The 269,505-nt window shown below is 44.6% G+C and overlaps 1 protein-coding gene across 1 annotated transcript; it reads left to right on the top strand.

Annotated features, from left to right (window-relative positions):
- Window positions 1–26,028: 26,028 nt before the first annotated feature.
- CACNA1I (calcium voltage-gated channel subunit alpha1 I) lies at window positions 26,029–171,947 on the top strand. The gene is made up of 36 exons (XM_032195274.1): window positions 26,029–26,309; window positions 89,981–90,092; window positions 90,870–91,003; window positions 107,128–107,225; window positions 121,194–121,353; window positions 123,340–123,655; window positions 124,077–124,169; window positions 129,247–129,553; window positions 130,966–131,369; window positions 139,126–139,277; window positions 139,914–140,099; window positions 140,617–140,734; window positions 141,242–141,397; window positions 141,836–141,926; window positions 143,831–144,033; window positions 145,190–145,606; window positions 146,368–146,468; window positions 147,510–147,633; window positions 148,544–148,612; window positions 149,630–149,814; window positions 150,154–150,280; window positions 151,373–151,498; window positions 151,980–152,069; window positions 153,021–153,240; window positions 154,274–154,425; window positions 156,101–156,210; window positions 156,789–156,922; window positions 157,579–157,649; window positions 161,280–161,358; window positions 161,938–162,059; window positions 162,806–163,150; window positions 163,794–163,940; window positions 168,223–168,339; window positions 168,699–168,864; window positions 169,622–169,818; window positions 171,246–171,947. Exons 1-36 carry the CDS (start codon window positions 26,029–26,031, stop codon window positions 171,945–171,947), a joined length of 6,612 nt encoding a protein of 2,203 aa, XP_032051165.1.
- The last annotated feature ends 97,558 nt before the right edge of the window (window positions 171,948–269,505 follow it).

The following is a 269,505-nucleotide window of genomic DNA, read 5'->3' as shown; positions in this document are numbered from 1 at the left end:
CTTTTGGACAACGACAATTATCTGGAAACACTCCTACAGGTCTATTTTCTTCATTTACATTTGATTGCTATCTCTGCTCTTTTTTTGTGGCACAGGTCACAATGCGGTGCTCCTTCTGGGCCTGATCCTTATGTTTTGCACTTCCCCCAATCTTGACTCTCGTCTCGGGGTTGCTTCCCGGGTTCAGACTACTGTCCAGGCCGTCAGCCTCTTCCGCAACCTCTCTGAGAGCCTCAAATCTATTTCCCAGGGACACCGTGGGGGTAGGTGGCAGCGTGGGTGTCGGGGGCAGACGTCTCTTTCTGCTTCGAGCCGAGACAAGTGTCCAGCCCCTTGTCTCTTGCGGACAGTCTGGCCCTCTGTTCTGCATGTGTATAACGGGGGCAGCCTCTACCCCTTGTCGGGACACAGGAGAGGGCTGCCGAGCAACAGCAAGGGTGGGGAGACCCCTCCTATCTGTCACCCTCAGAAAAGTCCCCAGTCCTGGTCCCCCCATAGACGGGCTCCCTGAAGAAAAAGTGTGAAAGGCGTCCTTGTTCATAGTTTCCGAGGGAGGCTCGGGGGAAGATGTGTTTTCCCGCTTGTTCATTCTCCCTTTCTTCTCCTCCAGGCGAGTTATGGTAGCCTTCCAAAGCTTCGTCTATCCTTGGGATGTTCACACGAGTACGTTCTTCTCGGTATGTCTCCAGAATGCGCTTGAGGTTTTGTCAAAGGTTAAAGAAATCCTAAGAAGCGTCATGCACAGATGTGTTGAGAGGTAGGAGAGTTATGTGTGGCAGGGAGAGGGCGAGAATATCTGGTCCCCAGGGTCCCAAGAGTGAATGGTGGAAGGCACTTTGAAATCCTTGCAAGTCGTTCTTGTTGTCAATTGCCACATAATTTAAGGCCATGCAAGTACCTTCTACTGTTTCCTCTTCCCTTTCATTTGTTGTCTGCTCACTACCGAATATTACAGATTTGGTGAAATGCCTTAAAACAACTTTACGGTTTAAATAACAACTTTCTTTTTTTTCCCCTCTCTCTAGGTCTGCCAGTAGCTGACAAAGTAGAAAGGTGTGCTTTTCCCTTTCATTCTTGTATAGAGTTAGAAGCAATGGCAATGTAATCCGTGACTGAGGCTCTGCAATGGGGCAAGTCTGTCCTACTACTTCAAGTTCAGTGATGCAACCTGAGTTTACGCTAATTAACTTTCAGGGACTGAACCAATTTAACGCTTTTGGACTATGACAATTATCTGAAAACATTCCCACAGGTTTATTTTCCTCTTTTATGTTTCTTTGCTATCTCCATCTCATTCAAAGCAGTCAGGACTGCTTTGCTTCTCTCTCCTCTGGAAAAGTTCTCTGCACTAGGAACCATGGTTAGAATCAGAATCCTGATTTAAGAGTATGATGAAAAGTGTTGCACTCCAAGCTGGAAACTGGAGAGGAAAATGTTCACGTATACGTAAGGATTGTACTCAAACAGCTGCTTACACCTTTTCCTACACCTTAACAGCTGCTTACACCTTTTAAGGGAAAACTTTATACCTGAGACGCAATGGGTAGTTTCTACATTTCCCTTGGGCATAGCGTACTCTTCTGTATTTTGCTTCTATACAAACAGTTCAAACTTTTAAAGCCCCGTTGTCAGTCATACAACCAAACAACCTTGCATGGCATTACACGTTCCCCTCCACATAGATCAAGCGCTGAATGCAAGATCAGTCAAGTAAATAACGCCAACGCCTAAAACTGATTTGAAAATACGTTACCTTTTTTTTGGTGTGTGTCTGTGTGTGATTTTTTTTTGGCACTTTGTGGCTCTTAACTGTACTGCAGTGAGAAGAACGTCTCCTGGTGTGAACTGGAATTATACCTCTATGCCACAATGTCCTTTTTTTGGGTTGTGTTGAGGGGGGGGAGGAGGTGCAAACTTCTTTGTGGTCACCTGAAGGAGTCGCAGCATAAAAAAATTAGGTGAAGGAAAAGTTCCTTCCCTGTTGTTGTTGTCTTTGCATGCTGGAACACTTCACTTAATGTAGACCATAGCCGTCCAAAATGATACCATACCTGCAGCAGGCTGAAAAGTAGCCTGTGCCTCAGGGACCGTTTTATGCCTTTTGCTTCTGTTACTACATCCTTGTAAATCTTCCAAAGGGAAATGAAATTATTCTACCCAGAAGAAACCCTGTCCAGAAGACACTTGAGTTGTTAGGGCCTGAATTCGCACTGAAACCGAAGGCAGGGATCTTACTGACCTGAAGAAAGAGGCTTTAATCTATCCTGGCTTGTTTGCTCCTGAAGGAGCACGAAAGAGATGCGTGTCCTTGTACCTGAAGAGGAGGTGAAGGAACAGCTAGTGCAAGGAACAAAAAAATCCCTTGCGCCGGACTAATAGGTGGTTGGCTCTGAGCTTGGAGGCTGCAACAGAATCACGGAACCATCTAGGTTAGAAGAGACCTCCAAGATCACCGAGTCCAACTTCTGACCTAACGCTAACAAGTCCTCCACTAAGCCATATCACTGAGCTCTACATCTAAACATCTTTTAAAGACATCCAGGGATGGTGACTCAACCACTTCCCTGGGCAGCCTGACATCCCTTTCAGTAAAGAAGTTCTTCCTAATATCCAACCTAAACCTCCCGTGAAATGTGTTCATCTGATTCATGTCAACGTGGAACAATGCTAGGGCTGCGTGGTATGATGAAACGTGACCTTCTGTCGTGGTTCCGCTTGAGTGGGCAGCTGAGCTCTACCACAGCCGCTCTCTCGCTCCCCTCCTGAAAGAGGAACGGGGAGAAAATACGATGAAAAGTGCTCAAAGTTCGAGATAACGACAAGCAGATCGCACAGTGATTATTGTAACGGGCAAAACAGACTCGGCATAGGGAGATAGTAAGATTCATTGCTTGTTACTAACAAGCTAGAGAAGTGAGAAACAAAGGAAAGAAACCAAAAGCACCTTCACCCCCCCCATCCACCCTCTTCCACCTCCTCCCCCCGAGTGGCGCAGGGGAACAGGGGAATGGGGGTTACGGTCAGTCTACAGCACTGCATCTCTGCCGCTCCTTCTCGGTCACTCTTGTCCCCAGTGCTGTGGGGTCCCACTCACGGGATACAGTCCTCGATGAACTGATCCGGTGTGGGTTTCCCACAGGCAGCAGCTCTTCCAGAACTGCTCCAGATATGGGTCCGTACCACGGGGTCCATCCCTCAGGAGAAAACTGCTCCAACCTGGCTCCCCTACGGGCAGCAGCTCCTGCCGGCTCACCTGCTCCTGCGTGGGCTCCTCTCCACGGGCCACAGGTCCAGCCCGGAATCTGCTCCGGCAGGGGTCTTCCACAGGCGGCAGCCTCTGTCGGTGCAGGGCCACCTGCTCCACCGTGGTCTCCTCCACGGGCTGCAGTACGGAGCCCTGCTCCACCGTGGTACTCCATGGGCTGACGGGGGACATCCTGCTTCACCAGGGTCTCACCACAGGCCGCAGGGGACTTCTGCTGCCGTGCCTGGAGCACCTCTCCCCCTCCTTCTTCACTGACCTTGGCGCCTGCAAGGCTGTGCCTCACTCCTCTCACTCTCCCAGCTGCTGTGTGGCACAGCGTTTTTTTCCCTGTCTTAAATATGAGGCACAAACAACATCGCTTACTGGCTCGGCTCTGGTCAGCAGTGGGGCCCTTACCAAACATGGGGCAGCTTCTAGATCCTTCTCACAGAAACCACCCCTATGGCCCCCTGCTACAAAAACCTTGCCACGTAAACCCACCACACCTTCTGTCTTATGTACCCTTGTAGTTATACAAGTCTAAGAAAAACAGAGTGGTTAATGTATATAGTTCTTGTATCTTGCAAAGGAATTGTGCAGCAATTTGTGTCAATAGGGGATTAGAGAATGAAGGGGTTTCAGAAGAACTGCAAACTATTATGACTATTGCATGGGACACTATGCAAGTCTCTGATATGTGGCCAAGAGCTTAAGGAGAAGGGAAAAAGCTGAAGGACGACTAAAAGACAGAGCTTGCATGGGACGCTGCACAAGTCTCTGACATCTGGCCAAGATGGACAAAGGAGAAGGACAAGGAAAAAGCCTGGGAGGAAGACTACGAGCCTTCAGCACGAGAGACCCCCAGAGGGACCACCAGACACTGATACGCATGTGCCAGTGGGAGGGTTCAGATTCCGGGAACTAATTATAATAACCCTGCCTTTTCTAGAAGTGGTAATGAATATGTATTAGCCTAGAACCATAAAAACCAGCCGCCTGACGTAACTTGTGTGCGTCTTGCTGGAGCAGAGACTCCTGGCGCACCCAGCTCTGTTTGCTTACCTCTATTCCTTTAATAAATTGTAAACTGTAATTGCAATCCTATCTGGGACTCGGTCATTGATTACACTCCCCTGGCATAGCTTTAGCCCATTCCCCCTCGTCCTGTCACCAGGCATGTGGGAGAACAGACTAATCCCCACCTCTCTACAGCCTCCTTTAAGGTACCTGTAGCGAGCGATAAGGTCGCCCCTGAGCCTTCTCCTTTCCAGGCTGAACAATCCCAGCTCCCTCAGCCGCTCCTCGTAAGACTTGTTCTCCAGGCCCCTCACCAGCTTCATTGCCCTTCTCCGGACTTGCTTGAGCACCTCGATGTCCTTCTCGTGGCGAGGGGCCCAAAACTGAACACAGTACTCGAGGTGCGGCCTCACCAGAGCTGAGTACAGGGGGACAATCACTTCCCTAGACCCACTGGACACACTGTTTCTTATGCAAGCCACGATGCCTTCTCGGCCACCTGAGCACACTGCTGGCTCATATTCAGCCTGCCATCAAACAATACTCCCAGGTCCTTCTCTGCCAGGCAGCTTTCCAACCACTCAACCATCTTCAGACTTGCAGATCTAGAGGAACGCTTTGGCTGCAGCCTAAAAGCCATGTGTACAGAAGCTCCCCCAAGCCAGCCAATCTTCTTCCCACGACCTGCCAGAAAACAGCTGTCCTGGTTTCAGCTAGGATAGAGTTAATTTTCCTCCTAGGAGCTGGTAGGGTGCTATGTTGTGGATTAGGATGAAAAGAGTGTTGATACCACGCTGATGTTTGAATTGTTGCAGAGCAGTGCCTACACCAAGCCAAGGACTTTTCCAGCTTCTCGCTCTGTCCTGCCAGTGGGCACGCTGGGGGTGCAGCAGGAGCTGGGAGGGGACAGACCCAGGACAGCTGACCCAAACTGGCCAAAGGATTATTGCATACCCTCTGATGTCGTGCTAAACAATAGGTAGGGGTAGCTAGCCGGGATGGGGGGGGCCGTCTGCTCGGGGATAGGCTGGGCATGGGTCAGCGGGTGGTGAGCAATTGCATTTTGCATCACTTATTCTGTACGCATTAGTAGTAGCAGTACTATTCTCGCTGTTATTATTTTTTTTTCCTGTCTTAATAAACTGTCTCTGTCTCGACCCACAGGCTTCGTTTTCCTATTTGTCTCATCCATCCCAGAGAGGGAGGGGGAGCGAACAGCTGTATGGTGCTTAGCTGCTGGCCGGGGAAAACCACAACAACAGCAATGTAGTCATGTAACCAAATTAAAGCCAAAACTTTCAGCCCGGTCCTTGACCTGAATAGGGAGTGAGGATCCGGATCCTGGCACTTATACGTGATAGTTTATATGCAGCCAAAGGAAATACTGTAGTCAGAGGTCATGGCGCTAGATTTTGAGAAGTCCTGCATAAAGAAGAAATCTCAGAGAAGCAAATTTAAATAACAATCATGTCAAGAAAAGCCATTCTGATGGCTATATTCTTGATCTGTCGCGACTAGACAGATGAAAATCTATGATGGCAATTTTGCCTTTTAGGTCATTTTCTTTTTTCTTTTATTTAGGTTTGTTAATCTTATTTTAACAGGCTCTGTACTAATTTTCCTCACAGAATGACTAGCAGAAATATGACCCTTACGTGCCTTTTGTACTTAATTCATTAGGGCAACACTAACCACTGAGCCCCTTGTCAGGTGATTTCTATTAGCAATAAGGAGCAATTGAACCTAAAACATTGAAGCCAGGTTGATGAGCCTATTCCACAAGGTCTCTTGGCTCCACACATGTGAAGTGAAATCTGCCAGGTGGGGATCATTTGACCTTTGCTATAAAGGAAGCATGAGGAGTTATGGGAAGAATTGCCACTGCAGAGGAGGTTGAGGTTCAGGTTACTAAGGGTGCTGTCCTGGTGAAATGGACTCAGTGTTCTGGAGTAGGCTGCTTTTTCTTCGTGTTTTCTATCATCTCTGTGAAAGAGCTTTGGAGACTCTATGAGCAAGTGACGTTGGTGGTGACATCTCAGAACAGGAAAACCCTGGTGGTGCTACTTCCCCGTGAAGTAGTTTGTCAGTAACTCAAGTTCGGGATCTGGCAGGTAAGTGTCCCTGGGTTCTACAGTGGCTTTCTGTCGGGGAGCATGAGGACTTGCTTCACCTTGTTTTTTTCAGTGAAGTTCCATACATGGATTCTCAGCTGGTCCCATTCTCGATGGGAATCCTTTCTCAGCATGGTGCCGCGGACGAATGATGAAAGGCAAGTAGAAATCATTGCAGATTGTGGTTGGTGTCAACTGCCATGTAAACTATGGCCATGCAAGTACCTTCTACAGCTTCACCTTCCCTTTCTGTTGTTGTCTGGTTACTACTCCAATATTCAGTGAGTTTGAGTACTTCCTTCACCTTGTCTGTTTTCAGTGAAATTACTTACGTGGATTCTAAGCTCCATGCCAAGCACAGGGGAAAAAAAACGAAAAGCCTCCGAAACCCAAGTGCACAAAGGTAAGCCTGACTCTGAAGAATGTTCTTAAGTATTTGGAAGCTTGAAAAATGGGCTGCGTGAAAAAGGTACCTCATTGTGAATGCAGAATTTGCCTAGTGGTAGGTAGAAACAGATTGGGATGGATTTGAGGCGCCCCCTCCCCAGCTGTTCAAAAGCTGCCCCTGGGGTGCGCGAGCAACCAGGACAGGCAAACAGGGCATGGCGTGTCAGAAGGGCGTGGCGCAGCAGTTAGCACAGGCAGGGCAGGCAGGAAGGGCAGAGCGCTCCCACTGCCCATACCAACAGCTCCTTAACAACAGCCGTTAGCTAGGTGATAATGGTCTCCTCCAGGCACTGTGAGCTCTCCAGGAAGTCGGTACACACCCAGACCGACTACCCGTTAAAAAATGTAGCAGTTCAGGTCACGGGATGCAAGGAGTGTCTGAGCCTGTTCCTGCCATCAGCAGGAGGCAGAGAAACTGCGTGCATGAGGTGCGAGCAGGTGGATGACCTGGCCCGCATGGTGGCGGAGCTCAAGGAGGAGGTGGAGAGGTTGAGGGATATCAGGGAGTGTGAGCGGGAGATGGACTTGTGGAGCTACTCCCTGCAGGGCCTCAAGGAGAGGTATCGAGGTGAGACACCCCAGCTGGGGGTGGACCCCCTGCCCTGTTGCCGTTGGTCAGAGGGAGGGGATCTGGGAGTTGAGGAATGGAAACAGGTCCCTGCTCGACATTGGAAGCGATGCCCTCCCCTTCTGGCCCCACCTTCCCAGGTGCCCTTATGCAACAGGTTTGAGGCCCTGGAGCTCGAGAGACTGGTGGGTGAGGAAGAGGTAGCAAGTGTTCCCAGGAGGATGCCTGGGGAGAGGAGGTCAACTCCACGCCTCAGGACTGCCTCCACCAAGGAAGACAGAAGGGTTATTGTTGTGGGAGACTCTCTTCTTAGGGGAACGGAGGGCCCTGTTTGTCGGCCTGACCCTACCCGTAGGGAAGTCTGCTGCCTCCCTGGGGCCAGGGTCAGGGACGTTGCCAGGAAGCTTCCCAACCTGGTACGCCTAGTCTGACTATTATCCTCTTTTGATAGTCCAGGCAGGTAGTGATGACATTGAAGAGAGAAGTCTGAAGGCTATCAAACAAGACTTTAGGGGGCTGGGATGGTTAGTGGACGGAGTGGGAGTGCAGGTGGTGTTTTCGTCCATCCCTACAGTGGCAGGGAGGGGTACAGAGAGGACACGGAAAGCCCACCTGTTAAACACGTGGCTCAGGTTCTCTGGATACCCAGTACCCTGAGCTGGTGGAAGGGGATGGGGAGCAGGATGTGGCCCTCACTATCCACGAAGAACTGGTTGGTGACCTGGTACGGCACTTGGATGTGCACAAGTCAATGGGGCTGGATGGGATCCACCCGAGGGTACTGAGAGAACTGGCAGAGGAGCTGGCCAAGCCACTTACCATCATTTATCAGCAGTCCTGGCTATCGGGGGAGGTCCTAGTTGACTGGTGACTAGCAAATGTGACGCCCATCTACAAGAAGGGCCGGAGGGCAGACCTGGGAAACTACAGGCCTGTCAGTTTGACCTCAGTGCCAGGGAAGCTCATGGAGCAGATTATCTTGAGTGTCATCATGCGACACTTACAGGGCAACCAGATGATCAAGCCCAGTCAGCATGGGTTTATGAAAGGCAGGTCCTGCTTGACGAACCTGATCTCCTTCTATGACAAAGTGATGCGCTGGGTGGATGAGGGAAAGGCTGTGGATGTGGTCTACTTCGACTTCAGCAAGGCTTTCGACACCATCTCCCATAGCATTCTCCTCAAGAAACTGGCTGCTCTTGGCTTGGACTGGCGCACGCTTTGTTGGGTTAGAAACTGGCTGGATAGCCAGGCCCAAAGAGTCGTGGTGAATGGAGTCAGGTCCAGCTGGAGGCCAGTCACTAGTGGCGCTCCCCAGGGCTCGGTGCTGGGGCCGGTCCTCTTTAATATCTTCATCAATGATCTGGACGAGGGCATTGAGTGCACCCTCAGTAAGTTCGCAGATGACACCAAGCTAGGTGTGTGTGTTGATCTGCTTGAGGGTAGGAAAGCTCTGCAGGAGGATCTGGATAGGCTGCACCGATGGGCTGAGGTCAACTGCATGAAGTTCAACAAGGCCAAGTGCCAGGTCCTCCACCTGGGATGCAATAACCCCAAGCAGAGCTCCAGGCTGGGAGATGAGTGGTTGGAGAGCTGCCAGGCAGAGAAGGACCTGGGAGTGATGGTGGATAGTCAGCTGAATATGAGCCAGCAGTGTGCTCAGGTGGCCAAGAAGGCCAACAGCATCCTGGCTTGTATCAGGAACAGTGTGACCAGCAGGGCTAGGGAGGTGATTGTCCCCCTGTACTCAGCTCTGGTGAGGCCGCACCTCGAGTACTGTGTTCAGTTTTGGGCCCCTCGCCACGAGAAGGACATCGAGGTGCTCGAGCAAGTCCGGAGAAGGGCAATGAAGCTGGTGAGGGGTCTGGAGAACAAGTCCTACGAGGAGCGGCTGAGGGAGCTGGGCTTGTTCAGCCTGGAGGCTCAGGGGCGACCATATTGCTCTCTATAGGTACCTCAAAGGAGGCTGTAGTGAGGTGGGGGTTGGCCTGTTCTCCCACGTGCCTGGTGACAGGTCGAGGGGGAATGGGCTTAAGTTGAGCCAGGGGAGTTTTAGGTTGGATGTTAGGAAGAACTTATTTACCGAAAGGTTTGTTAGACATTGGAACAGGCTGCCCAGGGAAGTGGTGGAGTCACCATCCCTGGAAGTCTTTAAAAGACGTTTAGATGTAGAGCTTAGGGATGTGGTTTAGTGGGGACTGTTATTGTTAGGTCAGAGGTTGGACTCAATGATCTTGAGGTCTCTTCCAACCACTCCAGTTTTCTGGAAGAGCAGGGGGAGGGAGCAGGTTGGTAGCCGGCATGTGGAGCAGTGATTTTCATTATTGAAAATAACCCTTGTCCCTTTCTAACCTTGGATCTGATAAACCGTTCTCTGATTTCATTTTGCTTTCTTTAATTCTCCCTCAGGCACCGCTGTAGCTCAAGTGTGGTCTCCAATATTTATATCTTTCTGTCTCTTCTATTTTCTTGCTTGTTTGGGAAATACACCCAAGAGGACTGTGGGACTTGGGTAGAGTTAGAAGCAGAGGAGCTGCCACTTTGGATCAGTTGACCTAATCGAAGATCACCCTTTCTATTGATGCTCCGTCTCAGCAGAAAAGGATGATCCATCGCAGTGAGAAATGTACCTGTGCAGCTGTGCGGTGGAAACATCCTCCCCTTGCAGTACGAGGTTTTCTTTATTTGTGGTGAGATGTTTATCCAGGGGACCCTAGCTGGGTGCTGGTACAGGACTACCCACCGTGTGGGTGCTGAGCTGAGGCATCCCAGGCATGATGTTGGATCGATCATCTTCTTTCTCTGGGCCTCAGGTTCCTCATCTCTGAGCAGAGAGCTAATTAGATCTGTTTCCCTCATCAAGTGCTTATGTAATGCCTCTCCAGCTGAAAAATGCTGGAGAAGATGCCTTGTTTTGTAGCTCAACAAGAGAAGAGAAAAGCACAACAGCTACCTCTGGACCTAGAAAATTCCTCACCGGTAGCTTCAAGTACATGGGAGAGTGTGTTCCTGTCAACAAGGGGCGCTGAGTGTGTGCCATGCTTCAGGCAGAGACACAAACAGATAATGCTGGGAAGAGTCCCTGCAAAAAAAAAAAAAAAGGTCCCTTTTCCATTGCTTATGGCCTGTGGTCTGATCTTGTGTTTTTTTTTCTTGCCCTGGAGCCTAGGACTAGAATCGCTGGGTGTAAGCAGTTTTCACCTTGGAGGAAGGTGAATCTCAACCCCGTTTTCAACCTCCTTTATACTCCTGCTTTTCTGCTCTGGGAGGTGGCTGTGCTTGGACTCAGAACTTCTTGGGCCAGGCTATGTTGTGCAAACCTATCAAGAGGTGGCACCACAAGATTGCCTTTGTTGTTCCTTTTTTTTTTTTTAATTCTTTCTCCATTTTCTTTATTCACCCCAGCTGTTCTCTCACTTTTCAGCCCATTGCTGCCATCTGCCACTCAGCTGGCTGTGGGCACTCAGCTGTTTTGCCTCCAAGGCTCTCCTGGATCCAAAGCCATGGTCAGGGACCACGGGTCCAGGTTCAGCTGGGATAAAGCACCCGGGATAAATGCAGAGCATGGCACCAAGCCTTGAAGAGTTAAGAATAAAGGACTGTCTGCTGTCTGAGAGACAGCCTTGCTCTCTTCACCCCCTTCTCTCTTCAGCCCTTGCCTTCTCCTCTGCTCCCTGGAGGATCTGCTGAAGGGAGGGTGAAGAGAGCTACTTTAGCTCTCTGCCATGATCCTGCTGGCGTACGAGGTTATGGGGCTGCTGTGCCCAGGCTCCCCGCAGCTGCCCTTTGGATGGTGCTCACCAACCAGCTGGGAAACTGGCTCTCGGGCACTTTGGAGAGGAGGTAAGAAGGTTTTGAGCAAGGTGGCAAACTGGCATCCCATGGGTTGTGTGGGACAGCCCCATAGAGACTGGGCCTGAGCCCATGGGATGCTTTGGGGAAGCCCAGAGCCAGATCCCACAAATGGATCCCACAGGCTCCCATCCAGAGAAAATCTGCCCCCGGCTTTTGAAGGCAGTGCTCCTCTTCCCAGCAGCAGCTTGGCAAACTGCAGTGGGGAGCTTCCTTTCCTAGGCTGAGCTGTTGGGCTAAATTGAATTCCATCCCTCGGAGACCTCTCCCTCAAACACACACACCCTCATTACGCTTTTCCTCTCTGCTGCTGTTTCTCCTAACACACCACCTTTTCCTGCATGGTCTCTGTCTCCTGTCTAGAAGGCTGTCTGCCACCGTGCCTCCAGCTGAACCTTTGGGGGCAGGGATTCCTTTTTCCCTTGTGCTCTCTTCGTTTCTCTCCTCTGCCAGAGGGATTCATTTATATTTCCCTCCTCACCTCTTTCTAAGCTCTTCTCTTTCACTATCCCCTTCTCCACTTGTCTCGACCCCTTTGGGGTGAGGGGAGGAGAGGAGAAGGGGTGGCACAGCTTGCGGATGTTGCTGATTCACGGTGGCATTCAGTGCAGCCCAAATGGTCCTCCTGTGCTCCACCTTCTCCTTCAGCCTCCCCTCCCCTGCCACATCGTGGTCTGTCTCATGCCCCATCTCCAACGTTACACCTCTTGAGGGGCCTCTTCTCCCACATGTACAATGCTCTGCCTTCATCAAGCGATGGGGGCCATCTTCAGCCTCCGCTGCCTGCAAAGAGATGCTAAGGAACAGCCTCTTGCTGTGGGTACCTTGCTTTATACGGTGGAGTCTGCAGTAGATGACGGGTAAAAAAAAAAAAAAAAAAAGCTCAGCACTGAAGCAATGGGATGAGGGACCTCCAAGAGGGAGCTGACATCCATCCTGGGAGCTGTGTGACCACTGGGATTGGGAGCTGTGGGTCTGATTGCTGGCCCCATGGCTGGCAGGGAGCACCCGGCCAGCTCGGAAATACTCCAGCAGGTCTGTGTGAGGAGCTCTGCTTCAGAGCCACAACACTGAATCACTCCAGAAATCCCCCGCCAGCCTAACCACAGACAGCAGGGAGAGAGGAAGGTGGGGAGACGTGGTGCTTCCATTTCCTACAACAAAGCAAGCGTAAAGGGGATTAGGAAGGCAATGCTAGGGGAAAGAGGCAGAGATTTAGGAGGAGAGGGAACATTGAGAGGGATAATATGCAGATTGAAGCTGCTGGGCTAGAACAGAAGAACTTCTCAGTCTATATATTTAGCTCAGTGAGGTATATAAACAGAAACCTACAGCCAGCTCAGCCACTTCTCCCCCAGCGGAGTGAGTCATCAGCCCTTGGATCTAAAGTTAGGTTCACGTCAGAGCTTACACACACTCTCTCTCTCCCTCATTTTATTTTTCTCTTTCTATTTTGAATGGTGTGGGAAAAGCTGGGCACCGTCTCCTGGAAGCAGCAAACACAAACCCGCGGCGGCAACAGATGCTGGACCTGCTGCCCCACCTGGGAGTGCCGTGGAAGAGCCTGCTGCTGCCTGGCTGCTCCTCTTCCCTGCTGGGTGTCTGGGGATGGGCTCAGCCCTGGCTGGTTGCTGCCCCTGGGGCTTGGCTATAGGATGCCTCTAAATCCAGGGCTGAAGGTTCAGCTTCCTCTCAGCCACCTGCAGACCTGCTGGGCAGAAGGATGCATCTCCTCACCCTGCAGCCTCTCTGCATGGGTGATGCTTCCCCTTTCCTGCCTGTTGCCTCACACCTGGTGCCCTCTCTGGTGCTGTTCACAGTGGATCTCATACTTACTGACCTGCCAGCCAGTGCTGCTGGCCTGGGTGGTGAAAGGGAAGGCATGAGCTTTGCTGTTCCACTCAAAAATTGCGGAGGAGACAGAGAGGGACCCTTGAAAGTGCTGTGGATGTGTGTGTAGGACCAACGTGTGCCATGCTCACATCTGTTCTGCTCTGTTCTGTTCTATTCTACTCCATCCCATCCCCAGAAGCTGACAGAAACCCTGCCTGGTGGAAGGGGTGTAGGGATGAGGGTCTCTGCTCTGGATTTGTTTCTGTGCAGGAGCATGAGCTGCTCTAGGCTCGCTCATTTCGCCACCAAATTTGTGATGGGATGCACGGCATGACTCCATTTCCCAACCCAGCCTCCTTCCCTCTCCCCTCCTTTTGCGCCTACCCCATGTTTTTGTAGATCTGGAGGGTTTGTCTGAGTGGGAGTTCAAGCATTATACCTGATCCTTGTGGTGTGGGTAGACTGGAAAACAAACAGGCATGGTCCTGGGATGTATGCATCAGGGATGACCCACAGGTTGTCCTTCTTATGTGTTTATGTGCATCCCTGTCCCCCTCTGTGTGTTCCCTGCATCTTCCTTCACAATTTCATTTTTTTTGCCTCTCCTTGCTGCCCTTTCTTCCTCCTCTCTCACCCTCTTCCTCTTTCTCCTGCCCTCCTCCTCATTCTCTTTTTCTCATTTGATATTCATGCATGAATAAATTCAATTGCATTTTTCCCTGTTCCCCCTGAAGGGGCTTGTTGGTGAGTTGCAGGCATCTGAAATCATATAATGCTCAGATTCATCATTTCGGGGACAGAATTGAAGCCCTTCTGCTTCCAAAGAAGAAATCACAGATGCCTTTTTATGAGGAGAGATAATGGCAAATATCCTGTGGCTGGTGAGGGGGAAGACAGAAAACCAAGGGGATTGACCTCTGCAGCCAGGGTGGACTTATAGGGACGAGCAGACTAGAAGGTCAGCCAGCCCCTCTGGCATATGTAGGGCTGGGGAAGGCACACACAGGTGTGTGTATTATGGGACCGCGACTGCCTATGTTGCCCATGCCAGGCACCAAAGCATTCAGAGAGTTCATCTCTGCCTCAGCTGACTTTTGGGATGATGAAGCTGGACTCAGCGTCCTACACCACGCAGTGCGAGACAAGGAGAGCTCCCACCAGCACGAATATTTCTCCTGAATTAAATCTCCCCCCAGGTTGAGGCTGATGCATGGGCTTACTGTACATCCGCAGCCCTTTTCAGAAGCTCTGAGAGGAAAAGCAGTTTTTCAGGCAGGTTGTTAATCAGATAACTTTTGATGCTTGCAATGCTCCCATCATTTACAACTCTGTTCTCTCTTCTCTTTTAGCACTCCTGGTGCACCTTAAGGATCCTTTGAGGGCTGAGTTCATCTTTCAGGAGAGGAAACAAGATTAGACGCTCCATAAAACACAACCCTGTTCTGCTGAAAGTGGTCAGCGGCTGCTGCCTCTGATCCAAAGGCATTTTAGGGCCTCGCGAGGGGCCGTGGCAGGGCCAACCACCATCTTGAGGCTCGAGGGACTTTAACCTAGGTGGAAAAAGCAGCCCTGGGCTCTGTGGCTTCTGCTTAAGGTCTGTGGCAAAGCCAAGCCATGCCATGCGGGGATGGCGGGTGGTTTTCACCCTAGATCGTGGCTTTATCAGAAGGTGGGCCTGCTCCGTGCCCGTCCCACAGAGAGTTAACATCAAAGGGCCTGTTTTGCAGCCAGATAGAAGTGCCTGCTTTCCCAGCCATTTTTAGGTCAGAAGTGTTAATTACCCTGACCCAGCTCTTCCAGCCATGAGCACAATGTCTGCGTCAGCTGGCACAGTCTTCGTCTTGGTGGGGAAGAGCTGGAGAAGAATCTGCGTAGCCCTGAGAGGGAGCAGAGGAGCCTCTGGGGTGCAGCACATGTTGCACTGCATCCCAGCTGAGAGCCAGACATTTCTTAGCTCTTTATTTACAACAAACGCCTGTGGCAGAAGCCACGTGGCAAGAGCATCTCCATCTCTCCTCATACCTGGGGGTTTATTGGTCTGGGTGAGAAAAACCCATGATGAGCCTTGGGGGTGACTTGAGACTAACCCCCACTAAGGGGTGGCTGTGCTGGTGTGGGGCCAAGCTGCTCGGCCACGGGATGGGGCTGGTGGGGGAGATGGGGCTGAAGCACTCTATATAGCCTTCCTATGCTGGGATCCTTGTGGGTTTTGTCCACCTCTCTCGTTTCCCCACAGCAACACAAAACACAGCAGAAAAGTAATTTTCAGTGGGTTGTGCCCACCCCTGAGCTCCCCTAGCAGTTTTGGGAGCAGGGCGGGTGGCTGACTTTGAGGGAGGGGGTTCAGGTTGCTGTGTTAAATCTCCCCAGAGGGTGTTTGCCTGCTCTGTTTGCTTTGTGACCTGGGAGGGACACACACTCTCCAGTGCAGGGCAAGGCAAGCACACCAAAGCAGGTGCCTATCAGGGAAGGGAGGCAGAGAGGGCTGAGGGCAGGGGACTAGAGGCTGTCCTGAGACCCCCTGCACCTGTGTGTGCGGGGAGATTTTTCCCCTTCCCCTTAAATCCCTACTTCGTGTGCCTCTAATTGTAGGTTTCCCCTAAAGACATTTGGTGTCACTGTAAGGACGGCGTTTCTCTCTCCCTCTATGCCCGTACAGTTATTCTCGCTGTGCAGTCGCTCCGCGAGCCGCTGGTGAACATACCATAAGACACAGATAGAGCGAGACAGACAGACAGAAAGCACACACCGGCCCTTCCTCCTCACATCCCCACCGCCGACCAGCCGAACTTGCCCCCACCCACACCACCAGCGCCTTCCAGCACCCCACCGTCGGTTTGACCCTCGGGGCTTTTCAGGAGGAAGCTTCTGTCACTTCTTAACACCACCCGCCTGGAAAACACACACACACAGCCACACGCAGCCCCCCAAGCCCTCCTGCGAAGGAAGAGGTCCTATTTGTGTGGTTTTTTATTTTATTTTATTTTTTATTTATTTTTTTTGGACAGCAGAGCTTCAGACTCCAGCCTGAGCAGCCACAATTTCTTAACATGTATTCTCCTTTTAAACCATCTCCTTCCTGCACACGCTCAGTACTCGCAGCTCCGGATCTAACACAACTCCCCGGTCCTTGCCTGCAGGTCCTTTGCTCCCCGTCACTCAGCTGATCCTCATCTTTTTCTTTTATTTTCCCCCCCACCCCCCGGGGTGCTGAGGTGTGTGTGTGTGTGTGTGTGTGCCCGTGTGCAAGGAGGGGGGTGGGGGCGGGGGGGGATTTTTATTTTTTATTTTTTTTTTTAATTTTTTTTTAATTGTATTATTATTATTTTTTTTTCCTGGTGGGGAATTTTTCAAACCGTCTTCATTAGTGTTTTATTTTGCTTCTCTGACTTGGACACTTCTCCCTTGGAGATTTCTTTTCCATGCAAAGGTAGGTGAGAAGCATGCACACCTGGCTAACCTTATGTCTGTCTCGTTTCACTCCTTTTTGCTTCCCTTCTCGTAGGGGACTCGCGCCCTCCCATGTACCTGCATCACCCCTCTTTGCTTTCCTACCTGTTTCCTCCCCAGCAGAAGTAAAGGCTCGGGGTAGACATGTCTGTAATGTGAACAATTCCGGCTTTCCGGAAAGTTATTTCCCTGTGCATGCCCAGCTGTCCGTGTGTGTCCGTGTGCAGTGCCCATGTATGTAAGGCTGCCTCTGTTTACCCAACAAGTAGCAAGAATTGATTTTGGTGTGTGATCTGGGCAGGGGTGGTGGAACGAGCCTGTGGCCAGCGATTCACGTCCACGGACAATTAGAGGAGAGAACGTGTTTGTCACACATTTCCAGCATCTCTTTCTACGTGGCTAAAAATGATACAGAGAGCGTGGATAATCCCAGGAATTTGAAATTGAGCCTTGCTTAGTTTGTGATGTTGTGATGGGGAAGGACAGTGGGAAAGAGGAAGGGTTACAAAACCTCCTCCCTGGAGAGGTAACTGTCTGAGACTTATATATATATAACTTTTCTTTAAACCATCTCACTGGTTAGGGGCTTCTTGGGTTCGGGATATTTTTTTGTTGTTTCTTTGCCAAGTGAGAGCTGGGTCCAGGATTTGGACTTCATAAATTGTCTTTCCTTGGTTTGTTTGTGATGATTATTGCGTTTGAATTGTGTGTGCAACATCCAAAGTGTCTGAGAAGGGACAGGGAATAGGATGTACTTTAATATAGCAAATGCATCATCTTCTGTACATCACTGGAAGCTGTTGGCTGGAGTTGAGTGGGGGGGGGGAAGAGAAATGGAAAATTAAAAAAAGAAAAGAACCAGAAATAATGTCAGACATCGGTGACTGGCAATTATCTGACATATTTTCTGCCAATACTGTTTTTTGTAACACTCTTGATGGAGACCTTTTGCTTCTTGGTAACAGCAGCTGTGTGAAAAGTACCAGGGGCTTGAAAAGAAAAAAAAAAAAAAAAAAGAGGAGAAAGAAAAAAGGAAAAACAACATGCATCATTTCCTTGCAAATTATTACAAAGAAAAATGATAAACATCAAAAAGCAGAACTTGCTCTGCATTTTCTCTCTGCTAATAAGGAGTGTTTTTCTCATTGATCTGGGGGTTGCTAGTGCTTCTGTCTCTCTGTCGCATGGAAGACTGCGATGTTAATTGTCAGTTGTTTCTGCGTGCTGTTGCAGAGCTCTCGGTCTTAAATTTGGGCTGGTGAGTAAGGGTTTGTTACCTTGGGAGAAGGGAGGGGTCTGGAGACCCCCACCCCTTGCTGCTTTTCCTCCAAAGTGTGAACTTCTCTAGCAGCAGAAGGAAACCCGCAAGCTCCTCATCTTCTCAACACCCCACCTGCAATAAAACTTTTAATTCAGAGCCTCGGGAAGGGAACTGAGGAGTCCCCTTTCTGCCCCTTTCCCCCTGACGTTTTAAGGACACCTCCTGAGCATCTCTCACCCACTCCCTCGGCAGGAGGGCAACCACCGGCAGGAAATGGCTCCCCGCTGCCTGCAAGGGCTGGTGCTGCTGGGCTGAGAGCATTTATTGCTCTCTTGCCATTGAAATAACACCATAGCTTCATGGCACGTGCACCGTGAGGCTCCTAAGAGCAGCAGCAGTACTTGCCTGGTGGTGTGGAGTCACCATCCTCTGCCCCAGGGAAGCGTGTGGGGGTCAGACAGGGCTGGATCCGGCCTCTGCCTTGGGTTCCCTTCCTAGCTGGCAGGGAGCGTGCCCTGGCTGGAGGCTAGCAAAAGCAGCTTCCCTGCAGATCTTGGTCTGCAGATCACCAGGATGCACGCATCTCACCAGGAGGTCTCAGGGTGAACATCCCAGAGGAGAGGGAGGGAGATGAGGGGGGAGATTTGATCTGCCAGCACCTCGTTAGTTTGCCTCATGGAGCCTGGATGTGCCATGATGCAAAGCAGGGATAGTGCCAACTCACACAAAGTCTCCCCTGGCTGCTGCCCTCAGGGGCTCGGGCAGTGGACGCGGCTGGAGCAAGGCCAGCGCCGCTGCAGCCGTTGAGGAGAAGCGCCGCGGGAGGGGGATGCTGATTCACCAGAAGCTCAGTGCTTGCGTGGGTGTTTCTGGGTAGGCACAGTGGCCTCCGCTGTGACATGAGGAGTGTGGCTGGGCTGCTCGTGTGCACCCCTGATGCTGGACGAGCTTTTCTGCATCCCTGTCCTTGTCTCCTCCAAGAGCTGAGCCTTCCCCGCTGGTCCAGCCCCAAGCATCCTAAAAGTGCTGGCAACACACCTGTGCCCTGAGCTGTGGCCTCTCCTCTCCTCCTGGCTCCTTCCATCCTTTCACCAACCCACTTCACAGCTGGCTGCATTTCTGCTGTCTGATCTGGGCTTGAAGAATATCTGCATCTATGCCCAGTGTGACTTGGTCCTCACCTGCAGCCCTGCGTCATGTTACAGCCCTGTCCCACCCCGTAGGACTTCCCAGACTAAGGGTGGCTCAGGCTGAGCCCTTGCCATCTTTGATTTTGGGAAAATCTTTCAATTCTAGGCTCTGCTGCAAATAAGCCATTTGCTTGGTCAGCTTTTTTTTTTTTTTTTTTTTTTTTTTTTTTTGGAGAAAAAATTGTTGAAACCAATTTCTATTCATTTTCCTCACAGGGAACAAGTATCTACAGCTGGAAACTCATGAAATGCACACGCAGTGTTGGCTCTTTCAAAGAGCTGGCCGCTGATTTAAAGTAAATTTGATCTTTTATTAAATCCAAGTCCTAATCCTGCAAATTTAACCAAGCAGGTGAACGGCTGTGCTTGCAGAGAGCCTTACTAAAACTGCTGGGTCCACCGATGGGTTCAGAAATCAAGTAGCACAGGTGATTCTGCAAGATCAGATAGTTCCCTCTCTTGGCTGTATATTTTTTACATCCGTAAGATGGATAACACAGGGGGGATTTTACGAGTGTTTAAGTTGTACACAACCCCAGCCTGTTATTGGAAAGTAATGTTTTTTTCCCCAGCTATGCAGAGGTGTGTGGTTGTTTGTAACGACCTAATAGAGTCAGCTAATTCAGTTTATTCATCTGTGTCTGAAATGCATACCTTGAAGCTCTTAGAAATCGCATGGTGGCTTGAAAAATGTCTTAGACCAATACCAAATGTATTTAAGCCTTCTAATCATAACTCAGACCACATAAATCAACCCACTAACTTGGTAATAAACTCCTCGCTTTCCTGGTACTCATCAGCCCACCGTATTTGAAGCACTGCGGTGTGCCCTGAAGAGCAATCAAAGCAGTGCCTCAGGGACTAATTGTAATGAGGAGATCTCAGAAAATGCCTCAGTGCTTGCCTGAGATGAGGGGAGCACAGGAGGGAGCTGGTCCGTTGGCCAAACCAGGCTCTGTCATTAGGGGCTTTGCAGGTCAGAGCCAGCTCGTGGGCGAGCGTAGGTGCTGCTGGTGGGAAAAGCTCGCTGGTGTTCTCGGCAGCAGCTGGTGCTGCAGGATCCTGCTCTGCTGTTCCCTGATGTAAAACTCGATGGGGCATCCTGGGGAAGGCTAGCAAGTGGCATTTCCACCTGAGAATCTTGGAGTTTGGGGTTTTGGCTGCGGGGTGGGACAGGATGGAGAGGAGCTGCCAAGCTGTGTGGTGGGAAGCTGGGGAAGGGAATTTTGCAGCTGTGATGTGGAATCTGAGGCTCTCTGTATGGTGCAATTGGTAGAGGGGAAGGGAGGTATTTTATTTTGTTTCTCTGAAGTGTATGAGTTTGGCTGTGGCTAGAAAAACAGCCTTGTACAGGGAGCACAGGTGGGCTTAGCGGTGTTAAGCATTTCCCAGGTGTTGTGTTAGTGTGCCTTGCTGCCAGGCTCAATGAAACCCCGTGCCACGATGCAGGTTAGGAGCGGACCCTCCTTCAGGCCAGGCTGGCAGGGATGGATGGGACCCTCTTCATTTTGGTGCAGGGTGTGTCTTTGCGTGTGCAGGGTGTGCAGTGTGTGTTGCCCACCACCGTCTCTCCTTCCCTCCCAGCATCAGGACTTGGGACAATGGTGAGGTCCTCAATTACCTGTCTTCCTTGGGCACTTTTTTTTTTTTTTTTTTGTATTCTGTCTCCAGAGTTGCTCTAAGTTGGCAGTGGGGGTGGTAGGAGATTTGGGAAGGGGGAACATTGTGTGTTTATGGACTTTTTAGGACTGAGTTTTCTTGCAAGGCTGCCTGCTATAGAAAGGGATTGAACTTGGACTACAGGGGTCAGGTGTGGCAGTTGCAGTGGTTTCTATTCAAGCAGCCATCGAAGTTATTATTATTTTTTTTTATTATTTTTTTTGTCTTCCCTGGTCGCAGCAGGGAGAGAAGAGGACTTTTAAGGCTCATACAAATGAGTAGCAGAGCCAGCAGTGAAATCGTGTGGGATGTGCAGAGCCATCATAAGGTCTGCCTACTGACCTGCAGCCTAACAGCCCATTGGCCTTTGCAGGAAGGCTGCCAGTATTGTCTCCCCTGTGCTTCCAGATGATTCCCATCTTCATAGCCCCATTCCTCTCCCGTATCCCCTCTCTGTTCACTAGCAGAGGCTGGGGTGTCATCGTACTGCACACAGCTTCAGCATCCTTCCTGTTTTTCTTTCTTGGCAGAGTTTGCTCCAAATGTGCATCTGGGTTTATGCAGAGTATCTCCTTTGGAGGCAGGAGGGGAGATGGTAATTTATAGGGAGGGGAGAGGTATAAGTTATAACTGACTTGATGCTCCCCAAATCCCTTAGTGATGTGTTCCCTATAGACGAGCTCCTACCTCTCCCCATCTGCCTTTCCAACCTAGAGGATGTCCTCTCCAGATGTGAGAGGGTTGGAACAAAGCCTGGTGGTGGGGCAGGGTGGGAGCTCACATCCAACACAGCTCTGTGAGGGGGAGCAGGGGGTCTTGCGGGGTCTCCCTGCAACCTCAAAAAGGGTTGATCCTGGATGTGCAGAAAGGGAAGAGCTTATCTAGCACTGGCCAACGCCTGTGCTTGTACCACCTGCAGCTTTGTGCCCCCATCCCATGTGGGGAACAACCATGGGGCACAAACAATATGTGCACATTTTGCCTCTCCTGCAAGCACTTTGTATTCCAGCTCAATGGCTGGGGGTGTGAGGACAGCTCTGAGGCTATCACTGCCTGGGAGCCCACAAGGGTTTTTCTTCCTCTTCACCGCCCTATCAGACCCATCTTAGTTGAAATCTTCATTGCTGATGTGGTTTAAGTGAAAGGACATGATGGGAATCCACTCGCATGGAAAGGGCTGGTGTCACAGAGGAGGCATTGCTGCAAGCAGGTTGTAAAGGGAAAAGCTTCCCCATGGATAGGTATGCTAGAGTGGGCAGTCTTCTCCAAAAGGTCATTTTTGGGTCCCTGTGTATTTGGGATTGTGCTGCTCCTGTGCCTTTTCTTCTTCCATCTCACCAGCAACAACTTGAGTGATCTCTGCAGCATTTCCTTCTTGGCCAAGGGTGCCCACTTTGCCGTGGCATGGACAAAGGCCCAAAGCATGGCCAGGATGGGTCTCTAATCACAGAATCACAGAATTTCTAGGTTGGAAGAGACCTCAAGATCATTGAGTCCAACCTCTGACCTAACGCTGACAGTCCCCACTAAGCTCTACATCTAAACGTCTTTTAAAGACTTCCAGGGATGGTGACTCAACCACTTCCCTGGGCAGCCTGTTCCAATGTCTAACAACCCTCTCAGTAAAGAAGTTCTTCCTAACATCCAACCTAAAACTCCCCTGGCTCAACTTAAGCCCATTCCCCCTCGTCCTGTCACCAGGCACGTGGGAGAACAGGCCAACCCCCACCTCGCTACAGCCTCCTTTAAGGTATCTATAAAGAGCAATAAGGTCACCCTTGAGCCTCCTTTTCTCCAGGCTGAACAAGCCCAGCTCCCTCAGCCGCTCCTCGTAGGACTTGTTCTCCAGGCCCCTCACCAGCTTCGTCGCCCTTCTCTGGACCCGCTCAAGCACCTCGATCTGTGTGAGGCTGAGATCAGCCGTGTTGATAAGGGTGGGAGAGCCCAGGAGGTCTGGGCTTGTCCCTCCTGCAGCCGCAAGGCACGGTCTGTGGTGCAGGCTGTGGGGGATGTGTTTCAGGCAGTGCACCAGGCCTGCATGATTTGGGCACGGTTTGGAGTGATTTCTGCTGAATTCTGCCACGTTCCTTTGCATGAGAAGGTGCTGTGAAGACAGGGGTGTAAAAAAAAAAAAAATCTTTCAAACCTTTCCTCTTTCAAATCATGGAGATATCAGAAAGATATCATTGGCCACATGTGGGCTAACTGCTAATAAATCTCCCTGTTCCTCACCAACACGCACACAGACACACCTCCATGCACACACGGGCAGAGGAAAGCGGGCTCTGCCTCCCATGAACGGGCTGAGAACTGTGCAGACACCAGACAAACATGAACACAGAGGGAGCTGTGTACAACTAATTACACTGAAACACTGCAAACGCTCAGTGTGAAACCCGTAGGCCTAATGCATCCCCACAGCCAGACCCTAGCGTCACAGGTAACACAACCAGTGCTTGCCCCACAGCAGCAACCAACTATAGGATCACAACCACGCACAACTGGCCACCCTGATGCACATCCACCTGCACTCAAAAATACACCATGTGCTCAGAGGTGTCCTCAAGTGGGCATCTTCGGGATGGCTTGTGGGATGGTCAGAGCCATCCCGAAGGTGAGATATGGAGCATCATAATCCTGTCTGGTCTTTCCAGTACCTTACTTTAGCTGGCATGAGCCCTGTCCCACAGTGCTTGTTTTACTGTGGATGTACCAAACTTATCTCACCTGTTTTTGATTTGAAATGGGCTGAAATATTGCAGCAGGTGCACCCTGGTTGCTACACAGCATGGGAAGGCCAGTAATTGCAGTCTCAGAGAAAATGTCAGCATTGCGTGAGCTGCAGCTTGGACAAAACAGCAGAAATGTCTCCCTCCAACCTCTGCCTCTGAGCTGCTGGTGGTGAGGACCACAGATCCATCTCCAGCAGGAAAATCTCTCCTTTGCCCTTTTTAATCTGAGACAGGAGGACTAGCTCTACCTAAAGGGCTTGTGAGTGCCCCACTGCTTGGGTTTCCCCTCTCCCTCCTGTGACCCAGAGTATAAATCCTGCTTAGAGCAGGAAATACACCCTGATCACAGCCTCAGAGCTGGTTTGGAGCAGGATGTAGTCTTGAGAAGGGGCAGCTGTCATTCAAAGGCTGTATTTAGTGTCAGGACTCCCAAAGGGATTCACCTGGCTCTGTGTCCATAGGACCTCAAATGAGTCACTCTGGGCAGCACAAATTGGAGCAGATAAACTGCTTGTGATGTGGCCACTGCCTGATTTGTGTGTGTGTGCTTGATCTGTGACGATCTATCAGCCCAAGCCTTTCTCCACCAGCCACCCCTCTTAGACGTGGTCTCGTCTGCTGAGGTGCCTTGGGCAGATCTGCTTCCCAAAATCCCAGCTGCATCTGGCAGTGGTGAGATGGAGAATCAATGTTTGCTTGGAGGTAAAGCAGGGAAATGCTAATGGCGTTGTTTCTCCCATTCCTTTGCTCAGTTGTATTGTTAATTATGAAGCTTTGTACGTTGCATTCTGGAATTGTCATGCCCTCGTCAGTATGGATGCTCTGAGCGCTGTAATAAGTCATTTCTCCCGGCTGTCCCTGCTAACCTTTCTCCTCTGTGTTGTTAATGGGAAAGAAGCTGGGCTCAACCACAGCATGTTAATAGCCTGCAAGGGAGCCAGCTCAGAGCAGGGGAGCTGGTGGGAAAAGGGAATGGGAAAAGTGGTATGAGGAGCTGCATGGGTGCTCAGAATTAAAATCCTGGTGAAAGCGAAAACAGAGGTGCTGGAGGATGGGAAAGATGTGTTCCTGCTTTTGTCAGAAGGGTTAAAAAAATACAATCAACATCCCAAAGCCAGTCAGGAGACACTACACGTGTTTCTTTCCAATAGCTGCAGGCCTTTGGGGTAATGAATTCAAAGAGTCTCAGTGCTATCCCCTAAGGGACACTATGTCTGCTTGCTAAACCTCTGCACTTGCTACTCTTTGTTCTGACAAATATCAAGCCTCGAAGAACAAGCAAAGCTTTGGATCAAAGTGCCTGTGGGAAGCAGTGGGCCCAGGGAATAGGGTGGCTTGCAGCGTTTTAACAGGGGATAAAGGAGGAGTGCAGCCCACAGCAGAAAGGTTGGCTGGACCTGAGATGGTCATGGAGAGCCCTGCAGATCACAGATCCTGCAGGGTGGCCATGAAAGGGGTCTCAGGCTGAAACGTCAGGAGTTCAGTGAGGCAAGGCAGAGCAGCACCAGCAGGGATACATGGAGGTTGCATGATCCTGAAGTGAAGGAGACTGAGCTGAACGTCTGTGAGGAAAACCTATGGCCAGGTTGTGGGAGCAGAGGGTGATGAGATGGGCTCTGTGCAATGGGTCTCAGTAGGCTCACATCCTTTCTAGCTGCTGGTTGGCTCTTTCTGGCTTGCAGTGTGTCTGAGGGCTCGTGTTGTGTTCAAACCTGTGTTTGTAGCATGGGCACTCGAGAAGCTCTGAGTACACTACCAGGGCAAAAGGTAGAAAGCACCCCTCAGGCCACCGTTGTGCAGTTCTTGTGCAAGCAGCCCCCGAGAGTGTCACTGTAACACCCCTCCAAAGCCAGACCCTGGAGTTTATTTCATTCCCCTCACTTTGACAGGCCACTTCCACTGTGTTATTTAATGGAAAACATTTGGCTTTGCATTTTCCCAGAATAAGGCCGCTGTTAAGTGCACCCAATCAGCAAAATGATGTTCTTCAGCTCAGGCACGGTGCTCTGCAGCACGCAGATTCCACTGAGTGAGACCTGTTGTTCTGCTCCTCCTGCACCCACCAGCACTCCCTGACCTTCCTAGTTAGCTGAATATCTTTTGCAACCCACCTTCCCATTACCTCTGCTGCTCTGGTGTATGAGAGCTCTGCAAGCTCCAGTAAAAGGTGCTTAGGGTATAATTCCTGCTTCTACCTTGCATTACAGCTCCCTGTTTAAATGAATACCTGTTCTGTATGGTTTTGACATATTTGCCAGTCTTAGTCTAGAGGAGCCTGCTCAAAGCACGTTGTAGTGCAGGGCCAGCCCAGTGTCCCCAGGGAAAGGGCATGGCTGGGGCAGCAGGGCTGACGCTGGGGCTGGGAGGATCATCTGAAGGATTTCAAGGGCAGGCTGGTTGTGGTGTGTCATGATGGGTCCACGCCACCCCAGAGTGCAGTGCTCTGTGCTCAGGCTGGCTCCAAAGAGTGGACACCATCACCTGAGAAGGACCATACCAGGGTATCCGAGAGGTTATGGGGAAGATTTAAGTAGTTCTGGAGAGGAGTAGCTAGAAGAGGCTTGGCAGAGAAGCGGACTGGCGTGTGGTGCCCTGGTTCTGTTTTCTCATGTGTTTGTTTTCTCTTTCTCTCCTCCTCTCCAGGGGTTCTTGCTTGTGGCGGGCATGGCAGAGTACATCCCCCAGCCTCCCTCCACCTGGCCCGCGGGCCCTCAGCCCCCCAACGCCTCCACCAGCTGCCCACTGGAGCCTGTGGACCTGGGGGTCTCGGAGCAGCAAACGCCGCCAGAGCAGTCCCCATCCTCCCCAGAGCTGGGTGAGGATGAAGAAGCCACCTCCCCGCCAGATCCCGATGTCCCCTACCCCGACTTGGCCCCGGTTGTCTTCTTCTGCTTGAAGCAGACCACCAGCCCTCGGAACTGGTGCATCAAAATGGTGTGCAATCCATATCCTTTCCAGGCTGCCTCTCCTCCCGTCTCACCTCCTGCTCCCTCCTGCCCTGTCCCTCCCCTCTCCCTGCCCACCCGGGACACCTGCCAGGTAAGTAGTGAAGTTTCCTTCATATGTAATGAATCATTTTGTCCATGGCTTGCATTTAAACAAAACATCAGCTGTTGCAATGTGTGTTCAAAAGAAGCTGCTTATGAAAGAAGGGACTTCAGAGAGAGCTGCTGACAGCCTGGATTGTAGAGGGATGAGTGGGGGAGAAGGAGAGATAGGGAGAAGTGCTGTAAAAAGGCCTTGTCTTCCCCTTCCCTGCACACAGAGACAGAGAGAGATGCTGCTGGCCCAGGAGCTTGTGGGCAGGTCCACCATGGATGGACAAGGTGTCCCCCTCCTGTGGGCATACATGGTTAGTAAGAGTTGAGCTTGTTCTTTGCAAGGAACCACCACTCCTCAACCTTGCAAGGTACTATGGTGACCAATTGTGTTTCCCACAAGCAGACATCACTGTCCTGGAGAGGTCTCATCATGATTTCTGGCCATGAATGAAGTGGAGGACATATTAACAAGTGTGGTGGTGAGCCTTATACATCCTTTGGGATGTGATTATATCCTTCCCATGCAAGGGAGGCCACTAATCACACACACATGTCCCCATTCAATCTTGGTGCCTTGGCTGCAAGGGGAGCCCTGCAAACGATAGGCACCTACATGGCTAATTAGTACCAAGGTCGCTAGGTAGTAATGATATAAAAAGCAGGTGGAGGGCAATTGTTGCTCTTTGGATTGTGGAGTCCTTCAAAGTGGGAGGAAGTGGAGGAGATGATGAATCATCAGAGAGGTTGGTCTGAAATTTTACATAAACCTTTTTCTGGCCAAAAATCTCATGTGGTGGTGTTTTTCTTTTTTTCCCCCTGGAAGTTTCTTAGTTCTAAGTTAGGTGGCTGTTATACATAAAGATGGTTTTTGGTTTTGATGTATCAATTTCTAGGTTAAATCTGAGTGTCTGGTCACACAACAGAGACTTGCAAAATATTGCTAGGAGACTTTTCAGGATGAGGAGCTAAACCCCGAGTGAAGTCTGGAGGTGCAGTTAGCAGATGACCTTAGATGGCTGATGAATCTGGAGATTTGTTTGAACTTCAAAGGCAGTGAAAGGTTTGGGTTTCAGATCTGAGCTCTTGTCTTAAAGTTCAGAAGCTCTTAAAAAGGTTTTACAGTCTCAAGCGTAGGTTATGACAGAATCTGTTGGAGATCTAGGGTTTCTGCTTTCCTTTCTACTGGTTGCTCCTTAAAATTTTGAAACTTTGTACTGAATTATGCATTACTTTTCAATTACTGTGTGGCTGTGCTAGCTCTATGTCCTGGGAATCCTGTCCCAGCGTGGGGTGGGCTCAGAATAAAGCATGAAAGATTAGTGTCCGTGAAAAGGCTGCACTCAGAAGATGATAGAAAAGTAGTAGGCCACGTTTGGGATGATGATTTATTTGCTTTTGAGGAAGAAGGCTGTTGGGGAAGAAAAGCATCCATGTTTCTGGCTAAAAATAAATCAATCTAAACAATCCCTGCAGTTTGGTACGTAATGTGGAGTTTGTTTTTAACATCCTAGAATTGTGTTACTCAAGGAGCTTAGCGTTTAAGGGTACATGTGTGGTGCTTGACTTTGAAAAGGACTGTTTCATAGCAGATGCTACAGAGGGGAGCATCACCTGTTGATGGCTTTCCACCTGGCCATGTGTGACACAGGTGTGAAGGGTTGTGGTGGGGCTGCTGGAAGTCTCTTGGAAGGGTTGCTTCATGAATTTTCACCCAGGGTTGCTGGGTGAATTGAGGAGATTATTTGTAAGACAGAGACTGAATGGAGAAGATTCTGCTCCTCTGTTTATTTTTCCCCTCTTATAGAGGACTATAAGAGGATCTTCGAATGGATCATGTATGAAGTAGTTCCCATATTTATCTTTTTTTAAAGAGGGAGTGTTTCTGCAACCTCAAGTTTTCTTGAAAGTAAATATATGCTCTTGGCATCACAATTTTATTGACAACATTGTTTAAAACATACAGTTCTGTGATCTGGCTGCAAATCACTCCTCATGGTCTTATCCCCATGAGGAAATGAGCCCCTTTGTAAGGGATGCTTCTATGAAAGTCAAATATCTTTGAAGAATTTCTGCCAAGAATGCCTCCTTTTTTCCTATTGTGAAGTTTTTCCACCCCTGTTATGTTGGGCTATTAACTCCATGAGACTCTTGTGCCAGGCAGAGGCAGGCTGACTCACCATGGCAGAGCAACACCTGACCTTTCCTGAAAACTCAGCAGAAAAAGGGGGACATTAATTAAAAGCCTGTTAATCTTCTCATTGGCTTTCTACTAGGGCAGAGCTTCATGATCATTATGTTTGGAAGTACTGTCAATGAGACTTAAAATGGAAGCTCTGATCATTAAGAGCTATGTAGTAATTTTTATAAGCACGAGGTCGTTAACCACCAAATTTCAATTTAGGTAATTGCATTCCACCTATTTAAATCCCCCTCCCATGAAGATAATTTTTTCTTCCATGAGCAGTCCTGCAATTTTGTTATGTGCTATTAAACAACTGCCATACTCCTTTGCTGCAGTGCAGTAAGAGGAAAGGGGGAAAAAGACAAACTTGTGTCAGTGCTTTAAAGTCACTTCTGGTTGTGTATTAGTATATAATGTGATGCTTTTGGAGAAAAAAAAATAATCTTAATTTCATTTTATGATATGGAATTTGTTCCATGTGAAATTGGTGATGTTTGCCCCCCATAGAGTATTTACTGGGCTTTTAGGTGATTACACATTTCTGGGATGGTTTTATGTGCAGTGTGAAAGAATGTTTGAATTGCCCTAGTTTACTGAAAAGCAGACTTTTTTCAAAAAATCCTGATTAACCTTGTTAGATGCAGGTAACTGCTGTGTAATCAGCTGGGCATGTGATGTGATGCTCACCTGGAGCTGGCCTGGTTCATGGCGAATGTGCTGGTCTTTGAGGGACGCTAGGCTTGCTGCAGCATGCTAAAAATCCAGCCTGGTCGCAGAACAGTTTATTTGGGTTGATCTCTATTTTCTGTTTTGATGAACAGAAACAAGACTGGCTGCTCTGAATTGCAGATTGCGGGGCTGTTGCAGCCGAAATGTTAACAGTCAATATTTGAAATATGGCTTGGAGAGAGCAGCTGCAAGATTTTTTTTCCTTATGTAAAACCTAAACTCCACGTCAAATAGGATTTCAAGCTGAGGTTGAAGGGGAAATAGGGTGAAAAGTGTGAAATGTGTTTCCAAAACAACTGTGTAGCATCCATCTTATGAATTTATAAAATGTTTGGAACTAAATAAAGGCCATGCCACATGGTGCTTTACAAATGGATCCTGATGCACTTTGCAAATTATGAGAAGATTATGGCAGAGATGCTTGGAAATCTGAATCTCTGCTTGACTTCTTGGGGGTTCCAGAGAGACTTCATGCTTCACCCATCATAGGGTCAGAAGTGATAGATTTGGTTTATTGTTTGAGTCTTTCATTAAAAGAAACTCTTTCCAGGAGGCCTAGACCTCCCTTTGTGGTCATATCTATAATATTGACATGACAGCAAGAGCAAGAATGAAGTATGCCATTAAAAAAAATCAATGCTAAAACTGTAGCAGTAACAAGAGAGGCTCTGCAGCTCGCTGCTCAGTCATTTTCTTGTTTGTTGTTGTATACCAGTCCCCTTCCCTCATTTGTAAAGTATGTTGGTCTTCTGGGTTTCTGTTCTGCTCTCATGCAGAAAAATGTTGCTTGCAGCTGATTTCCATGGTCTAGGAGCAGGAGGTCAGGCCTCCAGTTATGCAACAGATTATGTACACACTTAATGTTTAGTACTGGTGTCTGTTTTATAGGATCAAAGCAGGGTGACTCCTCAGAGCTGGTAGGACTGCTTATGTGTACTGAGGGGCTGTCCCATAGCTCACTAACGATTCTCCAAGAAGGGGCTTTGTTATCTAATGTGGCTCTAAATCTGCTAGTAAGCTTCTGGGGCTACCTTTATTATAAGCTGTCACAGCAGATTTCAGCCTGAGTTACATGCTTGGTGAAACAGTGAACCAGCCTTGGGCACGTTGATGGGAGAGCTGGGGAAAAACCCACAGGTTAAACCCCTGGTGCTGCAGGCGTTACGGCCCACACAAGCAAACGGAGTGCAAAATGGTTGCAGGTTGCGACAGCGGTGGCTCCTGCTGGTGCTGCCCTGCGTGAACTGAGCAGAAAATCAAATGCCAGAGGAGCAAAGGGAATGATGTGTGCGTGGGTCAGTAATTGGTACTTCTCCTGGAGATGTTAAGGGGGTGCTGCGGTGCATGGGGACGCCGCCGCTGCAGCCAGTGCCTTTCAGGCTGAGGGGGTGACAAATCTTTTGCTTATTAATAAGATTTGGGTGCATAGGTGTGTTACGTTACAGTTGGAGCAATTTGTTCTGTGAAGGAAGGGAAATTTCATCTGCAGTTTCTGTAGTGTGTTGTACCTGTTTTTTTTTTTTTTTTTTTTTTTTTTACATAAGCTGTTGCCTGGTGTGCTGTTAAACCATGGCAGCAATCTTTATAACAAATGGATGGAGGTAACTAATAAGCAAACACCTGCTGCAAATTTATTGCCACTCTTGTAAGAGTTGATGTCTGACTTAAGGCTTGAGCTCCTGTAATCCTCTGATTAGGTTTACTTCTCTTTTTACACATTTGCTTCTATTTATATATGTGTATATAGATGCTTAATTTTCAATTTTACATGGTTATATGTATACAATTTATATAGTTAAAATATTATGTACTTAATTTTTCATTATACATATACACAAACAAAAAAGAAAGATTCCTACCTCTCTAGTAGGTGGAGGAAAGCCTGAAAATGTGACCAGAAGGTATAACAATGCATCAAAATTTGAGTGTCTTATGAATTTTAAGCAGGATTCATCATTTTTGAGGACCTAGGGATCATGGCTTTCCATTCTTGGGGTCAGCAGTATCAGCTTTTATATGCATAGCTGGAAGGCACTGAAATGTGTATGTTATTCCTGCTACTCCATTTTAAAGACAGATGCCTCCTGTCTCTCTTTGCAAATCTAGCTCATGAGGCAGGTGAAGAATCTGGCACGTATTTGAGGTCTTGGATAGCTTTGCATTGTTCTAGGTAATCAGGAAGATACTGCTCTGCCCTCAGGCATGGATTGATTTCTGTTGATTACATTTCTCTGTAGACCTTCCTTTAGCCAACAGATAAATCTGTATACCTGAGAACCAACAAGTGCAAGATGCTTTTTTTTTTTTTTTTTTTTTTTTTGAGGTGGTGTGAAACCTCTCTGCACACCACAATGTGCTAAATCCGTTTTACAGTTGCTCCTATTGCATGGGAAAGTGAGCTGATCAGAGCTCTCCAGAGGATGTGGTTTTGGTGGCATCCGTGTTCCCCTGGGCATGCACTGGAGGCTTTCCAAGCTTTAAAAGGGTGTTTCTGGATAGCGGACTGAGCACTTGCTGACTAGCACCCTGGGCTGCCTTCAGGGTTGTTGCACTTGTTCTTCTCAGATGCTTTGAATGAGAGGCAAAAGGGAATGTTGAAAACAGGTTTAGGTTGGGAGATAGTATTTTGTTATGGAAACACCAAAATATGGTCCCTCTCTTTTTATGGTGGTGAGATGCATTGTCTGCCTGAACTCTGGGTTGGAAAACCATACTCTAAATTCTGGGATTTCTCCTGGATACAAACCCTGACACCCAGTTGCAGTTTGTAGGCAAAAGCAAGAGGCAAGGGGAGTGTTACAGTGCTTAGGACCCATAGAGTATCTGAGAACGAAGCTGCCTCTGCAAAGCTAGTGACAAGGGAAAATCATTAGTGTGGGTCGTTTGATGTGCAAGTTTGCAATGGGAAGTTTAGAGGGATCATTTGCACAGTCAAATGTGGTGTAAATTGAATTTAAACTCCTGCGCTGTCATTAGTAGCACACAAGGGATGGATATGCTTGCAGGGGATTTGAATGCTCGCAGTCCGTAAGAAATTGGCTGGGCTGCATGCGTGTGAGATGTATGAAATTCCAGGCAAGTGGGCAGATGTAAAAGGCTGAGGTTTAAATTTGGCTGGCTTGCGAGCTGGCCATGTATATCTGAGCACAAATGCTGAGACAGGATATCTTGCTGCCTCCCGTCCCTTCAGCTGATTCTCTGGGGGTTGTTACAGTGAGAAGTCAAAGACCCCAGATTGGAAGTGAAACCGAACAGCACAGACGAAACCAGGACTCTGCCTGCCCGAAGCTCTAATGGCCATAGGGCCTGGCAATCAGAAGCAAGGCTGGAAGAAATCGTTAGTGCAGATCTATGTCTTCATGCAAAGCTCCGAGCCTTTTGTCTGTGACTGGAGGACAGATGCCGATTGTTGGAGGAAGGGCTGGCCGAAATATTGAGGTGGCTGGTTTGGGAGAGGGGTCATTTTTGCTCTGTGCATGTCCTACTGCCCTGTTTCCTCAGTAAATGCCAGGAGCAGTAAAAGACCTGCTAATGCTGCATGGCCAGGTGCTTCAGGGGGATGGGGCTAGGAATCTCACTGCACTGTTGTTTTTTTTTTTTTTTTTTTTTAAAAGTTATCTCTGAAGTCCCTGAACTTCTGGTCAATGTACACAAACAGAGCAGGGAAGCAGGCAGAGAGGAGAGGATGGAAATCTGCTCATCTGTCATAAATCAGTGTTCTACTGCACCTAGTGAAAACAGAGTGATTTACACCAGCCATTGCTCTTCAGATTAGCTTGGGAAGACTGGTCTTGTATTGTGCAAGTGCTACCAAGTGCAGACAATGTGGTTGGTGCCAGCCGGAGGGGTGTGTGGCGGCCTCAGCCCAGAGGAGAGGGATGATGCCCTCTGAGCACCGGGATGGTAGCAGCACCCACTGCTGGGGACCTCCCCTTCCCTCTGCAGTGCGTGCTGCTGAAACAGAGTGCTGAAAGCCCTTCTGGAACATATTGTGTTTATTCACTGGAATATATTTTGCCTTGGAGAGGAGAATCATTTGCTCTCTGAAAAATGGTCAGTTTGCTTTTTCCAGCCTTCACGAATGCTGTAGCAGGGCATGAGAGGGAGCTGGATGGGGCTCTTGGTGTGATACAAAGGGCAATAAAAACAGTCATTTTGAGTTAAGGCCTATAAAATACTCTGACCAGGCCTCTAATCGCATGTTCTGTCATAACAATGAGAATTAAATAATACAATTAACCACTAACAAATTGACCAGCTGCCTACTTGAGGACTCAATGCTCTTCCCACCACAGAGAGGAAGGGCTTGCAGCCAGTTGAATTTGTGTAATCTGAGCATAATACTTGATCAGAGCTGCTTCAGGTGAGAAACGTCTAGGAGTTGCATCTCCTCTGCAGCAAATGGCCTGCAGCTGGATGGTTAAGAGGAAAAAACTTGGCCTGTTTCAGGCCTGGAGGGAACATGAGCAGAGACTCTGCCAAGCTGTCAACTGCTAAGCTGGGAAGATCTTTATGGTCCTGGAGAGAAGCTGTCTTTGGTAAATGCTAGTGTAGGACTTCCAGCTGCAGGCCTGCAGCCTGGTGGAAGATGGACCAGGCTCAAGATTGCCTCCATTTCTGTCCTGCACTTGCTTTGCATGCTTTTTTTGGTGGCCTAGTGCAACTTAGGCTGTCCCTTTCCCAAATCCCTTGCATCTCCCTGTGCCACCACCTTTCCTGTGCTTCACTCTGCCTGCCACGGGGAAGGGGCAAGGGTAATCCTGTCTGAAGCCTCTCTGAAATGGAGCTACAGGCCTCTTGTTCATGGGGGCAATGTGAAGGGGCTTGAGAAGGTCCCCAGGGTTGTTAAAAGAGACAGATTTCTTTGGTGGGTTGTGCTTGCCCTGCTCATGGTTGCTGCTGGCCTGGATGGAGATGGAGAGATGCTTGTCCTGGCCTTCCTGGTCTCCAGCTCTCTCCCTACCTGTTGTCAGAGTGGGTCAGGACAGGGAAGAGGCTCCCTTGGGCAGGACGGGGGATGCAGAGCTGTGATGTGGGTGACCATCTGACTGTCCCCTGAGACAACGCTGCCATTTATACTTAAGTGCTGTAGCTCATCAAGGAGGAAAGATAAATCTGTCCTGGCTCTTGATACAAAGCCATACTCTTTGCTTATCTTTTCATCCTTTATTTTTCTCTCCCCCGGTCTCCCCTCATCATCGCCTACTGTGCCAGAGTCTATAAAAGCTTGATACTGTTGCTCCCCCTCCTCGAGTGTGACTCGGAGCTGCTGCGTCCCCGCAACTCCCCCGGCAGCCCCTCCTGTCACTAGCCACCCTGTCTCTCCCCTCTCCTTTCTCCATCTGTAGCAGTCTGTCATTTTTCCCCTCTCCTTTTTTTCCTTCCCTGGCTGTCATTCTTGGCTCTCACTGCTAGCAGCCTGTCTCCATTGATTGCTGATGCCCTCAGATTGGATCTCCAACCAGCCTGGCTAAGAGCACTCTACAGAAAGGTGGGGATTGATAAGCAGCCACCCAGGCTTGGTGGCTGTGTTGTTGGTGGGATTGATGGCTCCTCACCCTCCTCATCCTCACGGGGTTCTTTCATCCCCAATTAGACAATCTTATTTCCAGCCTGCCTCAGCACCTGTTTTCCTCTGCCCTCAAACATGCAAGTGGCATCTCTGACATCTCCATCGCATACTCGTGACCCCCAAACCTTTGTGGGCGCTGTTTCTTCTTAACTTTAATAACCTGGTGTTGTTTACCACTGCCTCCCCAGAGTAGCATAAATGCTGAAATACCACAAGGGCTTCCAGATTGCTTGTAGCTTGAAGTAACTTGGATATCTTGAGGCAGAGTGAACCAAATGCACCTCTTGTGGGATTTCATTTCTTAGTCATGGATGAAAAGGGCTAACATCAGTACAAATTCATCCAAGAGAAAGCTGCTGAATCCAGTGCTTGTAATGCTAGCTATGAGATTTGCCTCAACAGGGAAGGAATGGAAAGAAAACACATGGTAAAATATTAACCTTCCTATTGAAATGGGCAGCTCGTAACAAACAGCATCTGCTCTGTTTTGTGGCATGGAAGAGGCAGGAGTTCAATACTTGGGGGTGGAAATACTTTATTCCGTGCAGAGGCTGATAGTCTCTGAAGTCAGAGATCCAAAATCTCTGCTTGCCTTCCAAGCCCTGCTTATCATTTGGGAGCACACTAAAACACCACGAAGATGTACTTAGCAAATCTGCACATCACATCATTCACACACCCTGAGAGGATGCTCCCTATGTTTACCTGTACCTTGTATCTTGCTTCTCAGCCCAAACCTCAGTACTCAAGTGCAGCATCAAGTCCCCATAAGGATACGAGGTCCTTATTTTCTATAAAATGTGCTAGAGATCATCTACCAGCCAGATAGCAGACGTTGTTATTAATAATTAAGCGGAACCATATTCAAACAAAGTATGCTTTGTGATTTATTATAATCTTTGTCATTGTTTCTGTTCACATATTTATCGTCTTGTGATGTAACTTTTGCTGCGAGTGTCCTGGTTTTATGGGTGAACCTGGCAGGCCCTGCTCTGCGCGCGTGTGAGATTCAGGCCAGGCCTTGAAAGTGTTTGTCATAAGTGAATTATATTAAAAAAGACACGCTCAGAGAAGTGCAACAGTAATAATATATTGCCTTTGTGGTACTGCCTGATGTTCAGTGCCGCTGGCCAACTGTGATATTTCTTAATGAAGGATGTTATTTTTTTCCTCACGGCATTTTTTTTTTGCTTGCTTTTTTCTTTCCCCGTGGCTCCTTTGATTCATATCCTTGATGTTGCAGGATCCTTCCCTGCTTTGGAGTTTTCTGCCTTTTTTTTCCCCTCCCCACATGTGTAACTCACTGCTTAGCAGCCTCTATGCTGGCAGCTGTTGTTGTCTTATCTGGAATCCTCTCTGGAAATAGGATTTTAGTGACTGGAGGGGCCCTGGATGGTAATCCACTCTCTTACACAGGAAAACCCTCCAGAGGCAGAAGTCTCCTTGCTGTTTCCTTGTAGCATTTTGTTTTTCCCCCACTACTGCTTCTTTAGTTTCTTACAGGTTGACTCTGTTGTCTTCCCCTGCATGGGTGACCTGATAATGCATGTTCCTCTGCACCCAGAAAGGATGTTTGTTCTAAAGTTGCTGAACTTTTCATTCTGCTTATCGCTTAATGAACTTGTCATTTGAGGTCCTGGAGACAGGGACCAGGCAAAAGACCTGGGAAGGATGCTGGAACAGGGGACCTAGAAGCTCAGGAGAAAAATCAGTCCAGAGATCAGAGCTAGTGTGATGGGGGAAACAAGAGAGAGGGTAGGGGATGGGGAGTGTTGGTGTGAGCATCCTGGTGAGGGGACTGGGTAATGGAGGGGTAGGTAACTGGGGAGAGGGTGCCTGGGTGGGAGGGAGCTGGCTGAGGAGATAAAGGCTGGGGCAAGGAGCCTGGGTTGAGGCTGCAGAGAGAGGGATGGGATGGAGGCATCATGTGTGGGGTTGGTGGGGCCAGTCTGCTCCTGGGGTGTGTTCCTTGCCCCAGAGCCTGCATGTTTTGCAGTCCTGCTTCTGTTTTTTTTTTTTTTCTGCTGTCAGCAAACTTCTAAATATTGCATCACTGTCTTCACTGAATGCCATTCCTCCCCATGGATATCCTGTGCAAAAACCATGAAACCATGTCAATGTGCAATGAAAGATTGTGGTGGAAAGGGAGAGAACTGAGGTGCCATATTTATCCTTAATTCTGATTTCATTTCTTGGATTGAGTTGCAATAAAAGTCTCTCCTGAGCATGTTTAAAGCTTGTTTTTTTTTTTTTTTTTTTTTTTTCTTTTCTTTTCTCCAATGGCAGCTGCTAATTTATCTCAGGATGGATTATTGCTGGATGAACAAGAGGTCTCAGAGGCTATCCTGCTGCCTGGTATGGAAGCAGTGTTTCAGAGTACCCAGCAATGAGTGCTAGTCAAAAACCAACCCAACCCAAAACTTCTCATGAATCCTGCATGGACAAAGCAATGCTTGTTTTGGCAACTGCTGAAATTCAACTTTGATTTCCATCATAAAAAAAAAAAAAAAGTAGCCACATGTTTTATGGAAATTTCAGCACAAAGTGCCATTCAGGTGAAGCTCTAAGCAAATGAGTGAGTGCTGGAAGGGAGAAGAGCGTAGGGTGGGATTAATTAAAATTAGTGTTATCAGCATAGCTGCATACAGCCTTCTGCCATGTAGTTCAGCTCTAACTGAAGCCTTGTGTTCCCCCTACAATACAATGATTAGCTATTAAAGTAGGTACTTAAAACACATCCAACTTCTTCCAGAGAACCATGACCCAGGATTTTCTCTAAGCACGGAATTAATTGCATCGCTCCACAGTGCGTTTGGGGTGCTGTTATTTCTTTAACATGCGTCTCTAGCATATTGTGATATGTCACACATGCTTTAAATATCCAATAGCTTTTTAACTTTTAAAAATCTATTTCACACTTAGCGGCATGCCTGTAATGCATTTTTCTGGAATGTGTGGCAGATGTCTGGAGGAACTGTTTTCTCCCATATGGGGGTTATTTTACTGAAAAATGAAATAGGATTGGCACTTCATTTGATTTCCCTGAGCTGTCACACCAGGGATTCTCTGTCTGGGTGTGAGACATGAATTCAGATCATAGGTAGGCTGCAGAAGGCGAAATGCTTCTCCCTTCTCTGGTGAAGGGGAACTTCTCATGGAGAAACGTGCTTCAGGGTTCCCCTCACCTTTCTCCAGGCACTGCAATGGGAGGAGGGCAGGCTGGGGAGGTCTGCTCTGGGATATCCTGCTCCATGGGGCTTTCTGCATGCTCTGTACTTGCAGAAGTAGCATTAACTGGGTACTTGGACTTTGCTACATGAGGAGGAGGAAGGTGGCAGCTTGGAGGTTACTCCAACCTTCAGGGAAATCTCAATTTTTGTGAACCGTGTTCCTGAGGTGGGAACTAAGCTTGCACTTTGGAGTTGGACATCACTGAATTTGACTCCTGAATGGAGTCATAAATGCTGGGGTTGCAGTTCTTGTTATGTCAGGCTGTAGCTGTATGGGATTACATGGTTTAGGGACAGAGAGGATCAGATTGCTGTCAGCCAACTCTTGTTTGCATGGATCTGGTGAGTATTTGTTTTGATGGCTCTTCCTCTCTGCCCTGTTTGAATGTGTTGGTTTTTTTTTTGTTTGTTTTTTTTTGTTCCCTTGTCCTATGGTGAATTGTGTCCATGTGTTTTCTTTCTGTTCCTCATGGGCACAGTCTGAGCACTGCACTTGGAGCAAGCCCCTCTGCCCTTCTGTTTGCAGCATCAACAGGGAGAGGCAGGGGAAGGAGGCAGAGCAGAGGAACTGCTGTAAGCCTGTGAAGCTGGGGCGTGTGCCAATATCTGCCCTTTGAAATAAAGACCAGGTGTCTCTGGAGGAGTGGGTAAACGCATTGATAGTACATGCTTTCAGCTTGGGCAGCTGAGTTTCTTCCAGCTTTACATTTCAGATGTCTGCAACGCTTGGCCTACACCTCTCCTTGTGCTCAGCTTGGGACAAGTTTCTGGGCAATAAAAATGCCCAAGGCTTATCCTGCTGCTGTAGCAGCCTCACTGCTGCATCTGTGGGCGTGGGCATGCTGCTGTCAAGACATTTCTGAGCAGCATTTCCAAGGGATGGAGGAGAGTAGCCCTGGGCACAGCCCTCGCTGAGGGCTGGGTATTGCTTGAAATAGGTGTGAGCTGTGGGGCTGATGCTTAAAGGCAGGAGGGTGTGTGGCCAAGTGACCTGGGACTCTCCGAGCAGGGCAGGGGATGGCTGTGGTCCCATCAGAGGGAAGGAGAGGTGTTAAGTTAGGCAGCTGTAACAGGAGAGCACAAAAGTGATTACCTCCTTCCCAGGCCACTTGGTTGCTTTGGATGCTCGAGTGTGATTAAGCAGATTAGCGTCGTGCACTTGAGGCTTCGTCTTGTACCTGTGACATTGCACATTCCTGTGCGTGAGGGATTTCCTCATCCATCGCCGTGACACCTCTCCACTGGATGCAGGATTACTCTTTTCTCATGCACTTAGCTACATGCTTGCATTTGGCAATGGCACGGAGGCCACAAATGCACTGTCACGAGACTTACATCTCAATCTCCCTTTCCACTCCTCAACATGCACGTACTGAGAGGCAGGCTGGGGTTAACAGGCGATGCTCGGAGAGCCAGCGTGGTGCTCAGCAGCAGTGTCTGCGTGTAAGATGGTCAGAATGCATTTAGATTTGGACAGAAGAGTGCACAGAATGTTACCGTGTGTATATATTGCTTTTATGTATTATTAACTCTCTTTATTGATGATACATTCAGCATAAATGTATTTGACTAATAATTATACAATTACTACATAATAAATAACCTAAATGAGCTTTTTATTACTCCAATTTACAGGCATCTATATAAATTGGAGGAGTACTCACCATTCTCCTCTTGCCATCCCTGAAAGATACAGAAGGATTATAAGACATTTGCATTGATGAGGCTTAGGTAAATATTTGACCTGCTGGCAAGTTCCTCTTTAATTATCCCTAGGAGAGATGCGCCATGCCTTCCTCCATGTATCTGGCTGGGTGATGAGAGGAGATGCAGGGAAAAGAGGGGAGACCCTGTGATGTAATTCTAAAGCAGACCTTATTAGTTTTGGACTTCATTAGTATTTTTTTTTTTTTCTAGACGGTGGTGATTTAAACCTGGTGTTACTCTTCAGGGTGTAGGGGGGATTGTGGAGCTGTGATGGAGGATTGGTCATCGTGAAGGAGACTCTGGGATGGTGCGTACTGGGTCAGCTGGAGGCCACTGGTGTGGATGGTAGTGACCAAAGGGCATCAGATGGTTAAAATCAGTGGGCTCCCAAAAGTGGCTTGTGTGTGCTGTGGTTCTGGTGTGGATCATCAATGCAAGGAGTTTTGAAGGAAGCAGTGGAGCCCTCTCAGCCCTTCCTTGACCACCTTGTGGCCTGACTTATTCAGGCAGCCGGGGAGGGATGTGAGATGTGATTTGGTTGAAAAGTGAACTATGGGAAACTGGGGTTTACACCTGAGAAATGATCTGTGGGGAGACTTTTTTGGCAGAGGCAGGTCTGAGCCTTCTTGGAAGATATGGAGCTCAGGGCTGGTAAGGACTCAAGCTGTGTGAGCTGTATCTTCTGTGGATAATAAACTGACAGCTTCATTGACTTCTGGAGAGCTCTGCTAGTTAACCCCAGCTCAGGGCCTCTCGGGTTTCTCAAACTGGGGTATAAATCTTACAAGAAGGAATGAACTCTTTCTTGCCAGACTTTGTCCCCCTTTTATGTTCTGGTCAGGCTGAATATACCTTAAAGGACAGCCTTTGTCTGAGCTGTCTTCATGCGCTGTCCTCACTAGGCATTTATTGAAACAATGAAATCTGAGCTGGCAAGGTGGCTTTGAGTTTCAGCTTCGCTTGGTTTGTGATTTATTCAGATCAATTCTCCTTTCCCCAAAATGCTTGTGCCTCCCACCCCATCCCCCAGACAGGGGAGGCAGCTGTTGAGTTGTCATCTCTCTGCTTTCGGGAGGCCCAGTGGGAAGAGGAGACAAAGCAGAACATCTCCTGCCTTCTCCTCTGGCTGCGAGTGGGGAGCTGAGCTCCCAGAGGAGCCTGTGCTTGGCTGCTGCCCGTGCTGTGGTGGGATGTTGCTCTGGGGATGCTCTTGAGGCAGGTGTTGCTGGAGAGGAAGAGAAAGGTCTAAGAAGAGGTGATAGCAAGTCCGGGAGCTGTGGAGGTTTTTGGTTCAGGTAGTTCACTGGTCCTTGGTGTACCTGTCCATCCGAGGGAGAGATGCTAGGCAGGACCTCCTGGGGCAGCCAGGTGAGCTGGAGCGTGGAGGCAGCACAGGAGAGGGGACCTGGGGAATAGGATGAGGCAGCGTACCTAGGAGCTGGCATGTCTTTAAACCTGATGTGTTGCCATGGAGTGTGCCTGGCAGTGAAGCTCCCTTGTTGCTTCTCTAATCCCATTCAGGCACAGAAGAGTGTCAGGGAGATTAAAAACAAAGCAGAGCGAAGCCACCTCATTTCCTGCTGTAGCATGGCCCCCATGCCCTCCAGTGCCTGGGCATTTCTGTCACTTCTCTGGGTGAACCAGCCTCTCTGGGACTTGCCATCCAAGGCAAACGTGTTGCTTTCCTGTGTCGTGGGAGCATGGGAGAGCACCTGCCACTGCTTCCGCACAGATAACAATGCGGGGAGGGAGATGGGACCTTTCTGGGAAGCCAGGCAAGCGTGGGTGCAGGACTGGAGGCAGCAGAACTGATGGCAGTGCTCCCACTAAGGCAAACAGGAGCAGAGCTGGGGTGGTGGAGAGCTGGTGTTACTTAATACTCTCATTAACAACTGAAGAGGAGGCTAATGGTCCTGTAATGGAAATTTCGTAAGATCCTTGACTACAAGATATTACACGTAACGTGGCCTTAGAGAGGTTATCAGCAAGAAAAGATCTTGACCCTGTTTATCATCGTGCTTAGTTTTGTGGCTCTTCCATCAGCTCTTCTCCCCATCTGCTACCTCATTCTGCCTTGAGATCCATCTCTGGCCCTGACTCAGCCCTTCAGCAGGGCAAACCATGCTCTTCCCCACTGCAGAGTGCTGAGCACCAGCCCCATCAGGTCTCACTGGCATCCTCCCCTCTTGCCCCTCAATATCTGCTCTGGTAGTGGCCTAGTGTCTGAAAGAAAAAACTTCTCCCTTCCCTGCTTGCAGGGCTCAGTTCAAACACCCTTCACTTGGGAAAACCAGGACTTGAGCCTGGCCACAGGTGACTTGCCCCAGTGGAGTCTTTCTTGGGGACCCTGCCAGCCTCCTGTAGGGTCCCTGTGCAGCTTTGCTGATGGTCTCCCGCCTGCGCATCAGCCTGCCAAATTCCTTGTGCCCACACTCAATTTACTGAGGGATTAACTCATGTCTGAAGTGTGGATTATTAATCCTGACCTCAGGCAAGAATGGAGAATCTTTTCATTAAGAATGAAAATAAAACAGAAAATGAATAGAAAAGGAGACAAAGAGGCTGGAGGTTGAAGAAAAGGGAATCAGGAGGAAGTGTGGAAGCAGGGAGAAATAAATTTGGTTTGGGACTTGATTTCTCTGTGGGCAGAATGGGGAGAAGGGATGATGGGAGGCTTAATAGGGCAGGAGAGGAGAGTGAAGGGAGGTGGACTGAGGGAACGGAGGGCCAGCAGAGCCCTTGCCCAGGCAGGCTGCCAAGGGCCATGGGCCTGCTGAGATTTCGGCAGGGCTGGGCTGAAGCAGATGGGGAGAGAAGGATTGCAAGTCTGAAGGCTGCATGAAATATTTAAGATGCTCCATCAAGCTAGCTTCTCAGCAGTGCTGAGATGCTGGGCCAAGGGGAGGACAAGAAAAATTTGGCTGATAATGGGAAGATTATAAAAATAAAATCTGACAACTTGCAGCTCTGCTTTACATCTCTCCTTACCTCTTATGTTCTCTTCTGTAGCGGTGACACTCACTAGCTGTTTATGTTGGACACAAACACCATCTTCAGCCCCAAGATTTATTTTGCTTTTCTTTTCCTCACTTTGTTCCTCTTTTTCCCCATCCCCCAAACTGACAGCATCCCTCAAACCATTCGCTTCAGGCTAGTGAGGTTTTGCTCCCTCCTTCCCACTGCTGGGGTAGGGTGTCTTTCTGTCCCCTTTGGGCACTGACACACCTTTTCCCTCACCCTACTGTGCTGCAGCAAGATACACAATGTATGGGGGTCACCTTCTCCAGCTCTCTCCTTCCACCCCCTCTCTTGTCCTTTTGACAATGTTCTTGTGGAGAAGTGGGGGACTTGAGCAGTGCTTGGCACAGTGAAGCCTTGGGCTCGGTTGAGGTGATCACAGAACCAGGGGGTGGTTGAGGTGGGAAGGAACATTCCTGCTCAAGCAGGACCACCCAGATCAGGCTGCCCAGGTGGTTTTTGTAGATCTATGAGCAGGAAAAGTCCACAGCCTCTCTGGGCAGCCTGTGCCAGTGCTGTGTCACCTGCACAGTGAAGATGCAGGAGCAGAATCTGACTGAAACTAACCACAAGGATTTTTCTGTTGACGTCGAAGGTAGAGGAGAATCTCTTGAAGGAGTGGATGCCACTGAGTGCCTAGAGATCCAAGCAATAGTGGAGGATGGTTTCTCCTGCTTGTTCCTGCTAGAGGATGAGCATGCTGTGAGTAGTGCCGGGCACCCATCAAAAGGCTGCTGACCATGCTGCACAGGCAAAGCAGTGTTACTGGTCAGTGGGGCTGAAACTGAGTCTGTCAGGGATGGTGCTTTCTCTGCTTACTTGGCAGCCTCTCCCAGCAGTGCTGTAGGGACCCCAGAGGAAAGTAAGGGTCAAATAATTTCAGCAGAGGTGCTGGAAAAGCAGGAACTGATTGCTCTTCTTGTGAACTTGCCTTAGAGAAGGGGTGAAAGCTTACTCCAGAAAGCTTGGCTTCCTCTTCTCAAGAGATTTTAAATCAGTGCATACTGCACTCTGTCTAGGTATAAATACTGTGACTGTGTGCAATAGCTTCACCCTTTTCTTCTACTCTTCTTCCCATGGGACAAGCGGAGAGGCATTGCCCTCAGAATGGATGTGTGTAGTCACCATGACCTAGTTTGAGAGAGAAATCCAGAAGGGGGAGGAACATGGCCATTAAGTCAACACATACAAATGACTGCACTACCCCCCAAACCCATTGTTATATTAATTTAGTAATTTAGGTCAAGCTTTGGTTATGTAAACAAACAAAAAAAAAAAATCAAAAAATCCTGACACCTGTAGCAGTCTTTGTTCTAAATGTAGACAACAATCCAGGCTTAATTCTGAATTCTTCAGCTCTGGAGACTCCATTTAGAGGTGACAGATGCTGCATCTTGCTTTTGTGATTTCCTTGTGCATGATGCATCCTGCCCAGCAATTTGCTGCTTCCCCCTCCCCACAAACCACACTTGACCTTTACTAAGAGGGTGGAATTGCCTATTTTTTTCCCCTCTGATTCACCCAAGATCTGCAGGTGTCAGGTCAGCAAGTGCATGTTCACCTCTTTTATTTTTTTTTTTTTTTTGGTGGCTGGGAGGATATGAGGTATGCTTGACATGGTTCACAAAGCAAGTGAGTCTGGATCATCGGTCTCCAGCTTTGTGATTGCTCTGTCTGGCATCAGAAACGTCACAAAGACAGTTCAGTAGATAAATATTACTGTATTTAAGGCAAAATGTGCCATGGGTCCTTTCAACAGAAGCATAGAACTACACCAGCATGAGCTAAAGGAATGAACAAAAAGTAAATGTTATCTCAGATGACAAAATAACAGGCTTTCATAATGAACTAGCATCCTTCCCTAGGAGTGATAGCTTCCAATAAGCTTGAGCTGTTTATTCCGTTGTTTGGTAATCAGAGCCAGAAAGTGCTCAGAATGTTTTTTCCACCCATTTTTGTAACAGGAAACAAGGTACTGAAATATCTGGTTAAGGCTATTGATAAAATATCCACCGTACAAGTCAGCAGAACACTATCCAATTTCTTGAGACATCTGCATTTGCAAGAGTGGTATGGCAGCTTCACATCTGAGTAGATCATGTATGGAAAGCCTACGTGTTGGTGCTGTCTTGATTATCCCGTATTAAGATTGATATCAATATTTCTTTAGCTTTCCTCAGGTGTTATTCTTCTTGGCTGTTCCCGTTCACCCCTCATTAGGAGGCAACCATGAAGGGGAAGTGAATGGTGAATTTGGCTCAGGAGCTGGTGAGCTGAGAGCAGTTGGCAGCTGAAAAAGTGCCTATGGGAAGTATTATGCCTGCTGATCCCATTTTTTTTCACACTTCCCTGGGCAGCTGTGTTGGAGCCCAGGCTGGACAGGCATTTGGTCCAATTCAAGATGCCCATTTATTTCTGTTATATTCCTCTGACTGCTCCCAGACTATTCCTCTGATAGGCTTTCTGAGAGTCTGTAAACACTGTCATTTCCTTTAGCAAACATTCCTCTGCTTAATTCTCACTGGGACTTTTCTACTCCTTTACTTTCAAGTTTCTTGCCCTTTTTCTGAGTGCTCCCAGTCCAGGGAACACCAGATCTCCAGCTCCGGAGAGAGCAGAGCAGGAGCTGCTCCAGTCTAAATACCTTTTGGTGGGAATAATTTCTGGCTCATGATCAGTAACCAGGAGTGAAGTTGGAGGCTGCCATCTCAGCATCCTGAGGTGCCCATACCATGTTTACCTGCTGAGTGGGAGCAGAGAAGTGTCCCTGCCCAGGCTCTGATGTCCTATCCTTCATCCTTCCTAATGGAAACAGGTCATGAGTAAGAGCCCTGTCCCAGGAGAGGTAACTACAGGCTCTGACTCTCCCCTGCTTTGTAAGTAGATGTAACAAGGAGATGAGCAGCTTGCTTTAGGAACCCCCTAAAGGAGGAGATTACCTCTTCCTTGGTTGGATAGGTTGGCCTCTGACTGGTCTGGGCACAGTGCATCCTACGTCATGGCTTGGTTTGTTTGTCTTCCCTCCCTCCTCTTCAAGTGTTTGTGGACCTTTGGTCTAAGAATTTAATTAGTGACCTTTTCCTTCTAGGCTGTGATACAGGCACTGGTTACAAAAAAAGATCTTGACCAACTTACTAACTAGTGGGAGGCTCAGCCCATGTCTTGAAGTTCATTTGAGGACAAACCTGGAGCACAGTGAACAAGAGAGCAGGCAATTCATTATCCTGAGGCTGCTATCAGAAATCACCAACTAGACTGAAGGATTTCTTTCACTGCACAAAGGCCCAGACCTGTTATATTACTTGACGCGTCCTGCTCGTATCTTTACACCAAATCCACAGCATTTTCTGTGTTCTCACAACAGCTCAAGCTCCCACAAGCTGAGAAGTTTTGCTTTAGTCATAACACCCATATTTGTCAGCAAGAGATGCAGGTGTTTCAAAGGAACCTGCTCTTGTTTCCTCTGTTTGCTGAGTGTATGAGAAACACTTGTTGTTTCTTCTGTCTTTACTTGTCAAATTGCACTCAGAATTACTTAGGTGTTGCCTTCTGCAGACTGCTCCTTCTACCCTCACACCCCAAGGTTTCTCTTTTAATGGGATTAACTTTTGATGTGGTTCTCATGCCCTTTTCTTTAGACTCAGCACAGTTTGTGGTTTTAAGATCTAATCAATTTTCTAAAGCCGTGCTTAATTTGCAGGACTACGCTTGAATACTGCAAGAGAGAAGTAGTAGCTTGGCAAAGCTGGGAGAAGGAAGGTGGTGTGTTTTAACTTGGCAGGCAGCTAAGCACAGCACAGCTACTTGCTTGCTCCCCCAGGTGAGATGGGGGAGAGGACTGGGGGGGAGAGAAAGCACAGCTTGTGGGTTTGAGAGAAAGAGTTTAATTAGGAGAAAGGGAAAATAATAAGAATACACAAAACAAGTGATGTACAACACAATTGCTTCCCACCTACTGACTGATACCCAACCAGTCCTCAAGCAATGGCAGCTCCCTGGCCAACTCCCCCAAGCATTCTTGTTCCACATGATGCCGTGTGTTACGGAATATCCCTTTGGTCAGTTTGGGTCAGCTGTCCTGGTTGGGTCCCCTCTCAGCTTCTTGTGCACCCCCAGCCTCCTTGCTGGCAGGGCAGCTGAGAAGTCCTTGACTTCTCAGTTGCTGAGCAGAGCGTATGCTAAAACGCCAGTGTATTATCAACATCATTTTTCTCCTAAATCCAAAACATGGCACTATACCAGCCACTGTGAAGAAAACTAACTCTGTCCCAGCTGAAACCAGGACAGATGGTGACTGGAAAGGGTAGGTAGGGGTAGATGAATGCAGGCTTCAATGGGTATCCAATAAGTAACCTTGTAAAGGACAGAATCATTCAGGAGTGGTTATGTAGCTTAGTGAAAAGGATGGGAAATGCTGCTTGCTTTTAGACCAAGTGGGTAAAATCTGCTTTCAACCTATGGGAGCTGATACTTGCTCACAGGTGTTTTAATGATAGTAACACAGCCTAATCACCAAGGCTTCAGAGAGGATCATCAGTGAAACCATTCCCTCTTCTTCATAGAAACAGCCTGTGCATCTAAAAAGTAGAAAGGGAAAATGGAGAAAAAATCTATGGATACAGCTAATGTCAATATTCTTTGGAGAGAAATTTGGGGGGATGGGAAGATGCTGAAGGGATGAGAAACTCAAATTGGAAAAGTGATCTTTCTTAAAAGGCTGCTTAAAGGAAACGGTAGCTTGTAGAAAGTGTTCTCCAAGATGAATTTCAGAGGGTGGAAATGACAGTTTGGTGGGGCAGAGGATGATATGAAGCCAGAGAGAGCTCAAGGGGTGGTTCACTTGCCAGTGGGTGGCACAGCTTGATGGGCAGCGGGGTAGGGACATAGTTAATTTTTAGTATCTGCCTGAGCTTTTTGTATGTGTTATTCCTGTCTGGGCAGAAGGCAAGATGAGAAGCCCTGATTAGAGGAGGAGGAGGGATGAATGTTGTGTTCCTCACAGAGGGAGGCTTGTGGGCAGAGTTCTCTGGTTTGTATGCAATGTTGCCTTGAAGCCTCTCTCTTGTAGTAGCATACACACATTTGCCCTCTCCCAAAATCAGACTCTCCATCTGTTTAATGGTGTAGGCACCTTGGTCCTTACCCAGTGTTTTATCACTTTGATAGCTCTTACCTTAAGTGTGTCTGCTTCTCTCTCTCTCTCAGATCTCTTCACATTACCTCCTCAGAGTGCTCTCTTCTTTGTCTCTTACTAGTCTCAGTGATGCCTCTATCTCTTTTCCCCTCTCCCTGCTGCCTTGCAACCTCAGTTGGTGTTTCTGCTTCCCTTGGAGCAGTGGTGAGGAGGTGCTGTGAGGGGGATGGAGGAAAGGGATGCATCACATACAGAGCAGTGCCCTGGAGATCTGGTATCCCCTGGGTTGAGAACCCACGGCCAACCCCAGGAGGAGTATTAGCAAGACCTGGGTGTGTAGAAAAGGTGCTGTGGTCAGCCACAGCTTCGTTGTGGAGCATATACACACTCGAGAGCATGGGTGTCCCCAGCACCTCAGTGTCACAGGGCTCTCTCAAGCTGAGGTGAGTGTGGTGCTGATAGACCCAAGTCCCTTCAGAGAGCCTGCTCCACTTGGAGCAAGTTTATTTGGTTCAGTCAATTTCTAGAAATCACCCCCAGCAACAGGCCTGATATGTGGGAGCGAGCTGTCTAGAAGACAAGTGTCTTCTCTCAGCTAGCTGTCTGGTTGCTAATGCCCAAGGCAGGTAGGCTGGATGGCCCATAGAAGTGTTGATTTCCCATCAGTGATTAGAAGGGGACCCCGATTTACTAGCTTAACCTGCATCCCTGCCTTCCCTTGGACTCCCTGCCCGCTGGCTGGAGCGACCTGAGGGGAATCTGAACCGTTGTGTGTGGGGGAGAGGTATGTGCCATTACACATGTGCTGAGCTTGGTTTGGCTCCAGTTTGGCAGCAGGCTGCTCTGCTCTTGCTGACTGCTAATGGCAGCGCTGCACCAGCACCGTGGATGTTGATGAAGGCACCCCATCCATGTTTGCTCTCATCAGGGATAAGACTAGCATTTTGGATGCCAGTAGTTGGGTGCTTTGTTCCCTGGCACTGGTTCACAGCAGGTGACAGGGCTGTCAGTGGAGCAACCTGTGCTTGTGAACACACGGCTGCTCAGCCGTAGGGATGCGAAGAACTTTTTCCGTCTCCTGAGCTCTTCCTGCTGCTGCCTTTTTTCTGCCTTCGTTCCCCAGATCCTCTCTATTCTTTTGCCTTGGCAGGAAGAGGTGTCCCAGTGTGCTCAAGGCTCAAAAAAAAAAACCCGAGCAAAATTGGATATGTTTCAGCTTTTTTGTACATGTTTCAATTTTTCCTTGCAGTTTACAGTGCTAGACACACTGGATCTTATTACATAAAGATGTTGTTTCTTGTCATTAATCCAAGGCACGGTGGCTGTTCTTGGCACTTTCCTTCTAATTTGCTGTTTTCCTTGGTGAATAGCTATCTCATAGCACGCAGCCCATCTCTACTAGAGCCCTATTGATAACATTTGCTCCTTAAGCCTAAAGTCAGGGGCAGCATCCTTTCCTGGTTTTGTCTAATTTTATTCCTGATTTAAAAATAGGTCTTTCAGCTGAAGCAGTGGCAGCTCACTGGGATGTGCCCTCCCCTTCCTGGGGAACAAGGCTTTCCAGGTTTGCTCACTTAGCTCAGGCAAGAGTCACAGAGCTCAATTCTGGGTCCCCTGAAATCGGGCACTGGACCCAGGGACTTGATCCAAGTGGAAATGACACTTGAAAATGATGTGAGGGTGGCTTTCTCCAGCAAGAAAATAAATTTCAGGCCTCAGCTGTTCATTCTTTTATGAGTATTGCTAGAATATGTCAGTACTAATGCCTCAGCATGTTTTTGCCTAAGTCAGAATGCAAAAAATGTCATGTTTAAAGCTTTCCTGTGCACAAGGGTGGTGAATGAACTGTCCTGCAGCAAAGGTTTAGGGCCAGAATCATCCATATTTACTCTCTATGCTGTCTAAGGTTAACCTTACACATGTCAGTGAGTTCTTTTGTTCTTGCTCATCTGAAAATAAAGATCATGCTCTGCCACCTGTTGTGATGGCTAATTAAGACACACTTGAGCAACTGAAGAAGCTGGGAAAAAAAGGGGAGGATGAAAAAGCAAGGAACTGTTGCAAAGCCAAGTGCTCCAGCACTCAAGGTGCAGGATTAAGATGGCCAGTGCCTTTCATGATCTGCTCACAGCCCATATATATTTTCCTGTCAGTCCCCTGCCTCTGTCAGGTGCTCGAAGGATGGTGCTCACTTAATGAGCAGCCAGATTACACTTTGTTTTCCTGTGTTTGTTCAATGCGTGGCTCTAGGCCTTATTGACAACACACTGTTTAAGCCCTGCTCTGAAGACAGGATTATTGATTTCCTTGTGGTCTTTTTTTTTTATCACAGTAGTATCTGAGCACTCATCATTATAGAACCCAAGTGCTTCACAAACATTAATTTATCTTTACAACACCCCTGGGAGGAAAGGGCTGCTCTTGGTTCCCTGCTTATACAGAGGGGATGGCAGTGTGCACAGATTGAAATCAGAAGCATCCGCTAATTTTGAAATCCTAATTACAGATACCTGGGACCAGTTTTTTTCAGAGCATTTATGTAACACTTCCTATTTTCGAAGTGTGGAGACCTCAGGTGCAGAAGTGAGCTGTCAGTCCTCCCTTAAACTAGACTTGGGACTTCTGGCCTGTAGTACATGATAAAAACTAACATTTGGTGACTACCTGCTAAAAGTGACCTTTTTCACGGAGGAAGGCAGGATCTGGAGATCTGAACTCTGTCTTGCAGCTTTCAGCTGCAGTGTGCTTATCCTTCCTGCAGTTCAGTGATGTGTGCGTGGTCACTCTGTGTTCTGCAATAAAAGCAGGGGTCCTGCTGATGTCCTTTAGCTGAGTAGTCCTAGTTTGTTTTTGCCTGCTCCTGTCCTTCATGTGAAACAAGGGTAAGATGACAAAGGAGCTGAGCTGACACCACCAGCAATTACTTTTATATACACAGACTACAAATTGGGGCTACACAGATTACTTTTAATACTACTGTTTCCCTACTTGTGTCTTGGACATTCAACTCTAATAACAGGATAAATATTAGAATGTATGTGACTATAATTCTGGTTGTCTTGTGTTTTTTAAACGTCTGCTGAAGAAAACTACAAGCCAATCCATAACCACTATCTCAGAATGCACACGGTTTGTCCTCGGCTAAAACTTCTAGGTGGCCTCAGCAGACTTGAGCCATTTAATAAAAATGCTGAATTTCCACCTTTCCTGCAACTTTTCTGCTTTACTGTTTAGCCAAGTAAAGGTGTGCTTTTTGTCTGTTAGGGCTTTTTAGAAGAGTATTGGAGAAGCAGAGAAAGTTATTGCCAGCTGTACCCAGCGGCATGTTGGAGGGAGCACAGGTCTTAGAGATTGATTTCTCCTTCAGTTTGTCCTGCTCTGTCCTTCACTTATCCTTAATTCTCATTCCAGTCCTATCTTCTTGCCTGTCCTGTCTGCTCCCTGCAATACCATCCCTTATCCAGATGGAAGGAGGTCTCAGTCTCTCTTCTTCAGCTCCCATATGTATTTCCCTGCTGCTCTTTTCCCAGTGTAATCAGACCTTCAGCGTAATCCTTTCCCTCTCCTTTTGCTTAGATGCTGGCTCCTGTGTTATCAGAATGAATTGTTCTCTGCACTGCTAGCCTGGAGTTTGGAGCCTTGGGAGGGACAGATGTTTTCCATGCTCAGCACTCTTCTGACCCCATGGTGACAGCAACAGCTGCTGGAAGAACACCCCTGGGGGCCCCTAAAGAAATGGGTTACCAAGTGATGCGCCACGGTTTTGGGAGAGAATAGGGTGTGCTGGGTGACCTAAGTCATATGTGCTGGCACAGGAGAGTTCCCATATGGGAAACTGCTGAATTTTGGCAGGTCTGGGAGCTGCAGCCTCCTCAGAGACAGCTGGTTAGTGGGACCTCACCCTGGCACCTGCTGGGTGCACCCACAAATTATTCATTTCCAAGCTAACCACCTGTTTTAAACTCTTCTCAGTTTTGCGGGCAGGGGCATATGGGCCCTGCTGGTGCTAAGGTAACCCTGTTTTGGTCCATCTTGCTGTTTGAACTTCTGTCTTTGTCTCAGGTATTTCAGATAAATTAGGTATTTATTCTTCCATACCTTTTGAATTTGGGTCTCCTCCTGAGAGCCTCTCATCGCAAGCATTTTTCAATAGGAAGTTTTTTGTTTTTTTTTTTTTTTTGTATTTCCTGGAAGCTTTGTCATAGAAAACACCTCACTTTGACAGAAAATGGTGATTTGGAGACAACAAGTGGAAAACGCCACAGGGCCTGCAGTGCTTGCTTTAAACCCTGAACATTTGAGGTCTGCATGTTCTGGCTCATTATAACATGGCAGGTCAGCTGTAGTGTATGACATCAGTGGGACACTGTTGCTTATACTGTGTTATAGCTGTCTGGCTGTCAGGGTTTGCTCATTCTGGTTGCCAAAATAGTTGTCCTGTCTTACAGAAGGGGTGTCAACAGGAATCCCAAAGCAGAAAGAGAAGTTTGAATGCTAAGTGACTAAGAACTCTGTGGAGCAGCATTTCAGAATCCAAACAGCTCATCTTTATTTTTTTTTTTCTGTAATAAATATTTTGATTTCATGCCAAAGACTACAGATTTCTCTCTGGGGAGGTGAAGAAACATTTTCTGACCTGCTGCACTTTGCAGTGCGTAATTGCATTGCTGTTGCATGGCTAGCAGCTTTGCTTTTTGACTTCCAGCTGGCATTGTTTGATCTCAGCCATACTGGCTGGTTATCTAAATGATGGTTTTATATGTCATAGTAAAATTTTGGTTTATTTTGCCTCTCTCCCAGCTGTATTTGCAACTCTGGTGTTTGCTTGGATTTGGGTAACTGATGTATTGCAGGGGAAAAAAGTCCTTGTTTATCCACTTGTTGGCATCCGTGATAGAAAAGCTAATCCTTCCATTGGTGTGTTCCAAAGATCCAGCAGAGATAGATGTAGTTCTTTATTGTCAATTTTAGCTTCATTTGAGACATATGTATTTGCTGTACAATGGGGATGCCTGCTTCTCTGTGTGCATCTTGATGAGGAGGTAAAAGGATGAAATTAGCGTGTTCTAGAGAAATTCTCAGATTTCCTAGCTGAGAATTGGATTCCTGTGTCTCTATTTGCAGCAAACGATCAAGTCTGCTGTTGGAGCTGTTCTCCCCATTGCAGAATCGAGTCACTTTGTTACCTGCATTTTCCAAGACAAGACTGACTGCTATACATTTGAGCTAGTGTTTTTTCCTAGGTGTTGCTGGAGCAATCTGTCTTGCTCCATTTAGCAGAACATTCCCCTCAGATTTCTTCCCTCAGTGGCCAATGCCATTCCAATTTGCTTCTGCTGCAAGCCATCACTGTGAAACTGCTAATTGCAGCTTATGCAAAATTAGGCGTCTCTTTGTCATTCAACTTGAAGTGCTGCGCCTTTGGATGTGGGGAGAGACAGCTGCTTCGCTGAGGCTGTGTCTCCACATCGTTTGGAGGCAGGCAGGAGTTCTGCCTGCTTGTGCTCTGAACTGGCCCTGGTGTGGGTGAAATCCAAGTCTATGGCATGATGTGAAGCAATAAGTCATGCTGAGGGCACAGTGTGTGTTACTGGGCTGAGAGCTGTGTTGGTGTGGTGCTAGGGGTCCGAGCACCAGTGCAGTGTGAGCATTGCTTGCTGGGTAACATGGAGATATCTCTTTTGTGTGAAACTTCTTGGGGTTGAGCATGGACAAGGCCAGAGTAGGCTTTGGTCCTTCTGAAGCTGTGGAAAGATACCCAAGCGCTAGCCAAGGTAGGGTAAGACTATCATTAATAGATTTGCTTTTATTAGCCACGTTTTTGCAGACCCTTCAGAACATAGTCCCAAGAGCCACCAACTACAGCTTGTATAGCATTGCTGTACCAAAAAGGCCCAATATTACACCGTTGTCCAAGATCTGAAAGTACATCTGTGAAAGCAGGGAGCGACTGTCCCATCTGACCTCTGTGCTGGCCCTCTGCCCACAGGAGAACTTGGTTGTGTGTGATGTAGGAATGTCACTGAAGCAATGCTGGTGTGTTTATTGGCATGCTTAGCTCTTTTCTTGGTTTCTATTCCACCTGGAAATAAAGGGCATTTTTTTTTTTTTTGCTACCCCCTTGCACCACGCCACAGTCGTTTTCGGAAGTGCAAAGCGGATTTATGGAACTGTGGGTGAAACAAGCTCCATTATCTTTTCAGCTTTAGCATTGTATATTGTAGTCTAGGTGCCGCTCCAAAGCATGCTCTTAAGAGGAGCCTGCAGCAATCTGTTTGATATTTATGAGCTTGTAATTTTATATCATGGAATTTATTATTCTGTATTAAAAGGTAGGCATAAAATAAAACAAGCTAAAGGGCACACACCTTTCAAAAGGTTTTCAACCACTTAAATCTTTCTCTCTTATATAATACCGTGTTTGATAACAAGGTAATGAAACACCTGGATGTGGTTTCTTTTAGCTCTTTGTAGAGGCTGCAATCCAAATGCAACTGGCTGCTGCTCTTCAGGGGGCAAAACACTTTCTGCATGGTTTTTTGGGGAAAAAATTGCTGGAAGTACAGCTGACTTATTTAAATTACAGTATAAAGCTGGCCTATTGTTCGGTGTGTTTAACTGCTCCAGTACCTTTTGACACCTCTCAAATCAGTTGCTGGAGGCAAGCCATGTTCCAGCACTTCCCTGAAGTGGTTTTTACTGCCTAGTGGTAGATTTGCAATGTTTTTAGTCCAAGGTTTATCACACTCACAAATCCTCGTTGATCCCCTTTATGCTGTGGCATGGTTATTTCCTCCAGAGGTTTTATTTTGTTCATTTGTTTTTCCTGTTAAGCCACCTTCATCCAATGCAAGTCAAATCCCCACTAAAAGGGGATGACCCAGAGCGTGGCTGTTGGGCCCTGGGTGGACAAGGGGGAAGGAATGTGGGATCTGCCTGGATTTTGTTCAGAGCTTTTGTGCGTGTGAGGCCATCCGTAGCTGGGCTCCTGAAATGAAGATGGGTTATGATTTCTGTGCAGACACAAACTCTTTTTGCACCCACAAGGAAGAGCACTGACAAATGTCCATGTTGATTTCTGTGCCAAGCTTCTGATGGATCTTTGCAAAATGTATGTTTTAAAGCTTTGCACGTAAATACGTGCCTAATCATATCAGCTTAGCGTGCACATCAGGCCATGTAATGGTTTTCATGTACATATACATATGCTGTACACAAAATTACAGGCAGAAATTGCTTTTCTTCACTTTGATTTTGCTGAATGAACGGAGTCACGATCAGCCCACAGCTTATGGTTTTTATGTGTGGGTTATCTGAGCAGAACACCGTGTAAGACTTAAATGCCTGTATGGGAATATTACAGCACAAAAGCACACAAGCATGTGAGTTCCTGTGCATTTGAGGAGATATGTGAATGTTGTTTCATTTTTATTTTCTTTAAAAAAAATAAAAATAAAAAAATGCCCTCCTAACCCAGTGGAGGTCTGACACCTCTTGGGACCAGAGAATTTTTGCCATTCTGTAGCTTGAAGATAAACGGATAAGTGAAGTCTGATAAGCCAAAGCCAGTGAGATTTCTTACTGTGGCAGAATACTTTAAAGTCTGGGACACTTATCTCAAAAAGTAGGTTTGAGTGATCGCAGAAATTAGCAGGAAACTTGTCTTGGGAAACCTGTGTGTCACACTGGCCAGTTCTGGGCTGTGTTGCTGGGTGATTTGCTGAAAGCTGCTTTATCTCAGGACTCTTTTGATAGTGGAATACAGATGCTTTTCTCTACTATAATTATGGTTTTAATACATTTACTAGTTAATACATGTATATTCCCAGCAGAGCTTGTCTGTAGGGTGTTCTTCACCACTTACGACACTTTTGCAAGGTTCTGCCTTGAATAAAGTGGAATTACACAGGGGAAAATCAGACCTTGTTCTCTAATTGTTCCTTTAATGGATTAGCCTAATTAGAAATGTATTATTAAATAATTAAAACGTACTATTTTGTAATTCTGAAATGATCTAAGCAGTTACTCTGCGAGACCTGAAGAGAAGGTTTAAAACCAGGTAGAGAGCTCTTAGATGATATCTGAAGAATGCGTGCACGGCCACTAGCATAAGCTTAACCCCTGTTTTATTTATTATTTTTTTTCCAGAATGCTTGTAGGTATATACATCTATAATCTCCTGTCTCTTTTGGGACCTTGGCTTTTTCTTCAGCAGTGGGTTCTCTTGGGCAATGTTCACATTTCATGGCTTTATGTAAATTCCATGAATTGCTGGATAGCCGTATTTAAGACTGCCTTGCAATAACCATCACAGACTGACTTTTTAGGAAGCTTAACATTTTACAACTCCCCAGACTTTCTATATTATGTTTTTTTGTTTGTTTGTTTGTTTTTCATATTAGGAAAAATTGATTTTTTGAGTTTCTCTAAGGGAAGAGTATAGGTTTCTAAACTACCCATCTTTTGAATACCTTGGTCCTACTTCTGTCTTTTCTGGCAGGGGAACAGAGATCTCCAAGTAAAGCCCTTGCAAAGAGTCCACAGACTTAGAAGATCATCTGAAGACCCCTGCACCAGAAATTACTGTGCACACCTGTCCTTTATCTGACATCAGGGATTACATGGGGTTGTTCCTCCTTAGGACACGTGCAGGAGAGTTTCTGCAGAGCTCCTGCCTGTGTCCTCTGTGCATTGACCTGGACAGGTCAGCAGGTCCATGAGCCTGCTGTTTATCTGCACTAACGTCAGCTCCTGCTAACAAAAAGGAATCCCTGCCCCTTGGCAGCCCACACGGCTTGGAAGATGAATATTTGGCCACTATGGAGATGAGGCTGTTGCCTCAAGTATTATTTTCTTCTCTTTAATTTTATTCCCATGGTGCTCCGTCTCTGAAAAGCATCCAAGAGCCAACCTCCAGCCTGGAGGTTACTTCCACCTCCTCTTCCTCCTGCTTGAAGATTGCTTTCCCATCCCAAGGCAGTGACTCAGCAGTGATTACCCTCCATCCTAATGCAGCTCACGAGGGGAGGGCAGCTCTGTGGAGGAGCCCTGTGCTCCTCTGCAGGGCCGTGGAGACAGCTATGCTGTCGCAGGAGACATTTACTGCCAATCTCCCCGTGCCTGGCATTGCAGCGAGGCAGGCTTTTAGCTGCCATACGTTCATTTGCATGCACTGTTTGGAAAGTTGTCGCTAAGTGCTACCGATGTGTTGTTTTTTTGTTTTTTTTTTGTTTTGATCAGGATGGTAAAAGCAATTTGCCCTTGTACTTCGAGTTCTGAATGAGCAGCGAGCTTTGCCTTAGATTTCTCTGCATTTCCCTTAGCTATGCTATTTATTTTCTAGGATTAACACCGCCTGGCATAAAAAGATAGAGCTCTTTCTCTATTGTTCAGCTGTAGTTGCCAACCTGATGCAGCTCATACTGTGGTCACCACAGTTACCAAAAGACACGGATCGATGCCCCGGTGTTCCCCAAGCCTGTATGAGGCTCTGGCTATAGCTACGATAAGCTTCCAAAAAAAAAAAAAAAAGGCATTTCTTGCATGTAAGCATTGATGGCATAATTGATCAAATACTGAGGCTGCTCTGGCTCTTTTACTGGTTGTGCAAGGCCTGGTACAGCTGCAATTGAGACACCAGAGGACCCTGTTCTGGGGTATGGGATCAGCCCTTCACATTTCTGGCCCGAAGAGCTGGTTCTTCCAACTCTTGCATTAGTTTTGTGTGATTTTCAGCTCTATGCATTCCTTTGTCCTTTTTGGGGTGTGAGTGATGTCACCTGGAATATCTGTTTTTGCTGTCTCAGGACTAAATTTGCAGTCCACAGAATTTGAAAAAAAAATCTCTGGATTAGTTTAAGGTTAAATCAGTTTCCCACTTGAGACTGTGACTTGCTCACTCCTTTTGTATTCCGTGTATGAGCTTAATCTTTTTGTTAAAGAACCATTTTTCCTCAGATTGACACATTTGAGCTTTAAGCCTGTCAAATGCATCTCCTGATTCATCTTTCCATTGGAGAAGAATAAGGGAGGAAGGTCCCTCACCAGCAACTCTCTGCATGGAAGGTGCTCGCTGCCTCTGCATCCATCTGCGCTCTGTGCCTTGCTTTCTGTCATCCTCCCCTTCACATACACCTGCTATGCTGGGAGCCTGCTGCAAGAATTAATTGTATTATGTATCTGTAGATACTGCAGGGATTGGACACCTCTTCCACCATAATTTAGTACTGATACCTCAAATGCCATTGCAGCTGCAGCTCTGTGGTGGATGGAAGAAATCATTATGTTGTCTTGTGGCATGTGGGTCCTGACCAGAGCATGAGTGCTGCAATCATGCAAACAATTAACAGTATTGATTGTATGCTCTCAGGCAGCAGAGGAACACTTCAGAGCAGTCTGGTTGGGCAGAAAGTCCTGACATTGGGAAAGAAGGTGTCCAGAAACAGCAACTCCGCCCCGGGCACACTCAGCACAGCTTTTTGCAATGGCAACTTCTTTTTAACTTTGCAGGGGGCTCCTGACACTCTTCACCTCTGGCCTAGGAAGAGCCAGTACAGGAGGCATTTTGCTTTGGCCTGCATGTAATCTGTCCCTTCCTCAGTTTGGGGTGTCCCCAAATTGGAGCCTTTGCCTCTTGCAGGGGCTCCCCTGAGAATGGGGTGGCAGCAGAAGGGCTGCAGGGAAGGTTGACCACCCCAGAGGGGACAGTAGGAATTATATTATGTGTTTGGGTAAGGTCACCTGCTTTCTTACACCTCAAAAGATCAACAATAACAAAAAAAAAAAAAAAAAAAAACAACTTCTGTCTTCCTCCTTCTCTCTGCCCCCTTTGTTCTACTTCTTATCTGTTTGCATTTTCCCCTTTTCAGGCTCTCTCTTTTTATTTTTTTGAAGGGATGGAAAAAATGGCCACATGATACCTTTGCTCACAGTTGACAGAGCTGCCTCAGCACTGGGGCATGGAGAATGAGTGTGATTGAAGGGGAGAGAAAACAAACGGTGTTCCTGTTCCTCTGAGAAACAACAGAATGACTTTCTTCTTTCTTTCTTGTTTTAGCAAGTCTGTGCACAAAATGAAAAGGGGGAAAGAGGCAAAATAGGGGAGTGCTGCACCAGGGAAGATCGTGGTGTGTTGCAGACCCTGTGCACGGTGTATAATTAAACCCAAAATAGAGCAGTGAACCGAGGGAGGGTGGTGGGGTACGGGAACAAGCAGGAGGGGGCAGGGTTGCTTGCTTTAGAAGCACTTATCCAAAAATAAGTCCCTATTTCTTTCTCCTGCTTCGTTTGACAAATGGGCTTGGTCTCATTTCATCCCTCATTTTTTTTGGTTTTCTCCTTTTCCATCTCCACCTGCCCCCATTCTTTGTGATGTCTCCATGGCTACTTACTGGCTGTACTGGGGCATCGTGTCCTGAGCTGAGGCTGGATCCGGCCCCACGGTTACACCTGCAGTGGAGGGGGCCAGTGGCCCTGCCTGGGGAGCGGTGGGCTGTGGGAGCTTGCTCTCTATTTTGCTGTAGCTTTCTCTCTTCCAATTAGCTCAATGTTGTCTCTCCTGGACAGGAGGCTTTTCCTCTCAAAACATTTTTCCTCTAAATATATTTTAATGCAACTTTTCTCCTATCCACTGCTCGCCCTGCGCCTTTCCCCAGCCTTACACATACTTTTTTCCTGCTGTCTTACTTAGCTTTGATATCTTTTCTTCCTGATTTTACTCCCTGCTTCTTTATTTTCCACGTCTTCTCTTCCTCCTATTAACATTCAGTTTATTTTTGCTCTGTGTGTATGGCACCATGGGGCCTTCCCAGCATGTGGCTAACCTTGAGCACGTGCCCAAGTGCGGCGCTTCAGCAGCCACCTGCAGAACAGAAGGTGCTTTCCTGATATATCAAAAGGTGAAGGAGTTGTCCCATGGCTGAAACCTGTCCCCAGAGCCACGAAACAAACAAATAGGTTGTTTCAGCAAATATATATTGGGTAAGAAAATTATACTCCTGATAATTTCCTTCTGTTTTCCCCAAACTGGCATCTTACACTGCTTTTTCTTCCATACTCCTTGCTTACCTCTCCCTTTGAGTTTTTCTAGGGCATAATACTTATAATATAGCCACAAGGTAAAGGCCAATGGGCTTGTGAAGGAAACTGCTTTGCAGAAAAGTGAGAAATTCAGGTTAATTGGATGCAATCAGGTCAAAATTTAGTTAATCTTTGAGTGGGTGGGTGTGTTAGCACAAGGCTGTGTATGCATGCCCGGTCTGGGGGATGATCCAGGCATATTCATTTCCAACTTTGTGTGAATATGCACATTCCCTTGGAGACTGAGAGTGATGTGCATCTGGGGGAAAAACGACAGGAATACAAAAGTGACATCTCTTCATGTTACAGAAGAGAAACTTTTTTCTTTGCCTGGCAAGCGAACAAGGCTGTAAAATCCTCGAGCAAGGGTAGCAGTGGAGCTGTAACCTCATAAACAAGGCTGAAAGAGCAGATGGAGCATCCATCCTCAGAAAAGGATGTGGGGAGAGGACATCCCCCATGTGGAGGAAGAGTGGAGGGAAGATTCCCTCTTATTTCTGTATTGGTTTTGTTTTTCTTTCTGTGATTAAAGAATGGGTTTCATTTTTCAAAGGCATCCCATTTTATTGAGTTACTGAGACACACATTGTAGCTGAATTCTGAGATGGGTCTGGAAGATGAAGAAATAGGTAGTTTTGAAGGGAGAAAAATGTCAAATCCTGCAGACTGCAAGCAGCCTCTAGTCCACCTTCCTGCTCAAAGCAAGATCAGCACTGAACTCAGGCCAGGTTGATCAGAGCTTTGGTTGGCTGGGTTTTGAAAACCTCCAAGGATGGACACTGCACCAACTCTCTCAGCAACATCTGCCATATCTACAAAGGGGAAATTTTTTTCTTCCCCTCATTCCTTTAATGAATGTGTCACACCACGTACTGCAGTAAAGAGCCTGGATCCATCCTGCATGTACTGAGGGGCTGTTAGATCCCTCAAATCTCCTCTCCAAGCTGAATAATCCCCAGTCCTTCTGCTTCTCCTTACAGAGTAACTGCTCCAGCACCTAAGCATCTTAGTGGCCAGCCACTGAACTTGCTCCAGTTGACCATCTTCCTTGTGTTGGTAGGTCCAAAAGTGAACCAAGCATCCATATATACTCTAGAAAGTACTGTATGAAGGGAAATAATTATATAACCTACTGGCTACAGTCCTGTTAATACAATCCCATGTGCTGCCAGCTGCTCATTCTGCTGGGGCAGAGTGTGGACACCTGAACATTCCTTTTATTTAAAGCATGCTGAGCTGTCCAGTTGTGGCATCTGACTGGGGATCTCCCAGCTGACTGTTGGCTCTTCCCCATCTTTAATCCTGAGCAGAGGGGACATGGCTCAGCACCTCTCCCAGAAATTTGGCACGTGGGAGAGGTGGTACTTCACTGAAAGTGAGGTGGAGCTGCTGACCTTGCCAGTGAAGGAGGAGGACTTAGTAGTGGAAGATACTGAAAAGGATTTGCAACTTGGACAAGGCAAGCTCGCATCTTCTAGGGAAAAGGCAACAAAAATAACCTTTCATACTCCATTCAGTTGGCAATAATGAAACTTTGATATCTATCATTCAGTAGCATTAACTTAGATGCATTGGAAACACAGCACTTGGAGTTTCTACTTATGGCTGAACTTGTGCCACCAGGCACCACTAAAATGATGCTGTATGAGGTAAGTGTCATGCCTGTCTGCCACATGGGAGGTCACATTAAATGACTGCAGTCCTCCAGCAGTCATGGGCCTCTCTGAGCATGGTCAAGGGCAGAAAACATGCCTGTGAAAGCGCTGTTGAAGCGGTCTCTTTATCCAGACTCAGTGGACTTTAAATTCTGAATTTGTGTAGTGTGATGGACCTCTTCCATTCACAAAAGGAAGCTTGTCTCCATGCAAGAGGTTGCCCTCACCCGTGTGGCATGGCATGACTGGTGAGCTATGGGTTCATGGAAATATAACCTGCAGCAGCCGTTCAAAAAGCTGTTTTAAATGTAGTGCTGGTTTTGTACAGCCATGCAAGTTGAAAATATTATGGGCTAGAATTATTCACTTCTGCATCTTTGTCTGCAAGTAGCTAAAGTATGATATTAGTAAATTACAGGGCATTTCCTAATCAGTTTGAGTATTGAAAAATATAGTGGAAGCTCAGCAAGAGGAATTACAGGCATATTGTAAGCAGAAGCCATTTAGAATTGCAAGCTGAGTACCCTTTCTTCTGAATTTTATTATAAATCATTCATGATTAGGGTCTGTAGGAGGATACTAGAAAATGGAGATGCAGAAAATTCCTAGGAAGCTGGAAAAGGGTGTATTATTCTGATATGACCTGAAATGGATAAAACCCTTGACTGAAAGCTTGGGGGCTGGACTTGCTGAAGCTGCTCTGCCTGCGTTTGTTGCTGGGGGAATCTCCAGTGGAGCCAGGACTCAGGGACTTCATCTCTTACCACATTAAGAGGAATGGCTCCTCTGATAAATTAGGGAGGCCAATGAACAGTGTGAGTGTGCTTGTGCTTCAAGTGATTTCCTGTTTCGGAAATTAGAGCAGGGCTTGGTTGACAGGAGAGTTGCTGTGTGAGTTGGGCTTCAGGCCATGGTAAGAGGTAGCGGGGATGAACTGTCCATCCTCAGCAACGTAAGTGATGGATCTTGGCTGCATAGCAGCTTGCTGCTGTGGTTGCTTGGGTTAGGATCTTGGGGTTTGTCCATTCCCATGTTGCACCCACCAGGTACTTCAGGGTCAGTGATGTTTTATGGTGACTTTTAAGGTTGGCTCAGCAGGTGGTGGACTGCTGTTGCCTTCCAGACCAGAGAGCACCAGCGTTGGGTGGAACTATAAGGAGATCTTGGAGGCAGAGTTGCAACCATAGGCAGTGAGTGATGAGCTACAGCAGGAGTGGGAGGAAGGGAAGATGGGTGTTGAGGGTGCTCTCTGCCATTGTGGGTCTCCTGCTTCTTACACTGTTGATGTATGTTCTGGAGGGGCTCTTTTGAGCCAGGAACGAGGTGACTTTTTGTGGGAGCTGGACTTTGCTTGAGGAACAGAGCCCTCATTCTGTCTTCTTCTGGTAGGGCTCTGAAACCCCTGAGGAGGGTGGCAGAGTGTACAGGTAAACAGGCTTATGTGATGCTGGATCAGTCTGTGTACCTTTTTTCTTGCAGCTATGTAAAGGCAGCCCACAGGCCCCTGGCAGAAAGACTTTCAAACATCTTTATCTGTGGTGTGCTAAATGCTCGTGATTAGTTTTAATTCCAGCTATTTTCAGTGATTAAAGCTCTGCTTTCCTTGGTGCCTCGTGCTTTTAATTAGCCAAAGTAAACCTGTCTGCTCCAAAATTCTTTCCTTTGTCCAAATGGAGGACAGTTTTATCTCTGCCACAGCTTCTCTTGGATACACAGAGCAAAAGCCTGTGCTGCTGCAGGCTCTTCCAAAGGCATGGGGAAGGAGTGATGGGGACCCTTTTTTGCCGCAAGTGTCTGCTCCACTCCTTGGTGAGCACTGCCTGGGGATGGCAGTGACCAAGGACCTGTGATATAAGTGCACCATCTACCCAGTGTCCCCCCCAGGTTATTTGTTCAAGTGACATTTGCAGTGCCCACCCTGTTGCTCTGGTCCAGATGTCTTCAGGTTCCCCCCCACTCCACCTGCAGTTCCTGTAGATGCCCACTCTCCTCTTTTCTCCTCTGTAAGCAAGGATTTTCAGATAAGTGATGCAATATCATCTTATTTTGTGTGCTATCTGCTGCACTAGCTGTATTCTCTGAACACAATAGCACAAATTACTTTACATAACAGAAGTGGGGAATTCAGTAATAACAACAGTGGAGGGGAGGGGGAAATCAACCACTGGAAAAACAAGAGAGATGTTCCCAGCTCTGAGTTTTAATATTCATAGGAGTTAAATTCAATGCAAGGCTGATTCCTGCAGGCTAGTCCTGGAACACCTTGGCGGGGAGTGATGTGTGGGGCAGTACAGATGGCTGGTTTTCCTGAAACGCGGTGAAGGTAGAGACGTGGGGAATGGACTTAGGCCAGATTGGTATGGCACCTACAAGAGCTGTCAACGTATCTCCTCCTAAATTGTGCAGTGTGATTGTGCTCATGGCTGTGTTTTACCCACCCTCTCTCTTTTTTTCCTTTTTGAGATGGTGGCCAATGCTGCACATAACATTCTGGATGCAGTCCTGTCCCTGAATTACAGAGGGCTCAGCACTGTCTTTGTGTCACTTTATCCTGTTCCTCCTATGTTCTGACATCGTGGTTGGGTTTTCTGCCACAGCTGCACAGCAAGCTGAGCTCAGCATTCAGCTGTTCCTATTGCCATCTCAATTCCTTTCTTTGGCTAAGACAGTTATTTCATAAATCTGAAAGATGTGTGAATAATGTGCAGTTTTCTGCTCTTTAGAGGTATTATTTGCATTTACCAGCATTGAATGTAACTTATTATCACATTGTCTCTTTGCTTAGGTCTCACTCAAATTCCTCCCTGCTTGTTCTGGTCTTGGCTACCTCAAAACAACTTGGTGTTTTCTGCAATTTTGTCACTCATGGGATGTTCTCATTTCCAGATAATCAGTGTGTTTAAGTAACATGTGGCAGCATAGAAATGAATCTCTATCAATCACAAAATTAACTCACTGCCATAGTAAGGATTTTAATTCTACTGTGATTTATACATTGACCAATTTCATTCATTCACTAGCTTGTCATGTTTAAAAATATTCTGAGGATTTTGTAAGACGTGATTTTCTTGGTGTTTATGTATATACAAAAAAAAAAAAAAAGCCTAGAGTGCTATACTTTGTCACAACGTGTTCTTTCAGATGTTACAGTACTTTGCTTTTAAAAGTCATTTCATCACATCTGAGCCTAAATTGAAAACTCTCTTGTCTAGAGTTCTCTGGACAGGAAAGTATTTCAGGGGCCAAATGTATGGTGTGGCCTTTGCTATCTGTAAGTTCCCCAGTTTGGGTGTTGTTTGGACTGATTTTCTAAGTGATGGAGCTACCTCGTCTTACAAGTCATATGGAGATCATCTGTGCGATATTTGGAAGTTGTGGCTTTTTCTTGCTTTTGTTGGTTTGTTCCTGAGCCTCTTCTCCTGGCCCTTCAATCTTCAGCAGTATCGCTTCACTTTTAGTGCAGAAAAGATGAGAAAGAGGCTGGAGCAGAAAGTCTAAAAAGGGGAAATACTAAACTAGTTTCTTTTTAAATCATCTGGAGATTAATAAAGCTATTGAAGTGCAAGAAAGACGATAGGTTTTCCTTGTGCAGTGAGCAGTAAGTGATACTGGGGGCACGTTAGAGTGAAGTGGGACTTGAGGCAAAGTAGGGAAATGGGTCAGGCTAAGAGGAAATGAAAGCACAGTTGAAGGTTACAGTGGAAGGGAGACAGGGAAATTATACCAATGATTAATAAGGCTCTTCTGCTAAATGACATTTCCCATCTGTACGTCTGAAGGCAGTTGAGATGTGTGGCACACGTTTACAGAGTCCTACAGGTAACAAAGTTAAGTTACCTACAAATCACTACCAGAGAAGTTCAGTGCAGTCTTGGGCTGTGTTGTCAGTGTTATGGTATTGTTATTTTTAGTTCCTTTTCCTAAGGAAATAAGTGGAGGTGGTCAATTCCCCAAGTAAGAACATCTTGGCCAATTCCAACCTCACAATCCATTGTGGGTGGAAGGAGGAAAGCAGTCCTGCTGGTGTCCTCATTAAAAGAACAATGGGTGAAGAAGAGTCCCCATCTTTTTTGATGGTCTGCCAGACACTGAAAGGCAGGGACCACCTGGACAGAGTGGCCAGGGAGTGGGCTGCTGCTAACTGAGCTGCTGGGACATGGTGCTGGGTGAGGCAGCGAGGAATGGGCTTGCACCCAGCAGGGAGTAAAGTGTTGAAGAGGCTTGGACTGTAGGGTAGGGAGGAGGTAAAATGTAGGGCAATGAAGTGTGTGGATTTGTGGAGAAGGTTGACCTGTGGTTATGTTGTGAGGTGAAAGGAAGATGGGTGGACCTGAAGAGGATGAGGAGTAGTTTTATGAGCAGAACTAGTGATGCTTCTTGTTTGCACCTCATCACTTGCATCTCTTTCTGAAATGGGAAGGGGGATCCTCAGGAGCACTAGGGCAGAGATCGGTTCTTGAAAAGTTGTTGTTTGTTGTTTTGTTTTTTTTTGAGGAGTAAGACAAATCTTTGAAGCTTCGTTAATTTTGCAGTTCAGAGCACCTTGCTCTCACTACTATGTAGGAGGATCAGGAAGTGGTTGTGTTAGGCCCTGTATAAACATAGGAAGATAAGATGGTCCCTGCTTTAAGGAGCTTGTTGTCAATGTGTAGAATGAAATGTCATGCTGTAGACTTGAGATGTGCTGCTCCTTTTTCCTATGGGATTGGGTTCTTTACAATGAGTGCTCTTAGGGGATTCTGGAAAAGAAGGAAGAGAGAAAAACAGTGAAAGGAAATAGATATTTCTTGATATATTTTTTTAAGCAGGAAAGGTTAAAAGTGGCAACCATGGGTTGTTTGGCTTAACAAGAAGCTGAGGGAGAGCCTGCAAGGAATTTACAATAATAGCAAAAATTTCTGTCCTGGGGAAGGAGAGGGCTTGCTTTAAGAGAGTAGAAATACAGGAGGCTTATGAAGGAGAAAAAGGATGAAATATTTTGAATATTCAAAAGAGCTTTGTGCCTGTGAAGTTGTTAAGCTGATGAATGACCCATGGCCTGTGACACTTGCAACCTAGCTCAAATGCACCAGAAATTGTGTTGCTAGGATCCTTCTAGTAGGAGCCCAGAGAAAATGTCTGACTGCTGTGTGTGCCTCTGCTGCTGACTCGCATGTTTCTAGGGAAAGAAACATCATTGCAAGGACAATATTTAGAAGGAATATGGCAATTATCAGACAAACAGGCTGGAAGCCCTGTTGTTGCCTCCCTGGCTGTAGCCCAAACCGACAAGTCTTAAATGAGTGTCTTGGGCTTAACTGGTACCATCATCAGGAGTGATAAAGGCTGGGGTACCCCCATGAGTGATGGCAGCAGTTTCCAGATATTGCTGAGTCCAGTAGGGACCACTTACTGTTTCATTTCAGAAAAGGTGATCAGAAGGCCATGGCAGGCAAAAGCATGCTTGGAAACAGTGCTACAGAAACGGAGCTGCTGTCTCACAAACAAGGAGAAGCCAGGCAGGAGCAAGAGATGTCAACACTGAATTCCAGGAGGAAGCAGCAGCTCAATATTTAAGGCTATGCTAAGGTCAAAGAGAACGAGCCAAGAGAAAAGCTCATGGTTTGCAGAAGATGAGATCATTAGCTATCCCAGGCAGCTTCAGTGCTCTGGTTCTGCCAGAGCCTGATCTAAAAACAGGCTGGGTCCATGCTGTATACACAAGTGAGAGGTGGCATTTTTTCCTTCGCTTCCCTGAGAGGAGGGAGGGCTGCAAAGCGAGAACGTGTCAGGGCAAAGGGGGGAATGTGCAGGGAGTGTAAGCAGCAGTGCCTTCGAACAAGGTGGCAGGAGAGTAATGGAGGAAAAGAAATTCAATATTGCAGAAGTGGGGCAGGGGACATGGAGGAGGGTGAAAGCAATGGGAATTGGTGCAAAAGGAGCAAGAGATGAGGAATGCCTGGAGGGATGGAGGAATAAACAATGTCCTGGGAGGAGTGAGAGGCAGCAGCAGGTGTGGAGAAACACTGTTGAGTTGGATCTTACTTTGAATGTAAGTGACTTGTACTACAGCTGCTCATAACACACATGTGTAAGCTGCAATCCTGCATGCACATGCTTTTTCAATGATAAGAAAATGAGCAGCAAGTTAATTAGGAATTGGGAGCACTGTTCAGATTGGCTGGCAATCCATAAAGGAAAGATGGTCAAGTGCCATGACTGAAAAGGAGCTTGGAGCTCAGAGAGTGCTTGGGCACTTGGCACTCAGGCTGAGTTAGATAAAGCACTGCAAAAAGAATTTGGCTGGCAAAGCAACCTACTTATCCTGAAACTGGCTTGTGTTGCTGCAGCATCCCAGGGCAATACAATCTTGTATCTGCATCTCCTGTGGACTCAGAGCTAAGCAAACACTCTTCCACCTGCCTATCTTGCAGCTGATGTGAAAAGAATAAGGATGTTGGGCATCTCCAGTGCTGGGCTGCAGTCTGAATCACTGGTCCTGCCTCTCTGACAGTGACTGGTGTGGAAGGTGACAGCTGTCTGAAAGGTGTCTCTATCTTCTGGAATATTAAGGCGCATGAATCACAGCAGCTGCACTTGTACTGCTGCAAGAATGCTCATCACATTTTCAATTCATGAAAAATCAAAGTTTGCTTGGCCTGATCAGTGTGGTGTTGCATTACTTGCTCCATCCCTCGTTTTGGACCCATTGTGTGTCTGCCTGTGGCCCCCATATGCTTTAGTACTTCAGAAAATCAAGTGGTAAATGTGACTGCCTTAATTATAAATGTTATCCAGATCAGGAAAAAGAGGAATGCCTGGTCTGGGGCTGGTCAGTGCATAGCTGCTGGTGATGGGCTAGCAGGGGACATCTCTCAGGCACCCAGACCTCGCTGCAGGCAGACCTGGGTTAACCCCAGGGATGTAGGTTAGAGCTCGGTGTAAGTTTTGGGGTTTTGAGTCTCTCTAGTGATGATAACTCTGGGTTATGGTTCTATTTCTTTGTGGATTGCTTGGTCCGGTGTTGCATGTTGTGGGATCCTGGTCTTGCTACCGTCCTGTGGCAGTGAGTTCTGCTGTGGAATCAGATCTTGAAATGGAGAAGAGGGAGAGGAAAAAACATTTTCTAACTGCCAGGTTTGGGTTTGCCATCTTCTAGTGTCACTGTACAACCTCTTGTCACTGTGCTGGGAGTGCAGAAGTTCCTCGGTTACTTTCTGTGTTATTTGATACACTTCTCTTGTTTGTCTTGTTTGGAGGAGCTTGGGACTGAAAGACAGCTGGAATTGCCTCATCCAGCACCCTGCAATCACGAGCTGCTATGCTTTTAAATCCAGAATGGGCCACCAGAAACGTACTCTCATCTATCGGAGTTCATGAAATATTTCCCTGCACTCTACAGGAGATGTAGGACCTCTGTAATAGCAGATCAAAAGCTTCCAACAATAATATGCTGTGGTGACAGCCCTGGGAGGAATCAAAGAGATTGCTAATGTAATTGGTGCTTGCAGCAGGATTTACTTAGTAAAAGTACTCAGGAGCTGGCCCAAACTTTTCCCTCTCCTCACAGAGTGTTCCCAGGGTGTCCATCAGCTCTGTCATCTTTCTCTGAACCCCTTGGGTTCTGCAAAATCCTTCACAACCTGAGCCAACCAGACCACTTTGTTTTATTGATGTGGTGTTACTTACCATTGTTGGTCATCTACCTCAGTTGGTCAAGTCTCACACTGGTACACAAGAGCCATCTCTGGTCTTGAGAGGCTGTTTTGACCCACCCCAAATAACTTGTACCCTCTGTGTATTCTGTGACACCTCCAAGAGCTCCCTTTCCACATCACTTACATATTATTCAAACTATCTGCACAGCATTTGCTTCCTTTTCTCTGAACTAATGTCCTTCCGAAAGACCCTCTCATGCTGTAAATGCTTTCCTAAAATCTCATGTCACTTGGGTATCTCTTTGTCCACTGCCTCTTCCTAGGGTGTTATACTTAATTATGTTGTGAACCCTATTACTTAAAGGCTCGGCTATTGTCACTTCCTGAATTAGTCCCTGTGTGTTACAGAAAATGAAATCAAGAATAGCTGCTTTTTTGCTTGTGGGTGCTAGAATTAGCTGTTCCAAGAAGCAATTGCTTAAAGCGCCAAGGAGCTGCTGTGTTCTTTGTGCCAGCTTACAGGTGAATTTCCTCATTTTCCTTTTTAATAAATTGTGCCGCTACTTCTTGCAAAACTGCACACCCAGTTGTCTTTATTTGAAGCGCTGATAAATGTGCAGCATGGGATTATAAATATATTACAGCTCCCGAGGTTGTGAATTTGCACGGGGTTGATGATATGATCCTCTGCGTTTAGAATTTTCCCCCTTAAGAGTTTTAAGGTTTCTGAGCTAACTCTACAGAGGTGTTTAAAAAAAATACATTATTCCTCCAACCCTTTGGCTTAATCCCACTTCTCTATATAACTTGCAGCCAGGTATTATAATATCCCATTTGCTTTTTAGCGTTCCACCAAGTTTCTGTCATTCATAGTATATTAGTCATCATCCATTGCCAGGATTTCTAGTTCACCTTAAAGTCAGCCCATTTTGAGATGTTTGAAGCTAGGCTTTGTTAAAAGAAGAAAAAAAAAAAAGAAAAAAGGGAAAAGCCAGTAGTAGAAATACTAATGCCTAGCCTTCCCCCCTTGTTTAAGAGTCTATGTAAGATGTGACTTGATTTGTCTTTCCTGCTCCTATCTCTTCTGAAGCTGCACGAGTTGCTGAGGGAATGTGATTTCTGGGTTTGCATTTGCCTACTAACTGGTTTACACTCTTATCTGCTGTAATGAAAGGAAGTGAGCTGGAGTCGGGTACATGTGAGGCGGGACCTTCAGTAGTTCCCTTTACTCCTCCCTCCCGCTTGAACCTGGTAGGTTTAAGGGGCTGGGGGCTATGAGACTTTGCTCTACATCCCTATTAGTGTGGGGTGCTGCTGTGTGCTGCACCCTGAGGCTCCTCGTGTTGTAGTGTGGACTGCTACCCGGGCAGACCCCATGCTGGGCATCCCTGCAGTCCCAGCCCATGTTGCACGTGGGTCCCAGTGCTTACCAACTCCAATGATCACCTGTAGGGTGCCAAAAACAAGTTATGGCCATGCTGAAGCAGAGCAGTCAGCTCCAGGGTATGGAAAATCAGGGTGCCTTCTGCCCCATCCCACTGCAGCCCCTCACTTCAGGCTGGCCCTTCCCTGGAGAGGATTTGGTGTCCTGGGGAATGGGATAGCTTCCTCCAGTGTCATCCTAGGGGTGGCCACATGCCGTAGGCTGTGAGATTATGCCAGTTCTTTGCTTGTAGGGCTCTGCAAGGAAGGGACTGATGGGATCTCCCACAGATTAATCTGGTTAAACCATTCTTCACAGGGCAGATAATCCTGTGTCAGCATTCATGAGCTTAGACCCACTGACGAAAGCTCCTCTGCAGGCAGCTGGGAGATGGGTAAATAGGGCAGATAGTGCCTAATGGAATGGCTTTCAACAGTCTGCGAAACTCTGAGAGCCAAAAAAGGAATCCTATGGAGAAAAAAGGGACCAAACCTTGGGCTGTGAGTCTGTCTGTGCATGCATACATACCTCAGATGCACGCTGGGGGCCAGCGCATGAGCTCCCGTTGGTGCTTCTGGAGATGTTTGCCCTGGAACAGATTTCAGCTGGAAATTGCCGATTCAGTGAAATCAGCTTACATGTATTGTCATCCCCTGAAAACTATGTGCTTGTTTTAATCAGCTCAGTGTGTTTCCTTTTGGCTTTGTATGGTAATGTGGAAGTCAACGTGGTAATGGGCAATAGACAAAACCCTTAGGTCAAAACAACATAATTCAAACAAGTTGAAGCAAAATATAATTTTTGAACATATCACTTCAGTTCATTTCAAGCTAGGAAGATGCAGGCTTACGGCACATAGCACAACATTTGACTTTCGAGAGCCTATTAGGAATCCACAACCTTAATGTCCAAACAAATGCTCAATATGGTTGGTTGTTTCTTTTTTTAATGGAGTTCATTTCTGATGACGGCTGCAGGGCTGACAGCTCTGAAGAAGGAGCTTTAATGCGTTTCTGCTACTCACGTCTTTAAAGCTTGATGTGTCCTGGCAACTCCTCCTCCGTTTCTGAAGCTATCTTTTCCTTTCTTTCAAGGCTCATAGTTTCCTAGGTGGACATCAGCTACATCCATCAAAGCAGACACAAGCGGAGCCGTAAGGTGGATACTAGGGGCTGCACTGCAGACCCTATATTTTTCTATGTTGCTGGCTCAAAGCCCACCCTCATGCTGGCTCAGAGACCTCATTTGAAGCTTACGCTGCCCATGACAGCCCATCCAGGCTGCATGAATAAGGGGCAGTGCGTGGCTGGGGGTGCAGAGCCTGGGCTGGCACAGTAAGGTACACTGTGGCTACCAGGGTTTGCAGGAGGGGTAAGGATGAAGCCTTGGACTTCTGCTTAGCCCACTTGTCCAGGATGTCTGCTCTGTTCTCAGTTTATTTTGCATAGGGGTCTGCTTGCGAGCTGTCTGTCAGAACAGGGGCAGCCCTGCAGGAGATGAGGGAGGGATGAGTCCTGGAGCTTCTCTATCATCTTCCTGCTCCGGCATGAATGGAGAAGGTTGGGGGTGAGTCACCTGCTGGGGGAAGCCTGCACATATCCAAGCCCTTCTTGCTCCTTTTTTTGGTTGCTCTTTTACAGAGAACAGGTGAGCAAGCAGCAACCCATGTTGGGACCCAGGCATGCCATGGGGCTGCTGCCTTCCCCCTCCATTGCTTGAGCATGAAGAAAAGGGGTAAGAAACAGGGCCAAATGTGCTGAAGGCTCGTGTTGGGCATGCACAAAGATCTTGCTGGAGATCACAGCAGTGTGAGCTTGTTTCCATGGAGCATCACCTGTTCCTCCTGCTCCTGTCTCCTCCCTGATGCTGGGGCTGTGTGGGGCAAAGTGGGGCACGAGCTCCCTTCCCGGGCTGCCGCACTGTGGGGAGAGGTACAAGTAATGGAAATGGAAATGCAAATTCTTCTGAGTGGAGAAAAGGCCCCCATAAATCAGGAGTGACAGAAACACAAAGACACCATCAGGATGCATTTGCACAATCAGGGAATGTTTCATATATCAGAGAGAACCAAGGCACAGCCTCCGCTCCTGAAATAAACCAAATCCATTTTTTTTTCTCATCAGTGAAGCAGTCTCTAAAATTCCCTGTTTGAAGAGCAACAGAAAACAGAGAGGAGATTCAAGTTAAATTTTACTCAGATGCAGCATGTTTTCCTAATCCCGACAGGAAAGCATTTGTCTTAAAGGGTCAGTGAAAAACAAACAATCCCTCCCTCTCCACACATATAGCAACATGGTAGGGATCTGCCTTTTTTTTTAAATCTAGATTTGATCATCTGCAAATAAACGATACCACAGCTGAGAGCCTTCATAAATGACCCTTCATAATACGAGCGTGTGGACTAGAAACAGCAACCTCATGGCAAACAGAGCAGCAATGCTTGAACAGAGATCCTACCTGCAGGACGCTGGCACAAGCAGCCTGGCAGTGTAGAAAGCATTTTCCTAGGCTTGAAACTATATCCACAACTTAACATTTCTCCAGCCTGTGCATAGGGCTAGGCCAGCCAGAGGTGCTGCTAGAAAGAGATTAAGTTTTAATCTGAAATCAGAAGTGGCAGAGCTGAGTGAATGAATTGGGACTTGCACGCCCTAGCCTGGATTTTAGTGTGCTCTTCATCATGCTGTCACAAGCACCAAATCCATCCAGCTTTCAGACTGTAGAAACTGATAAACACCCCCTGTCTCGCTATCTTCCATGTTAGAGTTGAGAAAGGTCTTTCAGGCTTACCAACTGGCTTCCCAACTACATAGCATGTACTGGATGTTTCTCTACTCTCATTTAACAATTCCTAAGGAGCTCAGCTCCCATAGGTGTGAGATCTTTATCCCATGCCTACTACAAGGCAGGTTTTTGTGCAGACATCAGTGTGTGTTTGGTCTCAAAACCAGGTCAAGGAAGTCCCAAGCTATCTCTGTGTTGCAGAGAATGTTGATTTATGTATGTGCAAGTAATCTAGTAGATTAACTGTAACAAAATTGAGCTCTTCTCTTGACTGCAGATGTGTGGTCTTGTCCCATACATAGCACTGGTTAAGGGGCTATGCTGGCAGGACAGAGGCTGTTGCCATCTCCTGCTCTCCTTTCTGTCCTTCTCCTGGAGGTTTTCCCCCAGCAGGAGGGGGTGAGCAGGATGTGTGCCTCCACTGCAGCAGTCTGCAGGCTGTGCATTGAGATACGTAATGTGCTGGAGAGCCCTGACTGATAGGGTTACAGACCATTGCTTCTCAGATACAAAAGTATGGCCCTTCTTTTGAAAGCCATTGTGGTAAGCACTAGAAATGTCCTGGTTTATATTTCTTCAGGCTCAGCCACCATCCTGTGCTATTCAGCTGTAGAAAGGGGATTAGACAGATGAGATTTTTTGACGTGATTTGGGATGGATTAAAGTTTGCAATTGAGTTATACAGGTTCTCTGTTAATACAGGTTGTCTGTTAATAAAGTGCTTCCATCACACCGCCACATGCTCTGATGCACATTAGAAAGCATCTGCATGAAGAAGGGTTTGGGGAATTCAGATTTGTTTTCCTGCAGCTGTTTTTCCAGCGCTGCCAGGGTCAGGTGTGTAATTTGCCATCAGCCATGCTCTACTGGGACTGGAAAGAACCATCAGCTTTTCTAAAAGATGACCCACCTTGTCTTCTCCAATGCTAAACTGCTTTATTACTTCCGAAATTGTTAAAAACACTGAACTAGGGGGGAACCAACAGCACCAGTAGAAGGTGGGAGGCTCCTTTCCATGGGAGGGCAATGCTCTCTCCAGCAACTGGGTACCAAACTGTCTGGGTTCCCTAGGAATATATTGTGTTTCATGGGTTCCTGCTTTGTGTTTCACCAGTCTTTTGGTGGAACTATCTCTGGGGACATTGATGTGAACTGAGCAACAAAAGAATCCAGTTAACTAGCATAAAGTGGTCACAGAGCTTGGAAGATAGATCCACCCTTCCCCACCACCCCCTTCCCTCAAAACAAATATTTTCATGCTCATCCATGCTGCTCCTGCTTTACATATCATTAAACAAAGTGTTTCTAAGTGCAAATACCCAAATTGCCTCTAGCTGTTAGTGCCATTAGGATTAGAGGTGTGGTGGCTAGCAATGTGACCCTGAAAGGGGGGTTGGAAATGGGAGTGTAGCCCCACCTCAAATTGTGGAGGGCTTCTCTGTGTTTGGGCACATTCACTGCCTCTGTGCTGTAGGCTGAAAGGCAGTTGCTTTACTCAGGACCTTGTCTATGACACCTGTGAGGGTTTGCTGATTTCAGTGGGTTTATTTTGGACACTGGTGTTGGTAGATGTAGAGGAAGATGTTAAAGAATCACAGCAGTTCCTTCTGCAGACCTTAGGGTTTCAGTGTCAGGTGAGGTAGGGCATAATGAGCTCCTTTATTGCACTCCCCCCTTTTTAAAAAATTAATCAGAAAAACTAGGGGAATTCTCAGGCATGGGAAGAAAAAGCCTTCTTGAAGTAGATAGTCCTATCCATTTGGACACTAGCTTAAAATAGAAGAGTTTGACCATTTTCAAAAAAATACTTGCATCAAGCATGTCTTCAGAAAGCCTGGGTGTGCTGGGTGAGGAAATAAAACAGCAGACAAACCATCAAAATCTCTGAAAGTATGTACCTCCCCCACATCAGCCCAGTATCACTCCCATGCCTGTGGCCCATATCCTTGTGTATGTTACGTACACATAGGCATACATCCTTTGGAAAGCTGTCACGCAGCAGCCTATAACGGGGCCAACACAAGTCTATCATTTCTTTTTTATGCACCTTCAAACAAAACCCTGAAAGGCAGCATCCAGGAAGCTGAAAGGAGGAGTGTGAGATGTGTGACTGCTGATGGGGGAGGAAGGGAGCAGGCACGGGTGTGTGGGGAGGCTTCATGGAAACGGCTTTAAAGCGCGGGGAGAGAGAGAGGAGAAGCAAAGAGCTTTGTTCATGACAGTGCAGCTCTGCGTGATGACTGTCACTTGGAAATTTATGGCTCAGTGAGGCTGAAAAGTATGTTTGAAGGGTCACTAGAACTAATTACATCGGAGAAACGAAGTTGGGTTTAGACAAAAAAAAAATAAAGAAAATTACGATAAGGGTCACCAGGCACAAACTATTGGTGAAAATTTGTGACTTTTCCTCCTTTGTGATTTGTAATTTTGACCATCTTCCCCAGTCATGATGGCAGGTGGGTGGGAAGGGTGCAGGGCAAGGGAGAGGGGAGGAAAGCCTTATTAGCCCTGCGCAGCGTGACACCAGGGCTGGCATAAAGCCTCCGCCTGCCTGCCCAGGCTCCCTTGCCCCTCGGGGACAAGGGACCTCAGCCACCTGGCCGTTGGCTGGCAATTTGTCATCCTTCCCGATGGCGGAGGGACAGGCTGTTCTTTCTGGGAAAATGATGGGAGCTCGTTTTTAGAGATTTACTGCAGGTCCTTGCTGGCTGGCTCTTCTAGCCGTGTCTTTAATACCCTCACCTAAGCTCTGTTTTCCCTTTTTCTTCTGCTCACTCTCCTAAATCACATGAGAGCTTTTAAACACAGCAACCCTTACGGCACATCGTGGAGGAGCAAGTGCCTCCTCATCAGCCCTCTGCTATATGGATGGTTACGGTGACCTCTCTTCTAGAAAATGGGTGGTTCCAGAGGGGTTTTCTCCTCTTTCTACTCATAGCAAGAGGTGCTATGGCAGGACCCTGCTTTCTCTTTCTCCCTGATAAGTAGTGACTGCAGCTAACAGAGGGAAAATATTTTGGTCTTATACCTGACTCAGGGCAAAGTAAATGTCCTTCCTGTGCAGTACCAGCATCGCATAGGGAATGGACATGGGGGTCAGCTCATACTGGTAGCAAAATGGGTGGATGCTCGAGGTTCTGGTCACAGCAATAATTTCTCATCCTTCAGGCCTCTTTCTGCCTCCTGGCTCCCCAAGAAAACCATTGCCTTCAGCATTTTTCTCATGTCTCTTGTCAAGTCCTGTCATCGCTGAGTAAGCAGAGGTGGGACAGACCAAGGGCTGTGGTCTACCACTCCTTGAAGAAACATATGTAGGTAGTCAGCATAGTATTAGATGTGCAATCAGAGGAAGAGACTTTTTCATCTGAATCCCATGCTCATTTTCCTCTCCAGAGCTCCCATCGAGGTCAGCATTACCTTGCTGGCAGCGATGATGAGGATACACTTGGTACCACCACTTTGCAACTGCTCTCCCAGCCAAGCAGCATTCTGGATTTGAGAGATTTCAGCTTGTGCAGGAGCACAGACAGCTCCTGGTTCGGGTTTGATTGCTCTTACATTGGCTGCATAAGCTGAGTGGACGTGTTTTGCAAAATAGGCTATGGGGAAAGGAGATAATTCTGTTGTCTGCCATGCAGACAGCTGGATGTGTGATGACCACGAGACCCGTGAGATAATTTGCCAACTGGATATAAGGGTGTCAAATCCCATGAGGCACATAAGTATGTTAGAGACAGCTGTGGAGGAGCCTATGGTCACGGTACATTTTAGTATCAGTGATACAAGAATCTGCAGGAAAGAACTAGGAGTAGATTATTAGCAAGAAAGCTTAAAGCTAAATCTTCTGTGGTTGTATTTTCCAATACACTGCTAGCTTCATGTTCGATCACATCTAGACAGGAAGAATTACTCTCAGATGAATGAAAAGATTGTGTAGAAAAGACCTGAGCTTTGCTAGTCACTGCTAAACCTTTTTTTGGGAAGGGATACACTGCATGTAAGGGGTAGAAGAATAAATTTGCAGCAAGTGATGAGTCTGAGAGCTGCGGGTATCCTGGGTCTGGTAGTAGCTGCTGTGTTATCTCAGAGAACAGCATAGAAAGCTACTGCTCCTGATGGTCCCTTGGCAGGGCTGCAGTGGGCATAAAGCAGCTGTCCTAATGTATGGAGAATGAATTTATCACATATAACAGGTCACTGGCACCCACCCGGCTGCCACTGTCTTGGCTTGCTGAGCTGGGCATGTTATCAGTAATTTGAGGTCTCCCTTTAAAGTCCAAGCAGTATGATTTTTGTTGGTAATCTTTTGATCCAGGGGATTTCAGAGGTGAAATGTCAACACCACGGGGCAGTCTTGCCTGTGATGGCCTTTGCAGGCTGCTTGTGACCCCACTGCAGCCCTGTCCTCTAGGGCAGGAGGAGATGGCTGGATTTTTTACTTTGTTTATCAGCATTTTGTACCAGCCACGTCCCAGCTAAACGGTATTTCTGTGCCATCTTTATAGCAAAGTCACTCGTTATAAGCAAAAGGAGATTGCTGGAAATGAGGTGGTTAAGTGGGCAGTGCACATGCAGTGTATTTACTGAGGTGGAGGGAGGAATATGAGGGTAGCTGACTAGGAGAGGAGGCAATGAAACCTGCATGGGACAAAGGAAACACAAGTGGTCCTTCAGTGCTAAGTAATTAACATGCTAGAAGATGGATGGCTGTAAGACAGTGAAAAGTAATCCAATAAAGCCTCAGCTCCTGCAGGGTCACACAAAAATGGGGATGGTGGTTAAAAATAAAAACCCAGCAACAATAGGCTCATGGGAAGGTCTCTGAAAAGAGAAAGGGATATACTTGGCATGGCTGGAAAGCGTGGGGTAAAGAGCTAGGCTGTAACTAGTATGTCCAAAATGAAACAAGATTAATGCACATCCATAGTTTCTGACTGGAAACGGTACAGGAAAAATAAGTTAGGCTGTAAATAAGAGGAGGAGGCATATATTTCCAGAGGCTGTCAAAAACTTGAGAATAAATAGTGTGTGAAGTTGAATCTATATGAAAGGAAATAGGTCACTGGAATCTGAATGTGGTAATAGCAATGTACTACTAGTCCTAAATCTGAAGAGAAGTGATGAATACAACAGGCAGAAAGACATCAGAGAGGTAGCCGAAATACACTGTGCTGCTGACGGAGCTTCCAGCTAGCTGGTCCTGTTGGCATCGTGCTGCCATAGGAACTGCCTTTTTTGGAGCTGTTCCTTCTGCAGTCAAACATGTTGATAATTAGTGCTTACATAGCACATTTTTATTGCAGGGACCTGGAGCATGCTTGGAAGGTAGCTAATACTTTGGCAGATGGGGAAAAAAAAAAGATGCATGAGAATTAGATGGAATTTGGTGTTACATTATCACAACTATGGGATGAATTTGGTCCTGAGTCTCTAATGAGAGTATCAGCAGAAGATTTAGGTGGACAGCATAAGTCTTCTGGCTCTGACCTGTCTGTGCACCATGCACTTGAACAGCCAGAGACCTCTGTGAAAGGGTGAAGAGAAACATACTTTCATGGTAATTTAAACAGAAGTGGAACTTAGAGATTTTTTCCCATCGTTCCCAAGAAATATTTATGGGACAATGCTTCTTCCCATGGGTACCACCCTTTTCAAATGCAGTTATAGATGAGACAGAGAATGATCTTAGGTCCAAGACACTGGAGAACAAATTGGGAGACTTTTGCTCAGTTCCCAGCTGTGCCCCCTGTCTCCTATCTGCCCCGGGGCAAATCTGCTCATTTCTCTGTGCTGTGGCTTCTTGCGTGCAATGCTGAGATCGTAATGCATCGCTCGCCTGTCCTGTTCAGTTAGATTAAAAACTTCTTTGGAGAAGGCAGCGTGTTTTACCGCATGTTTATGTAACATTTTGCATAATTTGTATTTGATCTCAGCTCCTGTCATCTAAGACATGTGGAGATAGCTCATAAATAATACTAATAATATTTTAATATTGATAATGCTTAGCTCATTCACAGCATTTAACCCCCCCTAAAACAGCACTCAATACCATCGGCATCATGGTGATCAAGCATGAGTCATATTGGCTCCTTTCCCTGGCACAGTGCTATCTGTCAGCTAGCCAGAAAGCTGAGGGGTTTAGTGAACATATACTGGGTGTCAAGAACTGCTGAATTTTAATGCAATCCGGGGCAGTGACTTGCTGTGCGATCTCTGGGTAATGTTTCTGCTAACATGGGACTCTGATCTTTGGCCATCCAACTTGAGGTGGTGGGAGACTGGCTTGGAGCACCACTGTGCTTGTTGACTGTGGTAGAGATGACAAGTGTTACATGCACATGAAAATCAGGCTCTAGGAAGCTAATGTATTAGTGAATCCTCATCGTAGGCTCCTTTGGAAAAACCTGCTCCTCTCCTGCTTGCTTTCTCATCAGTAACACAGGGAAGGTATTTCAGTAGCTTAAGAGAGGTGGTCGTGGAAATTACTGAAATTTTATGTAATGTTTTGAAGGGAACAAGAAGCTGAAGTAACGAGCATCTTCCCCACTGCACAAGTACCTCTGTTACATGTACACGTGAGGAGTCTCCTTTTTGGGAGGCCATCCGCAGCCTGTTTGCCTCCTCGAGGAGGTGCCAGCGGCTGCTGTGAGCCTGCGTGGCTGTGAGCTGGCTGGAGCTCCAAGCCTCCAGTTATCTGCTGAGGCAGATTGGCTTGCTTGTTTGCAATCAGTCCTTCCTCCAGGCATGTGTCCTGCAGGTTGTCGGTGCCAGTTCTGCCAGTGTACCCTCTGGGAACCAGGGCAAAGGGCCCTGGGATGCATCCAGATACGAGTCTTCAAAAAAAAAAAAAAAAAAAAAAAAGGAAATAGTGAGGGGGGAGAAAAAAAAAAGACATTCAAAGCAGAGGGGATGGCATCCTGAAACCTCAAAAATAATTAGTTTTATTTAATTACAGCCAAAAAATGAACTTGTTGAAATAAACAGGAGCTCGTACTCAGCTCTTTTTGTTACTGCTCTGCATTTTGCTTAGTCCATATGCAATTTCTTCTGAGTGACCTTACCGAGCGTTCCCTACACTTCTGAATTAATCTTTATTTACTTTTCTGCAAAGCTTTCTGTCACCACATGACTTTCTTTTCTGTACTGAAGCACTCCTCAGAAAAGCCTGCTAAGCTAAGCACCAAGCACGTGATTTCTTGATGCTGTATGCACTGAAAGCATTGCCTAGATGGGAGAAAGGAGAAAGGCAAAGTGATTTTATCCCATCTTGCTGCCTCTCTAATTCAGGACTGTTAGCAGGGTCAGAATACCCTCTAACATCAGATAGCCTAGGAAACTGGCTGTCTGGAGGAACAAGGTGATCACTTCTGCGTCCTTCAAGTGATGTGCTGGAGTATAGCGCACTGCCCTGGCACCTGCAAAGAGCAGAGCCCCCCCTTCTAAACTGTGAAAGGGTCTGTAAACCATCCTTTGTGCTTTTATTGTCTTCTCAGTACTCCTGCAAAGTGAGAGGGCCTTTTACCAAAGTGCTCTGACCTCCTTTCAGATGGTACTTGCATAGTGTGTATCTGTGTGTTCATCTTGGACTCATACAACCTTTGCCAGGCATGGGTGGGAAATTGCACAGAGTGGGAAAATAAATCTGCAACATCTGAAAAGAAGGATGGACTAGAAAGATAGAGTGATGAACAGAGACCAGTGCAAGAAAAAGGAGCAAGAACAGAAAGAGCAAGTGCTTGGGTTTGTTCGATCTCTGCACCTTCAGTGCTTGTGAGGTTCCTTATTCTTGTTTTCCTCTCCCAGGGAAACAGCTTCTTACTCAAAAGCAGGTATTTCTACCATCCCTTTGGAACTGCTGTAAAGTGATACAATGGAGGAAATCCACAACTGCTCAAAAGCAACACCCAGGACCCACTCTTGTCTGTGAGCTTCCATTTCAGGAGGTTCATTGAAATACCTACCTTGTGCACCACAGACCATTTCCCAAGGCCCCCTGAGCCTAAAACCCATAGTAAGAGGACAAACACCCCACCATTAAAACACCAGAAAGGAAGCTGAGACCTCCCTTTACTGGGAAAGGGAAAGACGTGTGAGAAATGGAAGGAACCAACCACACTACCCTTTGCTTTAGACTTTGCTCAACACCGTGCAGCCAACTCCTTCCACCCTTAACTTCCATTCTCATTTTACCATTTTGCTTTCATGAGATACCAGATGAGCACTCTGGGAGGCTTGAGGGGCACAATGTGGTTTCAACAAAATCAGCAGGAGGGAGGGTTAGTATGCTGTAAAAGGTCCCACAAAATGTTCTGGTGCATCCTTAGGGGCTTGCATGTCTTCCAGAACCTGGCACTGTGCTCCCAGTTCATGAAGAAACGTATTCTTTCATTACTGTATTTACACTCCAAACATTTAAGTATTTCTTTCTGTTAGCATGGGGAAAGGAGAGCTCTGGAAAGTGAAAGAGAAGACAGTGACAGGAAAAAGGGGGAAAAAAACACAAAGTAAAACAGAAAACATTGGGAGCAGTAGGAAGAGAAAGAATGTATTCCTTTCTTTTAATTAATTAATTATCACTGTTCACTCTTTCCTTCTCCCTTGCATTTGAGGCACACACTGCTGTCCTAGCTTTATGTTTATCTAGTGGATATGTCTAGTGGTCCCACCAAAGGTAAGGACCCTATTCAGACCCATTGCAACATAGAGGCCAAAGAAGGGACTGCAGTACTGCCAGACACATCAGAACTCTGAAGAACTCTTAGATTGGTTTGAAAGGTGCTGGGGAAGACTTACATGACTTGGGGTGGCATTTCTGGGAGGCAGGCCAACAAAGCACAGAAACGAGGGAGGAGGAGTTGGGGAGATTTGTGTTTGTTTGCAAAGCACTTCATGTTTTTACACTTTGGAAGGAACTTTCTGCCAAATGAGCTTGAATACATCCAGATTAAATCAGATAAAATGCTGACAAAAAAAAACAAAAACAACAACAAAAAAAACCAACAACATGCCATGTGTCTGGCTCTGGTTTGACAACACTGACTCCACCAGTCTCTCTGACTTGCTTCCTCACTTATCAGGGTCATGCACGATGGGGGCTTGTGGTTCAGAGCATTCAGATGCCCAGGCAGATTCAAATTTTGTAACTCTGGAACACACCATTAATTTAAATCACTCTTGGACTGCAAAAGCCTCTCTGTCTTGGCCTGCCCTTATCACAAATTGAGGTCCTCTTTAGCCGAGTGCAAAAAATAAAGTCTAACTCTTCTAAGGTGCCTACTTAGCTATTGAAACCAGTGGGAAATTGACTCCACAGAGTGAAATCTCAATAAGTAGTAAGAGTTTTAAGGTTTGGATCCCAGTTTGTGTTTGAGGGGGCTTTCCCTGGTGGTCCTTCCCTGCTGTGACACCGCTGCAGATCCAGCTGCAGCAGGAAGAAGCTGCTGAACCTTCTATTAGGAGCTTTTGGAGCAAAATTCTTTCAACTATCTTTTACTATAATAATGTTCCAAGCTGCAGTCATATTACCTCATGCTGTGACCTTGTTCATGCTCCTAATGTGAAGCCAGGTCAGATTTTGGATGGAGATCTCCAAGGCAGAGCCAGAATGCTGCAGGAGGCACCATTTGGGGGTCAGCAGGAGGTGCAATTTCTCGAGTCAGTCCTGAACTGATCCCACAGCATGGTGGAGTATTGCTTTGCTGGCAAAAAGACCTGCAACTGCAGTCCCAGCCATCTAAGGATATTAAAAAGCTCTTTCTCCAGGAACAGTCATTACCTCTGATACCCTGCTCAAGTTTAAATTTGGGTAATTACTTTTTTTACCTAAAAAAAGATCCTTGGGTGTTGTTTTTTTTTTTTTTTTGTTTTGTTTTGTTTTGTTTTTCTCCCCAAATGCTACATTTTTTTTTTTTTTTATGCTTCCAATAGTAAACAGCTTTGTAGGAATGTTGCACACTGTTAAACAGATGCTCTTTTGCACCGTAAGAGCTAGATGCAATTCGGACGTGGGTCGTTATCAGTAGAGAAACTCTAGGGTCCAGCTGCTACAGGCAGGACGTAATCATTAACAGTAGGGCTGTAGCAACATTGATGCTTTGATGAATTGATGGAGAAGCATGGTATTTGCCAGGCATTTGAATAATTATAATGAATAATAAATCTCATCTGTACACCTCTGCTGAAGAAAACAACAGGTTGATTTAGAAGACCAACTTATATCCATCAGGTTGTTGTGACAACCAGCCAGATTTCTTGGTGCAACTCACTCTAGGTCTAGGAACAATGGGTTCTCCTGTGCTTGCTGTGGTGGAGTAAACAAGTCCTGCTTTCTCTCTGCAGTCCCCCATTTAATTAGTGGCCCTCTGTGGCCTGTGGTGGCCTTATGCTAGGTCAGAGCTCACTCCTTGCCTTCCTGTTTCTGGAATATCTGAAGATTTGTCTCATTGTGTTAATACCTCTGTCTATTTGCTCTTCAGATTCCATCTTAGCCTCTTAATCTCAATTGTACATTTTTCCTGTCAGAGGTTAAATTTCTTTCTATTACTTCTGGTTTTGCTAGACTTGAGAGTTTAATGGACACAATTAGCAGGTCTGAATAAATCATTACGGAAGGAGTTTTAAGAAATGAGAAATTTGCTCCATTTTGTTTCTGTAATGGGGGAAAAAAAAAGCTATCTGCAGTGTATTCACAGTGGATATAATACGTTGAGTGAGATACAACCAGCTTAGTTCTCATTAGTCTCTAAGATAGCTCTGAATTTGAGCTGTGCAGACAGAAGCCTGCTACAGGGACCCCTTTTCTGAGCGATCCTGGGAAGTCAGACGAATCAGAGAGGTTCACCCAAGGTACTTCCTTTTCTAGGTGTTTATCTAATTTAATGTGGATGTGATCGAGCTTTTTCCTCTTCTGATAAATCTGTTTTTTGCTGGAAACTCCCTTCCAAGGAGCAGAAACATGGGAGTATTTGCCAGGTATTTAAAATCTCTCCATCTCCTCCTTCTTCTGTGCTCCATTGCCCTGCCTCCCAGGAACACCATCGCAGGTTGTGTAAGTCTTCCCTAGTGCCTCTCAAATCAATGTTACAATCCTGCTGTGTTTGGCAGTACTGCAGTCCTTTCCTTGGCATTAGTATTGCAAAAGATTTGAAGACCTCAATGATGCATATGTCAGATGCTCCTCTTTCAGGAGAAGAACGTATATATGATGATGTGATGAAAGCAGCCATATACAAGTACAAGAGATTACATTGATATCTGAAGACCTAGAGCATGTCAACCTTGAAGCCTTTATAACTTGTCTTTAGTGGCTTGGCTACCATGAAATCCCAGCATTTGCAACATTTGGTATTGGCATTTAATTTCCAATTGACTCAGAAAGTGAGAGTTCTAAGTCAGGTCAAAAACCCACAACCTTTTTTCTGTAGTGTTGAAACATTTCCCTGTGCGGGAAAAAAAAAAAAAAAAAAAAAGACAGAAGAAATGTTTCAGCCTTTCCAAAATAGATTTTTTAAAGCTTTTTGTTCTGAAAAGTGTTTTGATTGTTTTGATCTAGTTGAACACAAACACATTTTGAGATGTATTTTCCTTTGAATGTAACATCTGATGTTCACTCAACTCCTTCTACCGGGTTAGGTTAGCAGATTGAGGCTGAAGTGAAGGAACCCTATTGCTTCTGTCAGCTTGTCTTGTAGAGAAAAAAAACACAAAATTCCCATATATCAGCACAAAAGAAGGAGGAAAAAAAAGCTGTGATAAGAAAAAATTGGGAGAAAAAAAATGAGACCCACCTGTGAGGGTATCTGCAAAAGCCAATAGCACTGAAGGAGAGAAAATGAGAACTTCTTTCCCCAGAGCTACTTGTCGCTCTGACCTTCGCAACACAAATCATTCCTTTCATTAGAAATGAAATATTAACTGTCGTGCAGCGGTTTACAGCATCCTACTGGCTTCTTGCAGGAGGGTCACAAAGCAGTAGAGGAAAACAGGGAAGAAACATAGTGCTGTCCTTACAGAGCTTGTTTCAAAAGGAGAGAAAGTGCAATCATTGCAAACTGGAATGACAGGGCGCAGCTGTCTACCTGGTGGAAAGCATGGTTAGAAAAGAGGGAGATGGGAAGGATCCTAAAGGGGAGGCAGAGAAAGGAGGAATGATCATGGAAATGCGATGTCTCATCTGCAGGGTGACCATGGAGGTGACCATGGATGTGCCCACTTGGTGATGGCTCAGAGGTGGGAGGCCACAAGAAGTTGTGTGTGTGGTTGTCCAGTGTTTGGCTGGGAAGCATCATGTGGGGCTCCATATTTCCATCTATGTTTTTTTGCTGGTGATACCTGCTGCTTGCTACTTCAGTCATTGAACTTCTCTGCTGCAGCAGGCCCTGCTCTCTGTTTTGGGGCAGGAGCAGGGGCTAACATAACCATTCACACCGTAGAGTTAATTTCTTCCTCCTGTTGTAAGCCCTTTGTAGCCAAGGCATTTTTACTGCAGGTTCAATGGGCCCAAGATGTTCAAGGCATCTCTAGGAATGGATATAATCAGAGATCATAGTCAAGGCAACTCTAGAAATGGATATAATCAGAGATAGCAATGAGGAAGACTGAGAGAAAGTCACACATATAAAGCTTATGCATTTTCTGTGCTGTTAGGAGCACCAGCAGCTGGGTTTGGTGTACTCTTAATCTCCAGGTGAAGACGGAGGGAAAGGAGAGAGGAGCCCAGGGTATTGCTTTGTTTTGCTTTGTTCTTGTATTTTTGTCAGCAAGAAAAAGCACAGATTAAGGCTGATCCCAAGAACATTAAGTAGTGCCCAGTTTTCCCATGCACAAGCTAATTACAGCTCTGATGCAGAGATACGTTGCTTCTGCTGTTTGTTGCTTAGAAATCAAGCCCAAAGGCTTTGCCTGCACCTCATCACCTGTTTCTAACACCATCTTGCATTACACATAGTCATGTTATCAAGCACTACGGCAACATGTCCAAGTCCCAGAAACACCTGGAGATCTCCTTAATTGCCCTGCAACTTGTGGCTTTCAGCTAAAGCTCCATCTCAGGTGGTTTAGGGGGGTTCTCCCCTGGTGTGTGCTGGTGATGGATGTCTCCCTTGAGTCTCTACCCATCCCCGCTGGAGGATGGTGGAGGGTCAATGGATACGTGGCAGCTCCCTCTGGCCACCAGCTGGATGGGCCGCACTCAGGCTGTGTAATTAGATGCCTTGAACTTCAGAAGAAGTTAATTAGGAATGAAACTTCTGACCGAATGATGCAGATTGCGAAGACGGGCTTTGTCAGCAGCTGAAATTAATTGCAGGCTCAAGCACAGGGAAAAGCGGGGCGGGGGAAGGCTGCGGGGAGGGGGAGGCCTCACTGCCGAAAGGAAGATGATGAACCTGGCTGCAGGCTGTTGCCGTGGTGACGGGAGGCCGTGATGGTGTTTGACAGCGGTGACACATGGAAGGCCACAGGTACCTCTAATTACCCCCTCCGACAATCCAAGCGGGCAGCAACCCCTCCTGACTCGGGGCAGGAGATGCTCTGCTTTTCTCCTCATGCTTTCTTCCTCTCCGCTGCAGGTGGGATCTGCCTTTTCGGGGGCCCCTGCCTGCTCTGAAAGGAAAACCATGTGGCAGCAGGAGGAAAGCTTTTCCTAATGTTGCTTTAATCGCCCAGGAGCCGCCAGCGATTCAGCAGCGTCCTCAGGAAGCCTGGACGAGGCTGGCAAACTTTCAGAGAGCTGTTATCTGAAAGACGGGGGAGGAGAAACTGAGTGCAGCAGCCTCACATTTTTGAGAAAGAAGATTCAGGGTCTCCTGCACCTGGCCCGAATTGCGGGGTTTTGGGGAGTGCTTGCCACGGCTGGCTGGACCTTGAGTTTCAGGTTACTGAAACCCTGAGGGCTGCTGCAGGGGGGAGTGAGAGGAGAAAAGTTAGCACAGGAGCATCCCAGCCACCCGCATGATGCCACTGCCGAAGCACACACACAAAAACATGGATATTTGCAAAATAAACCCCTGACTTCAAGCCCTGAGCTCTCTGAGGCTGGTGGTGGTTGGAGAGTACTCCCTGCTGTCAGGTCTCTTGTGTCATGTTTTCTGGTCATTTCCTTAAAAAAAAAAAAACACCCAACTTCTAGCTTTTAAAGTGATTTCTGCTCTTTGTTTTCTATGTATTTATTTCAGCCAGGAGTACTCTGAGTGCTGATGGGGATAACACATGCCTGGGGGATTAAAGATGACAGCTGGATTGTGCTCGGTGCCCAGTGACAGGACAAAAGGCAATGGGCATAGACTGAAGCATGGGAAATCCCATGTAAGCAAACACTGCATAAGTAGTCAAAGGCTGAGGCAGGCTGCCCAGAGAGGTTCTAGTGTCTCCATCTCTAGAGATACTGAAACCCAATATTGGAAAAGACCCCGAGCAATCTGCTGTAATTGACCCTACTTTAACCGGGGGTTTTGGACAAGATCACCGTAGGAAGCCCCTTCGAGCATTGGCCCTTCTGTGGTTCTGTGTTTCTGTGAGAGTTGGCACAAAACAGTTTTTGGAAAGTCCAGAAGAGAACTGTAGTCTTACCTGAAAGGCCTGGGAGAGGTAATGGAAACCTATCCAGGTGCTTTCCTGGGCTGTGAATTGGGTCACTATAGAAATACATAGGAGAGAGAAAAGTGGGAAATTGAATATTTTTTTTGTATAGACCTCAGGGGATAAGCATTTTACTCATGCCCTTTTGACATATTTCTCTCCAAAAAGGCCTCAGTTTTTGAAGCCCTTTGTGAGGGTAGGCTCTACGTACTTATTTCATAGACTGCTTGGGATTAACTTTGTAAGGGAGAGTGATAACATGTTCTTGAAATCACCTCATAGCATGATTGGCACAGTAGAGCTGTTTCCCTGTTCTTGTCTGATTTTGCAGCTGAAGGTAGCTCACTGAAAACCAGGTGGGGGAGAAGAGAAAGAATTAATAATCTTCTAGATCAGATTATGTGGGTTAGTCATGAATCACTGTCAGAGAACAAGCAAGGAAAAGTTGCTCAGAACAAACCACAGATTTTGAGTGTCTTTCAGAAGTGGCCAGAGATACAGGCCACAGTTTTGGATTTGGTTCTGTGAGGAGTGAAAACGGGTGCACTTAGTGAGTTGTATTTTTAATAGACAATTTCTCAGCTCTGTTAGTTTAAATTAAGAAAAAAAAAAAAAAGAGAGAGACAAAACTTTGAAAATGGAAACTGAGCAGGGATGCTTGTGAGGCGTGTTAAATTACACAAGTGATGTTTCTGCCAGAGGTTGGAGGTCCATTCTCATTAGATCTACATCGCTGCTTTGCAATGTGAATGCTGGAAAGAAATCACAGAAATGTGTGCCCAATTTTAGAGTTAAAACACTGTAAATGAGTCCTTGGATAAGTGAGAATTGGGTCCTAAGCCTCCTTCATTTGAAAGAGTGGGATGGTGAAAACGAGGCAGATAGAGGCTGTGAAGGGCACAGAAAAGGTTGCTCAACTACACCATTTTTACCCTCTGTTGTAATATATAAGTGAAGTGGCACTTGATGAAATTAAAAGGCAACAAATTAAGTATAATAGGAGGAAACACTTTTTAATGTAAAGTATAATTAGCCAATGTAGCTTATGGCTGCCAACTATTATTGAAGCAGATATTTCAGAAAGATTCTCAACAAAGGATTCAAATGAATAAGCAAAGCATCTGCAGGGACACCACTATAGCTGAGAAAACAATTATAAGGGCTATCAATCCTCATGCTTTAGGGCACAAACAGATCACCAGCTGGGGTCAGAAATGCAATTTCCCCCCATGGTTACCGAATAACTTAATTAGGCACATGGTGAAGTTTTATCCTGCATGGGTCACTGCTGGAAGCAGAATAACAGATTAGATGGACCATTGACCTGTTCCAATATGGCAACTCTTTATCTTCACTCCTCACTTCTCAGAAGTGAAGAGGGAGACTTCTAGCCTTATGCTGTACCCCCTTCCCAGAAGGGCTGTAATTGCTGGGCTCATGCAGAGACCCAGATGTCCATTTCATTGTATTCGATATAGCCCTTCATCAGATCCCAGAGATTTCTGCCGCCTCTGAGTTTTGTGGCACCATAGAAAGTCTCTTCCCACTGTATTTGTAAGATCTGTAAGCCAACAAGAGAGGAATCAGTGTGTGTTTAACTATGGCAACAATTTGACTTGTCTAAGTACCTTAGGGCTCTGAGCTGCCTGTACATTCACATTTTCAGAAGAGTTTTGGCTTAACCAAACAGTGGAGAAGTGAGGAACTGAGGGAGAAAAACATAAGAACGTAATATATCAGCCTACCAGCAGTTATTTCCCTTCATCTTCCTATTTTGACATCCCAAGTCTAGATCAAACTTACCTTGGCTGTGATACTTTTGCAGAAGTTTTCCTTGACTCTTTTCCACCTGGTTTGAATGTGTCAGCATGATGGTGATTTTGCTAAACTGCGTTACCCTGGGGATGTACCAGCCATGTGAGGATATGGACTGCCTGTCTGACAGGTGTAAAATCTTGCAGGTAAGCAGACTTCCTTCCTGTTGTGATGGCGCATCAGTGCAAGTCATAACGTTTCACACATGTTTTCCATCAGTGTGCTGTCAACACCTTACCAACAAGGTTGGTGAGAACATCCTGGCCAACAGATTAGTAAAATGGCAAGAGCTTGCATTGAAGAGGAGGTAAATGAGATTAGAGAAAGATAATTAATGAAGACTATATGTGACCAGGCAATACGGAATAGTTGTTAACTTTTCTGGTCCTGTGCATAAGGCAGGTCTTCCCGACACAGGCAGCTACAAGATACATAGCTCACGGAGAAATAACTGTGGTTATGGCGCCCAGACAGGAGGGAATAACAACCCCCAATGCATTTGCTACTCTGCTGAGGAGCAAGAGTACTACCGAGTCCAGAGGTAACATGGCAGTCAAGGTGCCAACAAGGAGAAGAAAGAACAGGCGCACTAAGAGGGGCCATTGGTACCTCCTAGGTGGCCAGGAATGTCTGTGTGTTCCTGGTTGGTCTTGGACCTGCTGGTTCTGAGCCACCACCTTCTTTCAAGTCCATGTAAAGAGGCCCTGAGTCTACATAAATTATTTCATCCATAGAGAAAAAACAGAGCCCCGTCTTGCTTGCTTAAGAAGCAGATAGCTGTGGTACTAGTGCTGAGTGGAAAAGCTTGTCCAGCCCTGCCCCTAACTCATTTTCAGAAGCACTGAAATTCACATTTATTTCACTTTCTGTATTTTAAAGCTGAGAATGCTTGTCAAACTTGCTCTTGCTTTTCTGATTGGCAGGTATTTGATGATTTCATCTTCATCTTCTTTGCAATGGAAATGGTTTTAAAGATGGTGGCCCTGGGAATCTTTGGCAAGAAGTGTTACCTTGGGGATACCTGGAACCGCCTGGACTTCTTCATTGTTATGGCTGGGTAGGTTGACAGCTTCTGTGCTTATTTGTTCTGTGTTTGTTGGAGTCTTTTATAGAACTGAAAAAACTCCCCATCTGAAGAGCATATGAAGGTTGTTGGCAACTATGAATGCTTTTCCCTAAGTGTATTGAGCAGGGTTAAGCCCCTCATATCCTGATGGAAGGTAAAAGTAAATCCTCGCAAAGCCAATGATGCTACTCTTGATTTGCCATGGTATAACTGATGGGAAAGTTTCCACTCTGGTGCTACTCCAGGAAATTTGCAAAATTGAATCTGATATGCTGCGGTTAGTCTATGGAATAAACAGTAGACAAGGTAGCTTAGCTCTCCAGCTGATGTGCAGCTGTCTATCTCACAACTTCAGCAGAGGGTGTTAAGTTGTACCAGCTGAAGAGCAAGCCCAGAAATGTTTTTGTTAATGTCTGAGTGGAGGAGGTACAACTTTTACCAAAACCAAGATGCCTTCTCTGTTTCCAGCAACAGCTGGAACAGTTCCTTTCAAAGTTAGGAATGTAGTGTTTTTGTATTGTTTTGTTTTTTAAACTCTGGGCATTTTGTCTTTTTTTGCATTGGCCTAACCCATGATACTATTGGGACGAGTTGACATTTGAGTGTTTTTTATAAGTTACTATGGAGAAGCTCTGATTTCTCCTCTGCATATATGAAGTGAAAAGCCTACCAGGATGTGCCTGTGGAATCACAGCAAAATGTCCTTCTCTAATACCAGTGGTCATGTGCTTTTTGGGATTTGATCGTTTTCGATCATTTTGCTTTGTGCTATAATAAAAGATAAAAAAAAATCAGAAAATTTATGTAATATTGCTGTTAGTACAGAAAAGGAATTGAAATCTTTTCAGAGAGAAACCTCCCACTTTCCTCTCCCTCCCAGCAAGGTATTACCAGCATTCACTGTCACCTGGAAGTGCGTGTATTACTGACAGAGCCAGCAGTGAGTTCAAGCTCTCTTTGCAGAGCTTTTCCCTCAGGTGCAGAACAGCGCTGTCTTTACATTTGCTTTTGACACAGTTGTTCTACAGAAAGACTTGAAAGCTGCTCCCTCTGGAGTGGTGTATAATTGTTTGCTTCTGGGGGGAGCTGAGATTTTCAAACTCAGTTCAGTTGTAAAAGTTTGAAGGTTGGTCCTCAGCCGGCTTGTACATGAAAGGCGGACAGACAGATGAAAGCTGTAGCTTTTTGTGAATTAAAGCAACGTGCATGAGATGGGAAGACCTTTCTTGTGCCTGAGTCTGCTGTGATTAGCATGTGATTTAAAATGGGATCACATTATGAGGACTGTGAGTTCATCAGGAAAGGAAAAGTTAAAGCATCTGACACGTGCTGGTGAGAAAAACCAGATCATTGCATGTTCTAGCCTGAGCTTCTGGTGGCAAAAGGTGCTGGTGGCAAAAGGTGCTGGTAACCGGGTGCATGAAAAATGAAATATTGAGGAGGAAAGGGAAGAATAAGTGTGTTAGAAAAGGGGACCTCAGAGCCCAAGGTGCTTCTCCTTGGGGTGATGTTCTACGTATACAGGATGGGAGGAAGGCTCTGCTCCAGGTGGGAACGCGATAGCCAGCACATTGCTGGGGTGTAAAAAGTTTGGGAATGGGGGTCTTTCTCTGCCTAGTACCCATGGTGTGTGAGCAGTGCTATCTGGAGAGATGAAGAAATCAGTAGGGCAATGCTAAATGAAAGAGAGTGAGTTCAAATGCTTGTTCCATGCAGGAAACAAATGAAAATGAGTGTTGTACAAACTGCACCACAGGAGGTTCCATCTAAACATCAGGAAGCATTCTTTGATGTGCAGGTGATGGAGCACTGGTACAGGCTGCCCAGCGAGGCTGTGGACTCTCCCTGCTTGGAGATCTCCAAAAGCTGCCTGGACGTGGTCCTAGGCATGCTGCTCTGGGTGGCCCTGTTGGAGTAGGGCTTTGAGCAGGGGGCTACCATGTCCCTTCCCACCTCAACCTTGCTTGGTTCTCTGAAATCCCTGCTACCTATATCAGAAGCAAGTAAACCCCATTTATCCCTTTCATCTGCCATCATTGATGGAGAAATCTGAGAATAAAGAGCCTTTTGCGCATTTGATAGTGGTACTAGAAATGAAGCTCACATCTGAACTCTTTTCAACGCCTAAGAGACTTAGAATCAACTCCTTAGATATAAAATAATCAGTGTGGAGGACTTTTTCATTTCAGGCCCAAAACTGAAAGAAATTTGTTTCCTGATTTCTATACAATTGTCCTCATGAGGTGTCAGGCTGAAATGATAGTAATCTCATTAGAATATCTGATCTCAAAAGACTTCTGCTAAAGAAAGATTTTCCCATTTAGTTATATAGAACTAATGACTATATAATGTATTTTGAGTTATAAAAGCTTATGGTTATTAATTCATTATTCTTTGAAATTCATTAAAACGGTCTGCACTGTTTAAATCAAATCCAAGTAGAGGCTTAAACATGCCCTTACATAAAAACTGTAGGCTTTTATTTAACCTCAGATTTAAGCCCCAGACTTTATCCTGACTGGTCCCACACCTGTATCATGGCTTCACCTTGCTCTGGGTCCAAATGCTGCCTTAGCCTTCTGACTAAGGGAAGACAGCCTGCATCAGGTCTTGCATATTTTCTCCATGCCAGTGTGTTAAATCCTGAAAATAAGCTAATCAGTTTAATCTAAAGGCCTTATCTTTTTCATTGTCCTGGGCTCTCAAGGACTGCAAGGGAGGTCATGAATTTGACCCTTAAAAAAACATCCATAATGTTGAAAAGTAATGCACTGCCTAGAAGACATTCGAGTATCTCTCAATTTCAAGAATAAGGCCCGTATTTCCCAGCCTTTTTTCTTCCTTTCTCCCTTTGAAAATACATACATAAGTGGTGCTCCAAGCAAGGCATCAAAGGTTCAGAGAGTGAACCGCAGCTTGGAAAAGCCAAGTGCAGGTGAGGGACCATTCTGTCGGGTGCTCCTGGGTGGCTGAGATACCTCCATCTGCCTAGCTGCATGACAGCATGTTTTATCAAAGAGCATAATGATTATTTGCTGCTATTGCCCCAGACAGTGCTTTGGTTACATAAGCCATGTATTCAGGCGTTCGTTTGTAGTTTCCTCCTCGCTTCCTTGGAAAGCCAGAAGCTATAGTTTTAGTTAGCTGAATTCCCTTGTGTGCCCCTGCCCTGCTTGCCCCTGCTCCCCACGCAACCCAGCAGCTCAAGGAGGAAGACTCCATTGTCACTAAAAATGCTCAGTTTCCATGGCGATAGGAGCTGACATCACCAGAACTTTCTCCCCTCTTGCACACTCCCTCCCCCAGCCACCTTCAACACGTTTTTTTCCAGAAAGGATTAAAAAAAACAAAAACAAAACAAAACAAAACAAAAACAACAAGCAAACAACAAAAAACACAAAACAACAGTCCTAAGTCAATGTTCTCCTTCATTGTTACCTTCAATGGAGAGAGGGAATTTGGATTGAATGGCCATGCCCTTGTGCACCCAAGCAATGGGCTGTAATTTTGGCTTTCCAATACTCTGGCTCCCAACTGCTTGCTGGTGACGGGAGGTTGCAGGTTCCCAGACGTTTCATGCAGGCTGTTTGTCACCAGCTGTCCCAGTGGGAGTCCCTCTTCCCATGTGTTTGTGTTCATGTCTTGTCTGTCGTCATTTGTTTCCCACAGCAATGGGTGCTTTTGGAGAGCTTGATCTGCAGCAACTCAAAGGGCAGCTTCCTAAAGTTGAGAGCCTACTATTTTTTGAAAACTGAGATAATCAGTCACGCTGAAAACTTAGGCCAGACTCTCTACATGAATTTAGGAGAAGTCACTTATTTCTGGGATAATGCTCATCACCTTTTTAAGTTAGGCATTTAAGTTAGACATTTCTCTAGCAACTTGCACTCTACTTGTATGGGTGGTAGCTAGTTTAAGGGGATAGGGCTTTATTGCGTGACCAGGGGGATGCTTGTGATTACAGATCTGTGCACAGAATACATCCAAAATCTTTCCTTAACTAGTTCAGTAGCTGGGGAGAGGCTGGTATATCTGTCACAGAGATATACCAGAGATATACCTTCTTTGCCTCTCTCCATCACCACACCACAACGTAGATCTCATAAACTGATCAAATCCCATCCTAACCTTGACTTTGATGAGAATGGTGTGACTTGTGTATTTTGTCATTTTAAGACACAGTTGCAGGTTTGTTTAACAGCTTTTTTAAAAAAGCTGTGGTGGACAGTAGAGCAAGACACTCAGAGCAAGTTGTCACTTCAGTGCCTTAAACATTGCTAATATGGTCTCTTTATTCAGCTACGTAGTCACAACACCTCTCTGTTATTTTATGCAGCTACTTTCTCCAGTGGCTCCAAGTTGTTATTTATTTATATAATTTATTTATTTTTTCCACCTCACAATCATCTCTTCTGAAGAAAGAAAATCCCTTCCTATTAGTAGGGACAGCAAACTTTGTTCCCAGATATGTGGTGTTGCATTCGTTCGTGTTGGCATATATATTATTTGCATTTCCAAAGCAGTTCATACTGTTCTGTGTTGCTGGCTTATCCTCTTTGTTTCTTTTCTGTTCTCTTAAAAATATGCTTCAACTGCAAAATCCACTTTATTTTTTTTTTTCTTAAATTTTCTGCCAAGTTGTAATAAATAAATAAAGAACAGAGTGGCAAGAATTGTACATTACAGGAGTACATCTGCTCACAAATAAGTCCCCATTTACTGTTGCATGTGAGGCCTATTACTTAGCCAGTTTTTCTCTAGCTAATGTATGTCATGACGATTTCATATCATTCCAGTCCTATCAACATAATTACTTGTGTGAACCAGACTTGTAATCTCATAAGAAATTATAGCACATTAGTTTGATGATGTCTATTTTTCCTTAAACCTGTGTTGATTATGGCTAATTTTATTATCCACCTTTAATCCGTAATCTATCAAAGCCACGTACTGACGATTTCATTATTGTGCTGTGATCAGCATCAGTCCAGTCAGCCTACTGAGATCACCGTGTAGCTAAAGCACTGGCACAGCACCAGAATTTCTCTGACCTTTGGATGCTTTCCCAGTTTTCTGAGACTAACCAAAAATCAACAGCACTGGTCCAGGACTTTTTTGGCCAACTCTTTTAAAACTCTTGGATATAAGTTGTCCAACCTTGCTTATCTTAGAGTATCCTTATTTTGATAGGTACAGGTAAAATACTTGGTCACAGCTGCAATTGAGAGCAGCTCATTACCATCTTTGTTATAAAAAAATTATCATCTGACCTTCCCCATAGAACTGTTCTTTTTTATTGATGTTTCTGCCTTTTTACACTGTTCATGACAATTCTGTTTTCTTCTTCCAGTGATTGACTTGTACCATTTTATGTTTGTTCAGTTCTCTTACAAATTTTCTGGATTTTTCATCTCTTAATTTATATTCATTGGTATCAGCTTCCCCTTTCTTGCTTTCATTATATTGCTGCTTTTGCTCATTTTGTACTATCTTTTTAACCAGTTCAGCTTTCTTGTCTCTCTTGTAGCTTCTTGGATACCTGATAAATGTTCTTAAGTAATACTTGTTTGTTGTCCATAGTTCATGAATTAAATTCTTTATCCTGACAGGTTTGACGCATGGCTGTTTCCATGTGTTTTCAACTTAATGAATATGACCCCTGTAATCCACCAATTATATTTAGTAGTATTGATGATCTTACTTGGCATGTACATGACACATGTAATTAAGTAGTCCCAGCTTTAAGTTTATTGATCACTCCCTCCCCCAAAAACAAACAAACAAAAAAAAACCAACAACAAACCAGTACATCTTAATTGACCATCTCTGCATCTTTGGTTCTAAAAATCAGCTTTTAATTTATGCTGCACTTTTTTGTAAATGCTGGGCAATTGTAAGAATACTTAGGTGACCCCAGTATGTTGTCCAAATCCAACTCTTGCAGAATGGATAAGGGGAGTTTTTTTCTTTTTTTTCTTTTTTCTTTTTTCTTTTTTTTTTTTTTTCTTTTTCCTATGAGTTACAGAGCAATACCAAGAGAGCTGTTTTCAAGTGTGATCTGTATATACCTGGTCATATTCATAGGCTAAGAATATAATTAAGGTTGGAAAAGGACCTTATGAGAAGTCCAGTCCAATATCTTGCTCAGGGGTAAATAACAAGCTCGGGTTAGGTTGCTTCGAGTTGTCCGGTTTGGTCTTGGAATGCCCCAGTGATGAAGACTGAATTACCTCTCTGGGCCTCTGCCCTACTGCTTATTTATCTGTATACTTAGTCTGAGCCTCCCTTCCCTGTTGGATTTATATCTGCTGTCTTGCTCTCCTGCCATGCACCATTGCAGAGGTACCACTGAGCAAAGGGGATAATCCCTTCCCGCATCTACTGGCTGTGCTCCTGTCAGTGCAGCCTAGTATGGCTTCTGCTTTCCTTTCTGCAAGGGTACACCATGGGCCACATGTTGCCTGCTGTCCCCCAGATCCTTTCTGGCAGAGCTCCTACCCAGTACTGAGGCAGTGGGTCAGCCCAGCCCAAGTGCAGGACCTTGCCTTTGTCAGACTCCATGAAGCTCCTGCCAGCCCGTCCCTCTAGCCAGGAGGAATTCTCTGCTTTAAATAGCAGAAAATTAATCCATAACTTAACTCTTAATTTCCAAATTGTCACCGAGTCTGTACTCGAAATTTGTCAAAGAGCACTACACCCCCTCCCTTTCTGTCCACTTGAGTCTCCCTTGCTAGGTTAAAATCATTGACTTTAATATTCCTCTCATGCGAATCTTCCCACCAGGCTTCCCAATTGCCATTTAGTCTGTTTATGCTCATAAAATGAACAATTCCTATTCTCTTTATTACTCGGGCCCCTGGCACTGGTGTACAGACGATACAATTTTTCTCTTCTCTACATCTTTTAGTGCCTTGATTAGTTTTGTTCCTGACATGGAAGCCCTGTAAGGATTTACATTTTTCTTAATTTCAACGCTTTCCCCTTTGGTTCTTCATTTAACAGTCTACTGACTGGTCTATCTCTCATTTCTGCATAAACTAATTCATTTCTAATGAAATGCTGGTTAATGTTTCTGCTTCTCCAGGGGTAGGTCGATGCTTTGCAAGTCTCCCTTCCTACCTGGCTGACCCAGCCAGCAGTTCATTGCCAGATTGCTCCATCTTCTCCTTTCCTTTTGGGTCAAACTCAAGGAGCTCAGCTGAATGTATCTTGTCCGTCTGCTTTAGAAATTGTCTATAATCTGTGGCATAGCATAAGAAAAACAGTCAATTTCAAAACACATCATAGGTGAAATATTGCCCTGGAGGTTTGGAAACCTTCCTAGGTTTGCCTTTTTATCTATTGTTTCAGCCACAGTACAGCAGCACAGCTCTCCTGATATCTTCATTTCCCTTCCAGAGCATTCCGTTCTGAATAGTTTCACAGCCTTTGGAGGAGGTTTTCTGGCATCTCTGTACAGCTGGAGATCCCTTCTTGGCCATGTCTGGTAACCCGTTAGATTGAGCAGAACAATTCTTCTTGCTCCCTGTGCCTCTTAGCAAGCTGTTTTTTTTTTTTCAGAAATGCTTTATGCAGCTTCCACACAGGGAGTCTGGAACACATTGCTCTCTATTAACTGCAATTATTATTATTATTGTTATTATTATGACCTTATCTCAATGGTGCATATCAACAGTCTTTGATTTCTGCTTCCCCTAAATCCTTAGATATTACTTCCTTTTTTTTCCATAAACCTGCAGTGATGCTGCTTCCTGAATTCTTGCTTCTGATCAATTTTCACCCCTTTTCTTACCTGTGCTGTCCAGTGTCAGTGCAAATATGTCTGAGCAGCAACTCTTTCCTTACAAGGAAACCACCAGCTCAAACCTCTAGGACCTCAAGCTCATCCCAAGGCACTTCAGCCCAGGCAAGGGGGCCAAAGGATGGGAAGTATCAGCCCCCTGCCTCAAATGCCTCTCCATCCCCAGGCAAGAAAATTGTCCATTCTGGGAAGATGCTGCTTGGCCTGAGATGCTGATAGACTTCAATCTCATGAGACAGGGAAGTGTGCTGCCTATCTTCTGTTTTCACTTTGCTTTTAATTAACTGTGGTCCTTCAGGGACCTGGCCAGAATCTGCATAGTTCTGACTTTAAAATCTAGGACCATTAAATACTTATTAGCAGCAATGTAAACAGCAGAATACTCAGAAAATCTTGGTTAGCTAGTCTTCAATGCCAAATGGAAGTTTCTATAAAATTATGGCAAGTTAGAGAAAACTGTAATAAATACAGCAATTAGGTGTTTCAAGCAGCGATCAGAGAAAGATGGAAACCAGCAAGCAGCAGGCTAAATATCATCCTCACCAAAGGCAGAAATATCAGAATTGCTGCCCTCCCCCCCAACACACACTCACTTTTTCCTCCTTAATGATACTAATTATTTCATTTGCTTTCCCCTAGTAAAGCTATCCATAGATGTGCAACATATTGAAATGAAAAGAGTCATCACAACGAAATGAATCACACCAGAGAAGAATCAAAACAAGGAGGCAGCGGTACCCTGCGTGCGTTATGTGTAGCTCTCAATTATTGCCTCTAATGCTTTGCCTCCCTGAAAACTAATTCCCTACTGCACAAATCCTTAGCTTCACTAAAAAGAAATAAAGGGGACACTACCAGCAGCCTTGCAGGATCAAGATGCAAATATATTTTTTTTTTTTTTGGCTAAGTAATGAAATGCAGATCCAGAAGCCTGTGCTCAGTCTCTTGGTTTTCAAAAGTGAGGCCTCATCACTTGTCTTCAGTCATCTGAGCTTGCCCAGTCCCTCTGGCTTTCTTATCACAGTGTGAAAACCTGCTTATGTCTTTTCATATCATGTCTCTGAAACTGTTAAGAAACTCTGACGTTTTCTCTTAGTGCTCAGTTTGGAGAGAAGTCTGAGTGTTCAGGGGTGTGAAATAATCACATCCTAGGCAGCCAGAGAGCAGTCTCACAGGCTTTGGAAGCCTTCAGCAAGATTTTGCTTGTAGAGGAACTTTAAAAAGTAATAAAAAAAATAATAATAATAAAAAATAATAATAATAAAAAAGACTTTTATACTGGGGGGACAGTTGTGTTTTATATATTTTTTTTAGGAATACTAAGCATTGTAGCTCTGGAGCTGTGTAATTAGTAATTTATTAGTCTGTGAAAAAATATATTTTTGCTAACAGTCTCTTTACTTTTACTTTTTATTTTTTTAAAGGATGGGGGGAGATGGGAGATGTAATTTTTTCAGTCCTTGTTTTACTAGCAAGGCATTTTTTCCCCTTTGCTTCTAACTTCCAGCTCTTATCTCAGCAGAGAGTTGCCTTTATGCAGCATGATGAGCTATAACTTTAAAAGGGATAAGCAAGTCTACTTAGCTGAGCACACTGTGGTTTGCAGAGCAATTTAGGGGCCTGCTGTGTAATGTCTGGCCACATCCCATATGATGTTATCCCATCGTTTCTGCAGCAGGTGCTGAAAGGACTTCAGCTCATCTATTTAGGGTGCATTTTCCTGGCCTCGGGAGCACCAAACTGTGCAAAATGCTTGCTGTGCCAGCATTTGCACGCTCTCTGAGTATTTGTGCAGAGTGCTTGCTGGCGTTTGCAGCCAGTCAACAGTGGGTTTGGTGCTGGGCAGTGCCCGCCAGCCCCATGCCTGCTGCATCATGGAGCAACCCAAGGCCATAGGGCAGAAGATCAGATCCGAATAACCGGTTAACAGGGAGCCAGGGTAGCTGTGAAGGTTACATTTTTGAAGAGGTGCCCATGTGTGCCTGTGGAAGACCCATGTGGATGGTGCTGCCTGAAGCCTGTGCCCATTCCTAACCTTGTGTCTTCTTGCAGCTGTGAGCAAGTGAAGGAAGTGGGGAACAACACACACCAGTAGGTTGAGGGGCCCTGCTAACGAGGCAGTAAGCGGATTTTGCTGCCTGCCCTCTCTTTTCTGCACACCACTAATTCAGCCAACAGAGCACCCATGGGGCCAGACCTCTTCCACGCATACCCTGGCCACTACTGTATCTCTAACCTCAGAGGGCCAGAACAGGGTGGATCTAGCAATGCACATGCTTTTTAACCTCCTTTAATCAGAGGATCCCATTAATATAAGTCTGGAGAGGAGCTACAAGCCTGTCAGAGTGCCCTGTCCCATGAGGATGAGCTTTGCTTCACCTTTTCACTGCAAGCCTCTGTCTCTGCAGCCAGAGCAAAGGCACCTAAACCTGCTAGACCTCTCATCCTGGTGCCTACCACAGCAGTGAGAAGATTTGGGGGTAAATTTGTCCCCCACTGACACCCTACAAACTGCAGGCAGGAGCTTTGAGCTGTCCATGGGTTCATGTGTCAGGGGAGCATCTGGGTAATAGCAACATCAGCTCCAGCTTTTGGTATCAATATTTGAAGTAAAAAATTGGGAAAAGCTGGGGTACTTAGTTGAAGGAATTCAGAGCAGAGGATAAGAAGTTGTCTTCTGCCTTGGTCACCCCAGGTGCTCACAGATGCAAGGAGTGAATGGCCAAAGTCCCCAGGCAGCGAAAGCTTCACTTTGCACAGAGACTGATAGCAAGCCTGGTGCTGCAGCTTGGAAGCCACAGTCATGAAGTTTCTTGCTTCAGTGCCAAACCAAAATTTATTTGACAAAGAAATATGAATTGATTAGACTGCAGTTAATTAGATTTCAATTGAAAACCCATATCAGAGTAAGGGAATTAGACAGCTTTTGAATTTAACAAAAACATATTGGCTTTGTGTCATAAGAAAAATTCTGCTGCGGTATTTTCATGAATACTTCCAGAATTCATTTTAAATATTAATTTTTGGGTGCTAATTTTCAGCAAATAGAAGTTCAAGAGCAAAGATTATGAAAGCTAATAAGTACTTAATAAAGGTATAAGGAGATGTAAATATAAAGAGGTAAATGGCAATGTTTGAACTGTTTTAATCATGGATTTCATTGAGTGTAATTGCGGGGAAGCTGCTAGCCAGGCGCTGCAGGAGTACATTATCTTGGGTTATGCATACAGCAAGATAAAGACTGATTTTTTTTCTGGGACCCTCACGTGGCTCTCATATTCTTGCTAAGTCGACCTTATGGGGTGTTTATTCCTTGGGTCCTGCTGGCCCAGAGCCACGCTGGCTGGGCCTTGCTGCTGCTGCTGGGCAGCGAGCGTTGCTCTTCCCTCCTGAGCTTTGCTCCTGCCTGAGAAGCAGAGTGCCAAGGCAGACCTAAACCCGCTCACGGGTGCAGAGGAGCAGAAGAGGTGCCAGGCTGTGGCTGATGAAGCCTTTCTGCTAAGGCTGAGGTCTCACGGGCAGTGTGGGCGTGCGGTGCTGGCACTGTGCGTGCCCCCTTGTTCCCGTGTGCTTGCTGTCTGCTCCAGTGGCTTGGCATGGGATGGAGGTACACCAGGCCAGGCGCTTTCTGGACAGGGTCAATGCACTAACAAATTGCTCGCTTGTTCCTTTGTGCTAGTTTGGCTTCAGCTCTGTTAAACTCGAGGCCTCTTGTGTGTTTTGCTAAGCAGAGTTGCCTGGGCATAGTCCAATGTTCATCAGCAAGACAGAGACTAAATGGGAGGAGGAAGCAGGTAGAAGATTGGTAGCAAAAGCAACAAGAGGAAGAAAGAGGGAGATGGAAGAGGAAAGAAAAGATTGGGAAGGGAACTGAAAGACGTGAGGCAAAGTGGGAAAAGATGAGGGAAAGGCGAATGGAGAATGGAAGTTAAGGAGGACCAGAAAGATGAAGTGGAGAGGCGGAAACGCTGCAGGCAGGCATGAGTCAGAGAGATGGGGAAGGGAGGGTGTGGGGTGCTTTGAGAGTGAAAGGAAGCAGAGTTTGAGTAGAGAGGCACAGCCTGTCAGACGTCCCCCCTAATTCTGCAGGGTGAACCCCATGTGTGCAGCTGGTGCCCCTGTCCTGCTCCCCACCCCAGCAGTGCTCCCACCGTGTGTGTGGTGCGGGGACAGTGTGTGCGTCAACCCCCTTTCCTTCCAGAAGAGTTTCTCACAGAAAGTTTTCAAGAAGAAAATCTCTACTGAGGGAAGAAGAATTACTGTATAAATTCAATTATCTTGACAGCTCACTGCTCAAATTCCATCACAGATCGGGAGCTTCTCTCTGATTTCGCATAGTTCCAGCTTTGTAACCTGCCCCTGTGCTCGCCCACCCACGCCAGAGGCCACAAAATGCTTTAGCAGTGCCAGAAATGAGCTGCCATTTCCCTCAGGAGAGATGTGTTCCCTTCTGCCCCGTCATGGTAAAGGGAAAGGACAGCTCACAACCTACACAGGCTTTTCTATATCCAAGACTTTGCCCAACTACCTCCAGATCTTAAAGAAACCAAGTTTTTTACAAACAAAGCATGTTTAAAGCAGCCAGGAAAGAGTGGAGAAAGGCAGTTGGATGATGGAGGCTGCCCTTGTTCACTGCACTGATATGCCATGAAGCCAGGATGAGGAGCCTGGAAAGCTTGTGGGATTTAATAAGGAGACAGACATACTGCCTTTTATGTTGTTATGCTCTTGGTTAACGAACACCCAGCAAACACGTGGTTCCCTGGGTTGCTAGCACAATAGGGACCGAAGTTTGGTACCTGCCTGAGAGTCCAGATAAGCACTGTGAGCTTGAAATCTCGAGACCTTGAGACACAGATATGGGAAAATGCCACCCTCCTGCAGTAAATTTGCTGCTACTTTCTGGCTGATCTCTTTTTGTGACATCTCCTTTTGACTTTGTTAACCCATCACACCTCCAACAAGTGACAGTAGGACATCAGGTACAGCCCAACCCTAGGGAGCTTGCATGTGCTGGGTTTCCAGGCAGTGGGGAGCTGGCTGGAGATGGGTAAGAGCAAAAACTGCTGGGTTGGCAATTCCTGAAATGTTGCAGGTGCCCAGTGACTGCAGCAGGGTGATTTAGAGATCTTGTTTCAACAGGGGAAGGAGACAACAGGTTTTGACTGCAGAGAGGTTTGTTTATTTATTTATTTATTGTTAATTGCTGTGTCACCCTGTTCACCTGCAGTCCATTGTGGTACAGACACACTGCCCTTGTGCAAAGGGAATTGTGAGTAATCTAATGCTAAAACTATCATTAGGAATAAACAGGGGAGAATGAGTGGCCCTCGCTCCGAGAATCGCACTAAAGTTGAGCTGGAGTTGTTTGGGGTATGATTTACATGACTACAACAGGCATGCCTCTGATATGTCTGTGTTATTACAGCCAAGACCAGAGGCCTTGGAAGAACTGTGGGCAGAATGGGTCTGCTAAGCAAGCCAAAGCCCTGGGGCCTGCTAGGGCTGAGATCATTTTCGGTAGAAGTTGCTCTCTGAAAAATTTAACAGTTGCCCTTCTCTGACCCATCCTTAGGAACAGCCTGCTGTTTTCATTGGCAGAGTGATTGACCATTCTGCTTTTTTTTTTTTTTTTTTTTTTTTTTTTTTTTTTTCTAGCTAAACTGGAACATTTTTGCAGCAAATCTGCAGCCACCAAGAGGGTCCAGGATGCTGGCTCTCTGTCTGAACTGCATGGCTGCAGCTAGGGTAGCTAGCATTCGTCTTGTTCCACAGGGACCTGTGCTTTCTATTTCAATAATTGTTACTTTTCTAGTAATACATGGCCCATATTAAATAGGTGGCAAGCTCATTCCACCTGGCAGAGTTGGGACGTGCACCTGATTCAGTATTCTCCCATAGCAATACCAGGAACGTGGTTGTAGCTAAAAGAGGATAAAAACCAAACAATTTCTAAATGGAGGCCCCATCTTTAACTGAATTTTGTAGTGATAAATCTAAGTAAAGATATCACCTCTGGCTACTGATTTCTTCTCAGTTCTAACCCAGTGCTGTTCCTTTGCTCTCAGTTTTTGTGAGGGTCATGATGTTCTTTAGGACTTCTCATTTAGTCACTTGCAGTTCAGAGAAGACCATGTCTCAAAACTAAATGTATTTTGGGGTCATTTGCTAATTTGTCATCTGATAGAGTGTTTCAAGTTGTTCTACTACTGCTCAAATATATATATATGCACACATACATACGTATATATATTTGCCTTCAGCATTATGACCCCAATCCCATGCTCCAGGTGATGTGGTTTTCCAGGAGAGGGAAGGAGGTTGTGTGAGACCTCACCAGGTTTGAGACCTTTATGTTTCTGTGCATGTATCTACCCCTAATAATGGGCTGCAGCGTAGAGACTTCTTCAGCCTGAAGCTTCCTCTACATGCTAGGTCTCCGTGCTGAGACAAGATGTTATCCCACGTCCTGGGAGCAATACAGCAATGTGCATATCGTGCTTTGCTTGTAAATGTAGTTCCAAAGTTTCAGCAGGTCTAACTCTGGACAACATCACACTGATGAGGCCATTTGGTTACATGCTTTTGGAGGGAGGTTGATCAGTGCCTGCTCAAGGGCTGTGCTCATTTGCACAAGGCCATTATGTCCTTTGTGCGATGCCCTGCAGTTATGTCTGTGTGTGTATATTGCTCTGTGTTCTTCTTCCTTTAAACCCACTTCCCAGTTTCAGCTGACTGGCTCCTGAGCCTCACTAATGCTTTCTGTAGGCTATCTGTATGTTGCTTCTGGGTTTGGTACTTTTTTTTTGGGTTGCATCTTGTGTGTCTGTGTGTGTGTATTTTGATTATCTGCATGAAATCCCTCCTCTCTCCTTCTGCCTCTGGTATATGTGGAACTGACAGCTCCGGGGAGGTAAATGAATGCCACTGCATTTCAGAGAAAGAATTATTTCATGCAATTACCCTAAAAGTGTATGAGAGAACAGAGTGAAAGGAATGAGAGAGGGAAAGAAAGAGAGCATGAGAGAGAATAATCACAACACTTCGACAGGTTTACCCTATTGTGTTTGAAAATCTATCACTCTGACAAGTCCCTTTTGTGAAAGGTGTAGACAGATAACTTGACACTTGCTCTTCAAGGTCCTTTAGAGTGAAGAGGGTGATCAGTGGAAGGATCAGTCCTTCAGTGCAGTCTGAAGAAATGTAGGAGTCAGGGTGTATGGAAAGGCTGGGAGAAAGTTGACTTGTGTCTGAAAAAGGAGGGAGATCAGAGCTTGTGAGAGAGGGGAACTGGCAGCCCCTGGACACGGGGACTACATCCATATAGTGACAGGTTTCACTCGAGTCCTCTTCTTGATATTTCTTAAGGACTAGCTCTCACTGTCACTAATGCTCTCTCATTCACCCTTCAGTGATGCCCGGGCAGAGGGATTGGGTGGACTTCAGGCTACTGGACTATGGATTTGTGGGTCTTTCTATGGAAATTGTAATGTTTTTGGTTTGAGAAGGGGTGCACTAACAAAGGCTGTGTTTCCTCCTCCCTCCTCCATCTCCTAAGCACCTTGAAAGGCTGGAAAAGGAGCCTTGTGTAGCTTCACTAGTCGTGTCTGAGAGAAGATTTGGGAGCAGCACTTTCTGTCCCTAACTCTGCTGCTGTCTCACCTGTCAGCTTTGTCACTCTTGATCCCCTCTTCATGTCTTCCCAGAGGCCTCAAGCACCCGTGCTCAATAAAACATAAAATACTTAGAGATCCTCAGGTGGATTTTGCTGGCTGGGGTGTATCGTTATTATAACTCAGTGTCTCCCAGTGCTTTCCCAGAGGTAGGCCGGTTACCTGGGCATCTGCCATACTGGGCAAGAGGAGCGATGGGCTAAGGGATGCTGGGCCAGGTCACTTTTGTAACCTGCGCCTGCTGCTCTTGTGGCAAAGCCAACACATTAGTCATAGCTATTTGCACCTTGAGGTTATTTAGGGAGCATGCTGTTGGGTTAGAAAAGCTGAGGTCTAGCATATGTCCTAAAATTAGGATTTTTCTCTTTTGGTGCTGTCAGAAAGGAGTGATTCACAGCTATGGGAGAAGCCTTCCCACCTAGCTGAAAACGTTACAGCTTTAAGTAGTTTGCCTCTACGCAAGGTAAAACAGCTTAACATGAGCCTCCTCCAGGGACCTCATCCTGCACTGGGAGAACACCTACAGCAGAGCTTTACAGAGCAGCAGTGACGTTCAGCACCACGCTGACTGCGTGAACCCTACCCTGTATCTCAAGCCAGGATTTTGGATTGTTTTAAACTCTTTCTCTCTTCTTCTGCAGGATGGTGGAGTACTCCCTGGATCTCCAAAACATTAACTTGTCTGCAATCCGTACTGTCCGCGTCCTGAGACCCCTGAAAGCTATCAACCGTGTGCCTAGTAAGTCATGCTTGCCTCTCATACCCGGCCAGCTTGGGCTATACATGGTGAATACACGATCAGTAAGGCTGTGCAGTGTTGTTCTCTGGGCTGGGTTCAGATGCTAAACGAGTGGAGGCTGCCACATGGCATGTGCAGGCTTTTTCCCCATTGTGGAGAAACTCTGGTTCTTCCTTCACTCTGCCTCTCTGTTTTTGTTTGTTTCTCAAGTCAGCATTGCTCTCCCTGCAAGCCTGGGAGGGGAGTAAGCAGGCATTGCCATCGTTATTTAACCACAGGAGGCATCAACAGAGGTGGTTCAGGCTTTGGTTGTGTCTGAGTGGATGGAGGTGAGCCGGCTGGCGGGTTGCATACTGTTTGGGGTCCAGGGGTTGCAGAAGCTCTGAACTCAGCTAGCTGTCTCACTCCGATGTTTCTGGCTCTTTCCTGCTCAAAGGCAGCAGCTGCCACGTACAGCCCCATGAGACCTTCACCGTTTCTTCCATACATTTTTCTGTCTCACAGAATAGCAGGAAGTCTCTCTGCTCTTCCCCATAATCTCCTTAATCAGGCTGTCTGCAGTGGCTAAGACCTTGCCAGAGCTCTCTTAATCCTTATCTTGAGCTCAGATTCTCCCTTTTCTTTCATAGATCTGAGGAAGTTTGCACAGTTGTCCTCCTCCTCCCTCCTTATATTCTTTTGCTTTGCGCCAAAGTCACTTTCATGATGACACCTATTTGGAGACAGATAGCTGGATCTGTGGCTCCATGCAGAGCCCTTCTAGAAAGTGGTCTTGTCCCTCTTGCTGGGTGTGTTTTTGTGTCTTGGCAATAGCCAGGGACAGAGAGGGCCGCAAGGTGTGACTGAGGAGCTGAGGCTGAGTTCTGTGTGCCCAGCGTGGCAGAGAAGCAGCTGTTTTGAGCACTGACCATGCACTCAGGTATTCAACATGTCCATCGTGGGGGGGGGACAAAAATAAGAGTATCTCTTCTGGAAGCTGATACTGAGGTGAGGGGGATGCCCTGGAAGTCGTGCATGGCTTGTTCAGCCCTCTGGGATGTATGGCCTGTCATACATGCCGTGTCAGGGCAGCTCCCTTTCCCCTATGCTTCCTAAGCAGTCCTGTAAGTCTGCGCTCAGAGACCACTTTGAGGCTGCTCCCTATTATCAGTGCAGACTTAACTTTTATGATGAGTAGGAACATCTTGAACGATACCCAATTGACTCCTGTAGGTGCCTGCCAAAGGCGTGTGTTAATTGCCAGGCACTGGTGTTCAGGAGCAAAACCTGACTAACAAAAAGCTGAGGGCTTGTTTTATTTTTATTTATAGCCCAGAACAGCTGGAGTTGGCCCCCCGTTTTCAGTAGTTATGCTGGGGGATGAGTGGTGTAGGTGAGACCAGCACTGGCCCATCAGAGACCCATCTGTAGATGCAGAGGCCCTAGAGAGGCTTTCAATCATCTTGGCTGACCTCCACAGAGCACAACCCATTGAATTTCCCCTGAGCGTCCTGACCGTGAAGCTGTTTGTCTGCTCCTTTTATCAGTATAAAACTCCACCTGTATGAAATTGATGCTGTTTTAATTTCCACTCTGTGGTTAAACCTTTATGTATCTTCCTCGCTACATAAATCTGTGGTTATATAGAGAGAACTTTTTGGAAGAAAGACATCCTGCTATTAATTAAAAAAAAAAAAAAAAAAAAAAGAGAGAGAGAGGAAAAAAAAAAAGAAAAAATGAAATCTGTGTCCCTGGGAGAGGAAGCACTGACTTGCGGGTTGAAAACTGGCAAAGAGGCTGTAAACAAAGTCTTATGATAAATGGGAATGTGCTGCGTTGGAAGAAGGTGCCCAGTGGGGTACAGCAAACATAATTAATAGGACCTTTGGCCACAAATCTTTTTTTAATGTCTTTTTAAAGTTCTTCATTACTGATCTGAAGAAAGAGCAAAGTCTATTAGTGAGACGTGATGATGATACCAAACTGGAGGAGTTGCAGGTGCTAGCAAACAAAGAGGGAAATAACTCAGCCAGAGGCAGAAGGAGATTGAGACCTTGATGGAAGTGCCAGAGATGTGTGGGGAGAAGCAGGGTGTTAATCCCCAATACAGATGTGCAGCCATGTTCAGAAGACCATGATGGGACAACAAGGCCCAGTGCTCACCAGCAGCCAATCTCAGAGGCTTCCACATGGGCACCTGGATAGGGACTGGTTTTTACAGAGCGTGGCGATGTGGACCGAATAGTTAGGAGGGAGCAAATATAGAATGACTCTAAGGAAATTCTAGCGATGTGGAAGAGGAAAAAGCATCACCTGCTTGATAAATTAGATATACTTATTTTATATTCTTGGCAGGAAGACAAGGCAGAAGTTTAAATGCCCAGATTGGATATGTCTAAATTCTTCTTGCCTGTGTTCATTCTCGTTACTGAATGCTCTTCTACAGTGAGACTTGTGAGGAGCACAAGGAGCAGACCAATGGATGTGCTGTAATCATTACATACAGCATAAAGGATGCATAGTCTCTACTACTTGAATCACGACAGAAGAAGAAAAGGACAGCTAGTGTAAACAAAAGGGAGCAAATATAATGTCCATTAAGGTATCATAATGTCCATTAAGGCAAACGTTCATTAAATAAGAGGTTCTCCACACATTTCTTAATTAGACCTCGAAACTCACTGCCAGGGGCAGTCCTTTCAGCGCTAGATCAAGGGGCACCATGGGCCTCTTGCAGTGAGTAAAAGGGGATCGTCCAAGGAATGAGAGCTTATGTAAGACACTTGTGGATATCAAATTTGCCTGCTTCAGGGTTAGACCTGATCTTTACCTACCAGTTATCATCAATTAATTCCGTGTCTTGTAATTCTCAGCAGGATATGCTACTGACCATTTCAGACTACACTCGTGGATGGAGTAGATTATGGATCTGACTTGCCTGATCATTCCTACATCCACCTGTAATTATTAAAGAGTACTAGAGAAAATGTGAGGTGCCCTATTTTTGTAATACGTATCATACCTTCATTAGCATTCCTGCTTATCTCTTGCTTTCCCGACTACAGCCCCAGGAGTGCTGCCTTTTGGGGTTTTGTCTGAAAATGCATGAAACAAAACATTACGGATTGCTTCTGGTCCTGTTACCTTCTGATTCAATTCTGGAGCAGCAAGCTGGTGTGACAAGCCACCGAACAAGTGTAAAGAGGCAAAATACAAAATACCCTTTGGGTGTGCGTCAGAGGCAGTTGCTTTCTGCTCTGAGCATGCCTGTGTCCTGGGCTGGGGGTGAAATTCCACCTCCATTTGTTGTTATTGTCCTCTTGCAATTGTGTGGCAGGTTGCTAGGTGAGACGTCGCTGTTACTGCTAGCTCTTTCATCCCTTCTTCCCATAGCAAGGCACACGGTTTGAGGGTGGGGGAGTGCTGGGGGGTGGCTGGTTTTGTTTTATTTCTGCCTGCTTTTGAGCAGGGAGCCTGTAGTCATTTCTGATCATCTGAATTTCTTTCACTTCTGTTATTATGTTTTTCAACATTGAAGCAGAAGATGTTTCTTCAGTTTACTCTTGTAGTGTTGGTCTTATGCAAAGAAGAGTCTTTGCATTGTGTTTGATGCATTCCAGTTTCCACTTACAATTTAGTAACTGATTCATCATTTGGAAGCAGATTACTTCAGCTGAGCACACTGTACGGAAGTGAAGGAGTCTGTTGCAGAGTGTTGCATAGCAACTTTATTGAATAGGAAGTGTATACATGTGCTAATACTTGGTGTGTGAGTGCAGTAATACTTATGTGGAGGTAAAGGCATCAGAAATATAGAGTTATATGCTTATTTCTAGCTGTGCAGGAAATAGGATTTCAGAATTGTGAGAAGTTATGCTTTTTATATGTATTTATATATATTTTTTTCTTCTCAGAACAAGAATAAATGCATTTCCCATGCATTTTAATATGGTTTTATTCTGCCTAATTTTAGGTAGCTTGTTTGACTTTTTGGTCTCTTCCTCTATTTAGTCATGACAAGAAAGTTTCCAAACAAAAGAATTTCAACTATGTCATTCTAAAAATATTAAAATAGAATATTTCAACTTTAGCAAAATGCTTTCCCCTATCACCTTCCTTATCTTTTTGCTAGATGAAGTATCAGTAGCTATCACAGCATCCATCTCAAAGTGTTTCCATTTCAATGAAAAGGCATTTTTACTGGCAAAATTGCTGTGTAAGAAAATCTTGGTCTAGCCCCATTTTTCTTTATTATTATCATTATAGTAGCTCCATGGGTCCAAATAGATGAGATTTTGCTACTTTTCTTCTACAGATCTCAGAAATACAAACCAGGGCTTGTTAGTGTAATCTTCCTCATGCTTCAGACTGGGTGAGTGAGACCCAGTGAGTGTCACCAGCAATATCAGGAATCCAGCTGATGTCTCCTAATTCTTAGCCCTCTGTTCATCCCACTAGACCAAAGCTGCAATATAAAAATAGTCTGAAGCAGCTGAACCCTGGAATGGGAAAAGCAGGTGTTTTACATTTATATCTCTTAAATCTGTATTCCGCTCTGAGCTACCTGTGTTCGGTGCCGTGACAGTGCCTAAGATGGAGCGATCTGGCTATGAACCCCGCACCTGGCACAGGAGAAAGGTGATGACATTTACTTCTCTAAATGTGTTTTTGAAGAACTAATTTCACTGATGAGCATGTGTGAAATTAGTTTCTGACTAAGACATATTAGTCTGTAAAACAGTCTCATTTACAGCCAGATCAGACAAAAAGGCAAGAGCATTTGACGGGCACAGTCCTGTCCAAGGATTTGGAAATGCAAAGGGGTATGAGAATCCTCTTCTAAGACCCCACCTGTGCAGGGTCTTTGCTTCAGATGCTTCAGTCTTTTTGAAGAAAGACTCGTGTACTTGTTCTCTTCCAACAGTGATTGCGTTTCAGAAATGTATGGTTTCATCTAACCATTACGGATCTTTTTTTTTTTCTTCATGGCTTTATTTGTGAAGAAGTAACTGAAACTCAGATGTTCTGTGTTCCCCAAGCATTTAAACTTTGCCCAATTTCACTTCATATAAGATGCTTGGTTAATATCTATTACTATCACATCTCAGTGACACAGAAACTGTACTTAAAACACGGGAATTTATCCACGCACAAGCTCAGTCCTGAGCAGGGTTAGCCTAGGGACAAGAGTGTGTTCTTTCACAGCATGCATACACCTGAGTTAAGAGGCCAAAGAGCCCTTTTAATGCCCAAGTCAGTCCATGTGTGACTTAAATGTATCTGAAGACAAGGCTGCCAGCTGTAGGCGATGCTGACAGGGTCAAGTTCAGCTGATATCCTCCTTTCCCAGCCCAATCTCCTAGTCAAGTGAAGTGAAGCACTGAACAGAGCAATGATAATTGTGCCTGGAGCAGGCCAATAGAGGATGCCTTTCCCTGGAGATGGGTCAGATCAGTGATGGAAAAATAACTCAGCCCCATTTCCCCCTTATGCGCTGCTCCTTGAGCAGCACAGCTCTTTATCAAGTCAATTGAGCCCTAAATTAGATGGGCATGTTCAGGAGACAGGAAAACTGCACAGGATAGAGCAGAGCAGTGTGAGGACCAACAGAGCAGGGAAGAGGCTAGGGATGTGGAGATGTGCATGAGAGGCGAGTGGCAGGGTTTTGGGGGGCACGGCATGCAAAGGCTCTCCCACTTTAGTGGTGTGGTGCACCTCTGCATATAGGATGGCACCGAGAAATTGAGGATGGGGAGAAGAGGAGGAATCAAAACTGAAAGAAGTGCAAGCACCACTATAAAGACTGTCAACTCACAGATATATATACTGGATGGGTTTGCAAATCAGTGTTTTTATAGGGCCTTTTAAACCAGCTGACCAGGCTGCAACAGACCCACCTCTTGTAATAACGGAGGACATCTTCAGTCCCTGAAAACAGGCTCCAATTTTATTTACTTGTTGTCCTACCTTAGCACTGTTTTTCATGTGTATTCCACAGCATGCAGCACACTGCCACATGTTTAAATGGGTAATCAAGTTAAAATTGGGAAAAAGCAAAAAGAAAATTATATCCCTTTGTTAGCACAGTGTCATGGCAGAGACCTGGGGAACACTGAAGTGCAGGAAATGTACAACTGGTAATGCCTTGTTTTGTACAGGCATTGTTTGGTCTTTTTATTTTATTTTATTTTTTTTGGCGGTCACAGATCACGGGAGAAAGCAATTTTTCCCTCTCTGAGCTAGTCTGCTCAATTTCACTGTTATTACAAACACGTATTCAAAAGTCTTAAATTGTGTCCTTTTAAGTCATCAGCTGGGCTTGATATCAAGATATCTGAAGAAAAGGGAAAGGAAAAAGAATCACAGATTATTATTATTTTTTCTTGCAGCTTTCAGACCTTTAGACCTGAGATTCAGATCCCGTGTTCCTCTTTCTCTCCATAGTAGTGAGGAATAGAAAATTTCCTGCTTTTTTCTTAATGTGATCTGAGATTGTCAAGCCATGGCAAGATTTCACATCTGAAAGTTAATGCCACACATCCCAAGACTTATGATAAAAATCACAAGAGTTAGCAATAGCACTTTGGAGTTTGTGTTACTGGAAGTAAAGCAAGCTTGGGAAAACACACACACACACACGCACACACACGCACACACACAAAAACAAAAACAAAAACCAACCAACCAAAAAAACACCAAAACCACCAGTCATAAAGAGCCCTTTGCCGGAATCTTTATTTCTTCCTTCTCCTCCAGGGGAACCTGCACAGCCAGAATTTAAAAAATGCGCAGAACCTTGCAGCTCCCATTGTGCCAATTCTGCTGCCTTTTCAAACAAGCTCAGCCTTCAGTGTACATGGTGCTCTAGAAAGCCCAGCCACATAGTTTGCTGCCTAAATGGGAGCTGAGCTGTTTTGCAGAATCTGTCCCATGGGACCTATCAAGCGATGGATACCATGGAAATGTGAGCAATAATGACAATGTATTATCGGGTAAAAGATAATGTCATATACACTAATGCAAATTGCACTCTGTGTGTGTGGGCAGGGCAATTTACAACCACAAGCCTAAGTTTCTTGATCTTTGTGTATTTAGGGCCTGATTCTTCCCTTCACGCATGTTTCACCTAATGTCACATCACTGCCTGCAGTAGAAAGAAGCATGATTCATGCTAGTGACAGCAAGAGGAAATTAGCTCTGTTAAACCTTAACCAGAAGTTGCATTAACATTACTTTACATAATATTTTGCATTTTTCTGTCCTACTTTGCAGTGCTAGGTATATGAAAAGAACTTTATGGTATTTTTAGAATCGATGCAAGTGGCTTGCAAACATGGCATTGGAGTTACCTATTGTCCCCAGTGTTATGTGACCTATGCAGCTCGGAAAGAAAAGCTGATCCTGTACATTTCTAAGGGAGTTTTCACTGAAAATGGATGCAGTCATCATTGCAGTGATAACTGGGAAAAAAAAAAAAAAAAAAAAAAAAAAAAGAGTTGATCAATGAATGAACAACAGCAGCAGGTGGTAGTAGGTGTTGCTTATTAGATGTGCAATATTAGAAAAAGAAACAGAATGGCAGTGATCCTCCAAAGAGCCACCTCTCAAAGAAATAACCCGGTACCTGGCATCGCTCTCCAAGACAAGGGTGCTTAGCAGCCCAAAGCTTGCAAGGGTTAATGGGATGAGAGATTGAAAAGGGAAAGTCAGGGGACTCCTGCCTGTACCTTTGCTGGTGTCTCCACTTCTGCTCATGTCACTGGTTATGCGGCTACCAACCACGTTTTGGTGGCACTTAGTGCACGTGAGTGCCAGTGGTGGAAGGGCTTTGTGCTGAACTCGCTGCTATCTGTGGGACTTAGCTGGGCTCAGAGCATCCCTCGTAGGGTGCACAGAGCACCTCTAATAGGGTGCAGCCCACTGCAGAGCTGAGGTGTCTTCTGTTTGGATCACAAGAAACCATGGACTGAGGCTCCTTGGTCCAGAGGGGTCAGCATCTAGGTGTCAGGATAAATGCTGTGGATTTTGCAATGATTTTCAAGAAACTATAACACTGGGGTCAGGTCTGCAGCTGGGTGACTTCACCTCTGGGCTGGCTTCCTTGAAGCCAGCTTGACAACTTGGTATTCTCAAAAAAAAAACAACAAAAAACAACTTAAAATGACATCTTCACTACCTGTGTTTGAAGCTGGACCAGTTCCTCTGTGAGGTTTGCTGCAAGTCTCCAGCAAGGAAATGTGGCATTTACTACTTGTGGTGTGAGCCAGGCCATGGCTCCATGGGACTTGTGTTAATAACCGTGCTAAAGAGAATTAACGTTTTCAGGGCTGCTGACACTTGTGTGTGCTGTCTCACTGGGGGGGGGGTATTTCCCTGATGGTATATAATGGGTAGGTAGGAAGGAAAGCTTTGGGGTGTTCAGAATATCGAGATTCAGCTCTAGGACTAACACCTGAGCCCTCTTCAGCAGTGCTCTGAGCATCCTTAGCTATGTGTTTGTTTTCTCATATTCCCCCCAAGGGAAACAGAAAGAAAGAAGAAGAAGAAAAAAAAGGTGGTGGGGATGTTTTGGAGCGGGTTATCTTGGATTTTGTTTGTGCTCTCCTTTTTGTGCTTGTTTTAGCTGTGTGTGTGTTGGAGGATATGTTGTGTATTTTTTTTTCCTTTTGTTCTTTCTTTTCTTTTTGATGCCCACATTGCCCTGACCTGATCCATCCTTGCTAAGCATCTTATTCTCAGAGTGAAAGGCACTGAGGTCTGTGCTGGTCCTTGGCTCCCAAGGGAATTGTTTCTACTGCCCCAGAGCAAGCTTCAGAGTGCTTTCTCTTACATCTCCGCACTTTAAAACTGTTCTGGAGAGCTTCCTTGTCCCAGCAGGGTGAAGTTCTGACCACCAATTCTTTCATGGAGCTTTAGTCTCTATTTTGGCTACCTCAGGCTTAAGCTGAGGAGTGCTTTAAAGGTAAGGAGTGAGGACACTTAATGCTTGAACTTGATTCAGTGTCCTAAGGGAAGTCCGTGCACAGAGGCAAGTCTTGATGTGCCCATGCTGCTGAGAAAATGAACAGCAGCATTTTGTACGAGTTGAAGCTTTGTAAGTGCTGGAAATGTCATGCTTTGATATTTTCTGCGTCTGTGGTCAAGCTGAGGAGGGACAAAGATTTGGATAATTGAAGCTTAGCTCGTCAACGGGCTGAGTGGGATGAGGTCTCTGGGCCAGCCAGAAGTGTTAGGCAGCTTTGCTTGCAGCAAGGCAGGAGCGGGGTGTTGGCCCAAATGTATGCTAAAACACACCGCAAACCTGACAGAGAGATTAATGAAGCCTTTTTTTTTTTTTTTTTTTTTTTTTTCCCTAAATGCATCCAATGCTGGCCACAAAAAAAAAAAAAAAAAAAAAAAAAAAAAAGGTGCAGCTCTCTCTATGTGCTCCCTGCACAACCATCCATCTCTTGGAGTGGTTCCTCAGCACTGAAAATTCCCCTAAAGGAGCCTGCACAGGAAAACGCTGCCAACCTGGTGCTAGCTGGGTGGACTGCCATGCATCCTGGGGCAGGAGAGGAAGGAAAGAAGGCACGCTTGGGCAAGCTGCCTGGCTGAGGGATGGAGAGAGGTTTCAGGCTCTGTGCACCGCAAAATGTCCTGCCAGATACAGTCATGAACACTGATAGGGAAGAGATTTGCTTTTGTTCCAGATACAATGACAATTGGAGGCTTGGCCCATGATACAATTGGGATGGGTACTGAGGATTATGTTGTTGTCCATCTGGTTTACTCCAAGCAAAGGAAGGATTTTCTAAACCTGTTTGGGAAGGACTCAGAAAACTCAGAGATGGGTGAGATAAAAGAAACCAAAAAGAACAGGGTTTCTCACCCCATCCTGAGCCGGTCCCCCATTCAGATCTTGAGGTAGGTAGTGCATGGGAACAAATTAGACCAGCTCTTGTTCCTCACTCCTGTGAAAAGGCAGGAGGAGAGAAAAAGCAATAAAAAGCCCCAAAGGAACAGAGAATTGCCATGGGAGCAGGGAGAGGTGCTGGTGAGCAGCGGGCACACCTGCCAGGATTTTGCCTCCTCTCCAGCCCTGCCTGAGCATGTGCTGGGTGAGTCTGCTTGGGGAGGCTTCAGCCCTGACGGCCGAGCTAATCAGGGCTGACAGCAAGTGTCACGGGGGAGCTATGGTTGCTGTAGCATCTGCAGAGTTTGTCAGGAAGTGCCTCTGGATGCCGGCACTCCTCTGCCTCCCACTACGTCTCACCCCTGCAGCCGATGTCCGCTGCTGTGTTGGAGCTGTGAACACATCCCTGCCGTGCCCGTAGCCTTGCTACAAGGAGTGGCCTGCTGGTGAGGTCCCATCACACACCTTTCCCCATCCCTTGCCCCTGTCTGAGGGCACAGGGCAACAGGGAAGCATTGTCTGAGGCTCATTTTCAGACGCTTGGCTGCGAGGATCCTTCCTCGGATGCCCACAGCAGATGTCATTTTATTTTCTCCTTTCCCCTGGCCTCCTCATGAGGGTGAGCAGGGAGGAGAAAAGGTCTTTCAGAGCCCACACCTGGCACTTATGAATATTTCATGTTTCTAGCTTTTCTTCCCCTTGAAGAGCAAAACCTTTTCATATTTGATGCCCTGGGAGCCTGTTTGGTTGCTGAATGTTGCTTCATCAATGCTTTCCCTCCCTGCTCTTCCTCTGGACTACGTGGTCCCTCTTCCTTTCTCTTTTCAGTGAACATCTCTTTTTTTTTTTTTTTTTTCTTTTTTTGCAAAACCTGCTTCAGAAAAGGTCATTGTCCCTTTCATATTCCTTCCTTGCTGTGAGCCAGCATGGCTTCTGCTCTGCCAATGGTAAAGGACACACAGGGACTGGGGAAGGGCAGTGGTGGGGTGAGGGGGAGGCAGGCTGGGAGAGATGTGCACGGATGCTGTGGAGCAGGGGAAAGGCAGAATGAGATCTCTGTAGTCACAGCAAGAGAAAAGTAAAGGGGCAGAGAGGCAGCAGCAGGAATTATGCTGAAGAAGCAGCTTTCCAGCATCTTCTAGAAGCCGTTGTGCAGAACACAACAGTGTCACCATAGATGGGGGCTGTCCAGCAAAGGCCCCTCAGAAAAGAGATGTGTCACAGCTCTCCAGGGCAGGATGCACCCAAAGATGCACTGACAAGCACGCTGCTACCCCTGCCTTGCCCTCTGGCCATTTCCATTGCCTTTTGGTTGCTTTGGAGACTTCAGCCTCAGCCAGGGTCTTGTGTAAATCACCACGCTCCATCCTTAGGCTCTTCAGCCTTTCTCCTTCTTTCCCCCACACCTCTTGAGCTCTTGAAGAAACAGGGACCATTTGCAGGGACCCCTGCTGAGGCTTTGCAGACCTCAACACGTGCTGCTTTGCAGGGGCTGGTTCCCTCCTGCCTGTGAAAGTGTTGAGATGCCTGGCAGTGAGCCTCCCTCCTTGGAGATCTGCAGCAGGTGCCTTATAGCATGGCTGCCAGACCAGTCTGCCCTTTCCCAGGGCCAAGGGACTGCAAAATGGGTTCCCAAAGCAATTGTTTTGCAGATTAGGGCAGGAAGCAAAAGAGCCTTTGTTCAAAGTGAGGCAGGTGTTCCACAGGAGAATTGTAATTGCTGTTTGGATGGATGTAAGTTCAGTGTTCCTATTCACATCCACAGTGGGCATCGACAGGCAGGGAAGGATGAGGGTTGTGAAATGGAGGAGTCTTTAAAATCAAAACTGGGTTTAATTTGGGCTTAGAAATGGAACCTACCAATGCTGAAATTCTTTGCGACGTGGAAAAGATGCCATGCTCTGGGGCCACCTGCCTGAGGCTGGGGGCCCAGGTATGCCAGTGTGCCTAGCAAGAGGGCAATGGCTGTGATCCTGGAGCTGTGGGTAAGGCTCTCCTATATCCTCCTCTGAGAGTCAGGAGGGTGAATGCATGGGCAGGCAGGAGGCTTCCAAGAAAAAGGCAGGCAAGTTTTGCAAGCCACTCATCTTCTTGTGGAACAAAAACAAAATCAATTTTTGCAAAATCAGCAAATTCTGGCCCAGCAAGTGTTTTGTCTGTGAAATCCCATGTGGGACAAGTGCTCTGCTTTTCAGCTGCAGGGCAGTCTAATTGTTCCTGCTGCTACTGCTCTGAAATACATCACCCCCTCTTGCAGCGTTGCTGGTATAGCAAAACTGGTGTATATTCCTGTGTTACTTGGCTCTCCCTAATGTACTGACCAGGGCAGTTTATGGGCACTATGGAGCTCGTGCTGTGTAGCAGTGTTAATGCTGGGAACGTGCTGTGCTGCAGCAAGGGTGTGTGGCTTCATGGCCAAAGTGATGCACAGAGCGCTGCTGCAGAGCTTGGGAGGTCACGGAGACAGGCAGCAGGGCACGGTGCCTGTGCTGCTGGGCTTTGTATGGTGATAGATCAGAGAGTCAGCAGTGACTCACGGCGTGTCCGCGATCCCCAGCGAGCGGCTGGACTGCTGAGTTACTGATGTGCTGTCTAGAAAGCGCCTTAGCTGGTGGCTAGCGATACAGCTGGGCAGTCAGGCAAGCAGGGCTTTGCAGCTGCTCCACAGCCTGGCGTTAGTCATGCCCTGGAAGAGCTAACGCCATCGTTCCTTCTCCTTTGTGATCCACCCTTCGGCATCTCCTCCCTGCACATCTCCCACCCATCCCAAAACATGCCCCCCTGAGCTAAACCGGGCCGGTGTCCCACACCAGGCACCCCCCTCCCTCTCCCTTCAGTGCCTGTGCCCTGCTGACACCACTTCCATTCCCTCTCCACCGCATGAGCAGCTGGGGAACAGAGGCAGACTAATGCACAGCATCATGTGGCTAATTACTTGATGCTGGGCATACAAAGGGGATTAACTTGTGCCTCAGAGGGCTGTCAGTGAATCCTAATCTTATCTTCCCCTCTTCTTTCCCCTTCTCCTGCCATCTGAAGTAATGAACTGGTTATAAATACCTAATTAGCTAATTATTTGCTGGCCTACATGGAACATCTTCAGTGAAGGAACTCTCTGGGCCCCTGGGGGAGAGACCTCTGTGGTGGTGAGGAGAGATAAGTGCGCAGGGTTAAAGGCGGTACAGTGATGCTCAGAAGGATTTCTAGGTTTTTCACCATCCCTGGAGAGCAGAGGAAAAGTCATTAGCTCTATGGAGAAACAAGTCTGTCCTTACCCCTGCTTGTGGCTGCGTGAGCTGAAGAGCTGGGAGAGAAAGAAAACCAGAGAAAGAATTCATTAGATCATTTAACAAAAGAAAAAGTGGGGGGGATTTGGGGAACATTTGTGCTGGCCAGAGGTGCTGGGCCAACAGCGTTTAGGGTTGTGCCCACTACCAGTGTGCTCTAGGCCTGCTGGGGAAGGGTGACTAGCCAAGAGAGGACAGTGTGGTCTCCAGGACCACCCCTTGATGAGGCTGCCACCAAGAAGACCAATTAATGCCAGTTGTTTGTGTGTGTTGGAGAGGTCCATCCCATGAGGCAGGCCAGCCTCAGACCGTCAGTGCAACTCTCCCAGGTTGCGGTGTGCATTCATCAAACTGGGACGACTTTCGGTCCAAGCCATCTGCGGGGTGGGGTTGCTGAGCTGCTGGGCACCTTTGGGATAGAGTTTTCACTCGGTTGCCTTTCTGCAAGAAGAGGGAGGGGGAAATATCAAATAGCTGATGGTGCCTAAAGTCTTATTCCTTTTTCAGTGCTGCAGACAGAGGCCTAGGGTTACGAGATCGTGGCATCACAGCAGCTCTGCTGGCTGCCTGTCAGTGGAGGTTAGGACAAGAAAGGGCAACGATCATAAATCTAGCCTGACTGGGGCAGTAATTAATTTCCGACACTCTGCTTTTTATCTTTATGTGGCTTTTTTTTTTTTTTTCCCCTCTTCTAATTTTTCCTTTCTTTTTCTTTTCTCTCCTCCTCTTTCCTGTCTTTTCTCCCTTTCTCTCTCTCTCTCCATCCACCCCACACTTGCTCCTTCTGGTTCTCTTCCCCCCCCGCAGGCATGCGCATCCTTGTGAATTTGCTCCTGGACACCTTGCCCATGCTGGGGAACGTCCTCCTCCTCTGCTTCTTTGTCTTCTTCATCTTCGGCATCATCGGGGTGCAGCTGTGGGCTGGGCTACTCCGCAACCGCTGCTTCATGGAGGAGAACTTCACAATGTGAGTGCCTGGGAGGCGATGTCCCTTCTTTTCTTCCAAGGGTGTTTTTCTTTCCCCGTCCCTGCTCTCTCGTCTTCTGCTGCCTGGCTCTCTGCGTATTACTTCCTCCAAACAGCTGTAGGGGAATATGGTGCAAAACATTGGACATGTCTTGCAGTGACTGAAGAGGGAGGTAGGATAAAGGCAGGTGCATATGGATTTCAGCCCATTTTTATAGTACCTAGGTGCCTGGGGTCATTGGGATTCAACTAGGCACAAGTTAGTGTAGCAGTCTCCTCCAGCCATGTGCACAGATTCTGCTCCTCCTCTCAGAAAGAGCTGAAATTCAGGAACATCAGCCATGTTGTCTTTCTCCCAGAAGAATGAGTGCTTGAATGAAACAGGCAGATGCATGAAAAAGTGGGCACAGTTCTGGCAAAGAGCCTGGAGCCACACAGGAGCTGGTTACAGGTGTCTGAGGTTCATCATGGAGGGGTCAGGGGAACCTGCAGGACACAGCTCTCCTCCTCCCTGGAAGCAGTGGGGTAGAAAAGCTCCTGCCCACAGCAAACTTTCCAATTACCCTCCCCATGAGCAAAGCACAGCTCTTCCTGTTGACTTTCTGGCTGTAACTGATCTCCAGCTTTAAAATGCCTTCTTCAAACCATATAGTAACTCCAGACCTTTGATCAGTTTAGACTGCTTTAAAAAAGCTAACGCCATAGATCAGTTTAAACTGATTAAACAATTCTGAAGCTTTAGATCATTTCAAATTGGGAAAAAAAATAAGTGTGAAAATGCAATCTGCAGAACAGCAATGGGGTTGGAGAGAAGGAGCTACTTAAAGCAGGCATTTACAGAGTTTATATATTCCTTTGGGAGAAACGGATGTTTAGGATGATTGGCCTTTATGTAAATCACAGTAGTAGTACTTTAATGAGTGTAATTAAATCCAAGCAGAGTTGATGTAACTGAGAAGTGAATTGGGGCCACAGCCTGCAAAGTGACAGATACTGGATAATCTTTGACTGACCATTATTGGAGAAACAAAGTCTGCAGGCGCCTAGTTCATCAGTGATGTGAATGTGTAATGACAGAAGCTTGTGGTTGAGTCCCAGTTAGCTTAGAATCGGAGGCTTTTTCTCTTTCCTTTTTCATCAACACCTGTCCCCTTCCAATGACACATGGAGAAAGAGTCTGCATTCATGCAACGTGAAGGCTGTGTATTGTAGCACTGCAAGGAATGCAAGTATACCAGAGAAAGTTTAATGGAAAAATTTAAATCTCCACCTTTCATATCCTTATCATTATCTCATCTCCAGTTAGGCAAGCATAGATGATTTTAATTATTCATGCATTTGGAAGGTGTCTGTGTTATTTGGGAAAAAGCACGTGAACTTGTCATGAAACATTATACCCATAATGCCAACTGTCAAAGAAGAGTCAAAATTAAGGTTACGTCAACTTTAACTTTGCAATTCCTGATTTTAAGGCTTAGCTGAGCAATCTTAATTATGCAAAAACTGGATTCTTTCTTTTTTTTTTTTTCTCTCTTTTTTTTTTTTTTCCTTTTTTTCTGGAAGTACAGAAGGTTCAGTGCCAAATGTTATAAAACATGTCCATCAACAGTTACATACATGAGCACATCACATTAAATCCTGATGAACTTCCTTAATATCATTGCATCTGATTTAACTTTGATGCAAATGGGAAGAGTGATCAGAATGCAAATGTCTGCATTCCAGCTTCTATCCATCTCCATGCAAGGAGATTGTGTAATTTGGGTTGGGGTGTTGTAATGGAAAACAAAGCTCTGAAAACTGGGGACAGACCCCCGGAAACTCTCTGTTTTCCAGCAGCCCTGTCCTCCCATACTTTCTCTTGAAGAAATAGACCTGGAAATCCTTTAGTCAGTGCCATCCCTGTCAGAATGGCAGCTCCACCAATATCACTGATGGGAAAACATCTGCTGCGGCAAGATTATGACTGTGTTTTTTAACCTTGCAGACAAGGTGACATTGTCCTGCCACCTTATTACCAGCCTGAGGAAGATGATGAGATGCCCTTTATCTGCTCGCTGTCAGGAGACAATGGAATCATGGGCTGTCACGAGATCCCGCCCCTGAAGGAGCGGGGCCATGAGTGTTGTTTGGACAAGGACGATTATTATTACTACAACTCAGTCCGGCAAGAGTTCAACATCAGCGGCATGTGTGTCAACTGGAACCAGTACTACAACGTGTGCCGTACAGGAAACGCCAACCCGCACAAGGGTGCCATCAACTTTGACAATATTGGGTATGCCTGGATTGTGATATTTCAGGTAAAAACAAAGCTCAACTATTCTTTTCCATTTCAGTCTTTCTTTGCTCCCATGATTGTTGCAGATCAGAGCCAAAATCCTTGCCTTTTTTTCTTTTCCACTGGCTGTACGCAGTGTCCAGTCCAAGGGCCACAGAAACCTGCTGCAGGTTTTCCCCTGCTGTGATCCAGGGAAATGAACTATTTTAATGAAATATTCCTGCTGTGGGCTAGCATGATCTCACAGGCTTTGAAAGTATGCCAGTGTCACCAAGCAGTACCATGCTGATTTCCTGGAATGGAAATTTGGCCTCCTTGAAAGGAATTTTTGTTCCTCACCTTCCTTGGTTTGCAGCAGCCTCGCCAGTATCTGCCTGTGTACGCTGATAAATGAAGGAAGCCCACTTCCCTCCTGATTCTCTTTTTGTTGCTTGTCTTTTCAGGTGATCACACTGGAAGGGTGGGTGGAGATCATGTACTACGTGATGGATGCCCATTCATTCTACAATTTTATCTACTTTATCTTGCTGATAATTGTAAGTATAAGACTCAAAGAGTCTCAGCATTGCAAGCTAAGAGTCTACAAAAGGTCAGGAATTAGGTCAACACATATACTGGGTAGCAAACTACTGTACCTGGATTTCCACTTGGTCTCTCAGGAATCCAGCACAATGTTTTTCTCCAACAGTGAGCTGCAGGATCACATAGTTGTCAGTCAGGCTCTTCTCTTTTGCTCAAAGAAAATGCTCAGGATTGACTCCTAGAAAATCAATACCCAATGTAGGATAATGTGCTCATCCAAACATCTTCTTTCATAGTAAATTCCTCAAAACAGTAAGCCCAAAAGTACAGTAAACCATTTCTGCACCTTTTCTCCTACTTTGTCTTTTGCACATTTGAAACTCTTGAATAATTCCTGTTTTACGGCTACTGACAGCACCTGGATTTCTCAGATTCAGGGTCTCAGATTCGGATTTTGTCAGATTCAGGGTCTGTCATGCTGAATTACTTCCTCGCTGAGAACAAAAAGGAGCTGCTGCTCCCAAAGTGTCATCAATCCAACATAAACTGGCTGCGTGAGATCACTTGTGGCTGGTGGGGATGGAAGGAGAGCAGCATGTCAGTGATGAGAACTTCATAAGCAGTTTTTGAGCCGTGTGGATTTATATATGTGAAGGTTGAAGGTGATTGTTTTGTTGTAAGGATGTTTGTTGTCTGTGCCTGGAAGGAGAGGTGAGAAAGACAATGCCATCATCTCTTCCATTCTTCAGGCCTCCTCCCAATTATAAACACTTCTTTTTTGGAGTGAATGTCCTGTTTCTAACAAGGAGGCATTTCCTTTGTTTATGGAGACTTGCACTTTTCCTATATGGCAACCAAAGTCTAAAGTAGAAGGGAAAGACATACGATGTATTATGGGAAGTATTCAGTCTATACACAGTAGGTGTCACTTAGTCTGTAAGGACCTCGGTATCTATCTCTAAAGCCTACAAGCATTTGAATAGGCTGTTGAATGGACCTGGCTAAGATTCTGCTCTGTACCTACTATGTGTCCTATGTGGTCATGCCCTCCTAGAAACAGATCTCTAGAAGCAGCCACCCAGTAATGTTAACAGACTTACCTGGCACATAATCTGTTTTAAATTCAGATTGGCATGCAATGATATGAGAGCAAACAAACCCTAGTACAATTTCTGGGAGAAATTCTGTAGCCTGTATGTATGGGGAGTAGCACAAAAAAATATCTGTTGATCCATTTGGATTAGAGAACTTATGAAAAAGATGAATCTTCATGGTATTCCCTGTTTCTCCCTCCCTTCCGGCCTTCTACCAGGACAAGGGTAAGACAAGGAGAGAAGAACAGAAAGGTGGCCTCTTTCCTTGGGCTGAAACGTGAGCCAGGACAGAAGAAGTGAAATACACCTTGAAGAATACTGCTCTTACTTTGAGGCTGGAGAGTCCCAAGGAAAGTCAGTCTAGAAATATGACTGCGCAGGATGGGAGGGGAGCTCCTCACAGCTCTATCCGCAGAGCCAAACCAATCATCCACTGCTTTTTGTGAACCCAGAAAACAATAATTTCCCATATTGTTTGTTCAGATCTCCCATCATGCAACAGATATTTAGGACCCACCTGCATTATCACTTAGCATGGCCATATTTTCATAATGAGTAGTTCAGCACAGAATTTACTCCCAGCCTCACACGCAGCCTCTCCCAGAGCAAGGAAGGGCCGTGCAGAGTCAGTGTTCAACCTCTGAGGTGGGCATACCCATCTCCTATGGGCCAATTCCAAAAACTGCTCCCTCCAGCCCCAGCTCCAAACTATGTAAATTCTGTCAGCGTATTTTTGGTTTTGAAACAGGATCATCCTTCTGGAGTTGGCTCACCTCATGGAGATTTCCAGTGACTCAAACTTTGTCTCTGAATTTGCAGGCAGCTGAAAACCCTCAATTAAACACTCCACCTGAGATTTTACTGCAGAGTGTCATTGACATTTCTAGACACACCCTCCTCATTTGCAGAAGCCATGTAGGTTTATTTCCATCAAACACAGGAGCACATGAACCTCAACTTACTCTGGGGACTTCTTAGAACAGAGAAGCCTTATGCTAGATAGGGTATTTCCTTTGCCTTTGGTGGAATTACAGCAAGAAAGGATTTAGCATTTCTGTTACTTTCTTTGCACATGTAATGCATCTTTCCAGGGTGCTGTTGCAGCACTTAGCAAAACCACAGTGTGAACTTGCTGTCACTTGGTATCATTTTCCCTCCAATTCGTCTTATAGCAATGACATTTCCTCTTCAAGTCTTATGAAGCACAGTCCTTGTGGCCTTTATCTTGCCCTCCTTCTTCATGGTTGAAAGGCCTGGCTTTCTAAACTGGATTGCTCTGACAGTCATACTTCAGGCCTTGGCTCTCTGCTTTTCGACATACCTCTTAGCTTTGGCTCAAACTCATTCTTCTGGGGTTGGATCTCCACGGAGAACTCCTTAGAGTTATACTTTCATATATGTCTTCTCCATCCTTCACAGCGATATCTTCAAACACCTGTGTAAGGGCATTACCTGTTATGGCTCATAAGGAGGGAAGAAGGCTCCACCACCAAATACGTTCCCAGCATTTTCTAGGACTCCTGTGTTGACATGGTCCCTGAGGGGAAGAGTACCATCTGATCCTGGCACTCTGAGTGGTCTTGCAGAGCAACCTAGTAAAAACGTGTATTCAGCAACTTATAAACAGCTTCTGGCTCTGCTGGAGACTAGGGAGGTGGCATTAGGGAAGGCCTGCTTTCACTTCTTGGATCAGTGCTCCATTTGTGTCTTCCTGCTTGAAGTCTAGCTTTCTCCACATCACCACTTCAGCTGCTTGGCTACTGGTGTTGCTCCTGGACTAGAGAAACCTTCAGGCTCTTCTGAACTCTCAGGTTTGCATCCACACTGCAACAGTTAAGCCTCCTGGAAGTGCCCTGTTCTTACATATGTGAGCTTCAGAAGACAATCTGGATATTCTGGAATAAGCAATAAAAATAATGGGCAAGTAAGTCAGCATCTTCAGCACCAGTCAGATTTTATTAGATATTGTAGAAAAAGGGATCAAGCCTTAGGCTGAACAAGGCTGGGATTCAGCTTAATCAATGTACAGCTCAGTACAAAGTTCAGGCCTGGGACTGAACAGAGACTCCTTGTGTTGGGGCTTTGCATCAATGGTCTCCTTCTGGCTCTGTCAGATACTTTGTCTGACTCTGTGTCAGACACTGGTGGTCTCGCCGCACAGCTGACTGAGATGGATAGCTCAGTCACAAGCCATCTGGGACCTTTCCTGTCAAGTGCTGCTTGGGAGGTAGAGAAAAGCTCAGCAGATCTTTAGAGTCTGTGGATTCGTGTCTTAAGGATTAAACAAGCTCGTTCGTTTTGTGTTTTCATGTTTGATGTTAGCTAAGATGTTCAAGGACTACTTGCCATATCCAATCCTCCCACTCTTCCCCTTTTCAGTCATCTGATCATAGCAAACAATTCCCTGCAAGAACAAGGCTTGGCAATGCAAAACCTGAACCCCCCTCAGGATTCAACCCCAGGCTTTAAGTATGACCCTGCTGAGGGTATCTTGTTGCCCTCAGCTTCTCTGCTTGTTGCCTAGAGAGGAGGCAATTTGCATTTCAGAAACGCACAGCAGGTATCCAGCTCCCAGACCTGCCTCACTCAGGGCAAGCCGAGGGAGAGAACTGAACAGATAAAGCCTATGAGGGTCGTGTGGTGCTGAGGGGGAAGAGGGCAAGGGAGCACGCTGGAGGAGAATTCGGATTCCCAGTCATACCCTCATCAGTGAAAACATGTAAGAGATCATGGACTACAGAACTCCTTGGGGGCAGGTGAAGAAGGGATCCAAATGAGGCATTGTTTTTCATTTCAAGGCCATGTACAGAAGCTGAAGGGAAAATAGGTTTCATCACTGAGAAGGGCTCAGTGATGAAGTGAAACAGAATTAGAACAGCTTTGAAGGGTGCTGAGAGGAAGAGGGGAAAAAAAAGCCTATTATTTTGAAACGGTTTATTGTCCTTATGCTGAATCTCTTTGGGAAGGGCTTCGTGTTTCAAAGGCTTATTCAGATGCTAGCAGGGACATCTCCCCTTTGAAATAGTGAGAGCCACTATATTGAGGTGCTGGGCATCTGTGTGCAAGAGAAAGGGATTTACGAGGACACAAGCTTGTGGGGCAAGTGGCAAGGGCTGTGCACTAAGGGGAATGCTGTTTGGGTAGGTACAAGCTGGGGTTCTTCCTGAAAAATAATTCCACCTTTTGGTGGAATGACTTTTTGGCTTCTGTAGGGACAATAGCAAGAACTTGGGATTTTTGTTTCATTTCTGAGAAACTGGTGGAATGAGCTGTGGTTGTTTTTGTATTTGACATGGAAAATCCACCTAGGCTGGAGGACAAGTAAAATAAGAGCAATTATAAAATGTCTGGTCTCAGAAGAATCAGAAGAATGGAAATTGAGCAAAGAAATACTGTTTTGACAGACTATTTAGAGTCCTTCTCAAAATCATTAGTTTTTGTAAACTCCAATTTCAAGAGCTCGTTCATTTCAGCAAAGTGCCATCTCCCTTTGTGGTGTAAATGATAGAAATAAATAAAATGCCCCAAGAACACTGACGTGTCCTCCAAGAGTTGAAGACCGTAAATGACAGTGCATGATTTTTCCAGTAGTAAATGAGCAAGAAAAGGATAAAGCAACCAAAATAATCCTTTTTCACATCTTCTATTTAAGACAAAGGAGAGGGAAAGAAAAGTTCAATTTTCATCAAACCCTTTGTAGGTAAGTACTAAGTTGACTTGCTAAAGGTCCCAAACCCTGACAAAAGAGCCAAAATTAGGACTTGCGTTTCCCGAATTTCCGTTCAGAGTTCTAAATTCTGTAGGGAAACAACAGGGAGTGAGTTCCCAAAAGTAATCTCAGCCAATGCTGGCTTTTCCTGAAATCCCATCTCCATATGCAGACTGATGATAGCTCTAGTTCCTGTGTTCACCTTCCCCTCCTCTCTCTTCTTTCCCCTCTGCCATATATCCTTGCTCACACTGACAACGCCTGTCCCTCCTTCTCCTTTGCTACTAGGTGGGCTCCTTCTTCATGATTAACCTGTGCCTGGTGGTCATCGCCACACAGTTCTCGGAGACCAAGCAGCGGGAGCACCAGCTGATGCAGGAGCAGCGGGCCCGGTACCTCTCCTCCAGCACTGTCGCCAGCTACATGGAGCCGGGAGACTGCTACGAGGAGATCTTCCAATACGTCTGCCACATCGTGCGCAAAGCCAAGCGCCGCACCCTTGGGCTGTACAACAGCATACAAAGCCGGCGCCAGGGCCACGTGGAGCCGAGCAATGCCAAGCTAGGCATGAACAGGAAAAGCCAGAGGCACTACAGTAAGGATTGTATGGGTAAATCTGGAAGTGTTGGTAGTGGAAATGTGAGCATAACTGGGAGCATCTCCATGTGCTAGCTTGCCAAAGGAGCTCTACCTACAAAGCACAGAGTTAGAATTAACATTGGCCATAGAACATGGAGCTATGGCCAGTGCACCAGGTGGAGGGGACCAGCATAAGTGGGAATGGAAACTAGGGTGACTAACAGGCAACCCAGATCTGAAAACAAATTGTGACAATATTAAAAACACTGATTGAGTCTTGGAAAGGACTTGAGGTCTGGTATAGTAGGGGAGTGATGGAAGTTTGGGAAAGAGATGTATTAGGGAAATATGAGGCAGTGGGACTAAGGATTGGGCTAGGTGATATAGCTGGTCCCCCACAACTCTGCTCCCAAAATGAGTTGCTATGGGACCTCAGGAGAGAAGCAAAATGAATAGAACTGCAATAGGGTGTCCCCAGAGCCAAGAGAGAAGAGCAATACTGAAGAAGTCAGTTTGATGTGCAAGGGCAATGGAGACAATTTCTCTTGATGGGAACACATCCTGTTGTGTAAAATTAGACATGAGGTACCATTTAAATTGGATTCCTGGCCTGAAAAGTGACTGTAAAAATGGAATTATAGAGTTAGTATTAACTGCCTGCTGATGCCTTTCATAAGAAATGCTCTCAGTTAACAAGTAAAAAGACAGATTTTCCTTCAGCTAGTCTTGCATACTCAGTTTTTCATTTTCTTTACTTACTGAGAAGGTTTCTGCAGTTCTCATGCACTGTGTTAATTAATTAATTGATTCATTCCCACAAGTGTCCATTTGGTCTTCCAGGTGCGACTGGAGATTTGAGGAACTTGGTTTTCTCACTGAAGTCAGCAGATCATTCTGATTCAGAGTGCATGGACTATCAGGAAGAACTGCTCTTGTGTTACCTCTTCTGTCTTCTAGAGATGCTTTGCTAATGTAGCATCTCTAATTTAGAGAGTTCAGCTCAGTGTCTGGGTTCTCGGACCCGCCTTGTATCTGTTCAGGCCAGAGGCAGCCCTCATGATCATTTTTCCCTCAGTTCACACTTAATACAAGTGACTGAGTCCAAAGCTGTGATTTCTGCATCAGACAAAACAGTTCTTCCTCTGATGGACATGAACCCCCGCTGAGCCTAATCACTGGCAGATGAACAGTACCATGCCTTCTGGTGACACAGCCAGTCAGTGTAAAGCACCCAACGGCAATGGCTTTTATTGCTGCCCTTGAGATGATTTGCCAGTGTTTAATCATCCTTACAGCTAAAAAGCCCTGTTACAGTGTCTAAAATCCCAAAAGTCAAACAGGTGCCCAGCTTGAATGCCTTTTTTTTTTTTTTTTTTTTTTTGAGGAAACAGTGCTTTCTCTTTTAAGCACAATCATTTCTCTCCCCAGGGCTTTGCCAACAGCACAACTCTCTTGACTGCCCTCCTCAGGGCTTGGTCCAGCCCATTGCTGTGACAGCAACCTCTGATCCCACCAACTGTCCCCGATGCCACAGGGGGGAACATGACGCATCCCGAAGACTCTCTGTCCTGGGCAGCGCTGATTCAGACCAGGAGGATGGAGGAGCCAGTGAAGAGGAGGGAGAGGGCAGCAGAGGGGACCAGGGTGCCTCAGCACCGGAGAAGGAGGAGGAGGAGGTGGAAGAAGGTGGACGGCTGAAGCTCTGCAGTGACATGTGGCGGGAAGTGAGGGTCAAGCTTCGAGGGATTGTGGACAGCAAGTACTTCAACCGTGGGATCATGATCGCGATCCTCGTGAACACCATCAGCATGGGCATTGAGCACCACGAGCAGGTAAGACACACAGGGTGGGAGGTAGGGAGCGGAGAGTTGTGCTCAGGGATACGGCTAAGCAGCAGGTGCAACCCGCTGGAGGCAGAGATTGAGCAATTTGGACCCCAGGCCATAGCACAGATGGTCCCAGCATGGCTTTGAGAAAGCCTCAGGATATTGCAGGGTCATTTTTTCCCTATCCCTGCACTTAATCACTTTTTCTGCCTCCAAGTATTTTCCACTCAGTTCCCTTCAGTCCCTCTTTTTCCTCATCCATTCTCACTTTCGTTCCTCTTTTTCTTTTCTACTCTATCTTCTCTCTCCATCTGCTTCTCTCTTCTTCACCCTCGCCTCTTCCATCTTCCTCATCTCTCTCATTTCTCTCTTCATTAGCTTACTGAATCCTTAGTCTATTTGGTTAATTTAATGTGCCCTCTGGGGATGTCACAGGCACTTCACCAGCATCTCAATTCAAATCCGTCAGCTTGCTAGCCTTTCCAGCTTAATTAAGAGATGCCTGAGCACAGTCTATCTGCACAAGAAGGCTAGGAAAGGCACCACCTCCCACCTCCAGTCATTTTTGGGGGCTCAGATGGCTTGAGCCTTTCCTTTGCCCTGACAGCAAGAAGTGATAGATATAGGTCAAGGCATAGACAGCAGGTGTGGGCACAGGTTTGCCTTTCGTGCCAATAGTTTTCAGGCAGCTCTGAGTCAGCAGCACACTTTATCCTAATGACAGACTTGTGAGATGGAGAAGGATTGTGTGCCCTTATTTTACAGCTGGGAAACAGAGGCTATGTCTACTCTGTGATGTGCAGAGCAGTCTTGAGAGGGTATTAAATATGTCCGTGACCTTGCATCTGCATTGCTGTCTGGTAGCTCTGTTGCACTTTGGGTTAAAGGAGTCTATGCTTCAAATTCACACCACCAGTCTGAACGTGGCCATGATTCACCCCACGTATCTGTCAAGATCACAAAAATAGGGGATTGGTCCACAGCTGAGATGCTGTCTGCATCAGGGAGCTTTGGAGCCAAGTCCAATTCTGGCCCTGAATAGTCTCAGGTAGCAATGAGACAGGTAGTGAGACTGGTTTAAGCAGGCACTCAGACTTGCCCTGTGCTGTAACATGATGGAGATATCCTGAAACCCAGAGCACCTTAATTTCCCAGTTTGAGGCAACACAGTGGCTGAGCCAGTATTTGAAGCCCCAGATGTCTGGATGCCACCCATATATCAAGCATTAGACCATTTTTCAAAATCCAGCTGATTTCTGATATGAGGAGGGATATTCTGATATGAGGGAACCTTAATTTGATCCCAGAATGCAAAACTGCTCTGTATGCTTCAGTACCAGAAAAATACTGGCAGGAGCTCAGAGGAGAGGAGAATGAAGAAGAGGTTGGAGGGGTTGACTCATGAAAACAGATAAAAAAGAGCGATGTATTTATCACGTAGCAGAAAGATGACTAAGGGTTGAAGCCCAGGACAATGTGAAAACTGCCCACTGATGCAAGCACCAAGCAGGGAGAGGCATTGTTCATTTTGGCTTATTGGAGACTGCGTGAATTAAGAGTTTAACAGAAGAGTATTTGAGCTGGAGGTAGCGAATTCACTCTCTGGCTATTGTGTATGTGAATTTAAGCCCTTCTGGGCTGCCTCTGCTGTGTTTGCACAGCCCTCAGCAGAGCAGGATCTGCCTGCAGCCTCAGGGTTTCTAGTAGCAGGTTATTAATGACACATCCTTAAAGTTATGCTATCACTTTTTATCCATAAGTACCTAGGAAAAACTCACAGCCCTGTGGGCTGTTCCTACTAGAAAAAAAGATGTTGACCAAATTGATCATAACTGGAAAATGTTGTGCAGCCTGTTTATTTAAAATGTGTGCTGAGCCCTGTTTACCTGGCACAAGAAAATAAAAAATAAATAAAAAAGTAGTTCATAACATTAATTCCAAGCATTTTTTGGTCTGTAGCTAACTCAAAACCACAGAGGCATATGTGTGCACTTCTCTTTGCTTTTTGATTTTTTCTCAAGCCCTGCTACTGTTATATCTCAGACTGGTGCTTCACTGTCCACTTTTCTCTCCTTCCTTTCTCTTTTTCCTGATACATTTCCATCTAGAAACACAAATTTTCATAGAATAATGTCTAGGAAACCCTTCTGCCCCCAGAGATCTGGGATTTGCAGGGTGACACCATCCTGTGACTGAAGTAGTTCCTGTTGTTTCTGCTGCTTCATCGTGTGAATCTCTTCCAGTTGAGAGCTAACAGGAATGGAGACCCCTTGAGCTTTGATTTTCTGGGGCATGAGAGATCACAATCCCAGCCTCTCACCGGGACATATCTGTCTGGGCAGGAGTGTGTATGAAGGCACTGCAGGTTTGAGCGGTCCTGTGAGCAGCTCACAGCACGTCCATCAGCTCTGTGCTGTTCCACTTCCTCACGGACTATATGGGTGAGAGGTGGCCCACAGATCAATGCACCCAGCAACCACCAGGGTAATGGGGGAGAGAGACTGCAGGAGCTGGGCACAGGGCTTAGGCTGAGAAACAGAGGAATCTTAAGGACAGAGGCAGTGTGCAAGTCTAGCCTTCAATTCCTGAGCCTTGACCAGCGGAAAGAAAAACATAAATTTAAATGATCTGTGTGTTGAGTGGGGGGGGGGGGGGTTGGACCAGATTCTGTTACAATTCACATTTTTAATATTCACAATGGTTTTTGTTTGTTTTCCTTCCAGGAAACTTAACCTCAGCAATTCAAACCATTTTACCTGCATCCAAATCACCTTTAAATTTTGTCACATCCATCAGGTTCTTTCTCCTGTCCTGTTTGTGTGGCCAAGGCACCTTCCCATCTCCTTACACATTTCTTGTGAGGGAAATCAACTCATTTTGGGACAAACTGTCTGCTCTGAGTCATTTTTAATCCTTAAGCTTATCACAAGTTATCACTTGTAAATAGATAAGTTCATACAAATCCATCATGGCATTATACCACGCAATACCCTCAGTATTAGGTCTTCAGATATTGCTGGGACATTGCACAAGCTGAAATCCATCATTTCAAGCTTTGTCCTGCTTGAAATAGTTTTTGCAGTTTTTCAGATCTGTCTCTGCTTGGAAGTGCTTATTTTTAAAATCCAGTGTAGAAAATCAAGATATTAAATGCTTGTGGCTGTCCAGAAGGATCCTTTAAAGAAGCTTATTTTTTTGATATTCACAGAGGATCTGGTGCTGTTTGCTTTTTTTCCCTTCATCAGCATGAGGATGAAAGGCTGGTCCCAGCTGAATGTCCCAGGCTGCCTTTCTCATTTTCTTCAAATGGTCTGTTGGACTTGCACATCTTTGCCTTTAGTAGCCAGGAAGACAAATACAGAGTACCTTGGTTTCCCTCCTATAGGATCTACTTCCCACATTTCTTTGTGCATCAGATCAATACTTTATGAGGTGTGGATCAGGAGATGATCACGTCTCCCAGCTAGACCAGTCCTGTGAATCGGCACCTTCATATCCGTTAGCCTGCATGATTTCCCTTTATACCAACATTTATTGGATCCACTAGTTCATATTTTACAGTTATTGCTTCTCTTTTTGCTATTTGCTGCTTGTCAGAAACATTCAGCAAGTGTCCAAGCCAGCTCATCATACTGACATTTAGTAAATGATGGAACAGTCTCCCCAGGGTGGTGGATGAAACGACATCACTTAAGTCTTGTAAAACTAGGGAATAACAAAACATTATGAAATCCTGCATCGGTTGTGGTGACTAGAGAAAGTAAAAGCTAGCTGGTACGTTCCATGGCTGATTTCCGTGACTTTTCTGATTATTGTCAAGTAACTTTGAAATGATGTATAAAAATGGACAGGCTGGAGAGGCCTCTGTATGGAATTTTTCGGTCATGCTTTCAAGGGCAGTGATGTGCAGGTGGAATTTGGTAGGGCTGGTCTACATAGATTACATCAATCATAGATTACATCAATCACTCTTCAGCTTCTAGACAGCTGCCAATTTAGTCCTGGTCAGAAGAAACTCCTCCTGCAGTGGCTTCATGGTGGTCTGCATATTCCTAACTTTTCTGATAGTGTGGGAGTTTCTGGCTGCTGTCAGATAATGAGCTAATTACATTTTCATTCTAATCTGAGATAAGAATTCTAATGTTAATTAGTAAGAAACTGAAAAGGGGAAAAAAAAAGAAGGCTGAGCCGCTGCTCTTTACTGCCCCAGTTCTGGTTTCTGATCACTGGTCTGGAGCCCTGAAGGCTTGAATCATGCAAATACTCCCAGTGTTTGATCCGCACTGATAGGGATGAAGGATTTAGCACCATGGGGAGCTGAATTAGGTAGCTGTGTGGATTTGGAAAGAGGCAGAACAGGCAAACCAGTTTGGTTAAAACACTGGTTCTGGGCATGCTTTACCCCCTGGACCCTCTCCCCTTCAGGCCACCATCCTCAGCCCAATCCTTATCTCCCATAGTTCTGTTTGAGTTTCTCTCTCCATGTGATGGCTAAACCAATCTATCCTGGCTTGGCAATATGAACAGACTTAACTTTTGGGGAGATTTCTAGTGTTCCCTGGTTTTGCTTGGACCAAAATAGCCTTGAGTTGAGGCCTTTCCTTGTGGAGACTTCAATTTTATGATTTCTAGATAAACACATGTGGTCTGGGTGGAGGAATAACCATTTTACACTGGATGCTTGGGTGCTGTCTGTAGGAACCTGGGCATCTGTCACAACTCTGAGGTGACACATCCGTTGTGTTGGGAATCCCTTGTGCCAGTAGGAAGAAAAGGGGAAAAGCTCTTTTCCCCCATTCACTTGCCCTCTTCATTAAGTTCACATTTCTCTGGCCTGAGTCCCCTACACCAGCCATGTTCACTGTCAAACTTGGGCCCCTCCAGCTGACTCTCTCCTTTTTTTCTCTTCTTTTTCCTGGGTACATTCCTTCTGTCTTGCTCTTCCCTCCCCAGCTAGCACTTCTTTTTTACTCAGTATTTAAACATCTCTCCTTCTCTATTTCTTTTGGGTGCCAGTGAGTTCATTTTGCTATTTTTTTTTCTGCTTTTGTTTGTTTGTCTTGTTTCTTCTTGCTGCTTTTCTCTCTGCTCATGTCTCCTTTCTTTCCCTACCCAGTCCTTCCTGCCCCTCTCTCTAGGAAGGATGCTTTGCTGGGTCTGATTGATGGCCCATTAGAAAAAGATTAACAGGTGGAAGCTTGACTAGAGAAACAGATGTCAGGGAGGGAAGGAGAGACAGGGGAACAGGTGACCTTTTCCATAAGTGAGATGCAAGCATGGCTTTTCAAACATCAATTGCTCCCTATGACAGCACAAGAGAGAAAGCATGGACAGCAGAGAGGAGGATAATCCACCATCATAGCCTGCTACTTTTTTACATTCCTCATTCTCACTGACATAATCATTTGATTCAAGCTGAAATTGGCATCTCTGTTTAGCATATGGACCTCATGTTTCCGGCTGGTGTCATTAGTGCCTGGCTCTCAGTGAAGTGATCTTCATTTCTCCCTTCCTGTGTGCACTTGCTCATTCTTTCCCTCTCTTCACTCTAATCTCCCCTCCTCTCCCCTTCATTTTCAGGATGGTTTTGTTATTCAAATGTAATTATGGATATAAATTGAGCCATCTCCACTTTTTTTTTTTTTATTATTTGCAAGAAATGGACTACTTCAATAAAAACCTGCACCGAGGAGTGCAAGAAATTAGCAAAAGACATGGGAAGTTACAACATGAACTGTAAGAGGAGCAGTTTCCAGTCCATGTATTCATCTGGGAGGAGGACAGCCAGATTTGGACCCCAGAATAGGGGTTAAAGCAGTTTCCAGCTTTAGGGGGAAGTTCAGACCCAGAACCAGAAGGTGATGCTTAAGAGAGTGACCTGGTATCCAGGCATAGCTCACAGCAATGTGAAGGAAGAGGGGAGTCTTTGGCCACCTTTTTAGCATGGATAAGCAAACAGTGAGAGTACTACTGCCTGCCACTACAGGGCCTGGGTCAGACTCACCTTGAAGGCTTGGAGCTGAGGCTCAGTGGCACAGTAAGTTAACATCAAATAGATAACCTTATCTGATGTGTGACATACTTGTCCCATGGAAAACTGGGACAGTGGAGCCCTGAGGAAGTGCCTTGGATCTGCTGTGTACTGTCCCTTGGGTTGGAAAGGTGACATACCTTCATTGGGAACAGGTTCCTACCCACTACTGCTTGGGAAGGTAATGACCAACAATGTGCTGCAGCTAGATGAATCACTGTAACAGTCTCGTGTGGTCTGAAGGCTGTGGGTTGCACAGCCTGGCCCCAGGATGCAACCCACTATACTGGGAGGAGGTTTTTCTCTCATTTAGAGAAAATTTAATACCTGGCCATTGCATGATGGTCTCCATGGGCTTTACATGTGTGTGTCTGAGTATGTGTAAGCATGGGCACGCTTGCACACATCTTGCCCCTCATGCATCTGGCCTTATTGGAGACCTCAGCCTTTGCTGTTTGGCCTGGTGCATTCCCAGTCACTGGGGTGAGAGGTGCTTTGTCCATCCCAAATTCAGCACAGGGAATGCCTCCGTTTCACACAGGGGGGCAGCAAGAACCTGGCATCCCTCATCAATGACATCAGTGCAGCCTCTGTCTCCCTCTGAAGCAACATTTCATCATTCCTGAGGAAACAGTCTAGACCCTTTGCTAACCTTGTCAGAGAAGTTTCCAAGGCTGCACACAGTGAAGAAAGTCATTAATTCAGAAAACAAAAGGAGGAGTAATTTAATTTGCTCAGTCTTGTTCCACTGATGGAGTCATTAAAACACTTTCTCTCTTATGCACAAACACATTGGTCACTGCTGGAAGAGGCTGTTTCACAGGGGCTGAAAGATGTGTCAGAGATTCAACAGAAGAAAGTGCCCGGGGCAGGGTCAGGTTGCCTTTTTTTTTTTTTCCTTTTTCCTCTTTTTTTTTTTTTTTTTTTTCTTTTCATTTTCCTCTACACAGTCATCTTGTGTCATCCCTGGAGATTTTCACCTTGTACATCTGTCTTTCTCCTCTTGCTCTCTTTTTCCTCACCCTGTCCTGCTCTTCCTGTCCCATACAGGGAGGTGTTAGCAGTGTGCCCCTCCTCATAGTTCTGTTATTCATCCAACCTAATATTTCCTTAGGTAATTATTGAAACCACTCATAGGACAGAGACATGAGAAGAGTGCCGGAGCAAGACGAGGAAAACTGATGCACATCAAGGATTTATTGGGGGGTGGGAGAAGAGAAAATGAGGAAGGCAGGGGAAAAAAAGCATGGAAAAGGAATAAAAAACTGCAGTGAGATTTAGAGGAAAATGGGGGACTGTTTTCTGACATTCAAATGTTTTGTAAATTTCAAAAACAAATTGTGCCAGTTATGTGGAAACCTCAGAGCAAAGTCTTGAGATCACAGATCAGCCACTTTTGCCTTGCTTCAGAAGTACTCAAGTTCTTTGCACAAAGTGAATCAGCCTTTAGCCAGGGGGCCAGTGAATACAGTAGGATGTGGGAGATGCTTGGTCAGCCTCGTGTGCGTGAAAGGCTGTGGAGCTCCCTGCCATACAAGAATTTGTTAGAGATGTAATCTATGATGAAGGTAATAAACGTGAATTGGAGTGCAAAGGTGGCTGTATCCTGTCCCATTCAAATCTCACCCACGGTCCTTCACAATTCCCTACAGAGCTTGTCCCCTGGGAATGGTGGCACTTTATTTCTGTTCTGTTCTTTCAGTTCTGACTCTGAATTTGCCTTCTCTCCAGCCAGAGGAACTGACCAACATCTTGGAGATAAGCAACGTTGTCTTTACAAGCATGTTTGCCCTAGAGATGATCCTGAAACTTGCTGCTTTTGGTCTCTTTGATTACCTCCGCAACCCCTACAACATCTTTGACAGCATCATCGTCATCATCAGGTGACAAGGGTCTTGGGGATCAACTGAAATATATATAGTAAAAAACACTGTAAAGCTTGCATGTTTTCATATGCCTTTTCCAAAAGGATTTAGCAGCTTTAACCAAAAAAAAAAATTAAAAAAAAAAAGAGTTGAGCTGATGCACAAGGCAAAGGATTGAGAGATTGAGAAGTCATTTCCCAACAATTTCGGTAACTCTGGGCAAACCATGTAGCATTTCTGCCCCTCTCTTCTCTCCTCTGTAGAGTAGAGGCCATCTCAATTGTCTTGCAAGTCCACAACAAATATTATCTGTGAAACATTTTTTGAAATGCACAAATGAAGGATGCCGCAGAGGTTTAATGTGTGCTACAAGAACTTGATTTGCTAGGGCTTAGTGCTACAATCCTTTCCTCTGTCCTGCAACATGCAGTGCCATGTTCATGAATGGAGAAATGCAGCTTTTGACAGATGAGTATAAACCTGTAGCATGTACTTCTAATTGCATATTGTATGAGAAGATTTTCTCTCTGATCCCTCTGTGCATGCTGCCCATGTGGAGGTGATAACTTGGATTAGCATTGTTATTCTGTCTTTGCCTGTTCACATCTCTTTTTACATTGTCCCTTGCGCTCCCTGTGCCTCTCTGGGCCATAGCATCTGGGAGATCATCGGCCAGTCAGATGGGGGCCTCTCTGTGCTAAGGACTTTCCGTCTCCTGCGGGTGCTGAAGCTGGTGCGTTTCATGCCCGCACTGCGCCGCCAGCTCGTGGTGCTGATGAAGACTATGGACAACGTGGCCACCTTCTGCATGCTCCTTATGCTCTTCATCTTCATCTTCAGGTGAGGAGGCAGTTGCCTCACAGTCCGTATTGACAGCAACTTCAGTACACAAACACATGGCTCATCTTGTCATCTTAGGCAGCACTGACAGAAATTTACTCACCCAAAGAGGCTGAGGCCCCTGCTGCCCTAAATCAGGTTCAGTAGCTGAAGATTTGGCCTGGACGGGGTGGAGAAATGCTGCCACCAAATGCATGCACTGAGCATAATGCCCCATTGCAAGATGGGTGGCATCGCTTGGCAATCAGCAGCGGCTGCAGGAAGAGTTCAGCCTATGAGCTGACTGACAGAAGGGCGGCAGGAAGCACCCAAGAAAAGTTGTCAGTGTGCTTTGTGGATGCACTGGTCAGACAGGCTGGAGGCAATATGTGATGGGACATGAGGTTTTGTGGTGAGCTATTGGTTTGCAACACATGAATTCTTCACGGATAGGTCCCAGTGGCCTGGCTGCGTTGTTCTCTAGCACCTGTATGACAGAGAGATTTAAATTTAGCACTAATTCCTCCTGTGCCAACAGCATCCTCGGAATGCACATCTTTGGTTGCAAGTTCAGCCTCAGGACGGACACGGGAGATACAATTCCCGACCGGAAGAATTTTGACTCCCTGCTGTGGGCTATCGTCACCGTCTTCCAGGTGAGCCAGCTTTGTTCTCCGTGGGTAGGACTGTTGTCTGTAGGTTTGTGCCTCATGCACCCTGCCAATACAGGACAAGGCAAAGTGAGGACCAGGAGGTGTTTCTTCTCATTGTGGAGAATTGCACTCTCTTCTGATAGCACAAAAGGCTCCAGCATTTGATGTCAAAGGAGGAAGAGCGATTGTGTATTGTACCACGGTGACTGGGATTTCTCAGAGAGAGGGGCTCCTTCCTTCCTAGGAGAGAGTTTGTAAAGGTCACTTCTGTTGTGGCAATGTCTGTGTTTAACACTGTCACCTGAGCACATGGCTGCCCTCGTGTTTGTTCTTGTTTCTTCTTGCTCAGCTAGCATTATTGGGGCAGTACCACAGCAGGACATAACAATGGGTAGTAGGTGTGTGGTTATGGAGAAATTAAGAGGCCTGGTGCATCCTGAAGTGCTTTCACTGTCCTTTTCCCTTCCACATTCTTCCTTCATGTTTGCATTGCTCTGCTCCTGGTTGCAGATCCTAACCCAAGAGGACTGGAATGTTGTGCTCTATAATGGCATGGCCTCCACCTCACCATGGGCATCCCTTTACTTTGTGGCTCTCATGACATTTGGCAATTATGTGCTCTTCAATCTGCTGGTGGCCATCCTTGTGGAGGGATTCCAGGCTGAGGTAAGTTGTCACTAAAGCTTCTTCCAAGGAGAAGAGGAAGAGAGCTGCTAAAAATGGGACCTTTAAGACACTTGGAGGGTACTGGGGTGGAGGACTCCCAAAGTATCACACCTTTGCCATTTCCCTTCTGAAATTCAGGGTGGGTATCTCTAAAAAATAGATGACAGTGTTAATCTTTACAATGAAAGAGACAAGCCCTCTAGAAGGGAGTTCATAATTTCTGTCCCATGCAACACCTGCAAAGGTGAATCCTTTCAACCTCCTAAAATAAGAACACAGTATCTCAGCCATCCCAGGTCCCATTGAACTCCCCAGTGCTCCTGCTGATGCATGGCTGCCATGGAGGATTTTACAGTTGTTCCAGCAATGAAATAGAAAAAAAAATAAAATGGTCTTTTCTGTTTATGAGTTCCCAGCTTCTTAATTTGTGTGTTCCAGGGCGATGCCAACCGGTCATACTCAGAGGAAGATCAGAGTTCATCAAACATAGAGGAGTTAGATCAGTTCCAAGAGGTCCAGGAAGGCTCAGGTATGATAGCTCAAACAGCCTCACTTGCTTGCATCCTATTGCTGTTTAGTAAGAACTTTGAAAGCAAATTCAGCAGAAAATTCACTCCCATCTCCAAGGTAGAATTTTCTGGGTTTCATTTTGAACTTTATGCTAGTTTGTGGTGTTATTGGTGGAAACCTGGTGCTATTGGAATGTGATAGCTAAGGGGAGCAGTTCCTGAATGACCTGAAAAACAGCAAATAGTAGTGAGAAGATGACACCGTCTCTGCTCAGCTTCAGGGGCACCAAGGAACACTGTGTTCAAATCTGGGAGCCACATTTGGAGAGGGGATACCAACACATTAAAAAGGACTCAGACAAATCTGGAAGCCCTGCCTCATGGTGAGAAGCTAATGAAGCTTAGAGAAGCTGGAGAAGTAACTTGATCACACACTCTGTAACTGCCGACCATAAGGATAGATTTCTGATGGTAGATGGCTCTTTAATTGAGCAGAAAAAAACATAATGAGATTGTAAAGGTTGGAAGCTGAAGCTAGACAAACTCAGACTGAAAAAAGCCACATATTTTTAAGGAAGGATAATTAACTGTTGGAACAGTCTGCCTACAAACTGCCGGTTAAGGTCTCCACTCCTTGAAGTCTTTCCTTGAAGACTGCAAGTCTTTCTACAAAAGGTGTTATGCCTCAGACAGGACTTGGTGGCAGGGAGCAGTGCGAGTAGCCTGCTCTGAAAGGGATGGTCAGGGGGGCATTCAGGGTGTCAGGGCAGGGACTGCACCAACAAAGGTACAGTACTTGCACAAGGTGAGCAGGGCAGGTCTGCTGATGGTAGCCAGGGTCTAACAATGGTTGAGTGATTGCCAAGCATGTCCGCAGGGATGAGGCAGGTCCAAGGTCAAGCCAAGAAGTTCATTCAGCAAGACAAGGTCAGGATCCACAATGTGCAAGGACAGGCACAAGCATAACCCAGGCAAGGACTACAGATGTGGGGCTGAGCTTAAATGCAGCTCCTGTGGCAAGAAGTAGTCTCCAGACCTGGCTTGTCATAGCCCTTTCTCACAACTTAGCTGTTTTCACAGCAGTCTGATCTGGGTTACAAAGCCTCACTATATCAGAGCTCACTTTGAATGTAGGCAGCCAAAGCCCCAGAAGGACAGGTGGGGAAAAGGTTGCAGAGCAGTGATACTGAATGCAGGCAAGGATATTTGACCTTCATTATTCAGTAGGTCAAATAGAAATGATTATTACAGTCCTTTCAGGTGTTAAAGGCCAGTACCCTATCCTTGCTATCCATCTTCGCAAATGTCAATGGTTTTTCACAGAAGCTAACACAGCCCTCGAAGGTGCCCTGGATCTTCAAGGTCAGTGATCAGTCATTTGAAGAGGCCCACTGTAGGATAGGCTGGGATGAGGAGTCTGATCACAGGAATTTAAAGCAGAACCCGAAGCAGGGATGGCTGTGGGTCTCCCCACATCTTCCTCTCTTGCTCAGTGTCTCAGCCTAACAGCTTTAAATAGCCAGTGTCTGCCTGTCTGACAGTTGGCGGTATCTGTTCAGACCTGGACATGCAGGTATCTGCTCTTGGCACGCAGAAGCACGCTCTCCTCCCCTTGCTGCCAGGGTTCAGCCTCTTGCTCTGCCTGTCTGCCTGACCAGCACTCTGCCTCAAGGAAAGCTGCCTTCTGGCCTCAAGGAGAGCTGCCGTCATTTTGGGGGATCGAGGAGAACAAAGTCTTTCTAGCTTGCATCACTTTTGCTAGAGCACCCTAAAAGAGAAGGAACCAATGCTGACCACAGAGCTAACACACTGCTAGCTGCTGCTAATATGCTAAGCAGCTTAGACATTGAAACAGTCATCAGATGGGGAGGAACCAACCTTATTTGTTTCTCTTGTTTTCCTCTTTCTTCTTCTTTTTGCCCAGATCCCAAGCTCTGTGCCATTCCTGTGACACCAAATGGACACTTGGACCCATCCTTGCCCTCCTCCAACCCACCAGTGGCTGCTGGGGGAGTCACCAACTCCTCACGTAACTCCCTGCAGCCTGACCAGATCCGTGTTGCTGTTGGCTCCCGGAAGAGCAGCGTAATGTCCCTGGGCAGAATGACCTATGACCAGCGGTCCTTGGTGAGTGAGTGAGTAGAAACACGTGTGATACCCTTCTTTTGAAATCCAAGGACTCCATTGCCTTTCTGTCATCAGCTGTGAGACTGCTATAGAGGATTGCATTGCTGCTGTAGACTTCTAACACAGACACATTGCTTGCCCTTAGGAAGCCAGGACAGTTCACATTATTTAGCTATATTTCTAGGTTATTTACCTATATTTCAAGGTTATTGATCAATACTCCATTAAGTGTAGGTTTCAGCTCTTACATTCTGCTGGTAGGAGAGGGGAAATGCCAAGAGGACAGGGTCTTCCTCTTAGAGTGAAGCATGTTTTGTCCTCTTGCCCTTCCCTGTTTTCCTAGAGCACCATGTACAAAAACAATGCTCCGAGTGAGTTGAGAGCATAGGAAAGTCTGGGTGCTGTCAGAACTGCCAAGTCCCATAACAGATAGTTTTTCTGGTAGCTTTTTATTTGTACAATGAGAGAACTCTTGACTTGGAGCTCCTCACAGAAGATCCTGCTGCCCCTTAGCACTGTCCAGCCAACGTGTCTCAGACCTGTCCACCTTGTAACATCAGTCTCTGGGCTCTCTGCACACTGACACACACAGGTTTTGAGGGGGATGCATCAATGCTAGGAGCATTCATGCCCCTGTTATTTTTAAACAGGGAGAGCTGGCAGCCATGTGCTACGTGATAAGTTGCTAATGCAGTTGGACTAGACCGTAACCAACAAGCCTGTTTGTCTCGTTTCTTCCTTTTACGAAGACTGTATTCAAAGATGGTGTGACAGATTATCCATCTCCCCGTACCTTGTATTATCTTTTACCCCAGGGCAGTGTAAAATGCTGCCGATCAGATTTTTGGAAAGCTTCATTCTTGCTCTGTGCTGGTGTAAGTAACAACATCAGACACCTGGCCTTTGGCTTTATTGTTTACCTTCCCTGTAAGTGCCTTGCACACAGATGGTGCTATAAAGCGATCGCAGCCAACACCATCGCTAGCTCATTATCAATTTGTCGTTAGATTTACAGCGATTACCACTACTTTCCCAACACACACCTTCCTTGAGGGTTAAAAAAAAGTCCATCTGGAGAAGTCTGTGGCCTGAAACAGGGCAGCATGCTCCCTTCCTGTGTCTGGGATGGCTGAATCCCTGTCCTGCTCTCTTACAGTCCAGCTCTCGCAGTTCCCACTACGGGGCCTGGGGCCGCAGCGGGGCCTGGGGGAGCCGTCGCTCCAGCTGGAACAGCCTGGCCCGAGGACACAGCCTGAAGCACAAACCTCCCTCTGCCGAGCATGAGTCCCTCCTGTCCGGGGAGAGGCACAGGGCAGGAGATAAGGAGCCAGATGGGGCAGGGAGGGTGTTTCATCACCGCCGGACACTCTCCCTGGACAACAAAGGCTCCTGCGACCTGCTGGAGTTGGCCTCTGTCCCATCCAGCCACAGAGGGACCCGTAAGCTCGGGACAGTACCAGGGGCCAGCGAGCATCAAGACTGCAATGGTAAAATGCCCAGTATTGCTAAGGAGATCTTCCCAAAGATGAACAACCGCAAGGAGCGTGGGGAAGATGATGAAGAGATAGATTATGTGAGTACTTGGTGCAGGGAACCTGGGGTTGTACTACGGTACTGTGGGAAACCCCAGCTCCATCCTCAAGTGCTTTAAGTACAAGCTGGAGGACATCACTGAATGTAGGTGGGATCTTCTGGGCCCAGTTAAGCCCACATCACATCATCAGGCTGCCCATGAGGTAGTCTTGCAGGTGGGTGGTGGGAGAAAGGCAGAGGTGAGGCACGTGCATGGCCATTTGGAGGCTGTTATTTCAGATATATGAATATAGGAACATTGGCAGACCAGAGCAGGAAGAAGAGGAACAAGAGAGAAGGCAAGTGGATTTTGCTGTGCCAGACTGGGAGACTGCAATGTCCAGTTTGTAAGCAGATCAAATGGTAGAAAGAGTGGAGGGAGGATCAGCAGAAATTTAAGCAGACCTACACACTGTATAAAATTGAATCACCTCTGATCCCAAGTGCCAACAGAAGACATCTGAGAAGACATCACAGACAATATCCTTCCCTAGATAGGATACCAGCACTATTATTTCTAACGATGTGTGAAAGAAATCAGAAGCTGAGAGGTAAACAGGCCATGGCAAAGCAGTGCCTACCTCCTCTTCTGTGGCTTGTTCTTTGGGCCCATCTCCTCTTGCAGGTGCTTAAGAAAGGCAGGTAGTGCCCCTGGGAAACACCAGGCAGTGGTGTTTTGGGATCATATGAGAAAGGATGAGTGCCTTTGTCAGGCAAATGGGAAGTTAACCAGTGACACTTGCTTCTGCTGCATCTCTCCAGAGCCTGTGCTTTCGCATCCGGAAGATGATAGAAGTCTATAAGCCAGACTGGTGTGAGCTCCGGGAAGACTGGTCCATATATCTCTTTTCTCCTCAAAACAGGTTTGTGCAGTTTTTGCCATGAGAGGGTTGAGGAGGAGGGACAGATTTGTTGCCATGCATCCCCTGAGCCTGAACATTAGGTTGAAACTTTAAACTTGTCAATTGAGAATGTGTTTTGTCTCCTCCATCTCTCCTACAGTCAAACAATGTGTCTCTTCCTTGATTCTGGAGATGAAAGAGAGGATGTGAATCCTAAATGGCTATTGTGATTTCTCCTCCCTTTGGAGCATTCCATTTTTCTTCTGTGTAATCATAAATATTTATAGCCAAGTGAGGTAGGGAATACTGACATTAACTCAGAAAGGAGAAGGAATGTATTTTTAATGACTCCATAACAATGGTATTTCCTCCCTTGGTACCGGAACAGCCTCTCCGTTCCATTTTCAGTCCCAGTGCCAACTTATCAGCAGTCATATCACACCTTTTAGGGCAAAGTTAGAATTCTCCATGCCTGAAAAACAAAACAACAACAACACAAACATTTTGAGATACATTCTTTCTGCTAAAGGGCTCTTCCCACTGGGAGAAAATGCTCATGTAAGCCAGACATCACTATTCTTACCAATGGACATTGCCCCTTGAAGTGAAGGGGCTTGTGTTACAGCCCATGGAGGAGAGCTCTTTGCTTCGTGTGACACCTGTGCTAATGGGCAGTGTCCATCGGAGCAGGCAGAGGTGTGTTCCCCGTGACAGCCAACCTACCTGCCTATCCTCGGCTTTCTGCAGGAGGCCTCTTTGCCTTGGTGTGAGTCTGGGAGGGAAACTGAACAACCTTTCCTTTACAGGGCAAGAGAGGAGCACACAGTCGTAGTGGTTAGGAGACCACTCTGGCACTGGGGCAATGCATCAAAGTTCAGTTCCTTGCTCTGCCCCATGCTGGGCTATGCCAAAATACTGCCATGGCAAGAGACATCAGTATTAGCAATAGGAGAGCCACCACATCAAAGCTCAGTTTTTGGCCAGATCACTCAATTTTCTGTGCTCCTAGCTCCTAAACTCTTTCCGCCCAAAGCACAGGTGCCTACTGGAACTTTCTTGCAGGTTTCGCCTCCTCTGCCAAACCATCATTGCTCACAAGCTCTTTGACTATGTTGTGCTGGCCTTCATCTTCCTGAACTGCATCACCATTGCCCTGGAGAGACCACAGATTGAACACAGAAGCACGGTGAGCACCATTCCCTCCCACCTACTTTTTAACACACAATTGACATAGGTGCATAAGTCTTCCTGGCACCAGAATGGCTTCTGGATAAAACTTAACATTAAACACTAACTCCCATTCATCTATTCAAATGCACATGTATTAGCAATTCACATCATATGTGCTTCTCCTGTGGGGTCTTGCAATGCAGCAGTCCTCTTTGTAATAGGCTCATCATAGTTCCCTCCCTAACCATGGTAAGAGTTCCCATGGTTAATAGATTGTTTGCCAGAAAGGTGGGGACTGGGAAATAAACAGAAGCAAATTGTATGTGCAGCAAAGTCTCTGTAGGAATGGTATGCTATCATTCATGTATACTGCTTTTGAGCTGTTTTGGAGGTGGCTCAGACTGGTGTGTCAAAGGGAAGAGAGACTGCACTGGCAAATGAAATGTTTGTTGTTTTTTTTTTTTTTTTTTTTTTTTTTTTTTGTATCCCTGCCTTAGCTGACCCCCAGCTCTACTGCAGTTACTCACCATTTCAGGTCAGTGCTCAGAAATCCTTCGGGAAGGAGTCCCAGGGTAGTGAGTAGCACTGGCAGACTGGGGCAGTGAGCACCTTGAAACCAGATTCATAGGATGCATTGCAAATCCCACCCACTGTGCTTTTGGGGAGCTGTGTGGGATCTGTCCTGGCTGTGGCACAGGGCAGAGCTAAGGTGTGCAAGCTGAAAGCTGTCTGGCACCAACCTTTGCCAGGAGCACCTCTCATTCCTCCTGCCTTCAGACCCCTTGCAGGAAAGTAAAAGATATCAAGGTCACCAGAGAGGCCTCACAGAGTAACGAGAAAAAGTCAAGATGCATTTAAGGCCTTTCTCTGTTTTGCTGTTGTTGTTTTATGCTTGTTTGTTTTCTTGTATTTTGTTTGCTTTCTAGGAGAGAATCTTTCTTACTGTGTCCAACTACATTTTCACAGCAATTTTTGTAGCTGAGATGACGCTGAAGGTAAGTTAATGGAGCTGAATGGCTCAGAATCTTTTCCCAGTGTCAGGAACAACATGGTTCATGTTTGCCCAGCACCCTTCTAAAATCTCTGCATCTTTTCAGTTTGTCAGTCCTTCCCCCTATCTTGATAAAGGCACATACTGCCTGGGGTGTTTCCCTTCTGAACATGCATGGAGGGGATGCTTATCCTGGGTTTTAAAACCAAGGGGATCTTGATATCTGGGAGGAATAGCTGGCCTCCAGGTATGCATTTTGTAATAATGTCAAATGTCCATTCCCTTCCTCCTGGAGCAAGAGTGGGGAAAATTACAGTGATATTAACGAATTGTTCTGAGCTGAGATAATTATTCAATAGGTGTCTTTGCAACAATAGAGAAATCTTGTTAATCCTCTCATGTTGAGGAAAGAGTCTCAAAGCTGTGTAAAGAGAGTCTCAAAACTGGATGCCTGAAGCTAAACCTCCTAAAATTTGTTTCTAAATTACTGCCATGATTTTTAGAGTGTTCAGTTCTCCCTCAGGGCCAGTGATGTCTGTAACACATGCTGGTGTTGAGAACTGCTGTGAATCAAACCACTCCCATAGGAGCCAGAGTATGGGTTTTGGTGCCCCATTTTACCTGCTAAAACCAAGGTGATGTCTGGACTGGGACCCTTGCCCCAGATCTGTGGTATGGAAGGGAAAAGTTTTCTAAATGTTCCCAAGTCCTGTTGCTCAGGGAGGCAGAGGAGAGGTGAGACGGCAAACGTGGTGAAATGCTACTCCAAAGCATGGTGGTTGTTTCTAGAGTTACGTACCACCACTTTCACCAAGGACATTTTCCTTCATATCCTTACAGCCAAAAGAAAAAGGTGATGAGATTGATTGTGGGGTGCAGAATGGATCCTCACTGCTTCCTTAGGAAGGGTCATATGGAGTTCATGGAGTTGATAGCCATTATCCATCCTTCCTCTCTCTCGGTGGCTGCCCTCTATCAGGCAACACGGAGGAGCCATTTACCCGTCTCCCCTCTCTTGCAGGTGGTTTCTCTAGGCCTGTATTTTGGTGATCAGGCTTATCTCCGCAGCAGCTGGAACATCCTGGATGGCTTCTTGGTCTTTGTGTCCCTCATCGACATTGTGGTCTCGGTAGCTTCTGCTGGTGGTGCCAAAATCCTGGGGGTGCTGCGGGTCCTCCGGCTGCTGCGCACCTTACGGCCCCTCCGGTCAGAGCCCCACCACATCCTACTCTGCTTCCCCTTCCCACTGGACCCCCAGGAAGGGTCCCAGAGTCAGACCCCACTGTTACTGGTCAAAGTGTCATCTTAGATCAGCCAATAAACAGAGGGAGGTTCCCCTTAGCCATATGGCTTTGGCCCTGGAGATACCTCATCAGACAACCAAACCATGGGACAAAAGAGGCTTTTTGGCCCTGGTAGGAGTGTTCCCCACTGACAAGTCACTGCACAGGGAGAGCAGGGGCCCACTTCTGCTGAAACTACTTAGCTGGGGTTGAACATCTCTGCTCTGTCCCTCTGTCACCCCTCCCTTTCCTTCCCTTCCAGAGTCATCAGCCGAGCCCCTGGCCTGAAGCTGGTGGTGGAGACGCTCATTTCTTCCCTCAAGCCCATAGGAAACATTGTCCTCATCTGCTGTGCTTTCTTCATCATCTTCGGGATCCTGGGTGTGCAGGTAGGGCTGGTATTGCCCTCAAACGGCCCTTATGCCCCTGACAGAGCAGGAGGGGCAGGCAAGCCAGGAAACCTTCTGTAGCTTCCCACCTCTGCTAGCTTTCTCCCACCGAAATGTCCCCGTGGCCTTTGGCAAGGGCAGCCAGCTGCTCAGCAAGTGCAAGTGTTGCTGGATGTGCGAGACGGGAGTTAATGCTCGTGCATGCATGGCAGGAGTTGGATCAGGGTTTGGGTCAGTGTTACAAGGACAGCCCAGGGCTGGCTCACTGGGCACATCCGTGCCACGCAGCAAGGGCGAGCAGCTCCATACCTGCTTGCACAAACCCTGCCTCCAGTCAGCTCTGTTCCTCCCCCTCACTCCCAGCCCGAAGTCCACCCACAACCTCCTTTTATTTTTTTATTTAATCCTCTTTATTTTCGGCAGTTGCGTTGCAGAGGAGCAAGGGCGTGGGCGTTACTTCCATCTCAGGGAATGCGCTATACTTAGTCTGCTCTGATGCATCTGTACAAATGCACAATCCAGTACCTTCCATATGGGGAAAGGAGCTCTGGGCAGAAGAGATACAGCAGTGCAGATTTGCAGGAGAAAAAAAAAAAAAAAAAAAAGAAAAAAAAAGAAAAAAAAAAAAGTATCTAAGAAGGAGGGGATGTTTCTTCTGGTTCTTTACCCTCAGATGAGATCTTTTTTTCCCCATCAGCTAACTGGGAGGCAGGGAGGAGAGATTGGTCTCAGTGGCTGTATAGAAGATTATTTTTTTTTCTTTTGGGCCAGTGGTTCTAACTGGGTCCCAAAAGATTGCCCTAACAGCTATCAGATAGTGAGGACTTACAGTCAATGCTGGTCTGGGGCAGTACAGGAGGCTGAAAAGCCAGATTTGAGTTTACAAATGTGGCCCTGGCTCCTTACCAGTACATCAGCCAGGGCTGTACAATGTGCCGGTGTTCACCCATGCCTCCCCTTCACCACCCACCTGGTTTATAGCCAGAGGGAGCCCTGCAGCCCCCTGCCATCTCAGGAGCTTCTGTACATCCCAGGGAGCATGTGGGGGACCCTGGTACAAAAGGGGCTGATGATGCTGCTCCTCTCTCACAGCTCTTCAAAGGCAAGTTCTACCACTGCCTGGGGGTCGACATCAGGAACATCACCAACCGATCCGACTGCGTGGCTGCCAACTACAAGTGGGTGCACCACAAGTACAACTTTGATAACCTGGGACAGGTGAGTGTGCCTGCAACCCAGCTCTGATGGGAACTCAGCTCAGGGTTTGTCTCCTCCTATAAGTACCTATTCCTGGAGCACAGATGTCTAGTGCCTAAAAAGCCTGATGCCAGTGCCAGGAAGAGCAGTTATTTGGTGTGGGTATCCACGTAGAGAGTCTGTCACTCATGTTTTGGTATCATTATGATGCTCATAGGTTGTAGGGGAAAGAAAAAGAGTGGCAGCAGAGAGCTTTATTTTCTTTTTCCCTCCTGCTGTGAAACAGATGTTCTTCATGACCTCTCTCTTCTGGTGGGTCTGGCTTCCTGTCCCCCTTGCCCCTCCTTGACAGAGAAAGGAGCAGGTTTTGATGTGTGTAGAGACGCAGGCAGGAAGAGTATTTCAACACTCTGTGTTAGAGCATAAACCACGCTTTTTTTTTTTCTTTTCCCAGCCTGCCAGATGCACCTGCTTCACATCTGGTTTGCTTTTTCTGTTGCAGGCCCTGATGTCTCTCTTTGTTCTGGCTTCCAAGGATGGATGGGTCAATATTATGTATAATGGACTAGATGCTGTGGCTGTAGACCAGCAGGTATAAAGAATTCTTTGCAAAAGGACCTTTTTGACATTCCTTGGGCTGGAAAGGTGGGAGCTTGCTGTAACATCCTGCTTTGAACACCTCCCTCAAACCAGGAGTCCCTGCTGAATCCTTTGGGTCAAGGCTGTGCCAAGTCAACGTGGGGAAGTGCAGCTGTGGCTGTGCAGTGGGTGTCTGTGGTAATTCTCACCCTCCAACCAGTTCAGATCACATGGAAGGTCTTTATTTCTAACAGAGCAACAAAGCCTCACACATTTTTGGGCATGCTGGCTCCTTCCTAGCCCACAGATGGTTGCTTTAATACCCCATAAGCAGGGACTGTTGGGCTCCTGCCCACTGTAGTGCTATTCCTCTGCTGCTAAGGCAATGACCTTGATAGTGCTAGTGTAAGCACTTGCCACAGGCCTGAACCTTGGGGATGATGCTCCATTTACCTCTGAAACTCCACACAAGATGCACCACTGTTGGCTTTGTATGTGCTTTGTCAGGAGATCCAGTAAAGGCAGGGCCTCCTTTCTTCTCTGAGCCTGAATGACATTTCTGTCTGGGTCTGACAGCTGTCCTGGTGGTGTGTAAATGTGGTCTCTACTGGCCCTTGAGCCAAAGGTGTTTCCAGTGCCTGGACTGTTTTACCATGTATTGGGGTTGCACCTACTCTGTGGATGGGGTTGTGTCTGAACTGTGGGTGACTCTGTACAGGTGGGCCCTTGCCCTTCACTCTCACCCGCTCCATCAATGCAAGCTATATTTTCACCAACTGATGCCAAAATCCAGTCAATCACAATTTGCCCTGCATACAGCCTCAGCTCTTCCCAGCCCATTCCCCTCATTTTCATGATCATGCCCCCCTCCCCAGCATCTAATCACCACAGTGGCTCCCACCCCTATCATTTCTATACCACCACCCACTTGACCACTGCCTCTCTCTTCTCCTCCTTCCTCCAGCCAGTCACCAACAACAACCCCTGGATGCTCCTCTACTTCATCTCTTTCCTCCTCATCGTCAGCTTCTTTGTGCTCAACATGTTTGTGGGGGTGGTGGTGGAGAACTTCCACAAGTGCCGGCAGCACCAGGAGGCCGAGGAGGCACGCCGGCGGGAGGAGAAGCGCCTGCGGCGCCTGGAGAAGAAGAGAAGGAGTAAGGCACAGCCTAAGTGTTTGGTCGGTTCGTAGGCCAAGGTTTTCTGACAAAAACCTTCTCCTCTTCTTTTTCTTTCTTGACGGGCCGGTCTCTGAAATGCATCGCTTGTGGCCGTGCTCTGAGCCTTCCTCCCCGTGCCATTGCCACGTCGCTACACACCATGCCGGGGCGGTCTGGGGAAGAGGGGGTGGTTTATGAGGTCTGTAGGGAAGCTGGGGTGTCAGGGAAGCCATGGGGAAATACCATGTACCAAAATGTACTTGTGCACATGCTGGCACACACTGTCAACATAAGACATGCGCACATCAGTAGACCTCCTGGGCTTCCTGCATCTCCAGCTGGTGTTAAGGGGAAGACCTGGGCAGGCTATTGTGTTTAACCCAAAATTTAAAGAAAAGGGAGAGGGAAAAAAAAGAGGAAGACTCTTGTGTTTTGTTCTTGGCTCTTTTCATCAGTGTTGTAGTGTCACTCCTTGGGGTCCCAGACCCGCTAGGGTGAAGCAACCCCTCATCCTGGTGTTCCTGTCCTCTTCTGTATTACTTTTAAGCAAAAATTGCAAAAGCATACTTGCCCCTGGATATCTTCCCTACTACCCCAGACTGATGGTTTTCTTCCATTCACAGCCCATGGGCATGCTTTCCCTTCCCGTGCTCCAGTTTTTTCCTCTCTCCTGTGACACCCTGGGGCCTCTCCTGGAACCATCTGCTCCCTTTTATCATTTGTGATCTTAATTTGTCGAGGCATGAAATGCTGATTTAGCACCATTCCCACAAACATAGACTGACAGATTTTCGTTTAAGCATTCCTTTCCTTTTCTTTATTCTATTTATTTTTCACCCCACTTCTACTTTCCTCTTTTTTGCATTTCATTTTTCTCCTTCCTATGGCCCCTATTTTTTATCTATCCTTTTCTGTTCTTTCTCTCTTCTGCCTTCATCCCCTTGTCTGTCAGCCCATCACCACATTTATACCTGCTCACCCGTCAATGTTTCTTACCCATCTCTTTCTTTCTTCCAATTTCCTGCTAACTCTCCCCATCTCCCTCTTTCCACTGAAGAAGCACAGCGTTTGCCGTACTATGCTACCTACTGCCCCATACGCCTCCTTATCCATTCGGTCTGCACCAGCCACTATCTGGACATCTTCATCACTTTCATCATCTGCCTCAACGTGGTCACCATGTCCTTGGAGCACTACAACCAACCTGTGGTGAGTGAGATCATGGAGATAAGTTCTGTCTCTAGTAATTATGTTATTTTACTATGTTTCTCTGTCTACGAGAAGAGGACACAAGTGTCTCTAAAAATATTGTTAAAGTTTGGCAAGAGTTAATGTAGTAAGCAGGAATACTTGAGGAGTTTGGTAAATTTGGTGTGTACCCAGAAAGGCAGCCCCTACTCACACATATATTATTGCCTGAACTCAATAGAGATAATGCATATAAGCAAGAGTTTGTCCACTAGAACGCTTTGTGCAATTAGGTCTCTGTGCTTTTTATTATTAAGGGTTTATATGGGTCACCCAAATTTAGCTGCCTAGCCTGCTTTGTATTTTCCCCTGGATCCCAACAAGAAGAATGGTGGAAGCTGCAGTGTCCAGGGAGCTTCAGGCTTTGCATCATATTTCCAAATGTCAGACCAGTTCTCCTGTCGTATGGCCTGAACTGTGGGGACTGGATTGGCTCTCTCAGGAGAGGATCTCTCCATTCAGCCACCTGTTTTCTGTAAGAGAAGGTGAAGGGGTAAAGCACTGAGCAGGGCCTCTCTCAGCTGCAGGGAGTGATTCCCAGCAAAGGGCTCTGAAGGCCAAAGAAGTCTTATACTTAGGCTGTAGAAGACCAGGTACCTCTCTCAGTTCCTGGGAAAGCTCTAGATGTCTCTGATGGGAAAAAAAAAAATATATGCTGCATATATCAGAGGAGCTTTCTGCCTCTGTATGCAGACAAAGCATTCATTATGATATCTGCTCAGTGGTATTTCAGTTTATTTTTGAGGAGATTGTTGGTTTAGATAACAGTTGTGTCATCTGAGTAGATGCTGTTCAAGGTATCTCAGGCTTTGATGAGGAGCTGAATCTGTCTCTTATCATTCAAATCTGCTGCCACCGTCCTCTGTTTCTCACCCATCTTGCCCAGCTGCCCACCTTTTATCTTGCTCCTGGTGGTGCCCAGTTTTACTCTGCAGGAACTCGCAGTCCTTACTTGTCACCCTTGTGTCAGGCCTTTGCTCATATCAGAACAGGTCAGTCTTCTTTCTTACTCCTCAGCTCCTTCCCCTCTAACACTCTGGTACAACCATGCTGTTAGGCTCTTATAATAAATCCTGCCAAAGTGCTTTGAACGCTCCCAGTATGAGGTGCCACCAAGTGCTGCCCACTGATCCCATTGACCCTTGGTGGTGGCGAAGGGGCAGCACAATGACCAACCAGAAGTCCACATCTGAGAGGTGACACATGCCTGTCCCAGAGGTCAAGGCATGGAAGGATTTCCTCCCATCAGAGATATGGCTTTTATCCACAACCGAAGTAACCTTCTTGCCTCACTTTTGGTCCATAGCTATGCCAGTGTCATTAACATGATGGCATGGGCTATTGGCAGAGGAGTAGGCTGATAGTACTTAGTGGACTCTCCTTGCAGTAGCCTCCTCCCTCTTATACCAAGAAGTACAAGAGAAAGGAGCAATAAATGATCCCCAGAACAACATGGTGCAGAGGGGCTAGCTAATGGTTGTTCTTAGAAGGTGGCCTCCATGTTTTAGTAAGTAGGAGGCATGGGGCAGCTTCCCCATCTACTCTCAAATTCCTGGTGCTCGGAAGAGTCTCCCACAGGTTACGGGCTTGATACTGCTCTTGCCTCAATTATTTCACCCTTTCTTTCTGCTGGCAGTCCCTGGAGACAGCTCTTAAGTACTGCAACTACCTGTTCACCACTGTCTTTGTGTTGGAGGCAGTTCTCAAGCTGGTGGCATTCGGTCTGCGGCGATTCTTCAAAGACAGGTGAGCAGAGGGTTCTGTCAAATGTGGCTGTGGGACAGCTGGGCTTCGGGTGGAGGTTTTGAGGGTGGATCCCTATCTAGAGTGTGAGGCAGGAGCAGAATGCCTTTCAGTTCTGCACAGCAGAGCCGCAATGCCTAGGCAATAATAAGAATTGTCCAAGAACTGTTTCTTGGCTGGCATCTACTAGTCAGGCTAGAAAGCAAAGGAGGTGGGCTCAGAAACAGCCATTTTTTTTCCTGCCCTTGAGGCAAACTGGGAGCATGCTGAAGCAGAACGTATATAATGAAGCTGATTCGAGGTAGTAAGGCCATAAAAAGCTGAGCCCATTAGTCAAAGCATAGCACCATAGTAACACAGCTCCATGCTTTCAGATCGGGCTGGCTTGCCTCTGGCTGCTCGGGATGTGTGCAAAGTGAATCTCTGTTTGTCTGCAAAAGCCTTTGTAGGCTGACTCAGAGTGGGGCCTTGGATTCATACGTAAAGGAATGTTTAGGTTAAAGTGGAAACAATTCACTTTCTTTTTCAGGGAAGTGGAAAAATTCTGTCTTCCCTAACTCTCTTTGTTTTTTCTTCTTAAGGTGGAACCAGCTAGATCTGGCCATTGTGTTGCTGTCTGTCATGGGCATCACACTGGAAGAGATTGAAATCAATGCTGCTCTCCCAATTAACCCCACTATCATTCGGATCATGAGGGTGCTGCGCATTGCCCGGGGTGAGAAAGACACTGGTTAGAGGCAGGGGTGTAGGTGGCCATGGAGTGGGACCTAGTACAGTGACTCCTCAAGCAGTAGCTGTAGAGGCTGGGAGGGAGGCAGAGAATGGAAAGGACAGCCTAGAGGCTAAGGTTTTCTGGTTTCTTTAAGCCAGGCATTTAGATGAAGTGGCTTTAACAGGAGGTGAAGGACCAAAAAGGTGAGCAGATCATGCCAGAGCTGAATTTTTCCTGTTATTTTTCTATGGCTTGAGTATGGCCATTTGGAGAAGAGATCGCCAAGCAGGTTAAAGTTTACACAGGAAGAGGATTGAATTCTCCTGGTTGTCACCAAGATGTGCTAAGCTGCCTTAACAGATGGTGGCTGGAGAAAGGGAAAGTGGTAAAAATCGTGAAAATTCAGAGCAGAGGGAGAGTTGGTATGGATTGCTGGGAGAAAGAGGGTTCTTGGCCAGACCATATCTGGGTGAAGCAGAAGGAGCCTGATAGGCATAGGTGACCTATGGGAAAAGGGAAAATGGGGACACAAGGGACAATCCAATTTTTCTAGGGCAAGGGGAAATCGGCATCTGTCTTGTGCTACTGACATTAGTAAGTTACATAAAATAATGGACCTTCTGAGTGTCTGAGTGACAGTTTTGTGCTTGTTATGGCAGTCCTGAAGCTACTGAAGATGGCCACAGGAATGCGAGCACTCCTGGATACAGTTGTTCAAGCCCTGCCACAGGTAAAACACATAAGCTTCCCCCAAGACTCTCATTTTCTGCACCTTTTTTTCCAAAGGGTCACTTCTCTGCATGTCTCAAAGGTGGTATTGACTGTGTTGTGCAGGCAACTGCCTGAAAACGCTGCCCAAATTTTCAAGTCAGTCATGGGAATACAGCTCACCTCGCATCTCTGTTCTCTAGTTGTTGAATGAATTCTTGATTCTTGGGAAAGGGCAGGTTTCTTCCCATCATGTCTTGCTAGTGTCTTCCACTTATGGCTAGTCCCCAGCTCCTCTCTTCTTTCTCTGTAAGAAGGGGAGAGTGATTGGCAGCCATTTCAAGAGGAAAGCAGGTCTTTGTATCTCTGTCCCTCTCACCCTTCCCTGCATGTTCCCCTCTCTCACTCACATTCCTGTCACTCCTTTTCTTAGCCAGTGCCTCCCCCTCCCTACTTTCATTTCTTCCTTTCTCCTCCTGGATCCCTTCACGTTTCTGAGCCTCTCATGTATGAGAAGCAGTGACGCGCTCTGTTGTGGCTCACGCAGCCGGCAGTTAAGTGTCTACCACAAGACAGCTAGACAGAAGGATTTCATGAGCTGTGAGCGGCAGCTGTTCCCGAATAGAGATGCTGACACGGTGCTTTACACAGGCACCGAGCCTACTGAGAGGATCCTCCGTGATGGATGAGCAGCCTGGGAGACCGGTCCCCTTCCTTTTGGATCCTCAAGAGAGAATTGTTAAGCAAGGAGTAATGGCACCAAGTCGCTCTACTGATCATACATCAGTCATTCCCCTGGCAGGCCCTGAGCAGGCAGCTATCTTGGATGATATCAAAATGCATGGGCATTTGTCAGTTGATTTATCAGCTAATATGTCAGTCTTGGTGAGTGATGCAGAGCTGAGAATCAATCTGAAAACAGCATGAGTAGTTACACAAGGAATTTACTTCCGATGTTAGTGACAATAAATGATGTCAATCTGAATTAGGGGAATCTCATGGCACAAAAGCCAGGGGGAAATGCTGTGATCTTCCTGGATCCCAAGCTCTGTCTGATCTTCTGTGTTGTTCTTTTTTATTATTATTATTAAGCAGTAATAATTTAAAATTTTATATATTAATAATTATATAATTCATATACAGGATACATAATAATATTCTTTGTCATCGAGCATACTTTGGGGCTGAGGTACATTAAACAATGTGAAGAATGGGAGATTAAGGGTGTTCTTGTAGCTTTGGGCCACTGAAGTATATTAGCTCTGGCTCTGCTGCCCCAGGCTGGTTCAGTGCAGCCCCTCTGCATCTTGCTCGTCTCCGTTCTAGTAGCCACAAGTAATTTGCTCAGGCAAGAATCTGAAATGGAGCAGGTCTCCAGATCTGCATGTCTGTGACATGTTTATTCTGCAGCCCAGATAAATGCACACTGATATGACAAGCTGGCTGAAGTAGGGTCTAGAAGCCCTTGGTAAGAGGACTCTGCAGTATATTTGCACTTAAATGGTGAGACTGGACTTCTACCCCCAAAATATCGTAAATAAATAGGAGAAGAGGAAATGTTCATATCTCTGCAATGCATATGGAGAAACTGAGTCATTGGGCAGTGAAGTTATTTGCTCAGGATGGCAAAGAACACAGCCAGGACCTTAATTCAAACCCAGCTCACTAGTCTTAGCCACAAACCACAAGCATATTCTTCCATTCTTTACAAATTCTTTCTTTTCTCTCTCACACTCACCCACAGACCCTTTGCTAACTGAGATGATCTGTCGTTTGGAGGTCATTAGTATCTGCCACAGTACCTTCACAAGCAGATGTCTAAAGGTCTGGCTTCTAGGTATTCCCTGGAAGGTAATAACAAGCAGTGCTTAATCCTTCCAGCATCAAAGTCTATGATCAATCCACTTGCTATTGACCGGCTGTTGCTTCCCTCTATAATGGCTTGGCTTCACTTAATAAAGTTATATAACAGAGGGATCAAAAATCACTCCATAGTTAAAGCCGCGTCAAAATCTGCTCTCAAAGCGGGGCTAAAATCCCCCAGTTTCACTGTTAAAAATTGAATTTAGTCTCCATATTTTACACACTGAGTCTTCAGGGGACAATTGAATTATCTGTAATATTATTCTCCAAGATTTATTGGCTTTGCCAAAAGAAGCAGTTTAAAATAAGCTGTCCTTTCCCTTGCGCTTTTTCCTCCTCTCGACCTTTCTCTTTATGTTCCTAGAGCACAGATTCACATCAGGGATTTTGGCTTGCTAATGGCATATAAGGTTCCTCCAGTTGTCCTGTTTCAATTCTCTTCCTTTCTTTGTTACACAGCAACAATTCTAAATAGTGAATAGAGCTTTAATTTTCAGAGCGCCTTGGAAATATAGCCCTTAGCTAAATTTTATTAGCTTCTCTTCTTTTAATGCCCGATGGAGGTGTGTGTTCAGAGCATTAACTATGGTGTCCAATTTAGTCATCAGAAATAATTCCTTCCACTGCATATGTAGGGAGCCAGGTTCTGGCAGCCCAGTGGAGTGGGTGGGCTGAATCATTCATTTATCTTCTGAATTTGGATGTCACAGCAGTTGCAATGACTAAATTAGGCCCTCCGAAGTAGCTGATCCTAACGAAGGCCCAGTGACCACAAGCCCTCACAAGCATTGGAATCAGACACTGTTCAGTTTTTCAAAAACACCTGAATACCAGGTCCTTAACTCATCCCTGCCTCCCCTTGCTCCACCAATGGTGTGGTAACCATTACTGGTGTTTTCTGCTGCTGTTCAGCCTGCATATTCCAAGCCCCCTCCCGCTTCCCATATATAATCCATATGCCCCACACGCTGGGATGCACAAGATTCTGAAGTAGAGCAGTGATTTGGGAGAGTGAGGACGTGGGGGCAGAAGCACTGGGGGCACTGCACACGTTGCTAGTAACACTGCTGCCTTTGTGTGCCATGAAGCAGCAATCCTCCCATTGTGGGATTTCTAAACAGCAACTGCTAGAAGCCCAAAAATCCGACTTTGCCCTATTATTTACAGGATACAAAAGCCCCTCTTAGCTTTTTCATAGTCTCTTCCCCTCCTCTCCTCTCTTAGCATTTTTAAAAGTGCCTCTTCACCCATCTTCCTTCCCACCTACCTCCACAAGCCCTGCTCAGCCCTCTGCCTATGGAGGGAGCTGGGGTACCTACACCCACATTCCTTTAGAGCCCTGTTGTCATGCTTCAAAAAACATAAATTCAGGGGATTTAGGCAGCTTGGTGGGGCACGTAACACTGCAGCACATGGCTTTATGCTGTAAAACATAGTTTGGCCCTCACCCATCCAAACTGGTTTCGTTTCTCTGTGCCCCTGCTCCAACATGCCTGCCTTCACTTGGCCCAAAAATTGTACACTTCAGTCAGCCCTGGGCAGAGTTTGTGCTACGGTAGCTAGGAACAGAGCATCCTTTGAGTCTGCTGGTGGCTGTTGTAGCATGGATGGTGCCATCACTAGTGATTTCCCATGTGCTGCATAATCGTTTGGTTGCATTTGTACGCTGGCAGTTTGCTGCTCTTCTCTTCTGACTTTGAAAGACAGAAACCGGTTTGGGTATGATCCACACTCACCTGTTTGGATGAGGTAGGCTTTGGGATAGGCTGACCATGCGGTTTGCTTTCAGGTGGGGAACCTTGGACTGCTTTTCATGCTGCTCTTTTTCATCTACGCTGCTCTAGGAGTGGAGCTCTTTGGAAAACTAGGTAAGTCTCAATCAGCTTGTGCTCCGGTGTGAGCTGCAGACCCGCTGGGAAAATGGGGTTTCTCAAGCTTGGTACTCATTCAATAACAGGACTGAATTATTTGGTGTCCTTTATTCTCCTTTTTGCATACTTGATATAAGCAGAGTTTCCCCTCTAAAATTGTATTGTTCTAACAGCCTAAAAGAATAAAAACAATTTTTGGTTTCTCTTTCATTCCTAAACTTTTATTTTTTTTCTGCACTGCCTTCCTTGATACTGCTTTAAGGTTACAGAAAAGAACTCAGAAAAGGTTATTTGTATCTCTTGCCATGGAATATCGATCAAAAAGAAAGGCAGCCCAGTGACATTGTTGGAAGGATCCTCCAAAGCAACCGAGTTACATTGCTATCAGTGATTTTTCTGTATTGCTGGTTGACAGCCAACTGTTGGGCAACAGCCTGCTGTTGGACAGGGTGCTGAGGCCATTAGCTGAGATGTCCAGGTTGTGAGGAGCCTGCAGTGCCTTTCCCTAGTTCCTGCTGTTGATCTCAGGGTGGGCAGTGTGTCCTCCACTGAAAGCTGTGATCCCCTTCCTTTCAGTGTGCAATGACGAGAACCCCTGTGAGGGCATGAGCCGTCACGCCACCTTTGAGAACTTCGGGATGGCTTTCCTCACGCTGTTCCAGGTGTCCACAGGTGACAATTGGAATGGGATCATGAAGGTAACTGGGCCTCAGTGGCGTGGGTGTCCCTGCTATGGGGAAGGAGAAATTCTGACCTGTGCTCAGTTCAGCAGTGCTTTGGTTGGAAAAGGGAGAGAAGCCCAGGAGCTGAGTTGCTAGGTCAAGTCCCAGCTCTGGCCAGAATCTCCCACCCCAATATGGTAACTTAGATCCTGGGCTCATGTGGTCCTACAGCCATCTGGCTGGGAGAAGTGCAGATTGTCCTTGGAAGGAGCAAGGCCATCCCAGCTAAGAGAGAATATCTGCTGTCATAAGGCCCATTACTGAAGTTAAAAGTAATGAATTTTACATGGAAGCCATCTACAGAGCTACCAGAGCAATCCAAATTAATCCTTCCTTCAAAGGATGGGAAGAGAGGGGAAGATGAGTTCTTTGAACACATATGGTGCTTTTGAGCCTGATGAAAGATGGTAATACCAGACAGCATCAGTTCACACACATGGGGCTACAGTGGCAGCAACATGCAGTGGTCTGTAAGGAGTTTGTTCTGTACACCTTTGGGCACATTTGCTTTGAAGCAGAGAGTACAAGTTGTGTCCTGTGGTCAGATAATGTCCTTGATTCTTGGGGGACTTCGTGATTCTAAAGGGTGTGGGGTGATGGAAATGTCGGCTCTGTTCTTTCCAGTGGCATCAGTATTTTTTGATAGAGCAGCCAAGCTTGTATTCTTACTTTAGTCCTTCCTTCCTTCCATCGTTCTCTCCCAATTCCTGCTTCCCCTCAAGGATACCTTACGTGACTGCAGCCACGATGACCGGAGCTGCCTCAGCAACCTGCAGTTCATCTCCCCACTGTACTTTGTCAGCTTTGTGCTCACAGCCCAGTTTGTCCTCATCAATGTGGTGGTAGCTGTGCTCATGAAACATCTGGATGACAGCAACAAGGAAGCCCAGGAGGATGCGGAGATGGATGCTGAGATTGAGCTGGAATTTTCGCATGGGCTGTGCTCCCGCAAGTCAGGCTCTCCGAATTCAGGGCAGGGAAAAGGAGCAGATGCAGGAACAGGAGGCAGTGGTGGGAGAACAGATCCTGAAGGACGGCTGTGCATGAGATGCTACTCTCCGGCACAGGTGGGTACACATTTGAGCTTACCAACCAGACTGCAGCAAGTGGCTTTGGGGAGAAGCCAGGCAGCCTAGACAACTGAAGGCATAGCAGCAGCAGGCAGACTCTTCCACCTCAGGGTGAGGGGTTTGCTTCCAGCAGTAGACAGCTGAGTTGGTAGCATTGTGCAGGGAAAAGGAGGTAACAGCAATGGGTCCTGTAGCGCTGCCTGGAAGTTTTGGCATCGTGGTGTAGGATCCTGAAGGCCAGCAGAAGAGGGATGGAGCAGATCAGCTGAAGATGTGTTAGGAGGAATTTGAGAGGGAAACTCAGGAAAAGAGAGCAGGAGAAATGGCAGATCAAGAGTGAGGCATGCCAGCAGAGCTGGAAGGGAGGCATAAGCAGTGCCATGGTGCACTGAAGTGATTGAAGACAGTCCATCCTTCTTTTCTTTCTTTTTTTTTTTTTTTGCATTGGACTTCTGCACCTTTACACCCTAAGGAGCAAATGCTCCCCCAGTGATCCTGTGCAGGTACCTGCAGAACGAGGTACTGCTCCAGATGAGTCAGGGTGGAGAACCCAGCCCCAAATTCACAAGAAACTTTGAAGCAAAAAACTCGGCATTCTTAAAATGATTTCTCCCATCCTCCCCCCTTTCTTGTCCCCTAGGAGAACTTATGGCTGGACAGTGTCTCTTTAATTATTAAGGACTCCTTCGACGGGGAGTTAATGATCATCGATAACCTATCGGGCTCCGTCTTCCATCATTACTCCTCGCCGGCCATGTGCGAGAAGTGTAACCATGACAAGCAAGAGGTAACCTGCGTACGAGGATGCGTGAGGGGACTGTCCCCCCAAGACCTGCACACCCACACACACATGCCCGCAGGTCATCCAGCGTGTGCTCTTAGCTGTAGATTGTGTAGACAGAGAACTTGGACTGTGTTTTCCACCCGTCACGCGTTGCTGATACTGCCTCTGGTACGAGCCTGCCCTCCTTAGTCATGAGGGGATGCTTGAGGTGGCAGAAAGCTGAGATGTGCCAGGATGGAGGTCAGGAGGGATGGAACGAGATGTAGAGGAATGACTGTGAAGGCAGTGTTGTGTTCAGTTCTGCAAGAAGAGCAGAGGTTCAAGCTCATGTACAAAGGACTGGAAGGTTTGCACCCCAATAACAGCACTTGGGGACAATTCAATTTAAGCACATGTTTTGACTTCATTTGAAGCACGTGCTTGCTTATTCCCTGTTGAGATCGGTGAGTTAAGCACATGTTTACATGCCTTGTTGAATCGAGTCACTGTCTGTGAGCAAGGATTGGTCTGTGATGAAAACTGGTTAATTAGTTTGAGCAAAAACTAAATAAAGATGCGCCCACTGAGAAAGTTTTAGAGTCTATTTTCAAAGGTAGAGCCTGTTAGCTGACAAATGGGTTGTTGCTAAGAGCAGGACATCCAGTGGCTTAGACTTGTGCTCCTAAAGTTTGTACATGCTTTGGAAAACCACTTTGTAAGCAATTAGTCTTTTAATGTTGTAAAACTTCAGGAGCAAAGTAGCCTGGGAGAAGTTAGGTGAGAAGCAGAATTATTTTTCTTTCTGAAATCATTTTTTTATGTTTAAGTACTGTGATCATGGTTAGACTTGTCAGTATCTTGTCTCATCTGTCATCAGTGGCAATCTTCACCATCTCCTTCACCATAGCTTGATATGTTGTTATTGCCTTTAAAGAAACCAGGAAAGTTGGGAATAGAGCTCTCATTGGCAGATTACTCTATCCAAATTTGAAGACAACAATATTTCATTTAGCTTTGGACCCCTAGTTCTGATGCTTTAATTTTTTTCTGCCTTTCATCTCTCTACTTGTCCCAATGGCTTCCCTTTGAAAATACCAGAATGAGAAAATTGCTGCAGTTTCTCAGTGCTGCAACACTTCACCCATGGATACTGCATTAATACAGCCAAATAACTAGTTTTCAAGTCACTGTACTTTCCAGTGCCTTACATAAGTCCTTATATTCAGCAGTCAGTGCTCAGCCTTCTCAGAAAAATCAGGTCTTCTAAAGCGTTCCGGAAGGATTACCCCCAAATCAAGTAATTTGCAACTAGTTCGGTGCATTTGAAAACCTTCCGGATAGTGTTCAGTACCCTGCCTGGGAATAAAGACAACAGCAACAGATTTTCTCACCTGCCCAGCAAGGAAACTAGACAGCAAAATCTTCAAGTGCAACCCACAGCCACAGCAAAGAGTTTAATGGAATGATCACCACCAAATAATTATTCTTAGACCATATTTTCTAATGGCCATTATAGAGCCATAAATTATTTTTCTAAATTGATATTTCAGTACCTCTAAAATGTGGAATTGGAAAGAAATTATCTATATCCACAGGAATATCTTTAATAATGAAATGTAGATCTTTTATTTCTCAACATATGAATCAAAATTAAAGCTCAGGATTTTAAGTCACGGTTGATCATGACCTTCTCTTCATATTTCATCGCAGGAAAAACAATGAGAAAATTCCAACAGGAAATTACTGCACACTGCCACAGCTAAGTTTGAATCCAGCACTAACACCATCAATGCACATAACAATATACATAGTCATTAATTAATTAGAGTGTACTAAGGTGTACCAACATAACCAGAGTTGTACGTTAGTACTAGCTCTATATTGTACACAAAGATTCCTACTGTCTCAGAAACAACAGCAGTTTATACAGGCAGAGCAGTTTTTATCTAGTCCTTTCCAGCACATGTACCTTTGAACAAAACAATCTGCTTGCTGCACACCAAATCACCCTTAACTCTGCCCTTGTGAAAACAATCACATATCAGACAAAAATGTTTGCTCCCATTTCAGTTGTGGTTTAATCCAGGAAGATACTGAGCAAAGCAGATAAACACAACACTTAACATTGGCTCAAAGTTATTATTATGTGCTAAGCTTTCTACTGTGTTGAGTAGAAGTGTCAGCATCATTACAAGTCAAACTCTTGGCATCTGATTTTCAAACTAATTCTTTGGACAATTAAGGATTTTCCTAATCATGGCTCTGTTTTATAGATAGCTTATATCTGCAACTAGTAATTTTCTGATGTGCGTGGTTCAGTGCCTGTGGTTGACACCTCAAGCATTTTTTATAGATTGTACTCATCCCCACATTTATTTTACTTTTTTGTCCCTTCGTCTTTAGTCAGAATATTTTTAAATATTCTCCAGTAATGGAAACTATAAGAACAAAACAGGAAAACATTACTTTTTTTTTTTTTTTTTTTTTTTTTTCTTTTTTCTCTCATATGATTAACCTATTCTCATTTCATCTCTATCCTTTCATTTTTGGGCTGGTTGACTGTTAGACATCTGTATATTGTTGGCTGATAGCTTAGCTAGCCAGTGGCAGGGGTTTGTCAGTGAGCAGCCATGAACAGTGTTTTGCATGTGCAGTTTATCTACTTGTAACTTTGTTGATTATGCTTTTTTTGAGGATTCCAAGTTGATGAGAGTTTGTGAGCAAGTGGTTCAGTGAAGAACAGACGATTCTGGCTTTTGTTGAAACCCTTTTTTTTTATGGTCGGAGAAGGTAGTCGCAGATGTTATCAGATTTCACACTCACATCTCTACGAGCACAGCTGTAAGGCTGTTCTGGTGTAACAAGCACTTAGGCGAGTAATGGATGAGTACGCACATTAAGTGGGACTAGATGAGGGCGGTGTTTCTATACACAAGCAGTTGCTGACTGGTGGCTGTGTAGTATGCTTGACACAATGTCCTTGTGGGTTCTCTGGTGTGTCTGCACTCCAAGCAGCAGTTGTTGGTTTTGAGCTCTTTTCATGGTTGAGTGGCACCAAGTTTGTATGTCAGAATAACGACCCAAATGTGGATGTTGTTCGTGCCCTTTATGGAAATCCAGCTCAGGTTTTCCCTTCTGTATATTCAAAGTGCCTTATCCAAGGATGGAGACTTCCAGTCTCTGGCATTGGCCCAGGCCACTAAACTCCCAGCTCGAAGGAGTCATCTCTCCAAATGTTCCACCTGCTCTTAGAGCACAAAAGCTGTGTCTACTTCTTGCAAACACAAACATAGGGGAGGACAAGATAACTGCCCAGGAAGCAAGCTCTCCTGACTGAGACAACCCCGAATATAACTATTGAATCAGGTGCTGCTGGTGGGAACTGATGGGACTCTAGAGACCAACAACAGAAAGTTGAGCACAGGAGGGATAGAGCAGCTGCTTAGGCTACTAGAAAAAGGAGGTACTTTTCAGGCATTATAGGATGAACTGAGGTCAGGCAGAGGGGAATTAAAAGCTTGGAGGAAAGAGGATGGGGGGGGGGGGAGGAATGTATGGCATGAAACAGGCCGAAGGGTGAAGCAAGCTCAGGCATGGGACTGGAGCAGAGCTGAGCCTCAAGGACAAGAAAGATGCAGTAGTCAGAGTTGGTTTCAGAAATCAAGAGATCTGAGTATGCGAGGGCTGGAGGGGTGAGTTTAGGGATGGCGAACAGGAAGGAGGGTGGTGTTAGCTGAGGTCTTGGGTAGGCTAGAGGTGAGGGGAGATAGAATATGCAGGAAAGATGGAGGGAGGTGGGGTTTCAGTGATGAAGGTAAGAGTATATGAAAAGCATGATACTGGCATGGACTGCAAGAGGCATGACTATCCCTGGAATGAAAACACCTTCATGTTTAAGCAGGGCTGTCCTTGGCGCCTTCAGAGGGATGGGTTCAATCCCCATCCCTTAGCAGAGCAGACTGCCTTATCATCAGCCTGAGGGAGCCCTTTTTCTGCCTGGCTTTACTTGCAGGGCCTTGTGCCAGCCGTATCGCTGGGATGGATTCAGGACTCCTTTCTGCAATGCTGGCACTAGGGGAGCATGGACTGGCGGTGGGCTGCTTGCAGATCTTACGTTCAAGCTTCCTTAAAAATTGGATTCTCCTGTCCAGCCCAGGTCTGGGTTAGGCAGTACCTGATGTATCCAAGGAATATAATGTAAAATTCATCTCGGGTCTACAGGCTCTTACTTATCCATCATAAATGGCGTGAGTGCTTGAAATATGGGCTCCAGACATTCAATGACAGCTCCTTTCCCTTCCTGCAGGTCCAGCTGGCCGAAATGGAAGCATTATCTCTCAACTCAGACAAGTCCTCTTCCATCCTTCTAGGAGACGAGTCAGATAATCGCAGCACGTCTCAGCTGAGTCCCAAGGAGACCAAGGTTAGCCCCAGGTGGTCATGGGCATGTTGCACTCTGTATTTCTGTGCCTGCTTTTCTGAAGTGTTCAGTATTCATCCGAGTGTCCCTCCTGAGGAATATAAATGCTGGTCACTTTTCAGGAGATTTTCCATAGAAGAGAAAAAAAAAGGATGTACATTTTTGAAAGTTTCCTTCACTGCTGTCAGTAACTGCCTTGGAACGAGCCTAAATTTAGGGGATTTGGGAGGGAAACCTGAGGATCTCTCAGATAACTTGAAGATACCTTCAGAGTCAGCCCTTCCTGAGGCTTTGATAAATCCACTCTGTTGTCTGCTGTTAAATTTCACCAGGCTTTGTCTTCACTTATTTTTTTCCAACAGGATGGCAAGGACAGCCCTGATTCCACTGGGGTAGGAGATTTAGGGGAGTGCCTCCTCCCAATATCCAGCGCGGATGGCTCTACAAACCCAGACAGTTACTTGTGTGAAATGGAGAAAACTCCTTTCAACACAGTCCAGTCTTGGCTAAAGCATGAAGGTACCAAAGGTGAGGACAGCTCTCATCATTCTCCAGGTTTGCTGAGAGTGTGGGTTGGTGCAGCTCATCTGCCTTTCTCCTGCCTCCCCCCTGCCAGGAATGGAGGTAATCTGATGTGGGGTTACACTAACTGAGAACTAGCTTTCAGTTTACCAGTCCTCAGGAATGGGGTAAGGAGCATTTCCTTCTTCAACTGGTATATCTTATACCCTCCCTCAGACCTGCCTGTGTGTCCCCTGAGACCAGGCTCCTCAGATACAGCCATAGGGAACACACAGCAGGTCTGCCCTTTGTGGAAGTGCTCCCGTTCCACTACTGAGTGCTCTTTGACTTCCTGTGGTCCCCAGGTTTCCTAAATCACCAGTTTATTTATCTCCCTTCATCCCCTGGTTTGCAGGACCTGCGATGAAAGTCCTCTGGCAGTGATACATGATTGAATGAAGCCCTTATGGCTCAGCCTTTCCCTCCAAGAGCAGCAACAGGAGAGGCAAGCTGGGCTGTTGCTTTACAGCTCTGAGCTGTGTTAGATCTTCAGGGTCTGGAGCAGGTTTTGGTTGTTGTACAGAAAGAGGAACTCATGGTGTGAACACTAGACTGAGGCTTCTTGGCCAGGAGTGCGTGTAACCAGATACTCTTCATGCACTGGACTTGCAGGACCCTCAGTGTAACAGCAGAAAAGACACCAAATGAAATTGGAGGACTCTTAAACTTTTTTTTTTTTTTTCTGTTTGTTTTCTCTTCCCCGTTTATCTTGGTGCTTTGTCAGTCCCTCCCAGCCCCTTTTCTCCAGGTACATCTTGCCCTCTGTTACCTGTACCAGCAGAATTTTTCCACCCAGCCATCTCTGCCACCCAGACAGGGCCTGAGAAGGTCTCGTGTCCACGCAACCTTCCTAAGATCTCTCTGCAAGGCTCATGGGCATCACTGAGATCTCCAAGTGTGAACTGTTCACTTCTTCACCAGGTGAGAAATCCCGTTTCCTCTCTGAAGGAGAGAGACCAGCTGTGGTCAGAGGCTGGGTGACCAGGATCTGGCCTGCTGGAGGAGCACGGGGGACTGCAGGGTGCAGGAGTGTTGGGGAGGAGAGTTGTTTTTACACCAAAGGAGTATTGCATAGCTCTAGCCCCTGAAATTATGTGCTCTTCTGCTTTGGATCAACAAGTAGTGTGACAGCTGCAGCTAGCCCCACATGAGAACGAAATCACATCCCATTATAGCTTACCCCTGAGCCACTGGACCAAGTGCAGTGCAGACACCTGCATGCACAGCAGCCACAGAGTGAGCCAGGGAGATGGCAGCCGCATACCCACCGTGGCCCCTCCAGGCGCCGTGACTCTGGATCACACACCTGCTTTCTCCCCACCTACATCCTCCACAGTCTGTCATGCCACATCCACACTCCACGTCCCAGAGCTCACAGTTTTCCCCTGCCCACTTAGATCTTGCATTCCAGAGAGGTGCTGTCTTTTTCTGAAAAGGCAGCTATTTCTCACTGAAGAGAAGAATAAAAGCAGTGAGGAAAGATCAAGTGTCTCTGAAGAGCAGAGGAGACAGAGAGATAAAAGCACAACAGAGATCCCTGTTATTGTTCTTGGAAGATACTCCATGAACAATTCCTGTTTGAAGTGTACAGGGACACTATTCCAGACAAACTGAAAAAAAATAAATTATATGTAATCCAGTTTTACGTGATAGACACAGTTGGCACAATACAAATGTGTATAAATTCACTAGGGATAAATTTAGCCTTGAACTGAGGCCACTGAATTGTTGCAGCATTGGAACTTCTTGCAGAAGTTTAGACGTGAAGAGAGAGCACTGGAGCTGGCATAGCGCTGGGGCAAAAGTACTGAGCCATTGTAAAGGAGAAATTGGTAAACTTCTCATTATGTGAGGTAAACTGTATTGAATAGCTATGGTTTTGGAGATTGGACAACACCAAGCTGAGTAGTGCAGTTGACACTGGAGGGAAGGGATGCCATCCAGAGGGACCTCGATAGGCTTGAGAGGCAGGCCTGTGTGAACCTCGTGAAGTTCAACAGGGCCAAGTGCAAGGTTCTGCAGCTGGGCTGGAGGAAGCCCAAACACGAACACAGGTTGGGCAATGAGTGGATTGAGAGCAGCCCTGCAGAGAAGGACTTGGGAGTATTGGTGGATGAAAGGATTGGTGGTGATAGGACGAGGAGAAATGGCTTTAAACTAAACGAGGGTAGATTTAGACTTGTAGCATGTTTCAAGTGGATAGTAGCTGCCATCCTCAACAGCAGGGAGAGAGAAAGGAATTAATTTATTTCTTCACACCCTAAATCATTTTAAAAAAGTAAATAAAAGAAGTGTCTTCTCCCTCTTCTTGCCTGAGCTCTGTGTGTTTTCACCCCGCTGCTCCCTAGGCCCCCGAGAGCGACACCTCGCTGGACAGCCGGAGCAGCAGCTCGGCGGGCAGCCTGCAGACCACGCTGGAGGACAGCCTCAACCTCAGCGACTCTCCCCAGTGCACCCTGGACCTCCCGGTGGCCCTGTGCCCCGTACCAGCCGCCGGTGACCAAAGACCCCTGGCGGCCCCCCTCTCCCCGGCCTCCCGTCGCCGCAGCTTGCGGGGCCGGGGGCTCTTCAGCCTGCGGAGCATCCGCCGGCACCAGCGGAGCCACAGCAGCGGCGGGAGCACCAGCCCCGGCTGCACCCACCACGACTCCATGGACCCCTCAGACGAGGAGGGGGCAGGCAGCAGCCTGCGGGGGGGCGGCAACAACAGCGAGCCCTCGGAGACCCTCAGCAGCCTCTCGCTGACCTCCCTCTTCTCGCCCCCACCGCCGGGGCTGACGCTGGGGAAGAAGTGCAGCAGCACCAGCAGCCTCCACGCCAGCCCCTCGCCCCGCCGCCCCGCCGCACACCACGCCAAGCCCTTCTACACCGTCGACCCCCGGGGCTTCCTCTCCATGCCCTCGTGGGTGACGGACTTCTGCAAGGACACCCCCTCGCCTGGGCAAGGAGAGGAGCCGGAGGGCCCTGGCAGACTGGGGACAGGGGAGCACGGCTCCCCACTGCCGTCCGAGCTGGAGCTGGGTGACGGGGTCAGCAAGAGGAACAGATGAGGGTCCCTGGGGTGTGAGGGGGGGAGCGTTCGGCTGCCAGCATGGGGAGCGCGTTTCGCCAGCTGCTCCCCAGCAGCGATTCCAAAGGATTTGCGGGAGAAAGAACCAGGCAAACAAAAAATTATAAATATATATATATACATAAATATATATATATATATATATAGAATAAATACTCTGGTACCGTACCTCAGAGGCGTGGGAGAGTGCAAGCAATACGGGAACAGTCCTGCCCGAGGGCAAGACCTGGACCATCACTGCAGAGACTACAGTGACTAGAAAAGGCCATGGGGCTGGGAGGGACGGGACCCTCCGGCCAGGTGACTGCTGCCTGGCAGCCATTCAGTTATATACATATACATATATAGAGAGAGATTGATTTATTTATTTTTTTTACCGAGAGATTACGAATTTCAGAAAGTGCTAAGGAGGAAGGAGCAAATGGGGGCTGAAGGAGGTGCTATGCAGAATTAAGGAGGGTGGGCAAGCAGGGTGGGGTGAAGGGAAGCGGGGTGAGCAGCAAGGGAAGAGCGTCCGGGGCTTGCCTTGCCTGTTTCTGGGAACTTCCTTATTGTTCATGCTTCCATTTCAAACATTAAAAATTGTGGGCCAGGTCTTCAGGTCTAGCGTAAAATGGCCAAACAGCGATTGTGCGCTTCTGTTGGTGTAGTGCAGCGGAGCTCTGGCTTGAAGGGGATTCACTGCTGAAAAACGGGAAAATCTGGCCCTGGTGGCGGGGAAAATCAAACAGCCGTGGAGCACGGGACATGTTTTGAGGTGAAAAGCCTGGCTTTGAAGGGATTGTGCAAGCACAGAGGGTGTGCTCATGGGTGGAGGGGATGGGGGGCTCCGTGGTGTATTTTTGTAGCTGTTTTGTTGGGTTTGTCCTTTGCATTTTGTTCCAAAGAAAGAAAACTGCTAAGGGGAAAAATGTGCAAGGTACACAAGGAAATTTGGAGTGGGACAGGCAGGGGAGGAGAGGGAGGGAGAGGTTAAAAAAAAATAGGGAGAGGGGAAACTGCACTTTTCCCCTTTCATTTGCAGTAGTTGTGATATTTTCTTTTAGAAGCCCAAAGGTGCAAAAACCATCTCTAGAGAAACCTATCTGTTATTTTTGTATCTATAGCTATATATATATATATTAAAAGATGACAACAAATAGAATTTTAAAAAGGACAAATAAAAGCAAAGGGGGCTTCAACACAAACTGTAGTGGGCCCCCTGACTGGATACTAACCCTGCCCTACATCCCAGCAGGAAGACTCTACAAGAGCATCCTTGGCTTGGTGACAGCTCTGCCTCTTCTCCAGTGTCACCTCCATCCTCTGGTGTTTTTCCAACCTCCATCAGTGTAGCTGGGATCAGGGGCCTGCTCAGTGTGCAACCGTGGATGTGGGGAACAGGAACATCAGTGTGCATGTCTCTGTGTGTGTGCGTGCACAGATGTGAGGGTGCTCGTGTGTGTTGTGTCCTGGCTGGCTCACCAGACGGTGAGAGGGAGAAGGAGGGAGCTGCATCCAGCTGTGTCGCAGGAGACCACCCATGTGCTACGGGGTGGTGGGAGAGGGCAGACCAACTCCTCAAACCGAGCCTCGCCTCAGGACCCCAATCCAGAGATACAATCCTCTCCCACATGGCTGCAGTAAGGTCTCCAGGGGCTGTGTCCCCCATTCCTCTTCCAGCAATGTGACCACACGCATTTCCTTCCTTGCTGGGGCCAGCCCACATCTCCCCTGGTTTTGTGCCCTGGCCAGGTTTCCAGGTGGGTGGGAAAAGGCATCAGTCAGCCACCCAGGGGGCATTTAGAATTTGGGATGTTTCCTCCTGACCCAGGCAAGACCCACCAAGGTATCTCAGAGGAAATGGAGAAGGGCAGCAGAGGGAGGACAGCAGCCCTAAGGAGATGGGGAGGCTGATGCAGTACTCTGAGAAAGAGCAGGGCTCACTGGTGGATTCCCATCCCATTTTTTTCCCCACCAGATCAAGAGGGTCACTGCAGCAGAGCGCTCCCCGTTGGCATCTGAGGCATCACAGAGGGGGCGGCACACCGCAGACTTCCTGGTTTTATCATTACCTGTCTGAATTTTAAGCTGCTGCTGCATCTTATGAACTGGAGTTGTAAACAGCAATCACGTCAATTGGGACAAACAACAGAAAGGAAAAGGATAATTACTACATGGACTGGACTTATTTGCTGAAAGGAGTGTTTGTTGTCTTGGCAGTGTGCACACTGACTGCAGGGAGGTCAGACCTGTGGACAGAGGACAGGAGAGCCCAGGTCCTCCTTGCAGAAAGTTTCCAGTCCAGATTTATTAAAGCAATAATAAGGGTCTTTAAATGCTTTTTTTTTGCGCTCGTTGTTCTTTGGGTGAGTTGCCCCTGCCCGCTCTCCTAGGGGCAGAGAGGAGAAATGAGACACATAGTTCCTTGTTCTTGGGGAAGGAGGGCAGTCAGTCCCCAAACCGCCAAACATCAAAATCAGACTACACGAGGCTTAAACTCAAACCCAGAAGCCAGAGGTTGGGCTTCCAAAACAAAAAAAAATGGGGGAAAAATATATTAATTAGCCCAACCCCCTCACAGACCGATAAGTAGGGTGTTTCCTGCAAAGTGGCCATAGGGGACTTGTAGGTGGGCTTCCACAGCGCTAGAAGCTATATGGTCACGATAGGCACATGGCCTGCAGGTGAGATAGCTGGGAGGGAAGGGGGGTCACACTCCACTGGCTGCTTCTACTTCCCCAGTGAGATCAAGGAGTAAGAATTATGGGCAGACGGACAGGCTGGATTTCCCCCCAGGGCTGAGGAATGGCTTTGTGAGGGATGAATGCTGCCTGAAGGCCCCGATTCCTCCTCTGAGGAGCCCAAATCACCTGCTGCCTCTGAAAAATCCTGCCCACTCCTTCTGCAGAGGGTGTCTTCCACCCCGTCCCTCACCACCCTGCAGCCCCTGCTCCAGGGTGGCATCCCGTGTGCCATCCCTCCTTGCCTCCATGCCACAGTGAGCAAGGCGGTGGTGGAGGCCTCACAGGGCAACTAGCAGGCCCCAGGGTGGATGTGCTCTCAGCTTGTTATCAGTTCCCCGTGGAATTGGCTTCCAAGGGAAAAATCTTTGCTTCTCTGGTGTTTTTTTTGACAGCCCTTGTGCTCTGCATGAGGTCTCCCCTTTGCCTCCCAACGGGGTCATGCCCCTGCTTCTGCCTCCACACGAGAGGACTTTCACCCTGCACCGTACGACTCCAGTGGAAGGCTTCTGGCTTTGGAAGGAGGTTGCCATGGAAACAGAAGAGTAGGTTATCTTTAGAGAATATTTTGTCTCTCTCTTTAAATTATTTACTAACTGTTTGAAGAGGAAGGAGGAAACATGCGTCCTTCCCAAGGAGGAGGACTCAGGATGCTAACACCCAGCAAACACCTTGTGTATCTGGGGCTCTCTGCAGCGGGGCAGGTTGCGTGGTTTCTCCTGGTGAGAGCTGCCTTTCCCAGCTGTCAGCACCAGCAAAAACCTCCGTCATCACACGCCCACCTCCCAGACAACACCTGAGGGCAGCCCAGGATCTGCCCAGCCTCTCCTACTCCCTGCTTCCCACAGGGGAACGCTTTGCAGCAGCTCCTGCTAGGAAGCTCCTTGCTGTTGCCAGCCCAAGATCGCTCCGTTGTGTCAAACTGCCTCACCACCTTCACACCCTGCTCTTCCCCACACTTGTCACCAAGATCATCTCTTCGCCCTGCTTGAAGCCAATCTCCTCCACGTGTTCTCGTCCTGCTTTACCAAGCTGGATGCATTTAGCTCTTTCCACCTTGCCTTGTGAAACAGTTTCTCCACCACTTTCATCATTTTTTCTAAGTCCTCCATGTACATTTTCCTGTGTTCCCACATCCTCCAGTCCAGCTCCAGAGCAGCACCCAAACTTCTCACCTGCTCTGAACTGCCCATGGAAAACACACCAGTATTTAGTATTTCTTCTGCACCCAGAGGCCCTTTCCCAGTACTTCCACACGAACAAGGCATGCTGCTGGAGTTAATTCTCCTGCCTTCTCCATCTTCATCTGTCTTCCTCATCCCAACTACCACAAGCTTCCTTATTAAATTAGAAACACGGGAAGCAATGGCCAGCATGCTGGCTATCACCTTTCTTACGAAGTCAGCACTGCTGTGCGTTCAGGTCTCCAGCCAGTGAGGTGCCCTCAAGACACCACAGGAGATGTCCTCTGCACCCACACAATGAGAGCAAAAGGTGTCGTAACACTGGTTTGGAAGCAGAGAGTTATTTTGGCCAATGTGCTGCCAGTTGCCAACTGAAAACTCAAACTTTTATTACAGAACATGTGGAGGTAGGCAGCTTCAATTTTCTTGTTCTCATCACCAGCACTTCACAGAGAGGAGGAAAATTAAACCCCGCTGATTTTCTGGTGGGCTGAAATACAAAACGTGCAGCACACCTTGTAGGAGGTGCTCAGTGCTTTGCAAAGTCAGGCCCCTGGATGTATGCCATCCAGTTCAGTTTATCTGCATGTGATCTGACTTTCCAAATATTCACTTCCCTGGTCTTCATGAATACTTTATTTTATGAGCTCTGCCTTACTTCTCAGTTTTTCCATGTTATTTTTGTTCCTTGCTAGGCACTGGCTTCCAGTAGGAGCTCAGTATGTCGGTATCTTTGAATTATCATTCATTTCTTCCCTCTCATTTAGATATATATATTTCTTCTCTAGCACTTTTCCCTTCTTCTGCATATTTCCAAGCCCCGTGTTTATTTCTGCTAAGATCCTGACACACTTTGAACAAGAGCTGGCAATGTGATATTCAATATTTATGCCTCCCGGCCACTTCCAGAGCAGATGTGCTCAATTTACAAGAGAAGAGCTCTCACCCCCACCAAAACCAGCAGCCCAGCCACCACTTTTCAGCATGCTTCTTCTGCTCCAGCAGCCGTCACAGCAACAAGGGCTCTGCCCTTTCACTCGTGCCTGTGATGGGATCACACAGATGGCAGGGTATGTCCCCCCATGTTGCTGTATTTCTACAGCAGAAGCTGGCAGAGCATTTCCAAAAAAGGGGCAAGCAATCACCAGCACAAGCAAGCAGGGTGGCCGCACCTCCTTTGGGCACAAACACCCATATGGGTGCAGATGTCACCTCAAAACAAACCATCAGTGATGGCAAGCCAGAGAGAAAATATTTTTCAGTGAAACAACTTTAATCCAAGCTTTTGTTCTTAAATTGTGAAGTGCCTTCTTAGGAGAAAGCTGCCAACCCATGCGTGAGGGGAGACATCATGCAAGAACCCAAGGTACACAGTATGTGCACAGGCAGGCATCTTTATTACCCTGCCAGTCCTTGGAAAGAGCCTTGCCCTCGAGCTATCACAGCTTTATGAAGTACCAGGTGGGCTTTCCTCTAAAATAACTGCTGTCACCTTTAACTGCTTCTAATCTTTGCTGGGATGATAGCTATGAAAGCAGATGACCCCATTTCTCCTCTCAATTAAGACGTCACAGTTAATTTATGTTCCAATTTACACACTTCTTCACCCACGTCCTTATCTGAGCCTTGTGAGGGTTTTGTTTCAAGATACAATCTGCGCACAGAAATGCTACATACATACTGGATAATAATAGGTATTTCTAAAAAAGAGTCAAGAGTGATGTGAAGGGGTGGCCTGGATAAAAGTTCTGCATTGGGGTGTGTGTTCCCTCCACTTACATATTCCCCACACATTCACACATACAGGTACACTTAACTTTCTTGCCACAGTCTTTAAAAATGACCTTCTATCAAACAGAAAGTTAATAACACAGGAAAGACTGTTAATCAGTTGGCCACTGATTAGTTTCTGATGTTATAGTAAGCCCAGGCGTAGGAAATAAATTGGAAAATTATATATATACATATATTAAAAAGAAAAAGTAACAAACAACATCTAATTGAACTAGTGAGAGAGGGAGAGAGAGAGGCTATTTTGAAAATACACTGGTGTCTGGTTTTATTCCTTAGGGTCTCAGAGCCACTGTTGCCTTGTGCACGTGTGTGTGCGCACATGTTTGTAGGCACAGGCATGTGACTGTGGTTTATAGGCAGATCTGCCACCGGTTCTTTTTTAAAAAGTGCATATTGAGGCAATAAAGAGCCCAAACTGTTACATACTGCAATTACTTGGGATCTTAATTGCAGATCTCACAGGTTCAGAGGGGCAATTATCATCCACCTGAGCACCCACAGGGGTCTGCATGCCAAACGGAGAATGGAGGCAGCCAGCACCCAGACCCCGACACCCTGCAGCCTGCTCACGGTCTGACCCATAAAGCAGCATTTTGCTTTCAGTCCCAGGCACTTATGCCATGGGCAAGGCTGAACGGTCCCAAATCCCTCCGTGGCTCACCCACAGCCCCCTCTGCTCCTGATCACTGCCTGCTGCCCCTCAGCTCCAGCCCCCAAGCCGCTGGGACCCCCCGGGCCAGGGCTGCTGGCTCCATCCCAGCCTTCCCTTTTCTGCTTGTGATGTTTATCGGTGTCCAACCAGGCAAAAATAGAGCCTGCGTAACAAAGAGGTGAAAAGGCCCGAGGGGAATTTGCAATAATGACAGAGAAAGCTAGTTAAGGGTCTGGAGGAGGTGAAGATCTGAATCCCGGCTTGAGACTGGGCTGATTCACCCCCAGGGACACCCTGCAGGTGCAGGTTTCTTCCCTCCAGCCTCCCGCTAGCTGCCACTGCATTTTTCTTGCTCTGAAAACCCTGCAGAAATCAATGCAGCGGCTAATGTGGCACTTCTGACATTTGAGGGAGGATTATCTCAGAAGCGAGTGTATAAAATCTGATTCATCACAAGTCCAGAGGCGGAAAGCGGGTGCCGGCTCGCGGAGTCCCTGGTAGCAGCCCTGCAAAGGCAGCACCCATGGGTGCAGGAGGCTGTGGGGCCCCAACAGCACGCAGCAGCTCTGAGCATGCAGGTAGGGCGGCAAGGAGGCAGCCCAGCCCGTTCTGGTGTTTGCTTTAGCGCTGGTGATGATGCAGTGGTATCATTTCACGCTAAATGCTAATTTTCTGCTTTGCTGGCCTCAGGATTGCCTACATCCCTACCCTTCGTGGCAGCAATTAAAGGGCCAGGTGCTGGAGCCGAGGCTCTCTCACTTAGCATATCCAGGTTGGGCATAGAGCAGAGTTACGGAAGAACTGTTTTTGCCACAAGACACATGTACGTGTGTTTTTGACCTGCTTCCCAGCCAGGGGCCAGCCAGCAGGATGAGGAGGTGGAAGTATTTAGAGAGGATGTGGTTTCTCCCCTCCACCGAGCTCCCAGCTGCTGCCCAGTGGGACTCTGTCAGGCCCCAGATGAGCAAGAACCTGGCCAGGGTGGACATGGGCTTGGACACAGAGGTTTCCCTCTCCTTCCCCCAGAAACCCAGGTGAGAAGGGAGTGTTTCCCCACACGCTTTATACCCAGCCTCTTCTTCCTCTGTGTGCTAATAACAGCAAGGGATGATGAGGAGCTGGGGATTCACAGCCACAAGGGATTTTGGTTGTGATTTTGGACAGACATCTCTCCATCTCATCTCTCCATTCCTTGCTGCCAATTCCCTCTTTTTTCCTTCCCCCAACCATTTTCCAGCCCCAAATCCTGCCCTTGAGCCCAGCTCTTCTCTCCCTTGTACTCTAGTCCGTGCCTTTTCTGTAAGCAAGGAATTAAACAAGCCTTTGTGGAGACAAGTCCATGTAGTAGCTTCTCCCTTTACTCCCTAGCTAGGGTATCAGTACAATTAAAGAAGCAGTGACCAAAGAAGTTGCACTTATTTTAATATCAGCTCTACCACGTCAAGGCTTTGAGAGCATCCCCCGAGCTGTGTGCGTGCTTGCAACATGAGAGCTTGCTGTCAAGTCCCAAATCCTCTAGGTACACGGGTCCCTGCCACTGCTGGTGGCAATAAGCCCCCTCCAGGCACATAGGTTTAGGGAAGGTGGGATCTCACCAGCACCGAGACTTCCCCCTCCCTCAAACAAGGCTCACCTAGAAACTCAGTAATAAAGAGGGAAATTGGCAACCAGCCTAAGGTCATTTGCAATTTGTGAGTAATGAAGGAACCTGGAGGTAGTAGAAGCAGATAAGAACAGAGAAGAAGGGAAGGGAAGGGTTTATTTGCTCTCCAGGGCTTCCTTGGTTGGGGCTGTTCCTTAGCACTGCTGTCTGGTCTCTGTGTGTTTCTATCAGAGTAAATAAACCTCCTCTTGTAAATGCTGACCTCAAGCAATGTAGTAAATGCTGGTGTCAGCCAAACCTGTGCTCAGTCACTCATGGGGACGTGTTGCTCCTCGGCATGAAGCTGTGGCACTGCTTTCCCTGCAAGCACCAAAAGGAGAGGCCACGAGACACCTTCCTTTGAGTCTCAGTTCCAGGTATGCTCCAGAATCTGCTGACTTATTTATTTTTATTACTGCTCCCTTTCTGCCCTCATTTTGTAAAAGCAGCAAACTCCCCTGTTGTGTTTTATGTGATGTTTCTACTTGAGAGCTGACTTAATCTTTGCATTTTGCTCTCCCTGTTAATCTCAGGATTAAGAAACTGCCGTGCAAGTGTGACTGGAGCTTTTAGAAGTGATTTCTACTTTTTTAAAGGAGAAAAAAAAATATCTGCAATGAGCAATGCTTTTTATTTAGAACTGAATTCATGAATTTTAACTGAAGATAGGCATGTTGGGCATTAATATATGTATAATTATGCAGAACCACTGTTATGTCTCTAATGAAAATTAGATTCTACCACCGAGGCTGTGTTTGGCGATAGCGTACATCTTCATTTGCGCTGCGTATTTATTTATTTATTTATTTTCCTAGCTTGCATGACCTAGGATTACAGTTGCTATGGCGATGAGACAGTTAGTGAAGGAAGGAGTGAAAGGTAAGTTTGTTCATCTGCCTGTGTTCTGGGAGGATTGTGGGGGGGGGGAGGGGGGTTGGCAGTCTCATTGCTTGATGCTATATCTTGGTTTCTCTGTACTGATGGTCTTAGGTGGATTTAGGGTTGGGGATGCCTGGGCTAGAGGCCTAGAGTCAAATCTTATGACTGTGCTCATGTGTTCATTGATGTTTGTGATTTTTATGGGCTCTGGACTTGGAGGAGGTGGTGCTGAGCACCTGCAGCAGCTCTGTACCCCATATCCGAAGTGATGCTGAGAGCCCTTCCTGCTTGCTGGGGTTGGCATCATGGCAGGAAGGGAGGCAACATGCCCCAAAACCTCTTCAGCAGCCTTTGCCACCACCTAACCAGAGCAGCTGCAGTGCAGGGTTTTTTCAACACTTGATAGTGAAAGAAAACCTGTCCTTGGTGTGTCTTTACTGATGAGGTGTATTTGCAAGGTCCTACTCACCTAAATGTAGCTGCTCAGAAGCCTGTGCGTCTCTCCTGGCCTGTACTCTGCACCCAAAACTGTCTGAGCTTGCCCTGAGTTGTTGGGGAGGTGCTTTCCTGGCATCCTGCCCATCTCTCCTGTGTTTCTGCTTGTGCTTGACTGTGCGCTCTTCCATCAAAACTGTCCTCTCCTTTTGGAAATCCAGGCTGACCAGCTTTAATGACTGCAAGACTTGAGGCAGTTTCTTGCAATCACAAATTTCAAACCAGCTGCTCCTTCCTCCCCTCCCAAAAGATGGGTAGCTGTAACCACCACCATTTTCACCTGATCCTCCTAGCAGCAATGCTTTTGTAACTCCGGAGTTTTGAGGTTATGTTCTTCTTTCAAGTACGTCGTGAATTAACATACTGATGGCCAGTGAGTAAGTCCCAGGCTTTTACCAATTGGTCTCAGTCTAATTTCAAATCTCTCCTCGGAATTCTTGAACTTTTTATTAGGTATAATTTTTCCACCAGAGATCTTATTACTGTGATTATCAAAAGACAAACATGTTTAAAAAAGGTCTCTGCTGCCCTGCCGCGCTTCATGGTTTTTCCCCAAGTGAACTCTTTGCTGGCTTGCAGCTCATCAGCAGTGCAGCCACTTCAATGCAAGCAGACAGCTCTCTCCCACTCACTTGGATGGGGGTACGGCAAATGAGCTGGCTGACAGGGACAATCCTGTGCTTGTACTGCTCTCTCCCCTCAAGGAAAACTCTTCCAAGTTGCTGAGCCTCTGAGAGGGGGTCATCTTCCTGCTCAGACACCCTCCCACCCACAATTGTCGGTGTCTGCACAAAATGCCTGTGCTCACAATGTGCTCCCATCCTCCACAGCTGGGGGAAAAGCTGTAAAAACCTGATGGGTGATGGCCAGGGCTGACTAGAGAGCAGAGTGGGGTTGATTGTTGGCTGTATAGATGGGAGCTTGAAGAAGCTGTATTTCTGTGAGCCCGTTGGAGAGTTGTTGATACCCTCTGATGGGAGAGAATGGAGCCTTGGGGCTAAGGCTCTTCCAAGTTGGTGTAATACTGAAAGTAAGTTGGTGAAATACTGAAGAAACAGTGCACTGCTTCACCTGCTCCTCCAGCAGGAGTCTGTCTTCTTCCCCAAACTCAAATATCGTGGCAGGCGCCAAGGACAGGGCAAACCTACAGGTTGCTACTGCTGCAGTCCCCATGGGAAAGCACAACAAAGTAAACTTGCCTGTGTTTTCTCCAAAAACAGTGCTCAGAAGTGCAGGCTGCCCAACCTTCCCCTTGAGGACTGTTTCAAAGCACTTGCAAGTGTGTACTGGAGAATGGGGTATGCTGTGTGCAAAACCTGAGCAAACAAAGAGGAGTAAAGAGCTGTACAAGGGGATGTATGTATCAGAAGAGAAGAAGCAAAATGAAATCCCATGTTTTTGACTATCCTTCTTGAGGTGCAGAACACAGCAAGGTGGGGAAATAAATGATTTTCTCCTGAGAATCCCATCTGGTAAAGCCTTGATGCAGCTGTACTGCATCTTTTCAATGAGATGAGCCTGGCCAAGCTGTGGTCCTTCTTACAAGCATTGCCTAGGGTGAGGGTGAGCATGAAGTAAAGGCAGATTTATTGCACAGCCCCTGGGGAGTTCAGTTAATGCAGCGGGTTGCCTGGTGGTGGTGAAGTGTCAGATAGCAGCTGTCTTTAGAGGGAAGACCCTGAGCCTCTGGGGCTCAGTTACACTGCGGGTCCAGCCCAGGTCAGCAGCACGCTGAGTCATAAACACCAGTGGAGGGTTGGGAGCAGGCTGCCTAACAGCACTGGGCTTCGGGTTGGATCTGCCAGTGACAGGTCACCAAAATCAATGCAGCATCGAGCTGCATCTTCATCAGTCTTTGACTTCTCTGATCTCCTCCCTCAGCCTTCTGCAGGTCAGCGCTGAGGCAGATGAGAAGTGTGTGTGCACATACAAACTCGGTACGGAGGGCTGGGAGGCACCATGGGTGGCTGTCAGAATGGCCTCTTCTCTGGAAGAAAGCCTGCTTGGAAAAAAAAAAAAAAAAAAACAGATAATTTAATGATTTCCCCCCTCCCCTTCTGTAAATATTCATCATAAGCAGTTAAATGGAAGCAGCAGCTGCAGACGATGAATTCTGGCTTGTCATTGTCCTTCATCAGGAGGACAGCCCAGTCAGCACTCAAATATCCTTCCCTTCTCCGTCCCCCTCCGTGCACTGCATCCTCATGCTGCAAGGGCTTCGTAAGGAGCATATAGAGGCACGGATGCAGCAAGCATATGCTGTGACTGTAATATCAAATGAGCTCGTGAGGTGCTTAAGGACAGAGGCTATTTCCAGGGGAGGAGCAGTTAGTGGCAAGGTGGCCGTGGGGAGCGATTGCTGTCATGGGTTTGGCATCCCTGGGGGGGAGTGAGTGATGGGGTCAGAAGAGGTCACAGCCTTGCTTTTGCATCTTCAGATGTTGGTGCAGCAATGTGGCGCCATTGACCCCTCATGTCCTGTCCACAACAGTGCTGTCAGATACAGATGTGTCTTGTCTAGGGCCAACAGGTAGCCAGGAGCAATGCAGATGAAGATCTTTCTCACCTGAAGGTTTTCCTCTCTCACATAGAATAGCACGAAGAAGGATGAATTGTCTGGTTTCCCTCTTAGGTTGGGAGTAAAGATTCTTTTTTTTTTTTTTTTTTTTTTTTTTTTTTTTTTTGGCTGGGGGTCTGGTGCTGGGGATTTCATCTGCAGTGGCTGGGCTCCTGCTGTGACTGGGTGCTAGTGACCTCTAATGGACAGCGACGAATAGCCTCTCTGTGGGTTGGAGGCTTTTAGATGGGGTTTTAGTGTTAAAGTCTCTGTTATATGTAGGTGTAGTGGATGTGGCTTTAGAGATCTCATGCATCTTTAAGGCAATCCTGTTGCTTATGACTAGTGTGCTCTTGCATTTTTATTCCTCCTTCGCCAGTGGAAAAGAAGCAGCTGAAACACCCCAACCTGTAGACCTTCATAGAGCAACCATTTTCCTTGGCATCCAGACAGTGAGGAGGATGAAAGTGATCCAGGAGGGACAGGCTAAAAATGAGGACTGCAGTCAGATTCTTAATCTTTAAATAGTAATTCAGGGAGAACAGTCAGGGAGACTGCTGTGGCTCTACTGTATTCCATTAAACTGCATGTAATTTGGAGTACAGATCTCTAAGTGCTTTGTCTTAAAAAATGGAGTATAGAAGTTAAATTCACATAGGGGACACAAAAGGCTCCTCGTTCTAAATCAAAGGGGAGAGCTCATGGCTGCTTGGCAGCCTGCACAGTCAAGTACTCTGCAACCCTTCTGCTCATTGCTGGCAAAAGTGCTCTTTGACATCCTGAGACACCTGCTGAAAGCAAATAATCTGTGCTTACAAGCTGGCTCTTGGGAGCATTTGATATTTCTATTCCTATATCCTCTTAAGGCCCCTGTATTCTTCTCCCTTTGACTCTTGTGGCAAACTCCAGTGGTGGGCCATGGGGGTGTGTTTCCAAGGTGGGGGGAAAAAGTATTTCAGTTCTCCCTATACTAGCCTCTTTGGGATGCCTAAAATACAGCACCTTATTCAGAGGACAACAGATAAAATTAAAAGACAGCAAGTTTTGGAACTAAGCTCCAAATCATTACTAAATGGGAGCATGCTGTAAAACTAATTCCCTGTCCCAAATCAGCACCAAAAGCAGGATCTCTGCAAGATTCGTTTGGGTTGGGATGTGAGGGGTGACAGAATATCCAGAGGGCTCAGAGTAAATATGTATTGATAGTAAGCTAAGCCTTATGCTTCAGTTCCTCAGTGAATTTATATGCATTGATAAGAATAATTTCTTCATGCCTAATGCAGAAGATCGGTGCTGCTGCATCTTTCACCTTCTCTGTGAGGCCTGCTGGTGGCCACAGGGAGACCAGACTGGAGAGAGGCCTGGCCTGGGTCTGAGCTCTGTCGGGAGCTGCAGGTCTCCTTCCCTTGTTTCATCCCAACCCGCAGCTGTCAGCAGTGCTTCCGGGAAGATTAAGTGCACCGGAGGGTCGGACAATCATGGCATGACTTACAGCTTCCCGTTCCACACGATTGAGCTGCTGGCAGGGCGAATGGAGGCTGTCATGTTGTTACCAGGACCTCCCATCAGCTCATTTGTACATATTCCCTCCTGGGGCCGGTCTGGGCACCCGGGGAGGGGGAAAACCTGCTGCTGCGGCACCAGGAGATTTTTAGACTCCAAAATCCACATAAATAGCCTGTGCTTAGGGATAGCAACAATTTGGGAGGCAAGGCTGAAATAGCCAAATATAAACAGATGAGGAGAGGTCTAAAAGGCAGCTACAATCTCACCCCAGTGAGGACAGTGTGAGGGAGCAGGCAGGGAAGGGAGATTGAGGGTGGCGAGAGCTGATACAGCCAGGAGCAATGATGTGGGGCCGAGCGGGGGAAATGGAGCCTGCGGATCAGCAGGGGATTACTGCTTTATTAGCCTCTGGATTAGTGTCCAAGGGCCAGAGACTGCAGAATAGGCTGTATTGAATTATTCCTTATCAGCTGGTGCTGACTGACTGCCTAGGGCCTGTCCCAGTAAGCTCCAGGGTAGGGAGGTATTTTCTGTAGTGTACCAGCCTGAACGCAGTAAAAAGCCTGGAAGGAGATGGCGTTTAGGAACACAAAAGTCACATGGAGATGAGAAATTAGGGGGAATGGGAGGTTAGAATTACACAGTAGTTGCCTAATACTATCCTTTTTCTTTCCTTAAATTGGAAGGGCTCTCTTATCTCCAGATTGAGTCTCTCAAGACATAGCTGGAGATTTCTAGTCTTTGATTGCAGTACCTTTGATTCCAACACCTTTCCATGTTCCTATTTATTCTTCAAAAGTGAATTCAGACTAGTTCAGTCTGCTTTGGCTACAGGTCTAAAATATCTGGGGATATAATTTTAACCACAGAAAACAGTCACACTACTTATATATGTGGATGAGGAAAAGAAACAGACTGTCAAGGAGAGGATAAGTCTGTCTGCAGCCTTCTTGTAACTGCTGTGGGGTTGGAGGAGGCAAAGAGAGGGCCAAAGGTGACAGAAGATGATATTGTTTCAGCAGGGGTTTCAGCTCGCTCCAAGCTAGCAGCAGGTCCTTATCAGCTGTGAGCATGGTGATCCTGGTCTGGATAAAACATCAGCACAGGTATCCCATTTGCTTCTCACAATTACAGGGTTTTGTGCTGCTTTCTCTGGGAACAGGACATGCTGTTGTGCCTGGTCATCCTCTGGCTGGAAGGAAAGGTGGGTTATAATTTGCATTCCTACAGTCCTTCAAAAAACAGTAGTGGAAGGTGTACCTTCCCTTTTTTAATTCCAGTGTCAGGCCACAGACCTTCCCTTTGGAGGCTAGGCTGCCTTCTGATCCATGGCTGGCCACAGCAGAAAGAGGCAACTCTATCTGTTACCATATTCAATGATGAAAGTTGGTAAGAGGCTATCTGAGATTGCTACTGATCTGAAATCTCTCCTGTACAAGTACCTCTTCTCCCAAAGAAAGCTGCCAAGTAAAGCAGTGGGTAGGAGCTGGTCAGAGCATCTGATATTGGGCAGAGGAGGGTTTGATTTGGTGGCTTTACTTCTGCCACCTTCCAATCCTTCTGGAGGTGTAAAAAAGCATGGGGCTACCTATGAGAGAAGCTCTGGCAGTTCCAATGCTGTGGAGAACTATTGAAGTGCTGCGTATTGTAAGGCTATCAAAGGAAATTCCTGTTGCTGGGGTATTGTCCTCAGGTTTGGGGGTAGTTCTACTCTCTGCAGTATCCAGGATGGTGTTTACACTAATGTTTCTAGCCTTGGTTTGCAAAGGCAAGCTTCCAAGCATGAGCCAATTACAACTTCATGCACTTCAAGGCTTGAAACAGCAAACATCTGGAACTAAGGCTTTTGAGTGGAGTCGACTTCCCCTGGTAATCCATCACCAGAAGCTTCTGAATAAAATGCTGGACACTAGGATATATGAAGCTTGTTATGATGCAAACAATGAGAGCTGGGTAGTTACAGGCAATAAGCACAATAAAGGTACTGCTAGCAGCAAGCCTCCTGTCTCCAGCATCCATTTGGAAGTGCAGGAAGTGGTTGTAGATGAATATACAAAAACAGATAACTAGAACTGTAGTTCCTGGATGCAAATGGTAGCCTGCAAGCTGCCTCCACGAGTCTTGACGCTTCAACAGCTGGCAGGGATTGTGCCTCAACCAGGTAGTGTGTTTCACTGTCCAAAACACAACCCCTTCTTCCTCCATGCAATCCCACTGGCATATGAGGGACTTTCCTTTGATTAGTTCTTAAAGCAAGCAAGAGAGCATCTTGTGGCCTGATTGACCTCTCTCAGAAACTACCCTGAGAATTTCTGGCCTAACAGAAATGTAAGAATGAGTTTTGTGCCTGGGCTATGGTCACACTGGCTCTTGAGAAATTTTAAACTTCACTGGGCTTTGCTGATTGATACTCAGCTGGGGGACCTTGCAGTGCAGGCAACTCGGAAATTAATGTTGATGACTCACTAGGTAACACTTAGGCCCTCTCTTACACTGGCAGAGGCATTTACTGGATTTTCATTTAGTGGTAAACCCAAAAGCTTAATCGTTAGTGAGGCTGTAACATCTTCCACGTGAGTTTGAATGCGATGTTCAATGTTCCTCTAAATTTCACCTAGAGAAAATAGTATTCCGCTGACTTAGCTTTTGCTCTGTAATCCAACTAGAACAGTTACTCTTCATTTTCTTCTCTGACTCTGCTATATAGTTTTATTATGTGCTGTTATATAACTTAGTTCTGATGTGAAGGCAGCTATATCTCTGAGTTAGATGAACGATCCCTGTATAATATGCATATGTCTGCAAAGTGCTTCGGATAAAAGATCCTAAGAAATGCAGGTTATTTTGTCTTTTTGCAGGTCTTGCTTTGTGGCATGTTATTTAGCAACTCTGCTGTTGTTCTGTCTCAATGCTTTGTTGAATGAAGTGTTCTGAACAGTTTTGGGAGTGCTGGCATATTTTATTAATTGCCTTTTATAGGTTGTTTTTCTCTTTTGAAACTCTACATTTTACAGACATAATGATAAAGAAACATTTCAAGCTAGAGTTCTAGCAATCAGGTTAGAAGAGAGGAGGGGAAAAAAAATAGCCCAGCAAAATACTTGGCCTATACTAAGATAAGCTTTGGGGATGACATGGTATCAGACTTCTTTTAAGGGTCTTAGGGTACAGGAAAAATAACTGGGAAGGGGGAGAGGTGGGTGCGCAGTGTTCCAGGCAGGATAAAATCAGCAGCCCATCTGGGTCTCTGACGACTTCTCAAAGTCGGGTTTTGTACTCCGAGATCTATTCTGACAGCACAGTGTTTGGAAAATGTTTAGGACTCCTGCCATCATATTTCTTTTTAAGTCTGATTACCTTATGTGACATATCCTCAGCTGTTGTAAATTGATAGCGCTTCATCAACTTCAGCAGCATCTTGTCAGTTTTTGTCGGCAGAAGATTAGCCCTCTGCATCCAGACATGTTGCCTTGAGCCGGGTTGGGATCTCATCGTAAGTCATTATGAGTCTGATGAGAGAGTGCTGAAGGGAAGACATGGGTTATGATAGGTCGTGGTGAGGACTGACCCCATAAGTGGAACTCATTTCTTTTTGATTTACTACTAATTCCAGTTTCTCAGCATGGTTTTGACTCCAGGACATATCTTCTGAGATTTAAAAAAAAAAAAAAAAAAAAAAAAAAAAAGAAAAAACACTTGTAACTGTTAAGACCTCCATGCCAGTCCTTGTAAGAATGGGGAGGATGCTGGTTCTTGTGTTCCAGACAGAGCCAAAGTGAGAAATTGTATTCACCCCACCAAAAGTCCCCTTACAACTACCTCTGATACTCATCTTTGCTGCTTGTCATAAGGCTACTGTGTGACGCTTAATGTGCTGCAGTGTTTTATCACAACCCAGGTATAAGAATTTCTCTGCAAAGGACGGTTTGAAGTGTCCTTTGGCATCCATTAGTGTGAAATGTGCCATGGAAATGTAAATCATGTCACTGGTTGTCAGGGAGCACCTGGCGTTCAAAGAGTGCCCTGCCGCATTGGGGAGGGAGGGGGTGAGGAGACCAGCAGGGCAAAACAAAAGAAATGCTGATTTATTTTTTTTATTTCACTTAAAGGAATAGTATTCAGTTCCACCCCACACCTTGCTCTGGGACTAGAGCTCCTGAACGTGAGGGCCATGGTGCTGTTCGTCTGGTGCACATGGAGGCTAATGCACTATTGTGCTTGCTTCTGCCCTGCTGCACAGGCGGTTCTGTCATTTGGTGAGCAGATTTCTCTATTATGGGAAGGTTTACCCACAGGAGAAGTAATATTTAATGTTCTGGGCTCAGGCAGGAGCCATCTTCTCCTGTGGCTGGGGATCTGAGCAGGAAGGGCTTCCCCACCTGGGTAGCATCAGGCAGTGCAACACTAGGATACCTGGTCTGGCTTGGTGGGGCTGGGCTCAGATGCACAGCACCATCGTGGTGGGGGTCTCCTGCCTTATTTCAGCCCTGAGTAAGCTCAGCTGACTGCATGCGATAGTATCGGTGTCTTCCTATGTGTGAAGTGGTATTTCAAAGGACTGTTGATGCTCTATGTAAAGGCACTAGATGACTTGACCAAGTAGGGATGATATAAATCTCTGGTGTACCATGAGGTACTGCAGTTCAAACCAACAATGGACCAATGTATCTACTGTAATGATCCAAGGGCAGCTTGCTTTCAGATGACTGGGGCTGCAGGACAGCCACTGAGCTTCCATTTGAAAATATTATGACTCATTATTGATGCAGTTTAGTCAATTGGCAGGTTGTGAAGGTCAGACCAGGGCATCTCTTAACCCTTGCCTGTGTACTCAGTCTTTCCAGTAACATCTTCAGTCAAAAAAATAAAAATTATTCCACATGTATCATCTTCATCCCATCTGAATCCCAACCATCTGAACACTCACCCAGAAGTGGTATTAACAAGCTTTTTTTGTTGAAGAGATGCATTTTTCACTGGCTCTCAATGTCCTGTCACCTTTCCTAATCTGTGGCTAGCTGTGGGTTAGGTACTTAGTGATTCTTCAAGGCTCCCAGCACAGACATCAGTTTTGTCAATGTGGAGTGCAGTGGTCTACAGTAAGTCTGGCTGTCACTGGGGAGACTATGAACTGAGGATATTTGGTTTGCTGTCCCAGGAAATAACACTTAATCTTGTCTTCTACAGTAGATGCTGCCTTCAAGCTGTCCTTAGGCTAAAGGAAATAGTTTCAAGCCCCGCTAAATGAAGCGTTTCCTGGTAATCTTAGAAAGGAGAGGACTATTATGCTTCTATATCATGTATGTATTGAACCTACCAAGGCATGTATGTCAGACAGGTAATGTGCAGGTCTTCAGGTGAGAGCCCTGATTCACCAAGCCTTGCAGATGGCTCCCTAAAGGACTTCGCTTGAAGCCACGTGACCTTGCAAGAGGGAGCTCTTTAAACCCTACTGCTTAACTTCTGTCTAATGGTTATACTTACTATGAATGAGAGCTGCTCACCCTGTTAAAAGCAAAGCTAACAGGAAAAGCAGTCTCTTCCCTCAGCTACAGAGTTTTTCCCCTGGTATTAGACAGGTCTGTCTTACAAGGAGATTACAGAGCTGAGAGAGAGGGTTTGGAAAACTTCTTCATGCTCCCATGTGAAGTGTGCTGTAAAAAGATTTTGCTGCTGAGCACTGCAATGTTTGCTCATTGGTGAAGCTACACAGATTATTTAGCAATGACTGTCAAACTCTTGCTAATACTGTGTGTGCTACTGATATGATGAGCTACTAAATAAGCTACTAAATAACTATGGTGTTGTCAGAGACCAATTTCTATAAGAACTACAGTATCTGGATTTTGGTATAATAAGGCACCTAATCATGTATAGAATCTCCCCTTGTCAGGATAACATATTGTGCCTCTGAAGTAAACATTTCTGCTAAACTGGAATATTTTCTTAGCCCCTGTGACTACCCAACTTCTATACATGTGCACATAGCATGGCAAATTGGCAATGTCTATGCAGTAATGATTTTAGCTAGCTTTGCATCCAATTTTGAAGCCTTCTAAATTCCCTCAGTAACAAAGTCCATTCTCTTGATTGTTTGTGTGATGTGGGGCCAATAAACCATATTTCTGGCAATTTAAAGCGATTTTGTTAAAATGAAATTCCAATATCAACTGCGCCATTTGCTTTTCTGCAAATGTTTCTTATGTTCTATCTCAAAAGTGACTTGGCCTAGACACTCAGTTTCTGCAAGAATCCTTGATGATATGCTGAAATAGCATGACTTTGGATCAAACTGGGAAATATTTTTAAGCAGCTGGCAGGGTCTTTTAGAATTTTTTGCAATATCTGCTGGCTGTGGATTGTACAGACAGACTTTTCCAGAGCATTTTGTGCTTACTTAACTCTTCTAATCCAGGCCTCTTTGGATTTCCACAGAGTGAAGCCTGCTTCCAGATTCTATCCAAAGAGCCTAAATTGGGCTGGTGATGCTGGGCTATGGAGAAGGGTCTGAAGTTCCCAATCTGCGCAAGCCATTTTGGACTGTCTTGTTGAAGATGGTTATGTTGAATTCTGCCAGTTGTACTGCTTGGGTTCAGACTAGTTATGTGCACAACCTATGAATTTTGGAAGATCTGTCTGAGCCCTTCTCCTTTGATGGAGGTATGATAGCTCATAAACTCATTAGCCCAGGTGTTTGAATTTCTATTCAAGAAATAGTCTTGTGGTCTGGTCTGCACTCTTGCTGATTACAGCATGCCAAAACATTGAGGTACTTATTTAACGTGCTTTTGCTATGGAATTTCTTAAACTTTTGATGCATTTTAGATTAACTTTGTAGGATTCACCTATCACCTAGGAGAAATGAAGACTTCTCACTCAGGCAACAGCTGGGGCTTCTTTTGCTGATTCCTGCAAAGCCAAGAGTCTACTCTTTTATGTTAGCCTATTTGGTTTAATTATTCTAATAGGAAGTTAATGGAGGGTGGTGTACAGTGTTTGTTATCTGAGGTATCAGTAATTCCAGGAGCAAACTCATCTTGCCATTTCTGCAGATTAAAGCTGGTTACAAACAGCTTTTTTTTGAAGGAGAGCAAGGAAGAGTATGAGGAAGACGTGAGGTCCCACCAGGGAAGTTGTTGAGAACTGAGTTGGCTTGATGGAGTCACCTTGCACCTGTGGCATACCTAATGCAGAAGATCTGGGCCAAGGACATCTGGTGTCCTCATTTTCTTGTCTGTCCTCATGAACTATGGATCAGTGACCCTGTGGCTGGAGTACTCTATGGCCACTTTTTATTCTGCTCTGTCTGTCTTTGTCACCTGATGTGATGTATGTCAACATGAAAACCTCATAGTACAATAAACCCAAACAAAGCACACAGCTAAACAAGTGCAATTTAGCTTTGTTTTTAATGAAGTCACTCCCACACTCCAAGCTTCAGAAAGGTGGAAACTATTCTTCTAAAAGCAAGATCAGTTACCCATTGTAATGTTGGATCTGGGGTTTTGACTACAAAACAGCCAAGGGCTTGCTCTGTCCTCTGCCCCAAGGTTGTTATTGTAATCACACTGGTGGTTCCACTGGGAATGGTGTCTGGCCATTCCAATTGCAACTTATATTCCCCAGATAAGGTTCAGTTTTAATTAGTATAACTGATATCCTAAAAAGAAAAATGAAAGACTAAATCCAGTCCTTTTTTAGATTTCTAAAGTAATGTCCTGAATACAGCTTTCCAGTGAAATGGGTTCAGGAAAGCATTCCTTGGGCTTTAACAGGCTTAGACAAGAATTTGAATTCATCTTACAGCTCAAGGGCCAGCACAAGGAGGGCATGTTTTCTGCAAAGGCATGAAAGCATTTTTTGCAAGTAATACTGATAGGCGTATCTTTTTGAGGTCAAAAAAAGCAACTTTATTTTTTTTAAAAAAAGGAAGCCGTACTGTAGAAAGACCCTCTTCCTTTTCTCATATCTGTCAGCTGATAGACAGAAATATATTGGCTAAGCTTGAGGCAGATGTCAGGGGAAAGCAGAGGAAGGGAACGTGTGAGGGCGTGCAGAAAGTATTCTGTATCTCCTATGCCTCAGATGTTGCCCTTCACAGCGTTGCATCCCCTGCAGCCTTTCTGGGCTTCTCTGAACTGAACCTGTGTGAAAGCTGTCAGGAGTATCCTGTTTTAAGGAGAGCTGGAGCATATCTAGCTTGCTCTTTCCTCTTCTTTTCTGCTGGAAGGGGAGATAGGAAAAACATATCTCAGAAGGCCCTGCTTCCTGAGACGTAGCCGAGCATTGTTCTTTGGGAAGAACATTTATGGGAATTTCTCTTCTCTGCACTTCCATGTGGCCTTTGCTCTTCTTTCACATTTTCCTTTTTCCCTTTAATTAAATTATCCTTATTTCAATCTGTGAGTTGTTTTCTCCCTTTTCCGGTGTACTTCTTTCATTTGCCAGCATAATTTCTTCCCCTCTTCTAAGGCTGGGGAGTGAGAAGCGGTTGTGGTGAAGTCCAGCTGCCCAGCAAGGTAAAACCACCGCACACAGCTACCTAATGCATGCAGTTTGCTCACTGTAACATAACTGATTTCTCTGCAGGGTGTGGGGAAATGAAGCTGTAGGCTGAGCAGACATACCCTAGGTAGATTAAACTACAGATAGGAAGCATCTGTGTTGAGAACACGAAGGCAGTCATCTCCGGGGGCATCACACCATCAGCTGGCCACATGCAGCGCTGCTTGTGCAACCCGGTGGCCTGCGATGGTTATCTCCACCAGCGAGGCTGGGGCTTGCCTGCATGTGGCTGTGCAGGCCGCGGTCACGTCTGCTGCTGCACAGCAGGGGACCTGGAGGAGCAGGAAGGCGAACAGCCCTGCACCATGTTTGTAGGAGATGCAGTGCTCTTGCTGCCTGTGGTGGTGTTGGTGAAAGGAGTTTTGAGTGGATCAAGGGCAGCATGGCTTTGCTCTCCTTCTCTGTACTGCTGCCCTTGCTGGGGTGGTGATGAAACCACAGGCTGGCTGATCACCGATCACTCAGTGAGCATGGTATGCAGTGCAATGCTGTCCTTTGAGCATCAGGAAGCAGGACTCTGAGGGAATGAGCTCGTTGCTGGCATTCCTAAGACAGAACAAAAGTGAGGGGTAGCACTGGCCAAAAAAGGGAAGAAAAAAAAAAAAAGAAATTGCTCCTCAGGTCTCTATCAGGAGATTATGTGGTTCTCCAAGCATGGGTTGCCTTTCAAGGGATGGTGATGTCAGGGACTTGTGAGATCTGGGCTTTGCTCTTGACTTTGCTGAGGGCCCCCCCTGCAGTTCTTGTACTTTTCTCTTCAGCTCTGCTTGCCTCTATCTACAATGAGATGTACTTCCCACAGGGGAGTGTTTTGTCAGACTAAATTCAATAATGCCAACGAGGCGCTCGGACACAGCAGTGAAAGAGGACATTAAAAGGATCCAGGTAAAATTCATCAAAATTTGTGTAGAACTGTAAGACAATGCACTGGAAAAAAATCACCCTGTGGTGCTTCTCTCACTAGTCTGAATTGCATTGAAGGATATTTTGCTGTTGTGCAAATATGTGCATGTATACATATTTATATATCTGTAGAGATAATTAATGCATATATGAATAAACACAAATCAATAACCTCAGAGCAGAAAAAGAAAAAGATGTAGTTTGTGCCTAGTATCTGTGTAGACTTCTGTATCTTTTGCCAAGTGAGGGCATTTGATTCCTTTTTTTTTCTCCAGAATGTAGTTGGTAGTAATCTTCCTCTTGTCATATAATCACAAATAAATCTTGTTTTGTTTAGTAATTGAAATTGGCATTTTTTAGTCTGATGCTTCAAGGTACTGCACTGCAGGAATCAATATCATATGTGACAGTCGCAATTGATTTGTGAGCAGTGGCACCTACACTGAGGATTTCAAGCCTTGGGGATCATATACCTGAAGAGAGCGTTAAAATCATTTTAAATCAGGAGGGATTATTATAGAAAAGGGAGATGATCCCCAGGCTTGATCATGAAGTCTTAGTATGATGAAGAAATCAATTCCTTGCTTTGTTGGAGACTTTGTGTGTGATCATATACAAGTACTTCAAATTATCACAAGTGTAACTTATTTACACTGTAAATTTTGCACTGTCCAAAGCAACACCTTGACTGCTCCATGCTTATTGCTTGCCCTGGTGTGACTGCTGAGGATTGTAATAAGGCATGTCCTCACCGTAAACAAGTAAAACATAAGCAATGGTGTTTTGGAGGTGAACTTGAGCTTGATGCTAGGCTGCTCCTTTCTCAGGGCATCATACCTGGGCCAGCTGGCAGGGACAGGGCAGCCCATCCTCTGAGGAGACAGAGGGTTTGGGTAGAAACTTGTTCACTTGTCCCCTTTCACTGAAACCATGTGCAGAGGCTGGTCAGCAAGGTGCATGCTGATTATCATCAATGAATTAACATCAGTGGTAAGGTTGTTAGATTTGCAGATGCTTTAGTTTCTTCCTATTTCTTCTGGGTGACAGAAGCTTTCTTTGACAAAGTGTGCCATACGTGGCTGTTCCCTTATTTTTGAGTCCTAGCCCCAGTGGGAATGCTGCAGATCATGGTGTTTAGTGGTAACTGTGGGCTTCTTTAAAAGGAGGGAGTAAATGAAAGGTGAAAAGAACTCAGAACGCCGCAGTAGATGTCTAGATAAAATTCTGGCAATTTTTTCTGCTGTTTTCAGCCCTTCCAACCTGAGATATTCCTAGCGTATTGTTCCTTTACATACACTGATCCTATGAAGCATGGCCTCTTCAGATGAAGAGGCAGGGATTAATGAACCACATGGAAACACTAATTTGTCTGAGCTAGAGGATATTAGCTTACTTAGACCATTAACATAATTAATCTGAGGCTAGAAATGCGCATTCAGTATTGCAGATGTGCTGGATTTTTAAGGTGTAGTCCAATACTACTTCTAAAAAAAAAAAAAAAAAACAACTTCCTAATACATATTTAAAGAACTTGATCTCTGTTCTTTGAAGGCATGTAGAAGAAAGATGTCTCATTGCTTTAATAATTTACCTCTACAGTGTCATGAGGGATCCCAAAGTTCCTCTGGGAGCTTCAAATCAAGGGCTATAAGGTATATAGGTTCAAAGGAATAAGCCATCAAGGAATACAAGGCTCTTCTTGGGGAAAACAGTTTTCCTTGCATTTTGTGGGGCAGTGAGAGACTTACAGAGATGCTTCCTAAAGCTGAGAGGAGAAACTAGAAAAAGAAAAGGGGGCTGATGAGAGAGTTCATCTCTGCCCTAAGAACATGTATGAAGTTATACCTGTTTCTGTAGCTGTGCACCCCCCAACTACTAAATCGTTTTTTTTTTTTTTTTCCTTTCCCGATCTCGAGGTTTGATATCGATGCAGTACAGTTCAGACTGCAACCAGTTTGCCTTTAGAAATTCTGTTTTAAGATTTCTACAGTTACAAATCTATCTGAAAAAGTATAAAATATTAAAGGGCTGGTGCTAAAATGAATGTGCAGGCTGAAGCTGTTATAGGAAAAGCATTTGGGGAAAAAAAAAAAATATATGATTTTGGGATATAGCTTGTGTTGTTCCTTGATTTGGTTTGAGGGAATTCAGTAACTCTTCTGGAAACATTTTTAATGCAGAGCTACTAAGTGAACTTGTTCTAGCAATGTTCCAAAGTGGAGCCCTGAGCTTTATAACCTTAGACATGGGGTTTTATTTCCAGCTCTGTGAGAGTAATGGGAGGAGCAGCTTTTCTTTTTGACATTTACTTTAATTCATAAAAATTACAGGTATCTGCCAAAATATCCTAAATTGTGGGGGAGGTGGAAATTGGGTCACGGAGAAAGATTAACATTGAACAAAAATATTTGCCAGCAGTTTAAGATGAGAAAGTGAAAACTGTGTGCTGTAGAAGAATAGGCTGCCTGTGCTTTTACACAACCACTACTGGCTTATTACCTTAACTGAGAACGAAGAAGGCTAGAGTCAGGCTAATTTTCTTTGTGCTTGTTTGCTCTTCAGCTTTTATACATCATCAGATCCCCATGTTCTGCTCTTCTGACAGGAGATACTTGGACTAATTTCAGATATCTTTGTGGTTAGGGGATGCAAGACCAGATTCTCAGCAGACAAACCTTCCACGGGGGTCACATCTTATAAATGCAAAAAGCTGCAGACAACTTGCTAGCAGCAGCCACAATGGAAACCTAGCTGCTTCTCTGGGTGGACAGAGGGAGGAAGGCAATGTGCCCACAGTGGATTTTAATATATTCATCAGTGCCAGACAGATTCTGATTAACAGTGGTTGTCTCTTTCACCGAAGCATGACGATCAGGGACCATCCATCCTCTCTCTCTCTCTGCGTGCTGCCTTCCAAACAAACCTCACCAGTCACTTATTCTCCCATTAGTCCTTTATCAGACAGTGTTTAAACCGCCACTTGAAATCAGCCACATTGAGTCTATTATTGGCATATCCACTTCTATTTCCAGTTCTCAGCTTCTCCAGTCGATGAACTTGTGTTATCATTATTTAGTCTTCAGTGCCTTCAAAGCCTTCTGCTTATTCTTTCCATCTTGGCTTTTAAATCTATTAACTTCTTGTTTTCCCTTTCCAGCATATTGAACACCCTTTGCAAGCAATGTCTGACATTCAGTATGAAATACGGTATAATAGGTCCACTGATCACAGAAAATAACATGACACTGTTTTGTATTAAGTGTAGCTGGCACATTTACTATTAAAAGTTTATCTGAAAAGGACACTTTGGGGTTGAAATTGCTACCAAGTTTTGAGGGGATGGGAGGCAGAGTCTTCTCTGTGAAGGTTCTGTGTTTCTGTAGTGTTTTGTTATGCACAGAGATCTCTTCTCCTAATAGATCCTAAACTCCTTAAACAGCTATACACATTATGTTTGAGCTACAGCTCAAAGTTAGCTATTTCTAAGGTTAAATTTAGTTAGCTCTCAGCAATATTGTGTGACAGTTCATGACAGAGAATAAAATATACTTTCAGTAGAACTGCAAGGAGGACATTTATGCTAAGTGAAGTGTACTGGAGTTGTGGTTAAAATGCAGGAGGGATTTTTACTTGTAAAGACTTGCTACAAACAAGGGTACACAAGTCAAGCCTCCAGAATCTCTTGTGCTGTCTCTGGTAGGCTGTGTAGAGAAGCCCTTGGTTCCTCTGTTTTCTTGATCAGCTAAATATTAGCTTAAAAAGAAGGGTGTCATGTACGAATTGCAGCCTGTTTTCTTCAGTACGTGAGTATTTTTAGAGGTCTCAGTGTCAACCTTCCAGCTCAGTCCAGCTTGACAGTTTCATACTGGTTACATCCTTTGCTGAAAGGATTCAATTTCTTTCCCTGCTGCTTCCTTCTCAACTCAGTTTTTCAAATGCCCTGTGATGGGAAAGAGATGGGTTTGGGTGGTCTGACATGCATGGGTGCATTTTACTTTACTGAAGGTCAGGTTGCTTGTATTTAGGAACCTGCCTGAGGAGAAGTCTTAAATTGTCAAATACGTGTGCACATGCATCTGGGCTTTGCTAGCAGTGTTAAGTTAAACCACATATTTTAGTTACAATTGAGTTCTAGTTCATCATTGCTGTGATAGGGTATCAATATAGGGTTGGGTGAGTTGCAGGATGCTCTGGGTACTGTACAGATCCTAAGAGAGCATGACAATTATTCCTGCATCCATACTTTGTCCTCACAATGGGCCAATTCTGAGGATAATGGGAAACTTGTCTAGTCTGTTTTGGTCTTGTAGCCAGGGAAGAAGCTGCTACCTATTTTATAGAGGTGTGCGGAACATATACTGGTATGCTGCCAAGTGGAAAATTTCTAATTGCTGGAGAAAGACTGTGAGGCTGTGGATTGTAAAACACTGCTTCAGAGTCTGTTTAGCCTGCGGTATGAGAAACAAATGGTAAGATAATGTTTTAAGAAGTCCATCACCTAGAAAATTAAGGACTTGTTTAGTTTGTTTAGGGTTGTTATAAATCAGGTTTTGTATTGCATAGAATACTTCCCCGTTTAGGGCAGTGTTTTCCCTCTTGATGAAATAAACGACTTTATAGATTTCATTTAGTTCATTTTTAGGTTTTGATCCTAAATCTTCTGCTTCTTGCCTGACACTTCCTATAGCTGCCCATAGACATCCTTCATACCATCCCTTCATATATTTCCCCACAATTATCCTGATGCTTTGTTGGTAAGACATCTTTATTTTTCTACATAAGAGCAGATCAGAAGATTGGGAAATGCAGGGACAACCCACAGATACAAACACAGATGAATGTGCAAATAGCTAAGAAATACACAGGCAGATAGTACTGCATAAATGTTTTATCTTTTATACACAGTCAGTTCTTGAGGATTAAGCTCCTGAACAATGAGGGCATGCTAATAGTTTAAGTAGTAACAAAACGAAGGATAAAATGCAAGAAGTCTATCTTCAGGAAAAGAACTGAACACGTTGGTGTTTGATTATAATTATTTGATTACACAGATTATGAGAGAATACTGGCAAAAGCTTGTCTGCAAGTCTGGTGTAGTCATCCTGAGACCTACAAGTGGCTAGACATCCTTGATGCTTGAACGGCATTGTCCAGAATCTGATCAGATACTAAATGGCTTTAACCATGATTGTTACCTTCATCCTAATGATTTGCAGTTCCTGGACCATAATACTTATATATTGCCTTGAAACCCCAGAATTTCACTTTTCATCTCCAAGACCACTGTGTTCAGTAATGCAATGGCATTCAGCAGCAGAAGAATTAGATATCATGGACCTGACTTTTGAGTTCTTTGAATGAAACAGAAGATGAGAACCCCTGAGGTGAACATAAAAGATCTTGTGGCAACAGTAAGGGAAGGATGATTTGTCTGCTGGAGTAACTGAATTAGGAGATGAGACATGTAAAGAGAAGCTGATGCCATGGGAAAGGCTGAAACTAAAATATGCATGAGAGAAATACAAATCAACATTATACCAGATTTTCATAAAATGCAAGTTTAATTTGTGAGTCCTCATTAGCAATGACAGTAGAACAAATTAGCCACAATAGAATTGCTCAAGTCCCTATTTTTGAATGCAGCTGTATTTTGCAGAAGTACAGGTAGCTGGAAAAGCGTTCTGAACCCTTTCCGTACAGGTGTGATCAAGGAATCGACAAATAAGTGGTAGAAAATGGCACAAAAACAAATATAAAAACCTTTATCCAAAAGTGTATGTCTAAAACTGCACATGTTTTCACCACCAAAAACTCTGCCAGAAATAATTGCTCTCATTTCAGGATGACTATTTACAGCAGGTATTTGCTAATGGGTATGCTAACAGGTATCTGATGCAAATACTTGTTGACCTGATTCCCACTTAAAATAAGTGAATTTAAAAAGTTTGACCAGTTTAAATAGGCAATAGCAGGGAGAGGGGATATGGGAACAAAATAAAGGAAATAATGAGACTGCATGATGCTTTTCTGGGAGGTTTTTTATACTCTAGCTAAGGTTAAGTGTAAAAACTTAAAATGAGCAAGGAATCATACCCCACTATATGCTGGGCTGGGTACCAAGCCTCAAATTTCTAGGTAGTGCTATTATATGAAGCTGTGTTGTGCTCTGGTCAGTATGGGATTGATCATCACTAGTTAATATAGATTCAGATCTTTTAAACACCACAAACTTTCCTCTGCAAGTGCTGCTCACTTATCTGTAGCTTTGTTGTGGGGTCATTCTATGAGCAAAGATATTAAAAAAAAAAATCCACGCAATCCCTCATCCAACTTTATCAGAGCATATGGAGGGAAGCTGTAGCAAGACTCAGCCCACCAAATGAGAATTCAAAAGGGAGAGGAGGAAAATAATATTTAGTTCTGCAAGAGAAAATATTAAAGAACATCACTTCACAAGAATACTTAAAAATAAAATTGAAGCTTTAAAATATTACAGCTATGGAAAGACATTTCTTTAATTCAGTTTGTTGCTTCTGCTTTTGTAGCTGTTGATGTCTGTTTGTAAGCTTTCCCCTTCTCCAAGGGGAAAATGTGTTTAAATTAAACTGTATGCTAGAAGCTTGTCTAAACTAACGCTGAGGTTTTGACATGAATAAATTTAAGGAGTTGGCCTTTTGCTTAAAATCAATCACTTCATAGAGCAAAAACTGTTAACAGCAGTTAAAACTACTGCACCGCTCAGGCCAGAGCCCAAGGATGGGGGAAGGGGAAAAATGATGGTCTGCAGCAAAGAGCAAACAGCAACGAGGCACCTCTGCTGGAAAGACAAAGCCTGACCTAGTTCTGCACTTTACAGGCTCCTGTGAAAAGTTTAAAGATCCAAGCTGACTGTAGCAACCTGATAACATGCGTGTAGGGCGGAGTGTGTGATTTGAGAGAGGCAGAGCTGCTCCCCAGCTGGGGATAGCTGTGGAGCTGAGTGGCTGTCACTAGGGAGCAATGAAACCTGCGGCCTTGAGGAGGGAAGCTGGGGGTATCAGAGCAGGGAAAGAGGGATGGGAGTTAAACAGGAGATGCTGTCAGCAAAGCTCCCTATGGATTTACCAAGGATTTGGGTTCTGTTTCATGAAACAAGGCATTTGTGTGCAGATAAAAGCACTTCCAGAAAGCCCTAGTGCAGTGCAGCCTCACTTGTCACACAGTGTCACACTGCTCTTGGCACAGTCCCAGGCTTGATGCTGGCCTGATCTACGTACCAGAAAGCACTCACCCAAAAACAACAACCTAAATAGTGACATATCTAGGTACAGACTTACAGGCAAAGCAGCTACCAGCTTCAAAATTCAGGTGTGATTTTTGCTCCCTCTCCACCTGTGAGTTTTGTCTTCTACACCACTCCTGTGAATGCTGCTTCGTGACTTGATGACAAGATCACACCAAGGCCTACTTACACAAGTGGGAATGCCACCTTTATATTCTTCCTCTGCTTCCTAGGGCCAGGTGGGGATTGTTCGGCCTCTGAGCTAATTCATTATGCCGGTTTGAAATAACCCTGCAGCTATTTATTACAGTTCAATATATTCCTTCTTTGGAATGCAGGAGTGTGCCTGGAACTGGCATAATTCCCTGTCTGTGGAGGAATGAGCTGATGTCTTCTTTAGAGAAGCTTTATGGCTCCTCTTTACTAGCAGACACAAGAGTCCTTGTGAGCAACGATCTGCTGTGTACATGTCACATGTTAATGTGCTGATGTGAGATAGCAGTGTATAGCAGGCGCTCTTCCAGCTCCTATGAAAATGCAGTAAAGATGTAATTTTTGTTATATTAAATGTTTTTGTTATTCTCACAATAACGCAAGTTTAATTAGCAAATTCTTAATTTAAAAGATATTGCTCAGATATGCAAATTTGGACTGTTTTTTTCAACAAGCAGTATTTGTTTTCTGACTGCCTACTTCCAAACACCACTGACCACACAGGATGTGCTTTTTAATTTAATAGTTTGTGTGATACAATGGTTTCTGTTTTGTACTTCCATAGTTGTGCCTTTTTGTTTATTCTGAAATGCTTAGTATTTTCTTTTTTTGCAGGAGTATTCTCTGTTAAAGTGCATCTTCAGAGCATTCACTCACTCCAGGATGCTCTGAAACAGTTTTGTAGGCTCTGCAGAAAAGCTACGAGCAGAATGCAAAAATCTGTTTGGCAGTGACGTGTCTTTCAGTGGAGTGAGTGCCCTGAGTGCCACCACCATTCCTTTGTAGTGAATGATGCAATGATGTGGCAAGGTGAAAGAGAGAGTTGATGCTTTAGCTCATCTACCAAAACAAATGATTTTTTCATCTGCGTCTAAGTACATCTCTCTGACTGGACCTACCTAAAACCTAAATGTCACTAATAACAGCTTAACTCTAGACTTATTTAATGTCTAGAAATGGCTTTAGGTTTGAATTCAGGGGACTAGCAGAGGGGACTGTGTCAAGGAAAAGCTTGCCGTGTTCCTGATGAAATTGTTCTTGTTTTACAGGTAACTGGAGAGTTTTTGGTTTTGTAATTGGTAAGCCAGAGTTCCTGCCCAGGTCTAAAAAGTGGATACATGCAAATGTGTTAACAGTTCCTGACTTTCATTCTTAGATTTTTTTTTAGCCTTTGTCAACACTTACTGTTGAATAGTAAGTGTTGAATAATCAACACTTGATTATAAGAGTTAAACTCTGGACAATTTGAAAACTGTTGAAGCACCTGGGCATCTCACATTGTACTCACCTGGGGCTGACAGTAAGAATTGTCAGCAGCACAAAGGTGATGCTGATAACGCACTTTAAACTGGAGGACTGATGTGCCTACCTGAGCTATCACAAAACTTGGTCAGCAAACACTAGGAAGCCCACTGGGAGTGAGAGAATGAAGAAATATGAATACACATAGCACTGACTATGAATTCACTTGGCCTTGGAGTAGGGTACAGACCTTCTATCTGCTTGCACACTATCACAAGATGAAGAGCTTCAAAACTTCATTGCTCAGGTGTGTTTCCCAAAAGCTGAAAGGCACTGAATGCAGTAGCAAGGTGGATGGTCTGCACAGAAACTTTGTGACTGTGTGAAAAAAAGGTCTGACTCTGAAGTTTCATGGCCACTGGTGACATCAGCTCATGGGGCTGGTAATCAAGGATCAAGCAAGGCGACTTGTGGGTTTTGAAGTGCTTGCACCTGGTGCTTTCGTGGAAGGAAGCTTCAGGGTTATGCAGGAAGCAAGGTTTGAGGCAGCATCATCCTCCTTCCTGTTGAAAGCCCTCTGTGAAGTAGCTTGGTTTGTCTCTGAAAGGCAGGAAGCAGCACCTGCAAGGCAGCAAATAAAGATGTCTTAGAAAAGGAATGCATCACAGATGGGGTTGGGGAAGTATGTTATAATCATGCTAGTTGGTGCGTAAATTGCTTAGCGTAAATGTGGTCATGCATTTTGGTGTACTTACCAAGGGGGAATGTGCCACAAGGATATCTGAACTGACAAACCTGACTGGCCAGCCTGACTCCTGCTCAGAGGCTTCCTCAGATGGAGGTGATGCTTTTACGTATAATGATACTATATATATTCTTTTCTGTGAATGAGGTCAGTCACTTTTTGCATCTGGGCAAACCTCTGATGTTCACAACATCCTCTGTCAAGGAGCTCCACAGTTTAACTATTTTACTTGTGTCACTAACTTCTTTTATTTGCCAGTCCATCTGTTTCTTTGCTCTGTATTCAAGTCATTCCATATCCATTCTTACCACTGTGTCTGATTTTGGGGGAGGTCTGGTTCCTCTTTAACTTATGTTATATGGTTTTGGGAGTGGGTGAGGGGCATACATGTACCAGGACATGATGTGGTATTTGAAGTGTTAGCACACCATAAATGTATACAGTTGCCTAATGATCTGCTTTGGTCTTTGCTCCTTCTTGTAGTTAGAATGTCATTCTACTTATTTTTTTGACCCGTGATGAGCACCAAGCTGACACTTTCTCAGGTCTTTTACAGTGCTGTGTTCTGAAGTAGTCATTGCCATCTCAAAGCTAATAATTTGTGTAAAATTTCTGTTTTTCCCCATGGGTGTTGCTTTATCTATACTGTACTGCCTCATTATAACACGTCAGTTTTTCAGCAAGATAGTGTGGTTGTTCTTTATCTTATTAATCTGATTAATATAGGCACCTCAGCAAAGTTTGCCGTCATAGGGTGTAACCTTTTTCTAGACCTTTTCTGAATATATTGAACAGACATGTCCCAACACAGATTCCTAAGGGATATTATTGGTGACCTTCTACTAACAAAGCCCTTCTATTCCTATCTTTCACCTGTAACATAATCACTTGGGGACTTTTATCCCATGGCAGGTTAGTTTCTTTAAGAATCTCGGGTAATGATCTTGTTAAATTCCTTTGCCTTTATAGAGAAGGAAGGGTTGAGATTCTCAGAGTGGCTGCTCCAGCTGTGCTATGCCACAACTGGGGTGAACTGACTGCTATCAAATAGTTCTTCAGAGTAATTTAAAGGAAACTGTGATGAATAGCAAATTGCAATCACTATAGCAAATTGCACATAAGCATAAGTTGCTAAATCTAAGTTTCTTTTCTATTAATAGAACATCAACAATAAGAAAGTTACAGTTTTGTTCTCTGGTACTGGATCAGCCAAGGAAAATGATTTTAAATGTATAGGGCAGTCATTCTGATCTGCATAAATGGGAAAGAAGGCTGCTTGTCTGTAAACATTAACTGTTGAGCTACTTTAATCAGAAATATAATCATGGCTATAAATCTTAATGAGTTTGTTTTTATGCATGCAGAATGGGTTCTGCTTTCTAAGATCTTAAATTTGGAGGAGTCTCGTCTCCTTGTTAATAAGGCCACTTGGTAACCTAAGATGTGGAATTAGGAACAGCACCAGAGCATGAAGCTTGACCTGCTGATAAACCATATGGTGCTATTATATTATAATGATGTCACTCCCTGCCCCATATGCACACAGGAGCTGTTAAGCATTCATTTCTTAAAGCTAAGTGAACCCAGGTGGCATTGTGAGTGACCCAAGCCTCCTCCTTGGGATTCTCTGCTGAAGCATGCTAAGAGCAGTTAGGTGTTTATGTGGTGTGAAACAGGTGACTGGAATGAAACTGCAAAACAGACTGCCGGCCCCAGACACTGACCCCATGGGGGAATCAGCGAGCGAGATGAAAACAAAAAATTATCCCCTTGTACACTGCTGCTTTAATCCTGATTTGTACCAATGCCAATGTTATGAGTAGGAAACGTTATGCAATTTTGTCAAAAATAAGCAGGTGAAAGGGTATTATTGTCTGACATAAGAACAGGGCATTGTAATAAACTTCCATGCATTTAGTAATTTAGGTCATTGCATCTTCTGGCTTGGCTAGATAAATTACTTGAAGGTCATCTCCTTGCCTAATGAAGTGAAATCATCCAAGTCTCGTTAGTTGTGGAACAATTCAGCAAAGTTAGAAAGGCTTGAAATGTATTCATGCATGGTCTAAAGAAGAGCTCTGTTTCCAGAAAGTTACCTACAGGTAGCAATATTGATGAAAGAGTAAACTAAAAAATGGGAAATAGTGCAGTGGGGAGCACACCACTTTCAAACCTGCCATAGCAATCCATAACAACATGGGAAACGTTGTGTTCAGGTAATTGTTACAGTTTCTCGAGATAAATCATTGTGGCAAAATTAAGTGCTGGTGACACCAACACAATAGGAGCAGTTTGTCATGCCAGCCTGCTCAGTTCAATCTGAAACAAGGCACTACAGCAAAAGAGAATGTTTTCGGTGAATTCTGATGAAGTTGAGAATGACTTAGCACTCTGAGTTGTTTGGCTTTTTTATTACTGGATAAAAAAATATTTTAGATAATGAAATTCTCATTGATTAGAATGTCTTATTCTACTGCTAAATAGGCTATTTACAGAGAATGGAGACTTTTCTGGTAACTGAGTTCCACAGAGAAAGACCCTAAAAAGGCTTCGTTACATGTGAGATAGGATAGCAGCATGCAAAGCTTATGTCCAGGATGACAATGAGGGTTGGTGTCATGACCAAGTTGTAAATACAGCCTAGAAGAAGAGATTGCTAAGGGATTCCTGTCTAACTCTCAGTAGCTCGGTAAGAACAGTAATAAATCAATCAAACAACTATAAAATATGAGTGGTAGAACACTTCTGAAAAACAAGCTTTATATTTTGACTGCTGTTTTTTAATACTTCATAAATATTGAAGTCGATCTTTATAAACCAGTATCAGCATGCCACTGTCAATACAAGGAAAACTCTTTACCCATTTATGATGGATTAAGGTGCTCTCAGGCAATCTTTTTGATAGAATCTGTAAATGGCTTTATGACAAAAGTTGCTAAAGAATAAAACAATGGAAAAAGTTTACTTACTGTGGTAGCTGGCAAAAAATGAAGCTTCAACCCAATTCAGCAGGAGGATAGATGTTTTCCATAGGGATAACAATCAAGTATCCATACGATAAACTTTTATGAATTATGTTGCCTTATTTTTCATTATCTGTGAAGCTAATGCTGTCATTACAGTATTCTAATATGGTGCCTGATTTGCTAGAAAAGGATTTCCTTATGCATCTCCAAAGGAGGTCTAATCAGCAAAGAATTGCATCATGTTGGTTTGGGATTTTTGATCAATGTCTCAGGGAGTGAGCTCGAGTGACAAAATTATTGGAAATTAATCTGCAATTTCTATGCACAGGGCTCATATCTCATTGTGAGTCATCATCCTGTGATCTTGTGAAACAAATGAGTGAGTCCTGGTCAGGCAACAGAAGACAGACAATTCAATCCTGTTTTATTTCAGGAAAAAGAGAAATGAACCTGCCCAGGAACTTTAGGAAACGTAACTTTATGATAAAGCTTAGTGGCATCTATGGTATCTGCTGGTACCTGGCTTAATGAGAGTAGGTCATCAGAATTCCATGGGAAGGTCAGCCACTGAGAGCTGCTTTTTCCCCTGATTATGTTCATATTAATTGTTGTGCCCATGGAATAATAGAATAAGCTTTATATTATTCCCAGTAGAAAATATTTTTTGCTGCCCATTTAGAAAACAGCCTTGAAACTTTTTTGTGAGGAAAATATTTCAGTGACACTTGACGTGAGAGGAAGATTTCATACCTTTGTTTTGTCCTTTGAGAAGACAACTGCAAGGCCCTCACTGACAGTACTTGTAAAATGGCATGCTTCTTTATCTATCCACAGTTAGCCCTGAGTACTGGAAGCACAACACCCAAAATTAACATGGAATCTTTCTTACAGGCTTACCTATTCCAATATTACTACAAAATTGTTTGTGGGGGACCATCACAAGCTTTGTGCTGATTAATGGCACTGTGGAGTAACGTGAAAACTTTTTGTTGATCTGTCTGCTTTTATCACTGGCTATCAAATTAAAATGCTTTAATGCATCATAATACAGGTGATTTACAGAAGCATTTGGCATGAAAACAAATGCCTATCTTAGTTTGAAAATAATGAACTAAAATCAACCGGTAAAATTGATTTTACACAGCCTCCTGCAAAGAAGTAATTCTGATGATGATATTGCGGGTCTTAGTGGAGCAACTCTAATCAACATGCTAGGTCCCAGTAAGAGTATTGACAATTACGCATTAGCAATGAGGTGAAATGTCAGGATTCAAGATCCTGTTTGTTTATAAACTGAACCACAACCATCAAAGCTTGAAGTCAAAGAGAGGGAGTGTGTGTGTGTCTATATCTAATCCTAAGCTGTTGACAGTACCACAGATGCACCAAATGTAGTTGAAGCGCGTATGCTATGAAATCTAATGAGCAGTCTTGCTGTTGCTGATGAAGATCTTGTCAAGACTGAACAATTTATTCTTTATCACTGTGGCCATACCCATGACAGCACAACTGTTAATACCACCAGATTAGTTCTATTTTCTCATAAAAAAGTAAAACAGTAGAAAACATTCCACCCACTCATCCCGCGTCGATACAGCATATTCACTGAGCAGCCCTAAAAGTTAGCTGCTGGCACCAAATGGTCTTAAACATGATCATTAGCAAATTCAGAGCCATGTGGAGAAGGAAAGGTAGAGGGAGGTTTCCAGCCTGGATGGAAAACTCCTGAAATTGGAATTGTTGGAAACAGCTTGCATAAAAAGAGTTGTGTGCATCTCCAGAAGCTGCCCCACAGCATCCTGCTCTCTGTGTGGCAGTGTGTGAAACCCAATGTGCAGCAGGTAGACATGCAGAGGAAGTATGGTAAATTAAAAATAGTAAGCATGCCTGCTTGGCTTACAAGGGAAGTGTGCGAATTTGTAGGACACGTGTAAGAATTGAGTAAAATCCATTTTCCCTCAACTGCATAACAGAAGGTAAGTACCATCTGCAGAAATGCAAGAACCATATAGCATATGGTAATATTTTTCCTTCTTTTATTTAAGTCATAGTGAAAGTCTGTTAATGTGGCTCCCCCCCCTTTCCAGTTTCCCTCTCGGTCACTTTTCCATGGCAGTTTTCTGACAATGCAGCTATCCAAACACACATGGGTTGCCAGTCATAGTTGATGTGCAGAAGAGCCCATTGTGTGCAGCTTCTTGGATCTTCCGCTGGCAGCTCCAAGCCTGGGATATACTGTTTCAGTGTACATAACTGCAACAGCAAACAGCATCTTCTGTAGCACAACTTGGTTTTGTTCATGGGGCACTTGTGTTGCTGAAGCACAACGTGCAGATTTGCACGTGACTTACGGCTACACTTAATTTAAGGGTGTTTTAGTAGTATAAGAAGCAGCTCTGTATGGGGATATAGCCTTGTTTGTCATGTGAGAGATCCCTTCGGGTGATCCAGAAGTGCAGTTTCTTCTAATAGCTGTAATACCGCTAATACTAATGTCACAGGCTGGTGCCATGTGAGCCCCTGCAACTGTGGTTTAGATAGATCTGTACTGCCGTTTCCTTTTTGACTGCTGATTTGCTTTAGCTTCTCATTGTAGGCATATACTGTGCTGCTCTTCGTGCGCTGCTAACTGGAGCTTTCTTAGAGAAAGCTAGATTTTTTATTTTTTTTTTTTCAAAATTGTCTGTATAAGCAATTTCTTTGGTAGGCTGATATGCCATATCCCATTAAAGATTACAAAGCAGAGTCAGTGAGCATGACAAGGGATTTAAAAAAAAAAAAAAAGTTTAAATTTATCTCTTGATTTGAGAATGTGCAAATGAAAAAATTTTTCCCTTCAGTAATTATGTTGCTCAAAGAAATAGAGCTCGGAGATAATAGAAAGTCCAGTGTAGTAATTGCTTGTAGTACTAAACAGTTGATACAGCAGGGAGATTTGAATTGCTTAATGAACTGATGTAAAGGCAGATACGTTGTGTCCTTTGACAATAACTATGTATGTTCTTCCACATACCCCATTTGAGAGAGAGATTTTTAATTCTTCTCTCTTCCTCGTTCTTCTACCTCCTATACAATGAAGAGGCAATAATATCCTGCCAGTAACGGAAAGATGAAATGTCTGTACAAATCTACAGATTATCTAAAACCTTTAAGCATCTTAAGCATGGGTAAGCATTTTCCCTCAGGACCCTCATGCTACAGCTTTGGCAGAAAACCTGTCATCCAATTAGGTAAAGGTTATCCAATTAGGTAACTATGGATAATCCAGGTGGTATCCTCAGGCTTTCTCATGTTGGAACCCTCTGTGAAGCTGCTGAGCGTGGCTCCTGTACAGCAGAGCTCCCTCTGACAAATGTCACAGGTGCAGATCCCCGTCCCCTTCTTGTGGTTTGGGTGGCTCTCATTCTTCACTTGATTGCAGGCCTCATGCCAGTATTATATCACTGGCCTACTCATCCAAAACCCTCCCACAGATGTGATACCAAGAAATGTTGCTCTTATCGTTCACTTTCACTTAACTCATCTCCTTCCTCTCTCTACCTCCATCTTCCTCCTCCCTCCCCCAAACCCTCGTTTCTATTGATATCAGAGAACACAAGAAACAAGCAGGCAAGTATGATATCAGCCAAACTTCTGTCGTTCCAAGAAGCTCTATAAACCTCCTGAAAGCAAAACTGTATGAAGGGTTGACTGTAGTTTCCCTACGGGACTTCCAATACCGTTGTGAACTTTGGTGACTAGAAGGGTGGGGGGGTTGTCATCGTACTTCCTACACACAGGCAAGCAAATCTGCTATGAGGGAGCCAGAGTGGGCTCTGATCTCAATACCTGAAGCCCCAGACTATGCAGGGCACTGCAAACCACACCAATATCAGCACTGGAACATGGCCTGACAGTGGCCTCTGAGATCTGCACTTGCAGAGATCTCCATGGCATGCACACCTCACCAGGGTGAGCAACTGTGTGCAGACCACTCTGGAAAAATTAGGGACTATTTCTGCCTGGTTTTATAAAGATACACATCTGGCTTTAGGATCCCAGGCTCTGGGGAAGGAGCACTTTAACTACTCGCTTTGTTTTTCTGTGAGTCTTTGCAGAAAGAGTAAGCTGTGTTCTAATCAGTGTGTGAAGCTGGAGGTACTAGAGCTTGATGCATTTGACTCGAGTGATTTAAATTTGGGGTGAGAGCTGGGGGGAATGGTAAGGTACTCTGTCACTCTTTCTCATGCATTTTGACCATAATTTTGTAGCAAGTTAAGAAGCTCTGACCTAACCACCGGAAACAATTAGATTGCTTTTCTTGTGCTGCAGCTCAGCCTATGCAGCTCTAATCAGAGACTGAATGAAGCAGACCTGTATCAGACAAGTAGCCTCTAAGTGATTGCTGAGTGACAATAGTACTAGAGTCAGATTAAATTTTAAAATAGTCCAAAAGGGGAAAAAAAAAAAGATAAAAGCCTCTTGAGAGCGTTTTTTCTTTTTTTCTGGAATTATGGAAGAGAGTTGGAAAAAATTTAAACAGAACTTTATTGCTGCAAGGAATGGATGCCAGAAAAAGGAAGGCAATTGGAATAGACCTTTATTTTCTGACAGTGGCTGGATATGAAGCACTAGATGTGTTAAATAGTTTTCAGTTAACTCAAACAGTAAAACTCAGTTATGAAACCATGCAACAGAAGTTTGAAAGGTATTACATTATACAAAGATGGGATGTCTGAGAGACCCTAGAATACACTGCAGATAGTTTGAAGAGGAAAAATGTGTTTTTACTTCTTGCTGTCTCCTTATGTCCCTAATGAAAAATCAGGCAGTAACAAAGCTTCAAGACCAAGAAAAAGATGGCCATTAGAGGAGCCAAAACTGATGGTTAGAAAGAAAGGAATTTGCCAAGCAGAAGTTTTGCAGCCCATAGAACAGCTTATGGCAACGTACTAAAGTTGTGATTTTTATGTGGTTTGAGAGAGCAGCCTAGACAGGCTTAGATATACATCTATGAAGCACTAAGGCAGCAACTGCTTAGTTACACACCTTATATATGCAATAAGTAGTCATGAAGTTAACGTCTCATTGCTAAGAAAAGGTTGGGCATTCCTCTTCTAGAAAATTCAGTTCTAAGAAAAGATATCAAACAGAAAAACGTAAAAGGCAGAATCTGCACAAAATAGTTACTTATGCTGAGATTTAAAAAAAAAAAAAAAAAAAAAAAAGCTGAGGCAATCCTTTGCACTTAAAAGAATGACCATGTTTCTTACATATCTTACAAATTCCTTTCCTTTTGTAAATGTTTAATATTGGCAAGGTATACTCAGCATAAACATAAAAATGAAAGAAATATCATTATCTCCTTGGGACTCACTGGACAGTGCTGCAGTGATTAGTAGACTGTCAAATTAAAGTGTATTTGATTTCAGTTAGATGTAGCTGCACAAGCCAGCAACACAGAGTGTTTAAAAACCACAGTAAAAGGAGAAAAATAGAGAGGTGAGCATACCCTTTGTAGCAGAATGTGGGGTGTATAGAAGTTGTGTTTTTTGTAGAAGAGTTTTTTTTGTAGTTTCAGGAAAAAATATCTAACAATCCAAAGATATTTAGGTCCTGTAAACAGTATTCCTTCCCAGACACAAGAAGCAAATATCTGAGGGAGAACATGAAGTTGTTTTGAAGGGCTACAAGAGCTCTCACTGAGCCCAGAGCAGGGTATCTCCTGCCACTCCCTTAGGAAAAGTCTTCTCTCAAGCTGAGGAGGAGCGAGGTGAGCTCGCTGCTCTGAGGTGTGCAGCAGGCAGGAGTGCAAGCAGGGCAGCTGCTGCCAGAGCCTTACCGAGTGCTGGCGGTGGGCTGCGTGCGGCACAGTCGCTGTAGTTCCTAGCTGTATATAAAGCCTCAGACAGTATTTTCAAGTATGTTCACGTATGCCCCGCTTGTGAGAGACATTCATTTGTTTATTGCAAGCTGGGAGTGTGAAAGTGCTTGTAAAAAGCACTCTGCTCTCTCACTCACATGGGGCCCTCCCCTCCCTGGGCAAGGACCTCAGCAGTGTTGCCTCCTTCCCTCGAGTGGTGACACTGCTGTTACCTCCTCTAGAGGTACTCCCAGCACGGTCCCGATGCCTGGCACCATGCTCTGCCCCTCTGCTTGGTGCAGGTACTGAACTCTGACAGGGCTCCAGCAGAGATCCTTAGCAACTCCAGGGGCATCCAGAGCTGCCTGCCTTGGCATCGACAAGCAAAAATGTGAATTCTGTGGTGGAATGTAGCTCAAGAAGTTCTTCAGCAATAAAAGTCACTGTCAATTTGTCTTTATTGATGAACAGGGAGGGAACGCAAGGCTCCCTGTAGTGTAAACTGAGAAGCTTCCTCCCCGAATTACCTGATTCAGCACCCTGATTGTGCAAAGCTGTCTAATGGGCACAGGGATGGAAACCACTGCTAAGAGGCTCTAGTTCTCAGGTACCATGGTAATAGGTACAAAATCAGTCTGATTGCACCTCTTCAAGCAAGGGGGGCAGCCCAGATTCTTTAACAGCATGGTTGATTGTGGGGGTCAGCGGCATGTACATCTGATGCTAACAAAACTTAAATGTCAATATGTTCAAATAAAGCAGAAGCCATTGACCATAATATATGCAGTAAGAATAAGGAAGGTAGTTTTTTTGTTGTTGTTGTTTGTTTGTTTTTGTTTTTTTCTGAGATCTGTACCAACTGAAACCAATCAGAAAAGGGGGCTAGTGTTGTGAGAGACCTGCTGCTGCTTACCTGTCCAAAACCAAGAATAATAATACTCATTATTTAAATTCAAAACTGAATATTTGATGACAAAAATTATTGGCTTTGTTACAATGGGAAAGGAAATTAATCTTACTGATGGCATACACTACAGATGTTAGTTTCTGGATAGTTTTGCTCTTTGGTGATTTCTCTTGCTCCCTAGTTGATGCAGAGATAAAAGTTCGGTGAATTCTTCAATAGTTTTAGTCTTTCCTACACAACTTGAGAATTAACACCATAGCTGCTGGGAAAGGAATCTGAGAGAATCAGTTTCAGAACCATTCACAATTTGAAAAATGACTTTTCCACTTGTGAAAACCTAAATCTACCTTGCTTAACTACAAGGCCCGTCAGGAAATCCTAGGGACAAGGTAGAGGTACTATGAGGTTGGCGCACTGACGTGTTTCTAACCTTCCTGTTGTAGATTTTCTGCCTTGGCATGGGACAATTAAAATATTCACTGAGCCAAAGATGGGGACTAATGGCTTGGCAGTCATCTAGGAGGTGGAATATCTGTATTGTCATGAACACTTAAGCATTGAATTAAAAGTGAGCAGTGTTAATAGTGATACAGTTGCATACTAATTTTCTCTGAGGTCATTGTTCAAACATTCTCTTAAGGAATAGGCACCTTCAGATAACAGATTTAAAAGCTACTCCATCCCATATTTTTGTCCGGCTGCTGCTTTGTTTGTGTTTAGTAAAGTTCATAGTCTTTCACTTTCCTCATTTTACTTTTGGTAAAGGATGCCTGTAACAAGAGAAAAAAATGTATATTGAACTGAACACACATGTTTTAAATAGAAAAAACTTGTTTTGGATCAGACAAAGGAAAGTGCTTGTGTTATGCTTACTGAAACAGCCAGGGGAAATTGTTCACACAACCCTAATGCCAACCCATTTTAGGGGGAAAAAAAAGTTGAGAATGGGATTTAGCCACATTGAATAGTCTAAAGCCTCTGTGACCATAAGTTCCTTAGCTAGTGGTGACTTGGCCTGATCCATGATGTCAAACATATTTTAGGAGCCGGGCTCGTTCTGATGGCCTGTTTTTGGTTTAGCAAAAATTCACTGAAACAGGGACAGATTAGAGGCAACTCTCACTGGTTCTTACATTTGGGTTTTGTTTGCCACTCTGATTGCTTCTGCATACATATCCCAAAGAAGTAGAGCCATGCACAGGACATTGTGCCAAAAAAAAAAAAAAAAAAGCTGGGGTGTAGCCCTTGGGCAGCTTTCTGTGGTTGCAGTGGTGCTGCTCCTGGGTGCCGAGCATCCCTCCTGCATGGTGCGGCGTTACACCCTGTGCCCTTGCCCTGACCTGACACCAGCTCAGGACTCCCCACATCGCGCCCTGCTGCAGCCAACCAAACATTCACAGGAAGTCAGCAGGCCAAATGCATGTTTTCTGCAGACCAGATCTGTGTGCTCAACAGAGCTGGCAAGCCTGGTAACACTAAATGAAGGCTTGGCTCAATCTTCTGTGAAGTATTTCCCAGCACTCATTTTCTGTGGTGCAACCTTTTTTAAAAATAAAAATTAAACAAGTCAAAAGGGCTACCAAAAGAGTATCTGAGGACAATCTTTCATGGAGAAGCACAATACTGTGGCTGTGATCTGAAAATGTATCTTTGGCCCCAGCACTGAGGATGGGATGCTTGGCTGTTTAGACAAGCCTCTCTCAGTGCTGTCTCTCAGAAGGCACCTGGAAATTGCTCTAAATGCTTCATAGTGCAAGTTGCAGAGCAGCTCATTGTGCTTATGCTGTCAGGCAGTTAATGTTTAAAAAAACACTTATTTTCTGTTTTCATTGCTGTACCTCAGAAGAAATGCATTCTGTTTTATCTAAACAGAAATACACTTGACTACTTTGCTTGCAAAAACTGTCTGTAATGTAGTGGAAGGTTTTGTTACTTGCCTTTTTTTATTTTCCAAATGAAGTAAAAAATGAATTAATTGCTAAGATGCAGCTCTGACATCAAGGAAAAGTAACCCAAAAAATTGTTCTGATATAACTTAGCAATGGGCTGGATGCCTGTGAGAAAATATAGGAAAGCTAAAAACTTTATGCAACTCTTGTTATTGCTGTGCTACTGCAGTACAGTATGCTAGCAACATCCTGAGTATCTCAGACTTTTTTCTTGCTGTTAAAGCTATGAGAAACTTTGGTACATCTTAGACAAGGGACAAGGAACTTGATGCCATCTTAAGAGATTTCATGATCCTTAATGTCTGATGAGTGAGGAGAAAGAATTAAGAAAAAACACAGATTGTCCTGATAAAGTTAAGATTTTACAAATTCCTAGAGACTTCTTTTATTTTATTTATTTTAAAAGTAAAAAAGAGCATAACCAGGTCAAAGAACATGGTTGTACAACAGGTGCATTTAGACTACTAGGTTCTGTGGACAAATCTATAGAGGAGAAAGTAGCAGAATGGCTTGAACCAAAGAGAAGTCAGGTTGCTCTAGATGTGTAACAGAGATGAAAAAAAATCACCTTGTTCAGGACAGTGTTTTGTAGGATTTACAACGCTACTAAAATAATTGTTTCAGCCTAGTGAACTCCTAAGGGAGCATGTAGCAATGCCATGAACCTCCAAGCCCTGTGTTTACCATGTACAGCTACTGACCTATGTATTTGTTTGATTTATGCATGTTGGCATGCAGTCTCTCAGGCATGTCACTGCCTACCTTGAACAGGAGGGCACTTATGCATCAAACCTGTGTGCTGCTGGAGACAGGTTGGAAGACCAGATGAGTGGTCTGACTACTGTAATTTATCCATGCTAGTCTGAGTATTGCAGGAAAGGCTGCAGGTCTGATTTGCTCCCACTTCCAATGACTAGAAATAAAATGCTCAAACACAGAGTTGCTTATTTGGTATACCAGTGCATGAAGAAAAACAGATCTGTAAAAGCAGCTGAGAGAATGACTTCCCGCCGCAGCTCTGTACCTCTCTGTTCCAAGGCCCATGCTTTAAGGCCATTCATCCCTTCAGAGACGCCTACTGGCAAACTTGGGGCTATTTTTACAGAGCAGTCACCGAAGAGGCTGAAACTAAACACATAGAAGCAGAGAAATCTCCTTTTTAGCCATAACCAATCAAAAAATACCATCCTTGTACCATGCCTGTGGGCTGACTCCAGTGCCCACAACCCTTTTCTAGTAGCTGGGCAGTTTAAAAGGCAATGATGTTCAAGTGCTCTGCTGTGGCTCTTCTGGTGTTAAGGCAGGGGAAAATGCATGCTGGAGCACTTCTTGGCTGCAGCTGGTGCTGGAGAAAGGCAGGAGTGAGTTGCTTCAGCCGTTTCAAAAGTTACCGTGAGGAAATATGATGGCCTCTGTTAAAAACCATCTTCAGTTCAGTTCAAGAGGCTGCCCTCGAATTTTACTGCAAGGCACTGCAGGTAGCCAAGTCTTTAGCATGGAGAATATGAACAATGAAATTAGCTGTGTTTTCAAAGAAAGGGAAGAGCGAGGAGACAAGATGAAAATTTCTTAAGTTTCATGTGATCGTAGTCATACCTCACTTACAGTTCATCACCAGAGTCAATTAAATGCTGCCTTTTTTTTTGGATGCACTCCTAATTCTCAGTCGTTCTCTCTTTGGGGTTTTAACTGTGGTTTAACTGCCGTTGCTTTATCTAGAGCTAAGCAGCTTGCACCAATTTCAGGTTGCTGCTGCTTATTAAAAATTGAAGTGTACCTTTTCTCTGTTCTTAGGGGATATAGGTGAGGTACTGAGCAGCTCTGAAATTGAGTTTGTAAGTAGGAAACACATGGTGTTTGCTAGACTGCACAAATAAGTCTAGGGTGGGGAGCGCTGCTTTTGCAAAGCTAGGACGACTTTAACTGAGAGCACTGCTTGTGTTCTGCCATTTTGTCAGCAGAAAAAAACCTGACTGAAAAAGAAGAGCCTCATTGGTAGTGTTCTTGCTACTAAAACTGAAATGAAGTACTTGCTGGTAAGCTGCAATTTAGGCAAGTGCAGCTCAGGCAGCCACAGATAATTTTGCTGCTTATTAAGCTAATCAGAGTTGTATCACTTGCTCCCTTCCCCCACGTATGATTTACCTGTTGTCTTCTCACAAAACAAAATAAAGCTCTTCAAAGGACTGCTTTTAAGTCACAGCTCATAGCTAAATGAAGACCTCATAGGAGGCTTTAAGTGCTACCACAATACAAGTAATTGTTTTAAAAAATACATTTCTTCATCACCAGCCCTTTTCCTACAGTTCTTGCTCTCCTAATGTAATGGTAAACACAAACAATATATGTAAAAAGATTTACAGAAGCTCAGGATAGAAAGTGAAGAACAATAACCTAGTTTTATAACAATATTTTAAAATGCAAGTTTTTACATTAGGAAGGAAACATTCCGTGACAGGAACTCAAAAATACCATTTTACATTCCACTTCTACATTTACATTACAAGTTTGCATACCAATACCACTTCTATATTTACATTGCAAGTATGGACATTTATATGTCAACTAAGTTGCCTCAGAACACTTTCATCATATACTTAGCTAATGAGCTGGCTTCACATTAAGGCACATGAAGAGCATCAGTATATTTTAATTTACAAGGTTCAAATATACAGGTCCTCATCTCTACCTAAAGGGCAGTAGTAAGCATTTAAGAGACAGTAACATCTCAAATGATTCCAGATTATTGTCAAGTGGATATTACTTAGCAGTTAGATACAGAGCCATTTGCTCTCCAGATGCTGATAATATGACTGGTAATATACGAGATGATAATGTTGTTCACTTAATACCCAGTGACAACAACGTAGAGAATTTGGGATATGGGAGGTATGAGGAGAAGTATAATTAATGCAGATCCTCTGTTACTGCTTTTTTTAATTAATATTTTGTTAGATTGTTTATGTTGAATTCCTTCCTCTGGCTAGATTTTATTTGATACTTTTTACATGTGTTGTGAGAGCAAGAACGTGCATGTGATACAGCCAATTTGACAATAACTGAGGCAACAATGTAGAAATCAGAGTAGCAATTTACTGCATTAAATTCACTGCATTTTAAGATAGGTTTTTGCTAAGGGCATGTTAGAAGACTTGCATTACCCCAAGGTTTGTGGGACAGATCCTGTAATCACAGCCATGCAAGTCTCAAACTTATCTGAGGCTTTTGAAAATGATATAATGATTATTTCTCTTTTCAGGATAAATGCAAAGGAACTGCAGTCTTAAGTAGGTTAAGCCTTTTCATTCTTTTGGCTCTCTAATTGACTTTTACTGCAGCCACTTTTGTGGTGACCTATTGCATTAACAGGAGTGAAAATCAAGCCTCTTGCCATTGCATTACTGCCACCACACCCAGTTCTTTTAGAGGCATTTAGAAAGAAATTTATGGCTTTTTTTATATGCACAATTAATAGTAACACATTCTCCTATGTTTTCACAGTCAAAGGCCAGGGATAAAATTCAACAGGATTTTTCTGCCGCGTGTATTTCTTGTGTGCATACCTAAATACAATTTTACAGCTAGACTGTCTTCTATTTCATGTCTTTATTATGAATGTAAGGAGTTGCTGAATCTCACTGAATGCATGAGGAAAAAGAAAAAAAAAAAAGAAAAAAAAGAAAACCAATTCACTTTTTAATCACTGAGATTTCCTTCATCTGACTCCTCTTCATTTTTCATCTCTAAGGAGACGAGCAGTGTCATGAAAACAGCCTCCTGGTTTCTTGGTAGTTCAGTTGTCCCTACCACTAATTCTTCTGTCACCTTGTGCCTTTTATTTACAATCTTAACCCTCTACTAGTGACATCAGTGGTGACGTTATAGAAGACTCTCACTGGGAGGTGTAGGAGACAAGGCAGCAGGAGGAAGAGGTGGACTGTCCTCAACGAAGCTGATTTTAGTCCCAATGAAATAGAAGGAAGGAAAGCACAGAACATATTGGGGGGAAGCTGAACTGCTCCTACATAAAAAGATATTTTAAGCTCATGTCAGCTGTTAGAAATTAACATATAGAAAGTTCAGTTTCAAGGACTGCTTTCATTACACTAGTATTATGCAAAATGCATCTGAAAAATACTAAGATTTTTCTATTTAGGCTTCCTGGCCCGAATTCCCCTCTCATGTTGCTTAGATCTGATCCTCGTTTCTGTTTTTCTGCCCCATCTTCCTTCCTTCCTACTCTCGTCTGCTTCCCAAAATGTTCCCCTGCTACATACCCTTCCCAATTCACTCTCAGTATTTTATGAAAATGTGCTTCTCTCCCTGTAGTACTGAGTGTCTCTAGAGGCTGAGTTTAGTAATCCACTGTATTTTCTGTATTTTTATAAGTAATTATATGCTAAGATAAAGGATGCCTATGAACGAGGATGAAAAGAGAATAATAATCTGTATGCAAGAGGGCTATTGTGGGACTTTAGCACCATAAGGTAGAAGAAAAAGGGGGTTCAAGAGAAAAGATTTAACATCTACAGATGCATATTGCATCTGTATTTGTGCATAGTTGCCTGAATCAAACCAAACCACTTCTGAAATCCCTGCTTACACTATTTCTTCCTGGTGGACTGGACTTCACTTTTAAATGTATGTCATAATATATGAGGTAGGGCCTGTTTTGCTTTCTGTACTAATACTTCATTATGCAATAACTTCCAAAATGGATTTATTTTGATAAACTTCAGGAAGATGAAGGTCCTGTGTTAACCAGGATATAAGCTCTGATCAAGCTGTGAGCGTTTTAAACATCATACTTCAACTCCAGGCACTGCTGACAGCGTTCTTAGCCACGGGTGCCATTCATCATGTGCTGTTCTGACAAAACAGGATGATGGTAAAGTAGTGGTGGAAGGGATCAGCTCATCTTCACTGAACACTGTCAAGTCCTGATAGAAAAGAAAAAGAAATGATAGACGGAGGGCTGAATATTCATATATGAACTGCTCTGATCATTATGACTATTTTTTCCATTCAATTTAAGTTGGAGGAGGAAGAAGAGCCAGGTGGTTACAAATGCAAGCTATTTGATTGGTACTGGTGCATAATGAATCTGTTTGCCCAAGTACCAATATTTTTTAAAAAATGCTTAAGATTACAGGTAATTGTTCGTATAACCATGAGAAATTGAGGTGATTAGAAGCAGGTATTTAACAACAAAAATAATTGAATGCTTGTTTCCTTCCTCTGTAAATGGGTTTAAGGGAGATTAAAATATTTCCCCTGCTGCAAGCAGTAATACCACTAATTCCACAGCAGCTAGAGGTGCTGCTGCTCTGTGTTGTTACAAGAGAATAGAACCCTGTAATGAGCTCTCACAGGTTTCTCTGATCACTGTTAAAATAATGGACCTATTTGGTAGACCTAGTCTACTAAAGAACATCTTTCATACTTAGACCAAACATTGCTCTTAAAATAAAAAAATCATTGCGCTGCATTTCCATAGCTGTTACTGAAAACATGTTCTAAAAAGGGCTGTCTTTTGTCCAGTTAACATTTTTAGTTCTGTCGATAGTGTTTCTAATGCTTTTATTTTATCATATATTTTGTATTAAAGTACTTAAGGATAAAATTAAATGAACTACGTGGCAGTCTTGTGAAAAAAGGGTTGGGTATATCTTGACTGGAGGGGAGGCACTGAAACCACACAGAACATCCCAAGGGCCTAAGGAGGGGACAATACAGCCTGTTTGGGTACAGTCTGTACTGGGAAATTCATACTAAATGTGCCTTTGCAGGCATGGAAACTCCTTGTATCTTTTGACTCTGTTGAAATGGTAGCCAGGTCTTTGCATGAAATGAGTTGTTATTGCCCCAGCACCATCAGTCACTGTATGTTGGTTTTCATAAAGTGAAATTGTAGCCAACTTCCCCTTGAAGTTGGTTTGATTTTCTAGGGGAAACCAGAAACTGATAAATGGCTTCTCTGCTTGTGTACTGGTTGATGACACACAGAGCTAGAATCCAACCATGTAGTATTTGAGATGCTTATCTTCCTTTGCAGAAAAGTCTTAAAAATTACAGCAGGATGCCGATTGCTTAAGTAGTTTATCACTGCACTGCTAAAAGCAGTTGAACAGGGAGCTAAGACCTTTTTTCTGTACTAGAATAAAAGTAATTTTCTTGAAGGAGGAGAAGGAGGATCATGGGAAGAAATACAGTTGAAACAATGCTGAATAATATTGAAGCGTGTCAGGACAAGTTTAACTGCATCTACTGTTAACACCCGTTATTAGCAGAGGATATTTCTGTGCTACAGTCATGATAAAAGGCATAAATTCTTAGAACAGGTTAAAGTGATTCTGCCCTGATAACAGATTGACAGCCACCCAGGGTAGACAGGGAGGAACTGTGATTGACATATGACTGGTAGCAGTAACTGTGAGTGACATAAATGTGTATGATCTTATAGGATTGCAATGTGGGTGGGTTAACAGAAACAGCCATGTAGAAGTTGAAAGCAGTTACTTGATGATGAACAGGATGAAAGTTTGAACACAGATCTTCAGGAAATGCCCTGAAATTCATATTTCCCATGTCTAAATTTATATTTCTTCAAGACAATTATGAAAACAATAAGAAAACTAGACACACACTTGCACACGCACCCAAAAAAAAGAATAACCCACATCTATGTTCCTTTTTCTCACAAGAAAGAAAGAGTACCACAGAAGTCCAATTGTTTTTAGGCTGCTCAGAGCTGGCCCAACATTAAAGTCTTGGTAGTTTAATTCACTTAAGCATCCAGAAGTTTGGCTGATGATTGTTTTCCCTCTTCCTCTCAAATTTGAGAAACTAGACCAGAATTACCAGGGTGGGAGGGAATCCTTTCAACATTTCTGTTTTGTTTCACATGGTAAAGAAAATACAGAGTTTTGAAATGAAAAATGACTGGAAAAACTGAGAGGCCATTCTCAAGTCTCTATTTGTTTAGGTTCAACTCCAAATTGAGAGAGAGGCTTGCTTTTTTGTTTTGTTTCTAAATAATAATCAGACTTTAGCTGATATAAGTGTTATTCTAATAACCATGCCATGTTATGTCAGGATTAGCTGGAAGAAGAAAAGCTGAAGGAGAGTGCAGCTTTTATGAAAGACTAAAGAAGGTAAACTAATGTTTGGGATCTAAATAGCATTGTATTTAAGGTCTGTCTTAGCGCAAAACTGTAGCCAATCAAAAGAACTGATGTAGTAATAAAACAATGAATGGCAAAAATTTTAATTGCTATGTTACCCAATGTCTACATTTTTCCTCTGCTGCATGTTTGTAGTTGCTCGGCACTCTAGATTTTAAATCCAAAACTTCTCGCTTTTCCCTTTGAACTGGAGATTTCTTAGGGGCCAGCAAAAGCATTCTCAGAGCTTTTTAAGGATGCGGAGATAAAGCTGCAAAGCCAGCTGCAAAAGTAAACAATGAAGATCAATAGCAATGTTATCTCCCACGTTCGGGACATCTTGCTGCAACTTCAGTTCTCCTTTCCAAGATCTTGTCAAGGAGCGGAATGGTTGTCAAGTGCTGTGGAGTACACTGCAGTCCATTAAGTAGCATTGCCTTTATTTAGACTGATGCATTTGGCAGCAGTTGAACCGTTAGAGCTTAATACTGTAGTTTATTTTGCTTAAACTTGTGTCTACTGAAAGTCACTTTTCAGAACTGGCCGGTCAGTGTTTGCGTTTCTCTCTTGTTCCAAAACTTTCCTTGTGTTATTTCTGATCTCCTTCCTGAAGCTTTCCTGTTTGTCCACTATGGCTTGTCTCATCCTTTTCAGGTTTGAAGAGACAAACTAGGTAGAAGCTCATGATTCTGCACATAACTGTGTTCCCCTTACCTTTCTTCCTTTTCTTTGACTACTGAGTTGTCTCTCCATCATTTTAAGGCACACGTCTGTTTTGAGAAGTCCTTGATCACTAATAAAAAAAAAAAAAAAATACTATTACCCTGTAGTTAATTATAATGATGTCTCATCTATCCCTTGATATTTCTCACTAATCGTTTTTCTCTGGTGACCAGTGATGGGGCCTTTAGGAAACAGCAAGGGACAGGGGAGGTTCAGGCTGGACATTAGGAAGAGGTGTTTGGGCACTGGAACAGGCTGGCCAAGGAAGGGGCCAGGGTAGCAAGCCTGCCGGAGTTCAAGAATCATTTGTACAGTGCTTTCAGATATGTGGTTTGTCTTTGGGGTGATACTGTGAGTAATGAGGAGTTGGGCTCAGTGATCATTGTGTGTCTCTTCCAACTCAGAATATCCTATGGTTCCATGATTTCACCATATGTGGCACAATAACCTTCTAGTCCAATATTCTAGTTCAACCTGGAGGATATCTTCAGAGTTACTAGGGAGATATATTAGAACTTACACAAAATCATAAGGGTAAATGAGGATACTAGGTTCACAAAAAAAAAGTTGAGGGCTAGCTCTGATCAATGGAGCAGTTCCCAAAACATTTTCTTCTGAAGGTTCCAGCAAGAGAGCAAATGAATTTTCAAAAGAGTAAGAAAAAGGGCTGATCTGCTTCAAAATACAGCATCCACAGGGGTGATATTGGAGGTCCAGCACTGAGTGGATGAAATGTATTGTTTTAAAGCTTAATGTTTAAGCTGAAAGGATTGTTCTGGGTAAGCTTTTTTTTTTTTCTTCTCCAAATCTGTCTTCTGAGACCTGCATTGTGTGGAGTGAAGTGGGGGATTATATGCTAAATCAACAAGCATCTCCAACATAGTTAAAAATATGTATTTCATAGCTTGCTGTTGGCAGTTTAGGCAGCATTATGATTTTGCTCACTCATGCTCTGCATTGTTTGTACATCACTTTTCCAGTAAAATATGCTCTAGACTTCTGTTCATGTATTAAACATCAAGAAAAGTTTAAACCTGGTTATAGAAGTTAGAAGAGCTAATTGGGCACCCTACCTGTGCATATAGTTAAAAAATGCAATGTCATATTACCAATTCGTCCAACAGGTCCTCAATGTCATGTCCTGCCATAATAATCTCCTCTCCTGAAAACTCTTCCACCATGATTTCTGTTTCTTCTCTAATCCTTCACCTCTTCCTTTGTTCATTGTTTTCAGTCTAATCACAAGTAGTCTCGAATGTCAGCCTCTGATGGCTCATGTTACAGTACAAAACAGTATACTTACCAGTAAAACACGTTGTTTACACCCAGATCTGTAAGTCCTTTCCTTTAAAAACTAACAAGACTGTGGTTTCCCTCTCTAAGCCCAGACCCTGCATTCATAGAGACGTAATCAAAATGACTTAGCCAGATCCACGTTTGCCTGCTCCACCTGATTCTGATCCAGTGCTCACCTATCCCCTTGCCACTGTAGCATGGTGAAACACAGGAAATCTCCACGTTACTCATAGCAACTAAGGCTAGATAGAAGGGTGACTTGAAATTAATCCAGTTTACTGGGAAAGCCATACATTGCTATTGTGAATTAACCTACTACCATTGTCATAGTCCTTTCTTTCAGACCTTAAGTATCTTCATCTTCTCAGTGTTCTTTGGAGTTTTGTGATGGGTTTTAAATTAGTTATTAGTGCTTGCAAAAGACACCTTATGTTTGTCTTGTATGGATCTATGAAAATATCTGTTCATTGCTACACAGAGGTGAAAAAGACAAAGAGAATGTCAAGAGTTACTGAAAATAGAATAAATTGGAAAACACTATTGTATTACTGTATAAATTCCTGGTGCATTTTCACCTTGACTGTCACAAAGAACTAGAAAGATTACATAGAAGGACAGCAAGTGTGATTTAAGGTAAAGAGTAGCTCATACGGGGGAAGTACTAAACGGTTTCATTAGCTTGGAAAAAAACAGGAGATATTATGCAGATCTATAAAAGACATGCGGAGCACGGAAAGTGAATAGGAAATGACTGCTTGTTATTTCTCACAATACAAAAACTAAAGGGCACCCAGTGAATTTATAAGCTGTAATAAATTAGCTTTAATACAAACTGAAAGCAACACGTTTCCCCACTGCATATAATCGTGGAACTCAGTGCCACAGAATTTTGAGGAGGCCAAGAACAGAAAGGGGTTCAAAATCAGACTGATCAATTTCAGAGGATAAATATATATGTGGCTGCTGAATGTGGTCTACCTGCATCCTTTATGTCAGGTTCTTGAAACTATTACATGACTTGAAGCTAGAAGTCTGCTTCAATAAAAGATCGCCCAGAACTTATCTCAGTTCTTCCAGGTTTTGCCAAGGTAGTACTTAGGTTCTTCTATTACTGAACAGAAGATACTGAACTAGGACCTTTAGTCCAGTTTAGCAGAATTATTCTTATATTTTCTGGATGATGTAAATTTGACAGTAAACTCAGACACCTGTTCGTATATTGAAAAGTAGTGAATGATTTATCTCATGTAGATTTGGATTTCATCTCTCTTGATGCACCAGACCAGACACGTTGGTCTTGAGCAAGGTTGAGCACGTTCCTATGGTGATATTATTTTATATGTCAGTGGGAATCAGAATGAAAATGTATAATATGTTGTAAGATAACATTCAGTTAACCCCACAGTTAGTGTCATGATTCTTGTACTACTAATTGCAAAGGGAGTTTCCTATCAAAAACTGTATTCCTACGCAAAAATCCTCAGTAATGTGAGGATCTGCTATGATGCAAGTGATGAGGCAACTGGATTAGCTTTTGGCTGTTCCAGCAGATCTGGGTGTGGAAAGCTACCACCAGAGATCATGCTGGCTCCGGCTGGTATAGGGATGCTTCTGTGGACACAAGCTCAAATGAAGAAAGGTGTCCAAAGAGCTTCTATTTCTCCACCTTCTGCTTCTGGTCTTCTTCCTGGATCTTATCCAGGTGTCTCAGCTAATATCACGTGTTAGGAGATGATAACTGGGGATGAGACTGGAGAAAAGTTATAGTGGCCAGGGATGGTCCAAGTTATTTGGTAAACTTAAGCCTGTGAAAGACGATAGGGTCCTAGGGTTGACCCTGGTGATCTGTGCCTCCTCACAAGTCCGTTGTGGAAAATGCTGGAGCAGGTATTGCAAACAAGCCTGAAGTCCCCTCCTAGAAGAGGCTCACACCTCCCTATCTACATTGAACTGCTCAGCTTTTGCCTTAGTATCTGGGGTTTGCCAAGTGTGTGGGAGTAAGCAGCGTGCCTTCTCACTCTGATGACACAAGAATGGGTGAACACGTTTCCTCTGATGTAGTGCAACTATGCAATGAGTCTGCCAAGGTCCAAAACTCTGTGGTCTGGGGAGCTCCAGGATGTGGCTGGGCTGTGGAGGAGGTATTTCTAGAACTGTATAACAGGGGAGATAGGCATTAGTAAAAATGTGGCTTGAATAGGACAAGGTGAAAAGAAGAGTGAATGAGTGGAGAGGTATCGAGGCCACAGTCTCACCATAAGGATGTCACGGAAGCACAAACATCTGATATCCTTTCATCTGTAGCTGTTACCATTAAGAACAAAGTTGGGAGGAAGCTTGCTCTCTGAAATGTTTGGCACTGTTTTTAAGTCAGGCCATGCCATCTTTTCTGAGTCAGGGGAGGAGATGTTTGTGTGTCATGGGGGCATCCCAGTGCCAGTCAGAATCAGTTCTGTGTGAAGGTGCTCGTTTACTGACATTTGCTTGTGAATCAAGCTGTGAGGTGCTTGGCTATTGCACAGCACTTTACATTTTTAACAAAGCTATATGGCCATATAATATTAAGGCCAATATTCATTTTGCCAGAGTTGTATTTTTTTATATTTTGTTGCTGCTAGTACTTCATACATACTCTGGGCCATACCACGAAAGAATGCCAAGACACATTAGAATAGGTTGCTGTAGACATGGTCTACAACCACGTTTGAAGTGTGTTCAGGTTTCCTGATCAGTTTTTGTGTTTCCTACAAGAGGATCTTCTTCTGGGTTTGCTTCCAGCTGGAGCACAGGTTGGACAACAAGGCAACACAGGACAGGATGCAAAACTGGGAATGAAACAACCTGCTGGTGTTCAAACTCTTTAAGAAAAAATAAAAATAATAATAATTAAAAAAAAAAAAACTCTTTATGTTGTCTTAAAATAGTGCTACAACCAATAAGAATCGGATCCCTGACTTCAGGAAGAGTACCGCCTAATGTTATTACCATTAAGACCATTAAAAAGTCAGTGTTCCCCTGCTGCTATCATATTGTGAGAAAGCACAGCAGTTCCCTATTTTTAGAACAGAAGTACAAAATATCAGATAACATTGTGCAGTACTGCGCCTGAGTATCTATTGCCTTTTTAGAGGAGTTCGTATCTTACAGTGATATTTAATTAGACAGTGAGTTGAAACAGTAAAGTGTTTTCTAAATGCTAAATATTAATGTTACAAAGCATGAAAAGTAGGAAGGCATAGCTCTGAGTCGGAAAGCCCTGCTTTCCTAAATTTCTGTGGGCTATGCATGGAAATCAGAATAGAATGAAATAGATTTTATCTCAAACAATTTTAAAAAAGATGTGCAAGCTTTGCCTGTGCTGACTTAGCAACCATAGAGATGAACTCTTTACAAAATCCACTTTTGTAATCAGATTGCGTGTCTTCCTTCAGTGCCATAGATCACGTACAAGCCCTTGCGCAGCACGTGTGGGCATCGCTAATAAGATTTTCTGTTTATCCATGCCAAGTTTCATCATCCACTGAGAGAGCAGCTTGCTGAGCAGAGGGAAGAGTTGGGTCGTAGTGGATACTGCGGATGCTAATAAGAGAAGAAATTTGGCAAGAATGTGGTGGAATATTGCCATCATTTAATAATGTTTTTAAAACAAAAATATGTATATCACTTCAAAGCTTCTTTGAAACACAGGGACACCTTTTATAGGGGATTATATGGATTCAAGAAGGAGGCAAACCAGTTATAGCAGGTCTTCACAGAGCCTGCTGAAATAATCATCATGGGCAGGTAGGAATAAGAGATGAGACTGCCCTCCGTTTCCTACTAAGGTGTCATAAAAATCTGGGGGCATATACCTCCCCTCCTGGGTGCACAAAGAATTAGTTGCCTTGGCTGAATAATGTCCTCAGAATCATACAGCGTGGAGTTATAACTGATTACAATTTGTTTACAAAGCACTTCTCTGAGGACAGATGCAAGATTTTAGGTTCAAATTTTCTTTCTTATTCCACTCTTCTCCTGCTGCTCTGCAGTTCAGTTGCTGAAGACCTCATTTATCTAACAGCTGAATTCAGATCCAGCCGTGGTGTGTATTCTTTACTGTAAGGAATGAGTTGTTGCTTGATAATATCAGAGATTTTGTTTTTTTTTATTTTTTTGTTTGCCAGTTTCAGTATAGTTCATACCAGTGCTCTTCCCTATGTCCTAATGTTAAGGGAAGAGCATAGGTATGTTCACGTAACCTTAAAGGGGATTGCCTCCTCAGTGCTCTTTCAGCAGAGTCATTAAAAACATACCTTGAGAAGTATGGATGGTATATTTATTCATAAAGCAGCTTCCAAATTAAATATTTTAACTAGCTAGGTGAAATATTTCATATGCTTGACAGATGTAAAACATTGATGATTCATGTACTAATTAACTAGTTTTAAAATAGTCTATTTTGTGTAGAGCCAGGCATCCAGTGCAACTTTAATGAACTAAAGAGTTTTACCCTGGAATACCCACACAATTTTGTAGATATATGATGCATTTATTCACTATTGATATACATAATTCTGCAAATTACACTGCATTTTACAAAATATCTTCCAAAACACGTTTGGGGGGCTCCATTTCTGCTGACTGGTAGTCATATGTCAGAACCAATTTAGCCAAGTAGCCTAAGCCTCTATCTAAGTTGCTGAGTCAAATAGTGATATTTTTTACTCCTGTTAGGTAGCACCTGATTGATTTAAAGGGGATTACTGATGATCTAAGAGAGTATTTAATGTGAGTACATGGCAAAATTCAGAAAGGGTGTCTTGCTGGGATCAGTGCAGTTTTACAACATGAGATAAAATAAACTCCATCCGAAGATATCACAATGTCCCAGCAAAAAATATTCTGAAGTAGTCTGAGCTGTGTACTCTTTACAGATCTCTCAGAGGACCTACAGGAAGCTTTATAATGTTCAAACTGTGCAGTTTTATCTCTAATGTAGTTTTAATTGCAGTTTGTGCATTTGTTTTGATAGAATTTTGATTCCTGTCAGTGCGTGCCAGATAAGAAACCATCATGGACCCCTTCGTTGTATTTGGGAATGTGATAGAGACTTGGCAAAGCATGGTTAAGTCTACACACTTACAGCACTTATACTAGAAGGAAAAGATGGCAGACAAAATCTCTACATTCATTTTAGTTATTGGGGTCCAAAAATCTGCCTGAGGGCACATCCTCATTTGGAGTATTTCACTGCTAACACCAGCTGCTTGTTATTTGTTAGTTACTGTGAAGGTGGGGGAATAGAATGATGATAAAAATTAATCTGTTAGGTATCCATCAACTTTCCTTCTAAATGCAGCTCTGTTACCCATAATATTTGACTCTGATACTTAGCAGTGATGTCCAGAAATTGGCTTGAGTCACAGCTGCTCGCTTGAGTGTTGGGAAAAGCTGGTTTTGATGTGGGAAGGATGTTGCCTTGGAAAAAAAAAATGTTCTGCTGAGTTTTTTTTAATTATTTGGGGTGGTGTCTTTTTACACAGGTGCTAAATTTCCTGGAGTTAATCGGGTAGAAAAATGCCTCTGAGGCATCATTCAGTCCATTAACTGCAATGCCAACTGCCAATGGCTGGAGTTGAATACTAACAGAGTTTATAACTCTTTATGGTAATAGACAAAACCAGACAGATTCTCAGTTCAGCATAGCCCTCCTGTTCTTACCTGCTGTCTTCTGTGTTCATACCCCTGGTGTCTGAAACATGCTCCTCTTTTTTTTTTTTTTTTTTTTTTTTTTTTTTTTTTTTTTTTTTTAGCAGGGGAGACATGAATATAAGAAGCAGGCTTGTTTTGCTCATTTATGTGAAAATTATACAGATGAGTGAACACCCAGCAAACGAGGATCAGCATCCCTTCCCCCACATATACTTATTACTTTAAAAGGAATATTATTGCTGCATTATGTCTGACATGCGCTCCATAACACACGGAGCACAACAGGAGAGTAGGGAACAGTTGAAAAACTAAAGACAAATTTTTAAGATTATAATTTCCTGAGATAAATTTATATACTTATAAATGATAATGCAAAATTAAAATATAATGCAGATAAATGAAAAAAAAAAAAAAAGAACAGAATGAAAATGAAAAGATATTGTCATTATTTGGTGTATATGTGTTCTTTTGTTGGCTGTTTTACACTGTGCTGTATGAAAGCATTTAATTTTTTTCTGCATTAATGATCAGTGTCCTGAATCATAAGGTCTTTCCTATAGAAAGTACCAATCCCTCAGAATTCTTCACTGAAGAATCCAGTTCAGCAGAAAGGTGTAGAGCATTCCTAAAATGTACATGGGTTATGTGGGCACCCGCTTTGGATTCTCCATATTTCACTTGGGCTATGAGGCTCACGCATTTTAGTTTTCTGCCAGGAGATTTCCAGCAAAACTTTGCTGGAATGGGGGCCACAACAATTCAGTCTGCAGAACACTCCTCTGAGTCTGTGTTACACCAATACCCATGCTTTTATGCTGACTTTGCAATCAGATATGGATGAGACACAAAATCCAATGTCCTTATTAGCTGGAGTGGTTAATTATCCCAAATTATACTTAAAAGATAAGGAGGTTAATTTTAGCGTCCTGAAGATTTACATTATATACAATTAAAAGCTCCTCTCAGCAGTTTCTATAGAATATATGGTATTTCTTTTATACCTCCCATTGTGGGTGTTCCGATATGATTCAATGAAGGGACAACATAGCTAACTATTTAATAGCATTTTTATCTATCTGCCATGTGGTATCCCTGCAGCAGTCTTATTTCTTTGTTATTTGAAGGTTTCTGTATACATGCATTTATAAGGTACTTGGGAATGTGAGGATAAAAATTGAAAAATAAATGTTTGGAAAGGATGTGTTGTACTAAATCTGCAAAGGGTAAAGAGCTCCAAAAGAAGGCAAGAAAATTGGCTTTACCTTAGAAAACTAATGTGAGAGATGCTGAGTAAAAAAGAACAGCCATCCAGCTGCGATTTATTAAGTGGAAAGCTTTTTTAAAAAAAATCTGTGGAAGACCAGAAATCAAAGATCACTGTATATTTACTGGCTTTTTTGAAGCATCTGTTCTCTAATATCAGAGTCTCTCACAAAGACTAATCAACTGATCTTCAGAATATCCTTATAAGTTTGAGATGCATTAGCCTCATTTTACCATCAAAAACATAAAGAGATTTTGTCCAAGACTGCACAGGAAATCAGCGACAGAAATTATAATATAGGCCTGTATCAAGTACAGTGACTCAAACATAAAACCGTTCTGTTAGGGTAGGAAGGCAATAATGGAAGGCCCTTGGTGTAAACCATAGCCACAGGAGAAACACTGATGAGACACCCACAACAGTTGGAGAGTACTATATTGTTCTGTTTATGGTGGAGAAAATTTACCTTTAGTCTTGGCATTTGGTTAAAGGCAGAATGATGTAAATGTATTTTTAGGTAAAAAACAAAACAAAACAAAACAAAACAAAACAAAAAAAACTTCGGTGGGCATCTTTGATAGTAGGTTGAAAATGTTGAAAAGAGACAGGCCGTTTTAGGTGTAACAAAGCAAAGACTGTATTTTGAGCTTTCCCCACACAATGCCTATTTTTATGAAAAGCAAGAAGATTTGTATGCCACTGAAGATAGTAATACCTGCATTAGTGGAAGTTACGTCATTTTAAATTGATAAAAGGCAAGTAGAGCTAGCCTATAAAAGGAAAAAAATCTCCTCTTTATTGCTCCAAGGGTAATTTAAACTGGAATTTCCAATATAAAAGAAAAAAGAAAAGAGAAAAATCATGTTAAATAAAATTTTTACACTTTGTGTTTTCCTTCAGGTTTTGACCATACATATCTGGGGCTGTATAACTAAAAGAATTATGTCTGTTAAAACTTTTACTCATTGGGATTGCTGGGTGAACTGGCCATATTTTTTCATAGCTCCTAAAGGGACAGTCATGCAGCATTAGCTAAGCTTATTTCATTATTTATGTTACTGCGAGTAAGGATGTCTTTGCAACCATATTCAATCTGGTTAAGTGAGCGTTTTTCTGTATATATATGTGTTAGGACTTGCACATCTATATTGTAACTGCTATAGAATATTTAAGAAAGCTGATGCAACTTTTATTAGCTATATTAACTTATTTGTAATAAAGGATTCTCAGGCTTTCATCCAAATTTTCAAGGTATATCCACCAATTCCATGATGTGCTTCTAAGGGATCTGAGAGCTCAGAAAAATAAGACTACCATCATTATGCCTACTTTCTCTGTTCAGAAGTCTGCAACTTAACTGTACGATCTTTAGGGCTCCACTGATCAAAAAGGTTGAAATTCAATGCCTTCTAGGACTTCCCAGTAAACAGAATAAAATTGCCTTATCCAGTACATTTTCCACAGAGACAGACGATCAAAAGGGAGCTACCGGTAACTGAATTCAACAGTGCATATATTTGATCTACTTTTTATTTGCACTACAGTTTTCCACATAGTCCTGGCAATGTGTAAAATGTTCTCAGAGTGGATGCAAATGCAGTACTATTTACATGCACTTTAAAGTTTCTCATCATTGCCAGAGTTGTGTAAAAGGGTGTGATTTTGAAATACAGCTAAATCCATCTAATGGCTGGCAGTCATTGAGGTGGGCAGCCTCACACCTCCCCTTCTCCTCCTCTCTTGCCCAGCCCACTTTCCACCAGAACTTCAACCATGAGATTGAGGCAGCTATACTGAAAAAAAAAAAAATCTCTCAAAAAGTTATTAGGTTCTCTACTAGGGTTAGATGTGTACAGCTTTCTGCACAAGTGCGTATCTGGAGCTAGAACTGAGAGGAAAGAGCAAGATGATATCCTTTGGAATTTGGACATTGCTTTGGAATCAATATTCCTTTGGAAATTTGAATATGGTCTTGCACGTAGTCATAAAAATCATAATGAAAAAACAAATCTCTGCAGTGTTGTAAAGGGCTTACATAGGTGTGCTTTTCAGCATTGTTTTGATTTTAAAAGGAAAAATTATGGTGCTATGACTGAGTGATACATATTCTTCAAGGTACTGCAGAGCACACACTGGAGACACCTTGATTTTTCATTTTCTTAGTTTTGATATGAGTATTATTTCTCCCCAGTTAACTGTAAACATAATTTAGTGTGGAAAAAAAATATCATTTCAAGGATTCTCATGATTGCCATGCAAGCTTGTTTGTAGCTAACATTGCATTATGGAACTGATGAAATGCAAAGAAAAGGTACCTAAGCTGTTAGGAATTCATATCAAGGATGATTTAATGACCTTTAGAAAATTTGTTTTTAAAGTTTCTTCTGTTAGGAGCTACGCAGTGTTCCAAAGATTTGATAAATAGATGAGGTGAAACTATTTGCCTGAAAAAGTTTGACTTTTCTGGAAGATGGAGAAGGCTAAGGCTCCTGTCTTGTGAGAAGGAGAAAGCAAGCTTGGGAGATGGAAAGTGGACAAGTTGCAGATTATAGTGGTGTTCTCTGCCTTGGTTACAATAAATAGATAAATAAATAGGGTGACTAGAAAAGGATAGCATTTCAAGTGTTAGTTTATTTGTTATCAGCCAACAAATAAACTGAGCTGAAACTCTAGACTCTACTCCCATGGTGATCAGATATTACAGTACATATGGTATGGAAACATTAAGCTGGGTTTGATGACCTCACAACGCCTAAACACAGCATGCCAGCCAACTGGTGACCATACGCTATAGCTGCCATAAACATGCAGTTGCCTCCTGCTATGCTGCACCTGAATTGCTGCACATATAAATCATAGACGTTATTGCAGAGGAAGGCCTCGCAAAGCATTTCATACACTTTCTCTCCACCGTAGCTGCAGCAAATAGACCGTACATCCCAACCAATATAAACAGTTGTAATCTTCTGTCTGCTTGAAATGACTTTGTCATATCAGACATTTGTTGCCATCGTGTCCAAAAATTGCAGCACTTCTGTTTTTCTCTTGGTGAAACTAGACAATATGATATCCTTTATCTTATACTGACTGCATCTAAACTGCAGAAATATTTAAGAATGATGGGTCAGGGTGAAAGGTGCAGCAACAGACTAAATGCTGTACACAGTGACTTTGGTTGGTTTGGACTATATGTCAACTTGAATAGTCATGTCCTGTAACTTTGCATTCAATATCTGGCATTTATGTCTTTGAAAAACAAGCCAAAAATTCTGAGTAGATTCTTTCTGATATTAAACATTGGCTTTTTTAGTTAAGCTTCATCGTGCAACTTCAACTCAAATGAAATTTACAGCATTTTAGATTATCTGAACGAAATTAACTCCTGGCAATATTAATTATTCACTAGTCTCCTCTCCTTTTATTTTATAGTTTAAATGTTATGTAGAATTATTTACTCATGAATAAATAGCCTTGCTGTTTTCTAGACCTCAGCAATAACTGATATATGTAAAAGCTGTACAAAAATAACTGAAAATAATGCTAGCAGGGGGCAATTTTTCTTTGTTTTGTGGCATAGAGCCATACTGATTTAGTTAGCACTAGGGTACAGTCATCTTATTCCCATGTTATTTCACAGTGAATATCATCTGACAATTTATTCTGAAAGTAGTGATCTGCCTGGAAATTGGAGGACTTTTTTTTTTTGAACACCACATAAAAAGAATTAATTTCTTCTGTTACCTATATATCCTATATGGTTTGTGTGAATATCAGGGGTCTCTAAATTATGCAAGACATCTGCAGTGAGATGAAGCATGAAGTTACAAAAATACTGTAAACACTCTGTTGATCTCTACCCATCTCTTTGGTGCATTTCATCTCCCACGGCATCACTGTTCGTCTAGCGTTGGTCTCTGCACTTCTCAGTCCCAATGTTATTGCACAGTTCTAGCAAGAGTCCATTAAACTGGTCACTTGTTATTCCCCTGCTGATGATTTCTTCCTAGTTCTGCACAGAAACCTCTGTATTGACCCAGAGCAATTCTTTATTTTCCTAGTTATGGAACCCCAACATGTTTTTTGTCAGACTATTTTAAGACTAACCATTTTTAAGACTATTTAAGATGAACCATTAATACACCCTGCTATTCCAGTCCTGAGTGAGTTTTTTGGTCAAACCAAATTGTACCAAACAGTGAACAGATTGAGAAAAATGTTTGCCCAATTTAACCACCCACAATATGACTCTATCTGAGACTATATGAGAGAGTGTAGTCTATAAAAAGACCTGTTATATATTACTAAATGCTTCATTTTCCACTTTTTCTAAAACCATTGACCTATAGATTTATTTATTTTTTTGATGGATAGCAATTTTGTTCTGAATAGAAAGCATTTTCTTTTTGATTCACTTAAAGTTTTGGCATGCCTATTCTTACAATTTAAGGTAGAGATGTCTAGGTTGAAGTTCGTCTGAACCAGGAAATTCTGTTAGGAGCTGAAGGGGATACAATGTTGGTGAGCAGCCTTTGATAGTAGCCCTCTAAGGGGACAGCATCACGTAGAAAGTACAACACCTAGATTTGTTTTAGCTACCTTGCTGCCTGTTTGTCATAGCTTCTTCTGATGCTGTCAGGAACCACAAGAAAGGGAAGTTAAGGCAGATTTTTCCTGTTTTTGGCATGCTGAATAGAGTCCTTAGCATATGTTACATAATGCCTCAAGAGACAGACTGCAGACAGTGAAAGACCTCTGCCTCCTCCTCTCTTAGATTTATAAACCTGAAAATTGAGTACTGTATAGTATTACCTTTTCTCTTTATTTCATTCTTTCTGTTGTTGATAATTTTTTCAAGCACTGAATGCAATAATGCACTTGATCTCACTGTAGTGTCACATTGAAGAATTTTGGCCTTGCCTGGCCCAATGGACAAATTAATTGGATAGTCAGCTGGTAGTTCAAGTGGTTGCTTCTAGTTATTGAGGAGTATTGGGCTTCCAAACTGCTTTACCAAGGGCTTTTTATGTTAAGACATTTCACTTCATAAACGGGATGGAGTAAGATTGTGCATAATGTTGGTTCCCAACATTTTGGTGAAAGGCAATAGCTAATTATAACAAGTGAAACACCTCTTAGAACTGAATGACCAAGTCTGAGTTGGTTTCCCTGGCTTGTACTAAACCTAGCATTAAACTACATACTCCTTTCAAGTTAAACAGTGAGATGGTGGAAGTGCATGCCATCTTTTGCTGAATTAGGAAAAAAGGGCATTGAAATGCAAATTCTCATGGTACAGTTCCAGTTTTACTTAGTCTAATCTCATAGCCTCCAGATTTTTGTGCAATCATTAAACAGACTTGAATTTGTCTCATCTATCAGTATAAAATCAAGCAAAATCATTATGCACAGCTGTACTATAGCCGTGTCACGATGCAATTATTTTGTTGCACAGAACAGATGCATGCTGTTGGCATCTCAGAGCCGGGAGGAGCTGTATGGAGCTTGTATCAGCTGGAATTTGCTTTCGCATAGATCACTCGGGGACATGAATGCACAATGTGACAGGCCCATCACTACCAATAATTCATCTAATTTACTATGGCAAGGTGGATACATGGTTGTGTCTGAAAGCCAGCAGGTCAGTGGCTTCATCTAACAGCTCATGCTGTTCCCAGCAGTGCTACGTTCCTACTAATAATTTAATCTTGTATTTGAAGTTTGGTTCCTAACAGTTTGCCTCCTTTTTCTCATTTTCTTTCACTTCTACTTAAAAATATAATGGTCCATTTCAGCAAAATTAACTGCAATTTCATGGTTCAGTACAGCAGGAATAAGTTTTATACATAATACTGTAATCCATCTATTTGTTCCCCAGAATGTAAATTGACTTGATGAGCAATTCTGTGTCCTGTGTAAATAACTGACAAAGGGGGAGGGAAAGGAAGACTGTTTCTCTGGCTTTGACTTTCTGATAATTTTGTCAGGATCTTTAACTTAAATAACAATGAGAAGAGTCTATGATATATAAAATACAGGTAACGGTTACCATAATTTATTTCTGAATCAAAACTCTGGTGCGCAGATTGTATTTCTTTCTTTCATTCTTCTCCCTAGAAAATGTAGTTTGCAGAATTTGGATACTCATATATGTCAGATGACAATATGTACAATACAGAAGTCATCTATCTAGTAGACACTGGTTATCATGAGAGCAAGGATAGAACATGCTCTTGTTCTTCCATAAGCATGTCAGTAATGTGCAAGAAGAAGTGCTCTACAATAGGCTGGACAATAGGAAATTCATTTTCCACAGCCCCTCTGACATTCAGATTCTCTGTAGGGATTGCTAGCAGGTGGAGTAATTGATGTGAACTGGATAATTGTCTTTGTAGCATGGATACTTTTCTACTGTCAATTGATTGGCATTTCCTTTTCTTTTCACTGCCAAGATGTTAGTAATTATCAAGAACTTCTTGCAGGTTAAGAGCTAAAACCAATGTCTAGAGATGATATCGAAAATAAAGATAACAGCTTTCATATGCTGTTACAGCTTTCCTAAATTACAAAGTTTCTCAACTGATCTGATTGATTTTGAAATAGAAAACATTACTTACATTTCAGTGGTAAAGGTGCTTGAGTGGTCAATGTTGTGCCTTTGCTTTAAGTGTAAACTTCTGAACTACTGATTTGAAGTTGATTAAGTTAGCATGGCCTACTTTCTCCAAGAGTAACAAGTTTACATTACTGAAATTATCAGACGGTAGGTTTTGAACAAAAAGAAGGAAGTATTTTTCCGTACTGTGCATTAAGTAAATTGTGAAATTTATTGCCAAAGAGTGTAACAAAAGGCAAAAATATAGATAAGTGATTTTACAGGGAAAAAGTACCTCTTCACTATAATTTATTATATATAACCTCTGTTTCAACAAGACCCTAGATTGTTGGAGGTAATAATCCCATCAAGAATGTCAAGAGAAGGCTTGCTATTTCTTTTCTTCCTGCCCACTTTCAGTAAATAGACCTTACTGGCACTATTAACTAGAGGACACTAGGCCAGATGGGCTTTTTGCCTGACCCTGTACCTTTAGTATGATTTCTCAACAAAATCACATTTGTTTCAAAGCCAACTTGTTTTGACCAGTGATATTTGTCAGAACTGCAGACTGAGCACTACTGGCTGAAACAGCTTCAGTGTTTCTTTCCTAAATGACATACACCTGGGATGCTCTTTCGTAACTTAAGTTGTCCAGGCTATTATAGCACCAAGCATCCACATCAATTACCCGATTCTCATATTAGTGCTTGTGTAACAAAGAATTTTTATACACAGATTCTCTCTTACTGTCTTCTCCAGTGCAATTCCCTTCATTAATCTAGGAAAATACATCTATGAAAGCTCAATATAAATCCCAATCTATTTTAGTATGTATTTTATAGCTAGGAAATATTAGTTCTTCTTGTTTATTTTCAAGCCAGTAATTTTCAGAAATGCCAACTGGATGCTAATTTCTTTTCAGTTTTCAGCATTTCAGCTCATCTGTCTTTATAATCAAAAACATTTCCACTGATATGTAAGCCTAAAGTCATCGGTGATGTATTTTTTTCCTAAGTTATTATCTGTAAATGTGACAGTATTTTTATGTGTTTTCTCCCAAAATAATATGGAAATGTTGGTTTCCCTATTCTCTTTCTGATTTCTTTGTGCAGCTATAAATACTTGCTATTTTCCCTTGAGCAATTAGTTTAAATATCCCCCCCCATACACTTCCTAATTTTAATTGCCTTCTCAAGTCATCCTTCCCTCGAACCCTTCCAGTGTTATCCATAAAATGAAAATTCTAATTCTTCAATGTCTCCATGTTGAAGAAGCCCTCTTGACAATGGTGTGTGACTTGCTCTGATCCAGTATTGATAAAACAGTCCAACAGCATGAGATACTTAAAGAAGTGCCTCCAGTTCTTTCTAGTCATTCATCCTGTGATGTATCATATCCATAATCCCTGAAAGAGAAACGGTACTATGCATTAGTTCACTGATCCCTCACACTGGTGACCTTGGGAGACCCAGGGATTAGTAGAGGTTGCTTCCCTGACTTTCACTCTGGCCTCAGAATAATTTTTCATAAATCTCTTCATGTACCTCCTGAGTGCCATAGGTAACAAGTTATTTTGCATCTATGGTCACTAAGTGATGTCAAACATATCTTGTGGTGTTTGTTTTCTCCTAATCCTGTATACCAACACAACTCTGCAAATATAACTGTTCAAAGATGGTATCATTCACTTAACATTTTGCAGAAAGACAGACAGAAATAGGTTTATTCTCTATTTGTCATATGTGTAGGACAGCAAACACTAGGATTCCGCTGTAGGAAAATTAAAGAGGAAGGTAGAAAAGATATTGCTTTCTGCAACAACACATTCAACTGCCCTTAACCAAAAATACAGCAACCATGACAGACCTGAGGAGAAAATACAGAGAATATACCTACCCCCCTCTTGTTTTGGAGAGAATACAGTTTGACACCAAACTAGACGGAAAGTGGCTTGGTCCTTCTCAATAATGTATTCCATAACAATGAACTACTTTGACATTTATAGGTTGAAAACACCATATTCAAGTGTTTTACTATTAAAAATCTACCAAGAATGCAGCAAGAACTAGCAAGTGAAAGAAGAAATGGATCATTTTATTTTCCAGTAAGCTTGTTTAAATGCAGCATAACACCTTTTACTATTAAACCACGACTTCGCTTGACTTTTATGGTGTTACCGTAGTTAGCATTTTGATCACACCTATAACGGGATCCAAATGCAAATGTCAGATCCAGTGAAAGTTACATTACACCAAAAGGACAATATCTGCAGCTAGGGAGAAGGGAAGGAAATGCCTTATGTCAATCTATAGCAACCCTTCTGTCTGAGGAATTGTTGATGGGCTCTAAACAGGAGCAGAGAGGTGACAGAATTAAAACAAGAGCTTCCATTTGTCTGTGAATTGCTCTGCTAAACTGTAACAACAGTGTTTCTAGACTGATCTGCTTGGATCTGTCAGCTTTCACAGCTGGTATACTCAATAGGAGGTGCATTTTAGTCAATGCAGTAATAGCATAAAAAGGGAATGCAGCCTCCAAATGATTTAAATGATGCTTGTGAATTGTCATTTCACAGCTTTATGAGATGTTCCTGTTCCCCTCCCTTCCTTTTATTAGTTAGCATCAGGCTGGGTAGATTTCTGTGCGATTCCCAGCTGAGTCACCAGAGAAGGGTCCGCCTTCATCATGTATCAATTTGATTTCAAGCCCTGACAAACACCCAGTCTCAAGAAGGGAGGCAATCTGTAATGCACTTTTATGAGAACAAAAGGTAAAAATATTAAAATTCATAATAAATGTTTGCTTTCCATCACAGCTCCATCCCCCCAGCCCTGCTAACCAGCATGCTTCTCCTGTCTGCTAGCTACTACAGTCCAGATTGAGGGATATTTTTAATGCAAGGACAGGCATGAATCTCAAGCAAAAGATAAAAATGGTACCTTTTTAATTTTTTAAAGAATAGAGCTAATTAACCTTTTTATCAAACTACACACATCTTCAAAATTACTTAGATGGGAAATATATTGGTTTAATTAAGATTTCACAGGGCGAGACAGTTGCAAACACTTGGAACTGAGAGAAAGTGGGATCTTTATGAGGAGGGTGCTGTACGTTTTACAACTCCCTGTGCCTCTTTGTTGTTTGCAGTTCAAATGGAGTCCATTTTTATCTGTCTCTCCTGCTGAGAGAAACTGAATTTATCATGTGTTTCAATGAAGCTATTAAAAACTTCAATCATGAGATTCCTCTTTTGCTTTTGTATGTTACTCACTCCTGTCACAGTTGCACTCTGACAATGGTTACATGTCAACATAACTGGTTTTTTGTTCTTCTTCTTATTATTATTTTACAAAATGATTGTATAATCCTGCTGCAATCATAACTTGCTTGAGCAGAAAATTTGGTATCTAGGTTTTTCATATCTAGGTCCCCACTCAGTTTGATTTTGATACATCCAGGATTTTGATGAGATGTGCTCTCATCATACAGGGCATGTCATGCTTCTTCCTGTTTCTTTGTTTTTAGTGAACGGTGAAAAGTTTGAGAGTGACAGCTTGAAGTTCTGTATGTGTACAAAAAGAACAACAAGAACAATGTCAGCATACACTTCCATGTCCTTTCAGGATCTCAGGAATAATTTAGATGTAAAAAGAGTATACTGCATTGAAAAGACATTACAAGTATTTGGGGTGGTGATACTTCACAGGACTTCTACATTGAGAGATCATATACTCTTAACGCACAGAGGTATTTATCTGCTACTCCAAGATATTAAATGGGTAGGATGTTCTAGAGATAAAAATATGTTAGTATAGTTGAATCATAGCAAAACCAAGTCATTAGCTTAAAAGATCCTCCTCTGACAAAAATAAAAATAAAAAAATAAGAAGAAATGTAAGATGTTCTTATTTAAATAATACTCAAATCAAGTTATTGAGACTATAAAGGCTTGAAGCATTGGTATACCCATGAATTATTTTCCTGTCTTTTGCTTTTGGTTGTCAGTTAATGTCATATAGATCATGTTACATAAATGAAGTTGAACACAGTTTAGGTATTAGTGTTAGTAGACAAGAAATCAACATCTGATTCTTGCACTCTGTGCTTCCGTCCCTGAGCCAACTCTGTGTGATTAGTCCTACAATGCTGTATATATAACTGATTTTTAGTCATATTGAAAATTATTTACATATTGAAATGCTTACCAGACTAAAGTTTCTAATGCAAAGTGAAAAATACTTTTTTTTTTTTTTTTTTTCCTGAATAGTTCAGAGTATTTTATCTTAGGCCAAATGGAAAGTTATGTTTTGTCCACCCAAAAAAAAAAAAATATATAAAAGTTTGCTTAAGGGTTTAGTGTTTTACTTTTTTATTCAAATCACAGAAAATATTGAGATAAAGAGCAGTTTTAAATTAAAAAATCAGAACATTCCATATCAGAAGTGCTTAAGACATTAAAAGAGCAAGAGAGCAATTTAGTAGAAATTCACAAAACAGCTTAATCCTTCTCTGTAATTTTTAGGGTCAAAAGATACTATTAAAACCATTTTTTTTCCAACACTAGATATTTCATTATTATGAATCATAACTTTTTGTTCATTTCCATTTGTAACATCTGTGGTCTATTGAGAGATACAGATACAACCTGAGCAATCTGGCTTCTTGTTTTTCAAAGTCAACAATAATTAGGAGTTTAAAACATTTTGTATCTCTGCTTTTGACCAGTAGGCTGGAAAAAGCACAGACATTTGGCCAAGCTCTGAACCATGCTCAGGGAAACAGAATCTCATCCAGGTCCTCAAACTGGTACAGAGACGATAAAAGAGGCTTCAAAAAACCAGGGACTGTGGATTTCACTGACTCAAGAACTCGATAATTTATACATCTGTTTCAGCTTCAGCAAGTAGTCCTTTTCTTGCTTACAGTCAACCAGCCAGAATTTAGATGTTTTTAGGCTATGATTTCAAGTGGTCTCTGAGCAATGGCTGCAGGGAGAAATTTCACTTGATGTCAAGCCTTTTTTACTCTTCTCTGAAACACCCGGTGCTATCTGCTGCAGGCACAGCACCGGATGGCCATGGGCCAGGGCAAGCACTGTGTTTCCTAAAGGGGCTCCTGCCCTCCTGTAACAACTTTTCCAGTCATCAACATCCCTTTTTCCACAGGCCACTAGCAGTCCTTAGGCTGGAGGATGGACTGGAGCCCTGTGGGAAGAAAAGGAAAGAAAATAAAAGACTTTTGTGAGGCTGAGCCCCGATGGGGACAGGACAAGCACCGGGCAGGGCCATCACCTGCCTCTGCTCTGGGGCAGGGGAGATGGCCGCCATTTTGTGTGGGGATGGTGGGTGGAGCCCATGGCAGAGGCATGAGGTGGCACAGCCTATTCAGTGGCCCCACGGTGTACCTTCAGCCTTTAATCACCCGGGGAGAAACCTTAATTACACATTTTTTTTCCCCTTGCATTTACATGGTCCATAAATACTTTGCCATCTGAAAGAGACGTAGCACAGATGTTGGCCAGGCAAATCTTCAGCGCTCTGTGTAGATGGCAGTTGCTCTCTTCAGGCCGTCAGCCTCCTGCGGTGCACCCCTGCTAGTGACTAAACTGGTGCAACAACTAAATAAACAGATGTGCTTTTTTTTTTTTTTTTTTTTTTTTTTTTTTTTAATAAGATTCAGATTTTCATGCCATTTTCTCACAGCTCAAAGACAGCTCCCCTAATGACGATAATCCTGAAGCCTGCTAAAATCCTGGATGCTTTCTTATAGTACCTCCCTCTTGGCCCATGTCTGTGCTGCTCGAGATGACCCTTTTGTTTGCTTGTATTTTCTGTGCACCTACACGTGAGAGACACATCTTCTCACATGTAGGTGCACTGTGTGACCTGCAGACTCTGTCACATCAGGGGGATGTATGGCAGGAGAGGTGCCTTACAAGTTCAAACAGGTAGTTTATGACCACCCATCACCCGATATTAGAGAAGAGGGTATCTTTCAGGACACACTTGATGGCTTGCTCCTGTGAACACTATTTGTGTCCAACAGTGTCCGGTATTTTCCAGACAGATGCACTGAATACCCAAGTGTTGAGCAAGTTATGGGGTGCCCCTGTGCTTAAGATGCAGCTGGAGTGGCGAACAGCTGTAGCGTTCACAGAAACTGCTCTTGAGCAGCTGTTACCCTGGCAGTAGAATAATAAAACCACACTAAGCTGAGCCCCACACCCGGCTCTGTAAGCTGCCGTGCCTGCGAGTTCCTGCGTGGTTTGTGGTTTGCACCCTGCCGGCTTGATTGGCTGTGCTTGGCGAGGGAGAGGTGAAGATGCCTCAGTGAAGTCCTGTGTGTCCTGAATGGCTCTGCAGGCTTCAACCCGTGCTGAGCACTGGCACTGAAGGCAGGAGGCAAGTTGGTTATCTTGTTATGAAACTCCTACTGCTCCCCACCGTTTTGTCTCAGCACAGATCCTGAAACAGCAGAGTGCAACCAGCCCTCAAAGGTACAGATCTGCTTGACTCCTTGCTTCTTTCGCTATGAAGTTTTAAGAGTAGTGTTGGCTAAACTAGCATGGCATTCTCTGCAGAGTTTAACAAGGAAGATCTTACATGCAAGGCTGAGAATTCAGTGTGTTTTCACTTCCACCACAGCTGCATCAAGCTTTTCTGTTTGTCACTGGGGGATCAGGAATGTTCTCGGAAGAAGAAAATAATGTTTTCTTTTGTATTGTTTTATAGTCAGAAGGACAAAGCAAAGGGAGATCCAGATTTCCCAGAAACTTTAAGGTTGCCCTGAGAGAGATCAGGCTATTGTGTCTCCAAGATACCCAGTGTGATCATACTGACTGGGGCAAGATGCCTAGAAAGAAAAAATGCTTCTGGCAACTGCAGATCTGGCATCACTGACCCTTTTCTTGTTGTTTCCTGTGAAATGTGCTAAAGTCTCAAGGGATAAGGCCTGAATGTAATTTCTCCTTAATTGCTTCGTTAACATTCTTATGAAGTTTTTTGGTGGACTGTAAGCGCAACATGCAACACTGGTATGAGACATTTTGTTAGGATGGCATGCTAGAGAGCTGCGTGGCATGGTCTATGTATGTTTCACGTATGTTTGTGTGTATGGAGAATGCTTGAACTGCTTGACCTGTCTTGCAGTTCACTTTGGAGCAAAAGGATATCAGTCTCCAGGACATTATTTAGCAGTGTGTATTAGTACAATTTTTTTCTAGAAAAAATAATGTAAACTCTTTTCTGCAACAGTGGGAGAAGCTGTTGCATACTTGTCTGGAGAAGAAAGGTTTTGTATTAACTGAATTTCAAGTAAATGGGTATGGCAGGAAGAGCTGGGCTTTTGGGTGAGAAACCCTGAAGCCCGTTGTTTGTGTTTTGGCATGGCCCATACTTTAGCCTCTGTCCCAGGTCTGTGAATATGCCATGAACCCTGTCTATGATGTGATGGTGAAATGAATTGGGGAAAAGATATGAAGAAAACCTGTGAAGAGGGGAAAAACGAACAAACAAACAAAACAAAACAAACAAACAAACAAACAAAAAAAAAAACAGTTTGTATCCCGCTGAGTCAATTCCTCAGACTTTCCCATCAAGTGATATTTATCTCTGCATCCTTTCTTGCATCCAAATTTGGTAATTCCCCAGATAAGAGATTAAACACAAAATAGCCCTGGATGTGCAGGAAACAGAGTGACCTGGAGGTGGATGGATAAGCGATGTGAAATGTACCCATATAAATTTGGCTTAATTTTGTTGTCTGGATTTGGAAGTTAGCTTCGTCTCTACTATTCTTCTCCATACACAGCTTCTAAAATTGTTACGACTGAGGTATCTTCCAGGGCAAAACAAGAATTGACTTTTCACAAGACAGAATTTTTACAGTTCCTAGAGTACCAGGGCTCTGCTGTTCAACTTAGCTGTCTGTCCTATCTCATATACCTTTTTACATTAGTTTGCAGAAGGTATAGTATGTCTGGAAGCCTGTCTGGTTTCCATAAGTTATAGCCATTACTCTATAATAAAAGACATCACTTCTCTCTTCAAACCTTGTCTTCTCTTACCTAGTCATACAGAATATTTTTTTCCACACTTCTTACCTTCCACTCTTGCAACCATATGTCACTGCCCTCCATTTTCACTGATTCAAGGGCAGCAGCATGAGGAAGTAATGCCCTCCGTACAATGCTACACGTTGCCCTCCCCATCAGTTTGCAGCTTGACAGCAGCTCTCTGTGGCCACAAGCAATATCTGAAAGTTTGGCAGGCAAGAGGTTGCTATTAAGCCACAGGTCTGGAACTACTGCTGTAGGCAGTCTTTTTTGGTTTATTTTTACTGCCTGACATAATGAAAATGATCTTCATCCCCTTCACTATGTTTCTTCCCCTAACAGTATTTTCACTTGAAATTCTCCTCTTAGTAGAGCTGTAAGATATACGCCATAAAATACACTCGCTGCCAAGTTTAGTCTCTGATATAAGTAGTCAGAAGGGCCCAACCACTGTGGCTGGGGAAATGCCATATGTTTTACCAGTAATGAAGCACTTCTACCACCACTTGGTATCCCTATGTGTTTGGGGCTCGTTTTAGTTTCTTTCATTTTTATGATATAATAAGGCCCTATCTTCCTCTACCTTTCTCTTTTCCCTCCAGAGTCTGGTTTTAGTGTAACAGAAATGTAACTATCCTGTCTTCTTTCAGTTCCTTAAAATGCTACACAGAATATGATGATTGTCACACACTTGATCTGAGGCTCACGGCTGGCTGCAAGCCATGTTCCAGTCAGCACAAATGGCATCCATAAATCCCTTGACATATTTCAAAAATCTTCACTTTGCAGCTCCCTTGAAGGAGACTTCCTATTTTTTTCAGCTAAGTTTTCCACCATTCTTCGTACTTTTGGGCGGCACCAAATGAAGTGTATTGCCATCAGGGGTTATACGGCAGCAACTTTAGTTTTCCTGTATAATCGTTTCTTCTTAATGTCTGCACAGATTTTTGGCTATTGATGGGAATTTTGCCTCTTTGCCCTTATGACGGGGTCAGTATGAATGCTGTTACTGTATAGTTATAATCAGACTTATGTAAATGAATGTAAAGTCATTGAGATGTCAGAAGCACTAAAGCCGTACTAGTTTAACTAACCTAATAATCTGCAAAAATGAACAGGCCTTCTGAGAATCAAGCTTTATGGCTCAAAAGCCATAACCGCAGCCCATGTCAGTACCTCCATGTATGACTATGCTGTACTTTATAGATGTCTCCTACAGTTCAAAGAGGTCGAGTAACTTGTCTGGAGGTGCACAGCAAAGCTTTACCTGAGCTGGGCTTAGAAACTGGATTCTTGGTCTTGTTTCTTAATCAGTAGACAAGGCTGCCTTTTTTCTGTGTTTTATAGTGACAGTCTCATTTTAAATGTGATTTCAAATAAGCACTTTTTAAAAAAAGAGTGCAAAAGGGAGGGACTTGCGCAAACATGAGTGGAACTGGTAGTGATACTAGCTAGGCTAACAAGCGTAGTAGGTACTATCACCTTCATGTTTCGAGGTACAAACTGATTCCCATGATATAGCCATTTGAGTGGGTTGATGCTCTACTCAGATGTTTCTGATCTCTGGTCCCTCTTGTGCCAGGGATATCAGGCTTACCTAGCTGCGTAGTCTGGGTGAGAGGAAGGGCATCTTTTCTTCTTTTGGCTTTAGCCCAGAATACTGTCTCTGAAATATAGTAAATACTGTTGCTAGCTTCAGATAGATGAGAATGAAAAAAGTGATCTTGGAAGGGTCTGAGTTCTTCCTGTAGCCTTACATTTTTTGAAATTGTTTTGCTGATTAGAGAACCACACTAAAGTACCATTTAAATAACATCTAAGCAGGGGAGACTAACCTTTGAGGAATAAGCTTGCTAAGAAGGGCCACATTATGCTGGCACTGAGTTCATAGGTTAGTACTGTGAAATATTATGAGATGAAAGAAAATGACTGGAATGCCTAAATGAGCAGTATGCACCAATACATGATGAAATCCTTTTTTCCTCTCTCTCGGAGCTCCAACATCCATCCTTCTTCCCTCTCCCCAAGTCTATAACCTTTTTTACATGCAGCTTTATCTTTTCTGAGCAGTGTATGGTTATAATTGCATGCCATTCTTTTCCCTGAGGCACTGTATGCCTTGTGTTCTCTAGACGTTTCTTTCTAGTTCCCCAATTTATTTATTTTTTATTATCTCATCGTGACAAATTTGCCAGTAACCCTTAGAGTAAAAACTTCAACCCTCAGAGCTCTGGCATCTCTCTTTTATTTTTAAAATCTAGCTACATAAATAACAACATCATGTTTCTAGGTCGTAGCCCCTCCAAGCTACAGCTGAGTTCTGGCACAGGAGACACACTCCTTAACCCTGCAAACTAAACAGGGATTATCTTAGGATGTGGGCAAACTTCTAAAATTATCTTGGTGCACGACTGTGCTCTGATAATTGTTTTTCATGCAGAAGTGTGTAGCATCTAAAGATAAGATACTGGAGGCATTCTGGCTGTTTGTACATGGGATTTGCTGTACCAGATCAGACTATCCATATATCACGTCCCGTATGCTACGCAAATAGTGGCTTAAACATAATGATTTGGAGAAAGGTGGCCCAACCCTCTGTCAGCTGGGTATGCAGAGCTCTTGCATGGATGGAACAAATACTTTCTAACAGGGCAACTAGTTTACAGAGTGAAGTTTCAAGTTGTATTATCATTATGCTAACAGACTCATAATGCTTTTGTTGAACCCTAATGTGTTTGGCTCCTCCTTTTTTAGTAATCCTGACAGCGTAACAGATCTCTGAGATTCAATCCATCAAACTAAAACATTTTCCTGATTTTGTACAGTATAGGAGAACTGAATCTGGTCTCAACGTATTTTCCTGTCTTGAACAAAAGGAGAATCTTAATTCATTGAAGTCATTAAATACTTTGAGAAGGGAATGAATAGAATTGCAATATTACATTGCTAAAGATTATATAGGTGTTGTCATAATGTCATTACCTTCAGCAGGAGCAATGTACAGCAGTGGCACCCTTTGCCTACTGATTTGGTATAGTGTATGTTTCTATCTCCTCTATTCCAAGTAATTACAACTGTGATACATGCCTAAATGGTTTAATGCTATCTTCTCCTTTTGCTGTAATGATACCATGCAATAATCAAAGCCTCTGAATGTTCGTGATGTCAGAGAAGCTTTAAGTGATGTTCAAGAAAATATTTTTTCTTTCCCACGACATCACGATGAGGCAGTTCTCAGTGGGGCTGATACCTCTGTGCACAGTTGGAGTTTCATCATTAAGAGCAGCAGCTGCTTCTGTCTGCTTCCAAGAGAAGCGAAGCCAAGTGTCCCTGACAAAAGATGATGGAGTCTCCGATGTCTGCAGACAATCCTGACATGAAGCGATGAACAATTTGAAAGGGCCATGCTAGCTGTGGGCAGCTTGGGTATCTTGAAAAGTCCCTCTGTAGCATCCCCTGAAGGAAAAAATTAAACACCAGGGTTTTTTTGAAGGGGATTTTTTGATAAAGAAATAAGATAAAGATAAAAAGGCTACCAATTTTGGGAAAACCTTAAAATGTTTTCAATGCGAGATTTTTACGATCTTTGAGTAGAATGACGATCTGGATTAATCCATTATCAAGGTTACAGAAACAAATAAAAGATCAAACCCAAAGTGTCAAGATTCTTAAAGAATCTACATTTTAAATTAATTTTAGTCCTTAAATTAGTTAGTAAATTTAAGTCTAAATTCTCAGAAAATTCATTATGTGGTCTTACAGTTAGTGCTGTAATTCTCAATGAATGTGATGCTTCTCATACATTAAATAAAACACTGGCTTTTAATTTTAAATATAAGACTGAACTCATCTGTAAGTACACAGATATGCCAAGTACCTCCATAGTTTTATTTTGTTTTTATTTTGATTTTTCAATACTGTTCTGGTTTGGTACCCTTGGCTGTTGAGGTCACTGTGGGAAGCAGGGTTGAAGCAAACACAGGATGATGGCTGTAGACATTAATTGTTCATTAATAATTGTAGCTTCAGAATGGGTTTAGAAGTACTTTCCTAAATCTCCAGAGCTTCTGAGGGTCAGCTCCTTAAGCACCCTGAGCTCTATTATTAATTAGTTCCTTCACAGCATGGCTTCAGCTGACTTTCAGACACTGTTGACACCATATCCTTTGCACTGACAGGGGTTATTTCTCCACTGTGAAAAACAGGCAATTCCTTAATATTCAAGTGGTTTACTCAAGGTCTATTCCTCAATATGGAGTATCAGGGAACAGAAAGCACAGGTGATTTGGTGGCAGGGTGGGTGGCTTTGGTCAATACAATACAACTGCCTGGAAGGTACCTCCAACAGCTACATCAAGGGGATAGTTCCAACAATTTATTTATACAATAGCTGTCTTAATGAAAAATAAATAAAAAAACAGTTCTTGCAATGAAGGTAAAGTCATTAAAGTCATAGCAGAAGATGACCCAGGCTTCAGCAAGCTCTCAGTCTAAAGAGAAAGGTAAATGAAGTGTGGAAAGTAGAGGGGAGGAAAGACGAAGGGCTTGTTCGAGTGAGGAGCTCCCTCAGTGTTGTCCTGCCAGGGCAGTGGCTTGGGGACAGTTCTTTGGTGGCCTCTGAAACTCCTGAATAAGAGTTCCTTTTTCTGGCTTGCTTTCCATCTCTTTGGTAGTACCTCAAAGCTCCCCACACCTGCTTTTACCTGTATTATTACTGAATCACTGTAGTAAATCAACAGGGGTGCCACTCAACTGAAGGATTCCTTTCCTCTCCATAGCCAGCTAAAGAGCTTTTACAGCTTTTGCCTTTCTTTGCATGCTACAGCCTCCAGAGGCACTGAGAATGGTAGCATGCTTGTAACCACTGCTTTGAGTCTTTTAAGCACCTTCTGGTTTCATCTGGTAATTTAGGGGGGATTTCAAAGGAAGCTCTCTGCACTTCAGGAGATGGTGGTAGTGACTCAGAGGGAATCGAGCCCTTCCCTCTGCCTCAGTGCTGAATGATTTGTCCTAACGCACTTCTTGCAAGTGAGACCCCTCGACCACAGCTTGATTACCTGTGGTCATCAATTGTCCTTCGGCTAATTGCGTAAGTCTGAAGGTGTTTGCCCTGATAGCCCAGGCAGATTTCAGTTTGCCTTCTGCACATCTGACATTTTGATTTTAATTGGGCAGTTGTTGCTTCTGCTCCTAACCTGCTGTGCACTGCTGAAAAGCACGGGAGGATGGATTTCATTGTTAGGTGAAGGGATAGATACAGAGGCGGAGAAAGTGGCAGCCAAACTGGAGGTACCCTCCGGGGTAAATGTGAGGTCGAAGGACACAGTTGTCATGTTCTAATATTCAGGCTTACTGGCTCTGCTACTGCATACCAGCAGTGTCCAGAGAAGCACAATTCTCAATGAGGCTGCGGCAAGAAAAGAGCTCATAATAGGGTTTCTTAATTAAACTGCTGGGTAGTTCTAGCAAGAGAAGCCAAAGGAGCAGCTGTAATCCTTTAAAACACACCAGGGAGAAGCTACAGCAGTGTGTGGCCCCTGCACCCTGCCCAGCATTGCTGCATCCCCCTCTGATGAAGCCAATCAGGATGAAAGAAATACAAAGTGAGGCTGAATTTAATTCCTGGTTTGTGAAACATGGTGGAAATCTCTTGGGGTGAACAGCAGTTATTTTCTTAATGATTTACTGCTGTTTGGAACTGTTTCTGTTTGGTATGGTTAGTTTTACTTTTTTTGTATGAAATGTTTTTAGCCTTCAAGCAGGATGTTCTTTTTGAAATGTTCTTCTGTTCAGTCTAAACAAGCCTGGCATGACATTTTCTAAGGGGGTGGTGAAAAATGCATCAACTTCTGCTATACAATCTCAAACACCTAATTGGCTTCAGCTTGGGAAGGGTTGAGTGCCTACCTCTTTCCTTGACCATCTGCAAAGTCCAACCATTTTCAGACTGAGCAACCAAGAAACAGTATGCCAAAATTTAGTGAATGCTTTTTCAGGATATTTGGGGATTAGCATCTGTTCCAAAGGTAATCACTTTATTAAGTATAGCTTAATTTTTGAAAAGCTGCAAGCTAAAACAAAAAGCTCATCTTCAAGACTAAAGAGACATCACACTGTAATCAAGTATTACAAGATATGCAATAGCAATGAAACTGAACATTACAGTTTCTTAGATCTGATAGCAAGTAAAATAGATATGAATAGAACAAACTGGTAGAAAACGGAACAGAAAATGGAAGTGCAGTCAGCAGAGAGGTTTGGGTATTTTTTGTGTGTTTTATATGGAAACAGAAGTTTAGTATTGAAAATGTTCTTAGTTTATTCAGTTTGAATAAAATTCATCTAGTTCATCAGTGAAGTAATCACACTAATCCCTATTTTGAGGGTATAAGTCTTGGAGAAGTGCATGGACCTTGCTTGAGTCTTGTGATGAGTAGTTCTTACCATAGGCTGGTTTCCCACTGCAGAGCCCTTACCACATTCATGATGCATCTTGAAGGGTGAGAGCTGCACAGTTCCTACACTTCACAGCTCTCAAAACTGTCTTCTGCAGGTTTTCTAAGGTATGTAGAAGAGGAGCACCTCTTGAAGGCTGTATAAGATACATGACATAGATCGCCTTCAGTGTCTAGCTTGGTCTTTTTATTTTTTATCTGCCGTGTCTAACCAAGATTTTTTTTTTTTCATTCTGGAATTTCCTTATTTCCTTTTTTTTTTTTTTTTTTTTTTTTTCTTCAGAATTCTATCTACAAACAATGCTTTTCTAAAGTTATGTAGTAAAAGTGTAAGGCATACAAAATTCAGGAAATAATAACTGTAATGATAATTTTAGTGTGTTTTGATAATATGCAACTGTATAATTGGAGTCTAGCACTGAAGTCAATATGATTTTTTAAAATATATATTTTTTAATCTTTTAAGGTAAATACTGAAAGGAAAACTTGAATCATTTAATGAACATTTTGTACCTAAATGATTTTCAGTATGCCTTTGATCTACATAGGTACATAATTTCTTATTGCCTGATTGAGACTCGTGTTGCGTTAGAGTAGTTGCTGTATAAAAATTGGGTTGCATCCTCATCTTATATAATTTCAAAGTTATCCCTGCCATGAGCAGGGCCTTGAACTGAGTGAACTCCACAAGTCCCTTTTAATCTAATTATTGTAGGATTCCATAAACAGTCCCAACCCATTGGTTTTTGTTAAGTTGCACCATATAGAAGAATACCATCTGTGACCGCCTGCTGCTCCAAGTAGTTTGCATTAAGTACAGGGAAGACAGTCCAAAGAATAAGGAAAAAGAGATATAACAATGAAAAAACACAATCAATTCAGTACACTGGCAATATTATTATGATAATTTCTTTTCAACTCTTTCATGAGGTGATTCTTAGATGACAATGCTCCCATCAGCACAGTGTGTTTGGGAGAATACTTGTAGGAACAAATGACTGTGACGTTTTATTGTGTTATGGAAGAAATAGCATGTTGTCCTCTCCTCGTAAACCAGACTGAAATGTTGAATGCAACAGCTGGCTTCTTTAGATGTGCGCACACCTATTTCTCAGACTTGAGAGTTGAGGTAAAACAATTGCACTCTCACAATTGCAGGAGCTGGTGGGGCCAGAGCTGATTTTCAGAGGGTCTGTGAACTGATTTGTAGCTGCCGTAGATCATGCTGTGCCACTGTCCTGATTACCCATGTGTAGATTCTCTCCCCATTTCACCACCACTTCCAATGGCTATTGCACCTTTTTGGACCTCAATAGGTGTGCCTTGGAGTAGACACACTAATTAAAATTGGATTTCCAGCTCATTCCATTTTATCTGATGTACAAAACCAATACAAGCATAGTGGATAGGTTGAAACTGCAATAATATGTCTGGGGTTGTAACCCAAATAAATAGAAAAGTATATTTTTGTAAACTTTTTTTTTTTTTTTTTTTTTTAATGAGAATTGCATGTGCTTCTTTATTTAATAGGGCAGAATCTGTGTAGGCTATACCCAATGTTTAGGCTTTCAGATACAGAAAACGTATGAGACTTAATATGAATACAAATGTCATGAATATACGCTTTTGTTTCCATTAAAGTAATTTTACTTGGAGATTTACGTACTGCCATTCAGTGGTTTGTATGCAAACAGTGGCTTTGAGAAAGAATGACTGAATCTGAGAGAGGTGATGTCCAGCCCATATTCACAAGGTTAATTGAGTGCAGTATCAATAACTTGCAGAATAGAGGTGCAGGTGCCGGGGTAGGGAGGATCTGCAGTGCATTAAGCAGTAAGGAAATCTTAATTTAAAGAATACAGTAAGTTGAACATTACCAAGAAAAAATTTAATTATAATAACGCAGATCTTGGCAATACCCTTTACCTATGTGACACGCTGCAAGTCCTGCTTTGGATGCAAATACGTTGTTAACTCTGTGCAAAACCAAACCTGACTGCTTTTAGTTTGAGACAAGATCCCAGTGCTCTGCTTGCCACACACAACTGATGTTACGTCTCCTCCAGAATTAGTTCAAGTGTGACCCTCTGCTTCCATATCACAGCCAGATTCTCCATCTTCATCCTTCTTTGTGACATAACCTTGAGTAGTCTCATGAAGCATCTTTTAGGTTCGCCTCCTTCACCTTCTGAAAATATTTTCTTGGCAGTGTTTCACCAGGATCTTCATAGTGATAGATTTATTTTTTTTTTCTTTTCCTTAAGCAAGGGCTAAATCGGTCTCTTTGTCCAGAATTTCAAGCCCAAGGGCTTGAACTGAGGCTCCCCCAAGGGCTTGAACTGAGGCTCCTAAGCCTCATAGGTGAGCATGTGTTTTAAAATAATATAATACTTACAGTTGCTAAATATGCATGGCTCAGACTTCAGTGGGAAGTATAAGCAGTCAGACTCTGCAAACTTGTGCTTCCAGCTGGAATTACAACCAACGGAGAAGGAGCATAACGTTAGGCCAGCTCACGCTTTAAGAAGTTGCCATATATTATTATTTCCATTGAGGTCTAAATAAGTGGTTCATTGCTGCTGATATTTGACTAGTGCCTAAATTCCAGATTCAGCTGATACCTGTTCCCGGATGCCCCCTGTCACCCACATGCACCTTCCCTCCAAGTGTACACAGACCAACTCATTCACAGTTGCTCAGACCTGTGTTTGCCAAGGAAAACACGACACACATCACCTGAAGTGTGCTCGCGGGACCTCTGTTCCTCCGTTCAGGCATACTGCAAATGAACATCTTTCATTTATAATCAGATCCCTAGAGATACAAATGTTCAAACATACTTTTGCTCAGATGTGTTCAGGCTTGCATGCAGAATGCCTGCTCTCGTACAAGGGCAGAAGAGGCAGTTTGCAGGCTGCTGCGCTCACCCAGACATGCGTGTAATCCCACTTTCTCACACGCATGCAGCCTGCTGTTTTCCATGTGTGTTTTATAGAAAAAAAAAAAAATTGTAAATCTCTTTTTTTCCCATCCTGCCTAACATGCAAATGTGGATAGCACATTGAGATTAGAAGTAAATGTAGCAGAATGACTTCAGTCAACCTCAAATGTCGAATGACTCATTCACACCCTTTGCGCAGTGTTCCCTTTTTGCCACATGCAATCTATTGAGCAGTCTGGCAGCTGCGTGGTTCCCTGCTGCAGAGCTGCAATCGATCGCTCGCTCGCTCGCTGGAGGAGCGGGGCCGTGATTAGCCGTGCAGGGTGTGCAGGGGTTACCCGGTGAGGTTCCCATCAGCCTCACTGCTGGGAAAGTTCCCGTGCTGCAGGCGTAGGAAGCGTGGGATGTCGGGTCTCATCTCTGCCTACAGGAACTTTGTGTGCTTAATGACATCTTAGTCTGCACATCAGTTCAGCAACCGATATTCCTACATCAGGATGAGGTCTGGATATTTCTACTCCAGATGCTGAGACCCTATTCCAATTTGATTAAACTTATTTATGGATTAAGATAAACAAGGACAAGTTGTTCCTACTTGAGAGTAAAAGTGTCTACACATTAAATCATTCAAGAACTGCTGCTGTACTTTAATTTCAAAGGTATCGTAATCCAAGTGAACTAAAAAATGCATAGACAAGCATGAAATATGTTCCATGCTTCTACTTAAAATGCTACGATTTCTGTGCAGAGACAAACCCCAGGAATAGTAACAAGCTGGCGCTCACATTTACCTTACAATCGGAAGAAAAATTGGATTGACTGTTGGAGTTGCATCTTTAAACATATGAATTATTGTAATTGATTGCTTTTAAAACCCTTTCAGAAACATTCCCAAGTGCAGATTCGTGCGGGCTGACTTTAATTTATGGAAAGGCTGTTTTGTAGCACTTAAGCCTTGTAAAAGGGGTGCTGTGTTTAAATGGAAGTTGGGCCATGAAGATCCATTAAGCAGAAAAAAAAAAAAAAATAACAGCTAATGCAGCACTGAGGCTCAGAATGCAAATATGCAAGTAGTGACATTATGTAACGAAGGTACCATAGGAGTGCTAACTGTACCATGTGGCAGATACTTCTAGCAGGGTTTCAATTTCTCTGTCATTGCCTAAACACAAAATTTTATATAAAAGTCTATCAGATGTTCTTCTCAGAACAGATGTGGCTGTGAGCTGAAATTATGTACAACATGGCCAAGATAAGAGGACTCTTGGAACCTAATTATCAGATTTCCTATGTTTGTGTTTAGATTATCATAGCTAAATGTACATTGAAGCCAACATTTATATTTCTTCCTTTTGTAAAAGCACAAGAGGAGAGGAAAAATATATAAAGAAAATGGTGAAAAAAAACTTTTCAGTAGAAAAACACAACTTGTACAGACAGGTGCAATTTTGTACAAAAATAGCTCTATGGTTAAAAGGACAAAGAAATGCTACTTTTTCTTACTGACTTAACTGTAATCCTACTTTTGTGCAAAATACTATTGGCACACAATGCGATCTTAGTAGTAGAGTTGCAAGTTTTGCACAGTTGTGTGTGTTGCTAGGGTGAATCTTACCAAGACCAAAAATAAACAAAACATACAAAAGGAAATAGCAGCTTCCTCACTGATCTCACTCTTCTTCCCATTTTACATAAAATTCCATCAGCTGGCACAATCAAAGAAACATGCAGTAGCTGATTTGAAATGTAATACTATGTACCCAGCTGTAGTTGCTAGCAGATTTTCATACCATATTTTTCACTTATCCCACTCAAATGTATTGCTCTATAGTAGGGTCCAATAAAAGAGTAAAAGTTATTTTTACCAGACTGGATTAATGCCTTAATGTAACGAAATCTCTAGGTTGTGCTGTGCTCAGATATAAAGAAACGATAGCCTTCTGTTGCATCTTTTATTGTTTATATGTGAAGGGAGGAGTTTCTGTACAGTTTTGGAAATGAACCAAAGGCATGGAGCAAACTTATTCCTATTTTAGTGTTTACACTCTTTTTCTGTATTTCCATTTCACATTGTGAAATGTATGGTCCTGCCTGGATAAAAGGAATTCAGCATTCACGTGCACATCTAGTGTGTACTCACACGCAGACCATACGAGCATGAACAGCAGCAGAGCTCAGCTCTTAGCTGCAGTGCAAGAGCTCAGATTTACAGAACAGTGCATGGGATGCTCCATGTGTTTTGGAAATCTCTCTGAATGCCAAAGCTGGAGCTAATGAATCTTGAGTATTCTTTACTCATAATTGATATCCAAATAGAAGGAAAGTACCTTTGAATGTCTGGATCTAATTGTAGGTGGTTTTTACTGTCTGTGGAGGCTGGTTGTTTTTAATCTAGTCTCATTTTGACGGATTCTTGATTTTGTTCTGACTCTTTTGCACTGGAAGCAACTTTTGGAAAGTCCTTCCTGAGAGGAAACGTGCCTGAAATACAGCATCATTCCTCATCCTAGTCTCTTGTATGATCACTTTGAGAAGTCTGATAGTTGGCACATAGCACTTTGCAGACCTCTGACACCAACTGAAGTAGGACAGCAGGAGGTATGAGAAGCAACAAGTCTCCAGCTGACTTGTTGCTGCCAGCAGGATGGTTCCCTGCAGCTGTTCACAGCTGGTGTGATTCAGAGAAGCTTTGACAGTACTTGTAATTACACCACAGACCAGTTTTAGGATGAGCAGTCCCAGAATTTCACAGAGCCCAAGCATGGTCTGATCCCCCCTGTATCCCTCTCTGTTGCAGTCTTTTAATAAGCTTAGATCCTCGCAGAAGATAAAGATCATAGCGGGCTACACCTGCAAAAAACAGATGTACGTACACATATATGGATTGCAGATCAAATTCAGAGGTATGCATCCTTGTGCTTGTTCTGATCTACATCCATTTATCCTCCAATGCACCTCCAATATCAGTGCAAATACACTAAATGCACGGGGTGAAGCTATTGATTTAGTAGCCTGTTGCAGCCTTACATCCTGTGAGACCACAAAGTGCGAGCTCCACCTGCACACCAAGGCAGATCCCTCACATACATATGCACGTGCACAATGGGAGTGTGATTCTTATTCTGATAACCACACACTTGCAGTAAAATACATATCAGCCAGCACTGAAGCTTACCAAGAAAAGACGAGAAAAATTGAGAGGCAGTTAGTTAGATAAAGTATGAGGGGATTTTTTTAAAAAATAAAGAACATTGAAGGAAGTGGCTACGTTTTTTCATACTTTAGGTATTCATCTGGAGGGCTCGAGAAGGAGCTGCTCGACAATTGTGCCGAAAGAGACCGTTTGAAGCAACTTCCCATCAGGCGGCATTCCTCAAGTGTCGGCTCTTTAGGAGCAGTCAGGGAAAATTCATTCTGTGGGAAGCAGTTAATGGAGCTGCATTACCGACCCCTTATCGCTCTGCCTGATAGAGAGACAGCAGGTTCACTTCGGCAGCTCCGGAGCCCTGATCAGTTCAGATTAGGGGCACATTTTCTGTCTGGCTTAATCAAGCATGTTTAGGTATATTTATCATGATTAAAGGGGTGTAGCGCAGGGAGGGGGATGAAATAGAGGGCGAATACTGTTCTCTAACTTCAAATGGAAGCTTAGCAAATCCCACTGAGTCACTAGGTGCTCATCAAAGGGAGAATTTAAATCCTGAAAATGAATGTTTTGTTGAACACTCCAGCACTGGATTCAAATCACCGAAGAAGAGTTATTTCTCTCTTTCTTTCTTTTGTTTCTTTCCTCCCTGTACTGCTTGCATGCAGCGAAGAAGCAAATCAGCTCATGCAGCCCATGTTGATTTTGGCTTGATAGCCACGCAGCCCCTGCTTAGCTTACCGGTAACTCAAATTCTCGTAACATGATGACAAAATTAACTATCGTCATAAAGACCTAGATGAATGGCTCCCCTAGTTTTGTCATGGTTATCTTTCAGGGAAGCACAGGGAACCACTACAACAGCCTGGAGGACTTTGCTAATTGTTAGCGTTCAGAAGGGTCGGTGATAAACAAATTGTAGACTGGGACAAGGCTCTTTTTTTCTAGAGGTAGCACAGCTTCTCTGTCTTCACTTGGCTGTTGTTTTTATTATTATTATTATTATTATTTATTTGAACACTGAAAAAAGAGTTAGCCCTATTCGTTATAAAATCAAGACGTGCCAAATTTGAGGCTGGTGTAGCTTGGTATAGTTCATAGATGACGGTGACCAACTGATAAAGCTAAATGAGGTGGTGTTGGCTCTCAAGAGAGCAGTAAGGAGAAAGGTTTCATAGGTCTTTCTTGGTGCTGACAGGGATCAGAGACTGGGCCTGCTGGGGAAAGGCTCCAGAGCACAGTCAGGCTGCAGGATCCATGGGTTCTTGCCCTGAGCCACTGGCCCTCTTTAGCTCCTACGCCAGGTAAGTGTAGAGCAGGCATAGGAAGAAATGCTGTTATGATGAGCGTTGTATTCTGTTCATCGTTTCCTGTGGTCTCCAAACTTCTTTAGTCTTGCAGATTCATCCAGATTTCCCAATGATGGCACAAGCTGCTGCTTGGTGAATAAAGGCCTCCTTGACAGCGTGGTGGATCTGCAGAACCTTAAAAAGTAGTTCATGACCCCCACATTGAAAACATCTGAGGCAGAACACTGCACAGCCCAGCAGGCATGCTTTGGCTTTGTGTCCTCAAAGCAGCTGTCAACACAGAAGCTGTAAACCAGTTTCTTCTGTCTGGATTCTTGGACAACCATGAAGCAGTTAAAGGAAATCTGTGGGAACCCAGGGGACTTGTTTGGCAGCAAAGAAAAGAGGTCAAAACTTCTCTTTCTCCATCGTAATCTGCTGCCTCCTTCTCTTCTAATCCATTCACTTCTGTGGCGGTTCAGTTCCTGTGATGGTGTAATTGCTGTCAAGATGATGATCTGGGATGTCATGAGCATGGCTCAGTGTAATCACTCTACAAAGACAGAAGGTGGAGAACTTAACTGATTATATACAAAAAGTGCTAGTGAGACTCTAGTAATGCAGTAATCGGGAGTTATGGGATGGGGAATGTGAAAGAGGGAGTTGGCAGGTTTGGAGGGATTTGAAGAAAATATTTAATCTCATCAACTTTGACAGTACGTCTTTAGAATATGAAGCCAGAAGATCATAGCAATATATTCCCAAAGAAAAATCTCTCAGAAGCACAGAGATGCTCATCAGCCAGAATGGTAGGGGGTATCTTTGGAGATGAATTAGCAGTGTGATGGGAAGGGTTGCTTGAATCATACAGCAAAATAGCAACTGCTGTTCAGGATTAGAGCTGCATCTCCTTGCAGTAAGTGGTGCTACATTAATGATACCAGGCAGTGAAAGTCGTACGCTCTCCCAATGCACACACAACTGTAGAATTAGGACAGTATTCTTACAGTTAGAGCTTATTCCTGTAAGAAAAATGGCTTCACACCCTTGCTTGAAATAGGTGTATGAAATGTGCAAGCACAGTAGGCTTTAGTCACTGCAGCTTAACTGAATGTGGTTTATGAGGGTGACAAGTCCAGCGCTAGAATAGCAATAGGTGAGTGTGTCAACAAGCGATGCAGAGTTGACTGAGCTGTTTGAAAACCCTATGATGCGAACAAGCAGGACTACTGCAGGTGACCAACACGGCGCAGAGATTTCAAGACGATCTTTATTAACAGGAGGCACAGCAAGCTGGGACACGGCTCTGTCCAGATCAGTTCACGGAGCTCTGCAGAGAAGCTTTTACAATGCTGCCACTCCTGTGCACTCAGTCCTGAAAAAAATAACTGCCCGCTAATGACCTGTCACTACGGACAGCCCGAGCAGCTGCCTGCAGAAAGCAAAGCAGTGAGAGAGGATGAATTGCTGTGTGTGGAGCACATCTGAGTGTGGGACAGGAATAGATGGGAGATCAGGCAGGAGCAGACAGCTTCCATTCATAACATTCAGCTTTATGTGGATTTACAGCCCTGATGCTCCTGAATCCACAGATGCTGAGTTATTACTTACAACAAAATATAGCAATTGAAATCTCCCTTGTTTCCACACTCCAACTTCTGTTTTCCTTGCTGGCAGTGTTACTTTTGGAAGCAAACTAATTAAGAACATGGAGAAGTAGCTTACACTGAGGACAAACAAACCATAGCCTCTTAATCTTTCATATACTAGCAACCTGAACAATTTGGAGTAGGCAAAACATTTGATTCATATGTTTTATTGGAAATAACATTTTTTCCCTTTTTTTTTTTTTTTTTTCCTTTTACGTTCTGTTTGCTTTTATATCTGGCAGCTCCCTGGCCTCCCAGATAGAAATTGAAGGATAAAAATGCCTTTGGAGAAGTTTTTTCTCTCTCTTGAAATCTCCAAGTAGCAAGTGCTCCTGAGGATGATGTAAGAAGTTTGCAGCAGGTCGTTGTGGAGTAATCTGTCTGCTTGGCTTGGGGTTCATGTGGTTGTCTAACAGAGATTGGTCAAAACGTGGAGTCTTCAGCCCTTTCTGTAGGGTTACCATTAATTCTGGCAGGGTTATCTGGGTGTTTCTTTGAAATTTTTTGACGATTTTTTGTGATGGTTGGTGAAAAGGTTAACACACTACCATAACTGTGTCAGGGGAAGAGTATATAGATGTAAAAAGAAAAAAAAAAAAAAAAAAGAAAAGAAAGAAGGGAAAAAAGAAAAGAGCTTTTGTTCTTATCCTGCCCTATTCCCTATACTTTCTCATTGTTAGGAGCCTGCCACTGTTGAGTCTTTTATTTGCGGCAGAGAAAGCCATGTATTTTAGGGTTTGACATTAAATATATTCAATATTATCATGGAATGGTTCTGGATATCTATCAGGAAGGCAGCCAGTGCTTTCTGACAGTGCCAGGCAGCAGGCATGAGTGACAGCTCACAGCAACTCTCTTGCTGGGGGGCTCGTTAGATCACATCATGGTAAAAACAGAGAAAATAGGTCATTACAATGTGTAATGTAATGTAATCTGTCAGGCCATTCACAGAGCATGAAAATGAACATAGCTGGAAAACAAGAGGACTGTGAGGATTTGTGTCGCACCTGGCTGTACAGAAGGTTGTATTCCTGATCTGTGCAGTGATGGCCACACGTAAAACTTTCCACAACAAGAGCTGACTGCTATACACTTCTTATGGCCCCCTGCTATTCTCATCTATCTATATATACATATACATATATATATATATATATACATATACATATATATATATATATATATTTTTTTTTTTTTTCCAGCAAAATATATAGGGGATTATCCTCTGCAGAGCGAAATCTCATTCCTTCTACCCCGTCCTGGTTTGAGTGCTCCATAACATACAGCCTACCTCTGTTTTCACCAGCAGCTATTCCAGGGACATGATTCCCTCCCGAAAGGGTGGTGTGCGTGGGAATGGCCACCATTTGCTGCTGGACTGGTTGGCTTAGACCAGCACAAAGCAGTGGGTTTTGTGAAGCCCTGGAGCTCATAGGAAATGGTGAATTGCGTCAGGGTACAGCTCCACGCCGCCCATGAGGCTGTGCCCAGCCAGTTTGGGGAATGAGGGGAGGAAAAGGCAAGCACACAGCAAAGTTTCTTTCACTAGGGCCTGCCAGATCCCAGCACTCTTCACAACAAGCTCCTAGCACATATAAGAAACAATGCATAAAAATTTCCTCTTTGCCTTTTCCATGGTTCTCATTATTTTCTACATTGCTTTTGCCTTTACCCTTCTGACATTTTTTTTTCCTAGAATGAAGCATCCTAGTCTGTTTTATGTGGACCTCTTGTTGAGAAACTTTCCATTCCTTTGCTCATCCTTAGCGACTTTCTCTGTACAATTTCTAAATACTACTGTCTCTGTTGTTGAAATGGAGGGATGAGAACTAGCTGCCGTATTCGAGTTACAAATATTCAGACAGGTGCCCCATGGATTTGTATGGTGACACTATGTTGCTTCAGGTTTTGTTCTCTGTTGCTTTCCTGACATTTCCTAACCCACTTTTTTGACTTCCACTGAGCTGATGCTTTGATAGAGTTATCTGCAAGGGCTCAAAGGTATCTTTCCTGAGTGATGGTTGCTAATTTTAAATTCATCACTGTGCTCATACAGTTAAGGTTGTTTATTCCCACGTCCATTATTTTGCAGTCATTAGCAGTGAGATTTGTCTTCCATTTTAACAGTATTTTGAAACCCATCTGCAAGTCTTCATGATCAGGTTTAATTTGTATTACCCTGATTTTTTTTTTCTCATCGGTAAGCTTTGTCACTTCATTTTTTCCAGATTATTTATGAATATGTTGAACTATTCATTCATTTCATAACTTTTAATAAGCTGTTAATCCTCTAAAGGAACTTTCCTCTTCCTCTTGGAGAGCTTAGGAGGTTTTTTTAAGAGTCCTCAGTGAAAATCTTCATCTGAAAGGATTTAGAAATGCAAGTACCTCATATCAACTGATCACCCGTATCCACATGTTCATCAGCTCCTTCAAAGAACTGCATCAGATTTGGGCAGTATGACTTCCTTTTGCAAAAGCTGCGTGAAGGGCAATTGTGATGTCTCTGCTCTCTTGTGCCCAGTAGTTCTTTTCTTCATAATTGTTTCTATCAATTCAAACATACAGAAGTTGGACCTGCCCTTTGCATCCCCTCAAAGCACTTTTTAAAACTGTGGTGTTTGCTGCTTTTTGGCCTAATATTGAGGCTGGGTTAGGTACACATTTTATGCCACAGCTTAATTACTATTTCATGCTAAGTTTACATTTCTGTCAAGATTTCTAAAATATCAAATCCTTGGATTTACTTCTGTTCATTTACTGTTTTGTCCTAAAACCTCTTCTTCCATTTCTGCAGCTGGAGACAGTTCCCCTGGCTCTTCTCTGCAGAGAAAACCCCAGTGCAGGGACCAACTCACATTCCTTTGGAAGATGCATGGATGCAGAGAATTCATTTAGCTTTTATGCCTCGTCCTTATCTTCTTTGAGCACTCTTTTTACATCTCAATCATCTGTCAGCCCTACAGACACTCTGGCAGGCTTCCTGCTTCTGTTGTCTTTGAAAATAATTTTATTACATGTTTTTATGTCTGCTGCTACTTGTTCCTCCAGATACGCTTTTCAACGGACTTTATATGGCTTCTCATTTAACTTGCCAGATCTGTGCTCTTTTCTGTTTTCCTTATTTGGGTACAACTTACACTTTTTAAGGGACTGTACCCTCCTTTATTTGTCTGTTAAACCAGGCTGGGCTGAGGCAGCAGCAAAGGGCAGGTCCTTTTCAACTGCCAGCACCATTATAAACATTCATCGTACCAAATATTTCCAATGTTAGAGGCTGATAATGGTCCGTGCCACTGTTCTGTGCCCCCATGTCTGTCCCCTGTGCCCGCTTCTGACGGTCATCGTCCACACACGTGGACCCGCTACCGATGTGGCACATTTATTGCTGCAGGGAGGAGCCTGGTATGGGCTGAGCTCTCCTTCTCTTCCGTCCCCTAGATGGTAACGTGCCTCCTGCTTTCTAGCAAAGTGCCAGAGGAGAGGAGAGCTGCCACAAGGTATGGGGCGAGCATGGCTCAGGGACCTGGGGGGGGGCTGAGCTGTGTGGGAAAGGTACCGGGGAGGATGGTGGGCTTTTGGAGGGAGAAGTAAAGAAATGCAAGACAGGGGAAGAGCATGGGATCCCAGCGCTGTCTTGTTCAGCAGCTTCCCCAGCAGGGCAGTGCTTCTGCAGGACAAATTCCTGCCCCTCAGCCAAATCGGACCAGCTGGAAACCAAAGGATGAGGTGGGCAAACAGGAGGTGCTTTCCCCCACCCTAGTACTCCACACCAACCCCCCAGCACAGCAAAGATTCACGACTCTCACAATAATGTACAGTGCTATGATACTCCCTTTTGGTACTGCCGGTGTACAGGCTTCCCGTGGTGCTGCCCAGCTCTGCTCCGTCATGACTGGAAGCAGCACAGAAGGCCCAGGTTTTCTCCAGGGAGATTAAGTGCCATCCTTGTCTGGGGCATTTCTTACCAACTGCTGTTGGTTATAGAGCCCTGGAAGTTTGTTCATTCTGTGGATGTCGTTCCTAGGAGCTTTATTTTGTCTGGGCGTTGTGCAGGGGCTCAGCCCACAGCTCTGAATTCCTTTAGATGGCAGGACAGCCAAGACTTAAATGTGGCAGTGCTGAGCATTTTTGCGACTTGTTCTCCCTTATAAATTTTACCCTCTTATCACTGACAGTCAGCGGAGCCGCGCCGTTAACTCGGTAGCAAGAGGTTTGTGTTTTTGGAACGAAATATTCCCGTGCCACTTGTATGTGGCTTAGCTGGTGACAACAAAGCTTTTATCTATCACGGCTCTTCTAGATAACGGGTCCCTTCGCCATTGTTTCTGCTGAAATGTCATCTGGAGTTTCTGTACAGATGTTCGGGGTTGAATTCTGTCCCTGGTTGCTCATCAGTCCGATAGGTTGTTCTTGCAGAGCTGAACAAAGACACAGCAGCTCGTGCTGCATCCATCAGCGCAAAACCTCGCTGGATGGAGCTGCCCGCTGGAGGTATGCATGCTGCAGGCATGAAAATCCAACTTTTGTTCATGTGGCTCCTTTAAGCAGGCACATCATTGCCACCGTGCCCTCTTCTGTGATGTTAATACATGAGATTGAGTGGGGCTGATCCTGGGCTGTCCTGCAGTGGTAAGCTCTTCGTAGGTGGTGACCTTCCCTGGTGTTGCTGTTGCAAAATTTTGATCCAGCTTGGTGTAGGGGAACGGTGTTAAACTCTTTGGGATGTTGCTGTCAGACCATGTTGCTTGCTGACATGATTTAGGCCTTGACTCTTTTGATCAACAGAGAGATGCTGATGTTCTTGCTCAGGGAATGGCATTCTGCCAAGCTGAAATACCTACCTAGCACTCTCAAAGCCGAGCCGCTTTTTGCTTCTCCTTTCATGAGTCCTCTGCTGTATTGGTCCCACAGATTGTCAGTAGCCCCATGCCCCTTGGATCTGCCTCACTACAGTGGGGAACCACAGAGAAAAATTCACCTCCATGCAGGGAGTCAGCACAAAATGGAGGTACCGCTCGACCCACACTCAGAACTGAAAAATCCTCCTTTAAACGTCACATAAGCTGCATGCTAAATCCCATACAAAGGTGATTTTCCCACAGAACATTATGCACACTCTAAAATTGTCCTTGGTTACTCGAAAGCTCAAAGGAGTTGCACCAGGCAGTTAAAAGCGGAATCCGGCTGTTTGCAAACAGCAGTGCTGTCCTTTGGGATGAAAGGTGCTTGAGAAATGAAACGTACGTTATGACAATTACAAAAAAAATCCCATCTCAGTGTTTCGTGGGATGGTGCTCGAGGTCACACACATGCAGAGAGGGACAGAAAGAGCCCCTGGCAGGGGCGTTTTCATGAGGGCCCAGCACTGACCTGCACGGAGCGAGGATCCTCGAGGTACAGATGGAGGGAGGAACAGGATCAGAAAAACAGAACTGGTTTGAAGTTCAGGTGATGAAAAGTGGTAGGCTGGAGTTCAAAGACAGTATTATTGGCTAGTGTTGCTTTAGTAGTTGGTGGGGGAAGAGCTTAAGGCCACAGCGTTACTGCATTGCTGATTTATCAACACAGCCAACACTGTGTATGGTATTAGAGTCGCTTCTAAATCCAGCCGCTGGCAATGAAAAGCACATTTAATCCGTGTGTTAGATTGTTTGAAGAGGTATCTGTCTCCTGGTCTCTCCCCATGGTTGTGATTGCTGAAATAGAAAATGAGGTGAGAGAGGAGACTTTAACCATTTTGCAAGCCCTTCTCCCTTTGAGGGAGTCACGTCTCCAACAGCACCTTTATCGCTTGGGATACTGAGAAATGAAAGGCTCTCTCCTCTCATGCCCCCTGCAGAGAGAGCCCCCACTGTCTCTCCTGTCACTAAGGAGCAAAAATCAAGTACGGGATTTGTATTTAAGCAGTTTATTGTTTTTAACTGTTTGCTTTTGTTTTGTTTGTTTTGTTTTGTTCTCTCAAGCTGAGATGAATGTTCTGCACTAAGGAGTTCCAGGGTGCTTTTGCACTCCTGGCTCTGAGCTCTCTGCAGCAGCCCACCCCTTCAAGATATAATGCTGAAATACATCCCTTATTAAAGTAATTTTCCTTGGTCTTTTACTTCAGTTCTCTTCCATGGAAGAGTATCATTGTCTATCCAGTTCCCTCAATGGTTAATTCCACCCCTACTTAATACCCTTTTGCTCTGTTAGCATGCAGGTGGCTCACACAGGCTGTGGGATGTTGCAGACTGGAGCTCCAAGCATGGCAGTGCAAGAATACGGGGCAGTCCTCAGAGCACGTCTGAGCTGCACCTACAGAGTTACACCAGTGCCTTGAATAAGAGAGGGGCAATCAGAGGCCAAGCTTTATCTGTCTTTGCAGATCTGATACAGACTGCAAATAAGTAAGAATTAAAGAGCATCAGTAAGTGGATGGTGAGATAAGGAGGTGAAAAGGTCTGGAGAACAACCGAGAAGCTCAATAATGCGAATAAAGCACATTGGTAAGGTGCTGCGATTCAGTAGTGAAGTGTTTGACAAAACTCCAGGCACTGGGCTGGAGCAGCAGGCGTATGGCAGGTCACGACAGCCGCATGTGCACCAAGCTACCTGGGAGGCACCAGCACCGAAACAAGCCCGGCTGCTCCAGGACAGGTTTGTGTTTAATGGGCAGAGCTGCCTGTGGCTGCTCACCAATTTGCTGCGTAGCTCGCATCAGTCGCATGAATACAAATTCACGCGCAAAAAAAAAAAATAAAAAATAAAAAAAAGAGGGTGCTAACGGAATCCAAAAGAAAGCAAGTGAAGATCTCTTTTTTTTTTTTTTTTTAGTTAGAAATGAGATGTAACAAATCTCAGAACTAATCTCCAGTGATGCTGTGGCCCCTCTTGTGGATTGCTTTATCCAGGCATCTTTTGTCAAGTGCAAAGGGACTCCGCGAGCAGGAAATACACAACTTAGCCAATAAATAACCACTTTTATACAGTTAACATGCACAGAAGCCAGCTAGGATTTATTGAAATATCAGGCTAAGCATTAGCATGCTCACTGCCTGTGTAAAGACACCCAAAGAGTCCTTGCTGGCGAGGCAGGCGTCAGGCAGGAGGGAACAGTCAACCTCTGTGGATCAAACCCTTGGTGTTGCTGCATTGCTGTCTGCCACCAGCTTGGTCAGCACTGGTGGCACTGACAAGTCAGTCACCCCAATGGTTAGATCTCCTGTTGTTTTTTGTTGTTGTTGTTGTTGTTGTTTCTTCCCCCTCT

Source organism: Aythya fuligula, chromosome 1, assembly GCF_009819795.1.
Source record: "Aythya fuligula isolate bAytFul2 chromosome 1, bAytFul2.pri, whole genome shotgun sequence".
In the NCBI taxonomy this organism is placed as follows: Eukaryota; Metazoa; Chordata; class Aves; order Anseriformes; family Anatidae; genus Aythya; species Aythya fuligula.
Note: the sequence above shows the minus strand (reverse complement) of the source record. Positions and strands in the feature narration are given on the sequence as shown.

Coding starts and splice junctions, on each gene's coding strand:
- CACNA1I (XM_032195274.1), top strand. CDS start 26,029: ATGGCAGAGTACATCCCCCAGCCTCCCTCCACCTGGCCCGCGGGCCCT. Junction 150,281..151,372: donor TCGGGATCCTGGGTGTGCAG/GTAGGGCTGGTA, acceptor CCTCTCTCACAG/CTCTTCAAAGGCAAGTTCTA. Junction 168,865..169,621: donor AAAGCATGAAGGTACCAAAG/GTGAGGACAGCT, acceptor GTGCTTTGTCAG/TCCCTCCCAGCCCCTTTTCT.